The sequence below is a fragment of the Lepisma saccharinum genome, chromosome 1 (genome assembly GCF_977018435.1).
Source record: "Lepisma saccharinum chromosome 1, izLepSacc3.1, whole genome shotgun sequence".
Lineage (NCBI taxonomy): Eukaryota > Metazoa > Arthropoda > Insecta > Zygentoma > Lepismatidae > Lepisma > Lepisma saccharinum.
Genome location: NC_139229.1, coordinates 121,026,434 through 121,286,193, shown reverse-complemented (window position 1 = coordinate 121,286,193; position 259,760 = coordinate 121,026,434). Strand labels below are relative to the sequence as shown.

Below are 259,760 nucleotides of genomic sequence, written 5' to 3'. Positions count from 1 at the left end.
GTCAAGTTCTTCAGGTAATTTTTTGTATCCATAGGTATGTTCCTGCATTAACAATTGTTCAAATATGTTTTCTCGAAATACTGTATGTGATAATAGCTAAAAGTTGGGGGGGCTTATCGAGGGATGGGGGGGGGCTGAAGCCCCCCCCCCCAAAAAAAAGGGCCTAGCGACGCCACTGGCTATGACAACACGCTGCTGTTTCGTACTACTGCTGAATGTAAACAAAGAGTTATCCTATTTAGAGCGGCCATATTGGAAGCGACACTAGCGCTCAGGTGGTAATTTTAATCGCGAATAGAAAAGGCGTACCTTGCAAGATCTTGGAAATTCAAGTCTAGGCTAATCTCCCCTTCCTTTTCCAAATTTAGACTTGGTCAGACGACACAGTTATTGTTCAGAGTAGAACAACTGCAGAAGGCGTGTTTCGGCATTTACTCTGGAAATTGTAGTGATGAGTTTGGATTTCTTTCCGCACCAAGCGATATAACTGTGCACATGTACGTGTAAATCATTTGCAGAAAGTACACCGACTGCAAGGTCGCGTCGGAAGATCACTGCACTGCACTTAGTCGCCTGATATAGAATCAAATGACTGGTAAGTTTTACTTCTCTCCTTACGATTTTTTAGTAATTTATATTTTCTGTGAAAAAGGGCAGAAGAGGACGAGACTAGAGACAGACAAGTATCGTTTCGATATACCATCTGCTCTTTCGGGTTTTAACGCTGCAAACCTTGGAGTGTATGAACCACCTCCTCTCATGGGAAGAGAGGATCTTTTATTCCTTGCACATGTTTATTAAAAGTTTACTATTTGTTTTAAACGTCATGTTCAGGACTGATGACTCAGTTTTAGACCTCGGAGAGAAGTAACACTATTTATTCTTATTATTTATTTATCATTCTTATTTATTTTTACGTTGGGAGTAGTAATTGTTTATTTTAGGTGGCAGATCGAGACATGATCGATATTTTAGATCTCTCTGGGGTGAGAGGGGAACGATTTCCCCTGATGCCTCCAGTCTTGTAAAGTTCAGACTGATTTCATTCAAATGCAATACCAGGTACCTAGCTGCTGTGATAATTACAGATCAAAATATCTAATATTAACGCTGTTGGCTTGACTTGACCCATATTTGATACCTCAGCCATCTCTCATCATACACTACATTTGCAAGTCTTCCTTTGAACACTTTAGCCTATCAAATGTTCTAAAAATACTGAGAGTTTCATTTTTTAATCTCAATATCTGAATAGCAGTCTGAGATTTGCAAATATCAGTAAAAGGAGACACAATCGTTCTTTTTTTGCGCCATTTCAGAAGCAGAAATGTTTTTTATGTTGAAATTTTAAAAATATAGCGCCTACAACATAAAATATACCATATTGCCTCAATCTCATCGACTGTCTTCGTGATTAGCCAAGAATGGCAGAAAAGTGAAGTAAAATAAACTAAATTTATTTTTTCTTTCTAACTCTTTCATTCATGTAATTTTTCTCTAGTATGCGAAGTTTTTGTTAAAATTATTATACGATTTATAAAATGATGAAATGGTAAATGAGAACACGGGCAACTTTCTTTGCAACACATCGATCAGAAAGTTTCAGAAACATGAATTTTCTCAATATGTCTGCACGTGTACTTCATCCACTTTTAAAAGTAGCGCGTTTTCAGTTATGTCAGTAATCATTAAAATAAAAAAAAGGGAATGCCTCAATACCATCATGCCTAACTGCATGCGAAGATCGAGTACCAGGCAGGGATGGAAATTTGCTGTAATTATCGTATCATAAGACATAATATTTCAGTTTTCTTGTATTACGCACCATTTAATTGAATTATAAGTAATAACATAATCCCTAATAGAGGCCTCTAGGCCTCCTCTTATCTGTTATGAGCCAATGTGGATATTCATATATTCAATAACTATATATGTATATATACAGGGCCGGATTAAGGTGGGTGCTATTGATGCTGCAGCATTAGGCCCATTCCTGAAATAGGCCCAGATGAAAACAGGCGAGAATTTTCCGCAAGCTGAAAAGTTTTCTTTTGCTATATTAACCTGAAAATAAATCTTAGAATGAAATTTGGAGCCCCAATTTCGGACGCCTAGACACAGCGTTACTTATTATACAGTTACTTGAACTGTGACGTAATTATAACGTCGTTGTGTTTATTGTTCACCGAAGATTTCAAACATCAGGCCCAATTTCGTCTTAATCTGGCCCTGTATATATATGGGGAAGAGATTGTAAAATCTGGTTGACGGATTTGAAAACCTGCCCCACCCCCTCCAAACTAAATTCCGACGTCCCTGCTAGGGGGTTTGCGGGAGTTGGCCCTGGATGCTGAACCATCTAATGCAATGGCGATGGCACCACATTAAATTTTTTGTGCCATATTAAATCAATATTGTTTTCAGTTTGCAAAAATTTGGATTTAAAAATGTTCTTGCTCGCTTCGCTCACAGTTTTATTGTCTTCTGTAATACATTGTAAATTACCAGAGAGAGAAGTTATACACATGTAACTACTGAGTACTTCAGACTCTTGCTGCTAAATAGTTTTGTCTTAAATGTATGAACACAATTTTGTGGAGGAAAAGGACCACGGTACATTTCAGAGACAATATATTTATTCGTTATGCTGTCTCCATGTTGTTGCATGTATATACATATACCCATCAACGCAATGAAACTAAAACAGTGATAAAATATATGAGGTCTTTCTTTCCCCCGACTGAAATTTCAACGTTTTTGCCCCTCCCCTAATCAGAGGGTCGGCGCACGCCTATGGTTCATTCCCCTTCATTCTCGATGTTCTGCAGTCTGAAATTTCTGGAAATTAAAGGGGTAACTTGGTGGGGCACTTCCCCCACCCCAAATATACAAGTTACTTTTGTTAACCTCCTGGGACATGAGGTAAAAAGTAATGAAGAACAATATTTGTGATTTCGCAAATATAACAGTTATTTAGCAAATAATTCTGGGTGCATTTTTATGGGATGGAAAACTTTTCAAACCTGCCATCCCCCTCCCCCCAGCCCTAAGTTAGATTCTCCGCAATAAAACCTGCCCCACCCCCTCCAAATTTGTTACGTACCCGCACATGTAAACCATATGGCCAATGATTGAAATAAGGAATCATACATGACAGCATGCGGAAGAAATATTAGGATCGCAGATTATAGTACCAATGCGCACGCGAATTGAATGAAAGTGTTTGGTGAACTGAAATTAATTGTGCTTACATAAATTTATGAACTGAGATAAACAATGGAGATGGATAAAGGCAAGAAAAGAAATGATCGACACGTGCAGCATATGTGATTGTATGCATAGACGTAGCTAGAACTTTATATTTGGGTGTGCACAAAGAAAAAATGAGGTCTTGTACCTTTTTAATAGCATATTTTGCAACACAATCACTTGGCTCTTTAACTGCACTGATGTTTGTAAATATAAATTTACTAAATGACTGTTGAATATATGTAGTAGAAAAAATCAAATTGCATAGAAATTACACACACACAAAATGTTCATAAATGCTACAAACAAATACATCAAAATACACGTCATCTATAACAAGAGACGTCTCTCAAAAGGTACAACGTTCTTAAACTCATCAATAACTTCATTTATATCAATAGACTAAGCTTTTTCCTGTTCCACAAATAGCAAGAGCAGGGCTTCCAATCTATCCTGCTTCTGAGTTGCTCTTAATTTGGTTTTAACTTGGGTAAGCTTGGAGAAAGCTCTCTCTCACACGTGCAGGTTGTGACAGGTACAGAAGAAAAGCGCAGTAAATATCTTCTTTCTCCAATGACATCAAAAAATCGAAAATCTATATACCCCCGTTTCATCAGCAATGCACACGTTTGTACCAAGTAATGACATTTTCAACTTCTTACTAACTGCCGCTTATTTTCTCTCTTATTGAAATATCTGTATTTAATTCTCTTTGATAAAGCAGCCCATTAGGGTGTGCCTAGGCACACCTGGCACACCCCGTAGCTACGCCTATGATTGTATGTAAAGATTAATGAAGTTAAAAAGCGATTACAATTTTATATCTCTGCCACGATCAGTGATCGGTTGGTTCGTGTGAGCTTTCCAGCCTGATCATTACCCAGGGGCGTGCCGTGACCTTTCGTGATAGGCAAGCGATGGGTTAATTTTTCGTTTCGGTTAATTATAACAATTTCAAATATAATATAGGCCTACACACAATCCTATCTACAATAATGTGCATAATAGTGAAGTATCGGGCTTGAGTGTGTGAAGTGCATACATACCGTAAAATCAAATCTTCGCTGCACGGTTTATAAAGAAGAAAAACAGCCTCTCGGTATAAACTTGTATATTTCAACCGTGAAGAAAATAATGATTTAGTTGATATTTGAGGGCAACTGCAAATTAAATTACGTTCTTTTTTAACCCTAAAAATAATAAACATCCTATTAGCATAAAGTTTCGATCTTAAATAAACAGAACGGTTTCGGTTTCTTACTTGGCTAGAATTATGAATCATGACTTGCCTTCAGTTGGATGCAAGCGCAGATGTGATTCTGGGAACGTTCATGTCTTTGCACTGAATTATAAAAATTGCTCAAGTCACTGTAGCTTGTTCCTAAATTTGTATTGAACAAAACACATGGCCAACAAAATAATTTATTAAGATCGTTGCTGCCACATAACCACATAATATTGTTGTACTGAGATGTTTTAAACTGCCTAATGAAAACTTTCCCATCTTTCTTAGTTGGTTTGGTTGTGCACAGTTCAGGACACGGTCGCTCGACTCACAATCACAAGCTCCAACTTTACACCTTATGTTCTCGAACTGAATGGTTTTGAAAGAAGGTCCCTAATCAAGGCCTTACCTGCAGCACTGCAAATTGATGGCTCTTCTGGTATGTCAACCATCGCGGAAATTTTCAATGTACTTTTACACCAGATACAAAAACACGACACAAAGAACAGAAAAAAACAGCACAATATCACAGTAAAAAACAACACGCAACAGCAGCACCCACGCTTCTAAATTAACCTTCCTTTTCACCCTAACCTGCAGTGTTACATACTCTCCATATTTCCGAGTAACCGACCACATGACGAATATGTACAAGTACCGGCTGTGATTTCATTTCTTATAAATAGCATACGACTGGTGATCACTGGCTAACTTCATAATGTAATTTGTTGATTACTATAGAGTATCAAACATGAAAATCGTACCGCGTTAGGTGGTGCTACGGACGCACAGAAAATTCTTGAAGTTAGCAACACTTGTGGCCGTGTGGACGAATTCTTTCCACCACCCTTGCCAAAAACAGATGCGGTCTTGGTGTTGCTTGCCCTCGGCCTTTTCTCTTCGTAAACGGGGATGGACAGTGTCCATGCAAGAACTGCATAAGTCACTCGAAAAGCGGGGAGAAAGGCGAGCAGTCCTCTTCTTCTAAACGCGGTCAGTCGTAGCGCATCGCCCAGCGTCGTCAAGGGTGTAGGCGGTTTATGTTTCAAGCCAAAAGAACAGAAAATAGAGGAAATGAAAATTCTGCAATGTAAATATCTTATAGTAAATAAATTCCATTCTAATGCGTATAGACGCATTGAAAAACACGAACTTTAAATATCAAAAGTGTTTTAAAAAACAACGCAAGCGGCGCTTGCCCCGCCTTTCCTTACCGCACGCTTCTGTCATTACCAGTGCGTAGTTAGAGATCGGTTGGTTCATTGAACTCTCCAGCCTAATTATTGCCTGTTTTTGTGGGAGCAGGAAAAGGTTTATTATCCATTTTGCCTTGACTCATCTGACTCAACAGGTTGCTAGGTGCCGTGGCTTGCCGCGAGTTGATAGCTTCCTGGAGATGAGGCCTTGCTCGAAAAAGTTTATTATTAGGGCTCGGAAGTTGAAGACCTACAAATTGCCAAAAAAAGACCTATAAAAATAAAAAAAGGACCTAAAAATGGAAAAAAGGACATATAAATGTGATCCAAATTAATTAATAACTTCAGTTTTAACCTCCGCACCCCCTCCCTCTGCGCGGCACCTTGAGATCTTTGCAGGTGTGTGCTGTCTGGGCGTATACACCATGCTGAAAGCTTCAAAACAAGAGGAAGTTGCCACTTACAGTGCGACCTTCCAGACAAGTTAAGGTTAAAGGATCTTTTAACCTTAACCTGCTTCAGTCGTCCAAAAATGTTTTTCTCTCGTTTCAGGGATCGGTTCAAATATATTTATTTATCTCTTTTCTATTTCTTTACTACAGAAAGGATGTTTAAGAGGTGATGAACTGATGATGATTCGAATTGAGAATGGGCAGTAAAAACGTAGTTGAAAGAAGGTGAAGTTGCAAAAAAAAAAAGCCGTTAAGACCTAAAAAAAGGACCAATAAGCCAAAAAAACGCCGAAACAGGCAAAAAAAGACAAATAAAACCCACCTTTTTCTGGCCTACAATGACCCAAAATGAACATATATTATGTTGGGCCTCGTCTTCAGACACTAGAGAAAAAAAAGGATTTTTCCTCAACTTCCGAGCCCTATTTATTATCCATTTTATATCTCTACCGTGTTAGTGGGAAGGGGTTTTCCCACTAGATCTTTTTGGTTGTTTTCCCCGGTGCGGCGCCAACTCAGTGGCGGCCCCCAAGCACTTCCGTTGCGGTGCATCTATTGCTGACCCGGATCGAGGTCGAGCACATGACAGGCGGCGCCCTTCGATTAACCCCTTTTTTCTGCTTGTATTAGGTTATTGCGCAGCAAAAGATTGATTCAAATTATTGTTATATCTTTGACAAAGCCCAAAAAAGAAGGGGAAGATATGGGAATCAATCCAATGTTTAATAAATAAAGGCATTTGGATATAGGTGCATTGGTAAATAAGAGATATATATATTTACTAGAAGAATAAATATATGAAAGGCATATGATTTCATCGATAAAAGAAGAAGTATATTAGATAATAGAAGAAGTTTATAGAAGAATAAGTATATTGATAAATAGAAGAAGTAGTTTATAGAAGAATAAGTATATTGATTAGTAGAAGAAAAAGCAGGGTAGCTACGATTTTTTGATTATGAAATTCCCTGACTTTTCCAGGTTTTCCAGACCAGAAATGAAATTTTTCCAGACATGTTTGTCGTCATGATTTTTGCTTTTGAACCTCATGTTTTTCAATTAAATATGCAGGCACGTTAATTATTATGAATATGAATATACACAGTTATTAGCTGAAAATTTAATATGATTAATACCATGCTATACAATGAAATAATAAAAACTATTGTACTTCCGCATTTTCACTAAGTCATTACAATTAAAGTGCTGTAAAAAATCAATAAAAACATGTGGCATATATCAAAGCTGTACAATGTAACCTGTATACAACCTCCATTATATCAATACAAATGAGAAACAACAGAAAATTAGGTCATGTACCTTTAGAAAATATGCAATAAGTTTAATGCTTATATTTTTAAATTTATTGAAAATAGTACATATTTCGGAAATTCAGAACGTGAATGGGGCAGGTGACCCACCATACACCTAAAAAAATATATATACGTGGGCCATACTTTGGAATCAAATATCTCCATTATTTGAGTTTTCCACATGCTGGAACCAATTTTATATTACGGAAAACATAGAAATCTGTCTATTAAAAGTCTATTAAAAGGTAACAGTTCCGAATGTTTTATGATTTCTTCAAATTTTCCTAGCAGGAAGGCTAATTATTTATCATAGAATTTTGGCAATCACTGTGACACAAAATTTGAACCTTCCTTAAAATAATGAGCACTGTTTCGATTCGAAAAAAGTTATTTATGTTGAAAAGAAAACTTCAAAATGACCTTACGCAATCATACACACTTCCCACGGACAAGATACTATCCGGTTGACAAGCGACAGTAAGTATCGTAAACTAGTGGGAATGAATGTAGAAATAAATCGGAACCTTAGTAGAGTGCATTCAGGGTCTTTATTTTAATTCTAAGACAACCAAACCTGACCCTCCTAACCTAATCACAAAAGCATATATTGACAAAATCTTAAGTAATCGCTAAAACTCTGCAGTATGTGTTAACAGATATACTAAATCGAAATCGAACCATGTAAAAGTTGCATTTGTAGCATGATGAAATCGTAATAAAACAAAAGGAGCTTGGCCCCATTTTCACCACTTTTCAGCATAATTTCATTCTACACGCAAAAAATACGTAAAATTACCATCGGCATCAAACCAACATTCCTAACCTAACAACGATGTGTGACCAGCGTACGTTTAATTCCTCTATTTCGCACATGTTTATAAAAAATAAATTCGTTTGTAACGAGTGCTCTCACGGTCCCCGAAATGACGTGTCATTCATACCCCGGCACGGGGCCAAACGTCGTTTTGTGTACGGGAAACCGGTCGTGACTCTTACGGTCCAGGTTTTCAAGTTCGGTACTGAGACGGTCGTTTATTGTCGTACTATTGCGAGGCGGAGATAAATACCTAGAAATGTTACATTGTTTTGTTTACCTTTAATATGTAGATTCGAACAATCATAACACACTGAAAGCATAATATCCGGTACCTGAAAAACGTCAAATAACAACACTGACGAACGGTAAAAAGTGAATATATATTGTAACAACAAAAATATTGCAATCAACAACTGTTTACATAGCCTCCTCAATCTCTCACTCATTCACTCTCTCTCTCTTTCACACATCTGAGGTATTTTTACATGTGAAGTATAGATACAAATCATGGATCTCATTAACATATCATTCCTTTTTAGTTTTTAAACCTTTATGTGAATTTAGGATATTTGTCTGCCAGCTCCTGTGCTCTTTTAAATTAATTTATGTGCCAGTCCTCAGAAAGCGGTTAACTAAGACAATTGGGTCGGCGTGGTTAAATCTTTCGTTCGAATGAACGTATGCATCCAGTCGTAAGCACGACATTTAACAAGTTTCTCGGACGGGGGTAATACACATAAGCCTCTCTCGTCCAATGAGAACAACTACACCATTACATAGTGATGCAACACTTAATCGGCTCCAGCTGCCGGAATACACAAATCAATCGTCGGCTCGAGCAAAAATTACATCAAAAACCACTATGCAACAAATAATACTACTTCACGCGCACGACCTTGCAATATAAATTACGCTTTCCACAATTAAAGGACTCATCAGTCAACTATTGACAAATTAAATGGCGCGACGGGGCGGTCGGTTACACAAAAAATGGAGCACAATTTGACAATTTACACTAAAAATTAAAGTAATGGAATGGAGCTTTTAACTCTGAATGCAGACAATTAAATTAGAACATCTGAACATGAAATGACCTTTTTTTTTATAACTATACCAAAAATTATCAGACACGGAAGTTAGGTTCGGGGTTCCTGAGTCACTTTGCAAATAAGTGAGACTTCGGCGTTAACAGTACGGTGTTGATGCTAACAATGCACATTTACATGGACATAGACCATCTGAAGAATACTCTACCGGACTCTGCTACATTGCTTGGTCATTCATCTCTCCTGGACGTGGGGCTTGCACACGGTTCCTTTGTGGCGAAATTGTTCTCCGAGGTCGATCGCGACGAAGGATGATTGCGACGATATGGTGTACTTGCACCTTCCCAGTACTTCGGGCGTTCCTGTTGTCACTAGCGTGGGATGCACGTGGTCACGCGCCGGTCCGGAATCTCTCTAGTGTCGGGCATCAATTGGACGTCGATCTGGAATCATCTCTCTGGTAACGGAGTCGATTGGACGTCGATCTGGAGTCATCTCTCTCTGGTAACGGACTTGGCTTGGACGTCGATCTGGAGTCGTCCTTTTCTCTCTCTCTCTCTCTCTCTCTCTCTCTCTCTCTCTCTCTCTCTCTCTCTGGTAACGGGCTTCGGTTGGAACGTCAAACTGGACACGTCCTTCGGGCTTTGGGCAGTGGTTGGCTTTGGCGTCGTTTTTGGCGCTGGGCGCTGGCTGGCTGGCTGGCTTCACCGGATGATGGCGATGCATCGTTGCAGGTGTCAGGGAAGTCGACGGACTCCCTTCTCTATCTCCTTTAGCCGCCCATTAATATGTAGTCCACGCTTGGCAAAAACAAATCACCGTGTAATACTTCACCAAAATAAGGCGCACACTGGTAACTCTCTATCTGCAATTCGCTCACGGTACGTAAGAAAACAAAGTCCACGGACACAAAACAATAATCACGCGAGAGTGTAGCGCGGAGATGCTCTCTCTATGAAATCCGGGTAAAAACTGTGTGTGGAATCGTAGTACTCTTGTTTTTATATCACTTTCGAATTCGTCCGTTGGGGAGCACGCTAAGGTGGCTTGGCTTCGGTTTCCGAGGAGATGGAAATGACCTCTGTCCATTGTCCTGAAACGCGGTCACCAGCGTCCTCGATCCTGGCAGGCTTGGGCTCCAGCTGATTTCCCTGGTCATCCGTGAAAAATGGGTTCGCCCACCCGCTGTGACTTCTAGCCCGGTCCCGACGAAAATAATCCTTCCTTTTCTCCGTGTTGGTGCAAATATGTCATGTTTCAAGCCACGGCTGTCACTCAGGAGAAACCCGTCTCCCAACTCCCAACGTCTGGCTCGGATACAAATTTATCCACAAAATAAAAATTTATCCACAAAATAAATCAAACCTCACACTTTTATATTTGAACATAAAATGAATCGATAAACAAAAAATAATTTATATCGAACTGCGTTTCACATGTCACTGGATACCGTGACACGTTCTACATGCACAAAACATGTGCATATTCAAATAATGACGTCACTGATACTGCATAAAATCACTAATGTCTCAGGTGTTACACATCTCTGCAATGTAAAAACTACGACAACGAGCAAATGAACTAGTTGATCAGGTTGCTTCTGAACGAGTCGCCAACGAAGAACTCAAATTCACAGAACAGGTTCACGGGGGGAAGGAAGTAGTGAGTCCCTTTGTTTTTACTATGCATCCGCACCCACCCAGTGTGACGTCAACCACAGTCAGTTTACGTGAAATTCTGCTCTTCAAGGCAGAAAGTATTACATTGTCTTTGGTTCAAGGAGTATACAGTTATTGCAGATCCAAAACCAATGAACTGTCCGAACACCAACCTGCTCCGCTTCACGTATCAAAAGAGAACGGGTTCCGAATGGGTGTGTTCTTGCAGAAAGGAAATTTAATCACCACACACAAAGCTAAAGCAACATTTTCTCCGCAAGAAATTCTGAGGATGGCTGGTGCGTAGGTTTCGTCTTGAGTAGCTTGTTCTCTAAGGAAAAATCTCACCTCTCCAAATTCCGGTCTTGAACAGGTTCACAAGAACGAGTTGCAAAATGAACGGATCCAAGAACCTAGATCCGAGAGTGAATAAATATAGAATTGAAATGCAAAGGAACCATAATTTTGTAGGTAACAGACTAGAAGTCATAATGACGAGAGGAACAAGTTTCTGAACTGAATCTTTTGGGGGAACTGGAATCACAAGAACCGAATTCGAAAGTAGAAATGAACCGTTCGTTCATTTTGTAACTGGTTCTCCTGCAACTCCAAAATGCGCGTAAATTCCAGAAAATATGCAAAATTCCCTGACTATTCCCTGACCAACCAAATTCCCTGACTTTTCCCTGTTTTCCAGTCGCGTAGCAACCCTGAAAAAGTCTACTAATGAATAGAAGAATAAGTATATTGATTAGTAGAAGAAGAAGACTATCGACTAGTAGAAGAAGCCTATTAACCAACTGATAGAAGAAGAAGTCTTTGAAACAATTGAGAGAAGAAGAAGCTTCTTAACCAATAGATGAATCAGCCAATTAATTGATAGAAGAAGAGGAAGTCTTTCACGTATCCAGAAAGAAGAAGAAGCTTGTTAGCCAAATAAAAGAAGTCCATCACATATCCAGAAAGAAGAAGAAGCTTGTTAGCCAAATAGAAGAAGAAGTTCATCACCTATCCAAAAAGAAGAAGAAGAAGCCTTCCAGTAGATGAAATATGTTTAACAGAGATATATGTGACCAAGAAACAAAGAGACAGCTTTAAATACAATCCTGTATATGAATTTAATGTAACATGAAAATTAAGAATATACGGTGCATTGTAACTTCCGTAGTAGGTTAAACAAGTTGTTTCCTTTGTTCCTTTTTGCCTTCTAAAATGAGTTATCAATCAGTTTCAGTTGCCCTGAGAATCTCATGTTTTACCCTGGCCTAAGCCGGACTGGTGTCACCCTCTCCTGGACGTGGCAAATTAAGTCTTTTTTAAAGTAGATACAGGAAGTAGCCAGTGGTTTAATCGTACCAGGACCCCGCACCAGTACTTTTTTTTTTTTTTTTGCAACCAGGATGCATTTTCTTACAAAATGACAGTAAATGTTTAGGTTTTTTAATGCTTCATTTTTACTTTAATTTGTTTGATGTGTCTGTTTTAACAAAACTTAACATAGCATATTGACCCTTTAGCAATTTCAGAAAAAAAATACAGGCTTGACCAGAACTCGAACCTGAGTCTCTGGCTATAACCTGCTGGAAATTTCTACCTTTTACAATAGACAGAATCTACTTTTATCAATGGTACTCTACTGTGTTTCTCGGACATCTACTGAAACTCAGTGGCTTCCTACTGAATACCTTCAGTGGACCTAATGAACATGTCGTCATTGAATATGCAAGAATATTGGGGGAGGGGGGTTACAATAATAACAGTGGTTATCACATAGGTGTGTAATATTTCATAATTACCATTTTTAGCCTTAGTTTTAAAAGTTGTTCAAAGACAAAAATGATAATCGTGGATCATTGTAACATTGTAAGGGATCTTTGTATTTACAACGTAACGCATTAACGAGAAAGTGCATTCTAATCGCCAGTTCACAATATGTGAACTCACCAAAGAGTTTCCAGAAGTGTCTGTGAAAACAGTGCATCAAATTGTGACTGACAACCTGGGGTATCACAAACTATGTGCGAGGTGGCACCAAAAATGCTGACAGATGCTCACAAAGAGCAAAGAAGGACAGCTGCACGTGAATTTTTGGCCCGCTGGGGGGAGGATGGGGATGACCTCTTTTTGCACATAGTGACGGGGAATGAAACGTGGATATCATATGCCACTGGGGAGTCGAAGCAGCAGTCAATGCAATGGCGGCACTCTGGTTCACCTAAAGCGAAGAAATTCAAATAAACACCATCAGTTCACAAAATCATCGCAACCGTGTTTTGGGACCAAAAGGGTGTGATTTTTGTAGAATTCTTGGAACCAGGATGAACAATTACAGCAGAGGTGTATTGCGAAACACTGAATAATCTGCGACGTGCCATCCAAAATCAGCGGAGAGGAATGCTACGCTCCATGACAACGCCCGCTCACACACAGCTGCTTGTACGGTTGAGACAATTAAGATTTCGATGGAAACTATTAAATCATCCCCCTTACAGCCCCACCTTACCCCCAGCGATTTATTTCTTTTTCTTCCTGAAAAAGTGGCTTGCATCGTAGCGTTTGAACAACAGTGACGTGCTCAATACATCAGTTCTGGACTGGCTGCACTCTCAGGCGGCAGATTTTTACGCAGAGGGTATACGGAAGCTTGTGCCACACTATCAGAAATGTCTGTAGGTTAATGGCGACTACGTCGAAAAATAGCCAAGGTATGTACTTGTTTATAAATCACAATAAATTTCTTCTCCTATCATTTTCTTGTTTTTTAAAAAATATCAGCCCTTTTTTTTTTTGACATGTACATACATACATAATGTCATTAAATGTGTGTCAATTATTTAATAATCAAATTATATTATAAAATATACAATATATTATATTAACAGTCCTTCATTCAAAATTTGATTGCAAATTGAACATTTTAATATACCACTAATGCTATGAATGATGTTTTGCGGGGGAAGGTGCAAAAGTTAAGAGACATTAAGAAGATAATAGTTTCCCATATAAAATTCACATCTAAATGCTATTTCGTGCTTTATTTACATACTTTGCGTTAGCTGATGAATGGCGATGAGAAACGGAGAAGAAACAACAAGTCGGACTAATTGCTGTGATCGGGGGATTGCTGGGTTTAGTGTCATTAGACATGAGGCTCTCTGTTGCCAGTTCTTTGTGTATGTTTTCGCCATTATTCCAGTAAAGTATATTCTGTTTATGTTTGTTGTTAGAACAAAAACTCTTCCCCCCTGGAAAAGTTTGATGGGGGGATTTCAAGATAAGATCATTGGTGGTGGGGAATTTCCCCTCCCCCCCATGATTTTGCACCCAACCACTGGTGTATGCAGGATTTCATTTCGGGGGAAGCTGGAATTGTAAAGGTGGATAGATCTGCGTTCTAGGGAGGCGAGATACACAATCAGATATTTTGTACATTTACAACTTTTCACTCTCAAAAATTATAATCGGGGGTCATTTGGGGGCGGGTTGCATTTGTCACTGTGTTTTCCCAGAGTTCTTTACTGCTTTCATTTGAAAATGTTGGTTTTCTCAAAATTTCAGAGGGGGGAGGGGCTGTCATTTTAAAAAGTAACTCCGTTACAGTTATTTTCTGCTGGAAATTTTTTTGTAAACAAATTACTCACAATCAATGAACTTTAATTGTAATACAATAAATATATAAAATTTTCATTGTGTTTTATTTATGTCTCTGGTGCATAATATAAGTCTTCATGTATTAATAATATTACAACAAAAAAGGTGGAACAAACACTGAAGGCATCAAGTGCAATTAGAAATGACAAATTGAAATAGAACGAGGATGTTTTAAATTTAGTATGCAGCCTAGCTCAACAAAAATTGTTTAACTTTAACATCCAGAGAAAACACATAGTTGGAAACAGTGTTCTCAAATGTAACTCTTTTTACTCCTTACAAATTTTCAAGTTAAAAATGTAAGTGTTGAAAAGTAACTATAATAATGTTACTTCTATTGCAATGTTGCAAGTACAGCAACTTACTTTTAAAAGAAGCTAGCTAGTCAAAATTCCTCAAAAAAATTTAACTGTTACTTGTAATGAAATGCAGAATTACATAAATAAATTATTATAACTGTTTTAATTCAATGTAGACAAACTTTAAGGCTATTACCTAAAGTTTCAAGATTTGCAAAATGTTGACGTTCAGAGGCTAACGTTGGAATATGAAAAAAAAGTTGGACATTGCTCTGCCTGCCTCTCTCTTTCATCTCCAATCAAGCCAGTGTTGAAAACTACCAAATTATTTACTCAATATTTGTAGTGAATTGAGGACTAAAAGTGGTGTTGTAAGTGCCAAAAGCGAAAGTGTTGGGAAATCACATCGTTCCGCACATCAACCCGTAAGAAAGTTCACACTAGTGACCTCTTTACACACCCTTTGAACTACTTAGAGGACTACTAGCCACTTTTCATGTTTACCACATTATAAAGCATGGCACATTTCACAATTTAATGTGGAAAATGGTGTTTGAATTATTTTGTTTACATCGTTTACCAATTTTAGTCTTCAATTGTCGTACAAACAAATTCGATAACCTGGTGGTTTCTGGATAAAACCTGGAGGTGAAGAAAGCAATGCAACTCTCTTCTGAGATCTGGATACAGCACAAACGTTGTCTTAAATGCTATCACACTCAAAATATTATTTTTATTAATGTATATATTATTATGCAATCCTTGTGTAGGGGAGAGTCTCCCAAAATGGGGACACTAACATATTTTGGTCTACCAAAAGCAAAGTTATCAATGAAAAGAAAAATTTTGAAAACTTTTCTTTTGTGACTAGGTCCCAGACAATCAGGAAACAAGGTGGATTGTGTAAAAAAGACATTAGGGGAGGCAAGAAAAACATTTTTCTGGAAAATATGCATTGCCCCATTTTGGACAACCGGTTGGGTAAAATGGGTACTCAACAATGTAAATTCGAGGTCAAATGCAAAATTTTGAAAGAAACAGAAAGAATATATCGGTGTGCTTGCCAATTCAACAAAGCCTAGATTTTGATATAAGAAATTACAAACTATTTTATTGTGATTTGCTTAAATCTGTGTGACAATCTAATAATGTTTATCCATACAAAAATTATTGTTTCACGACTCATTATCTCTAAAATTATTTTTCACCCTGTGGGAAATTTTGTAACTTTAATTTACACAACATTGAATTTTGAGAATATACACAACAACAAAAGTTAAGTTTTTCTCTTAGGCCTTATCCTGTGTCCTTATGAGACTGATGGAATAAGGGTTCATACCTCATCACTTAGATTCTCTATAAAGAAAATTAATTATGAGTGTGTGAGAAAATGGAAAAATAGGCCCTAAAAACGCTCCACACCTATGTGAAGAGTGTTTTGTAACTTAAAAAATTACAGTATTTTTCTTCTTTTACAAGGATTGGAAAGAAAGTAGTGGCAACACTGTTGTCTCATTGCACATGACCAAGAGATGGCATTGCTGTTCCCAGTATTCTATAGAGGGAAGGCATAGCTGTTCAGCACACTCATTGTTGCTAGTGCAGTGCATGCAGACAAAAGTGGACACGTTACACCCTTGCAAGTGACCATTTAGTACAACATGGAATGTCGTGCATTTCTTAATAACATCACATGGATGAAACATGGGCTTGATCCTACAAGCCGAAACTGAAATGTCAGTTCAATGACCCATTGTCCCACGGGCCCAAAAAATACACCATGAACCCGGGAATGTGAAAGTGATGATGATAGTAGCATATGATGTCCTCCAGACAATGAATGCCAAGTACTACCAAACGTTCTTGGATCATCATCTGCATCCTGCTCTGTGGAGGAAAGAGTGGCATTTCCAAACAAAATGAGAATACCCGTTGTCACAATGCTGCTCATGTAAGGGAATTACTTACACACTGGGGGTGGGAGGTACTTGAACATCCCCCCATATTTTCCCGAAATGAGCCCCTGTGACTGATCTCTTTTCCAAAGTGAAGGAAGCACTGAGAGGAAAGAATTTCCCTACCAGAGATGCCATCCTGCAAGCAATAGGGTGCTCCTTCATGGACACAAATAAAAATTTAATTGCTACTGGTGTTCAACATCTTCCAGCAGCATGGGAGAGGGTCAAAAATATGGCTGGGGATTACTTTGAGGGAATGTAAAATCTTCAGTTTCTGTAATAAATGGTTTGCCATGTATGGATGTGTTTCTTTCCAACCCTTGTATATTGTTTTATATACCTTTAAACTAATTATAAAGGTGATGTTCTGCTACGAAATATGCTTTCTCAACATATATAAAAATATCGCTGTACAATGGGATGACCAACTTTCGACCATGAATTTAAGGGAGATTTTCAACTATCAGCACTGAATTTACAGGAGTTTACGGGAGATTTAGTCGCAGCAAATTTTGCACATTTTTAGCGGTGCGGCATCACTCTGGCAGATGTTCATGGGATGGATAATATTACACAAAAGAATTAACTTACATTTTATATAACATGCAGATCACAATACAGAATAAAAAAATTACAAATTTACATGTTTCTTAGTCTTGATCTATATATATTCACTGATGCTGCAGAACCAAGCATATATTTTTTTATTAAATTTTGTAAAGTTCAAAAACTCTTTACAACTCTACTCACAATTAATTACTTTGTACGGTTCGCCCAACACTTATATATATCGGAATGAATCTAAATTTCCCAATCTTCATTTTTAATTAAATATACGGGAGAAATAGAATGCCAATATGGGAGCTGGGAGGATCCAAAAAAATTAGCCCTATTATGGAAGTTCCCGGTAAATACCATACAATCACTATTATTTTTGTCATTCCTATTGGGCTGTAATAATGCCAAAGCAATGGAAAACATTTTTTTCAGTAGAGGGAGGTTCTTGAGCTCCAGATAGCAAAAATAACTCAATTATAAACTAAAAGCTTACCTGGTCAAAACTAAATTCGCTTTGATCACACATCCTGATCACTGTACACTTTACCAGTAAACTGAATGTTAAGCTTGATAAAAGAAGGGAAATAAATGAAAATGAGATAAACAATTATAAACTTTAATTGCATGATACATCATACAAAACTTTCACAGAATACCTTAATCAAACTTGACTAGAATACTACTTAAATTGTGAAATAAAATATAGCACCACAAAAAAAAAATACCTATGTACTACTAATACATATGTTAGAAAATATGCCCTAAGTGGCACTGCTAATTGGTAAGTTGTGTCAGAAGAGCTGTTGCCTTCAAGATCCAATAATCCTTTGGTTTGTCCGTTGGCAAATAAACAGCTACAACAAAATTGGTGCTATGACCTGTGGTGGACAAAACACCAGCTCTGACAGAAGTTTTATAAAGAGGAGCTTCATACCGACCTTCAGTTGAAATCTTTTCTTGACTGGGATTAAAATGGAATACAGGCAACTGTGGATTCATTTCACCTGAAAATATTAGTGTGTGTACACATATATTAGGGATGAGCTCATAATTACAGATACTGATATAGAATACCGAATACCTTTACACAAATTACAGTAGTGGTAAAATAGTACACAGATTCAATATGAGATGACAAATATTTTGTGCAGAACTAGAATGCTAAACTCATTTCCATAGTCATCGAATCTGGCAAGATCATTCTAATGGATTTTAGATAACATAAACAAATAAAAATGATGTTTTAGAAATTGACTTAAAAAAACAATGTACTTGAATTTATATTTGGGTTGGACAGTTATGAAATTTTTGCCGATACTAATAAAGTACCAATATAAAATAAACTGATACAGGTGAAGAATTTTACACAAAGTTAATATGCGATAATTTTACTGATATACTGCAGTGGCATATTCTGAAAATTTGACCTGGTTTACAGCAACAAGTTTTATTTATTGTAAATATTATTTTAATTTTTAATTTGATATAATATAAATAAAACACCAATACAGGTATGTAGGTAGAACAAAAACAGAACTGACAACTTCAAATTTTCCAGCAATTTCTATATACATATATGAAAAAGTTGGTTTACCAGCAGTATATCAGATTACATGGGAGAATACACCATTCATACACCAATATGCATAATCGACCAATGTCGATATGAGTATTTGATTAATCTGTTCAATTCATCATATTCATAAAAAACAAAACAAAATAACATGCTCCTGGTACTATCAGAAATATATATATATATAGTGAACGTATATATATTGTATATAGTCTCTACGTACCTCAGGAAAACCCTTATCATAATTTATCTTACAACAAATCAAAAATGATTTTACCTATAGATCCAAAAATCGATTTCCACCCATTTTTTACATTTTGGTTTAACCAAGTTTTGTCATTCTCAATACCTTATTTAAATTATCACACTCTACATATGACATACAATAATTAGTTTTTCTAGGTGGCAATGTTGGATGGATTCACCTGCAACACTGGATCCTATTAAGCAATGCTTTGAGAAACAAGTAACATTCCATAACAACTGGATCTTTTTGCCTTACTATATCTCCAATTTAAATTGAAGTTAGATTTTTTTTTCTTCTCAAGGTGTTCAAGATTCAGGGCGATTTGCATTCTGCCTTTCATTTGTTTTTCTTTTACTCCTGCTGGGAGCATTACTTCGTGAGAACACAGAATTCGGGGAAGATGTGTGCAAGACATTACATAATTTGTTTTACAATAACAAGCATTTTAGTGCAAACATCTATTATTCAAGTGTGTATGCATACTGTGTATTATAATGAGTGTAAATTAAACACAGCAAGTATTACGTGCTGAGTGTTATATCGTGTTGAATCAAACCTACCTGTGAAATAATTACGTCCACTAATTCAGAAAGTCAAACTACACATCTACATTGGTCCTACAGAACCAACATACCACAACACAAGTCAGTGATCAATCTTGCAGACTACATGAAGTGTACAAATTTTTCTTTGTTCCTTTTCCCTCACAAAATTGTACTTACCAGGATTTGGATCAACTAACTGCATCTTCTTAAAATCCCAACGGCCTGCATCCAAAAATAATCCATGTATCAAAACACCATGTTCTGGTTCTCTTAAGTTTGCATAAACATCACGGCCCTAAAGAAGGAGACTTTGTTGTAATTATAATACTTTGCATATACAGGGAACTTTGAACTGAGAAAAACTGCTAGATATATTTACTTATTTTATCTTCAGTTGCCCTGTACTAGAAAATAAAATGTATGTAGAAATTCATATATATGTATAAAGTGCACATTTATTTTAAGCACATATAGCATAATGCATAAAGTGCACATTTATTTTAACTCTGTTGAAATGTGCTCGAATATTGAACACAGCCTCTGATGTATTCTAAATTATATAGACTGTATTGCTCCTCATGTGGCAGTTGTAAGCAGATCATTATCAAGCTAGATAAACTGTATTAAAAACACCATCTGTGAATGGTTTATTGTAATTCTTATGAGGAATGAAAACACACACCCTCCTTAACTTAACATTTTCACTAATCCGATATTATTTTGACATTTTTGGGGTTCAACGTATTACTCTTTAACCTTTCTTCTTTCCACCTATGTGGATTTATATGAAATAGCATGTTTCTAGAGTACTTTAAAAAGTAATACTTCCATAAGCACGAATGTAAAATTCTAGCTGACATCCAACATTAGGCCACCTAGATTCTCCATCTTGTTTGGTTCTTTGATCATGTTGAAGTAAAATTTTACGCCTTGATCTTGACTGTAGAATCAATATGGACTTTGATTTGCTCATTGAAGCCATTCTAAGGTTCAGAATATATGAATGTGTAAAAATTTAGTGTAAACTTGATGTTTTAATCATTGAATTTGTAAGAAATTTGTTGCTATAAATTTCATCTCTAAAATAAAGTAGGAGTATATAAATTGTCAGCTTCATACATGTACATACCATTTCATGAAGACCCATAAGAGGTGTAGAGATAGGACTCCATCCATTCTCAATTCCAACAATAAAACTATGATCCAACCATTTTACACCCCTCCATCCAGTGACACACAAAGCAGCTGTGTGAGTACCACTTCGCACACCCACACCAGGAATCATACCCAGGTGTCCCGCATAGCAGTCAGTCGGACATCTTCATAACTAGGCCACCATGGAGTCTAAATTTCATTTCTGACAAACCGAGGGTGCTGAATTATTTATCTCTTAACCCCTTACAAAGGCATCTAAGCAAGAATACAATATAAATCAGCCACTACTACATGCTTTGCAATTATACGAGATGCTTTTTGCTAGCTTTATGGACCAAAGATGACCAGTTCCATTTCAAGTAGTCTAAGGTAAATTGAATTTATCAAACGTAAATGCTAATCAGAACCAAATCCAGCAACACACAGACAAGAACAGGAACAGATCATAGATGAAATTCTGTGGGTATATGCCAATCATAACCGAGAGAGTCATCCATAGTCAAGCAGACAAGTAGCAAGATACAAAGACCGAATCAGAAGGCACAGTATGCACACCATACCTCCCTGAGTTATCAGAAAAGATGAGCAAAATTGGTTCAAAATTCCAACTTAGAACACCATTCAGCAGTAAGAAGACATTAAGAATCATTCTATCAAACACCAAACCAGAAAAACCCATACAAGCTAGCAAAAACTGCACATAAAACATACAATGTGAATGTGGATGAACACAAGCAGCACACACACACAAAGGTAGGTTGAAAATAGCCAAACATGCATGGAATGAATCACATAGAAGTCAGTGGAACAACATAACATATTACACAAAGAGCTAAATTGGAAACAGGAAAATCAAAGAAGTAGCCTTCATATCAATGACCCAAAATCCTACAAGTGATCCCAGTGTAGATCCCTCTCCTTAGAAAATAGAAATAGTAGCATAAATAAGTGGAGGAAAAAGTGATATCGAATTCCAGGGGGGGGGGGAAGCATTGTGAAGTAGTTGATTGGCACACCAGATATTTAGTAAAGTCACAAGTCTATCATAGGTCCAATCCCCACTACCAGTAAAAAAGAAAATTGTCTTTGTGCTCTCTCGGAAACGCAATGTTAGATTGATTGATTGAGTTAGTGTTTTAAATCCACTTTATGCACACTAAGGCTAACTGGGACTGGACCTACAGTTTAAAGTGGGATCTGAACCACTATGTGCCTCCACCAGGTATTGAACCTGGGAACCATTGACTACAAGGCGACGACGCTACCACTGTGCCATTGAGGAGGCCCACCATAATGTTAGAATGTGCATAAATGGATAATTTCCAACTGACATTGCATGCTAATCTCAATACATAGTTGTATGATGTAAGTACTGTTGACGCGTATAAGTAATAACAAAATGTATTTTCGAGAACAAGGCATAATGAATGTGTTAAGTCAAAAATGAGGTTTATTTAGTACAAGCTGCTTATGCATGAGACAATTGTTCATGCACAAGATATTTGGGAATATTTATTAATCTAATATAATTTTTTAAAAAATATTAGCATGCATGAATGAAATACTAATATCTTAGAAAGACCCCATACATTATTAAATTGTTATACAAGCTCTATTTTATAAATTGAATAAATTCATGCCCTTCACATGAAAATGTGACCAATAACTGGAATACTATATTCCATTGCAAACTGCTAAACCACACTCACCTCTCTAAACTCTGTTTTATGAATATGTTCAATTTGTTCCTGGTCAAGTATAAGAGGCTTTGGAATAAAATCAAATCTGAATTGATCAATTGGTATTTTGAATCTTCTAGCATGAGTTTGGAGTACTCCTGTAAGAAATCCTTGGGGAAAGAAAAACCCAGATATCCAATATGATGTTGGGTTGCCTTTCATCAGCCACGTCTGAAACACAAGGAAACAGCCATTTAAGATTTTTCAAGAATTTTTTCTTTACAAGCTCACAGAAAATCAATAAGAGATATACACCTTAGGATTTAAACTATTACTTTCATTTCTATTTTTGTGCACAAATGAAGCAAAATACAGGAGAAATGAGAAACTTATGTGTCCAAACGTATTGCCAACGTAATATACAAGGAGTCAACTGAAAACCTTAAAAGTGCGATAAAAATTATAGGACTGACTTTATGCAGGAATGGATCATTACATCAGTTTAAAGATGGTGGCTACGAACTTGTAATGGAGAATGTTCTGTAACCCTCTTATTGATAATAGCACGTATCCAAGGTGGGGTACAAGGGGTTCGAGGGCCCCCCCCAAAAAAAAAAATTCAGTTTACACTAGATGAAATTAGGTTTTTTGCTTCTTGAATAATGTGACTATAACTTAAGGAGATAAATAGTTATCGAGACAAGACAGAGAATGTTCTATAACCCTATTATTGTTAATAGTACGTATCCAAGGTGATGATCAAGGAGCTCGAGCCCATCCTTCAGGAAATTTTTCTGCTTACACTAGATAAAATTAGGTTTTTGGCTTCTTGAATAATGTGATGATAATTTGAGAGAAATAATTATCGTGACAAGACGGAGAATTTTCTATAACCCTGTTATTGTTAATGGCATGTATCCAAGGTGGGGATCAGGGGGCTCAAGCCCTCATCAGGAAATTTTTCTGTTTACACTAGATAAAATTAGATTTTTGGCTTCTTGAATAATGTGACGATAATTTTAAGAGAAAAATACTTATCAAGGCAAGGAATAGAATATTTATAACCTTGCTATTGATAATATTGCACATGAACTTTTCTTGCGCTTTCGGTGTTGTCGCAGCAAACTTGAGCACTATGTAGAGACTTGTCAGCATTTGGAAGCTGGACAACAAAAGTAGCACCAGACGTAGGGCGATTTGTTGTAATTTTTAATTTCTGGAAAGTGTGAGAGTGAACGTTCTTGAATAAGAGAAGGAGTCGAACTACTGGCAATATTTACGAATCGCTTTATCTGCAGAACGTTCTAGAATATAATGAGGATATAAATACGCAGCTTCAATTTTCCGATTGACCTGTACAACAGAATCGGTTAATGAGACTTCAGTTCATGCAGTCAATTAGTGATCAGTCAGTGTCCATGAGCCACCGAGCCACCCTGACTTCGACTGATTTTTCGTTAAAATGTCTACATAATACATGTCCTGTGTATGTCAAATCGTAAGATGTTGCCAGTATAGTGAACAAGCACAGATAATAAAGGAGAAAGAAGAAAACTGAGGAGCATTCCCACCGATTGAGGAGATTTTTTTCTTCTGTGATCAACAAGAGCTACCATTCCTAGGTGACGATAACAGTGGCCTACTAAGGGAGATTTCACAGCATGTAGCCTGAGGATTTCACAACTCGAAAGTAGGTTTGTGCGGCCTTTGTGTCGCTACAGTGTGAAACGTTGCTGTTTATTGGCTCATTCCAAACGACAAGTATCGCATGTCCCTTCAGTCTGAAATCTTCCTAAGTCTTGAAGATTAGTCAGAAGGATGGAAAATTAGGGCTTTGTGAAGGTTAGGTGGAAAGGCAGGTGACAGCATCCTAAAGGATAATATCCAAACCTGCAGAAAAAATGCATCTTACTTCAGTGTCCAATACGAAATGATAAAGACTTCTTGTGAGTTGATTTTAAAAAATGTTTGAGATAAAAGAGAGGCGTGCCCAGGATTTTTGGAAGGGAGAGGAGTTACGCATATTATTTTTGGTGGACAGTCCTCATTTTGCCATCTTTTCCTGTCTTTGACGTTCTCTTTTAAGGAATACTGGGTAAAATGGGGTTATGACCCAACCAACCCTCCTTGGGCACATAACTGGATAAAATGAGTAAGCATGTGATCATATCGGGAGACAAAACATTAGATGTGTTGGGAACGGAAGGGTTTTCACTGGGCATTAGTTTCGCGATCCAGCTGTATTCTAGAATACTTCCTGTGTTTCGTGCCGATATATGACAAGACTGCAGAAGCTATGACAAACAATTTTGAACCCTTATGAGTGCTTAGGCCTGAATATGAACAATTTGATGGGTTTCGGCTTTTATAAGAGCTGCAAACATTGGAGGACAAGACACATTAGTGGTGTTCAGGCTCGAATCAGAGAGAAATATTCGAGAACTTTCTGCATCCAGTTTGCAGCCCATACTTTGAATCTCGCGTTGTTGAGTGGATTGTCCATCCCGTGCATATGTAACAGCTTCATAAAAACACTTCTGGTATATAGATGTTTTGATGCCTGATGGGAAGAAATGGACATACACACATACTGAGATAGTTAGTGCATGGAAACAGGGGCCAATTGGTAAAAAATGTTCCGATTCTACCTTCCGATTAAAATGACAGCCTTAAACAGTGGCGACGATTTAGGGAATAGTTGCTCCCCATATTTTTGCCTCCACTATCACTATGGCCTCTTAATGCTAAGCCTTGTCTACCAGTCTACCAAGATAAAGTAAACTTTCCTTGCACCCCCCCCCCCCCCATTTTGGAACCAAATTGCCACCACTGCCTTAAACATACAATTGTGAAGTTATTATTTATTTGTTCAGCACAGGATACATTTCCCAATTATGTTGAACATAATACACTGTGAATAAATAACAAGAGAGAAGAGAGAAAAAAAGAATACATGAAAGTATGAACGTCTATGTACACATGTACACAATATTTACATCATTTTATGAACTTATCGTTGTGATTATCTTTTTTTTCAGCACACTATGTGAGTCCGTGAACATATCGAAGTCTACAGTTTATAATAGTTTATTCACAGTGTCCTGCATGCGCACTGCAGGTAAAAACCTGTGCGTGTTGACCCTTGACCTCTCTCTGTAGAATAATTTTCGGTTTCTTGCACTGTGTCGGCCTACAATAAAGTTTGTACTTTCTAACAGTGCAGAACACTCACAGCCGTGATTAATCAGTTTCTGTAAAAAAGTGACATCACTGATGACTCTTCCGTTGAACAAAGTTTCCAGACCTAAATGCTTGCATAAAGATGTATAGTTCTTTTTGTGATATTCAAAGTTCACCTTGAAGCACAGCCATTTCACAAACTGCCTTTGGACACTCTCCACTTCCTCTTGCCATGTTTTGTACTGTGGATTCCATATGGGAATGCAGTATTCCAGTACTGGACGAACGAGTGTGACGTATATTTTTACAGAAAAATTAAACAGAAAATATCTTCTAATGAAACCAACTAGCTTTATACATCTTTTCACCAAGGCTTGATAATGGGTGTTGAACGACAGGTCAGATGTGAAGTGGACACCGAGGTCAATGACAACTCTCTTATGCCTCACCGTTGAGCTGCCAATTTTATACTCATGTGTAATGGTTGTTTTCTTGTTGGTGAATGACATTACGTTGCACTTATTCACATTTATGATCATTTCCGTCTGCTTGCACCAGTTTGCGAAGGAGTTTAGGCCTTCCTGCAGCGTGTGACAGTCATTCAATGAGCTGATTGGATAGTACAGTTTCATATCGTCTGCGTACATTAGAATTTTGACTTTTTGCAGGTGGCTCAAAATATTGTTGATGAACAGAAGGAAAAGGTATGGACCTAAATTGCTTCTATCTATACCCATTAAAAATGGTGTTCAGCCCCCACCCTCCACCCCCTGAAAGGAATTCCTGGATACGTGTGTGTCCATGGACACCTGCAGGATGGGCCAAGTGGTTCACTAACCACCTAGGGAATAAGGAAAGATTGTCCACGTAATTTTATCTCCTTTTTATTTAAATGTGTGTTCAATAATCCCTTTCCTTTTGCCTTTTTTTTAACTTTCTTTATTCAGTCTTGGTATCACTTTGTCAGTGCTTGATGCTTCTCTTCTTGATCATTGTTTTTCTGTAATTTTCTTTCACATCTTCTGTCTCTTTGTCTTCTTTAGTATCTCACTTTCTGCCTAGTTTATACATTTATCTTCCTTTCTTTCTCTGTCTCATTTATTGGTCTCTCTCTCTCTCTCTCTCTCTCTCTCTCTCTCTCTCTCTCTCTCTCTCTCTCTCTCTCTCTCTCTCTCTCTCTCTCTCTCTTTTGCTTCTTTATTTTTCTTTCTTCCTCTGTATCTTACTTCTTTTATTTCTCTTCCTCTCTCTCTCTCTCTCATTCTCTTTTTTCACATATCTAAACAAAATTATTTAATTCGATGACACATAAACATGCATCAATATACTCCTCTTGAGGCCACAACTTTTTGATTTGGTCATCACAGACAATTTTGTGTTCGTGCTGAAGTGCCTTTCAGCCCATCAAATTTACGTATGGAGCAGCTTGATAATGTTCACGATACTTGCAACTTGATTGGGCCAAGTACATCTAGTGGAGATCCCGGGAGCAGTTGAAGAAGTTCGAAAAATGGACATTAACTTTGGTTTCATACACAGTAGGTCCATTTCCATAGAGCAGAGGTAACTGTTCCAACAATAAAGTATTTTGAGCACTTATCACATCTGCTCCAAATGACTTCCACATATCTGGCCCACAAAACAGAAGGCAAATGACCAGGAAAGCTTTTTAGACAGATAAAGCATATCTGGACAATTATCATTTATAGCACTGGAAAATGTGTGTCCATCAACATGAAGATTATGTTGAAAAGTGACAAACAGTGTAACTACACTTACAATTAATAAGAACGAATGATAATAATTAGTTTTTATTTGACTTACTCACATAAATTCTAAGAGTTGGGACTAATGAATCAGCTGATAGTGTTTATTGGCCAACTATAGTACCATAATACACTGAGTGCTGACTGAATTGTGACCACCCCTCCAATCAACAAGGAACGGCCCAGCAGCTGACTGGAAGTAACGTGGTGAATGCATAGGCACAACGCTACATGTTAGTCTAACTGCACACGTTAAAATGGGAGGTCGTCAAGATTTAACGTCGTTCCAAAAGAACATGATTGTGGGTGCCTGAGCATAAGGTGCGTCAATAACCCAGACAGTGACACTGGTCGGATGTGCTCATTCCAATGTAGTGAAGGTTACAGAGTGTGACAAGAAAATGGGGTAACGTACACCAAGAGGCAGAATTGCAAGGGTGTACAGAAGGTGACACCGCAGGGAGAGCATCGAGTCAAATGGCTCATGACAGCTGAACCCACCATTAGCATCCAGGAATTATGGGACCGATACAACAGTAGATGCACAACACCCATATCCCACACAACTGTGCGACGCACACTGACATGCATGAAGTTCCACAGCAGACGACCCACTCGTCACCCATTCCTCACGAAGTGTCACCACCGACTTCGTCTCGCTTGGGCCCAGGAGCATGCTGATTAGACCATGGACGATTGGAAAAGGGTGTGTTAGTCCGATGAATCACGGTTTCTGCTACACCACTGTAACAGGCGTATGTGTGTGTGGCACCAACAGCACAAGGCTATGGACCCTTCCTGTTGTGGGGTTGTTTCTGTTGGCATGAACTGGGACCATTGGTGTGTATGGACTGCCATGTGACATCCGTTGTGTATCGGGAGGTGTTAGGGGACTCACAATGCAACACTTCTACACACACGGGATGGCATTTTCCAGGATGACAATGTATGGTGCCACCGAGGTGGGACTGTACTTGCTTGGCACAGAGATGCAGCATATGAATTAGCCCTCTAACTCCCCCAATCTTAATCCCATGAGCATCTGTGGGATGTTGTGGAACAAGCTCTTCGAACCATGCATCCTGCACCGACGTCAGTTGGCTCGTTATGGGATGCCATCAGGAATATATGGTTGTCAGATCCCTGTTGAGACATATCAGCACCTCGTGGAATCCTTGCCATGTCGTGTCCAGGCTCTCCGCTGAGCCAAAGGTGGACCAACAAAGTATTAGGTAGGTGGTCACAATTCAGTGATCACTCAGTGTATATTACTTATTAAAACATACCGTGACAAAATCCAATCTAACTTCCAAATCACGAATCCAACTTCCCAATGTCTTCAAAGAAGGGTAAGCCTTTCTTGACCACAATTCTGGAACCTACATGCATAAAAAGACAGATATTAATAAATTGCACAGACAGAGAATTATATTGTATTTAATATTAGAGAGTTATCATGGCCTAATGCACAAAAAAAAAAAAATACTATGAGTAATAGATACAATTTCTTAACTTTCTCTGATTATCTTATTGGTCATTTCAGCAATGTAAAATTACAGAAAGAGGAAAAAGTAAAATTATACACCATTACAGGCATATCACTGCTGGTCTACAATGTTTTATTCTAATACATTAACACACGCTACACAGTCAACTTTCGGTTTTAAACCAGACCTTACTTCTTCCTTGTGGGATAGGAAAAGAACAATACAAGCTTCATAATATATTAAAAGGAATAAAAATTATCTTGTTAAAAGTTAAAACAGTAGAGCATAAAGATGGGCCCTGTTGTCCACTGGAAAAAATGCCTGGTGCAAAAGAAAAAAAAATATGTGGTTTCATTGACTTTACACTTGGGATGGACATAAAATGATGAAATGCTAAGTGATAACACAGGCAACTCTCTGTATATTACATCGATCAGAAGGTTTTGGAAACAAGGATTTTCTCAATATGTTTGTACATGTACTTTGCCCCTTTTAAAAGTAGTGCATATTCAGTTATTAATCATTGAAGAAATGCCTCAATACCATCACGGAGTATGGCAATTAATATTTTCCCCATCTTCAAAGTAATGCAATACTTTCCCTCTCTGAATCAGGATTGGTGCAGGGCACACCCATCTGCTAACACGTCGTGATAAGCTTTTTCTCAAAGAAGTTGAAAGCACCAAACTTAACACTTATATGCATTATTTGCAGTTAGAATTCTAATAATGCCTACGTTGATAGGTTAGGAGGCCAGATTTACAGCTGTTAGCAACCCTTTTTTGCGACATGTTTGCAGCTGGGTATGCCTCACACCCGAATCTCTGAATCTTCCGTGGAAACACTGCTTCAACAAGCTCTCATGCTTTGTCATGTGCTCGTGCATGATCGGCACTCTTCGGAAGAATGAGGCTGGCCTCAATCTGTACATTACAGGTGAGCATGCCCCTGAAATTATACTTTCCTTTATGGATCACACAGTATGTTATGGGACCAGCTGAGGCACTCTCAGATGGGCCTATCTGAATGTGCAGATAGAGTTCTGGGCAGGGTTGGAAATTTGCTGTAATTATCGTAAAACCCAGAATTTCAGTTTTCTTTATTAAGCATAGTTTATTGAAATTATAAGTAATAAAATAACCTGTAATATACAAATATATCAGGGTAGCCCCGGCCTCCGGGCCTCTTATGGCACCTCGCCACTGAGTTTATGACTATAGGTGCTAATAATGTAAGAACTGGCATGCCCATAATTTTCATTGCAATCAAGCAATAAGTATTGGTGGAATGAATGCGCTGTTATTTTGAAACATTGCACAAATACAGTAACAACACACACACACATAAAAATTCTCACCTGGTTGTTCATAAAAGCTTTGAAGACTTGCTCTAATTGCTCCGACATCACAACAAATCCCTTGATTGCCTTTTGTAGATTCTCTAGGGAAGCATGAAGCACTTTTAGCAATTTATTATATCGATCTATCTCTTGCAAAAGCACAATGGTGAGAGACTGGAATTGGTTTCCAACTGTTGCACGCTGTAAAACATAATTTTGATAAAAAAACAAAGGATGGTGGAACAACATCATTATGAAGTGAATTAAACATGGCCTTTACAGAGGTACCTAAACCTCTCCTCTTTTCTGTGTCAGTCTGTTTTCAACACATTTGGTGTTGCGTGATAATTTTTTGTAGAATTTATTGAATGAAGGGTATTACCAATCAGTCCTGAAAAGTGTATATAAGCACTGCAGTAAAAAAATATGGGGTCACATTCCACTAAGCCATCATAAAAATGCATACTCACATGGAAGTGTATGTCTAATCACAATAGTGGTTATATTGAATAGTAAAATAAATGTCCAAGGATCCACAATTTTATGTGAATTGTAACATCTTTGTGTAAAATACAGCAAAAATAAAATTTTAAATGTAGCAACTGTCTATGCACTATGTATAGCATAATAAAATCAATGAGGAAGCTACTATTATATTACATGCAGACAAAATACAAGGTGCATCTGAAAAGGTCGGTGAATGGTCTCAGAAAATAAAGGAAACAAGAGTTACAAACAAAATACCTTTACTGGCCTTCAAAGTAATCACCATTAGCTACAACACACGTCTGACATCAGTTGTAAAGCTGTTGGAAACTGGCAGCAAACGCTTCTTTTGGAATCGCACGAAGCACCGTGGTCACGTGTTGGATATCCGCAACGTCTGCGAAGCGGAAGCCTTTCAGGGCTAATTTAAGGTGGGGAAACAAAAAGAAGTCTACCGGTGCCAAATCTGGAGAATTACGGAGGGTGTTGAAGAACAGTCACCTAGCGTTGAACGAGAAAGTTGAATATGCGGATCGCAGTGTGCAGACGGGCGTTGTCGTGGAGGAAAGTCCACTGTCCACTCCGGTACAGTTCTGGCTGAACCTGCCGGATGCGTTGCAGCAGCCGTTTCAAAACTCCCTCGTAAACTTCCGCGTTGACAGTTTGACCTGCGGGTAGAAATTCTTGATGGATCAAGCCCTTGCTGTCGAAAAAGGCGATCAACATCGTCTTAATCTTGGATTTTGTCAGCAGACTTTTTTTTGGGGGGGGGGGAAGACGATGAACACCATGCCATTGACTGTCGCTTGGTCTCCGGATTGTATTGGTAGCATCAGATCTCATCTCCAGTAATGATGGTTTCCAAAAACTGCAGATTCCAGTTAGACATGTCGATGACATCTCCAGGCGTTTCCATCCGAGTTTGCTTCTGCTCGTCTGTCTGCGTGTGCAGTACAAACCAGGCACAAATCTTTCGATTTTTTAATGTACTTGAACAATAGTGCGTACACTGTCTTTGCTTATCTGCAACTCTTCTGTGATCATTCTCAACGACAGTCGCCGATCATCCACAAGCATCCGTCTCACTCGTTCGATGTCTGGGATTGTGCTTGTTGACGGTCGACCCGAACGCGGTTCATCTTTGACACCTTCCTTTCCGTCTCTAAAGCATTTAAACCACTCAAACACACACTTTTTATTCACTGCTTCAACACTGTACACTTGCACTAACATTCCATGAGTCTCCGTCGCCGTTTTCCCTAATTTGAAGCAAATCTTCATGTTAACGCATTGCTCCGTTTTGCGCACCATGTTGCAATGACACGAGTTCGCACACTCACTCCGTTAGCTTTGTTGCAGCGTGCACCACTGCTTCACTTCGGCGATTTGCACGATAGGGGCCGCTTGTTGACATGTCTCTCAATGCGCATGCGCGGGCGCGTCATCCTAACCAGCGCAGTTTTTCAAATATGGGATCATTCACCGAACTTTTCAGATGCACCTTGTAATTGTTAGAGATCACTGAATTGGACCATCAAGGAAGTTAATTTCATAAAATTTATAAAAGAGGTATAAATTCAAATGCAACAAAGCAACATTTCTCCAATTAAAAAAGTGTAAAAAAAAAAATAGATAAGACTGTGACAAAGTTGAATTCACATATTCCATTCATTTCAGTTTTCAAACCAAAAAATAATTGCAAGCTGTAACTAATAATTTGCATTCAATCTGGCTGATACTTAGCAGCAAACAAGAGATGTTTAAGAAAGCAGAAAACATGCACAGCTCAACCAAAAACACACACACACACAATATTAAATTTTATTCATGTCATTGTATTTAACAATCCCCTTGTCATGAAAGAATATAAATGAAAAAATACACTTTAATAGTAATACTAAACTTAAGTTCTTACCCTAAGAACTTTAGGTGACCCTGCTTCTACATTAATTTTCTTAGCAAGTCGTTGCATAATTGATTCAGCCAATTCGTATACAACCTCATCACTAGATTTTCCTGCCTCTCCACCAGACTCACGTGGTTGAATGTCCATAATAGTTCCTAATACAGCTTGGGTTTCTTTATACTGAAAAACATAAATTCTTCATGAAAAATCTCTAGCAATGTTTGCATAGTAGAAATTCATTTATGTATAACTAACTAGGTGTAAACAAGTGAAGAAGGAAAGTTTCAGGAAGGAGTAGGAAACTCTCACCAGACGAAATAAAAAGTAAATAATTATTGTGATGGTACAAATAAATCCAGTCTCTGTGCTAATAATGTCGCCAAGCCATGAAATATTTAATATATTTCTTTTTAATCTGGTGAGTGTTTGTCATTTACTTCCCACTGTGTACATAAATTGGAAGATGTAGCGACACAATAAAATGTAATTAAGTTTCATACTGTCTAGTAGTGTGTAAGGGGTGACACTTTTTGAAACCATGCAAATGCCAACCTTGTTCCATGCAGTACACCCCAGTAAAATGCATTAATGCAGGCTAACGAAGCTCTGGCGTCTGTAGGTTATATGTGCTGAGTGCCCATTTCCAGCCTCAGCTTTCAATCTAGTTAATGTCATTTTAGTCCTCAGAGACACATGTTGATTTTAGTTATTGTAAGGGGCTTGACCCCATGTAATGTGATGGGTGCTAATAGCCTAAGTGCTGATGCACGATTTTTCATTTCAATCCTTCATACTGCCTGGTGAGTTTTCCTATTTCCTTTACAATTTGTGCTTTCAACTCATATATTCCTTTTTCCACTGGATTCTCCTGTTGGAGATGATGATAAAAAAGCCTTTTACTCTCACAGGGTGATTCAGAATTCATGTCATCTGTGTAGTACCAAAACAGTACGTTTCCGGACATGGGTTCCTTATCAAAACTTGGTCTACTAAGTCCCATCTACAACCCGTAGAAGTGTGTAATAGTGTTACGTTTAGGCCGTTCGCTGGCTTAAACTGTTTGGCTGCAAGAGGATGTGTGTATGAGGAATGGAATAAATTACACTCATTGTCCTTTACCAATATTTAATAAAATCCGGACAAGCGAGGGGGAAAGGGTCACGCATGAGCCAGTAAGATATCTAAACACTGATAATGATAAACCGAAAGTATCACCACTGTACCTGGTTTCCTTCAGATGTTCCTCGGCTGAGTCACGATGTGGCACTGTATCGGTCCATCGAAGGTGTCCTCAGTGAGTTCACCTAAAAACCTTTTAGACGGACCGACATAATACTGTCACTTGCAACACACTTTGCGCTTTGCTCCCTCGATCAAGACTCTCCCGGCGACCTCTCATCACCCAGGGACTGCTGCCATTTTTGATTACACAGCATTTTATTCCGGCTCGTGACAAAAGGAATTCTGAATCACCCTGTACATCCCTCCACACTCTCTCTCCTTATTTCTCTCACTTTTTTTCTTCTTTTCTGGTATGCATCAACAATTATTGACAAACCAATCACTGACACAACTGAACCAGGAGTAATACATTAAATTTCATTTTTTATGTTCATCATTTACTATGGGCAGTTTTATCATGATATACTCTGAGAACAAAATGCACTTAATAACAGATTTTAATTTAAACACCAATATCCATTTCTGTTTCAGTTATGTTATATTTCTGATCACTCTACCTTGGAGACAAGTATATACTCATATTCATGATGCCAATAGTTCATAACCTAATTTTTTAAACAAAATGTTATGATTTTTTTAAAGTTAAACTGTAGTAACCTACCCTAGTACATATACTGTAGAATATGTGCATTTGCTTGATAAAATTCACCTATGTAATATACAAATTGTATAAATGTTCATACTTAAGGCAAGAGAAGTTACTGGAATTCTTACTAACCAAGTAACTCTCTAGCCTTCTTAAACCCGAAGATTCATGGCTGAAGCAACACAGGCCTTCCATCTGTCCCTATCCTGGGTAAGATCTATATACTCTTTTCTATCCCTACTGATTTCCTTTAGGTCCATCTCAATGTTATCCCTCCATCTTCGTCTTGGCCTTCCTACTGGTCTCTTACCATCAGGTTTCCCAACAAGATTCATGTAAACTTTTCTTTCCTCTCCCATTCATGCCACATGGCCTGTCCACGTAAGTCTTCTTGATTTAATCATTCTAATAATATCTGGACATGAATACAAATTATGTAGTTCAAAATTACGTAACCTCCTCCACTCACCTGTCATCTCATCCCTTTTAGGTTCAAATATTTTCCTAAGTATCTTATTTTCAAATACTCTGAATTTATGTTCCATTTCAATGTAAGGGACCAGGTTTCGCATCCATATAGGCAAAAATACTGTTTTGTATATTTTAACTTTTAGTTTCTTAGATATTAAACGACAAAAGTTCACGAAGAGAAAAGTAACATGCAATTCCTGAATTAACCCTGCTTTTTATTTCCCCTTTAATATCATTTTCATTTGTTAGTATTACTCCTAAGTACAAGGGTCATTCAAAGTTGACCAAGACTTTTATTTCTAGACAGGAAATATACATACATAGAAGCACCAAACTATGTCAGTTTTTCAAAGTATTCCCCCCTGAACATGCAGACACCGTTGCCATCGTTGTGGAAGTTCCGTGATGCCTTTGGCGTAGAAAGAAGTAAGTTGATGTTGTAACCACTGCAGGACAGCGTTCTTGAGTTCTTCGTCTGTCTGAAAGTGCATCCGGCCTAAATGCTCTTTAAGAGCCCCAAACAAGTGGAAATCACTGGAGGCTAAATCTGAACTGTGTGGTAAAACCTCCCAGTACAAGTTGGCCAGTGTTGTTTGAGTCAAATGGGCTGTGTGTGGCCTGGCATTGTCGTAGAGAAGAATGGCATGTTTCAACAACATTCCAGGTCTTTTCTTCCGAACGGCCCCACATACAACACTGATATTGACTGTATGCGCTATGTCATTCACTGTTACTCACTGGTCTTCAAGGATAACTTGCTTAACACGTGCAATATTCACAGCAGTGACTGCAGTTGGGCGAATGAATCCGTGCAGTTCATTTGCTACCAACTCCCGCCCTCCACTGAACTGTTGACACCCTTCGAACACTCTTTCCCATGACAGTGTTTGTTCACTACACTGTGCTTGCAGTTTATGCCAAATTTCAGCAGGTTTCACCTTCTCCTTCATGAGAAATTTCATTATACACCGCTGTTCCACAGCAACAGATACACTACTTGCCGCCATCTTTGTTTAAACTACTGCGCACGCGCCAAATGCATCACAAAGGATCATGGTTACTCGCAAGGAATCAGGTCTGTCCTGCCAAAGTAATGCAGTGCTACATTGAGTCATTAATATTTTATGCACGAAAGTCTTGGTCAACCTTGAACGAGCCTTGTACTTGAATTTGGAAACTGGTTCAAATGAGTTGTTATCAATAATTTGATTTTGATTATTACCTAACACTTGGTTTCAACCTGTAAGCATATATTTAGTTTTATCTTTGCTCACTTCCAAACCTATCTCTTAGCTGCTTTGAAAAATATTTTAGCATTATTCTTAATTGTATTTACGTAATCCCCCAGTAAGTCTACATCATCTGCATATGCTAACAGCTGAGTCACACCACACAATTTTAGTCCTTCGTTAGTTTCTTTTACCTTCCTAACAGCATATTCTAAGGCAAAATTAAAGAGCAATGGAGATAATGCACCTCCTTGTTTTAACCCATCATGAGTTCTTACAAACAATATAATTACCTGGAAAGCTATATTTGCATTTTCATGCATACCAAATATTTCTGGTTCATCTATTAAAGGAAAATTTTCAATGTAATCTCTGAATTCTTGCAGTGTTGGATAGTCAGGTGGGTAATATATTCCAGAGTCTGAGTATAAATAGCCTGTAAAATTAAAAGTTACCTTGTCAATAAAAATGTCACAATTGGTATTCTAAACAAAAAAGGTAATAGTAAATGTTGATGAATTCATACTGAATATGAGCAATTCTGGTGACCATCTCCACTTCATTCATGAACACAATTAATTACAAACAAAATAAGCATTTTAAAAAAAAGTGCAACAGTTCAGGTTTACTCGCAAAGCTCACATCCAGCTCATTTCGCAACTGCATTATAATTTTATGTAAATGTGCCAGTGGCCATGAAATTAGGCAGCCATGCATGTGTTGGTGCCACATATGAGAAAGGTAAGGTGAACGGAAGTTAAGAATTGACGATTTCCACATACGGTGACAATATTCACTCATATAACGTTGTCTACCTAAGCACTGACTCTTCTTCCGAAGGAGCAAAATATTAACATCCCTGATAGTTTTGTATCACAAACATTACACACATGTATCACATACATATCCACTTACACTCAGGTACAGTATATTTAAAATGAAAGTACAAGAAAAGTTTTCACAAGTGCCTAACCTTCACTGCTTCTGTTCAATGGACCCATTCTCAAGGATTTCCATGAATTAAAACATAAAAGAAAGATTAAAAAATATAGAAGAAGTAGGGTAATATTTGAAGGCAGGATCATGCTGAAGTTAGAAGTTAGATGACTATGGGATGAGATCCTGTTGGTGGTATCCTGATTCAGATGGTGAATAAAACTAACTAAGCACCATAGGACCAGTTCTTTTGAGAAGCAGTATACCACAAACAGGACCTCATCCAACGGTCACCTAATTTCTAAGTTCATCCTGCCTTTGTATTTCATCCTTCTTTTAATTTCTAAATAATTCTATAAATTTTTAATTCCTGAGATTCGCTGAGGAAGGTTCTAAAATGTTGGAAAGAAGCAGTGAAGGATTTCCCACTTGCAAGTACAAAAAAACTTTTTCATGTTTAAAAATTATCTCCAGTGGTTACGCAAACATTCGAAAAAAGTGTTGAGTTGTGACAACGAGATATGGACATCAATTCAGTGCAAATTCTGCTAGCTGTGTCTAATTTCACACCCCTGAGTATACAGGTTGAGCCAAAAGTCCCATTACCCCATAGGTATGTGAGTCTGTGCTATCCTATCTCACCATGTTACAAGACTGGTTTGTTCCTCAACTGCAAGCCGAATGACTTATTGATCGCGTTTGGTTTCAGTAAGATGGAGTACCAGCCCATTATTCGATTGCCATGCGAGAATATATTAATGAAGTGTTAACAGATGGATTGGATGTGGTTCTCCACAGTTGCCAGCACCTCTGAACTGGCCTCCCGGTAGTCCTGATCTTTCATCATGTGATAATGCATTGTGGGGTTATATCAAACAGCAAGTTGCCAGCACGCGTTACCACACAACTAATGAACTGAAAGAAGCCATTCGGCATGCATTTGCCACGATCACTCGCACAATGTTGCATAGAATTTCACACCGTACCTGGAGGTGCATAATTCTCTGTCATGAAAATGATGGTGTCCACATAGACATTCTGGAGTAAATTGTTGTCTGCAACCTCCTCAGCTAACATGTCTCATCTCTTATCATACTCTATTTACTTCAGATCCATAACCTTCCCTCCTCGCAAAATACATTGGGAGTAATGGGACTTTTGGCCCACCCTGTAGAATGAATTGTAGTGATGTTGAGAAGCAATGCACACCATGATGAAGAATTACATTCTTAAACATTGTACAGTGGAACCTCGATTTTACGTTTTTCAGGAGGACCAGACCATGGGCGTCTAGAAGAAGGGGGGGGGGCAAGGGGGGCATGGCTGTAAAATGAAAGTCAACCAAAATTATGTATTTCACGCATATAATTTAATTTTAACCACAATAATATGTGTTAATTATTGCATGAACACCATAAATTCAAATTTAAGCAATGTTTTTTTTAGGGAACAACACTATTTTTGGGGAAAATGTGCCTTGTTTGCCCCCCTGGAAAAAATACCTTCCTTGCCCCTCCCTGGAAAAAATCCTGCCGACGTCCATGGGCCAGACTGAAGGAACTTAAAATACGGGAAAATGTAAAATCGAGGAAACTTTTATAACATTTTGCTATGTTGGGACCATGTAATGTGGGAAAATGTAAAATCCGGGAACGTAAAATTGGGGTTCCACTGTATTTAACAATTTTAATAATGACAATCAAAACTCTTTAAAACTTAAAAGTTGTCTTTAACATCCTAAGAAGCTTCCTGTGTTCAATTTCATTTTTTTTTCTTTCATAAACCTGTTTCATTTTTTGGTACAGTGGAACCTCAATTTTACGTTTTTCAGAAAACCAAGCTGAAAAAATTTAAAATGTGGGAACATGTAAAATCGATTAAAATGATATAACATTATGTGTTGGGATCATAAGGATTGAATGTATAATCTCAGAAAATTTAAAATCCAGGAACATAAAATCAGGGTTCCACTGTATTTATTTTCCTCTCCTTCTCTCATTTCTACGTTTCTATCTACCTTATTACAAAACAGTACACAAAACCTTATTTTGAAGGTGGCTATTATTTTTTTCCACAATGATTCATTTCAACTTCCAAGAACTTTCTCAAGCTGACGCTACCAAGATATATTGGGTTGGCAACTAAGTTCCCGCCGTTTTTTAAGGAAGGTGTTAAAAGGTTAGTTTTCAATAAACAGATACAAGTAGTTAATCAATAATGTATTCTCCTGTGTTGTTTACAACGTTTTGCCAACGTTCAACAAGGTTTTCAATACCTCGTTGGTAGAAATCACGTGGTGTAGATTCGAAAAAGTCATCCAACCAAGCTCTCAATTCTGCATCAATATTGAACGTAACTCCCTGCATAGCATTTGAAAGAGATCGAAAGAGGTGAAAATCCGTTGGTGCCAAATCTGGAGAGTATGGTGGGTGTGGCAGCACTTCCCAACCATGAGCTTGAATGGCGTCCTTGGTCATATTGGCGATATGAGGGTAGGCGTTGTCGTGCAGCAAAAGAACACCATGCTGCCGATTCGGTCTTTTCTCTTGAATAGCCGTGTTGAGTCGTTCCATTTGTTGCACATAGAGTTCCGCGTTGATCGTTTGGTTCCTTTCAAGCAATTCGAAATGGAGAATCCCTTCCCAGTCCCACCATACGCACAACATCGTTTTACGCGGATGAAGTTCCTGTTTCGCGCGTGGGGTCGCTTGTTTCCCGGGGCTCATCCATTCCTTACGGTGCTTCATATTCATGTAAAGGCACCATTTTTCATCGCCAGTAACGATTCGGTGAAGAAATCGTTCCTTGTGTTCATGGGTTGCACGGTGCCGAGCAAGCAAACCAGCGGAGATTGTGGCTCGTTGATTTTTGTTGGTGACACTTAAAGTGTGAGGCACCCATGCTCCACACTTCTGAACCTTTCCCCGAGTGAAGATGCTTCTCTACAGTAGTGTGGGAGCAACCCATTGTCTCTGCCAGTTCCCTTGTTGTTTGACGCGGATTTTCATGCAACAGGTGGTTCAATCGCTCTTCATCGAACTCAACTGGACGGCCAGAACGAGATGCGTCTTTGAGGTCAAAATTTCCTTTTTTGAACTTCGCATACCAATCACGGGTGGTTCTTTCAGCTATAGCACCCACTCCATACACAGCACAAATGTTGCGAGCAGCTTCTGCGGCCTTAAAACCTTGATTAAAGGCAAAAAGGAGGAGGTGTCGAAAATGCTCATTGTTCTCAACTTGACATTCCATTTTAATGATCTGTAAATAACAAAAAAATGTGTCTTAGTAACAAAGAAACATAAATTTAGGTAGAACATTATATTCTCTTTCGCATGATGTACACCTTCGTGCCAAACGTATTTAATGTCATAGAGATTTTTCCAATTAAAAAAAACGGTGGGAACTTAGTTGCCAACCCAATACATACCAGGCACATATCTAGAAATATGTTTTGGGGGGTGTCCGAACCAACTGTCTCAAAATAATAATAATAATAATAATAATGATAATAATAGTAGTAATAATAATAATGTTTAAACAAAAATAATTATTACATTACATTAAAATAGTATTAAATAAAATATTCAAATTAATTAATATTATATTTTTATTACATGAATAGGTAAAAGGACAATATAAGAATAGTGACATAACAGCAAGTATTCATTATATAGCTTACATGTAGTGAAGTTCGGCAAAATTTGAACAAAAAAAACCTTCCCTGGCAAGGAAATTAATGTCAAGTAGATAATGAATTGAATATTTATTAAATATAAAAAAAAGGTTGTTAGATCCAGTTGATGAAAAGTAAAGTAAACTTACGTTGTAAGTATAGGATGTTCCGTATAGGATGCCGAATTAGAAAATTAAATAAAAGTAGGGCAAATATCATGAAAATAGTTATATTTCACATATATGTAAGCAGTAACATCTCCCAATTACGTATGAAAGACAATATCAGGCATATGTCCACCCCTACTGAGTCTGCATGCATTTGTACGTTCCACAAAATTATTGATAACCCTCTCGCAGATGTCAGTCCCGATGCCTCCAATCACTGTATGATTTCCACCTTCAGTTCCAAAAGGATTCATGGTTTGTTGGCGTACACCTGTGATTTCACAAACCCCCATAAGAAGAAATCACAGGGTGTAAGATCACACACTGTCTGCGTTGCACTTTCACCACTTTGGTAAAATGTCTTCACAATGAGAACATGTTGCTCAATCGTAAACTGTTCCATATCGTAACCACAACAAACGAGTCAAAGCAATTGAGGCTATGTTAATCAGCATGACAACAGATACCAACATTGGTAAGAACAGGTCTGCCAACCTCAAAACAAAACAATAGCATTTGATTCAAATTTGGCATCCTATACGAAACACCCTTTAGTAATAAAGTTTGCTTAAATCTACATTGCCCGTCATTCAAAGTAGTATGATTACAATATAATTTTTGCCTTCCAATAAGTTTGGTGGAAATAAATAACCCTCGATTAAATAACAGGCATATTTTCATTATTTCTAATTTTAGTAATTTTATTATTTCATTATTTTCATTATTTAATTTTTGTAATTGGTAAGTCCCCCTAAAAACATCCTTGATACATACACTCAATGTTGTTTGGCTAGTCACTATACATTAATACACTAATAAAATATTATTAAGCATGTCCTATTACCTAGCTTTGTCCTATTAGACCTGATCTTGCCAACCTGCTACCTGTACTTTGTTACGAAAGGTAGCACATATCTTGGTAGTGTCACCCGAGAGGTTCAGGATATACAAAATGAAGCATTACCAAAAGAATAAAAGGCATCTTGAAAATAAGACAACAGTTATGCAATCATTTACGAATACTCGTATCACCCTTAGAAAGCTTTAATTGCCTATCTATTTAGAGATTATTAGTGCCTATAAATCTGCCCCAAAATTAAAGTTAAACAGTGTTGAGGCATGAGGAAAATGTGTGAGTATGCATCTCTACAAACACATATTCACAAGGAAAGGAAAGGGGGAAAAAATGGTACTTCTAGTGGAAAAGAATTTCATTCCTCAATACAGAGGTTAATTCAAGTGTGAGGAATATACAGAACTGTTCAGAATTCAATGCTGAACTGTATAAAAAACAAATTGACTTTGAAGTTATTATTAAAGAAAAAAACAGGAAATTACCTTCTTCAAGTGTTTTTGGAGAGAAGAAAATCTTCAAGACTGTAGTCAAACAACGCTGATCCCAACCATCTGTAACTCTTCCACCATATGTTATCTCACCTAAAATTCAAATCAGCTTATGCAATGGAATCTATTTACTGATGTTAAATTACAGTATGACCTAAATGATTTATCACAAAATTAATTCTAATTTCATACAATCGTTCCCAAACCTAGATATTTCAATTTTTAAACTGTTAATCTTTCTTGCCTCTAGTTGTTGAGAAAAATTCCAAATTTGTGATGTGCAATGTTGAGGTTTCACATAAAAAAGCACCATTGTGGTTCCTATTGTAAAGTAGCCTGCTTGAACTTCCCTGATTTCAACAAATATTTAAAAATCATCTGTTGCAAACATGGCATTCCAGAAGGAAGGAAGGAAGGAAAATGTCAAGATTCAGCAAAATATTCTGAAATCGCTGGTAACACTATAATGATGACTACAATGGCTTTATGTTAACAATGAATCCCATTTCTTTGGCCTAGCACAGTACTAGTATAAGTTTTCCCTTGATATTATTATTCAAATTTGGAACTCTCATTAAAAATAATGTTCTTATGTTACATATTATTGATTTAAACTAAAAATATGCTATTATTAACATCCATTATAAAAAGTTGAATTACAAGAAAACATAGCCCTAAAATAACATTTGTTATTTGTTTGTGTTTTTCCTACAGGGAATGGGGAAAACTAGAACACTGTACATATTAGTTATAAATGATCAACCCTATTATTTCATAAAACTTTCAAAGATAAGATTTTTAGTACTGGAATCTGTTTAAATATCAGACTTTTACTTATTCTGATGATAGTTCTGTTATACTAATTTCAAATGATATCATACATCTGAAGTTATCTGTGTCACATTCCTATTAAAATATAACAGCAGGAAAAGTAGAGAAAAGTAAATACCTTCTACCTCTCACACAAAGTACAGTAAGTTTTGAATCACGTTGTACATATCATTGCAGATATAAAAATAATATAATAATAACACATGGTGCAACAGCCCTTGAAGGCCAGGGCCTACCTACTGACTACTGGCCTCACTCCCACATGCTCAGCAGAGGTGGGCGATCATCTAACCAGTTATGGGGTGGCGTGAGGTCAGCACGATGAACCCCCAGTCATTGTTGTAGGTTTCCATGATCAGGTTACGCTACTCATTCGTAGCTCCCCAGTTTCCTCATGATGGAGGGTGGCCATCAGTCCCATACACTGACCGAAATCTCCAGAGAAAAGTTGTTACGCTCAATTCCCCATTAAGGTTGAACCAGCATGCAATCTGTAGCCCGAGCTCAAAGCCTGACACCTTAGACCGCATGGAAAGGGACACTCATTGCACATAGAAATTAAAAAAAAAATATATATATACCTGTTATATATTCTAAAGCATCCCATGGAATGGTACCTTCAGCACAAAACATGTTAAGGTTCATCAATGCACACTCACGATCACTGTCATTGAATTCGTAACTAATGTTCCAACCAAGAGGTCCAAATTTCTTTCTTTCCTGAATAACAGCATGGAAAAAACAAATCCCAAAAACAATTTTCCTCCACGATGTTTCTAAAGCTACAAGAGAAAATGTAATTACCTGCCACAGAATCATAAGAATAAAAAAAAAAATAACAAACTTAGCACATATATATTTTACTACCTGATATTAGTTTCCTAGTTAAATATACAAGAAATACTGTATAAATAAGATACAATTCAAATACAACACTTCGAACAACTCTTTCCTTAAAAGACAAAAAAAAAAGTTTCAAATGAAATTCCATTTGATTTTTAATTTTGATTTGATTTAGTTTATTTTACTTCACGTTTTGTGCCTCTTGGCTAATTTGCGAAGATGGGGATGAGTGATGAAATGATGAAATTGATGAATGGACATTCACAAACAACCAAGCCCGACCGGGATTCGAACCCTGGACCCTTGGCATCGCACCGCGATGTGCTAACCACTCGGCCACAGGGTCGGGGAAATGAAATTCCATAATCAGAGGGCCAAACCTCGACACTGAACAATAAGGTGAAAACTTGTGCAATGTGTTGGCCAATACTTTCTCATAAACCACCAGAAAATCCCCCCCAAATACAGTAAAACATCAGCCACATTATTTTGTGCATCAGTTTAGTTTATATCAGCCATAACTCAAAAGTCAATCAACATAGAGATTTGGTCATTTTTATCCTTAAATTATTATTAGTTATTTAGTTATTTCTGCTCGTGTTTTATTGGAGTTACTTAACTACCTTGCACAGGAGATTTAAACTTTTACTTATTTATAATGCCAAAATAGAAAAAGAAGCAATAAAACATAAAAGTCTTGCTTACATTATGTCAAGTATAAAATGTTATCTCCACAGGTTGCCATTTTCTCATAATTTCTGGTTCAAATGAAATGTAAAAAAAAATTTCATTCGACAATAAAATTTTGAAGAGAAAAATACTGAAAAAATGTACAAACAAAACTTGTTGGAAATTCCCTAAGCTTTGAAAAAAAATATAATAGTAATAGCTAATCTTCTCCTACAATGAATAAACTGGCATATAATATAATAATAATAATAATAATAATAATAATCTTTACTTGACTGTAAACCCATGTATTACATGGTATGGACATTGTCAAACAGATATACATAGGATCCATATGTATGTTTTTAAAGTTCATTAATACATAAAAGACTTTAATTATAATATAGGTGTTAGCATAAAAAACACCTTTATACACATATAAATTAGTGTTCTTAAATACAGGGTGATTATAAAGTCTCTATACATTTTAGTGATATCGTTACAAAATACATTTTTTTGCAATTTGTGTGAAGAATGCTAACAGTAGAAGAAAGAACAGCCATTGTTTGTGCTTGTCTGCATGGAATGACGCATGAACAGGTGCAGATGGACTTCACCTGGAAATTTCATAAAACCAGGCTCCACCAGGCTAGCTATCAAGAACGGGTTAACAAATTTAAGCAAACTGGTAGTGTTGTGATTGTAGAACGCCCTGGTAGGCCTGCCATAACATCACAAATTGTGCAAAGTGAACAGGTCGCAACCACACGTAGCCCCACCACATTGACTAGGAGACTCAATATCCAAAATCACATCAGCTACCAACTGTCACTCATATAATGGTGGATTGGGGAACACCAAGCTCCCTACTGTATACCAACAGGATGAGGCACCACCCCATTTTGCCATCATCGTTCAGGATCACCTGAGTGAAGTTTTCCCTGGTAAATGTATTGGTCATGCCTCGCAAAGGGGAGTTGCCTCCCCACCCCCTTCGAGCTGACCCCTTACAACTTTTTCATCTGGGGGGTTTATCAAGTCTAAGTTGTACAAGGTGAAGACCCACAGCATTACCCAGTTGAAACAGCACATTATGGTCGTGGTTGCAAAGATTATATCAGCTATGTTGGAGAAGGTGTTTCAGGCTGTGGTGGGTCCCTGGCATCTGTGCCTAGACTTGAGGAATGGTCACATTGAGTTATACTGATTTTGAGTCTTACTGTGATATATATGTTTCAGTACATATTATATTTTCTGCAATAAATCCTGTTCATGCAGAAATGTATAGTGACTTTATAATCACCCTGTATTTTTTGTGCGTTCTCTAAGCTTTCTTTAAGCATTGTACCTGATTATGTCCGAAGCTCATCTCCCTTCACATCAATCCCTCAATCTCCTCTAGATCCGTTTCATAGGTTGAAGATTCCTCCTGTGAACACTGGTGACTACTTTTTGGATCATCTGAACCATCATTGTAATATTTATTTTTATTTCAGTCTGAGAAAATAGTTTCCCGTCAAAATAACATTTTAAAACTCAACATATTATAAGGAAAACTAAAAAAAAGACCTAATCTCTATGTAGATTGGTTGAGAGAGATATGGCTGAAAAACAAAACTGAGGCACAAAATCCACAAACTTTCAAAATGGTGGAAACAGTCATTTTGGTTCTTGCGGTTAATGAGGAAGCACTGGCCAACACATTCCACAGGATATTTTAAATATTGACCTCGAAGCCTATTTTCCCTGGATTAAACCAGAGCTTCAGGTATTTTTTCCCCAGCTTCCAGTTAGTAGCATAATTTGGTGTAACATAATGCAATATTGGAACAACTGGAGATATTATATTCAAAATGATATGTTATGAATTACTTACCATGGGTTTCAAATGGTTCTTCAGTCAATTCTGTGAAAGCTCTCTTAACATTTGCTTTCAATCCTTTAGGTGGTTCATTAGTTACCTTAACTGAGTTTTGGAGAACAGACACTGGGAAAGCCTTTGTTGGCATAGAGCTTAAGTAGAGTCTGAAGGCATCATTTACTGCTCCAGAATTCTCCGATATGTCTTTTACTTTTCGCTCCATTGCCGTCATCCAGGATGTTGCTAAATGACAATTCTGCAAGAATAAAAATAACTATATTCTAAGACTTTAAAATACATATATATTACAGGAACTAAAATTCCTTCCTGTAATCTATGACAATAGCCATAGTTGGGCCTCCCGATGGAAAAATGGTAACATTATTACCTTGTAATCAAAAGGTCTCAGGTTCAATACCCAGTGAAGCCACTTGAAATTGTATGTTCGGGCCTCCCTGATGGTAATTGTAAAGTTCCCTGTGCACTTTGCATCATGCCATGATGCATGTGAGGGTAGGGTCCCACACATTCTTCTATCGTGGTGCCATTTTAAAGGTGATGTGATCAGCACCATGCTATGTCTGCTTTACCCCCCCCACCCACCCACCCAGGTACCCATCCTCTGAGGCTGGGTGAGCCCCAGAGTCACTTTAAGCAAGGCAAGTCTGGAAAAATTCTGACATTAGATCACCCACCCGGGCAATCAAACATTGTCTAGTACAGTGGTTTCCAACTTCAAAAGGTCCGAGGGACAAAATTATATCCAGCAGTTGATTGGCGGGCCGCATTTTTTTTTGGGGGGGGGAATTAAAAATTACAAAAATTGTAAGTACTGAACTGAAAATGTAGTACTTTCGCTTTCCTTAAATTTTTAAAATGAGGCATTAAAAATAATGGAATCACATATCAAAATTGTATAATCACAATATTTCACAAGAACCCAATACTTATGGATGAATTGAAAGAAATGAAAAACACACCATACAAATAAGAATCCTTCATAGTAAGTGTTCAATGTGAAAATTGAGGCCGATCTGCTTCTTTTATTAAAGTTGGAATGTCCACTTCAATTTCTGTATTTGAAAGTCTCAGATGGTGAAGCAGTGAAGAATCTGCCAGTCGGCTTCTGTAGCGGTTCTTGATGAACTCTATTGAAGAAAAAACATTGTCACACATGTATGTACTGCCGAACATCGATGTCATTCTTTGCCAAAAACTACTAAGGTTTGGAAAGCTTTCCTTTGAAAGGTATTTGAAAAACTCTGGCCCCTTTTCTTGCCTAGTTTGAAGGAACACATCGCCTTGCAAATCACACAATTCAAGTTGGAGAGAAGCTTCTTGTTCTTCGATATTAACGCCAAGAGAATTACTAAATAGTTGGATGCTGGTTCTAAGTTCTTCAAAATCTTTAATCTGGAGTCAAATTCATCCATTATTTCTTTAATATTTGCACTGAATTAAAAAATGTCCAGTGTTTCTTCATCTTCTGCTAGCCGCCGACAGCTTGGAAAATGGACCAGGTTATTCCTCTGCAAAGTAACGTTGAAAATCTTCAGTTTATTACGAAACCCATTTATGTTTCCCATTAAATCTGACACCAAATGGTTTCTTCCCTGAAGTTTCAAGTTCAGTTCGTTCAGATGACCTGTGATATCTGTTATAAACGCCAGTTGTTTAAGGAAGTCCATACTCTGAAACTGTTCCTTCAGTAAAAATAGAACGTATTTTAATAAAAATACATAAAATTAATGTATTTTGCAGACTGGCTTTGTGGGCCGCAAAAAAAGGCATCGTTGGCCGCATGCAGCCCGCGGGCTGCCAGTTGGAAACCCTTGGTCTAGTATGTGGCAGTCAGATGCCCACCGTGGTTCCGCCTCCCTGATGGGGTAGTGATAATGTAGTTGCATTGTAATCAATCAATACCCAGTGGAGGCACAAAGTGATTGGGATCCCATTTAAACTGTTGGTCCAGTCCCGATTAGCCCCTCTGTATAAAGTGGACTTGAAACAAAAACTCCAACTCACATGTTGAATTCTCTTGCATTTCAGAACTACAAATACGTACCTTTGTCAGGATTGTGCATTCATATTTGTGCTTTTCTTATTTTCAGCCTCTTCTCATTGGGACAATAAGAAAATTCATCAAGGACATTCACAAAGAAACACTTATTTCCAAACACAGGCCAATGGTGCATACACCTAGATCTAATCTCCACAAAGTATTTCATTACAACAGTGTGTCTATCACTATCCTATTACCGAAGAATCACTTGTTTTAGCTTTACTGAACATTTTACCTTTTCTTTATCTAATGGATTAAACATAGTTCACCTAGTAGCAAAAGTAACTTGGAGCTAGCTAAAGTAAATGCCACCTCATTGCACATACTGCAGCATGTTGCTATATACTTTAGAAAAATACATACATGTTGAATTTTATATTATTGTAAGGAAACAAATCTCATCGATAAGAATTTTGTTGGGAGAGTCAGTGCCATTATCCCTCCCACCGTGAGCACCCCTGTCCAGACAAGGGTCTCACCATGGAACCTTCAATGGTAAGACTGTATGTAAAATACTCGTGCTCAGCTACCTAGATGGATGGAGTCTCACATTCAAGAAGACACAGTATATAGGGAGAAGGAGATCATTAAAAATATTTTTTGCTCTGCCCTGGTACTTATCATAATTCAACAAGTTTTTAACACTTATCCTCCTCCTACACATGTCTTACTGCATGTGAGGACGTATATATATTTAAAGTGCTGAAATGTAGAAAACTTGAAAGGGAAAACACTGAAAGCAGTCCTGACACTCCTGACCACATAGAATGGTAAATGAAATGTTCCCTTTACAGCTTAAATGTGAGTCCTTGAGGGTGAATTGATAGTGTTGCCACCTGCATTTTCTAGAATGTAACAGACTACAACAAAATCTGATGAAAAACTGAAAAATTCTCTCTTAAAAAGAGAAGCTGCATGTTAGAAATTACTCTCACTAAACCAGAGCACATGATTGCAAAAATTATAGATCTTTGAACTTTATTACAGACTATTTAGAAAATCCAATGAACCTTTATCAGTCAATGACTATTGATCAATCTGTTCCATCCCTAAAATCCAACTGCCCATATCCACACAATATATGCACATAAAATATGAATAAATACCTGTAAAAATACCCATTCTCCCTGCTTTACAGCCTCATTTATCAATTTTTCTGCAATTGGGCCTTGTCCTTGGCCAAGGGATATGGCACGGATATTATCTTCAAAGCCTTTTTCTCTAGCAAAACGTTGGAAAGCACCCATGGGGTCTGAACCAGTGGTCAGTACAAATATAAGGGGTGTAATTTTGGACGTATCTTGATACCTGAAACATATATGCACCAGTGAGTAACACTGAAAATCAGAAGATGCAACAGATAACAAATCTAATTTCTGTCTTGCTTATTTTATATTGGTTTTCTACCTCTAGATTATGCATGATGACTAGGGAACGGATTTTTAGGTGCTAAAAAAGAAGGATTTAGGACTTTATAAACTCCATTTTAGGACTTTTGGGTGCATATAATATGTTAATAGTCATCATTATTAATTAATAATAATTTTATGAAATAACTGGTTTTAGATGCAATTTGTGTACAAAAGTTACTATTTTTAGTGCAATGAATACTATTCTTTGATTATAAAAAATATACAATTTGTCCAATGTAAAAACAACATACTTTGAAGTACTGCACCACCACATGCTTTTCAATGTTCTCTGTGGTGAAGTTCTTCCAGTCGTCCGTGAGTGGGTGCTTGTACAGTCATGAACACTTCTGGATTGTAACAATCCCATTAACTTTCAATGTGATCATAACAACCCAGAAATGTCATGGAGAACCTTCTCTCCATGCCGCAAGAAGTTATTGGTGCAAACTTCATAAATGCAAATGTTGCTGATTCCCAAGGAAGTGTTTAGTTCTCCCCGAGGTGTAGTGGTGCAACGTCGTCAACTTGTAACGAAGAGGTCGTAGGTTAGATAGGCTCCCCTTTCACATAACTGTTGTATCAATGGGAGAAATAGGTAACGTGATTGGTCACTTGCAGGGTTGCCTTTCCTACTCGTCACAGCAGGCACTCGAAACAGCCAATCAGACGGAGGTATTCTTGGAAGCTTCCCACGCTCTTACACTGTTGGAGGCCGGGAACAATGCCAGCCCGGTTTTAACAACTGAATGATTTTGTACTAGGACTCCATCCCAAAACAGACTGCATTTTTGTTTGGTTTGCTACACTTACGGTCCCTTTAATTGCCTTGGATGTACAGAGTTTAACAACGAAGAACACCTCATCCAGTCAATTCACTCCACATTTTTCCAATTTTGTGATGCAAGCTGGAAGATGGCGGAAATTTGCACAGACGTTGACACTCCTTGCTGTTGCATTGCATCTTTTGCCATTCGGATTTGTTCAAGGTCTCAAGATTCAAGGGTCTCAAACCTCTGTGGTAGAAATTAATGGTCGTTCTTAATAAAAGTAATTTTTTTAAGTTAAGCTAATTGTTTAAAAGGAGTTTTCAAGTCAAAATAGGGCTTTTAGGCATTTAGAGGAATTCATAGTTCATTTTAGGTATTTATATGAATTTATAGTTCATTTAGGCATTTTTAGGTCCTATAGAATTTCAGTAGAGGGGTGATGTGTAATGAAATGCAAAGGTCTCTAAATAGCATATGTCTAGGACGTAGCAAAAAAAAAATAGGTGTTGACCTAGAAATCCGTTCCCTAATGATGACACATAATACATAGACAGAAATAAGCAAATGCATCGATATGCTTGAGTTGATACATACATACATTCATTGATATTATTAGCATTTTTATAAAAAAATATTAGTTTGAATTTAATAAATATTACTGGCTGACAGTTTTCTGGAATTTCGATACTACAAGGAGTACTGATACTTTCCCGTAGTTAGAATACCTTGCGTTTCTTAATTTTTTTAAATTCTGAGAACATGGTTAAAATTTGGTTTTTATATAAATAAACATTAAACTCAAATCCTTTGATTTAGGTGACTCACTACTGCCACTCTCAAAAGGTCCCATACTATGCAGTCACCAAAACTAATAGGTGTATAAAAATTATATTTCATAAGGAACAGAGATCTGATTGATTAATTGACTTGATTTATTTTACTTGGTTTTTCTGCCACTTTTGGCTAATTGTGAAGAAACTGATGAATGGACACTCACAAAGAACACCCATGAAAGGCCAGGATTCAAATCTGGGACCCCTGGCATTATAGCACACTGTGATAACCACTCCGCCATGGAGATCAGCGAAAAGAGATCTGATTTGTATTAGAAGTTCATTAGTTCTGTACCAAAATTATGTGACAGAAATGGACTTTTAATTAAATGGCCCCTATTTTGGATATTGTGACTCTCTCTTAAGTGTACCTATACTACTGTTACTGAGAAATTTTAACTCAAGTATCAATTAACTCTGATAACTTTACTTTTCATTTTTCCGCGTAAATTTCTTTCGCGATCGATTTCGCCACCCGTCTGGGGCCTTCGTCAGGCATGTACTGTCTTACTGCAGGTGGCGTGGTTTCTTCTTCTTCCGCTTGTGCTCGTGGCGGCGCAAGTTGATGTAGTCCTTTCACTTTCTGCCGTTCCCCTGTGGGCGTAGTGCTTCCTTCTTTTACCACACAATGGGGTTTTGGTGCTGTAAGTGGAGGTTCCCGCTCTCGTCGTCTGCTTTCATGGAGCGGCGCTTGTTCGCATGTGCAGGCGGGCTTTTTTTTGAATGGTTGAGGTCCGTGCTTGGTTTCTTGTCGTGGAGGAGGAACAGGTTGGGTGGGTGCACATATTCCTGATAGAAGGAAGCAAGGTTTTATTAAGGGCTCCGGGGGATTAGTGTTGAGGTCGGCGGGCATGGTCACTTTTGCATAAGTTTCCTTTGAAAACCTTTCCAATGTGGATTTTGCTGGATACGTGGGGGCTGACAAAATAAAAATGACCAGCATAGACATCCAGGAAATGTACCCATCCATACCAAGAAGCCTTGCAATAAGTGAGACCAGGAAGGGGCTATTAACTAACACAAAAAGCCCGTATGAGACTGAACTAATTATATCCCTCCTGAAAGTTTGCCTGAAATCCTCTGCCCTACAGTTCGAAGGCCAATACTTCTATCAAGAGGAAGGCCTGGCCATGGGAAACCCCCTTTAAGCTATCCTCTCCAACATAGTTATGAATGCAATAGAAATCAATGTCTTGTCCTCACCCCTCCTTTCCGGAATTGGCTACAGACGGTATGCTGACGACTCCATTCTTCTTTACAAAAACCACTAGTAATTACAACAAGCTGTACGATTATTTAACTCGGCCCACCCAAACATCCACTTCATACCAGAGGAAGAAAAAGACAGCATACTAAACTACCTGGATATCGCCATAAGCAGAAAGAATGACAAATTCAAGACCACCTGGATCTCGCCATAAGCAGAAAGAATGACAAATTCAAGACCACCTGGATCTCGCCATAAGCAGAAAGAATGACAAATTCAAGACCAATGTGTACAGAAAACCCAACTCAGGAACGCAATACATCCACAAACTTTCCGGTCACTCTGCACGACAGAAAAACAACATTTGGATCAACTTCTTCCAGAGAGCCATCAACCTTACCTCAGAACCCGAAGACCTGCAAACTGAATTCAACCATATCATCTTCCTTGGCATCAGCAATGGGTACAGCTAACAGGAACTCCTCCACCTCCTGGACACTACCAAAAAAGAAACAAAGAAACCAGCCACACCCCCAGAAAGAAAAAACGAAAGAATAATGGATCGGCCTCCCTCGACATCCTGGCCTAACCAAAGAAATTCAAAAAGTTCTAACCAGGCACAATTTCAAGATAGCAGACCAACCCCCTCCTTCCACAGCCTCCCACCTAACCCATTTCAAACAATATTACACTGACCCCAATGCAAGAAGTGGCATCTACATGATCACCTGCACATGTGGAGGCAAGTATGTAAGTATGACAAAATGCCGGCTCGATGATAGGCTCAATGAGCATGATGCTGACCACTGGCATGGAAGGAGAAGAACAGGCCTTTCCTGCCACTCATAGACAAAAACCATAATAGTCATGCAAGCAAAATTCACATTGAAAAGGTTTTCAAAGGAAACTTATGCAATAGTGACCATGCCCACCGACCTCAACACTAATCCTCCGGAGCTCTCAATAAAACCTGGCTTCCCGCTATCAGGAATATGCGCACCCACCCAACCTGTTCCTCCCCCACGACAAGAAACCAAGCACGGACCTCAAGCATTCACAAAAAAGTCCGCCTGCCAGTGGCGGTCCTTCCATGGAACAGAGGGAACAGGCTGTTCCCTCCTACTTATCGCCCATTGAAGCTATTTAAATTATCTATATTGACATCATAAGAACACTTCTTTCTCCCGAAATCAACATTTCCGAAGAAAAGCATTCACCGTGACCGGGCGTTTGTTTACTTCACCTACCCTCGTCGTTCATCCCTCTACGGCCTGATGCCGAGTATTTCCGACCACGCGCGAACGTAAACGATCCTCACCACGGAAGCTGAACACTCTAGCTGTTCCCTGCGAGAGATAGCAAATTCCTTTTCCTTCGAATTTTTGATATGTGCTAAAGTTTAATTGCGTCGTAGTGATAGTTTTGAGTGTAGTAAGTCCATATTTTCCTAATTTCATTGCAAAATTGAGTCTGTCATTCATAACGAACTGGAAAAATCTTCTACAGTCTAAGCGTCTGCTAAATGCCTTGGTTAAATGCTGCGAAGTAGCTTCCGAGGGAACAGCTCGCATCCACCTGTTCCACCAGCCCCAAGCCAAGATGCACGAAGCGGCAGGACAAGAAAGCTAATGTTGCGAGCGTAGGGTTGCGAATGTTGTATGATCGACCAGCTCAAGACAAAGACGAAAGCTTTTAGTTCATTGAACTTTACAGAAAAGACAGCAAAAAACGAAATCATACACAAAGCATTTTCAAACAAGTTACTACAACTCTGTAAAATCATTAACTGGATACTCTTCCAGTGGCAAATTATTGTTCTCCTTGTTTGTTCCTGAGAAGGGAGTTTGGAACAGTTCGGGTTTCATCACAATTTCTACAAATCTAGCGGACGTCATGAAAAAACTCGGCCATCTGAATGTAATTATTTCATTGAGGACGTTTGAATTACAAGAATACTCAACTCTACAAAAAAAATGTCAATGTAATATACAAATAGAGAGATGAAACAGGAATCGACCAAACATTTATTTCCTCTGATCACTCATAAATTGCTTTCATTATTTTTTTCTTTGTTGTGCATCAACAATTCTGTTTTTGATGTTTTCTTTACATTATATCGTATTTGCTTTAACAATGTTATTGTCATAATTTTAACGTGCTTCATGTATGTCACTTCTGACAATTTGTAACATATGTATCGTATATTTATTTGGTTCATTTCAGTAAGGGTTGAATTTTACTTGGTCTACTGCATTATATTACGACAGGTATGGGAGGTGGGGGCAAGTGCAGGTCACCTGTTCCCCTGTCTGATTTACCACCGCACGCCACTGCCGCCTGCACATGCGAACAAGTGCTGCTCCACGAAAGCAGACAACTAGAGCAGGAACTGCCACTTACAGTGCCAAAACCCCGTTGCGCGGTAAAAGAAGGAAGCACTATGCCCGCATGGGAACGGCAGAAAGTGAAAGGAATACGTCAACTAGCACCGCCACGAGCACAAGTGGAAGAAGAAGAAACCACATCGCCCGCAGCAAGACAGTACATGCCTGACGAAGCCACCAGACGGGTGGTGAAATCGATCGCGAAAGAAATTTACACGGAAAAATGAAAAGTAAGTTTATCAGAGTTAATTACCTATCTCCGCGTAACCACCAAACAGATATCTTTAGATGCAATGTCAAGTATCAATGGCAACAAGAGATTACAGAGAATCAATATGTATCCACCCAGCTATATAAATAAATAAAATAGGTAATTTATTAATACCATATGTAGCATTCGTAATAAAACGTACGAACATATTCTGAAAATAGTTTCATAATAATATTTACCATTTTTGCAAAATGCATTTCAACACATGTTACAGCAAAATATATGAAAAGTAATACTTACAACATCTGTAAACTAACTGGAGGACTCTCCACAAACTTTTTGCCAAGGTTTTTCTTCACATACTCAGTAGTGGCAAACACAAGCTGTAGGAAAATATATAAAAGTCTTAGGAAGTAAAGATTTGAACAAAATTCAAAATACTTTTCCTATTTCCTGATTAGGTAGCTGTGTTATATTTGCAACAATGTGCCTTAACTTGGAGCTGATATATATTTAGTACACATTGTACATTACTTCAACTATAAACATAAATTTTCAGAAACTGCATTGCTATTACACTTTATATATAAGGAGAGAGAGGTGGAATGGCTTATAGAGAAGATAGTGTAACAGCATAAGAGTGCAACGAGTCCCACCAAGGATGGTCACAGTAGCCACCTAAATTAAAACAACAATGAAAAACAGCTTTGTGGAAAAGTGAGTACTAAGGTTCTCTGTATTTATTTACTGCCGAATCTCTCATTTCCCAAATATGAATAAGGTAAGTGTAGGTAGGAAATATGAAACACTTACCAGACAATAGGAAAAATTTTGTGGCGTGATATCTGCTCCTCCTTATAATTTCAAACTATAAAATAACAAATATTACATACACAAATACCATATTTCTTAACACATTCGGGTCTGGTCTCATAATACAGCATTTTTACCTCAGGCCTGCGGTTTTTGGTTGTTTTTCAAAAAATCATAGAAAAAAATATTTTTAATTTGTTTTTATTTACCACACATTTCTCAAATCTACAAAACTTCCTCTTTTCAATTAACAAAAATTTGTTAAATTTTCTTTTCATTTTCAGACATTTTTTAATATTTTTTTCAGCAATGTTTTGTGAAAAAAGAAAAAGTACAACATTGTAACAAATGTTAATATAGAGATATTTTAAGTTCGTAATCTGGAAATTTCAATAATTAACAATGCAAAAACTACATAAACTATCAATACATCTTTTGAATCTTGCATAAGAATACTTCTGATGTGCACATAACAAAAAATAATTACAAATTACAGGTAATTAGCTTTTGTATGAAAAAGTTCGAAATATTCAGGAATGCTGGGGCAGTAAAATGTTGTGTCTTTTCTTGCCCACTTGCCAGTTTCTTTTTTGTGCCTGTCTCCACAAACTTTACATGACCTACAGGGCCTTGACTTTTTCTCTGTAGGGGGGATTTTCCTTGGAAAATGGCGGCCTGTTAGCCTATCTGCTGTAGTTGACATTGATGTTTGACCTTGAATATCTTCACTCCCTTTGATGAGTAGTTCGATGATGAACTCTTCCAGAGACATATTATGATTTTCCCTGTTTACTTTCTTATAAATTACATACGCATTCACCAATGACCTAATGAACAAATGGAATGCAGAATTTCTGCTATGCGGTCTGGACCTAAGGACACCATTCTAAACAATGCAACTTACATCAACCCGACAACAAACAGTCGCAGGTGCGAGATAAAAATAGGACATGAGTCACCTAGCGGTCGGAATTTCAACCAAGACGCTTGAAGGAACATGCACATGAGACGAACTACGAACATAGCTCGTAGTTCAATCGGCAAAGCGATTGCATACCGCAGGATGGGCTATGCCCATCTTTCGTCCACATTGACTTTAAGTGCACTGCGGGCTATGCCCGTCGTGAGACCCCAATGTGTTAAGTTGGCAACATTCCAATACTCTCACAGTATTTGTGCCAAGAAAAATGTCAGTTGCATGACTTAATAAAAAATATAATGGAAGTTTTGATTTGGTTGGTTGATTTGTTGTTTTAAGTCCTCTTTATGCACAGTAAGGCTAATCGGGACTGGACCTACAGTTTAAGTGGGATCCGAACCACTTGTGCCTCCACAATGGAAGTTTTGAAACATCAATTTAAGGAATATAGTGTTGTTTTACATACCGCATTTGAATTTATTAAGAATGATTTATTATAAGAATCTGTTGCATCTTCAACATGTGGATTTTATTAACATTTCTATACGATATGAAATAATGTTCTGATAGTATGTGGTGGAAGAGGAAAGTGAGGAAATAACAATAACATTTTTGTAACAATAGGCAAAAATTTACATTATTCCCTATTGTTTCAAAAATGTCTTACCTTTTCTTCTTTTAAGGCTTTAAGTAACATCATTTTCTCAAAGTCAGTCAAATTTTCATCCCATTCTGTAGTTTCAGGTGAATCATCTTCAAGTAGGAGGTCAATTACCTGAAACAGACAAAACCATAATAACCACCTCTACTAACTTCATGCATCACACAAATTGGCAAATACTGTATATCACTCAGTTCATGGTTAAATTAAATAGGTTAATTTAACATCTTCAGGTTAACATACTCTAATAGACAGCTAATCCTATACTAAAACCAATATTTTTTGCAACCCACACATAAACTCCTTTTGAATGAAAGGAAAATAAATTATTTTCAAAACTATATCTTTAATTAGGGCTGAGCCAATACTGATGCCTATGTATCAGTATCAGCCGATACCAGTGGTATCAGTATCAAAAAGTATCAGTTGGATTTTATTCACACATATCTGATGTCTTGGTCTTTCACAGGTCCTCTAATTATCCTAGAAATTAAGCAAAATTCAAAGTTTCCATATATTTTGCATCAATATTGTGTGAAAAAAAATGTGTATTTGATATGAGGTATTTTAATATTCTGACAAACTCTGTTAAATTATGCTTATAATTGGAATGGAATACATACATATTAACATTAACCTATATTTTGAACAACTTACAATTATTACAATTTTCATGCAATGGCATTGGTGAGAAGTGGTAAAAGTACCGGTTCTGTAGGGGTTGAAAGTAGTATTGGCTCAGCCCTATCTTTAATCTTTTTTTTCTTAATATTGGTTTTCACTTGATTTAGGGATATTTGTTGCTGATACCAATAAAGTACCCAATATTCTACCGATAGAATATATAATTTTGAATGTTCCACAAAGAACATGAAAGGATCATTCAACCCTAAATTAGTGTATGGCACCAGGTGACTGAAATTGCTTGTGTCTTAGAAAAAGAAACTGCACATTCAGGCATATACTTTACAGAACCAGTTTATGTGAATTATACACATGTACCCATTAAAAACTTAAGAAAATGGCAAACTCTACATTACAGGCTATTAATAGAAATATTTGTACCAACAGAGTATTGACTAATATATTCACTGCAAAATGTAGTTTGACTTACAGGTTGCTTTTTATAACTCTAATGGAGCTGAAGATATGAATGAGAAATTTGTATAATGTTACCATTATGATTTGCTGTAGAATTTGCTGTTTATTCTTATACATAATAAAGACAATGTACTCATTCCAGCATAAAGAATAAGACATTTTCCTGTGTCAAAATATATAAGCATGTTTATAGTTACCACTTTGTAGTCTCCAATGTTCAAGGGAATTTTGCTTTTGATTTCACTTCGAATCATTTTGAATGTTGGAAACGTCACTGACAGAGAGTAAAGAGTTGCCCACATGGAATCGGACAAAGTAGCAATATCTGGCTTTTGTGGAACATCCTGAAAAAAATGTGCCATTATTATACTACAACACCAATAAATAGTTGCTTCATAATACAGAGGCTGATACGCTTCCATATAGACGACTTTGAAGTGTTTCACGCACCTATGACAGACGACCTTTCCGCCACTGGTTATGTTCGATGTGATGACCAGCACTCTTGACAATTGCCCGACAGCGCAGTTTCCACTGGAGAAGACCTCGTTGCAGGTGTACAAGGGGTATATTATTCCACTCTCATTGGGCTGCTTTCCAGAGGCAGGATATCGTGCGCACCTTATGAGAAGAAAGACAGTGTTTCAGAAACCCAAATGCACAGTAGTCCATGCAGCTGGCATCAGGACTCTTCACAGGGATGTCGGAGAAGGGAACAGTACGAATCCCGGTACTAGCTTCCATCCATCTGTAGAATGCCAGTGATGATTTGGCTGTGTGACTCAACGCCTTGTCCCGATGCAGCTCCACACGGTTGGTATCCGTGCCATACATTGTGGGGATTTCATTGTTGTAACAGTCAAAACATGTTCCTGATAATATGCAGCATTGATTTTCACATTGTTGGCAATGCAATGTAGCTTCAATTTTCCCTTGTAACAAAAGCCAGTCACAACCATGAAACCACGTGGGTAACTTTTGGTACACTGACAAATGAAATTGCTTCACCTTCGTTGGTGAAACACAGTCCAGGGGCGGTCACGATGCATATCGTCGCATTATGGCATTCACAGTGGAGCGTCCAACAGCAAATCCATGTTCGTGGCACTGTTTAACTATGCTGGAACAACTGAAGTGTGCATCGGAAAGTGCTACAATGTAGTTTTCCTAGAAGTGATTCACTTTCGGCACCATTACACTTTGACCAACATGACTACTTTGTTAGCTGACACAACACATACTACTGCCTCAGTGGTGAAACTTTCATGTGCCTGTGCTGCGCCTGCTCCATACAGTGCCCTTGCAAACTCGTCTATATGGAAGCGTATCAGCCTCTGTAACTACTCCAATAAAACATTTTCAATTAGCATTAAAAAACTTAAACTATCTTTTAATTTGTAATCCTGATACATAGTTTCATTCTTTATTTAATTCTTATATTTCATGCAACTTTGATTGCTGTTAACAATAGGTACCTGATGAAGCAATTATGTATGAATGTTGGTAAAAATCGGCATAAGAGAACCAGTACCAAAATAGATAAAAATCCAATATTTAAGTGAATTCTGTTATTCAATTTCTGTTCTTTTAAAGTTTGATTACAAAGACATTATCAGGACATATACTTGTAATTTTTGCCATGTTTAAAAGAGTATAGCGTTGTGGTCTAGTCTACAGTTTCTGATACGCCTGAAGACGTTGTCAGAAATGTGGTGAAATCGATTGCACTTTTCCAATTTCATGTCAAACAATGAGTAAGATATGTAGAATAGATTATCTTCGACATGTAGTACCTGCTAAACCAATATGTTTAGATACAGTGTTGTAGTGTTTTCATACATGGAAAACTTTTAGAAATGTGGTTTCAAGGGTGGTTTCTTGTAATGTTCTGAAACCTATATTCTATATTTTCTTATCATAGCTTTTGTAGGCAGTGACAATCTTGGAGGATATTTATAAGACACAAACAAGCATTTTTATAACATATTTACTTCTTGAATGTGGAAAGCAACATTCCATTTCTAGCAAATATTAATACTGATTAAATAAATATGAGCATTGAAACTGGATCAATACCAATGGGATCTCTATATTTCCTCCTTCGCCACATCATAATTTAAGAAGTACATGACTGTATAGATATCCAAAGGAAGTTCCAAATGATATAGAAGAAATAACATCTTTACCTGTATACTGGAAGCTGTAGGACCCCTGAGAAGGAAATTCCACTGAGGTTCAGAAATGTCTCCACTCTGCTTGAATATATCAATTCCAAGCATGAAGCTGAAAACCAGCTTATGCCTCTCAAATAAACCACGAGAAACATTGGTGTATATCGACAAGGTGATTTCCCGCAGCAACGTATCCAGGCGCACATCCAAGTCCTTTGATTTTTCACTTATATCAATAACCATGTTGAATATCTGCACAAAAGAATTTTAAAATTTCCTTTATAATGTTAACTATGATACCAAAGAAATTTAACAATAAAGCTGATAATTTTTTTGAAAGGAAAAAGCATGATTTACTTACTAAGCGTGGGACATATTTTGCTTAAATCTGAATTATATACAGTGGAATCTTGATTTTATGTTCTTCACAGAACTGTGGCTAAAGAACTTGGGAAAATGTATAATATTTTGCTGTATTGGGACCAGATAGCCAAGATGTAAAAAGCAGGAAAATATCAAATCTGGAAATGTAAAATCTGATATCCACTATATTCTCTTTGTCTTCTCGTCTTTAATGTATGGTATATTAGATTTAACTCCGTACCTTCAGTACATTAATTGTTTACATAATAAGTAGGAATGGTTTTTTTTAATTTCTTTTTTTTTTAGTATTTTTATTCTTTCTACTGCAACAAAGATTTTCAAGAAGTGGAAAGTGTCAATTGTAATATGTTTTTTTAAAGGGTTTGTTGTAAAAACGGCCCGCGAGGGCGAAACACACCCTCTCAATAAAGACGATATTATTATTATTATTATTATTATGGCAATATATCTATTATGGTTAGTGCTGTACCATTGTGTCAGTATTCACATCAGTCACATCAGTATATTGGATATATATATATATCACCCAATCAAAAACCAGTAACTCTTTCCTCTCCTCCCCGAAACTACCCACCCACCTTACAGTAAACACTGGCTAAAGTATTTCGTGTTTCCTTTCAACTGTTTCTGGCAACACTGACCGTAGAGACGCTACGGTCAGTATTCTGTGCCTCTACTCAAAGTGTCGTCGATCTTTTATCTACCTTCTTGAAAATGCGACTCAGATCGCGAAATATTGAATTATTTCTATTCGTGTGGTAAGTGTTTACTGTCTCCTTCATTATTTGTATATATATATATATATACACATCATCGTACACAAATATGGGCATGGAGGCTCCATACATTGTCAATCATCTTAGTCATAGTGGAGATGGTGTAATCAGCACCACATTGCAATTATACATGCACAGAGACAGAAGTGGATATTGAAAAAATCCAACATTGCTTACATATGCTTTGAACTTTTTTAGGGACTACGTATCCAAATGGTTAGAGCTCTTGCCTTTGCCTTTGGTGTTAGCATTCCCAGGTTCCATTCCTGGTGGAAGACGCCAAAATGTCAGTGTTGACCCAGTACTCACAGTACAATTGGGAAGCTACTTGAAAAGAAGAAGTCCTGAAAGCCAGAAAACAATGTTGATAGGAACCAATGCACTGGCCATTCATCACCCAATCAAACAGCTGCTTAGCAGGCCCTGGCTCTTGAGGGCTGTTGCAGCATGTAGTTTAGAGTCTTGAACTGATTTCATTATATGAATGTTAACAATAAAGCTTAGGGGTCAATAGTATGGTGAGTGAATTTTTGTAGTGGCAAATTTGCTTTAACTTAGAGTGTTCACTGCTCTCTTCAAAATACAACTGAAGGGCCAGGGGGAAAAACGATGAATGTTCATTCGAGACAATTTGCCAGGAAATGAAAAACAAAGTATTTCTTTCCATAAGAACGTTAATATATGCCAAAATAATAATGCGTTTTTCAGGCACTTCTGATCGTTTCCCAACCAAGACTGTTCTCATTCTTATAGTACAGCTTCTGAACTATCAGATGGCGTTGCGATCTCAAAATGGGCGAAAAATCGACATTCATCGTTTTTCCCCCTGGCCCTTCAACTGCTTAAGCAATATTTTTATTTACTTACCTGGGTAAAATATTTTAAAGAATATTGATACATTGGGTCAATTTCTGCAAGTTGTGCAACAACAAAAAATAAGACAGAACCTCGAGTGGCAACTGTTCTGTACTTTTCTCGAGCAAAGCTGATCTTTTCTTCTGTAGCCTCCGACTCTTTTAACCGGTGGCCAATAACAGCTGATGTTTCCTATCGAAAGACAACATTCTGTTATTAAGGAAATGTAGCATTAAAGCAGATCAATAAGTGTCATAAAAATAATGAAAATATAAAACGATATTGACTCATCTGCATGTAGTTTTCTCTTGTTTTATTTGATGTTATTTTTAAAAGAAAAACTATATTATTGCCACCATAACTTATGCACACCATCGAAGAAAAATTATATTTGGATATAATTCTGTTACAATGATGGCGTCAAAGAGAAGGCAGGAGTTGACTGCTCTGACCCCCATCCTCCTTACCAGCTTCAACAAACAAATACACTTACTTGATAAATAAATGTTAATTTTTTTTCATATGTTTTGAATGCGAAAGACTCTCCACTCATTTCTTTTTTTGCGGCATCATTGTTGCTTTGTTACTTACTTTTATCTCTTTATTACTTTAAATTTTGGGTTGCAACAAAAAAGCTTCCTTCAAGAACAGCATTCAACTAAGTCAGAACTGATTCACAGACTCTACTCACTATGTTTATATTCATAAATTTAATGTCTTACCTTACTTTCATTTAATGTTTCTATAAGTTCTTCATCATCCAGTATGTTTCCTTGAGATGTAAATAGAAGCCTTAGGATCTTGTCTTCAATGCCCTTAAGTTGTTTCTTATCTTCATTGATCTTTACAATTAATTCATTTCTTGTTTTTTCCAGATCAGGCCTTTCTAAACGTACGACATCACTGAAAAAAATGGTATTCAATTACAAATCTTCATTCATAAACAAACATTTTCCTCTCTCATTCATATGCTTACTCACATTCGCCCTTACATTTACACACCTCCATGTCACACCTTTCCTATTTAATGTTTTCTTTTTCTATTTTACAAAAGTAATGCAAATCTTACCTCAGTAACTGATCTTCTAAACCTAGTTTTGTTACAGTGAAATTTATTATGGTCACTTTAATGCATATTTCTGGAAGATAGTGAGGATTGGACATTTTTGTCGTCATGTAGAATTTGAAATTCTTGTCATATTCCACATCGGAGTCACCAAGACGAATTAGCAATCTTCCGCCCTTGAGGAAAAAAGTAATTGACAAATCATAAACATTCCCTAAAAATATTCTACAAAGATAGGTTTCTTTTCTATTTCTCTGTGCTAATTGAGGTGATGAGAATGAATAGTTCAATTCAAGTCAATTCAATTATTATTTATTGAAGGGCAAGGTTCTGCTACTTAACCCCAGAATGAAACATCCATGCCTCACCCAGGAATCGAATCTATTGGTCTCTTACACTAACCATTCTGTCAATGAGGTCTTCAGGTTCCTTTAATTTCAATAGCCTTTGTACAGTGGGATCCATGAGTAGTACCATGGAAATTGTCCATGACTATTTTCATTAATTTTTCATTTAGATCCTATGTGTTTTTAAGCTATGGATTTTTATGTATGCTGGTGCAGAAGTTGTTTTGATTTTTCTTTTAATTCTTGAAGCTGCTATTGGGTCAAATAAAGTGCACGAACATGGAACACGGTACTACTCATGGATCCCACTGTACTAAGTGTATACAAGTTATGAAAACACACACAAATTACAGACTGGTGTTCTGGTAATATAATATTCATGAACTATCATCCTGTTTCTCCTGTAGGTCTGAAATTTTACATTCTATATTGCCAAAATCATATTAATACCAGATCAATGCATAATGCAAGTTGCAATGTAAAGCAATTCGTTAGATTAAAGTTTCAGTCTTAACTAATTTTGAAAGGTGGAATTTTTCGTTGCTGTGTGCAAATATGTATGTATAAACTTACTTGAACAAATGTTTGTTTCAGAAGGATGGGTTCTAAAGTAGGATCAAGTGTCTCGCCAATTTCCTCTAGTAGTACTGGTATTCCAGTTCTCACGCAACTCTCCAAAATACGAAGAAAGTTAGAATCTGTAAGTTTGATAACCTTTAACCCATTGTCATGTTCCATCTGACGAACCCATCTGTTGGCCTGCAAAGATAAGGTAGTCATATGTCTATACTGATTTGGTATCTACAAATATCACTGTCATGGTTATTACAGGCTAACCATCTAAATTAATCACCGCCAATATTATTCTGTGAATGTGGAAAATTATTCTGAAAATTTTGGAGAAAAAGAACTCATTTACTGTTATGATAACCACATAAATGGATCAAAGAATATTTACAGGCATACTTCTGGTTATTTCCATGAATTGTGTAGTTAAGCTGCAATGAATTCATTAATAATGTACACTTCTGTTCACAAAAAGTAGCACACTCGTTTGAGTTGAAGTCCAGCTTCGTAGGTGATCGAGTCTGGCAGTACAGCCGAAGTAAGTGTATGGAAAGCAGCAGGGTTGCTTACTAGCATTTTAACCACATGAAGGGAATTTTGTGTCTCTTAGACTCAAAGAAAACTGTTAACGGAAAGATTGCAGCGTAAATATTAATTAACTGGAGTGTCCATGTCTACAATGAAAGTAACGTAAATGCAAAAAATTTGTGAAAGATATATTTAAAAAATGCATTTTTGACGTTCATGAAGAAGTGGTTATCACAAATGCATTAGAATGCGAGGGACCCAGGGTCGAATTTGGCCTGAGCATGGGTGTTCTCTTTGAGTCCCTCTTCATCGTTGCAAGTAGCCGAAAATGGAATGGAAGAGAAGCAACCAGTGGCGTAGCATGGGCATTTCGGGTGGGAACGCCAAGTCCAAAGGACATTATTGCTTAATAATTTACTTATGGTATTAGTCGCCACAGGTATTAATTATTTGCCTGAAGTCAGCTGGGTTTTCAACAAAACATCATCCATGCATGTTTTAGCATGTTTAGCATGTTTTATGCCACAAATGTTTTGAACTCTGGTGTTTTATACTTTTTTTTGTACCTTTCTGCATGACACAAGTCATTAAGAAATCTACCTGAATCACAAGCGCCTCTGAATAATAGTAGATGTCATTGTTGTGGATGATCCAACTACTGATTGATTTTTTTTATTTTATTTTGCTTTTCTACCACTTTTGGTTTATTGCGAATATAAATATGAGTGATGATATTCATGAAAGGACACTCACAAAGAACAGCTGTGCTCACCCCGGGATTCGAATCAGGGGCTTCTGTCATCTTGGCGCGCTGTGCAAAACACACTGACACGGAGGTGGTGGATGATTCAACTATAGTACATGCAACTGACGTAACAGTGCCGATTAGTAATTCAAACCACTGTTTATTACATCTTGAGAATGTTGATAAACATTTTAAAATAATTTTGTCCAGAGATTATTCGTTGTTAAGAGTTTTCCAAATGAATGCTAAACATTTCCATTGACACATACTATCGAAATAATAATAATAATAAATAATAGTTTTGCGGGTTAAGTGGTAGAGCAGCCACAGGCTGGACTTCTACCACAAGGACTTCAACTTATTTGACAAAAACTGTGTTGATCTTTTAGTTTTAAATGCACATCGCTGTTTGTGTGATAAATTATACAATGCAGTGGCCATTATGAAGTGGTATATCTGAGTTTGGTAAAGTTACGTCAGTCAATATTGTCCTGAAAATGATGCAAAAAATTCAACTTATTTTTTCTTTCAGAAAAAGTGTTATCCTAGCCTGGGAGAAGGCTTGAAGAATATATGAACTCCTTCCCCATCCACCTTGGCAACAGAATCGCAAAGTCGACACTGAATTTCTGATGGGAAAAATAATAGAAATCCGAAAGCAAAAAGAGTTTATGTTAGAGCCAGGGAGGCACATGAGAGGTGGTACCCTCATCGCACCACACACACATACACACACACACACACACACACACATCAGTCATCCAGGCTATTAACAATAAGTCAATGGTTTTCTCAATTAACTTTAACAATAAATTGAATTTTTGTAAAATATAAATTCTCGGGCTTTCCTTTTTTTACATGTGTACATTGGTTTCGTAATGGAGCACAAAAATAGAATTGTCAGCCTCGTAAAATCTGTACCTGCTGAATGAATGTCTCTGTAGATTCCAGAATAATGACTCTTCTTTTTTAAATAAATAATTTAAAAATAGTATAATATATGTGCCGTTGGTTAATAAGATTCGTCGTCACATAGCAGAATCCACTATGTTGACGGAAGGTAGATCACGATGATCATTTAGAGTTGGAAACACTAACCTTTCACAAAAGCACGACTTCCCAACGTCTTCATTAATTCTCATGCACAAGCTTCACTTGTATTCTGTCAGCAATGTGCACAGTATACAAACACTATCTTATGAAGCATATTGCTTTCAAATGAATGTAATTAGCGAGAAGCGACATCAAAAGTTTCGAGCTGGCCAGGAAAGGATGCAATCTGATGAAGAAATTACCCAAATAGCTTGGTTTCCTCACCGTGGCTTGTGGCCATGTCGGTTAAAGGCCAGCTTTGTAATCTGAAATCCTAGGTTCAAATCCCAGCAGTTGCAAGTAACTTTTTTCCTGCCAAATAAATGTCACGTAATTATTTTACTTAGTCATAGGTCTTGTCATTTTGGTTTAGTTCAAGTGGCAAGAAGAAAATAATTATTGAAAAGATTAAACTTTGCGAGTTTGTGATAGTTGCTCTATACAATTTGAGTTTTGGACGTATTTGTTTCTTTGTTGTGTTGCTGCTAAAACTCGTTGAATTCAATTTACTGTTAAAGTTAAATGAGAGGAAAACTTTTGACTTATTGTCAATAGCCTGGATGACTGATGGATATGTGTGTGTGTGTGGGGGGGGGGGGGTACCTCCTCTTATGTGCCTCCCTGGCTGTGACATAAACTCTTCTTGCTTTTGGATTTGTATTATTTATCCCATCGCATATTCAGTGCCGACTTTGTGATTCTGTTTGCCATATGAGGCATTGCGGATACGAAGGGCGAACTCAACAAAAGTACATTTTGAGGAAACTGTTTCAAGTTGTAAGGCATGGGGCAAACTCAACAAAAAGTTTAGAAATCACGCAGGAAACTTTCCGATCTACTCTTACCAAATTTGTGTGGAGTTCACACTGTGCCTGACAACTTGAAACACATTTCCCTCACAATGTGCATTTGTTGAGTACGTAGTCATTTCTCTCTCTACCTCTTCCTTATCTTATTTTGCCCCCCCCCCCCGACTTTGCTAGCGTATTTCGGCCTATCTCCCCTGGCACCCCTAGGGGTGGGGGTGGGAAGAGCTAGTGCGGGATGGTGTTCACTATCTTCCCTCTTCCTTTATGGCCAGGGCATGGGTGTGTTTAGAGAGAAAAGAGAGATATGGATGCAGCCCCCGCACATAAGCCCCCCTCCCTCTCTCTGTCTCTCTCTCTCTCTTTCATTTCTGGATGTCGATGGTGGCGGTTCAGATGGTGGCGGTTCAGAGGCTGTCGTTTCTTATTTCTACTTCTTTGAGATCTTCACTTACAAAAATCCAAATATGTTACCTTCCCCTTTCACGATTGGTCGTGTCTCGCAACGGGGAGTTGCCCCCCCCTCAGCACTCAATGATTTCTTCTTGTTCCCGTAACTTTTGTGTGTGGGGGGGGGCGCATGCCCAGGCCAGGATTCGAACCTCGGACCCTTTTGCCGGTCTCCCTCCCACGCTTTCATTCCTTGCCAAATCATCACAGCTCCCAACCCTATCATCTCGGTCGTGCTGTCCTCTTGCCTTTCTTCCCTCACCATCACGCCCCTGACCGCCTTTACCCCCCAGGGTTTCCCCCAAGTATCGAACCCGGGACCCCAGACGTCGTATCATTCCTCTTCGCTCCATTGTCTCCCAGCCTTCGGAGAGGGGGGAGAGGTTGGTCATCTGAATGCAAAACAACCACCAAGCCTTTTTTTTTTTTGCATCATTTTCAGGAAATACAACAGCACTATTTCCACCTTGCTGATTCTATTTGGTCTAGGAATTAATTCGTGCGGTTGTTACGCACACATTGAAGCTGTAGTTCAAACACAAAATACATAAATACCTTAAAAAAAATATTGTCCATCGCGAGCCACCACTTTCGCCCATCTGTCAGGCAAGTTACGGATTCCGTAGCGAAAGAAGTCCTCATCCTTTGAAGCGATCCAGTCAGAGACCCATTTTTCGATATCTTCTGAAGAAGTGAACTGCTGTCCAATCAAATCGTTATTCATGCAATCGAACAAGTAGAAGTCCGAAGGAGCAACGTCTGGTGAATATGGCGGGTGGAGTAAAACTTCCCATCCGACATTTTCTAAATAGGTTTTAACCGGTTTTGCAACATGTGGGCGAGCGTTATCATGTTGAAAAATAAGTTTATCATGTCTGTTCTCCCATTCTGGTCTTTTCCTGGCCAGAGCTTGCTTCAAACGCATTAATTGTAGTCGATAACGTTCTCCATTAATAGTTTCACCTGGTTGCAGCAGCTCATAGTACACCACACCTTTCATATCCCACCATATGCACAGCATAACCTTTGCACAGTGAATATCTCGTTTCGGTTGTGATGGACCTGGTTCACCTGGCTTCACCCAGGCCTTTTTTCATTTCGGGTTCTCGTAATGGATCCACTTCTCATCGCCAGTAACAATGCGATGCAAAAACCCCTTTCTTTTCTGTCTTTGAAGCAGCAATTCGCAAATGGTTTTTCGTCTTTCAACGTCTCTGTCTTTCAATTCATGTGGAACCCAATGTGACATCTTTTGAATCATTCCCATGGCTTTGAGGTGTTTGGAAACTGTTGTTTGATCAACGCCTAATGCTTCTGCAAGTTCTTCCTGCGTTTGACACGAATCCTGATCGAGCAATGCTCTCAATTCTTCGTCTTCAAATTTTTTTGGCTGTCCAGGTCGCTCTTGGTCTTCCAGGCCGAAATCACCACTTCTAAACCATGCAAACCACTTCTGACATGTTCGCTCAGCTAGCGCATGGTCACCATACACTTCCACCAAAATACGATGACTTTCGGTAGCACTTTTCTGCATGTTAAAGTAATGAAGCAGAACACCCCGCAAAAACACTTTATCTGGCACGAACTGCGCCATGTTCAGTTGACTACAAAATGCTGTTGTTGACGCGTCAATCAACTGCCCTATACTACGAACGATGCGCACTGACAGGAGTTTTCAACGCATGTGTGGCTACACGGAACTGTGGGACGATAAGCTCGTTACGCCATCTCTTGTCCAGGTGCACGAATTAATTCCTAGACCAAATAATTGCATTTTTTTTTTTCATTTCGTTATTTAGTGTTGCTTTTCTTCCATTTTCGGCTACTCGCAACGATAAAGAGAGACTCAAAAGGAACACCCATGATCAGACCAAATTCAAACCCGGGGCCCTCGCATTCTAACGCATTGTGATAACCACTTTTTCACGAACGTCAAAAATGCGTTTTTTAAATATATTTTTCACGAATTTTTTGCATTTACATTTCTTTCATTGTAGACGTGGACAGTCCAGTTAATTAATATTTACACTGCAATCTTTCCGTTAGCCCTTTTCTTTGAGTCTAAGAGAGACAAAATTCCCTTCATGTGGTTAAAATGTTTGATAGTAAACAACCCTGCTGCTTTCCATACACTTACTTCAGCTGTACTGCCAGACACGATCACCTACGAAGCTGGACTTCATATTGAACAAGTGTTCCACTTTTTGTGAACAGAAGTGTACTAATGAAATGTTTACTGATACTGGAAATGGTAAAGGATAAATATCTGATATAAAATTTACCAATATCAATACTGATTCAATAAAACATGAATACCCTGATACAGCAAGTTTACCATTAGCATTAAATAAATGCCATATCACTACACCAGCATACAAATGATGTAGTGTATACATTTAATACATATGGTAAGTATGAGTGATTAAAATGATACATCCTACTTCATGACTTCTAATTGAAGGGCTCGGGTGTAAAACATGGTAAGTGACAAAATGCAGGTTTCGAGATGCTGAAAGTTGATGTTTCAAAAAAATCTGATTTACAAATTAAAATAAATTTCTAAATTATTTACAGCAAATATGATTCACTTGTATGTTTACTATCATACACACATGATATTTCTTCAGAATTATTTTTCCGGTGGTGCTACATGCGATTTGTTGGAGGGTTGTTCAAGGAATAATATTTTGACATTAGACTTTTTATAGCAACCATAACAATTTGTAACACGAAAATGAAAGCCTTTAATATTAATAATTTTATTCAATAAACAATAACCTGAACTACTTGTTGTAACAAGTTTTTGCTTTCCTATGTATATGACTGAAATGAACACCATTAGAAAAGTAGATTTCATCGTTTTATTAAGTTAGTATTAAAAAAAAAAAGTTTTGAATGTTGTGATTAAAAATAACTTCCTTATATCTATATGGAGATCAATAATCGTAAAAAAATGCTTATATATGAGCGATTTTTCAGCTTCACATATCTACTTCACACACAGAGAGGCTCTATTTATTACCTCAGCATCCCAAGCAGAATGTGATTCACAACCCTCTCTTGATACAAAGCTGAGTTACATAGACTACCCAAATTGCATACCATGGCAATATTAGATTTTTGTGATTCAATAAGCAATTTATACATAAAATAGGGATGGCCTCCATTTCTTCGAAAAACTGAAAATCTAAAAATATGTTTTTCGAAAATTAAAAGTGGAAGGACTACGAAATTTTTCTGAAAAAAAAGGGAAGAACAAAAAACTATTTTTATTTTCGAAAAAAGAATTTTTTTTGAAAAACGAAAAACTATTTTTATTTTCGAAAAAAGAATTTTTTTTCGAAAAACGAAAAAAAAAATCTTAAAACCTTCTTTTCGACGATTTTTTCCTCGAAAAACAAGAAAGAGAAAAAGGATTTTCTTTTTCGAAAAACTATATTTTTTCTTCGAAAAACCGAAAACCGAAAAATTGAAAAATTTAATTTTCGAAAATCGAAAAACATTTTTTTTTTTTTCGAAAAGGCCATCCCTAGTTTAAATCTCTATTTTCAAGATAACAATTACCAGCCCCTGTGGCGGAGTGGTTAGGAAACCAGGGGTCCCGGGTTCGAATTCCGGCCTGAGCATGGATGTTTATGAGTGCTTATTCATCAGTTTCATCATATCATCACTTATCTCCATCTTCACAAATAAGCCAAAAGTGACAAGATGCGAAGTAAAATAAAGCAAATCAATGAAGACACAATTATGACCTTGTAACTTTCTGTTGCATTTTTCTTTAACTTGACATGTTTGTAAAGAATGATTTCAAATGTACACAGGGTTTAAATTTTTAATAGTTTTCACTCATATTTAGCTCTTATGAAATAAAATAGTTATAATTTCGAACCAAGAAGAAGACATATTTGCAATATGAACAATAAAATAATTTGCTTTCATCAAAGTCACACATATCAGAAATACGAAAGATAATTAAATTACAAATACGTTATTAGGTCCACCATAAAAATATTATAACTTTTAAAATTCACATTACAGATTTATGAAAGAAATATTTTATAAAAAACTAAACTGTTCCAAATAATTGATAAGATTCATATCAAATTACATATTCCTTAAGTGTAATACATTTTTGACGTTGCTTGTAAGGCAGCCTTAAATGTGCATACCCAATTAAAAATCAAACGAATTTCTATGTGACTACAGTTATTTATATCTAGTAGAAGAAAAGTATGTGCTTCTCTACTAGATCGCAGTTCACATCCAGGTACGAGAGTACAATTTTATTCGAAACTGCCATTTTGATCACTGCTGCATGTAAACAATGGTATCTACAGTAGATACCACGTTTTACATGAAATAGAATGTACATGGCCATGCACAGTTTTAGTAGCATTTTTTATTGGCAACCTCTTCATTCTCCTCATTCTTAGTTGGTGGTACATATTCCGGGTCATTATGGGAATCATATACACTTTCTTACTCGTTCTTATCTTTGCTGTTGCCTCAATACTCACGAACTTTCTGAGACACGTTGCAATTCAGTAACAGCAGTTTCGCTGCCATCTTTGCTACTTACCATACTTTACATGACACAACTGGTAGATACCATAACTTTCAACACATCTAGTTCTGTCATCTGTTGATGAAACGAAACACTTTGAGTACGATTCGACTCGATTTACGATGGACTACACGATGCACATTGTAACTCCAAAATGACCAAAATGTCACTTACCATATTTTACACCCGAGCCCATCAATTATATTATTAATTTTCATCGTAGATGCAGTTACCATCGAAACAGTTCATACATTATCTATAATATAAGAAAGTTTTTTTTCACCTGATCCTGGGGATCTATCATAAGTGGCCATCTTCTAGCACGAGTGGCTAAGATTCCATTTTCTGTTGAAATATTGTCTCTTGGCAAACCAAAAGAGTTCCACTGCCTGATTTCATAAGGATCAGCTAACACATTTATCATACTGTAAAGATAAAGAAAATATGCAAGTCATGGAATAAAATGCTTTGACACGATCAGTTTTGCCTTTAGTTTAAAAGAACTAATAACATTTGGAGTTTTGCATATTACCACATAATACACTTAACCTTCAGAGTTCCAATAAATAAATAAAATGTTGCAATTATTTCCAGCATATTCACGCCTGATATTACTTCACTAAAAATTATGGCATCGACGTTTTCACTGTTCTGTACATCTGATTTAAATAATATCTAATTAGGTTGTGAGAAGTCAAATGTTATATTCATATAAGACACCACAAACCTTTAGTCTAAGATAAATGGTTCATTGCATTTTAGATATATATATATATATAAATATATATAAAATACTAGTAAAAATGTTACAATATATATATTTGAAAGTCTACTCAAGTCTAAAAAAGGAACATTTTGCTTCATACATTTACCTGAAATTTTGAGAAATTGGAATTTTTATCTCATTGCATTTCTCGATCCACAGTTCTACTAACTCTACTCTGTAATTACTTGTGAAAGCTCCAAGGTATGCAACACAACCGGAGGCTGCAAGGGCATTTCCAACAACATTTACTAGCTCCACACCAAAGTTCTGTAAATAAAATGAAGCAAATACATTAAATGAAATAGACATGACTGTGGTAGCCAATGTGAGTTTGCAGTCAACTCTACCCTGAAAAAATAATACTATAATCTGTGCCAGACTTGATTTGATTTGACTTTTGTTATTTAGCATCGCTTTTCTGCCACTTTTGGCTAATTGTGACGAGGATGAGTGATGAGATGAAACTGATGAAGGTCACTTACACAGAACACCTATGGGACAGACTAGGATTCCCACCATTGTCTGTGGAACGCATAGCCACTACAGTTCCGTTGTAATTAATAAATAATATCAGAAAATTTAATTATACATACTAGGGACGTTCAATATGTAAGTATCCCTGTGCTATAAAATATTGTATAAAGCAATGCCATTAAAAAGAAGCACATGGTTGACAAGCGCCATCCTTCGTCTACAAGGAACAACAATCAATTCGTTATCAGACGTGAAGGTGAATGCGCTCAAGGGCGAAAAGTAAATGCTTGTTCGGAAAACACGGGCTCGCGTCATAAGGAGTTCAGAAGCATGGATGCTAAGGGTGTTCTGCTGATGGACTTTTTGGAGCGAGGAAGAACAATTAATGCTGACCGTTATTGTCAAACATTGGATAAACTGAAAAACGCAATTCGACATAAGCAACCAGGTCTCCTGTCAGCTGGTGTCATTCTTCTTGATGATAACGCTCGCCCCCACTCAGCAGTGCAAACACAACACAAAATTGAAGAATTGGGGTGGGAACAGCTGCCCCATCCTCCATACAGCCCCGATTTAGCACAGAGTGATTTCCATCTTATTCCGGTGTTAAAGTCTGAATTGCAAGGTTACCGTTTCGAAACAGATGAAGAAGTGAAGCGTAATGTGACAATAGTGCTCAATAGCCAGAGCCCTGATTTTATTGCAAAGGGTATGGACAAATTGGTGCAACGGTGGGACAAATGCCTGAATCTCTATGGGGATTATGTGGAGAAGTGAGGAAGGATCCTCCTACACATGTATGTATAGTTTTCTAACGTATCTTAAAAATAAAAATTTTTACAGCATACAGAAACTTATATATTGAACGACCCACGTATATATATTTGTTTAATATGGCCCATACAGACTTTACTGAATAACCGGAACTTGCCAATGAAAACTGTAGTTCAACAAGTCCCATTAGTAGAGGCACATATTTTTGGTAAATAAAAAAGCAAAATTTCGGTACAAAAACAGAGTCAATTTCGGGTTCGAAAGCAGTAAATAAAATAACAGTTCGGTGTTATAGCAGAGCAAAATCGGATCAAAAGCGGTATATAATATGAAAATAGATTCTACTTATTAAACATAAGAACAAAAATATAATCAACAATTTTGCTTAACCCACTCTTATCCAGGGCTAGGATTTTGATGACCTTAAAATTGCCAAAAAATGACCTTTAAAAAATGCATTTACGACCTAATACATGCAAGAAAATGCCCTATAAACTTAGAAAAATGACCTAAAAAATCTGAAAGATTTGTAGAACAAATTTATAAACTACCAAGAGAAATTCAAATTACAAATTAACGTTACAGAATCTATCACATGTTCATGTTCATAGTACAAGTAAGAAAGTTCACCTTTGTCATCTTTTACACTTTAACTACCAAGTTGCAGTACACAACGAAAATCATATGCAAATTTTCAAAAGCGAATGATTGTCAGTTGTTGGACAAGATAGCCTTCCTTGTACATGGAAAAACTTCTCTTGTCTTCCACCCACGCAAGAGGAGCGTACTTGAAATGAACAATATCACTAGCTGTTAAGTCACTTTCAATTCCATGGAGTGCAAATTGCTTCCCTGACAAAATGTCCAATACAGAGCACAATACTTTGTACCCCTTGTCATTTTAACAATAATCCGTTCGGCGACAATGTATTTACTGATAGAGGAGGAAATCACATTGTTTGAGCTGAATTGTTACACAACAGCTTGTATCTGATTTCAAGTCGAGCACACATAATCGTAAAAATGATTGAAGGTTCTTAATCCAACTTACTATTTCTATTTGAGTGTGTGTATAATATTATCGTTCATAGTTTCTAAAATCTTGGAATGTGTGAATTTGGAAACCTTTCGTCTAGTTGAATGACCGATTCAAAGAATTTACACTCGCTCTTTGGTTATGGAACAGTATTCCATCCAGTGGACAGATGCAGCACCCTAGTGTGGTTAGCTACAAGGTACAGCTGTTGCTGCGTTACCATTTAATAATTGTACAGCTTCGGCAAAAATTATTCTGTGCTTGTAATGGAAAACATGCTGCAGCTGTTCTTTCTTTTTCTAACTCTCGTTAGAAAACGTACATCATAAATCTGAACTTTTTCTTGACAATAGACTGTGGAATAAACTCAGAAATGGAAAAGAATGTCGTGTCCAACAAATTTCTTCTACGATGCTTGTTCTTGCCTTTCTATAATTTGATGTTTTTCGTTGATTGATTTGGTTTATTTAATGTCACATTTCAGCCACTTCTAGCTAATCGCGACGATGGGGATGCATGGTGATAAGATGAAATGGACCAATTGACAGTCACAGATGTACGTATATGTGAACGACACAACAGAAGCCGCAGAGATATACTAGCTGTGAGTCCAGGCGCCAGATACTCGTAGGCCTGCAACATTCCAGTATAACGTAGAGTAAGGTTGACATTTCGATACCTTGCACAGAATTTATTTGTTTCTTCAAATACAGTCGTTCAGATCTGCGCTGAAGGCAATAAGATGAGAGTCGAGAACCTCTCTCCTTCAAAGGATTACATTTGCATGTAAAATGCCCCTTCTTTCACCAAAATGTAGAAAAATGCATAATATGACTTTTAAAAGGCCAAAAAATGACTTAACTGTTTAAAAAGTTTAAAAAATGACCTTTAATCCAAAAAGGGTCAAAAAAAGCAAAAAAAAATGCCCTAACAAAGGCATCCCAATTTATTCACTTACATGTAAAACATGTTCCTATCTACTTATATAATATTTCTGTCTTGCCAAAAAAAAAAGATGCATTTGCATTAAAATCCTAGCCCTAGTTATAACTAACATATAACATTTTGGTGTTAAAATTGTGAATGTAATCCTAAATATGATTTAAAAACTGCACTTATTACACAAAATAAACATATCCCTTGTAATAGCGCATCGATGTAGTTTCCATAGTATTAAGTTTATTCCTGTATAAAGGGGTCCATTTTTGTTTCTCAATTATTTACAGCAAAATTAATCAATTTTCTGCTAATTGCATAACTCACAGGAGTTCATTCAAACTTAGAGTACATAAATAAACTCTAGATTTCATGTTCAAGAGTCTATTTCGCATTTTGCAGTTCTTTTCGCATCATTTCGTGACAAAACAGTGTAGGAAATGCACCTCACACCTTTAAGGAACATGAAAAATTAACATTTACAGCATGTTACTTCATATTGTCATCAAAAACAAAATATGCATGACTCTACCCATTGGAAACTCCAGCATTTCAGATTAGCGTTCAAACAAGTTAGTGAGTTAGCTTGGACTTAACCACATTTTTCATTACATTGTATTATCTGTGCGTGTCCGTGTACAAAGCTTTGGTAAAGTTTCTATTATACACAGAAGCTCCTTGGAATGAGGATGTAATTTTCTATGAAAGGAAAACCTAAATCCAATATTTTACCAAACCTAATTCCCATGCTTTACCAGGTGTTTGTTCCAGTTTCATTTTTAAATAGATTTCCAGGCCATTCTGTAATGTTCTAATGTACCTTAACTTGATTCACAGTATAGTTTTAGTATTGAAATCTGAAAGCACTGGCTGCAGATAAAACAGAAATCATATTTTAGAGTGTATCATTTTTCACATATGAACATGTATGTAAAAAATTAGTGCATATGAAAATGTAAAATGATATGTTCAACAATCATATTTAATATTCCCTTTTTTTCCCAGTTTTTTGAATGTCTTTATGACTTTTCCACAACCTTTACAGTGAGAGGTTAATATCTACGACTTTTCAAGGTTTACCAGGATTTCTAGATTAGTGGGAACTCTGATATCTGTAAAATACAAAAGACAAACACTCAGATTTCATATAAACCAAAAATAATTCTCCCTTGGAAACCAAATGCAGTTGCTACCATCAATAATAATAAAAATGAAATTTTCGAATTATAAATACGAGGGTAGATCATTAAGTACCATACAACAATTTCTTCCCGCGATGTTATTGTGGCTGGGACGTTGAAATTTTACAGATGTATAGTTTGAAGTTCGCGCTACAGACGGCATTTGTTCGATCAGGTATAACTCTTGCGGGAGAAGCGTGAATTACTTAACAAAGATGGTGTGCATGTTATTGTCATCAACGTGTGAAAAGCAAAGAGCTCTAGTTAGTTTTTTGTGGGCGAAACGACAAAATCCTAAGGAAATTCTCAAGGAAATGTTGGGCATGTATGGGGAAGACTGTTTGGACCGTAGCAACATCTCCAGGTGGTGCACATTCTTTCAAGGAGGCCGTGTGAACTTTGTTGACTCATCCGTTCCGGGCAACCAGTAACAGCTGCAACGGAACGGAATGTTACAGCCATTGAGCAGGCAATTCTCAACGACTGGCAGATCCATTTCAGAACCTTGTCAGGGCGGTTCAACATTTCAGACTTCTATCTGTTTGGCCCAATGAAGAAATTCCTAGGTGGCAAACGCTTCAATTCCGATGAAGAAGTGCAATCAGTTGTTCTCAGATGGCTGTATTCCCAATTGACGGAGTTCTATGAACAGGGTATATTGAAACTAGTGCCACGTTGGGAAAAATATGTTGAAATATCTGGCTCCTATGTCGAAATGTATCTAAAAGATGTGGTTTCAATGTGTATAATTTATGTTGTCTTACCTATTAAACTTATTTTTTTAAAAAAATTGTTGTGCGGAACTTAATGATCCACCCTCGTATAAATTTGATAAATGTGATACATTGAAGAAATGTTCAAAATATTATACTTACACCTCTTGCAATTTCATACCTCTGTAAATTTAAATCTACTGATATTACTTACCTCGACAGATTGAGCCCATCTTCCCTGTTCGTCTCCAAGTGCAGAAGTCAATTTCCCTGCTCTTTCTAAACGAGCAGCAGTAAGTGACATTTTATTTAGCAATTCCATCTTATCTGCTACGCTAGCATCATAAGCTGCCTGCAGTGCTGCCATCTGCTCTTCAACTCGAGCCAAATGTTGCTGTTTTGTATGGAGATCATCCATAACTTTCTTTAATTCCTTTTCAGCAGCAAGAAACCTGAAAACAAAATAAATTAGGATCATCTCTCTCTCTTTTTCAGCCCAAAAGGGAATGAAGAAGAAAAAAGATCTTATATGTGTGGATAATTTTTTGGCTTTCAATTCTGTGGCAATCAACTTGTGAATTCTGTAAAATAATACAAGTACAACTTTTAACACATACCTGAGATATGTTTCTCAACATTTTGGCTGATTTGATCCTTCAAGAGATGGAGAAATTGTACTGAAGCCACACTACATGACAATGGGATATACATTTACTGGTACACTTGCAAATAATTCTAATAGGCCAGTATTTCTTCTATAAATAACTCATGATTTAATACCAACATTCTGTCATTTTGTTATTAATGATTATGATATAAAAGTTCATGTACAATGACTTTAGTACTTTATTAATGGTTTTGAAATCTGTAGGTTACTTCTAAGCTAGAATTATTTCTCCTGTGGTCTACCGTTGTTACAAGCATAAAAACACAGTTTTTTGTTGTGACATTTCAGGAGAACACACACATGCTCCCTTCAACTACAAGAGAAATAATTTTACAATGCAAGAAACATTACTTCTAAGGTGCTGGTAAAACTTTAAATTCTTCTGTGTCTATCTATTGCTTGCATTGTATAGTTTCATTCTTCATAATATTACCAAGAAAATTCATTTTATTAGTCTTGTTTTTTACATATTAGTTAATTGTTTTTATTTTATTCAATTGTTATAACTGTAATGTTGGCCATCTTTACAAATCATTAAGAGATGAAGTGAGAATGTGGTCTCCAAACATTACTTTAAAAATGTGTTAAATTGCTCTAACAACCATACATTAGAAAAAAGAAATTTATGAGCATTAGAAAGGTTATCGCAGTTACAACTCTAACATTACCAGCAGGCTACAACAAATCTTCATTTACTGCTGAACAAGATTGCCTATACGTATAATGGATGAACAAACTATACTCAGAGAGAATTCATCAGGAAGAAAGGAATGTGAGTACTGCAAGTGCCAAGAGGGGAGAGCTAGGATCCAAGGAACTGATTCCATTGCAGGGCCACTAGGAACCAGAGGCAACATGACCTCTCTGATACAACAGCAAGGTTCGATTCGTGAAGCTAAAAAGGAGGAACTGGACAGCTGACTCAGGTGAAATCTAGGTAACTAGCCTGGTTACTTGTCCTTACAGTACCACTCCTCCAGGTCAGAAGGTGATCTTGTAAAAATGAAGGTAAAACCCCTTGGTCAATAGAAAAACTTTAATCCAAAACACTATTGTACATGCATGCATGTTGACACCTACATCGATTCGCAATTTCCCTTTTCAAAAACAGGTGACCTAAACACATCTTACCTCTCTCTTTTTGGCTGCACAACTCTTGATATTTTAGCATACCGGTCCATTGCCCTTACCCACATGCAAATGGATTTGCAGGCTTTGGAAACTTTTGCAATCTCTACTGGCACAAATTTTGGATTTTGGATGTACGGAGTGATCTTTTTTATAATAGCATCTGGAATTTCATCCTTCTTGTAATTATACAAACGACTCAAGAAGTCAGTTTGAGCTAGAAGAGATTTAGCTGTATTCCACTCTATCCTGAGAATTGGAAAAAGAATACATAATGTTGTTTATGTTAGTATTTCTATCAACATTTTTTGAGAAGTTACAAAAACAGCAAAGATTTTAATTGTTTACCAATATGGAATTTGAAAGCATAAAAAAATAATTGTCTTATAATAATTATAATTTATTAGTGTAGAGAACAAATCCGAAGCAGTGGTGTAGCAAGGACATTTCGGGTGGGAACGCCAAGTCCGAAGGAAGGGTCGGCCCTTTCTTGCTTAATAATTTACTTATGGTATTAGTCACCACAGGTATTGTTTATTTGCCTGAAGTCAGCTGGGTTTTCAACAAAACATCATCCATGCATGTTTTAGCTAGAAAATTAGATGCCTCACTATGCCACAAATGTTTTGAACTCTGATGCTTTATACCTTTTTCTATACCTTTCTGCATGATGCAAGTCATTAAAAAACCTACCTGAATCACAAGCGCCTCAGCACAACAGTAGACGTCATTGTTGTGGATGATCCAACTACTGATTGATTTGGTTTATTTTATTTCGCTTTTCTACCACTTTTGGTTAATTGCGAATATGAGTGATGATATTGATGAAGGGACACTGATAAAGAACACCCGTGCTCACGCCGGGATTCGAACCAGGGACCTCTGTCGTCTTGGTGCACTGTGCAAAGCAGAGTGGATGATCCAAATATCGTCCACTCTACTGACAGTGCCGATTAGTAATTCAGACCACTGTTTATTATATCTTGAGAATGCTGATAAACATTTTAAAATAATTTTGTCCAGAGACAATTCGATGTTAAGAGTTTTCAAATGAATGCTAAACATTTCCATTAACACAATATTAAGTAGTTATATAATAACGAAAAAATACAATAAAAAAAATTAATAGTTTTGCGGGTTAAGTGGTAGAGCAGCCACAGGCTGAATTTCTACCACGAGGACTTCACCAACTTACTTGACAAAAACTGTGTTGATCTTTTAGTTTCTAATGCACATTGCTGTTCGTGCGATAAATTATACAATGCAGTGGCCATTAAGCAGTATATTTGAGATTGATAAAGTTACGTCAGTCAATATTGCGTATTGTAGCATCACATAGCACGAGTTGCATGAGCGCGAAGAGCGAAGAACTGGGTAGGAATTCTACCGCTGTCGTCTGCTTCAGAATGCAGGAAGGGTCACATTAACCAATCACGGTAGACCTCTCTGCTCCGTACGCTGGCGTAGGAGAGAGCACTCGTGTGCTGTAGAAATTGAAGCTTTCCCTCCAGAAAGGCAGCAAGGAATATAGGAGTCCTGTACGCCGAACCTGCTCGGCGTCCGGCTGGGAAAGGCATTGAAAAGAGATGCTAGAACGAGTGTTGAGAGTGGAGCGTTGCAAGCAGATCGCGAAAAATAGCTACTATAATGCTACGAAGGTCAAACATATATGAAATTAGTCACGTTTTACTTTATAATCACAGCATTTAAGCATTTTAGATGATGTGAAGATATTTCAAAACAATACAGTAAAGTTACAATTAAAGTGGTTTATATTCTTGCTGTGACACTTCATCCTGGTTCGCCAGAAATTTCTCAAGCTTACACTGCCAAGATATATATATACACACACACACACACAGAACTTTACATGGCTAGTCATTCTACACTGTAGAGTACACAGTGTGTGAGAAAGTTCTGGGGAACCAGGATGAAACATTGCAGCAAGAATAAAATCCATCTTAATAGTAACATTTACTGTATTATTTTGTAATATGCAACCATGGATATGCACACTTCTAACAACATTGACATGAATGTGCACATTAGATGAGAATGGAATGTTGCACGAGTTTCGTGGGTTATCAATGTAAGTGTGTGAGTATTTGGGTGTGAGTGTCATTTTTCTGTTTTGGTTAATTTTGATTGCACCTGAGCTGACAATATTTTGAACCAATACCAATGCCAATAATATTGCTGATTACTTAGCTTGCAAACTGCAATAATTTAAAGTTCTTCAGAATATTTCTAAATATTTAGTATCAATCTAAGTTTTACCATCAATTTTCACACGTATGTTCAATGTGTGATAATCAAAATGTTAATTAAGAGCCATTAATCACAATATTCATTTTGGTTACGCAATGTTTGTGGGTAATTAATGAGAATTGCACATTTGGTATAAATTCAAGGATATTTAGACTCCCTCAAAAGTGTTGGAGAGCATCTTGTACACCCTTCAAGTTATCTGAACTTCAGAAAAGAATCATCACATATTTTGTTTTTGATGAAAATATGAAATGTGAAATAACACACTGAAATGTTCATTTTTGATCATGGGCGTCTGGAAGGGGAGGCCATGCCCCCCCCTGGAAAACGAAAGTCAACCAAAAATTACATATTTCACACATATAATTTAATTTCAGCCACAATAATGTGTGTTAATTATTGCACGAACATGATAAATTCAAATTTAAGCAATGTTTTTTGAGGGATGAACACTAATATTGGGGAAAATATGACATGTTGCCCTCCCCTGGAAAAAAATACCTTCCTTGCCCCTCCCTGGAAAAAATCCTGCGGACGTCCATGTTTTTGATGTTTTTGAAAGGTGCATTTCCCTACCATGTATTATCACAAAATGATGCGAAATGAACTGCGACAAACAAAATAAACATTTTAACACGAAATTCACAGGTTATTTACTGACTCGAGAAGTCTGAATTATCCTGACAGTTATGCAAATCACGGAAAATTGGTTGTGCTGTAAATATTTGAGAAGCAAAAATGGACGCCTTTACACAGTAATAAACAATTACTCTGATAAATACATAAATATTCTATTAGAAGGGAAATGTTCCTTTTGTGTAATAAATGTGGTTTTTAAATCAAATTTATGATTTTGTTCACCATTTTAACACCGAATTGCCATTTTTATACCACTTTCGATACCAAAATGTGCTCAGTTTTTGTACTGACCCAAGTAACCACCACTGTTGGGCCAACGTCAGTTTTTACGTGGGAAAGGTTGGCTTTACGTTGGGCCAATGGTGATTGCCAACATTTGCCAAACCATGGAAAAGTGAGTCAAAATCAGTTTTAAAAACAACTTTTTCATGTTAATACAACTTTCAGGAGTATGCTGAAAAGTCTAGTGTAAAATAAGTGACATGTAACAGCGTTTCTTTTCGAATATTTCAGTTACAGCACATACTGGAAATATAATATATTTTTAATGAAAGTAGAAGCTATTTTTTCACTTGCAGTCACTCACCAGTCCTTTGTCGGCTACCATGGATGAAAGATGTGTTGGGAATTGCTTACTGTTTGTATCTTTTGCTGTAGTAGAACAAGAACATTCTCTCAGGTATTATTGTGAAGGTGGTTAAACAATGTTGTTTGCAGACTAAATTCCATGAAAGTTACAAAGCTAAGTGAACTCTAGAAGGATTTTGTGCTACCTCTTGAAGGTATGGTGCCTTGAAAACAATGATACCATGTGACTGAGAAAGTGCTGTGTATTTTTTTTTATTTTCATAAATAACTTGAACTATTGTTTACATTTGGCCTCAGAATAAATTATGTATATATCAGAATACAAACCTATCCATTCTTTAGTTTTCAGTACATTGCACCAACGTAAAAACATATGTTGGCCCAACGTTGGAACCACAGGCAAAATTACCATTGGCCAACCATTTTCAGTATGATTGGCACAACCTCTTTTGGTTACTTGGTGAAATCTTGATGTTTTATTCACCATATATGTGTGGCTCTAATCATCAGGTATTAGTGACAAAAATCAAACCAATACTTTCCGACATTCATAATTCTGATGAAAAGTATATTCTGCAATACACACAGGTTCAGAAGAAATAGCACAGTTACTATCATTGAATGATATTTATAAGATAGAGTGAAATAAGTGAATATCTTGAACTCACTGATCAATATATACTCATTTATTTTTAAATTTTATAGATTTTTATAAGATTGTTGTTAGGAGAAAGTAGTATTCAATGCTAGGAATTCTTCAAGAAATTGTTGACAAATAGCAACATGAAAGCATAAAAACACTGTTTTCTAGTTTCTGGAGTCAAAGGCATCACATCACTAAATTATATTGTTTCTGTATTCTCAAAAATGCAATGAGATTCCTAAATTTTCAGACTTTAACATGTGAACAGAGCTACTCATATACTTACTTCTCTTTTAAGAGAATGCACACAGCCTCCATGACATATTTGACCATTTCCGGAGGTTTTATAAATGCTGCAACTTCTTGTATATCCTTCTTGTCCAATGATCCCAAAGCTTTAACAGCTTCTTCCAAGATGGGAAGGGCTTCAGACAAGTCTCTTTCTGCGTCTGCTGCTATAGCTTGAGTTTCTTCTGCTTTTTGCTGCAGGGGAGGAAACAAATCTTATATTTACAAACTCAGTTTATCACATCTTACTGTACTCTTATTTATATGTACAATATAGCTTAATAGAATAGAATAGAATGGTCTTTTTATTTTCTACTGAGGGAGGTTCAGCCTACGGCTGCTCTACCGCAGGTTGGTAAATTTTTCATGCTTTAAATTGAGAAGCAAAGAAGTTAACTGTTTTTAAAATAATTAGTTTTCTCACAGTACTCAATCCTGAGGAAAGTAGCATGAACATTATTTATTTGTAATCACAAAACTGTAAAGAAAGTAAAAATCACATTTATTTATTTTAAGATCAGATAGCTTATTGAGACTGGATGTACAAATTAAAGTTGAATTCAAACCACTGTAATGTTCCTCTACAAAGGACCGAACATAAAGTCCCTTGATTACAAGGTGCTACATAATCAGGGAGGGCCGGCCCCCGTGGCAGAGTGGTTAGCACACCGTGCTACAATGCCAGGGGTCCCGGGTTCGAATCCCAGCCTAGGCATAGATGTTTGTGTGTGTCCATTCATCAATTTCATCCTATCATCACTCATCCCCATCTTCGCAAATTAGCCAAAAGTGGCACAAAAAGCGAAGTAAAATAAAGCAAATAAATCAATCAATCAATAATCAGGGAGGCCCACATTCATTTTGCAATAAATTATGCTACTTTGCACTGAATATAATTACATGCTTGTACCAATATCACACCGCCTGCCCCACTATGATGCCATCACTGGCTCAGGCCCACAAAGGGTTGTGTCACCCCACACCGGATAACAATATTACGTCTGACGTGAAGATGACATAATATTGTTATGCAGGATCCCTTTATTTCCAATTTCATGCAACCATTGGTGGATTATTGAGACGGGTGATGCCACCAGATCTAGATGGTGAAAACTAAGAATAAATTGTCATCACTTTAAAGTTAAAGGTAATAGCAGTGCCCCACCCCTCTGACACCTAAAATTAAACTAGGGGCACTTTCTGCAGTCTTCGTTAATCTAGGTCCTTGAAAGTCAACTTTAGCTCTATTTAAGGTGAAATTTAGCTCTTTTATGCACATCTTCTATTTAAGGTGAAATTTAGCTCTTTTATGCACATCAGGTTTCGCAACAATGCCAGGATGGCCGTAGGAGGCAAGAATAAATGCATTATGCTTATGGGACCATTTTTTATTCGTTCTCTCGGGAATATCAAACATTCAATGACGTAGAATAGTACATGGATGAAAAAAGAACACATTGAACTATGTCTATGTCGTAGGAAAAGTCGAAACTCCCATTTGATTAGCCGTAACTTGAAATTGAAGTTGATTTCCCATAAGGAATACATGGGATTCTGTAAATACTTATTGATCATATTTTTCAAACATCGTGTCTAACTCAATAATCACCTTAAAAACTGCTTCCACATGCAACATGGAGAGAAATTCATACTCTCTTTCAAGGTCTTTTTTAGTAGTAGTGCTCATTCTGACAATATTGAAATAAATGTATAACTGGTGCGTAATTGTCACTCTTCTCCTAAGTATGTGCTTGTATTTGCCCATAAAAAACTAAGGTCATTTAGCTGCAGTGCCCATTTTTTCAGGATTGTTTTGGCATTTTCTCCCTGCATGTTGATTGGCAAATGAAAAAGGGTGCACCACCTGACTTTAGGGGGGGAGGTACGATGCCGTACCCAAGAACATGTCCAGGGCACCAAATTACTAAGGGCTCCAGGGGGCCCAACACCTTTGGATACTTGAAGGACCAATGGGAGGTCATTGGTACGGTACACCAACAGAAAACCTGGAAGAGGTCAGGTTCCCATCCACCAGGCTGAAAAAGTCGAAAAACCACCATTTCAAGTCTCCAGGGCACCTTTGAAAAAAACACGAAAATTCAAGATGGTGGCCACATATTTTTAGGCAAGTTTGGATTCAGAAAATGTCTAGGCTGGTCGTTTAAATGTTCCTTCCCTAGCTGGGTGTGAATGTGTTAACAAGGTATTTTCGAGCCAGAAAGCGAAAATGAATGCATGTGATGAATATATTTACTTTTCATAGATGTTTATGTAAGGAACAATTTTCATTTTCCTAGAAGTTCTAAATCTATGGTTATCACTGTAAATAATATAGTGTGTCCCACATAAAACCAGTATGTATCGTATGTATCAATCAATAGAGGCATTTGCTTATTCAGCTTTTATATGGGACACTGTTTTAGTTAGCACAGTTCTTTCCTAATTATGCTGAGTTGTTAAGGTGTTAATTACATGAAGATAATCAAGGTAAAACAAAAATCTCACCTTTGCCACTGCCTCATCCGCCAAAACAACTTGCCTCACTTTGTCTGCATTTGCTTGGTCCACCACCAAGCTCTTCATTAATTCATCAGTGGCTTTAGATTTTTCTTTTAGCACTGGTCCAAGTGCTGTCAGTTCTACCTGCATGGTATCTACAAGATCATTTGTTTCGAGGAGTTTCTGCAAGGATTTCAATATTATGTACACTATTTCTGAAACACATTACAAAACAACAAGCAGAAGTAAAATATGCTGATATTGTTATCAGCTTCCTAAAGACAATTCATTGTAGATACCTACCTACCTAGATATATTGATGAAAAGGAAGAGGACAAGAAATTGAAACCGCTTGGCATCAGAAGTGTGCAGTAGCCACAAAAGAAGTGATGTAAGTGAGGTGACAAAAAGAAATTTTATAAAGAATATGGAGGACAGAATAAAGAAAATATGCACGAAAGAATGTGAAAAAGAAGGAAAAATAAATAGCTGGAAACAGCTGGAAAAGAATGGCTATGAGAAGGAGGATAGACTAGACATAAACAGAAGAAGGAAGAAAAGTGGCAGGGGAGAATTGGAAGAGAAAGAAAAAGAGGAAGAGAAAGAAAAAGGGAGGAGGTTTGGAATAAGGAGTATGGGAAAGACCACAGAAAAGATATGCAAAGTGCTTAGGAAAGCGGGCATTAAAACTTACAGGAATGGAGGGAGAAGTATCTTAAGAATAGCAAAGAATGCAAACAAGAAAAAGGAAAACAGAGAAGAGGAAGGGATTATCTACGAAGTTAAATGTAAAGAATTTCAGAGTGTGTACATAGGAGAAACGGTAGAGGCTGAAAGACAGGTTCAAACAACATAGGGATGATGTACGAATTAAGAGAGAGAGAAATGCGATATTTAAACACATGAGAGAAACAGGACATGACATAGAGTGGGGTGAAGCTAAGCAGATAGGAAGGGAGAAGAGAATACTAGTGAGAAAATGGAAGGAGTCCAAGGAAATAGAGAGGTATAAGGGGTGACCTTCTACGTAGTACACCCAAATGTCAACCTCACTTCCACGTTAGTACACCCTGGACTGAAGACTAACGAGGCACTGGCGACTGGCCCCATGGCCAGTATAATTTTGTTTGTATTGTCCTGTTGTCCTTATGTGTGCTGAGTACCCGTTTGCAGCCTCAGCTTTTAACAGAAGTCAGAACATTTTAAGATTTTTAATTATGCAACATTAGAGTTGTTCTTTGTAATGATAAGGGGCTGGCCCCCGTATAATGTGACGGGAGCAAAATAGCCTAAGTGCTGACGCTCGCACAATTTTAAAATCAAATTTTAAAAAAAATCAAATTCCAAGGAAATAGAGAAGAAAGGTGAAGAAGACACAATGAACTGGAATGGGGGACTGATGATAAACAAAGAATGGAAGAAGGTGTTAGAAAGAGTGGAAAGGACAAGAGAGAAAGAGGAGAGAAGAAGGAAGAAGAATGAAGGAAATAGAGCGTGTGATAGAGAGTCCATCCACATTCTCTTTCAGGTGAAAGTACAGTTGACAAGGGAAAGCCATCTGCTACATTGTTCCAGAACTACTTTCTAATAGTCTGTAGGGGAGTATTTTTGTGTATATATATTATCCATTTTGCCTTGACTCATTTCACTCAACAGGTCACTAGGTGCCGGGGCTGGCCCCGAGTTGATAGCCTCCTGGAGATGAGGCCTTGCTCGAAGAAAAGGTTTATTATCCATACCTTGTTACATTTGTACTTGGTACAGAGTCTGAAGAAGACCATTCTAGAAGGTTGAAACGTTACGTGTAGTTTATGTTTTGTAATAAAATAAATTTCTGCCTTGGTCAGCATATTAAGTTTTTTAATTGTAAGTAATTTTGCAGTAGTTGAACCTTACCTGAAGACCATTTTTTACTTTATCTCTTGCACTGCTAATTCGAGTTGTTTGATCTTTCAACATGTCCATAAATAGGTTCAGGATTTCTAAGTAACTGCTTGGTGTTGTGTAGTAATATCTTCTCATTTCAGCATAATAGCGAAAAGTCATTTGATTCACACTCTAAAATACAAACATCATCTCATTACAATTCTTAATGAAATTAATATAAAATAAATTACAGGATCCTAAAGCATTGTTTTTATGTAATATTATATTTTGGATGTTCTTTGTTATAATAGAAGTTTGTCAATCAAATAAATTCAATGTGTAACGTGTGTTTCAAATTCTCTATGGAATATTACTTACTTATTGTTTCAATTACATTTTTTCTAGCTATTTGAATGTTTCAGCAAAAACAAATACTAAACCATAATGATAGTATACATATTATTTTGCATTATATTTTACAAAATCTGATTTAATGCACATCTGTGTAAAAAAATAAGTCTAGAAGCTAATTTTTACAAACAAATTTCTATTCTCACTACTTAAAATATTAAGATAAATGTAACAAACATTTTTAACACTACTATTTTTATATTTTATCTGCCAATTTTATTAAACTTCAAATAAACTCCTAACAATATTTGTTCACTAAATAGAAGAATATATAGAAAACCTAATAATTTCCTCCCTTTCCCTTGCCCTAATAGCTCCTCAGTCCCAGCCATGAAAGGGACATTACAAAAGTAAAGGAGTAAAAATATTGGAGAAATTATTTGTTTCACAAGCAGTGAGAATGACCAACATGAGTTTAATCATTTATTTACCTCAGATGACCTAAAAATGGTTGTTTCTCAATACAAATGAATAACAATCAGTGTAATCCAACAGTAAGTTCAACTAGTTTCAATAATCATTTCAATGATTTTCTTATCACAAATAACTTAAACCATGTTTCTAGGATGTATGCAATATAGTTAACACTCCTTTAAATTTTTTAGAAACTTTAAATATATTTAAGAAAAATCTTAAATGTCAACATTTCAGCTTTAAAAACAGATTATTACCATGCATAATATGGGTTACGTCATAGTTAAGTGACGGGTTAACAAAGAATAAAACAGAGACTGTGGTATTGTTTATATGTAGGGACGTGAAGTTTTCATTTTATTTTTGAGATGTAGGCCTCATTTTCAGTACTAACGAAAGAAAAGGAAGGTACACATGTTGAAGAGCCATGAAAGATTTGGCATTTCTTATGGTCTAGTGCATTCTATTTCCTTTTTACTTTTTACGATATTCTATAAAGTATATACAAAATTTTTAATATAGGAAGCTATGAAGTTATTCATAACATTGATGGTGGTGGTACCACAAGAACACATATGCTTCTGGACAAACATATGCACATGCATGGATCAGTATGTAACATCAAACTCACCGAGTGGATAATTACACACATCCTGGCCAACTTATCTGACAACTCAGGATTCTCCATGATGGCCATAAAGCTCTGTGATACTGAGAGCAAAGCTTCATCTGGCCATTCTGTGAACCAGTCAATTGTACAGCAATTAACCAGGGAAGGAAACATTCGGCACCTTGCTCTGTATAAAAAATAAAATTATCTTTCAATAATAGAAACTGAAAAACATATCAAATAGCATGTAAAAAGCTTAACACAGAATAACTACTTCATTACTTAAAGTAAGACTTGAAGCTTTCCTGGCGACGAATGATGAAAAGATTTTCTCGGGTTATCGGCTTGGAATCATTTCCATAACTCACCTGGTCGATAGCCCGAGAAAATCTTTTCATCATACTTCATTTCTGATCTCTGCCTATGCACTCAGAAGGCTCTGTCACCTTGTTGAACTAGCTGTATATACTACTATTATGACAATAAAAATAATACATTGTCATAACTACATTTGAAAATGGTTAGGCTAAGTCCAAAGTTCCACATTTGTGCAATATTTATAATAATTTAGTCATATGATTGCTCAAAATTTTATTCAAATAATACAATTAAATGTCTGAAATTACTACTTAAACCTATTCCATAAAATATGATGTTTAAAAAAGCCAATTTGTATATCATGACAAAATTATCAAATTGTGAAATATTCTGAATTCATATTCATAACAGTTATTTTTGACTGACAAAATGAAAAACAAATATTTTAAATCATATGTGTTCTTTCTGACAAGAAAGATATGATACTTTCAAATTTATAATTAAATTTATTGAAATTATGTACATTTGCATTGGCATCAAGGTTTATATACAAAGGTCAACTCTTTAAAATTGTTCAATGTATAATATGATGTCATACTTGGTATTTTGTATCAACATTCAAAAAATGGTAATTGTAATCATTAGATAAGTATATTGTGATATACATAGTAAAATAGCAGTAACAGAGCAAATATGTACATTTACTACACAAACATTCAAGCTGTTAAGCACTTATGGACAAAAATATAAAACAAAAACAATTGAAGATAACTCATACTAAAAAATCTGGCTTGAACTAGTTGCTCTAATACTAGTTGTCTGTGACTTGGGGGAATCTGGAGATGGATGGAAGATAAGTAAAAATGTGGCTATGGGTGAAGGATTGATATTTGATAAATCTGGATATTTTGAGATTATACTTGATAAGTTAATCTTTAATAGTTTGTTTAAACTATATAGAGACATTTTGTTGATAACAGAAGCTTGAAAATGCTTTTATAATGGAATAGTCTTTGAAAAGAAAAAGGAAAGATTTGGAACTGGTGAAAAGTGCCTAGTTTGAAAATTGGAAGCAGGAAATTATTATCTGCTGGCATCTGCATTAACTAGCTAGTAAATGAATATTTCATTATCTAAAATGAAATGTTATGAGAAATAAGACTAAGTGACTGAAATATTTTCTGCATTTTGGATGTGAATAAGCCAAATGTGAAGTCTTGAAAATTGAAGGAAGTCATCTTGTAGACCTGATTGAGGAATTTGACATGTTGAGTGTTCTCAGATGTAGAACTGATAGATGCCAAAATATTTAGAGAAGGACTTGCTCTGCCTCGCAAGGAGACAGTAAAGAAGTGTTTTCTTCATATAAATAACATTATATGTTATAAATGTTCTTTCAAATAATTGCATAATTTGATGCTCTTGTAACTTTTGTTATTTCTAGTTATTTTATCAATGTAATAATTATAAAAATATTTATTTTATATTATATAAGCACTATTCTTCATATGTAAGCTGGTATTCCTTTTCAACATATATCCATAGCTACCTACTGAGCTATAACATTGATTTGAATTTTTGACAGTTATATACATAAAATGATGTGCCAATCAAGACTTCATATTTAACCGAGGACATTTATCAAAGTGAATGATTGTTGAGAGATAGATTGGACTGAATTGTCTTCTTGATATTTAGTCACACTTTCTTCTCTTTTCATCACGTTCCATTTATCATTATACTATATATTATAACTGGACTGAGGATTTATATACAAATGCATGTTTTAACTGAAAAGGCATATTTCAAAAGTAAGTGTTTTCTTGTGATAGTAAGCAAATGAAACCACATTTATTTAGCATATTTCAGTAATTTTTTCCATACAAAGATGTACATGAAGTGCATATTTTTTAGAATTGTTACAATTGTTACTTTTTCTGGCTTAAAAATTGTAAATTAGTTTGTATAGCTATTCAAAAATACATCGCCTCAACAAACCCACGGCAACCAATCACAATGTGAATAAAATGATGGTCACTAGACTGTTCCCTTCTGGCATCCTCACTGTTTACAGATTTTATGTTATCAATGGAAAGTTAGAAATACTTATTTACTTCATTTTCAAGTCAAAATAAAGGAACCATATCTAATGTTTCCAACATAAAATTCACTTTTGTTATGCACATTATGCACATAATGTTAGCAATCTTTCTCAGCCTACAGACTAGAAATTGACTTGTAAATTTCAACAAAAGAAAAAAACTTCGTTGAATATTACATGAATTATTATTAAGTAATTTTAATGTAACATTTAAAGTAAAAATAGACAACTTTATATATTGTGTCTTTCTTGTGCATCACTTTTACTTTTTCTTCATATTATGTATGATAACAGTAGAATTCTCTCATAATTGTGGGGATGTTCATATTTAGTGTATATTTTTAAGGTTTTTATGGCATATTTGTATGCACACTGTGCTAGTTTTAAATGCTATGGGTCTTCAGTCTAATTATAACATACTAGAAAGTTGTGTGTCTGAATGCCCCACATGGGAGACCCAGGTTCATTTCCTTGGTTGGGTGGTCTCAGCTACAATTCAGAATAAGGTAACAAATTTGTGAATTATATATTTGACAAATACTATTTTATGGTAATAACAGAATGTCAACATACCTGAAAGAATCACCAGATGGACTCATGCACATGACAATATGCAATTTACTTCTCACTCGACTGATGAAGAATTCATATATGCTATCCCTGTTGCCTTCTGGAATTCCAACTGCTTTAGCTGAAGGCCTTGTGCCTATAATAACTCTCTCATATTCTTCTGACTCAAAAAGACCTGGTACCTCTCCTGTAAAATATAGTGAATAATTATTAACACAATATTCCATTTCTCTGTAAAAAGTTTAAACAATTCCATAGTACTTGTGTCCAAAGGTATTATAAAACAATTTCAGCAATATACTGCCACAATTCACAACCAACTACATATTTGGGCTAGGACACAATCTATTTCAGCAAGTCATTGTTCTAATGAATTAAAACTAAGACACTATGCTGCAAGATAACTTAACTCTGCAGCAGGGTTTAATTAATTAATTTAATCTGCATGTGAAAAGGGCAGAGCTTTTTCTGCACAAGGCTTACATTGATTGATTGATTTGGTTAATTTTACTTTGTTTTTCTACCACTTTTAGCTAATTGAGAAGATGAGCATGAGTGATGAAATAATGAAAATGATGAAGGGACACTCACAAAGAACAGTCTGAGATTTGAACCTGGGACCCTTGTCATCGTAGTGTGCTGTGCTAAACATCATGGAGGTCGGCTAGGCTCAGTGGCGTATGCAAGGGGGGTTACGGGGTTTACCCCCCCCCCTTGAGCTTTTGAAATATTATGAAAAATGCTGTGAAGAAAATTAAAAATGGCCAATTTATCACAGTCAAAGATCTGCGGCAATACTACTACTACTACTAATAATAATAATAATAATTTGAATTGTTATTCCCATGCAGCGTGGAGACAAGCACAGAATTCCAAACACACGCATCTTTCAGAGTGAATGCCTTGAAAATAAACACAAATTCTTGAAAATACAATATGAGGGCACCTATGATTTAAAAGTGAAAAAAAGTTGTTTTGTATCTCAGCTGCAATAGTGTTCAATTAACACGTATTTTTTTTGTGTGAACAATGAGCATTAACTAAAGAAAGTTCTTGGTCATTGTAAGTGGGTATGTATAGACAAAAGCTAGGTGGACCAGAATAGACAGCCACCAGTCTGCCTTCCCATTGTTTACACTGGCACATTTAAATTTCTGATTTCAAACGACAATAAGATTAACTATTGTAATATGCTTTGTTGGTAAGAACAGCGAGACAATCCAGATGTCAATTATCGGAGACATGAGCGGAAAAATTACAACCAATTCCGGGAATCGAACCCTGATCTCCCACGTGGTTGTGATGCCCTACCAACCAGACCACCACAGCTCCTTGGATGAGTTCCATACTTTGATTATTTCAATTTATTTTAATATGTTTTCTTGTTTTTATGGATTTTCTTCACACTTAAAATGTCTTGCCTCGTTGACTAGACAATTATTTCGTAACAAAGAAACAAAAAAATGCTCCTATAATCTATCAAAATCGAATGACTAGAAAGTAATTTCATTCTATTCCTTTCATAAATACTATATTTATGTAGATCTCTACTACTTAATAGTAGTAGTGGTAATAGTAGTATTATTAGTAGTAATTCAACTAATTAATAAATTATAAGTATTATTAATTAATTATGATTATTATTATTTAATTAAAGTATAATAAAACAATGGTAATGTGAATTTGGATGAAGCTTTAGAAAGCCTCCCATTGATGAAATCCTGCGTACGCTACTGGCTAGGCTTACATGCAGAACCGAGACATTACATCGTATGAGCTGAGATACTTGTCTGTTGGACACTTACCAGCACACACACACACACACACAACCACACATACTTACCAGAGTTAAGTATATTATTTATATCCTCTAAAAATTCTTCAATAACAATCTGAGTATCTGTGAACAGAAACACTGTGTCTTCATTGAGCACTCCTGCACTAAAATAAAGCTTTCTGAGATCTTCATGAAATGATGAATAATCATAACCTCTTGTTAGTTCTATTTGGAAGCACCTACAATGTATAAAAGTCAGAGTAAGAGAGTACATGTAAGGGTTTTAACTACTGAAACTGAATGAACACGAAATTTGCTGTTACATTAGTTGCACAATTTAAAAATTTTATTTACTTCATTTTTTTGTCTAAAGAGCTTGTAAAACTATACTCCATCATACAACAGCCCTCTCAGGGCCAGAAACTGCCAAGTGGTTTTTCTCTGGGTAAACACACAGTCACTGTGTTACATTGTTGTAGTTTTCAGGCCTTCGAGACTGGAGACTGCTACATCAAGTATCTCCCTAATTGTCCACAATGATGAGTCAACACTAAAATTTTTGGGGCCCCACTGGAAATCAAACCTGAGAACGCTCGCACCAAAGCGAAGGGCATTAACCATTAGCCAACTATGATACTATTTTTTAAATTCAATTAAATCAACCAGCCTATCTCTCCTCAATTCCCCATATTGCCCTACAATTCTACAAGAGTTACGGTCAACATTGACCTTTTACACCTCCACCCTCTGTTTTAGAAATACTGGATAAACTAGTACTTACTTGTAACCACACATATGGGAAGACATCTTTGTTAAACTCTGTTTGCCAGTTCCTCCAATACCAACAAGCAATGCATTTCCTCTTTCTGAACGCAAGATACGTGCAAGTCTGGCAGAATGTTCAATGGCATCCATAAAAAATACTATTTTCAATTCTTTGGATGTGCTCATGTTGTAGTCATCAAGGTAGTCCTGGAAAGTTACATCAACAATGTTCTTAACATTGTATTTGGAAAACACAGGGCAAATTTCAATATATTTCATACCAGATCAAATTGATTTGATTTGATTTTTGTTAATTAGCATTGTTTTTCTGCCACTTTTGGCTAATCAAGACATGATTTTAGTTTTTTGTGTGAGGGAGAGAGGGAGATACAAAGAGATGGGAGTATATATTTTTTTACATTATTTACTTTATGCATACCAATGGCACTTCATCGAAAAGAAATTCTAATTATTCTGAGGAATTATTGTACTATAGAGATGAAGAGGAACAAGAAAGTTATACTCTGTTCCAGAAATCTGTGAAGCAAGTACACAAAAACAAGTCCTCTGCACATGTAGTGACTTGAGAGTACTCTGCCAATGAACACATGAGAGGGAAAAGAATTGCTTGGAGGGATCAACGTGACTGCAGCTACCAGCCACTTGCAGCAGCATGTACTGCTATACTCTGCCCACTCACTTTCTCCCCTTCTCTACCCTTATCCACAGCTTTGCTTTACAGACTCCTGGAACAAGGTAGTTATCTTCAGAATTTAATCAAAGAAAATGTTAAGAGTATCATCATTAAATTGAAATTCACAACCATTTTATATTATTTTAAAATCAGAATTCCAAAACTGTTATTGCCTCCAACAACATTTATCTGTTGCAATTATAGTTGGTAGTGTTTGGCTGGGAACACGGCCACAAAGTTGCAGAGATTGCAGCATTCTTGGGTGTGACAGCATCTACCATAAGTACAGTGCATAAGCAATGGCGTTTGTCCGGAACAATTCCCGGAGATGCAATTCCGGACAAAAGACGATACTATCACCGAGGGATCGTCGGCATGTGAGGCACATGGCTACCGCTAATCACGTCCAAAGCAGGGACCAATTGTTGTCACAGGTCAATGCTCAACCAGGTTCGTCTATTTCCGAGTGCACCATACGCCGGGAGCTGCATCGCATGGAATTATTCAGCCGTATACCCTGGCGACGTCCGTGGATCACAGCAGCCCTAAAGCAGACGAGACTCCAATGGGCTAAAGCACATCGACACTGGACTGTGGATGACTGGTGACCTGTAGTATGGTCAGACGAATCATGCTTCTGCTTGTATTCCAATGATGTATGTTCCCATGTCACCAGGATGCCTGGAAAAGGGCATCATCCGAACTGTGTCCAGAGATCAGGCAGCTCAGGGGGGGGGGGGGGGGGGAGCAGTGTCATGTTTTAGGGTGACTGGCATTGGACCACTGGTGCCAGTCAACACTCGGATGAAGGCTGTGCACTATCCCCATCCTGGATTACCACGTCCTCCCTAATGTGGACTTTCTGCATGGAGAGGGCCTTATTACCGAACCTGGCTTTGTACCATGAATCGTGCCAGATGTGTTCAGGACTGGTTCGCAGAACATGAAGTTGATGTCCCACACCTTACTTGGCCAGCCAATTCACCTGACCTTACCATCATCGTGAAAATGTGGGATGCTTTGGAATTTGCTGTCAAGAGGAGTGTTGCACATCCACGGTCACTAGCGGAATTGACGGCCAGATTGATGGACTAGTGGGCTAAAATCACTGCAGATGTTATCCGGCCCCATGTTGAGAGCATGCTCCGTAAGATCCAAGCTGTGATCAGGCCACATGGTGATGTAACCAAGTATTAGGTTCAATAAAACCTGATTTCGAAATATTTTGTCCAGGGTTGTTTATGTAAAATACAATGTTGAATATTAAATATAGGTGTCTGGTATCACAAAATGACCATGGAAAGTGAAGAAATGGGTACATACAAAGTATAGTGCCTGTTCAAGTATAATATGCATTTTTATTGGTTTCCAGTGAAAATACCTGAAGAATTGCTTTCAGCTTTGTCATGTCCTTGATTTCATCATATACTCTATCTGCCTTGTCTGCACCAAATTTCATAAAATCTCCATATATGACTGGCAGTGGGGGTGGTTCACCTTCCTCAGGTAGCTGAATGACTTGCATTCCAAAATTCTTATGCTGAATCTCTCTCAGTAAATTGTAAAAATACTGCTTGTCTTCAGCATTCACCAGTCGATCATGAAATACTCGTAAGGTCTCATGGCAGAAAAGTCTGGAAACATTAATATCAATCAAAAATGCTGAAACATGGTAAAATTTTCATCACAAGCGTCAGATTTTATAAATTGGTTTTGTTTACTACTGTTAATGTGCATCAAATGCCTAAACTACAAAATATTCACACGAGAACAAATTTTCTTATACATATATATAAATAACAGCTACTCATGACAATACTTGGATATTTAATAAAGTTCTGCAATGTTCTGTGCACTGTATATGCATAGATGACTATCCCCCAAAAGCTACCAGCAGTCAAATTTACTGTTTTTCTTCATGTGTTATTGCAACTTAATTATGTAAAAGAACACTGTAATTAAGTACACAATTTTTCCATTTTGTACTTGTTTTTATGAATATAAAGTTATAATTCATATGACCTGGTTTTGTAAATTTCTAAATTTTCAGCCTCCTTTTCCATTGCAGCCACCTGATTACATGCATTATCAAGAAGTGAAAGACCATCACGAAATACTTTTGTTTAATGTCAGAACAATATAATATAGGTCCTGATGAATTTTACATTGACAATTTATCAGTAACAATCAAAATTTCATAGAAATTTATATTTACCAAAAATTGCAAAGATCTTTCCACTTACTTTAGTATGTGAACATTCTCTCTCACAACTCCAGCATCTGCCTGAAGCACACCTTGAATGCACTTTGAAAGGTCACGAAGGTTGAAAACATAATGTGACTTGGTTGGTGTTGGCAAAAGGTCTGCTGATATGCGCTGATAGATTTCAATAGCAGCTGTTACAATATACTCTGCATTATCAGAAACTGCTGTTGTGAATTCTGATAAGAAGCCTTTTACAATTGACTGTTAAAATAGATAAAAATCAAGTTAGTGAATATTCAGGCTAGAGAAAGACTAATCTTCTTTAATATAATCTTTGAAAGGGTTTACTCAAGTTGTAAGTTGTAAAAGTCAAAAGAGTGAAGAGTAAATGTCTATCTAAATAACTCAAATATAGTTTACTTCTGTTAACAGTTTTCTTAAAACTAATGGAAAATGCTACATGTGGTAAGATGTTATCAGCAAGTTGAAGCTCTTAAGTTTTGTGCTTAGTGATATTGAATATATATACGAGGTGCATCCAGAAAGTAAGTTTCCCTATTTTTTAAAAAAAAACCAACACAGTTTCAGGAAACCATTTATTGGCAACAGGTACAGCAAAGGTTCAGATATTTTTCAACATAGCAACCATCAGAATTGAGACACTTGTCGTATCATGGTATCAACTTTTGGATCCCACTGTCGTAGAACTCTGCCGCCTGTGAATGGAACCAGCGTGTGACAGACGTCTTCAGCTCTTCGTCGTTGCCAAAACGCTCACCGGAGGACAGGAATTTCTTGAGGTGCAAGAAAACGTGAAAATCGCTGGGAGCCAGATCAGGACTGTAAGGTGAATGATCAAACAACTCCCAGCCAAATTTGATGACCTTCCGAAAACTGCCGACACCAGCGACGCGCCATCTGCTTACTCATAATGTTCGGCCCATAGACCTCACAGAGCTGACGATGAATGTCAATTGGCGCAATGCATTGTGCATTCAGGAACTTTATCACCGACCGACCCTTGCATGCGGCGGGAGAAGGAATACGAGCTTCCATTTCGGACCACTGCTGCCTCGCTACTGGCATGCGGCGGGAGAAGGAATACGAGCTTCCACTTCGGACCACTGCTGCCTCACTACTGGCGCCGGGTGGGATCTGTCTGCCTGGCATATGATTGATACCTCTTAGCTCTGCTGCGCATGCGCAATTTACACGGCTCATTATGTTTACTTTCACGGGGAAAAAAATAGGGAAACTTACTTTCTGGATGCACCTCGTATATGACCTGTAAGCTTTTATCTTTACTCATACTACAAATAACGTAAATATTGGCATGTATAAACAAATTTTCGTGTTTTCATGCATGTTACTATAAACACTAGCCAAGTCAGCATTTCCCAGAGGTTTCTGATTAGTTATTCTAGATGTACCAAGTTGAGTCAAAAGTTTGTTCGTTTTTTCATGTGGGAAACAGTGAATCTGGTGGAAAAGTCTGGATAGCCAAGCGAACAGCTTGCTGTGGGCACGTGACTTGCACGCCACCTCATACATACATTCACACAGGCACAATGCATTTTGACAAGGCACAGTGCAATTACGGCAGTTCGTCATGGAGGTGGACAAATTGGCCATGCGTATCTTGTTATGACATTGGAAAAAAGGGGTGAAAGCTGCAAGTGCTCTGAGGGAAATGTGTGTGGTGGAAGGTGAGGGCACAGTGAACATTAGGACAGCACAGAAATGGTTCAAGCAGTTCTCATCTGGGGACATGAGTGTGGAAGACAAGCCCCAATGTGGGAGACTGGGTGCCATGGATGCAGATGTCCTGCTACAGCAAGTAACAGCCGATGCGTCGGTACACGGCAACTGGTACTACAGGTTGGATCGTCCCAAAGCACCATGGTTCGCTTTCTTCACCAAATGGGTTTTGTCTCTCGGTGGCCTCGACTTGTTCCTATTGAGTTGACACCACAACAGGCTGAACGATGAGTCTCCATCTGTCAACAATTGCTTCAAAATCCACAGGATGACAGATTTTGGCATCGAATTGTCACAGGTGACGAAAAGTGGATCTCTCTACGATATTCTGTTGGTGGTAAGCAGTGGTTGCAGCCACGGCAAGGAGCAATGCCATTTTTTCAAAGGGGACGGTTTGAATAGAAGGTCATGTTGTGCATATGGTGGAATATCGATGGTATAGTGTTCCCGGTGGAGGCACAAGTGGTTCGGATCCCACTTTAAACTGTAGGTCCAGTCCCGATTAGCCTTACTGTGCATAAAGTGGACTTAAAACAACGAATCAATCAATCAATGGTATACTGTTCTGAGAACTCGTACCAGACGGTCGTGCTGTCGATGGAAAGAACCTTTACACTGTACAACTGTAGTGGGACCATGATGCTATGCTCCAGAAGTATCCAACATTGATGCGTCAGAAGAGAGACTTGTTGTAGGTCGATAACGCCCATGTCACCGACAACAAATTGTTACCCAGAAACTGCAGGACTTGAAGGAAATTGAAGTGTTGCCTCATCCGCCGTACAGCCCTGATCTCGTGCTATTCAATTACCATTTGTTTCACTCTCTCGCGCAAGGACGACAGTTCCACACATTGGATGTTGTGGAAACAGGAGTGTGCGAGTTTTTAGCCTTGAAACGAGCCGAATGGTATTGTTGTGGATTGTGGCTCTCATGGAATGATGGCAGAAGACCATACAATAGCAGAATGGCCTATACTTTGCCGAATAAGTCCAATGTCATGCCTTGCATCTCCAGTCTCAATGTCCATGTGTAAAAACGAAAAAAAAACTTTTGTATCACCCTGGTACATGGAAGTAATACTGGAAAGGCAAATGTAGATGCCATGAAATGAGGAAACACCAAATCTGAAGTTCATAGGTTTGCCATTAATTATTTCAATTTTAATTTTCCTCTTCCTACATGTAATATGTAAAAAACTTCCACCTCAGAAATTTAAGATCAAGGAAACATCCAACAAAATCTGATGCTGGGTCTCCACAAACTACTCTGGCAGATCAGGTTGTGTGAAAATTCCCATCAAGAGGTCATCAGTTGAAGATGCCTAGCAGCCTGGAGGGTGCCGCTGGCCTCCTCTAATAAAGTGGCCCTTTGCCAAATGCATACATATTTTGTTTGATCTTCAACTACAAAAGTTTTGCTCTATCTGTTGGACTGGTATCTTTACAATTTTTTAAAATATCTTTGTGAATTAGATAGTCTAATTAGCATTTCTTATTTGCACCAATAGGTTGACCATGATAATAATAATAATAATTCCTTTATTTAGCGGGCGAGGTTCAGCCGTAGGCTGCTCTACTACCTAACCCTTGTCATGAGCTACATAAGAAAATATAAGTACATATAATATAATATGATAATATATGAGTACAGATGGAAAGCTTGATTACACTAAAGAGAAATAAAAAAAAATTCACATTACCTACAATTACGAATATTCTCATTTCAGTAATATTAGTCATAGGATTATATGAATGTGAAAGAACAAGAAAATATTAAAAAAGAAAAAAAATGTGAAAAGAAAAAAATATAAATGTAAATGTTAACATAAGGTTGCATTTAAGTAAATAATAATAATAATTTAAAGAAATTAATAAAATTCCAATAGTTACAGTTATAGGATATGAGTGTCTTGTCGTTTGTTGAGTGCCAGTTCATTTCTAGTATGTGCTACTGTTCTGCTGTTGTTCCTGTAGAAACATTTCTTTCAATTTAATTTTGAAACTCTTCTTGAGTTTTATGGATTTAACATTTGTTGGTAGTGCATTCCATGCTTTCGGGGCAGATATAGAAAAGGATGAGGTATATAGCATAGTCGAATTGTGAGGAATGTCAAGTTCGTTGTGACGACGTGTCCCGTGTCTGTGAATTGTGTTGCGATTACATAATTTTTCAAATAAGTACGCGGGTTTACGTTCAGTTTGCAGATCATGAATGAAAGATAGATAGTGCAGTAGCCTTCTGTTGGCCATTGTTAAAATATTATATCTGTTTAAGATGGGAAGGATGTGATCGCGTTTATCCAGGCCAAAAGTATATCTGATGCATGCATTTTGTGCGATTTGGATTTTTCTGCTGAGTTTGGACCCATACACAGTGTCACAATAATCAAATAGTGGAAAAATTAAAGATTGAACTAGTCTAAGTTTACATTCTGCAGGAAGTTGATCTTGGAAACAGTAGAGGTTTCTCAGAATAAAATATGCTTTTTTACATTGTGCATTGATGTGGTCCGTCCAGTCCAACGTATCGTTAACAATCAAGCCAAGATTTTTTGCTGAATTTTTACATGGAATGGTTTCATTATTAATTTTAAGTTCACTTGGCTCAACAATATATTTTTTTTGCGATTGTTTCATTCCAATTAGCATATAAAGTGATTTTTTCAGGGTTTATATTAAGTCTGTTTGATGTACTCCATGTGTAAATATTATTTAAATCGGTGTTGAGTGAGGAAATACTACTTTCTAGCGCTGTACGTCTAGTCGAAAAATACAGTTGTGTATCATCTGCATAGAAATGTGGTGTGAAAAATTTTATAACTTTATTTAAGTCTGTGGTGTAGAGGGTGAAAAGGAGAGGTCATAAAATTGATCCCTGAACAAGTGAGAAAACAGGAAGGAAAGAAAGAAACATGGAAGTCAAAGAAAGCATCCACTAAAGTTCAAAATACATCTATTCACAGTAACATTATTATATTTCTGATATCTAATTGAAACAAAAAATAGCATGGTTGGAAACACCAGTTTTCCTAGAAAAGATTGTTCCGAAATTTCCTAAACCTTGGCAGGTAATTTATGGCATTCCATGCATTGGTTTCCATGTAAGAACCTACCCATGTCAGTAATTTAATACTTGACAGTAAAGTGTGGAGTAGTTTTGGTTGTCACATGGTGGTCAGGTGATTTTTGATAGTGTTCCCTCACACATTCATGTTACTGTGATTTCAACAAGTGGTTGGAAGAAAATGGGTATCAATGACTTCTAAATGCAAAGGTACCTCAGAAACAAATATTTATTCAGTGCATAACGACATTCAGTTGAGTGGAAAGGTGGGTTATTCCAAAGAGAAAAAGAATAGAACAAAAGCATGACGACAAATTTTGGTCAATTTTGATCTTGTTACCATAACAAGGAAAGTACAGGTATTTTTCCTGGATAAAACCTATTGTTTACTATTAGATATCAATAATATTCTGAGATGTGTTAAATAAGTCATTACATTCATGTTGCGGGATTTTAAACATGGTAAGATATTAATATACACATCACAAACAGCACAAAGTGCTGCTTAATTTAAATTTTGAATTTATGCATCAAAAGAACAACTCTGCACTTACTGACAGAGCCAATGTTTGTAAGTTACTGTTGTTCATTTCTTCTATCTTTCATATTCATAACATTGCTTATTTTAAAATTTGAATATTACATAAAATGTCATGTTATATAATACAGGGTCTACCAATTTGAACGTCAGAACTTTGAAAGAGTGTTGTGGCAACACTGACTGAAATGATGAGATTGTATGTGACATCTGTGTGCAGTAGTCTGTGGCAAGTTATCATGGAGAAATACACAATGCAACAACGCATAGAAATTATTCGAATTTATTATCAAAATTCGTGTTCAGTTCGACAGACATTTCGTGCATTGAGAGGAATAAATGATCAACATAATCGACCGACAGAACGCCATATTTACTGTAGGATTTGGGCGGATGAAAATCTGCAAGTGATTCTGGACGTACCCCTTCATCCTGAGAAAGTGACTGTGTGGTGTGGTCTTTGGGCCAATGGCGTGATCGGGACCTATTTTTTTGAGGACCAACATGGAAATCACGTGACTGTCAATGGGGAGCAATACAGGAATATGGTGGTGCAGTTTTTGTGGCCTAAACTGGCAAATCTTGACATCAACAATGTGTTTTTCCAACAGGACGGTGCAACTTGCCACACAGGTTGCCAAACAATGGAATTATCGCAGGAAAAGTTCCGCGGACGAGTTCTGTCCAGAAAGGGTGATGTGAACTGGCCACCAAGATCATGTGATCTAACCCTGCTGGATTATTTTCTATGGGGTTGTCAAATCTAAGGTCTATGAGACTAAGCCACGCACAGTTCGTGACCTCAAACAGAACATTGAACGAACCATTGAGGCTATACTGTTCAATATGTGTGCAGACGTGCTGGAAAATTGGACATTCAGAATCCATTCCACCCATCGAAGAAAGGGAGGACATTTGAACGACATATTGTTCAAAACTTAATGCCATTGTTTGCTCTTCAAAATAAAATAAAATATATGTTGTTATCACTTGTGGTTTTCATTCTATCTAATTTTAAAGTTCTGACGTTCAAATTGGTAGACCCTTCACATATGTCTTGCTCAAACATAGATGCTAGTTTTGACATGTTGTAAGAGGTGCTGGTATTTGAGCTAACATGTGGTAGTGAACAGAAAGTGAATGACTTGCACATGAATACAAGTTTTGGTAAATTCTTGGCCAAACCTTCTTCATTTTTAAGCTGAATGAAGTACAGTCATGGACATTGCTGTCATGAGTAGTATATTGATGCAACCTTTTACCAGCAAACTGCATGTTAAGCCTGATTCCTACAAACTTTTCTAGCCACAGATACTCCCAGATCCAATAGCTCACTGCGACTATTTTGAGCACAAATGGTACATAATCAGGTTGCATTTGTTTCTGTTGATAACTTGCTTCATGAAGATCTGCCTTTAGGCTACGGCCAGACGAGCGATATTTACTGCCAGAATTCTGCCGTAAATGTAGCTGAAGAAATGCACCCTTAGGTCGTAAATGGGAGTGGCCAGAAGCAGCAGTAATTGTAGCCAGTTTGGCGTGTCTTCAAGGTCGTGTCGCGAAGGAATGCGCCGAGACCCATTTTTTCCGCAGTATTTGCCGCGTGAGCGTGGCCACGCGTAGCGATATTTGTAGCTGCCACATTTACTGCGGTAATTTAACTGTCGAACTGTACAACTATGGATTATATTGACAGTGAACATGTAATAATTGAAGTCCAAAAGTATCCCTGTTTGTTTGACACGAATTGTGAGGACTACAAGAACAGAAACATGAAGATGGATGCGTGGATGAAAGTGACAATGGATGTGGTTGGTGAGAAGTGGGGAGATATGACCTCTGAAGAAAGAAACGACATAGGTAAGTACTTGAAACAAATCAAAATGTATTGAAAATACAAAGTACATAGTTATTATTTTTTACACTATTACGTCAATTAGCAGGTTAGGATTTTTGTTTACTACAAACATTGCAATGAACAAGACGAAATGAAATGATATTGATAGTAAATGAAAACATAGTATAATGTATTACTATGCTCATAAGTGGGTTAAACGAAAGTAAATAATTACAGCCAATGCCAATGGTGTGTTCCATGCAGGGGTGGGGGAGCATAGTATAGAAAAAGTTTTGAACATTTTGAGAACAGCTTTACAAGCAATCGTTTTGCCAGGGAAGTGATCCTTGATCAGAACAAAAATAGGTAGTGAAAGCATCTCTCATCCGAACACCACTTTTATTTCCTCTTGTTCCCTGAGCAGGTATACTCTCTAGTGGACATGAAAGTGTATCCTCAAAGTTGTACCCATCTCTCTTCCTAACAAAATTGTGTAGTACACAGCATGCTTTGATAATACAATCGGCAAACTCCGGACTAACATCAATGGGGCGATGGAACAGCCGCCATTTATTTGCTAATATGCCAAATGCACATTCAACAAATCTTCTTGCTCTGGTAAGTCGATAATTGAATATCTTCTTTTCAGGTGTTAGGTTTTTGTTAGGATATGGCCTCAGCAAACTTGAGCAGAGTGCGAAGGCCTCATCAGCTACAAACACATATGGAATTGGATCACCTGCATGTTCACTTGAAAATGTCTTGGGCTCTGGTAAAGATAATGTGTTAGAATAGATTTGTTCCCCCAAATCTGTAGCCTTTAATACATTTGAATCACTTTCTTTACCATAAGCTCCAACATTTATGTACGTGAAGCAATACTCAGAATCAGCTACTGCCATTAGTACTATGGAGAAAAACTTCTTGTAATTGAAGAACTCGCTCCCACTGTTCCAGGGTTTAATAACCCTGATGTGTTTGCCGTCAATAGCGCCAACACAATGCGGAAAATTAGCTCTGCTTTCGAACTTGTGGCTAATCTGAAGCGTCCTCCACAGACGGTTGTTTCATGTATTTAGCATGAAGACCATGCCATATGGCCACACAGGTTTCTCTGACAATGTCAGCAATTGTGGCACGACCAATTAGAAAATCGAAATGCAATGTCCGGAAAGAGCATCCAGAACCCAGGAATCTGAAAAAAAGCAGGAAGTGATCTTAAATATAGAATAATTTAATTGTAAAAACAAATGTGTAAGTACCATCTAGTTGATGTCCTGTGATTTAAACTGAGATGAGTATGTTCGTTGTGTTTACAGAGTTGCTTTCAGTTACAATTATGCATAAATTGTTTTCAGACACTGTCATGTGGTATATTGTAGCTATAACCATCTCAAATCTAGTGGCGATTTTATTAGGTTAACGCAATATAAAATACATGTTCAAACTAAAATCCAAATAGCTTTGTTATTGTACTTTCGCCACATGCCAACTGTAGAAACTAGTGATTTGAGAAGCGTTTTCAAAGACATGACTGATCATTTACAGGTTTAATTGTTTATTTAGTTACGTACACAGGAGACGCCACTAGTTTTGAAATGTTTGTACCTTTAAAGTTACATTTGTGACATAGCATTTTGCTTGTAACAATTGTGTGAACAGAGTTCGAATTTTCCTCATGAATGTTATGATTAATTTAGGTAAGGAGGTTCAAAAACGTTGGAAAAGCTTGAAAGATGCATTTACAAGATCAGTGAAATCACAAGATGGACGTAGTGGCAGTGGTGCGACTACAAGGAAACCTTACGTTTACCACAAACAAATGTGTTTTCTTCTTCCGACTTTGCAATCTAGGCAGTAAGTACTACCTTATTTAATTACTACACTAAACTGTTGTTGGACATAGATTTTGTTTCACATTCCAGTACATTAATATATAAATTTCAAATCAGCAGTTTGAGTTTGTTTCCTTGAAGCATGGGCGTATATATAGTTCACGTAAGGGGGGGGGAGTTAACTTTTGGTATGATTAGGGTTGCTATATTTCATATGTGAAAATCAGAGACGCAGCTGATCTGAAACTTGTTGGAGAGCGGGGGGATGGGGTGGAGGTTCTGGACCTAACAAAGTTGTATGTATGTACAGTCACGGACACTGCTGGGTTGTAACGATCCTATTGAAGAAGCACTGAAGCAAGCCCTCCATGTCTGACCATCATGCGCCGTGTGACTAGACAACCCAACCAACATTGCAATTTTTCGGCTTGTATGCCAGTCACGAGTATACATCTCTGTAAATTGAGCAGTGATGCTAAAGAAAAATACGAGATGAAGATTGTCAGAAGTAATGTCTCGTGTTCACAACATGGAATAATACTCGGTCCACGTTACGTTCCTTTATTTAATGTTGTTTGGGAACGAACCTGATGGACTGGGTTTATATTTTCACTCCTTGCATTACACTGCATTATCGATGATGGGAATGAGTGATGATATGATGAAATTGATGACTGGACACTTATGCCCCGCCTGTCTCTTGATCTGTTCTTCTGTATTATGCTTTTGTAACATGAATGTTTTTCTTTTCAATATTGTTCTGCAGGACGTCCGGAAACATGGATCAAACTGATGACCAAATTGACCACAGAACAGAGGAAGAACTCTCGCAGACCAATACCAGCAATGCCACCTCTTCGACGGAACACTTTAAAGCTGTACCTGCCAAACGAAAGAGGAGATCTGGAGATTCATTTGAGAGGGAATTGTTGGACGTTCTTGGAAAAAACTGGCCCGACCCACATGAAAATGATCCTGACAAAATGTTTCTATTATCATTGCTACCAACTGTGAAAACACTACATCCTTCAGATAAATTAGAATTTCAGATAAAGGTCATGCAGTTGCTCAAGTCTTACGATGATGCTGCTGAACGCAGGGGTTCATTTCAAGCAGTTTCCCCTACAAATTTGCTTCCCCAAACTTCATGCACATCATCATCATCCAGAACTACCGTTGAATCAGATGTTGAATCAGAGTCAGTGTTATCTTTCTTTGATTTGTAGAGAACATTTAATCTTGTTATGTTCTAGTTTTATCAATGTCTGTGTAGTATGTATTACCTTTTTACTTTCAGTAATATTAAACTAAACTTACCGTAATGTAACTGCGAGTTTCTCTTCCACACTTATGCAGTCCCTCATAACTGTACCTTCTCCTTTCAGGCTACCACTCACAGTTGCAAGTAGCAGTTCAAAGGAGCTTGTAGACATTCTATAATATTCAAAAAACTTATCTGGATAGTCTTTCAGTTTCCTATGAAGAAGCACAAACTTTCCTTTGTACGATCTTTCACTAATAATAGGATGAATCCACCACTGTCTCTTACGCTTTTGCCGACGACGACGAATCAGAAGCAAGCACAGAGCTGCTTTCGACTGGCAATTCATTGTTACATGCCACTATGAATGGAGCAATTTCTTTCAGCAAACTCAAGACACGTTTTGAACACAATGCTTTTCGTAGTAAATGTCGCTCGTCTGGCCGGGGCAGAAATTTTGTTGCTATATTTAACGCAGAGTAGAGCGACATTTACAGCTACCGTGTGTAGTTGCGACATTTACGGCAGAATTCTGGCAGTAAATATCGCTCGTCTGGCCGTAGCCTAAAGGTCAGAGTAACTGTCAACAACTGTCACCTGTCTACTCATGATGCAAGTAGTAAAATATTACTCTGCAAGCAGATGTGCAGATGTAAAGTTAACAAAGCAAATCTTGAATTAAATCACTGTCATGATAGTTATGTAAATGAAAGGTTAAATATGAAAGAAATGCAAACCTTAAATATATTTTTCATGGTGATATCTGTTGGTTCTGGAATAAAAAGCATTCCAAAATGCCTCACAAAACGTGCAGTTAATGGGTTTCTTCCACCACCAGGAGGCCCACATGCTGTAACAATTATCACATCAAGAATTTCTTTCCAGAAAAGCTTATCTCGATCATAAAGACCATGGAAATCCAGGTACTGCCTGCAATGCAATATTTCAAACATGGAAAGACAGTGTGCACATTTTGCAAATTATTTCTAAATGATATGTGGATTAATATGTAAAATTTCACACCTATATTGATAGCTTAATTACATTTTTATCTTCTCAGAATGGCACTTAAAAATCGAATTGATCTTCTGAAAATTAATTTATCTGATGTGATCCCTTCTAGTTTGTAAGCTCTGGCAACATATTTTTAACAGACAAGTAGCCAATGCTCTTGCCTTAAATATTTTATTCAAAATATTATAAACTCTACAATAGTTATTTCATATGAATGCCAGTTCTGAAATTATTATAATTCATTCTCAAAATTAAATTCAAAACATCTTACCTTAAAAGTTCAATAGGTGGCTGTGCTCCATATCTGTCTAACTTTGGCATGTTTACGTCATCTACAAAAACAATTACTTTCTTCCCCACAGGGGCCCCAAGGGCTCCTTTCTTCTTCTTCTCAAGCTTTGCTTCCAGCTGCTCCTGCGTTTGCAGGCTGCTTGTCTGTGCTGAGAAGTTGATGAAGATTGGAACAAAATTGCCTTTTGAAGTTAAAATGTTCAGCTGGCTTCTTGCAATAACAGATTTGCCCACACCTGAAACACAAATTGTATAACTCTGCATTTGTACAAAATTATGCTGCCAAACCAGCTGTAATGGAAAGTTAACCCTTAAAAGATGGCCTCGGTATTTACGCCAACGATGGACTGTCACCTATAGGTGACAAAATGCTTTTGCATGTAGTATCTGACTTTTTCGACATACTGTGACTCTGATTATGTTCAGATATACATGTTTTGAGTTCTGTATGAGTCATGAGATATGTGATGAACAATGAACAAAATTCAATATCATTTCGGTTATATGGGGGGAGGGGATAGGCCCTCCGAAAATCACGTTCTACTTTTTCTTAATTTTTTTTCTTGCTATTTTCTCATTTCTGGGATATGCATAGGCTCTTCTAGCAAGGGAATGAATGCACTAAAATAATCTTCCGGCTTCCCTTTTCACATGTCAGTGGTAATGGGCTGGCAGCCAAGGGGGAGGGGGGGAGTCAAAGTTGTTGAGAGGAGTCACGTCGCTGGGACAAAATATTTTACGATGCCTTTGTACCGGGTGTCCGAGAAGTCTTTGTATGAAAACAAAAATTAACTGTATCCGCTATATGCAACATAGACATGAAAAAATAGTACCAAAATGTTCGGAAACTATTCAAGTTTTTTTTGTTTCAGATTTCTGTACCGTTGCAGTAGTGTAGCAGTGCCAGTGTCCAGCAAACCGGAAATGTACACAAATCAGAAAAAGGCTGAGTGTGTCCTGTGGTTTCATGAGAGCAGGTCACAAAAAACAGTGCAGAGACAGTTTCAAACATCGTGCGTATCTGGGGTAAAGAGCCCCCTCATGAGGTGAGGAAGTCGACCATGGGCAACCCGAAGGTGAACGTTTGGTGCACGCTGCTGCATGACAGAATAATCGAACCATTCTTTTTCTGTGAGGACACCGTAACATCTGGAGTGTATCTCGACATGTTGCAATTGTATGCTGTTCCTCAATTGCTAGAATACCACCCAGATGTTATCTTTCAACAAGATGGTGCACCGCCACATTGGAGTCTGGAGGTTCATTCCTACCTTGAACAGACATTTCCTGGAAAATGGATTGGTCGAGATGGACCGACGGCGTGGCCTGAACGATCTCCAGACATAACCCCTTTAGATTTTTTCTATGGAGTTATGTGAAAGACAATGTCTATAGAACTCCTGTATCCGATTTTGCAACTCTGCAACAAGGGATAACCCAAGTCACCACATCAATCCCTCCTGCGATGTTGGCTAATTAATGGGGAGAAGTTGAATTTCGACTAGATGTACTGCATATCTGCCATATTGTATGTATCGGACTTCTGGTGAGTGAAGAATATCTTTTTCAGCTAGGTGCATGACAATGTTTGCTATGGGAGCGGACAGATGACACCTTGGTCTTTTACGAAAGGGAAGAGGAAATAGATCTACTCATGGAAAAACTTAGCAACATTCACCCCAGGTGGAAATTTACAATAGAACGGGAAAACCAAGGCATCATTAACTTCCTAGATCTAACCATCAAAAGGAGGGACAACAAATTCACCACCACGGTCTATAGAAAACCAGGGGCATGCAACCAGTATATTCACTCCCTTTCCAACCACTCACAACAACATAAAGCCAATGTATGGCTTAACTTCTACAGAAGAGCTTTCTCGCACTGTTCAAGTGAAGAAGATTTGAAGGAAGAAGTTACCATAGTGATGGACATAGGACTTTAAAATGGATACACAGTACATCAACTCTCTACATGGTGCATCAAAGCAGAAATGCAAGTACGACAACCTAACCTACACCACTCAGCCAACAGCAATAAAGCTAAATGGTTTGCCTTCCCTTACCACCAGAATACATCCAACCGCCTAGCCAAGACCTTGAAACAATGACATAAAACTCGCACACAAACCAACGAACAAAATAGCCAGTGCCCTAAGCAAACACAAGAGATCATTCCTTTCCCCACTAGACAACCCACAAGATGCCCAGTCTGAGTGCAACTCACTCTACATTGGCAGATCCATCAAATCTGTCAACGAGCGTATACAACAGCATTTAGCGGATGCAAAAAAAATTGCAACCCACTACCGGGCTAGCAAGGCACCTCAAGTTCAAAAACACAGGATCCAAAAAGTTTCAGTTAGGCACACATCACACACCCTAATCAACACCAAAATCAAAGAGACACATGCAATTATGCAATTTCCGCATGAGCTGAATACCGACAGCGGTCAGGCTCAACATGTTTGGCTCCTGCTATTACAACAGCTCAAACCCATCACGTGCAGCAGACAAAATGGCTACACCAGCACCCCCACCAGCACCCCTAGCGGTAGTCGAGGAAACAACAACAGGAACCGGAAGTAAACCTAGCAGTGAAGCATCGAGTTCCCAAGTGGATGGTGGCAGAGGCCACCGAAATTAATAGAACCTTTACAAATAAGTTTTGCTGATATATCTTTAATAACTCGTTTACATCTTATATTATCAACCGCGTTGTTTATTCCCCTCAACATGAATCTGATATTGGTATAAACTAGGGATGGGCCGATATGAAATTTTGGCCGATACCGATAAAGTACCGATATAAAATTTACCAATACAGATAACCGATAATCTACCGATCTGATATAAAATTAGAAATGGTCCTTGAAGAACCTGAAAGGTTCATTGACCTCCTTAATATATGTGCGCTTCAAGGTAACTGCAGTGCAAAAGGAGTTGCATATTTAGACATTTACTTTTTTAGAAAGTAGGGCATGGAGATTATCCATAAAAATTACAACAAATTGGCAGAATTTTGCACTAAATTATCATATATTTATCGATATATCGGATCGGTAAAATAATCGGTATTTTACCGATAAACCGATATGCCTATATTGGCCGATACCGATAGAGTACCGATTAATCGGTCCCATCCCTAGTATAAATGTCCTGAAATTGCCATTTTGTTATGAATATAAATGTATCATTGTAAATAACATCAAAATATTGTTTTTTTAGTTCCTTTTCTACGAAAAACACTTACTACAGTCTCGTGGTTACATACTTGATTACGGATGTATGCAACATTCAGATTCTTCACAAGACATGAGGAATTGTATATTGGATTGGTAGAACACTGGATAACAGTACAGCAGCAACTTCTACGTATATCTGTAGTTCATCTATATTGATATAGTTTCAGTTAATCTCTAGTTCAAGTATTCATTTTGAATTAATTGAATCAACTTCTTTAGATATGATGCAGTTTCATATAGTTTCTGAGGTCCACTTTTAGTTATGACTTACAAATTTTCTTGCAAGTTTATTTACAATACACACTATTTGCTGTATGAAAGGAGGAGACATCCCTGTCACTCTGGCAAAGGGTTGCAAGAGAAAAAGTTCGTAAATAGTAAATGTCGTAATGACTCGTGAAGTACTGGTATCCAATAAATTAATATTATTGTCAGTTTGGAAAATAATTGATCAAAAAATTCCTGGGAGACTCATATCAAGTTTGAACTTACTTCTCACAAAGAGTATTGTTAGAAATTGTGATGTACAGGGTACCAAATAGTTTATGCAAGGGCATTTTTAAAAGTTCTGGTCATATGTGTTATGAAGTATGTCTTTGATGTTTTAATAAAATTATTATGAAGGTAAATACCAGCCTGTAATGTCATTACAAGACAAAGACATTCTCTATATTAATTAATAATATGAATTATTAAATAATATTTTGTACTATTTTTATTTTTTCTGTTATAAATGCCACTGAAGATTTTCTTGTATGCCATAATATTTGTACTTAGTCCCATAGTTACCCACAGAGCAGAGAAATAAGCAATGATTAATGTTTATTTCAAACTTTGCCACAGGAAAATTTTGTCTTCGTGTATTTTCCTACAATTAATATACAAAAGAGTTTTAATGCAATTAACTTTGTGAGAATTTGTTTTTAAGTCAGCTAATTGGACTAGACCTACATTATAAAGTAGGATCTGAACCACTATGTATTTCCACTCAGTACCCCTTGATTACAAGGTGATGGCATGGTATGCAATTGGAACAAGCTTGTGCTGTTCTAAGAGAATAACATTTGTTCCAAGTAGAAGGAGGGGTTACATTTGGTTCAGGGGGAATAGTAATGCCAAGTCCATGCTTACTGGGTTGTTACATCAGTAAATGTTGCGTGCAAGAGGAAGTATGTGAAATGTGTTCATCTATGTACAAATTTATTACTAAGTAAGATATGACAACAACAACTTAACAAGATCTCATTACCTGTGTATCCAGTGAAAATAACATGTTTATCAACATTCAAAAGCTTCTCCATGATAAATCCATATCTCACAGTATCTATTGTTGGAACAAGAACTTCAAAAAATGGTGTAGCTTTATTGTAATTGAATGTTGGAAATATTTTATCCCATGTCTCCAACTTTTTCTTCTGAGGATCCATGTATAAGCCCCAGAGTTCTGGAGTTGGTGGTAATCTGAAAACAAATAAAAGATAAGAAAACTGTCAATAGGTTAACCAAGTTTGAAGGTGAAAAAGCAAATACTAAAATATACAGTAAAACTACTCCGAATGGACACCTCTGAATAACGGACACTTTGTAATTCCTCAGCAGAAATACACTGAGTACATGGAGAGATTACTTCTTCATAATGAGCATTATCAATAACGGATACGGATGCACACTATTCCCCAGCACACATTTAAGTTTTCTGAAAATTGGACAACTGTGAGAAACAACAATGGCGATTTCTGAAATGCAGATGTAACAGTGTACCAGTGTTGCAATTATGGAAAGAATGTATTTTTTGCACAGAATTTACGATTATTTGGTGGTGCCGGATATATTTATGTATTTTTCAAGCTTGAAGAGTACATAATTGTAAACATTACAGACATGATACACACAAAGGATCATCACTGTTTAGAATCTTTACACATGCTCAATTATACTTATAATATTTCCTTTCAGTCTGACATAAATGAAAGCAACATAAATGAAAGCAACTGAAAATTGCAGTTTGTGACTTAAGTGCCTTTTCCGAACACCCTAGAATTAACAGACAGGCAGAATTTTCTTGGGAAGTAGTGTTTTCCATCTTTCTCATCTACACTCACAATCACAAAAAACTATGAAGTAATGAACACATGCTGATCATAGAAATGTAACGAAGATCTATAAATCAGTCAAAATAATCATACTGCAAACTGAATTGGTATATACTTGCCTTCCATCTGGATGTTCTTCGAACTGACTTCTCACAAAAATTTCAAATCCATCACGATATAACTCAAGAATATTTCCTCCTATGGACCAGAGATAGGAAAACACAAATGTCTGACATACTATGTTCTTCACTCGAATCTTTTCAGCTACGCTGTCAATCATTCCAGGTGCTGACAAGATGCTCTCCATCAACTTGCACAACATGGTGACTTTGCTTATGTCAACCTAGGGAGAAATAAATATATAAATAGTCTCTTATCACAAACTGAAGAAAGTAGTAACTTTAAATGGAAATCAGGATTCAAATTGGTAGTATACGTATGTCAGTGCTCAACTATCAATATTACACATTAAACAGCTTTTCAGTGTGACATATTAAGTCTGAAAAATTATGTATAATAGTGATCAAACATTTCTTCATTCAGTACCAGGGAATGGGACAAATTAATTGATGCTCTATCAGTATTGCTCAATGTAAGCATTGTTTTAACATTTTTATGCTTTTATCAGTATTTTTTTTATTATTTTATCAATCCAATATTTCAATAAATACTCTATAATTTCATGCAAAATAAATGCCTATTGTTATTTCTTTTATTGCATATCAAGCTCTTGGAGTTACAATGGTCTAGGCAGTAGGGCATTTGGATACAATGCAGGAAACCTGGGTTCAATTCCTTAACTGGATGATCTAAAGATTGAGAACTTTGCCTGGTACCTGCAGGCAACCATCAGGAGGTAAAGGTGGCTAGAGCATGGTGCAGATTACATCACATTCACAAATCGTCATATGAGAACCAGACGAACGTCCCTCCAAAAATGCTGTTTTCAGTTTTGTTTAAATAAACTCCTCTGAAGAGCTCTATTTGGAGTCAGATCGATATACCTTCTTTTTCAATCCTTAGCAGTAGAGTCACATATATTCAATTTACTGACTCTTTTTAAGTCAGACATATTCCTAAGAATACATTATTTCCTCTCCTGTAAAATTGATAAATTGGAGTTACACCCCTTTGGTTCTCACATGACAAAATGGTCAAGATCGTAAATATGAAAGGCCTACCTCCACATTCCCTCAATGTACATTAACAGTACAGTGCAAGAAACAAGGTTTTACCTGTACCTTATCTTTTATAAATGGAACCTTTCGTGTACTTTGGTTTTATAAAGTAAAATTAAAATACAAAACACTTTGCGTTCATCTGATTATATGAATTGGGTTAACTATCCATTTGTGTTCTTCATATGGAACGTTGATTTGGTTTGTTTTACTTCCATTTTCTGCAACTAATTTTCTTGGCTAATTGCAAAGGTGGGAATGAGTGATGAAATTGTTGGACACTTGCCCATGCCCAGGTCTGGATTTGAACCCAGGGCCCCTGTTATCATAGCATGCTGTACTAACCACTCTGCCATGCAAAACAGCTTCATATGGAACATTTTAATTTTATATAAGATGAGCAGAATATCCGTTACAGTTACGAGTATATCCTATAATGGTGCATTACCATTATCAGCACCAGTGTATGTATGTATGTCCACTATATTAAACTGTGTCATTGTTACAATATTTGCATTAAAAAGGAAAATAGCCAAATTCAACACAAAAATAAATTTTCAGTTTATCTATGGTTGTAACCTCCAGAAAGAATAATAAAAATGACAAGAGGGACAAAGGTAAAGCTATCCGCTGTGCAATCCACTAGAACATAAAGGAGGGTGGTGGTGGTTGGGCCCTGCACATTCTCAACCTTGGTCATAGTGGAGGTGATGCGATCAGTAGTGCCATGCTATGGCTGCCTTTGCTCTCCAGGGTTTCCTCCAGGCAACAACTGACTGGACGCCAGGTGATCTTCATGGTCCCTTTATGCAGGAACAGTGTTTGAAATTCCAACCTGAGATCAACAACTCTGGGAATCAAACAGAGGTCTCCCATGTGGCAGTCAGACATCCTACTGACTGGATTTACATGGCTCCAGAGAAAAAGAGGACAACAAAGATCCAATCACATGAGACCCCGTGACATTAATTTCTCATTTCCTACCTGATTAATGGGAGCGTCAGTCTTCCTCTTGGTATACAGCAAACCATTCTCAACACTGTCATTGTGCAAGAAAAGGCCTTCTATGTATGACTTTATGAAATCATCCATATGGAGAGTTGTACGTGCCAACCATGTTTGTACATATGGCAACCATTTCAAATCCTCAGGATCAACATACACCATCCCACACCTATTTGAATATATCAAATACATAATATTCAAATAGTTGGCAACATGTGGCATTAAGATCATACTCTCAACTCTAAAATTTACAGGTTAAATGTGTAGGTGTGCTATCTCATTTAATATGATTTTTTATAATATAATACACTAGGAATTTGATCGATGGGTACTATTGATTTATAATAGCATAGTGATAATGTAATAGTTTATTAGTAAAATTGCTGATCATTTTACTACTCTGTTTCTATAAATGTTGTGTAAAGTTGAAATCCTGATTTGAACACCAGTTCGGTATCTTCGACATAGCTCGAGAGGAAGCCAACCGGATGCGCATCTGGTTTCAAGCCAGTACCTGTTTCTTCTGAGAAGCCCTGTTGTCACTTTTACCTGCATTGATTAGACATCCAACACAAACTGCAACGGCACTACACTCCCAAGGTTTCCACATTGTACCCCAAAAAAAAAAAAAAAATGCACAACTCAATAACACAACCTAGCAAAGATAACCGCAACCTCACATGTTATGATATCTCTAAAGAAACTGAATTAGCAACATCTCATTTATTGCACGTGGACTTGACAAATACCGTCAGTTCCTAAAATGGACACTATTGGTGGGAAAGATTTGAGGGGAGGATATACTGATCTCCACGTGAACTTTACATATGGTTGTCAGAGGAAAACTGATCTTTCAGAACTTTCCTTGAAGTAAAGTGGCGTTCGAATCAGGGCTTAAACTTTAACTTGAATGTAAAATTCTGCTAATGTAGTGGTACTCTATTCAAACTCCATGAGACTTTTGCTAATGATTATTAGTTGTTTTCAAGGCTTATGGTACCTACTGAATGCAATTCTTACAAAAGTTCTTACAATTAAAAAAACACCATTTCAGGATATCCTGCAGTTTCTATTTTCTTATTTAGCATCACTCTTCTGCCGCATTTGGCTTATTCCAATGATGAGGATGAATGGTGGGTGATTGGATGAAATTATGAACGGGACACTCAAGGGACCCATGCCCAATCACTGGAAATTTTTGGTGGTGAGATTAGATGTCCATCAGTCAATGCACTAGGCCATAGAGATGGTGTTAAGCAGCATTTGAGATACTGTTTCTGAAATGCATGGCTAGACTAATTTTACTAAATTAGTATTTAAGTTTTTCAGTCTAGTACATTTCATTTTTGTAGCTTAAATATCAAGAGTGGTATGATGCCAATTATTCAATGAAAGTCAATCTACATTAATATCAGGTAGGTGTTTTAGTTCCACCAAATTTTATCTCTGTACTCTAGTAGTTTCCGAGACATCAATAATTAACATGGATGTGGAGGAAAGATCAGGGTTCCCACGTAAACTCTAACTGCATTTTCCCTGAGATTTCCCCGAGTTTTCCAGAATCAGCACATTTTTTCCAGAGTAGTCAATACCCAGTATATTACTTTTCTAAATATACAGGGTGTCCACAAAGTCCTGCTACCGTTACAATGAAACTTAACTCCTAAACTATATGAGATAAATCCATGCAGTTTTTTGCAATGTGTTCTACAGCTCTCAAAGTTTTATTTACAATTACAACACTTCAACATGCGCCCCGTTAGTTACCCTTGGACGTCGAGACGATATTCGATCTCCATTCATACACGCTGCAGCATAGCAGCATCAACCTGTTCGAGAACTTCTGCAATCTTTGTACGAAGTGTGACAAGATCTGGAACAGGGGTTTCGTAGACACGATCCTTGACGTACCCCTGGAGAAAAAAAATCAAGGGGGTGATATCAGGGGAGCACGGTGGCCAGGAGATTGGTCCATCACGGCCAATCCATCTCCCAGGGGAATGTCTATCCAAAAGGTCGCTCATATCTCGAGACCAATGAGGAGGCGCTCCATCTTGCTGGAAGATTACGTTTGGCTGCAGTTCCAACACCTGAGGGAGTAGGTATTCATGAATCATGTCGTAGTAATTAATTAGCCCCTGTAACCGTGTCCTCAGCAAAGATACATGGACCAATTATCATGCATAAGAGCACACCAAATGTTCAGTTTTGGGCTAGCTTGAACATGTTCACGAATGACGTGAGGATTTTCAGAACCCCATATCCGAATGTTATGTCCAGACACATGGAAAGTAGCTTCATCAGAGAACATCACCCTTTTCTGTCATCATTGTCGCTCACAACATAATTTGCAAAAAAACAATAAAAATTAAAATAATAATAATAAAATACCACTACTTATTAAAACTTTGAGAGCTGTAGAACACGTTGCAAAAACTGCATGTCTTTATCTCATATAGTTTAGGAGCTATGTTTCATTGTAATGGTAGCAGAACTTTGTGGACACCCTGTATTTTACAATGGCCTATGATGCATCTGTTTTATCAGCAATATTACCGATCTGATATATTTATAAACAATCTGTAATTTAGTGCAATATTCTGCCATCATCTTATTTATTTTATGAATAACAACATGTAAATAATGTCATGGTTTTGCAAAGTAAATGTCTAAATAGGTAGTTCCTTTTCAAAGGTAAAACCCACTACAATCACCCGGTTATATACATTAATTAAGGAGGTGAATGAACCATTCATCGAACATTCAAGGAGCACTTGCAATTTTATATCAGATCAGTAGGCCTATTAGTAAATTTTGTGTAGTACTTTATCAGTACCAGCCAATAACAAAACAAATTAAAGAATAAAATGATATCTTTATGCACTTAATTAAGGTTTTAGGAATTTTCACACATTTTTACAGCATACAAAATAACAAAATAAATTTCAAACATCGTTACAAACTTTGGGAGATGGCTCATCACATGGTGTTCAAAGTCATTGCTAATTGACCTACTGAAGTGATAGAAGATTATCTTTAGCTTTCATAATGAAATGGGGCAGTTACGAAAACCATGTGGCTGTTTAGCAGCCTGTAAGATAGAGAAGTCAGATGAAATTTTCAAGATTCTCTAGGAGCTTCAAATCTCCAAAGTGATTCAAGTATCATACTATCCAGCATTTCAGTGACACTGAAAAAGTGAAACATGGGCCCAGCCAGGTACAGCCACGTACTACAGTGCGTTCAATTTAAAAGCGGTACGTAAGGTATATTTGAGTCTTGTTTTTGTTGTTGTCGTCCGTTATGTTCCGTCTGTTCCGTTATGCCCATTGTTACAGGAAAAGTTTATTGTAGCGGAAGAGAGGGAAGGATAGAGAAGGAGCGAAGGGGAGGTGACGAGGAGGGAGGGTACGGATGCATTGTCAGTTGCAGATGTTCCGCTGTACTGCTGGGTTGTGTTTGTTCTTCGTTGAGTTAAGTGACTGAGAAATTGCCCTCTACGATGCCATTTGGTGTTCAGGAACGTGCCTTTATTGTTGAACAATATTTCAGAACAAATTCATTCAAAAAAAAGCTGCAGTAAATTCACGGAAATGTTCGGTAAGAGTGCTCCGACTGTAAGTTCAATTCAGAAAATGGTCAATAAATTCTGTGAGACAGGGTCTGTATGTAACGTGAAACACCGACGTAGGAGGATTGTACTAACACAAGAGTCAGTGACTAATGTTAATGAAATAATGACAAGATCTCCCCACAAACCTTTACGACGCCTAAGCCAGGAGACGCAAATGTCCGTAGGATCAGCCCATACAGCAGTGAGGAAAATGTTGAAATTATATCCATATAGAATTCAAGTTTTTCAAGAATTAAAAGAAATTGACTACCCTAATCGTGTGCACTACTGTCAATGGTTGAAGGACTTCATTGGGAATGACATCACTGTGTTGGACTATGTGTTCTTTTCCGATGAAGCACGGTTTCACCTGAATGGTTACGTGTCTTCGCAAAATTATCGAACATGGAGCTCTGAAAATCCCCATCTTTTCGTGGAGTCCCCCTCCACCCTCAGAAAGTTGGTGTCTGGTGTGCCATATCCAGGCGGCAAGTTTTAAAAACACAATAGATAGTGAAATTTACCAAAACATTATAATGCAGTTTGTTGCAATGTTGGAACCAGAGGAACGTTGGTGCTGGTTTCAGCAGGACGGCGCAACTCCACATACTTTCAATGAGACTATGGCCATGTTAAGAGATTTCTTTGGACACAGGATTATTTCAAAGGGACTGTGGCCCGCCAGATCCCCAGATCTTTCAAGTCCGGACTACTTCTTGTGGGGGGTTTTTAAGCAAAAAGTATACAGGCAGAATCCACGCACCTTAGAAGAGCTGAGGCACCACATCACTGAGGAAATTAGGAGTATAACTGTAGATGTCCTCCATAATGTTGCAAGAAATATGGAAAAACGTGTTAACATGTGTATTCAAGAACAAGGTCATCATTTTCAACATTTGCTTTAAGAATCTTACTTGTATATTTTGTATATTGTATATTTGTGCTCCATACCGCTTTTAAATTGAACGCACTGTATAAGGACTGTGCAACTGACCAGTTCCAAAATGTCCATGTTTCATATGTTGAAAAGTGACCTAGGACCGAAAGCTTACAAACAACATACAGACCACTTTGTAGCCTAAGAAAGCAGTAAAGGCAAAGTGCCTATTGGAACATTAAACATAAATTGGAACAGAAGAATTATCATGGAGACAGCTTTCAACTTGCAGAATGACAGGTTGTATGCCACAAGAAGTTAGTAGGGGCCACATTCTGCTTCAATCATGGTGTGGTGAGAAATGGGGCATTATGATAGCATCACTGAGCTCCTTTTCTGCAAGCAAGGGGTAAAAAAAACATCAGCCCGAGTGTACCAGGAGACAGTCCTGGAGACTACAGTCAAGGATCTAAGCAATATTATTCCATTGCCAGAAGTAAAGTTTTCAGCAGGATTGTGCACCAATTCATATGGCTGAAACAACCCAGCAGTGGCTTGAAACAAATGTGGTTAACTTTATTTCTCCCTCAGATGGATCATCGGGCAGTGCAGGCCTCAGCTCTCTGGACTAGAAATTGTGGTCTGTACTTGAAGACATGATTTGCAAGAAGATATAATGCAGTAATGCCACTTCGAACCACTATCTTGTGAAGGCAGTGGAAGATTTCCCCCTCGATACAGGTGTAATGCAATTGATGAGTGTCCATCAATGTGCATGTCAAAGGCAGTCATTTTGTGCTTTGTGTACACAATATATCCACGTAACACATATCCATAGGATATAGTATCTTCTGTTATTTCATTCAGACCTTTGAAATATTTATATGGTAAGACTTGATGTGTATATGTAGAATACTTTTGGCAAACAGGGTGTCTACCAAAATAACAAATCCAAAATTCTTGACTTTTTCTTGACCTTTCTTTCTTTATTCTTACATTTATTTAATCGGCTCTTACTTAGGTATAGTTGGAAATTAAGAAAATAGATATGCTTATTCAATAAAAAAAACTCCTCCCATAAGGCCGTTATGATGAAAACTGAAGCTGTACTTTAAGAAGAGATTTATTTAGACTTGCTTTAATTATTAATACATGTAAAAATTATTTCTTAAGAAATAAAATGAACCAATCTTAACCACAACTCAATAGAATTTTAGATTACCAAATATTAAATTATATCAAAATACAGTACAGGTATATAACAATGTAAGTTCACTATACTATAAAAAATAGCAAAAGTTCTTGACCTAAAGCATAATTTCTTGACTTTCTTGACCTATCCATTGATTTGTTGACTTGTTCTTGACTTTCTTGACTGATAAGACACCATAATATCAAATAATCTGTGATGTAAAATAAACACATATCTAAAGCCTGCATCTTCAAAACAGTTCATTGAAAGCAAGTTAATGAAGTTGGAATTATTAGTACAAGAACAAGCACATTTTAGTCCTTCAGATGTGCTTCATTGGGACTCAATGATAGTTAGATGATTTTCCCTGAGATTTCCCTGAGTTTTTACTTTACTTCAAATTCCCTGAGAATTCCAGGTATGTGGGAACCCTGAAAGATGCTTTTCTCTACACCTTTCATGCTCTGCAGTAAAAATTTAAAAAATTCTCTTGTAGTCTAGGCTTGTTAGAAGCATAAAAACACAGTTCTTTGTTGCTTTGTTTCAGGAGAACACACGCCCCCTTCATCAGACATTTATTTTTAGTTTGATTAAAGATACAGTTATAACAATGGTTAAAAATTCATAAGAAAAAGAATCAGTTATACAATGGATCTGGTCAATGTTACATTGTTGTAACATAGCAACTTAACTGTGAAACAAGCAATCTGTTTTATTATTCTTTTAGTATTATTTTAGACGAAAATTTTTATCACTTCTTTTTTCTTAAATTACATGGGTCATTTCATAAATAATACACACTAATTTATTACTCACCTGTGGTGGTGATGTCTCTTCACAGTCCTTCAATGTAGTCTCCCTACTTAGCAATGACCGTATCCCAAAGTCTTGGAAGCTTCTGTATGCCATCCAATATGCCAACTTTGTTCAGCTGTCAAATGGCTCAGGTAACGGTATTCTTCCTGAGATCAAAAACGACGTCCACACAAAGGCAGTTTCAACTTGGGGAAGAGGTCGAAGTCGGGGGGACTCATGTCTGGACTATATGGAGCATGGGGTATCACATCCCAACCGTAAGCACCAAGTTTTTCATTGACGACATGCCCAATATGCAGTCGAGCGTTGTCTTGAAGAATGAGTGGACCAGCTTCGAGTAGCTGAGGGCATGTTCTGTGCATTTTTCTTCGCAGATTTTGTAAGAAATCATGGTAATACACTGCTGTGACATGTGTGCCACATGGAACACTGTCTGTGAGGATTACTCCCTGATGATCATAAGCAAAAAATCATCATTTGTTTGAATTTTCATTGTGGCACCGAATTTTTTTGGGTCGTGACTGCATTTTCAGTTCAGGTTCAAATTCCGTGATCCACATTTCATCAATAGCAACAATCCGATATAAGAATGCCTCTCCTTCAACGATGAATCTTTGTTTCAGCATGGTTGCATTGTCCAGGTATATCTTATTCTGTGCAGCTGTCAAGATGTGCGGGACCCAGCGTGCTGAAATTTTTCTCTTCCCTAAATCATTGATCAAAATGCAGTATACAGACGTCGGTGGGATCAGAAAGTTCTTCACAAGTTGCACGACGATCTTCTTCTAGAGTTGCATACACCGTTCATCAGTTGTTTTCGGCCTTCCTGGTCTTGCATCATCCTGTATACTCACACGACCACTATGAAAAAGATTTGACCAACGAGACACTGTACTACGGTTTAATGTTGACTCGCCGCACACTTCCAGTAACGCTCAGTGGATTTCTGTCGGGTTTTTGCCACGTAGAGTTTCAATTTTAATGTACGATCTCTGATCGTCAACTGTAATACTACCCGAAACACCTGCAGCCTCCATTTCCACTCCGTTTCACAGTCACGCTATGTAAAGTAGAAAGCTCACAAACACACGGCTGGCTGCATCATGCCCTGAACGTAAAATGACGCCAGTCTTACTTCGGTTGCATCATCCACTCCACAGTGTTGCCACACTGTAATTATTTATGAAATGGTCCATGTATAAATCCAAAATATCATCAGGAAATTCAAAATCATTATCTCTTTTACAAAAGTTCTTGATGTCTTCCGTTATATTAAAAAAAAGTGATAATTTTTAATCTAAAATGACACTAAAATAATAATAAAACAGACTGCTTGTTTCACAGTTAAGTTGCTACGTTACAACGATGTAACATTGACAAGATCCATTGTATAACTGATTCTTTTTTCCTTATGAATTTTTAACCACTGTTATTAGGGCTGAGCCGATAACGATACTGATGTATCGGTATCGGAAAGTATCAGTTGTAATTCATCTACCGATACTTTTCCAACATATTGGTCTTTCACAGAATCCGCAAAAATGCTGTATCACACTTTCGCAGAGTCTAATTATCCTGGAAATTATGCAAAATTTGAAGTTTCTCTTTATTTTGTACCAGTTTTGAATGAAAAATTATATTTTGTGATTACATAACATCTATTTTCATATTTCTTGAATATTCTAAAGCAAATTTCCTTAATAATTTGATGCATATAATTGCAGAAGAATATTTACACATCAATATTGATCAACACTTTGAACAAATTTTTAATTATTGCAATTTTCAAGTATCGGTATTGATATTGGCATCGGTATCGGTTCAAAATGTTATCGGCTCAGCCCTAATTGTTATAACTGTATCTTTAATCAAACTAAAAATAAATGTCTGATGAAGGGAGTGTGTGTTCTTCTGAAACATAACAACAAAAAACTGTGCTTTTATGCTTGTAACTACTATAGACTACGTACAAGAGAAATAATTCTACAATGCATGCAATATGTACATACAAGAAAAATTACAGTTAGCAACACATGGCACCTTGCAATGTGATCAATAATTGGCACACACCAAAGACATACTGCATGTAAGTCACCCTACTCAAGATTTTTATGGGGCCTCCCTGATGGCATACTGGTAATGTTGTCACCTTGTAATCAAGGGGTCCCAGGTTTAATACCCAGTGGAGAAACATAGTGGTTCGGATCCCACTTCAAACTGTAGGTCCAGTCCCCATCAGCCTATCTGTGTATAAAGAGGACTTAAAACGAAAACTCAAACAAACATTAAGAATCTTACCTGCTAACAGTTGCAGGGGATGCTTGTTGTAGATCTGCAACCTCAAATACCATGTGGATCCAAGGTGTAAACTTGATACGTTCTGAATTTGCTAAGCACAACATTTTGTTGTCATCCAAAACAGTATTCATATTTTCTATCCATACTGCATCAACAGGACCATCACATATCACCCACTGGTGTTCCTCTTCCTGGACCTACAAGTAATCCACATACAAAAGAACATTTAATCAAAAGAAATTAAATGCATAAATTATTTTACTACCTCATCATAAGTTATTAGAAGACTGAAAAAGTTGCAGATATTACACACAACCATTAATTAAAAAAAGACGCACACTCTTTACGTAGTGTATTGTAATAACTAGAGCCCGGTGGTTCAGGCATTTATTTTCGTTAAAATAGGCAGGCAAAAAGGCATTTATAATGTGGAAAATAGGCACTAAAAATGAAAAAAAGGCAAAATAAACTGAAAAAAGGCACATTTGGAAGTCGCTTACTTTTATCTATAATTTCTGGCAACATGTTAAATCTACATTGGGAAGAGCATTTCAATTTTCTCCGTCATGATTGCACATAACTACAAGGTGTTTTTTAAAGTTCTCAACATTCATTGATAGTAGTTTGTCAGAGAGAATGTTTTTCATAATAGAAAATGATCTTTCTACTTCGACAGAAGTTATTGGAGCATACATAAAACAAGCTAATGTAACAGTTGGGCTGAAAAGTTCGTAGGCTGACTCATATATGGCGTTACTAGAATTAAATCCATGTGATTTTTACTTAGTACTAACCTTCAAAAGATACGTGTATAAATTTCACAGCTGCCGGATAATTAGTTCGTGAGATATAGCATTGTGAGTGAAGCAGCTTTTGTTATTGTGAAAAAATGGATAAAAAAGAATTTCGTGTGTTAATAAAGCATTGCTTTTTGGCGAAAAAAAATACTGTTGAAGCCAAGGCTTGGCTTGATAAACATTATTCGGACTCTGCACCAGGAAAATCAACCGTTGATAAGATAAGATAAGATAAGATTTATTTCCATCCACTTGATCATATGAGTACAAATAGCACTATGATATGAGATAGGTCAATTACATGTATAATTTTGAGTACAAAGGAATTAACACATACTTAAGCATATTAAAAAGTATAAAGAGTATAAAATAAAATTACATGTATGATTTTGAGTACAAAGGAATTAACACATACTTATGCATATTAAAAAGTATAAGAGAGTATGGAATAACATAGAAAATAGAAGAAAAATCAAAGGTTATGACTATTAGTGAACATAAAAATACAAGAAAAGTCAAAGGTTATGTCTATTAATGAAAAATATGATCTAAGTACTCCTCTGTGCTATAAAACAAATACTTCATAAGCAAGCTTTTTACTGTTATTTTAAATTTGGTTGGATTATGATTCTTGAATTCCTCTGGCAGCTTGTTATAGAGTTTTACACCTTGAAATCCTAGACCACTATGAGTTTTGGATGTGCGGACAGTAGAAAGGTGGAGGGAGTTATGCATACGAGTGCTGTACTTGTGTATGTCCAGATTTTTTGAGAAGATTTTAGAATTTGTATGAATAAAGTACAACGTTTCTAATATGTACAAAAAAATGGAAGAGGTAATATTTGAAATTCATTGAAAATTTGTTTTGTTGGGTTTGAGAGGGATACATTCTTCATAATTTTTAATATGCGTTTTTGCCAAATAAAAATTTTCTGCATTTTGGGTGAACTGCCCCAGAAAGAGATACCATATGTGAGTACAGGTTGAATCTGTCCAAAATATACTGTCCTTAAATCATTCAAAGTTAAAACATTTCTCAAAATTCTCATCATGTAGCAGAGCCTGCTTAACTTTTCAGTTAAATTAGTAATATGCATGTCCCAAGACAGGTTTGTGTCTATCCATACTCCTAACAATTTTATTGCATTGCATTCTTTGACAACTTCATTGTTAATAATCACATTTAAGTTTTTTATTTGTTTTGCTGGATTAAAATTTATTAGAAATGTTTTATTAACATTCAGGAAAAGCTTGTTGTTGTTTAGCCAGGTGTTTAGTTGTGTTGTTGTTGAAATAGAATTCTTTTGAAGTTGCTCATATTCCAGGCTTTTTACTACAGGGAGGTTATTGCAGCATGCCACCGCAAGAGCGTCTGCCGCTTGCCGGCCCAGTCATGCAACAGGTGCCGGCAAATTGCGTAACAGATAGCCCGTTACACAAACCGCTTGTTTTGTAATGTTTCCACTTTTCACAATTATAGTTACAATTACAACTTAAATAAGCACGTACCTTGTCGTAAGGATGCTGGAAAAGGTGTCCTCTAAAATACAAATATTTCTGGCACTTTATTTTTGACATGTAATCTTTCTTAGACACCGCGAGAGCGTCGGCCGCTTACCGGCCTTGTCATGCATCAGGTGCCGCCAAATTGCGTAACAGATAGTCCGTAACAGAAACCGCTTGTTTTGTAATGTTTCCACTTTTCACAATTACAGTTACAATTACAACCTTATTTCAGACATCTAATCTTTCTTAGACATCTCTACTTTATCCTCGGTTGACAGAAAGGGAAGACAGCATCGCGGCGCATAAAGCAAACCGAAAGTGTAAAATTATATTTAAAACTAATAATAATGATGATCACTAACCTTCTGTGTTATAAATGATGTTGAAAATGACCTCCTTCAACACCAATACATTTCCGGCATCTGTGTATGAAATTCCTCTGAACATCCATAAGCTCCTCAGGTGTGATTCTGGCAATTTCTCTTCTTATATTTTCTTTTAAATCCTCTATTGTACGCGGGTTATTCTGATACACTTTGTTTTTTAATGTTCCCCATAAATAATAATCACAAGGAGTAAGATCGGGGCTACGAGAGGGCCACAACTCAGTACTGATAATTCTGTCCTCAAAAATCTCGGCAATAAAATTAAGTGATTCATAAGCAGTGTGAGCAGTAGCAGAGTCCTGCTGAAAAAATGACTGCTGGCATTCAATGTCCGTTAATTGTTCAAAAAAAGGTTGTAGTATGTCTCTTCGATACCTTTCACCATTGATAGTACCTTCATAAAAAATAGGCCCTATTATTCTGTGTGCATTCAAACCACACCACACACCAATTTTTGCAGGATGGAGCGGAACTTCATGCACAAGGTCAGGTTTTTCTGCGCTCCAATAGCGATTGTTTTGTGAAATAACTCGGCCATTCAATTCGAACCAAGCTTCGTCTGAAAATATGATTAATTCTGGATTTACTCTGCCAGCAACAATATTATCCAGCATCCAGTTACAGAATCGAACTCTAGTCGCGTGATCGCGCGGTTGCAATTCATGAACCACTGTAATTTTGTAGGGTTTTAATCTAAGTAATTTAGTGGCATTTCGTGCTGAGGATTTTGAAATGCCTGTTTCCTGAGCAAGCCGACGGAGGGATTTTTTTGGAGTATGTTCAAGTCGTTCACCAATTTCGTCTAGCTTTTCTTCCGTAAGAACACGTCGTCTGGAAACACGTTTCTTAGGTTCAAGAGATCCTGTCTCTCGTAATCTTTTAACGAGGTTGTAAACAGTATGTCTGTCCGGAACAGGATTGCCAGGAAATTTTCTTGCGAATCGCCTGACTACTTTTCTGCAAGAGTTCGTTTTCACGTAAGTATCGTACATAAAAACTCTTTGTTCAAGGCTATATTTGTTTGGCGGCATAACTAATGAATGAATAACAATTAACACACGATAAAGCACTAGCACTGAATAGCACACCAATAACACAGTATAAACAACACGAGTACTGATAAACGCAAACCGAAGTGAACACGTCTAAACAACTGGTAGCCGACAGCTGTCGCATTCGCGTAGTATCGAGAGGCTTCTCGCGGCTTACCACTACTCCGATAAGCCGCTGACGCTCTTGCGACATCTGAGGAATTTCGCTTCTAGCGTCGGCTCTATAGACACTGGATGGACCAAATTTTGAGGGAAGCACAACAAAAGACTACTCTATGAGGATATGTAATGCTCCTGCCGCAACTTTGAAAAAAAAAAAATATGGAAATTACGATGTTCAGAAATTTTGCGTAATTACGGGGAAAATAGAACTTTGGGATTTGGCCCCCGTTTCCCCCTGGACTCACAATTGTCGGAATTTACATAAAATGTTGCTTTTTGTTCATTCTTACATTTAGAATTTAAATTTCTTAAAAAGATGCAGTTGTTGAGCAGTTATAGCCTTTTATATTCAGTTTATCCCATAGTAGCAAAAGGGGAAAAGTGCTTATTTCAAATGGCGCTCTCAGAAAGAAAAACGCACACAGTGTATGATCGCTACTTTACTTCAAAAATATTCACACGTTAAAATTAAGTGACACTGTTAAATAATTCGTTTATCTGCGCTTTCGTTTTGCATAATAATGTATACGTAACCTCCCCCCTCGAAAATCTTGGGCACGCCACTGACTCTAGTGTTCAAAAGGATTAATCTTGTGTTATCTGCAAAATAAGAGTCACGGTTTTGTTTATTCGAAGGCAAGACAAGAATGAAAAATTGAATCCTTTATGTTGGATGAGTCATTGCTGTCAGAAGCGATATGGGCAGAAATAAAGTGCCAGAAATATTTGTATTTTAGAGGACACCTTTTCCAGCATCCTTGCGGCAAGGTACGTGCTTATTTAAGTTGTAATTGTAACTATAATTGTGAAAAGTGGAAACATTACAAAACAAGCGGTTTGTGTAACGGGCTATCTGTTACGCAATTTGCCGGCACCTGTTGCATGACTGGGCCGGCAAGCGGCCGACGCTATTGCGGTGGCATGCTGCAATAACCTCCCTGTATGATATTTGTATCATCCGCAAAAAGTATTTGTTTGAGACTCTGATAAGGTTTCTTCTGGAAGATCATTTATGTAGAGTAAAAATAAAACTGGTCCTAGAATTGAGCCTTGCGGTACACCTGTATTGAGGAACAGTTGGTCTGATTTGATTTTGTTAATATCTACATACTGACATCTGTCTTTTAAATAAGAGGTGAACCATTTTTTTGCTAAACCTCTGATACCATAATGGTCCATTTTATCTAGTAAAATGTCATGCTGAACCAAATCAAATGCTTTGGTGAAATCTAAAAATAATCCGTGCACATGCATTTTTTTGTCTCTCGATTTTAGTATGTTATTTGTAAATTCAAAAATAGCTTCTGATATTGACTTACTTTTTTGGTATCCAAATTGATGTTTGGATAAGATCTTTTTTGGTATCCAAATTGATGTTTGGATAAGATGTCGTATTTTTCTAGGAAAGTTACTAATCTATTTAGCATAATTTTCTCTATTACTTTAGAGAAGACCGATAAAAGAGAAATTGGCCTATAGTTTGAGCATTCTTCTTTGTTGCCTTTCTTGAATAATGGTCTCACTTTTGCTATTTTGTACTCACTAGGAAAAATACCTGTTTCTAAAGATGTGTTGCAAATACTTACTAGTGGTTGTAAAATACTATTCGCACATTTTTTTAGTAGAGAACTTGAAAATTCATCTGGCCCTGATGAATACTTATTTTTTAAATTTATAATTACCTTCTCGACTTCTCCCTCGGTTACTGGTGTGAGAAACATAGTGTTTGTGTTTCTGGGACTGTTGAAATATGTTCTTAATCTAGGTGTAGAGATTACTGCATTTTTATTTACAGTATTGGGAATGTTCACAAAGTATGCATTAAAAATTTGTGCTACATCAAGGGGATTGCTTATTTTCTCTCCATCAGCCATAATTTCTATCTTTTCATTCACGTTCTTTGTTTTCTTACCAGTTTCATCATTAACAATTTCCCATAGTTTCTTTGATTTATTAGCAGATTTGCGTATTTTATCTGCAATGGCCAATTTCTTAGCATTGTTTATTACCTTCCTGAGAATAATTACATATTTTTTGTAGTGGTCTTTAAGTATGGGATTCTTGTTTTTCTGGATTTCTTTATATAATTTTCTTTTTGTTTCACAGGACTTTTTTGTCCCTTTAGTTATCCAGGAAATTGATTTTGTTTGATTTAGGGGTTGTCTGTATGTTTTGTATGGAAATGCTACTTCAAAATGATATTTTACTATCTTTGTGAATAAGCTTACTTTTGTATTTACATTTTCCTCCATGAGCACATCAGTCCAGTTTTCTTTCTTTAATGAATATACAAAGTTTCCTATATTTTCCTTGGTGAATTTTCTTTTTTCTACAGTAGTGATATGTTTTGCAGTTTTTTCTTTTATATTCTCTGGTATATGGACACTTATGAAAACTGCTTCATGATCGGACAAGGCTAAAGGTAAAATACGAGGGGCGATCAGGTTGCTCCGACCCTAACATAGAAGGAATGACGTCACGATTGATTTTTTATTTTGTTATTGTTTAGTGATCCTTTATATGCTTTCAATCTGAATTGCAAGTCTAAGTAACGTACAGTTTTCTTTTTACAGGGGTTTAACTGAGTGAAGTTGTGTCAATGTGCCAGAATGGAGAAAACTGAGGTGAGAGCTGTGATTAAATATTTTGTGAAGAAGAAGTGGACGGTATCCAAAATTCATGAGGACTTGGTGGATACATTAGGGGACAGTGCTCCTTCATACAATATGGTGAAGAGATGGTGTCGTGAGTTTAATTGTGGGAGAGAGTCGTGTGAGGATGAACATGCAGGTGGAGCACCAAAAACTGTCATGACGACCGAAAACATTAACAAAGTCCACATATCGTGCTGAAGGATCGTCGAGTCACTATCCGTCATGTTGCTGATATGTGTGGCCTGTCATATGGCACTGTGCAAAACATAATTACCCAGGAATTGCAAATGAAAAAAATTGCTACAAGATGGGTCCCTCGAAACCTCACCCCAGATCAGAAGCGCACCCGAGTGCTCATCAGTCAAGAACTTCTTGACAAGTTTCGTGCTGATATAGACGATTTTCTTGCCCGATTTGTAACTATGGATGAAACATGGGTCCATCACTTCGACCCAGAAACAAAATCACAAAGCATGGAGTGGAAACACCCACATTCTCCACCAACGAAGAAGTTCAAGGTGCAAACGTCAGCCAAGAAGGTGATGGCCTCAATTTTCTAGGACTGCAAGGGTGTCCTTCTTGTGGACTATCTACAAAGAGGCCAAACCATCACTGGCACATACTACAGTGACCTAATCAAGAAATTACGTGATTCCATCAAGAAAAAGAGGCGTGGGATGTTGACCCGTGGTGTGCTCCTTCACCAGGACAATGCACCTGTCCACACCTCACGCATTGCGAGGGCCGCTATTGCAGATGCATCGTTCGAATTGCTGCCCCACCCACTCTATTCCCCAGATTTGGCCCCCAGTGATTTCCATTTGTTCAAACATTTGAAGAATGACATTCGTGGGCAAAAATTTTCTGATGATTCTGAGGTGATAAGGGCTGTGGACTCATGGTTGGAGGACCAGTCGGAAGAATTTTTTTTGCAAGGTATCCACGCGTTGGAGCACCGATGGGAGAAGTGCATTGGAGTTGCAGGGGAGTATGTTGAAAAATAACAATAAAATTGAAACCCTATTGCCGCTCTTTCTATGTTAGGGTCAGAGCAACCTGATCGCCCCTCGTAGATGTGGTGTATTCAAAAAAATCTTGGTTAATTATTATTTGATCAATGCATGATTTACTTGTTGGTGTTATCCTTGTTGGTGAATTTATTGTTGCAATCAAATTATGGGAGGTTAGAATTGTATTTAGTTCATTTTTTTCTGGACTGTTTTTTAAAAAATCTATGTTTATATCGCCCATCATTATAATGGGTCGTTTCTTATGTAGTAAAATGGACAACATTGTTTCCAATTTTTCAAAAAATGTGCCTAAATGTCCATCTGGTGTTCGGTATAAGCAAACTACTGTTGCTTCATTTTGTTGTAATTTTAAATTCACTACTGCGTGTTCAAAATTGAATTCTTCATTTAAATAATTCGTTTTTGTTACGTTTTCATATGGTATATTGCTTTCAACTAGTATGGCAGCACCACCTCGTTTGTGTTGTTTACGGCAATATGCGCTGGCTAAATTAAAATTTGGGATTTGTGTGGAAGAAAACTCTTCTTCTCGCAACCAATGTTCAGTGGCACAAATTATATGTGGGACTTCTTTGAGGGATCCAAGAATCACATCCAGCTCATGGACCTTGTTCCTTAATGACTGAAAATTTTGACTCATTAACCTAAAAATATTTTTGTTTTCAGAGATAAGAAGTTGTTCATTTTTGTTTATGTGTCTATAAGGTGTGTGTGTTTGGTTTGTGTTTTCTAAATTAAGCGTTTTTGCTGTGGTGAGGCCTTGTACGTTTTGATGAAATATATTTAATATGTTTTCTTTTGCATTTACTTTTTTAACATGAGTACCTTTCCCTTCTTTTGTTTTTTTATCATCACTCTTGACACTTGGTTCTAAAATAAAAAATCTTCATGAAATTTTTGTGGTAAACGTTTTTCCCTTCTTGACAGTCTTGGAGCTCCGTCACTTCTGCTGGGAGAGCGTTCGACATGCCGCCTTTTCTCTTCAATGAAACCAATATCACTCACAGTTTTCACAGCAATGTCGCTAGCTTCTACACCCACCCTATCATTTTCATTGCTGCTCTTGTTGTTTGTCTCAGTCAAAGTGTTTTGTGTTTTTCCCTTGTCGGATTCAACTAGCGCTGCTCCACTTATCCACTTCCTTGTGTCAGTACACTTTTTCCAGCAGAGTGGGAAGCTTTGATTTTCCTGCGATTTTCTGTTAATAACACCATGGATCATTTGACATACATACTGTTTTCCTTTGTGGTTCAAGTGCTGTCCATGTCTTGTATGATATTCTCTGCTCATGGTGTCAAGGTCGATTATGGTTACATTTTTGAAGTGTTTACAAGTGTTCATCTGTTTATTTATTTTTTGTATTTTGATGTTTACACACGACTGAGGGATGAGATCATATCTGTGGGGTATAGTAGTGGTTTGCTAAATTTAAACGAGGCGAAATGAGCATCGAAGACGATGCACGCAGTGGACGCCCCAAAGAGACTGTTACTGACGAAAACATCAAAAAAGCCCACAAAATAATTTTAAATGATCGTAAAGTGAAGTTGATCGAGATAGCTGAGACTTTAAAAATATCAAAGGAACGTGTTGGACATATTGTGCATGAATATTTGAACATGCGAAAGCTGTGTGCAAAATGGGTGCCGCGTGTGCTCACAATCGATCAAAAGCAACAACGTTTTGATGATTCGGAGTGATGTTTAGCGATATTCAACCGTAATAAACACGAATTTTTCCGTCGATATATTACAATGGATGAAACATGGCTCCATAACTACACTCCAGAGTCCAATCGACAGTCAGCCGAGTGGACTGCACGTGATGAACCGAATCCAAAGCATAGAAAGACGCAACAGTCGGCTGGCAAGGTTATGGCATCAGTATTCTGGGATGCGCATGGTATTATATTCATCGATTACCTCAAAAAGGGCCAGACCATCAACAGCGATTATTACATAGCGTTGTTGGAGCGTTTAAAGGATGAAATCACGAAAAAACGGCCCCATTTGAAGAAGAAAAAAGTGCTGTTTCATCAAGACAATGCACCGTGTCACAAATCAATGAAAACGATGGCAAAATTATATGAATTAGACTACGAATTGCTTCCCCATCCACCATATTCTCCAGATCTGGCCCCCAGTGACTTTTTCCTGTTTGCAGACCTTAAAAGAATGCTCGCTGGAAAGAAATTTAGCACTGATGAAGAAGTAATCGCCGAAACTGAGGCCTATTTTGAGGCTAAAGAGAAATCGTACTATAAAAATGGCATCGAAAAATTGTATGACCGCTATAATCGTTGTATCGCCCTCGAAGGCAACTATATTGAATAATGAAATCGAATTTTGTCAAAAAAATATTTTTTACTATGTTAGCCTACGAACTTTTCAGCCCAACTGTTAGCTGGACTCAGTTTGGTAACAGCATTTTCACCTTTTAGAATATCACAAATTGTTTAAATTGTTTCAAGTCCTCATTTGCACTCACTACCCGTTTGCACTTTTCCACAACAGCTGACCCCTTTTCTCCTGGCACTTCCATCATCTGCTGCATAGATTCCTCGTAGATTTTCATGGATGCTATAATTGTAATTGTCTCTGGCAATGCATCATAATGTGCAAAAATAAACTTGAATAGCACAGGAGTTTTTTCACTTCTTCAATTGAAGCTGCTTCATTTTCTGGAAGAGCATCTATCACCTCACTGATTTTTTCAAGGTTGTTAGCATAATATATAGCTGCTGATATCCAGGCTCCCCATCTGGTCAAGACTGGTTGCGGAGGTAAACTAAGCTCAGATGCAACTTTCTTAAATTTTCAGGTTCGAGACGGAGATTTCTGAAATATCTTCTTTGCGTTCGAAATCAACCTGTCCACTTCAGCAGTCAATCATGCACAACGAAATGTTAACCGAAAGGCAATATCCTAACTGAGCATGAAATACATTTTTCTCACACTTTTCTCCTTCAGCAATGTTGAAACATGCATGAGTTCAATATTACTTAAATAAGGCGAAAATTATTCACATAATAAACGGAAGAAAAATAAATGTCAACAACGTTTTTTGGGAGAAAAATAATTTATATAGGCTACACATTTTTTTAAAAAAAATGGCCAAATTTCGTTGAAAAAGGAAAAAAAGGCATTATAATTAAAAATAGGCAGTGGGGTCCCAAATAGGCAAAATGAAAAGGCTTCTAAAACATTCGAAACAACATAAAAAACGTATATCCGGAAAAATTTTATCAATATATGCAGTAGATAAAAAGAGGCATTTTGCCAAACTTCCGGGCTCTAGTAATAACTCACCTGTACAGCAGTTCTCACACATATAGCCAGAAGACCATCTCTCCACTCTAAGGTTAAAGGGTTTACTTCTCCATATAGCTCCCCAATGGTTACAGATTTGGGATTTAACACGTAAGTGGTGACGGGTCTGTATAGGGGATCAAGAACTTTATCGTGGTACAGTTTAGTGAGAGCATCTTGAAGAGCCTGCAAAAAAAAATGCAAAAGCTCCATAACTTTTTACCTGAACGTCCAAGAAAATATACTTTTAAGACGACCACACATGTCATTTTGGATATGACTTAGTAAGGTATTTGTTTGTCACTCCATTAGGTCTGATAATAATATAAACGGAGGGCTTTGTAAAATACCGCCAGTTGTACTTAGTTTTATGTGCTATTTGTGCTTATAAACGATATATAGCAATGTATTTTCCAAAAAAAAGTGCAAGATAATGCCTACATTTGAGTTAGTGGAAAACTCAAAAAGCCTTGGAATTTTTCATTACTATTATAATTGTCAATCTTTGTCATGCCACTCCTATCACACACACACTCACTCACTGTTACTCTCCCAATCTCTCTATCACTCACTCACACACAAACTCAGAGAGAGAGGAGGGAGAGAGAGACAGAAAGAAAGAGAGAGAGAACAAACTTTTAGAAGATGGTTAACTACTGATACTAAAACTGAGTTTTGTAAAACAGAAGATTATTGTTCAACAATATGTCTGCCTGCACTAAGTGCATAGTTTACTTTAAAAAGCCATTTGAAATATAGAGGTAACCCACAAAATGGCATTTAGGCAATATTTGAATGCAGTCAAATTGGAATGGCGTAGATATATGGAAGAGTTATCAGACTAAATATTTGAATTAAGCCATGCATACAGAGATTTTGAAAAAGGAAGTAACTTAAATACCATAAAAGAACCATTACTCATACAGCACAAATCTCGAGGAGACATCCATAGGATATTCACAATGTGCAGTTTAGATCCATGGATATTATGGATAGCCATTGGACATTCATTTCTGGATATCCATTAGACTTCCAGTGCTGGATGTTCATTAGATATCCAGTTCTGGATAGTCGGTTCTGGATATCGAAGAGACATACTTTGAATGTTGAAGAAGGATACGATACATAAATAAAACTTGTCCAATTTTTATATCCAGTAAATGTCTAATCTAATCCAAAAAAAATTAATGTCCTTATATTTATTGCCTATCAAAATATGTACTACATATGCTTTAACAATGAGCCAGAAATGAAGTAAAACTCATTTTTGTTTATTTCAATCATCTCAAATCACAAGTTACATAAACATACATGGGCATATAATGCATGCATGCAATGAACCTGGGTGAAAATTGGCATTCTTTGTCAGTTTACGAGGATGTTGCAGTGATTATATGTAATAGAATAATCTCCAAATATTCTGCTTATCAAGGATGTGGCTCCTACAGCATATTCATTTTCACATTGCATATCTAAAGGCATTGTTAGCTTTAATATTACTATGTACTTTCTTTATACTGATAACAAGCCCAAACTGGTAGTTGACCTACTTTTTGCTACATAGCTCTCTATCTGTCTCCTGTTACAACATTGCCAAGCATACATATGTTTTTGTCACTTGTTTATATTGGCTTGTTTGTACAGTGTTTGAGTGTTTGTGTACTAATTTTCCGTATTTTGTGTACTATTGTACAACTTTTATCCAGTAACGGCACTGATCAACTCTCTCAGTATGTTTACAGTATGTTTGGCAACATGCTGTGTATCCGACACTCATTTGTTTTGAACCGCTAGGAACTTTAAGTGCCTTGTGACTCAAAAATGCCCGATGTCAGTCGAAGAGAATTCAAGTGATCGCTGATTGATTGTTTCCCAGCCACCAGTTGGAACTGCGAGCGGTATAGGTTCAGTGTGTGTGTGTGTGGGAGTGAGTGAGAGAAAGAGAGATAGAGAAAGCACACATGTTATAAACATACAGGGAGGTTATTGCAGCATGCCACCGCTTCAGCATCGGCCGCTTGCCGGCCCAGTCATGCAACAGGTGCCGGCAAATTGCGTAACAGATAGCCCGTAACAGAAACCGCTTGTTTTGTAATGTTTCCACTTTTCACAATTACAGTTACAATTACAATTGAAATAAGCACGTACCTTGTCGCACGGATGCAGGAAAAGGTGTCCTCCCAAATACAAATATTTCTGGCACCTTATTTCTGACGTCTAATCTTAGATTAGTCATCGCTACTTTATTCTCAGTTGTCGCGACAGCGCCTGCAGCTTATCGGGGGTTGGGTGAGTTGTCAGCCGCGAGATGGCGCTTCATACTGCACGTGTCGGCAGTGATGCCAACCGTAGGGACATGTCCCTACGCATAGGGACTTTTCACTAAATTTCGCCCGCGTAGGAACGTAGGGACAGATTTTGCCAAATGAGGGAAAACGTAGGTACTTTTTTCAATCTTGGTAAATTACATTTTATGAATTAGTTTATCTGGATACTTTAGCGAGGAGGAGAAAAAAGAACTAACTAACAGATCTCCATCAGAATTTTGGAACATGTTATCGGTTACCAAAAACTTTCAAGGCAAGTTCCTTTTTGAAAACATTTCCACTCTCGCGAAAATAGTGCTAACATTGCCGCATTCTAACGTGGAAACGGAAAGAATATTTTCAATGTTAAGTGATACAGAAACAAAAAAGGGAAATAAAATGGGACCAAAATTGTTAAAGAATGCAGGAAATACAGCATCACCAACCAACATCTATCTCTTCACAGCAGCAGCATGTATGACTTCAAATAACATAATCAACAGTAAACGACTCAACGTTATTCATTAGGGGTGTGCTGGATTCTTTACTTTAAAAAGTCGTTAATTCTCGACGTTTTCTGCCTTGTAAGTTTCTGGAACTTATCGAAAGTTGTAAGTTTTTATTCTAGAAATGCAAAAACAATCACTTAAAGTGAAAATGACTTGTAAAATTCGAGATTTCCAGTGCTTCGGGAAATTTCGAACATTTCCCGTCCAGAAAATTTTCCGACTTGGTCGGGAAATTGCAAATTTTTCAGTCCCGAATGTCGGGATTTAAAAAAATTACCGTCCCGATCCCGTCCCGACCCAAAAAATTCTGTCCAGCACACCCCTATTATTCATTAAGGCAAGAATTTACAATACCGGACCCTTCTGTAATTTCTATGCTACGTCTTATACTCACGAAATAATTATTCGTGATGATTTATCTCAAGTTAACATGTTGGGGTGAGGGGGAAAAAATGTTCATTAACGTGTAGAAGTTGTAAAATAAGCTTTTCAATTCTCGCAATGATTCTCCGTATACAAGTATGGTAGCCATATTTGTTGATATGAACAAATTAAAATTAGTTACGCTGTCTACAGCGTTGCCACACTGTTGATTTCATACTTGGAGAGCATGGATCGTGTAAGAATGGCGGAAGAGAACAGTAAAAAAGTTGTTAATGTTGTACAGATTGTTAGGTGGAGTGTGCAGGAGGATGGCTGTGGGCTAATTAATAAACTTATGGATTTCAGTATATTGCCCAAAGAACGTGCTTACATGTGACAGCGACAATCACGATGTAGAAGAACTGATTTGATTACAGGTAAATTTGGCAACAGTACATCAATCATAAAATTGCAGGATACGAAAATGGCCTTCGATGATGAACGTTTGCCGTTAAAGTGCTACGAAAATAATATTTTTTATCGGTTCGTAATCACAATTACCGCAAAACCATTCAGGAATAGCCCCACTGACCATTCTCGGTAAGTTTAGGTTAAGTTAGGTTAGGCAAACATAGTTAAAATTTGGGCTCGAAAAAAACATGCACGGGTAGCCCAACAAACCATTGACGGATAGCCCCACGAACCATTCAGGTACGGTTAGGTTAGGTTAGGATAGGCAAACATAGTTAAAATTTGGGGTCGTAGTAATATCAGGAATGTATATTTCGTTTTTTAAGTATTGGAAACACAAAATCTTCCGGTAAATAATAAGCAATCGTGCCGATCGCGGACCACTCAATGTCACTTATTTTGCAATTTCTACACGTGACCCCCCAAATTTTAACTTCAAATTCGTGATTAGGAGGCCTCAATTAGTGAGTATGCGAAATATTACAAAAAATCGGGGAGAGGTCCTGTATTGTAAATTCGCTCCTTCATTAATTGTGGAAGCACCGAGCAGAAAGATTTGGTAAGTAAATGTGTATATTTTATCTTCTGTTTGCATGCTCATGAGGTGTTTTTTTTTTAGTCACTTTACTTGGCGTAGGGACATTTGGTCAGTTGTAGGGACATTTTGACTACGTCTGTAGGGACATTGCCGAAAAATGGTTAGCAACACTGTCGGCTACCAGACAGTGAGTCTACGCTCATTCATGTTCACTTCTGTTCGCGTTTATCAGTACGCGTTTTGTTTATACTAGGGATGGCCAAACGGATCCGGATCCGAAAAATCCGGATCCGTTTGGATCCGGATCCGGATCCAAGCAGATACGGATCCGAGAAATCCGGATCCGGATCCGAAAATCCCGGATCCGGATCCGAGAAATTCGGATCCGGATCCGAAAATTCCGGATCTGGATCCGGATCCGAAAGTTCCGGATCTGGATCCGGATCCGAGAGTTCCGGATCCGCGGATCCGGATCCGAAATTTCCGGATCTGGATCCGGATCCGAGAGCTCCGGATCCGCGGATCCGGATCCGGGTCTGAAAGTTTCGGATCTGGATCCGGATCCGAGAGTTCCGGATCCGCGGATCCGGATCCGGGTCCGAAAGTTTCGGATCTGGATCCGGATCCGAAAATCCGGATCCGGATCCAAGAGTTTCGTATCTCAATCCCATTATAATATTACCACACCTTAGTCCTACAAGAATTTTTTTCAAGTGTTGTTCCTAAAATACTTTGCTACGCATCGGCTAACACACTCGTGCACAAATGTCCGAAGTGATTTTGTAAATGCCATTGAAACGAATATGTATTCATTCGAATGTATTGGAAATGAAAACACACATAAATGTGAGACATTCCATTCCAGGATGAAACCTTTAACACATATAACAAGATAAATGTTATAGAAAAATTATACAATTGTTCTACAGTTACAGTTTTACAAATTAAAATAAAACATTATAATATATGTAGTGTTAAATAATTACAAAGTGTAAGACTAACAAGGGAGGTTATCTAAAGGTCCCCCTCCGATTTCCATGAAACTTGGCAGTATAGTGGGGCCCAAAGGAAGAATTACGTGTTTTTTTGTTTCAGCTAAAAAACGGTTTTATGGGGCAAAACCCCCTCAAATGTCAAGATGAGGACAAATTGAAGTGAGGATCTGACCCCTGTGTCTTTCCGATTTCCATGAAATTTGGCAGGTGTATACTGTATAGTGGGGCCCAATGGAAGAAATACGTGTTTTTTGTTTCAGATAAAAAACGGTTTTAGGGGGCAAAACCCCCTCAAATGTCAAGATGAGGACAAATTGAAGTGAGGATCTGACCCCTGTGTCCCTCCCATTTCCATGAAACTTGGCAGGTGTATAGTGGGGCCCAATGGAAGAAATACGTGTTTTTTTGTTTCAGATAAAAAACGGTTTTAGGGGGCACAACCCCCTCAAATGTCAAGATGAGGACAAATTGAAGTGAGGATCGGACCCCTGTGTCCCCCTCCGATTTCCATGATACTTGGTAGGTGTGTGTATAAACGGGCCCAAATGAAGAAATACGTGTTTTTTTTGTTTCGGCTAAAAAACGATTTTAGGGGGCAACCCCCCTCAAATGTCAATATGAGGACAAATTTAAGTGGGCATTTGATTTGTGTGTCCCCCTCCGATTTCCATGAAACTTGGCAGGTGTATAGTGGGGCCCAAAGGAAGAAATACATGTTTTTTTTTTGTTTCAGCTAAAAAACGGTTTTACAGGGCGAAATCCACTGAATTGTCAAGATGAGGACAAATTGAAGTGAGGATCGGACCCCTGTGTCCCCCTCCGATTTCCATGATACTTGGTAGGTGTGTGTATAAACGGGCCCAAATGAAGAAATACGTGTTTTTTTTGTTTCGGCTAAAAAACGATTTTAGGGGGCAACCCCCCTCAAATGTCAATATGAGGACAAATTTAAGTGGGCATTTGATTTGTGTGTCCCCCTCCGATTTCCATGAAACTTGGCAGGTGTATAGTGGGGCCCAAAGGAAGAAATACATGTTTTTTTTTTTTGTTTCAGCTAAAAAACGGTTTTACAGGGCGAAACCCACTGAATTGTCAAGATGAGGACAAATTGAAGTGGGGATCTGACCCCTGTGTCCCCCTCAGATTTCCATGAAACTTGGCAGAAGAAATACGTGTTTTTTTGTTTCGGAAAAAAATTTGTTCTAGAGGGCAACCTCCTCTCAAATGTCAAGATGAGGACAAATTGAAGTGGGGATCTGACCCCTGAGTTCCCCTCCGATTTCCATGAAACGTGGCAGGTGTATAGAGGGGCCCGAAGGAAGAATTACGTGTTTTTTTGTTTGAGCTAAAAACTGTTTCAGGGGGCAAAATCCCCTCAAATGTCAAGATGAGGACAAATTGAAGTAAGGATCTGACCCCTGTGTTCCCCTCCGATTTTCATGAAACTTCGCAGGTGTATAGAGGGGCCCAAAGGAAGAATTTTTTTTTTTTTTTTGTTTCGGCTAAAATACTGTTTTAGGGGGCAAAACCCGCCTCAAATGTCAAGATTAGGACAAATTGCCGTGGGAATCATCTGACCCCTGTGTCCCCCTCCGATTCCCATGAAATTTGACAGGTGTATAGAGAGGCCGTATGCCCCCTGTTTCTTCCTATGCCATATTTACGTGGTTTCGGTTTCGGGGACTTCAATTTCTCCTCATCTTGACATTTGAGGGGGGGGGGGCTCTATACACCTGCCAAGTTTCATGGAAATCGGAGGGGGAGACTTAGACCTCCCTAGTAAGTAAGTGTATTAATTAATTACAAACCGCGCACGCGAGCACACACACTATATATATATATATGTGTGTGTATGTATATTATATATATATATGTATATTAGCAGGTAACAATATGTTATAAGCACATTCTTACTTTCCAAAGAAGCGCATGTGGGATGGCAAAACGGATCCGGATCCGAAAATTCCGGATCCGGATCCAAAAGTACCGGATCCGGATCCGAAAGTACCTGATCCGAAAGTTTTGGATCCGGATCCGAAAATTCTGGATCCGGATCCGAAAGTTCTGAATCCGGATCCGAAAGTTCTGGATCCGGATCCGGATCCGAATCTGAAAATTCCGGATCCGCGGATCCGGATCCGAAAGTTCTGGATCCGGATCCTGATCTGAAAATTCCGGATCCGCGGATCCGGATCCGGATCTGAAAATTCCGGATCCGCGGATCCGGATCCGGATCTGAAAATTCCGGATCCGCGGATCCGGATCCGGATCCGAAAAATTTTAGGATCCGGATCCTAAGGATCCGGAACCAACCGGATCCGGATTTCGGATCCGCAAGGATCCGGATCTGGCCACCCCTAGTTTATACTGTGTTATTGAGTTGGTGTGCTAGTGCTTTATTGTGTGTTAATTGTTATTCATTCATTACTTATGTCGTTAAACAAATATAGTCTTGAACATAGAGTTTTTATGTACGATAATTACGTGAAAACGAATTCTTGCAGAAAAGTGGTCAGGGATTACGATAGACAGGATCTCTTGAACCTAAGAAACGTGTTGTATTGCTGTTGAAGGAAGTCATTTTCAACATCTCTTATAACACAGGAGGTTAGTGATCATCATTATTATTACTTTTAAATATCATTTTACGCTTTCGGTTTGCTTTATGCGCCGGGATGCTGTCTTCCCTTTCTGTCAACTGAGGATAAAGTAGCGATGTCTAATCTAAGATTAGATGTCAGAAATAAGGTGCCGGAAATATTTGTATTTGGGAGGACACCTTTTCCTGCATCCGTGCGACAAGGTACGTGCTTATTTCAATTGTAATTGTAACTGTAATTGTGAAAAGTGGAAACATTACAAAACAAGCGGTTTCTGTTACGGGCTATCTGTTACGCAATTTGCCGGCACCTGTTGCATGACTGGGCCGGCAAGCGGCCGATGCTGAAGCGGTGGCATGCTGCAATAACCTCCCTGTATGTGTGCATGAGATCCTTGATATGCTCAAGAATCTTCACATCGTATTCAAATTATGCACAAAAATCATTCAGATAATGTCCAAATGACGTCTAATAAATCTACAGATTAGGTCCACTTCTAGTCCAGAATATATCCTTTTCTTATGCACAATCAAATAAAAACAGCCAAAAGACATTTATGCACACCACATGACACTGATGTCCATAAGCGATCCTTATAATATCCATGAAACATCCTTCCTAGATATTCAATGAGTGTCTACTGAATGGACATAACAGATATTCAAGGGATGTCTGCTGGACTTCAGCATGAATATCCAAAAGATATCCATTAGATGCCCCTTTGACATTTGTGTACTGTATGGGTATGAGTATTCAGCATCAAAAAATCCTTTTAAAAAATAGAAATGCATCTTCATACAGATATCACAACTGACCAAACCACAAAAAGTACAGGATATAGACCATAACACTACGTCAGGCTACATACACATCACAGCAGGTTATATATTTTCAATTTCTCCTCATCTGAGTCTGAGATATGAAGGAGATATTTGTGAAATATCACCAGTATCTTAGTATGTACTGCGTTATATTCAGTTGAAGCAAAAAACATATTTTCCTGTACACGAAGTAAGATATCATCGTAGCTTACATAAACGTGAAGTAACTATTAAAATATAACAATTTTATGAGCAAACTTCTAAATAAACGACATTTGCCATACCTCATAAATAGTTGTTTTGCCCCCACCAGTTGGTCCCACAAGCATCACACCGTGACGCACAATCATTGTTTCATGCAGCTGGATAACTTTCAATAATATGCAATCTTCTGGCTGTAAATTCTTCTTTGTCAAAACATCTATTACAGCTTGTTTGAAAAGACCATAATCTTGCTCTGGTATTTCAACTCCAGGAAATAAGTCACATAATATACCCTGTAATGAAAAATTACATGATTGATTGATTTGTTGTTTGAAGTCCACTTTATGCACAGTGAGGCTAATCGGGACTGGACCTACAGTTTAAAGTGGGATCCGAACCACTTGTGCCTCCACCGGGTATCGAACCTGGGACCCCTTGATTACAAGGCGACGACGCTACCACTGCGCCATCGTGGAGGCCCTGAAAAATTACAATCAATTCTCATAACTTAATTGTGCATTAATTGTTTGATGTACAAACAGAAGTAAAATAAGATGTTATGAACAAACTTCTCACGTTAATACACTTGAGCTTTTGATCGCATAAATAATGAATAACATGTGCTTGATAAGAGTAAAACATGAGGTCTGAAAACTTAGGTTCAGAGGAGTAGCAGAGCACTTTTTCTTGTGACTGTACATGTATTCAGGATTGGTATTATCTACAGGCTAGAAGGTTTAACCGGGCATAGTTCGTGCCAAACCGTAGATTTCCTTCTGCTAGCCGACTTTCTCAGGCATCACGTGGGTCCTTTCATCCATTGACAGAAGTCTTGGACATGGCACATGCTTTGTCGCAACCTACCAGGGATCGTCGTTTTTCTCGCGTGAGGAATACGAGTCCTTTGTTGCCACGTTGTCATAGACGTGAACATTCTGCTGGTGGAGACATCTGTGCATGCACTCCCAAATGACTTCACTCAGCATGGACTGTCACCATGTTTGCTCGCTTGCGCTGAATTCAGTGGCAACAACTTCCTGCAGATGACAGAGAAGGTTTTGGTAGGAGCTGTGTCAGGTTAAACCTTCTGCCCTATACATTTTCAGCTTGGCTAGTATATGTGGCCTTCTACATGAATTGTGAATTTGATGAATTGGTGCTTTAAATGAGGAGACAAATGCTAAGAAATGTCCATGCCCTACCCAGATTTCTTGAGCCTCTGAATGTGCACAGAGACAAAAGTTTTCTAAATATTAATATGAAGATTCTTTCTCTTTTCTTGATGGACGAGGTGGGATAAGATTTTTGAGTTTTTAAAGTTTAGGCCTTCAATAGCTTGAAATTCTATTATACAGGGTGAATCAAAAGTCAGGTTACTTAGGAGGGTGCCCCTCCTCATTACTGGTTATTTCCAGGTGCATGGATCTGTCGCCGAAGTGGCCACCGTGGTCTCCAGACCTGACACCAATTGGTCTTTTTCCTTTGGGGTAATTTAAATGTGCTCGTCTAGTCAGTAAAGATTCAGAACATCCAGCATCTGAAGGAACGTATTGTGCAGACATGAATATGCCCGACGTTCTAAAAAAGGTTCTAGAGAACTGGAAACATCATGTGCACAAATGCATTGATGTTCAAGGTGCATACATTGAAGATATATACTATAAATCCCAATGTAACCTGACAAGGTGCACACATTGAAGATATATACTATAAATCCCTATGTACCTGACTCTTGACTCACCCTGTATATGTGTGAAAACAGGAAAAGCAACAGGGGCTTAAATTGTTTTTTCTTTCTAAATATCAGAAACAGTAAACACTTGCTAGACAAAATAAGCTACATATACAAAAGCTTAAGCTTTTCTTCTTTGCTCATGCAACATTGACGCTGTGAACCTTAACTAATATCAGCAAATATAATTAACAGCAACTACTAATTGATTTGATTTATTATACTAGGCAGATCGGAAAGTAACGCACAATATTTTTTTTCTCCACAGATATTGCAGCTGGAATGCTGAAATTGTACGACGAGAGAGTTTGAAGTTTGCACCACAGAGGGTATTTTTTTCCCCTCTGCAGCTCTAGCGAGAGAAGCCTGAACTACAAAACAAACATGGCGTGCATGTTACTGTCGTCCACGTGTGAAGAGCAGCAAAGTGTGGTTCCATTTTTGTGATCCAAAGACCATACACCGAGTGAAATTCACAGGGACATGCGTGGGGACGACTGTCTGGACCGTAGCAATGTCTCCAGGTGGTGTGCATTCTTTCAAGAGGGCCGTGTGAACCTTAGTGATTCGCCACGCTCCGGGCAGCCAGTTACAGCTTCAACTCCGCAGAATATCCGCGCCATTGAGGCAGCAATTGTGAACAACCGGCGTGTGCACCTGCGAACCTTAACGCATACGTTCAACATTTCCTATTGTGCGGTGTACCACATTGTTCATGACACGTTGAAATTCCGTAAAGTTAGTGCTCGCTGGGTGCCTAAGATCCTGACAGACCACCACAAGGGCCAGCGAATGATGACAAGCATGGATCACTTAACGCGTTACGCCGCAGAAGGGCATGACTTTCTGAAAGGAATCGTCACTGGTGATGAGTCGTGGGCGTACCACTACACGCCCGAAACCAAGTAGGCCTCTATGGAGTGGAACATGCTGGTTCCCCAGTACGAAAAAAATTCAAAGTGACTCAATCTGCTAGGAAAGTGCTTGTGACAGTGTTCTGGGACATGTTTTGTGTGTTATTGGTGGACTTTGCTGAACACGGGACCACTGTGAATGCTGCAGTCTACATTAAAACTTTGGTTAAGTTGCGTCGTGCCCTTCATGACAAACACCGCAACATTCATGCTGATGGTGTCAAACTTCTTCGTGAAAATGTCCGTCCCCATGTTGCTGCTCCTGTTCGTGAGAAACTCACCGAATTTGGGTGGGAGGTGCTCCAGCATCCACCATTTAGTCCGGACCTGGCACCATCGGACTTTCCTCTGTTTGGTCCCAAGATGGAATTCCTGGCCGGCCAACACTTTGCGACAGATGCGGAAGTGAAATCAGAAGTCCGCAGATGGCTATACTCCAACCAAACTTACTTCTACGAACAGGGCATATTGAAACTGATACTACGATGGGAGAAATGTGTTGAGAAACTTGGTGATTATGTAGAAAAGTAGGTCAAAGATGTCAGTTCATTTGTGATTTGTTTGGTTTTTGTTACATATTAAACTTTTTGCGAAAAAAAATATTGTGCGTTACTTTCCGATCTGCCCACGTACTTCTCATTTCTGCCACTTTTGGCTAATCACGAAGTACAGCACCTACTATGGACATAAGGAGGATAAAAGGACAATTAAATTATGTAAATCATAAGAAACTCTATGGCACAAGAGCCTTTGAGGGGCCTGCCAATTGAATTTTCATTGGATGATATGTGCTCAGTGAATCAAGTCCCCTGCTTTCTGGCTTTTTAGACAAGAGTCAGGTACAACTGTTTTCAAGTAACTTCCCAATTGTCCTCGCATTGCTGAGTCAACGCTGAAAATTGTGGAGGTTCCATAGGGACTGACTGCACCAAGGCAAGAATGATAACCATTTAGCTGTGTAGAAGCTCTTATTAAAGAACATGTTCTGTTCAGATTTTACTTTGGACTTAAACATGATGAAAACACAAAACAACAGAATCTGTAAGTGTTTACCTGAAACAATATAGCATCATCAGTCAAAAATTTTGGAAGGTTGCTATCTCGTAAAGCTCTAATTAGCACAGCATCCTCACTTTTATCAGGGTTAGCACGCATCAAACCACCTGCCATCACTAACACACTCTTCACAGCCCTTCAAAAGAATAAACCCTCTTAGTGAATCGCAAATATTATATTAATCAATTAATAACATTTTCCTCTCTATCATACCTACATATAAACTTCTGCAGTTCAAACACACACGCACACTGATTTATTGGTTTAAACATTTCTTAACCCATTTGCTTACCATTCAAACTTTGCATAAACTCTATTGTCATCATCATCCTTTGTTGTTTCCTGCCTCTAGCTGAGTAGGCATTGTTCCAATATTCAATGTCCCTATTCGTAGCCCGCCTAGTCTCCAATTTCCAGTCTGGCTTGCTTCTTTCTTTTCTCGATTTTCTTATGCTTTCAGCTGTCGACTAATCGGGCCTGTCACAGCCTACACCTGAGTTGTGGGACTGCCACCTGTGGGTTCTCAGGTACACCCTCGTTTTCTGAAAGGGTTTTCTGAAAGGGTTCAAACTCCCTTAGCCTTTCTGGATCCCTCCAGGCACTTTTATGGCGGTGTTTATTCTCCATGACACAAGGCTGTTGATGGGTATCTGTAGTATTTGCTGAGTATGTCCATGGCACTGGACACCCTCCACACCCTGATAGCCTTGGTCCGGTACTGCTAATTTGGGTTTCCCCTTATTTGCAGCTCCCCCTCATATCTGAGGGAGGTTTCACTATCCGCCACCTGTGACTCATCTAGTAGCTGAGGTTCACACTCTATTGTATTGTATGCAAATATATCGAAGTTACAGAAAATGTAGATGAGTTCAAGGAGAGTTTCTTGTAGGAATGACCAGGCAGATCAGGAGTTGACAACCAGAGGCACTCACAATCTACCAGAGGGTGGGTTTGTTCAAAACAATCTTATTTTCCAGATGTTACAAAGGAGAAAATAAAGATTATTGTATTTGTTATGTTCATTCACTCTTGCTCTTTCACTCATATTTATTTACATAATAATAATTTTTACTAAATTATCATTTGGATCCTCATTAATGTAGTGTCTAATCTGTTATTTTGTGGTCACAGTTTTCCAGGCTCAAGGAGACACATAGTGGTTTAGATTTCACTTTAAACAGTAGGTCCAATATCAATTAGCTTACTTGACTATTAAGTGAACTTAAAACAAACTTTGCTGAAAACTTTTGCTAACTTATGATTATTATTTAGTTATTTTCAAATTTTATAATTCTTCAACATTCATTTTAATGAATACAGACCCAACATCACTCTCATTTTTAAGGTCTTGAACCACAAAGGAAATATCTTCATTATACCTTGTCAGGAAAGCTTCGGTTATACTTTGATGTATCTACCTAGGTATAGGTGAACATACATACAGTTATTGTTTGAAGTACTAGCCCTGTGACACACCATTTTCATTACTTTTATCCATGCATTATCAGTGCTTTCTGAATATCCATTATTCTAGAGCCATTAAAGTGTTATTACTTTCCTCCAATTTCAAAGTAAATGACCTTAAAAGACTCATTTCAGTGTTCTTTAAAAATTATTATTTTGCTACATTACTGAGTTGGTTATATTTATATAAGACTTTCATTACTTTTCTACACACCTCATGCCAAAATCATAATGGTCTTGTTGTGACAGTTGTTCACTGCATAGTTTATACATTAGGGTCATCTTCTGTCCTAATATTTTTGAAGACTTAAAGCCTTCAGAATATAATATCACTTCTGCTATCAGAGCTGTAAAAAAAATGCTTATCATTATCATCATGTAGAACAACAATAGGTAAACAAATTTTAGTTGATGATTGCTTATCAAAATGACACAGAATCAAGACTTGATTGTTCAAATACTTTAAAAAAAAAAAACATTCAGGAACAGATGAATTACAACTAACAATTACTATTTGTCATCATAAGCATGGCTTAAACTAAGAACTAAATTTAGAACATACAATACATGCCTTGTAATATTAATATTGAAATACCCATCATATACTTTATGGTGCGTAAATATTAAAGTAAATAAATATACAAAAATTCTCTGATTTTATAATGTCGTGATATCATATGGGCAACATACATGACTAAAAATAAAGTAAAAAGGGTTTAAAATATTTTTCAAATAAAAATAATACATACTGTAATCTGGAACCATCATTGATATAGGGCGAAATAAGGCTTTCAGATTGTCTGGTAATTCAGTTCTTCCTGCATACCCTGGATTCATTGTGATGAAAGCTGCACATTGTGGAATTAGTTTAATCTCTCTTCCTTCAAACATAAACCTGAAAAGTTTAAAAAATTAATTTTCCAAGGTCATTTGAATGTTGACAAAATCTTACATTTTTTTCTTCTTCCTAAAATAGCCTTAATTCTCATTGTACCATTGACACAAAATCTATCCTATCAGATTCTGCTCTTTCCTGAAATTAAGCTTTTTAGACTATGTGCCACAGAAACATGTTAGACTGTAGTCTTTCAAGAACTTTGGAAGAATTTATACAAATAAAAAATGCTTAAAAACATGTACTAATGCGGGGAAACAGGGATTTTTAAAACAGAGGAGGAAATAGCTCAAAGAGGGAAGATCAAAATAAAATACAAGTTTTTATTTCAGAAATGAAATAAGAGATCACTCACAGGTTCAAATACTTCATACATTTTTCCTAAACAATCTATCTTGCATGCTCTATACTGAAACATAATTAAAAATGAAAATCTGAATCAAAAATATTCCATACTCAAAATACAACATATTATATTCACATATTATGAAACAGCTACACCAACTTCTATGGACCTGTGGGGTTAGAGCCCACTCAATAATTTGCCTGTTATTATATTTTATTTTAGAATAGAGTCTCCATGCTTAATAAACCAAAATGTTCATCATCATACACTTACAGATTCTTACAACTTAATTAACGACTAATATCAAAATATTTCATAATAATTTGTTACATCTCATTATGATACTTTTAGGTGTCCTATGTTATTTACACTATCTGTGCTCACATTGTTATTAGGAAAGATATTTATTTTACCAGGATGAGGATCACTAGGCACTAAAAACGCTCAATTTTTTTCAAAACTTGTGTTCAAAAATTTCACTGTTATGAAATATTATCCTCTACACAGTATAATTACATACATGGAAAGCTTGGCTGCTTTTGCATTCCTGATAGTGATTAACTGCTGTGCTATAACAGACAACACTTCAATATCAATCCTGTTGAATTCATCGAAGCAACACCAGGCTCCACTTTGTGCCAAACCTGAGAAAAATCTGCCCATCATCTGAAAAGAAATATGTATGTGTGTATATATATATATATATATATATATATATATATATATATATATATATATATATATATATATATATATATATATATATATAGGAAGAAGGGCCAGAAGGGCTAAATAGCACATAAGAAGGAAATAGAAAACACTCACCACACTCTGAAAAAATTGAATAATACTCTTAATAATACTAATATCAATCCCCAACAATGCCAATGGAAATTGAGCACTGTAGTAATTGGAAGATGCATTAAAAATATTTGTAAATATTAATATTTAAGTACTGTGCTAAATTCTATTGCAATTATAACACAGCAACCTACCAGAGATTTGATTTAGAATATATTAAAAATTACATACAAGATAATCAGAATATTAGCATAACTATCAAGTTTTAGTCTCCCACACCATGGCTGTGTGGTCTTAGGCATCATGCTTTGGGGTTTGAGTCTCCTGGGGGAAACATAACAACTTTTCTCCTGACATTTCAGGCTAGGTATGGGACTGGTGGCCACCCAGCATTGTGAGGAAATTGGGGAGCTACGAATGATTAGTGTAACCTGGTCGTGAAAATCTACAACAATGACTGGGGGGGGGGGTTTCGTCGTGCTGACCACATGTCAGCCTGTAATTGGTTGGATGATCCACCTTGGCAGGTGCGAGTAAGGCTGGCAGTCGGTAGGTAAGCCTGGGCCCTTAATGAGCTGTTGGGCCACAGGTTATCATCATCATGTTTTAGTGCAAAATTAATTATAATTCTGCATAATTTGCAGGACAATTAGAAATTAGACTCCATGGAAGTGTCGAATAGAATTTTTACACTCTCTGCAATGTATCCAGGCTTGGGGAAAGCATTGGCTTTATTGGGGGTTGAATTGGATATGAAACTTTCCAATACTTCTTATTAGTCAATAGCAAAATATCAGCATCACTATTGCCTCAGTTCTAACCACCAAATGATTTTCGGGGATAAATATTGTTTTGCAAGGTGGGGTATTGGATGGCATTTGTCAGAGTGAATTAAAGTTACAGTGCAGAGGAAGAAAAAAAGGTGGTAAGTTTACTCTACAGAAACAGAGAGCAAGTAAGGGAGTAATTCCATATTCCATGGCTACCTGAACACTTGTACCATTTACCTGAAGTTAAGCCACAATTTTCACTTGCTTTTTAATAAATTATATATTGTCTGAATGCCATATTTCAAGCAGTTAAATCAATTCAATTTTCTTTTCATGTTTTATCACATCAAGGTTGACAATACATGGTATCTGTAGTTATTACTTTAGTAATTGTTTGTGTAACAAACATGTCATTTCCCAAGAGAATATTAATGCATTTTTACTAGTTTAATCTCCACTCACTTTATAATCCAAGCCTTCTGAGCAGTTGAACACAACACACTGTATAGCTAAAGATTTGGCGAGATCTTTGGTTGATTCTGTTTTTCCTGTACCTGCAGGACCAGCAGGGGCTCCACCTAGTAGTAAGAAATGAAATTATTATTTATATTTTCTTTCCATTGTGAATACAGTGAAACATCGATTTTACATTTTCCTGCATTACACATTTTATCTTCATGGTCCTAATAGGGCAAAATGCTACACATTTTTTCCCCAGATTTCACATTTTTCTGCATTTTAAGTTCTTTCACCTCAGTCCCTTTAAAAACGTAAAATCGAAGTACATTGTACATTGCACATACAGACAGGCCCATAGCCAGGAAGGGGCCAGGGGGGGGGGCTCAGCACCCCCCCCATGCACTGCCACCAGCCCCCTTGTAATTAGGTAAAACTATTTTGTATTCTAATTTGTTTGCAGTGAAGAGTGAAAATGTAGATAGCAAATACTATTTGGCTCACAACTTCATGACAGATAAATTTCTCAGAACATGAACAGCATCTATTACATTCCTTCAATCTTGTTTATGAGCCAAATTCTAAGTAGGAGCTGGCACACTTGTGTGGTAAGAAAGGTGGATGTTTTTAAAACCAGCAGTACTAGCATGCTGGGCTCTTTGCTGGCCAGATGATTGCGGAGTTCTTTTAAGACTGGTGAAGGTCACTGTGGAATTCCCTTTGTTCTATCTATATTCAAGCAGGGAGGGAGGGTTGTGGATTCAACAATTTCATCTTCTGCTCTTCCCTTCTGTATAAGTCTTTTATGTGACTGTTGATATCGACCGACCCTGCAGCGACTTGTTTTTATTGCAAATAATAGAGAATAATAAACAGCATAGCATAAAGAGGTGTTATTTTAATAACTGTATTTGCATATATATTTACTTCTCTTTTCTCCCTCTCCAGGTTAACCCAAATGACAAGAATGAATAATGTTTACATGAAACTGAAGAAGAGACACAATTGTCATTTTTTTGTAACTGCATCATATTAAAAAGTCTTGCAACATTTCAAAAACCTCTTTCTTTGCATCCTCTGGGTCTACAGAGAAGTTCACATAAAAAAAAATTACCACATGTCGCAAGACATTTTAAAGTGTTATAATGCTATATGAGAATAATTTGGGAGTTATTTAATGTCGTTAAATGAATGTGATGAGTTAGTATGACTCGGTAACCAGCCTTTATTATTTTAAAATCGAATTTTACAAGTACCGGTATCAGCATTGGTATCGGTGGGTATCAGTGAGAATATCGGCACTGGTATCGGTTCAAAGTGGTATCGGCTCAGCCCTAGTTGGAACTGTCCACGAGCTGAAAGTAAAAAAAGGCATGAATCGAAGATTGGTTTGAAATAATGTCACGAAAAAGGAAAAAAAAAAAAAAAAAAAAAAAAGGTAAAGTGCTCCCCTGTGCTTAGCACCACGCCATGAAGGTGTATAGGGGGTGTGGGGGTAACGCCCCACACTTTCTTGATCCGGTCATGAGTGGGGGTGATGTGATCAGCATCACGCCCCTGACCGCCTTTACCCCCCAGGGTTTCCCCCAGGTACCCATGTTATTCGACGCTGGGTGGGCGCCGGGGCCGCTTCCAACGTTAGAAAAGTTCCCGGATTTGAACCGACCGGGGATCGAACCCGGGACCTTGAGCATGGTAGTCAGACGCGTTACCGACTGAGCCACCGCGGCTACACAATCATCTACGTCTTTCTCCCAGTAATATCGAAAAAGGAAAAATAAATCTTTTAAAAAAATCACAACCGGGTCATCTCTAATTACCTAGATGATCCAAATTTTACAAATAAACCAATATGCCTATATCAGCTGATATAAGCAGAGTACTGATTAATCTGCTGCATCCTCACACTTAGGAGTTACCATGGGTCTCTTCATGAAGAAGAAGGGAATATTCTACAGAACTCACATGGTTGATAACGTGAGGTAGTCTCTTCACCCAAGACCAGGACAGATATATTTTTCATGCAGTAATGATTAAGAGACTTCAAATAATTACCCAGGTCTAACTGAAGTGCTCCCATAAGACATAAAAAGCACCTATCAGTCAATGGTGTAATAACAAGACGATCAGTTGCACCAAGATATTCATAACCATATCTGTAATAGGCACTTGACATGCGGGCTACACAATCATCTACGTCTTTCTCCCAGTAATATCGAAGCACTTTCAACCACTCAAAACTGGTGCTAAAAAACAAAAGACAAACAGATTAGATACCAATCTTAATGAAGTTTAAAAAAAAATCCACACAAAATGCACACACTATATTAATGTTACAAACCATCCATGTCTTGGCAAAGATTTGAACCTAGGACTTCTGACATTGCTGATTACTCCACAGAGGCCAATAACTCTTAACGTATGAAACCAAATGTAGAGCTTCATTTTCTTTATTAAGCACTCCCTTCACTGAGAAGGGAGGAAAATTATTAGAAAAGGCCAAAATGGAATCTTTTAATGCCCCAAACTTGCATAAATAATTCCCTGGATAGAGAAACAATATTTGTATTTGCATTTTCTATTCCCTTTAGATTAACTGCAACAATGAGGATGCATGATGAAGGCGATGACACACAAAGAAACAATCAATGATGAGAGTGGGACTACAACCCACGTAGTCACTCAGAAATAAGTTGCAAATCATAATGCAGTAGTGGAAGCTCTCAAAATAAGAATAATAGAATTTGTATAAAAATAACTTGCCTGGACTCAACTTTTTTCGCTACCAATCCTGTTACTATATCTCTGGCATGAACATCAATAGTGATTAAAGCACACAGGACCTTCCTGTTTAGTTTTGTTAACTTTCCTCTTACCACATTGGCCAGCTTTGCCAAATCCTGAAAGTAAAAAAAATATCACTAACCAAAACTTCATAAATCATCAGATCACATAGTGAAACAATGATGGTGATTATTCTTCCTGAAATACTCAATTAAGATCCTAAATAGATCAAAATTTTCTGCATTCTAGTGAAGAAAAAAATGCAAAATATCTGTAACAGAACAATGGTGGCAGAATATCATGAATTATTTACATTCAGCAATTTTTGTATAGATGATTATTTTCGTGTATCAAGTGCTTCACAAAACAAGGAAAATTAACATAATATCTACACAAATATTACTGCAGTAAACAAAGTAGCTATTAAATGATACAGCTGAATCACTTTTGCTACATATGTACAGATAACATTTCAACATTAAGAAAAATACTTACTGCAAAACTCTTTTGTTCAAACTGGGCTATTCCACTGACAACATCACCTTCTGCGTCAAAAATGGTATGTATGTCACGACACCAAACTATCTGTGAATCTGTTGCCACTATCTGAAAGTATTATGAATCAATTGAAAGTAATAACAACACCAGTCTCATTACAAAAGGCATTACTTCACAATGCAATGAAACATACACATTAATAAAATTAAAATAATTTAACTATATTTTAGGGATGGGGCCGATTACTCAGTACTCTATCGGTATCGGCTGATATATGCATATCAAAGTATCGGTAAAATTACCGATTATTTTACTGATCCGATATATCGATAAATATCTTATAATTTAGAGCAAAATTCTGCAATTTTGTTGTAATTTTTATGGATAATCTTAATGCCCTACTTTCTAAAAAAGTAAATGTCTAAATATTCAACTTCTGTTGCACTGCAGTCACCTCGAAACACACATTTATTAAGGAGATAAATGAACATTTTAGGTTCTTCAAGGACCATTTCTAATTTTATATCGGATTGGTAGAATATCGGTTGTCGGTATCAGTAAATTTTATATTGGTATTGGCCAAAATTTCATATCGGCCCATCCCTATATTTACTTTTGCTTTTCCATAAGTTACCTACGATAAGATTATTCTCACAACAAACTTTACAATAAGTTGCTTCTCTCATATGGTTTCTATACTTTGAAGTTTCGGGGGGGAGGGGGAGAGAAATGGGGTTTATTTCTGCTAAGCTGAGCAAGTGGAAATGAGAATATAACTTTCTAAATAAGGACTGAAATAACAATCACACGTTTTAAGTGTCTACTTTTCTTCAAAATAGTGAGTTATATTTTGGAATATTTCAACCAAAGGATGAAAAGAATTAGAATGTGATAGAGACATTTTGAATGTGAACATCGCATCCAAAGACTTGGAAGTTCATTTTTTAAACTCTAATTTACTCATGTAAGAAATAAATTTCCATTATTTTGCATGCATGCATGCACAATCCACAGATAATAGTAATTAAATTAAAACTAATTTAATTGTATTTTGCACTTCTGTTATTCATTATTACTTTTCAGTCACTTTGAAGCTAATCATGATGATTAGATAAAATTGAAGGAACACTTGAAAAGAATACCCAAGCCAAGGCTGAGGCTCAAACCTGGGAGCTTTGGTGGCAAGATTGAAGGCCACGGAACATGCTTGGCCACATGCCAGCAAACTGCAGATATCATGGTGAGTCAACAACAATGACAACAATGATTATGACCATAGAATAAAGCAAGGAAACAACATTCATCTTTCAAGTGGTAAAAAACCACCATTGCAATACCTGAGATGGCTGCTTTAAGACCCAATCTTCTCTAGAGCTTGTATCATATTCCATCAAAGCTATCTTCATGAGCCTCTTCAATGACACAAACATAGCTTCTTCTACTTTACCCAGCCACTCTTCAACATTTCCTCGGGCTTTCAGTCCCTGTAATATGTAAAATCATGTGATACTCAGAACTGGAACTTCACATAATCAACAATTGTTAAATATATTTCATACACACACAAGGTCTGTTTGAAAAGAAACCAAACTTCCAAAATAGCATGTCAATTTATATGTAGTTCTATTTCTGCTACTGATGCTGTAGAGTGCCACATAGTGCATCATTGTGCAGCTTAATCAAGGAGCCACCTGTGATGCTGTAGTCATAGGGCTAACTGACACAAGAGAAGGGGAAGCAAGAGGGAACAAATAACTGTGCACTTTGGTTCGTTATGTTGGGGACAGTCATATGTTGGTTAAGGCTGTACACTCTTTTGTTTTCAGTCTGCAAGCAGTCAACGAAGGCAGATGATGTAAAGGAAATAAAATTTCTTGTGGAGCAACGTGTGTGAAATTTTGTTTGAAATTCTGAAAATGTTGCAATACGACTATGGGGAACAATGTACGAATAGTAAGTAGTGTTATGTTTCCGAGTATGAAATTCACTCTGATTCTGAGGATTCACTTCAAGACCCTGCAACAAAAAGACTAGAAATGTTAGAAACATGAACATGAGACATGGGACTATAACGGTACTTGAACTCGTACCATTATAGACAAATAATGTAAAATGCTTGACACTCTTATTTGAGGTGATCTTATTCTTCTAAAGAAATTAAAATTGAAAATTTTAAAATTTCTTATATTGTGGACTAGGAGTACACTTCTCATCTTCAAGTGTTTATTAAAATGTTTAAGATTGGTAATGCAATTTTGGTCCTATTGGTTCAGCCACGTACTTACGGTAAGCTTGCAATATTCATAAAAACATGTATAAGTTGAGAATTACCAGGTATTTGGTGCTTATCTGGTTCCACTTTCGTACTGCCTGTGATATGAGATTGTATTCTATCTAAATTAAGTTATATTAAACTCAAAAAAGCAGTAAAATTCACTATTCAGTAAAAGGAGCGCCATAAATGGTAATCCTAAGTAGGTAAAAATTATCATTGTTGCCAACTCTTATAGAGGGAAAAAACTCTTATAGAGGAAAAACAATTATCTCACTTTATATTAACATTTATAACTTAAAAGAAATACTACAAGCAGTTTAATAACTTATAAGGTAATTTATTATGCAAAGAATATCTTACAACAAAATTCAGATCATTAATAAGTGCAAAATAAGATTTCTTTCATGTTAAGTGTTTAGTAGTTTGTATTATGTGAATATGGTGAATAGTGTAAGGATTTGGAGACACTGTCATCTCTCTTTAAGATGGAAGCACATGGAATGTGAAAAAAAAAATTCAGATCAGATAAAATCTGAAAACATCTCATTGAAAATGGGATGAAACTGTACAATGTTATGTCTCATTAAATCTGCAATGTTCATAATGAAATAATAATGAAGACATAATACCCGCATTGGTAAAATGGGAATTGTATATTCTTAAGTGTGAAAATTTGTGATTTGACGAAGATATAATCTGAACTTTGTTTTCGTGTTGGAAATACGAACAGATAAGTATGTTTTGATTGACTGTTTTACAATTTTCAATACTTCAAGACACTGAAAAAGTTTACTACAAATATTTAATCCATTTTCTGAACTTGGAAAACGATAATGATAAAACTGGATTTGACGTACTTCGAGTAACAATTCTCGAACTTTGATTTGTTCAAAGCATGTTATATGCAACTGCGATGTAATTTTGACAATGTGTACTTAACATTCTTTGCATTGATATTTGTAATATTCATACTGAGAAACCTTATGTGTGAAAAATAATGATATGTGAAGTAATTGACAACATCTCCGAGTGTGATGTGCAATATTTGTAATAGTTCATTTATTCTATAAGATTGCAAATAATATGAAGATTGTTTTTCCTATGAATTTCACAACATAAGGAGACAGCACGGGCTGGAATTTTACTTTATTCTCATGTAAGAATGGGATAAAGGTATAATCTATTTTGCATGTGGAATTTGTAAAGTTGTTACCCTCTGAATTATCGAAGGTTGATTCGAATGTGACGTTAGTAGCAAGTGATAATTTATGGTATATGTGAATATAAAATGTTTCATGAATTATATTTGAGGGTGGTGTATTGTTATGTTTTACTAAATAACACTGTTGCATGACAACAATATAATACATTCTCTGCTACACGTTCATGCATTCGTCCGACGATCATGCTAGATAATTGAGACTCTTATTGGGTCACACAATGTGTTTCACTGGTTAATGCAGTTGAGACATCAGCAGCATCGTCATATTGCTGGAATATTGTGACTCGGTCAGTTAGTCCTATAGAGAATCGTATTAGGACTAATGAAGAGTAGAAGATTATCAAAAATATAATTTTGTTTGCCTAGCTACCTATTTTCTGTGTTACGCTCAAAACTTTTCAGTCACCCCAAGTACATTATTTTGTTGGTTCCAAATCTATTTCATATTCACAGCTGGACCTACAGTTTAAAGTAGGATCCGAAAAGCACACTGCTTCCACAAGGTATCAAACCCAAGACCATGTATTACAAGGTAACAGCATTACTATAGATCGACCACAAGGAAAAAAACCTTGGGACGAAAAGTCCCCGCGCAGCTTTCCCTTCTTCCCTCCACCTCAGGCCATAAGGAAGCATGGTCCACTCTCCCCTGCCCCTTCTTGCGGGAGTACGGTGCACAGGAGTCGTGGGTCTGCGCAGGTTGATTTGCTCGTGATTGGGGAGTTCCAAATCCAAAAAGTGTATGATTTTCACCTTAATAGTTAAAAAATAATAACAAACTGACAATATTTCTCATTAAGTTACAAGTTATTTATAGAATTATTGAATTAGTAATATTATTGGCAGTTTTACTATTATATCAATACACGAATATGCTTATATAAGCTGATGTCTTTAGTGAACACGTCTGATCCCTAATAGCCAGCCTCCATGGCAGAGTGATTATCGTATCATGCTATGATGCGAGGTGTCCAGATTCCAATCCCGGGCTGAGCATGGGTGTTTCTTGTGAATGTCCCTTAAATTTCATCATTTCATCACTCATATCCATCTTCGCAATTAGCCAAAAGTGGAAGAAAAGTGAAGCAAAATAAACAAAATCAATCAATCATCCCTAATAATTACATTGAACTTACTTTTCCCAAGAGCACCCTCTCCCCTTCAGGGGACAGCATCGCTACAATGTCTGTAGTTAACTGAACCGCGGAGCCTCTTCTGCTCTCATCAGCTCCAGCTGTTGCAAATTCCAATCGATCTATTGCATCAAAGCATTTCCTCAGATGCACTTGCACTGCATGTGGATTTCTTGTCTGTTGAGAAAACAAAATTAAATTATAATCAAGTTACAGAAAAGGTTCATGACAGTACATTATTGCATCCCAGAACATGGAATAGGAACACAACAAGTTTAAAACTTAGTTACTAAATGCATGGCCATGAAAATAGGCAGCTGTGCAGAATTATGCTGGTGCCACATATGGGAAAAGCAAAACGAGAGCAGGACAAAAGTCGCTGGTTCTTGTGCACTGTGTGGCAACGTCAACCGAGCTGCGTTGCCTAGTTCGAGCATCAGACCGACCTTTCTCCAGGGCACTTTTGTGTCATCCCTGACCTTTCGACCAAATACTGTCAGTTTGTATCACAGGGATTACAAAGATCAACTTCATTCCTTTAAACCTCCAAACACACAGAGTTGTGCTCTGACGTGGCAACAGCATGAACTTCTACCACCCACATAATTTCATGGATGTGCGTTTAGTTGTTTCTCTTTATTATATTCCACTTCCTGATAGGGGCACTAGGCAATATGCAGAGTTGGGTACATTACTCAAAAAAGTAACACATTACACTTACTGTTATCTGTTTCTTCTTCTACATATTGCTTGCATTATAGAATTCTTCTTCTTGTTGTTTATGGTTGTTACAAGCTGCAAAAAATATTTGATGAAGGGAGCATGTGTTCTCCCAGAATGCTACATCAAGAAATGTATTTTAAATTAGGGCTGAGTTGATTCTTTTCAATATCGATACATCAGCACCTGTATCAGTTAAATTTCATTCACCGATAACAGCCAATACTTTTCCAGTGTTTTGTTCTTTTGAGGGGGTCTACAAAAGTGTGCAACACTTTCTCAAAGTGTAATTATTCTGGAAATTATGCAAAATTAGAAGGTTCCATTTACTTTGCACCAATATTGTGTGGAAAAGCTGTATTTGTTGATTCCTAAAGAGTAGGAATGGGACATATAAATTGGTACTCTATCGGTATCGGTCGATGTATGCATATTGGTGCATCAGTTTATCGGTAAAATTACCGATAATTTTACCAATCTGACATATCTACAAATATCTTATAATTTAGTAAAATATTCTGCTACTTTGTTATAACTTTTATGGACATAAATGTACAATCTCCACGGCTTACTTTTCTTAAAAGTCAATTTCTAAATATGCAGTTTCTTTGGCATTGCAGTCATCTGTTAACACACAATTTATTAAGGATGTGAATGAACCACTTGGAATTTTACATCAGATCGGTAGAATATTTACATTTACTTTACAAAAGTAGGTTAGTTACCTTCATATGAAAAAACGAATAAAATTGCACACTAAATTACAGGCTATTTATATAAATATAGGTATAGCTATGCACAATTTTCATGATAAAACCAATGCGCCTATTCGGCCTGCTGTGCCAAGAAAAAAACAGTTAAGAGTCACTGCTTACTTTCAAATATTATGCCCGTATCAGCAATACTGATAGAGCACCGTTTAATCTATCCAATCCCAGCAATTTGCTGGGTCATCAGTAGACATAGAACATAGAACCATGGCAGGGTAAACACTTGTGCAAACTATGTCCACGTGGTACGTGCATTGACACATAATAGGAATTGAAAGTCTTCATTTTAAAAATGAGTGGAAGTTGTGATTAAAAAAAATAATAAGTTTGAACTAAGTTCAGCCTTGACTCGGTGGACCAAGAAAATCTATTAACTTACCACATGACTTCATTGCCTTCAATTTAAAATGTGTAAAATTGTACTTGCCTGTGCCAAAATTGATATAAGTTCATCATTTGAAAGAAAGTAGAATCTTGGAAACACCACTCTCTTGGATTCTAAGTATCGCTCTAGGCATTTTAATATCTGCTCAAGATTCTCATTGCAACCCTTAAACTGTCCAAGCAAATCTTCTTCAGTGCAGGCTTGCATTGCTAATGGCATCTGTGGATGGGAAGAGTACAGACAATGTAGAAATTTAGTATTTTCATTGTGTTTGCCACCAACAACATACCACACAACTTAAAGTTTTACACAGTACATACACGACAAAAAGACAAAATGATAAGTCTCCCAACATGCAAGTTTTTAAGCTTTGATTATGCTCATGTGGGTGAAATAAACATTGAACTAATTGTGGTGTCTTTTTGTGCTATTGTTACTGTGTTTTTGAAATGTGTTCTATCAGAACTAACATCAAACCAAGACACAATTAGAGGAATCATCAATCCAAGATGAGCAAATAAAATTAATCTAAACCTGCATTATCAGAACATTTAACAATATTTTTACTATATTCTTGTCACAATTACATTATTTTGAATTATTAAAAATATCACAATTTCTTGTGTTTCCTCTTCAATTTGCAAAGTGCACTTTAAAATAATCGTTTTTCCATACTCTGTAGGTAACACCGTATCAAACAGAAGTTATCTTCAGGAGTTATTCCAAAACTACTTATTTTGGTAAAACAGCAGTTTAAAGATAGATAACAAGATAGTTTTAAAATAGAATGGCATAACCATTTTGCACTCTTCAAAGTATATGAGGGAAAATCGCCTTATCTATAAACCTTACCTTAAAGTAAAAAAAAGGGGTGTAAAGAGCCCCTTGAGAAAGGTTAAAAGTGAAAGGTTGTAAGGGACCTGCAGAGGACAAACACAACAAATTAAAAAGGTAAGGAGAGACTAAAAACTTCCCTAGAGCTTAAACTTATCCTTAGTTACATGAACCCAACATTATCTAAATTTTAAAACTGCAATTTGCTAACCAAATAGTGGGAACTTACAAACTAAAAAAGAAAGGAATTGGGAATGCATTGCCAGAAAAACACGTAACGTGAATGTCATGATTTGAATTACTTGTATATGTTTTGTGTATTTCCATTGTGAGTATTATGTCAGCATGTGTATATATTTCCAAGTGGTATGAAGATTTTATCCGATGCCAGCCTCAGCAACTGGGCAGGTTGCAGGTGGTGGATAGCGAACAGCCACCAGATATGGTGGTTAGCTGCGAATAAGGCAATGACAAATAAGCAGTCCCGGACCGAGGTGGCAATGCTATCAGGGCCTGGGGAGGATGGCCTTTGGCAGGTCCATCCTCAATAACCCAGAAAAGCCCGATGACAGCTTTGTGACATGGCGAGGAAGAGCCGCCATTAAATAAGCACTGCCCCTACTGCCTTGAAGGCAGGGGAGGGATCCCCAAAGGCTAAGGGAAGGAACCCTAACAGAAAAAAAGGGCAGAGGCTTAAAGGGAGCACTCCTCCCACTGCCCTAGCTTCATCGTAGGGCTAATAACACACATGAAGTGAAATAATACATATGCAGAGAAACATAGGAATAGAAGCCGAACAGAACTGACGACAATGCAAGGTAAATGGACTATGAGATTTGGAGCCTGGATCATCACCTCCCTCTCGGGAAAGGAAGAGGCGATTGTAAAGGAAATGGAGAAATAGAAACTAGAAATATTAGGAATTAGTGAAGTTGAAAGGAAAGGATCAGGAGAGGTTGATATGGAAAAAGGATACGTTCTCAGGTATTCAGGAATAGAAAGAAGGAGTAGAGCAAAAGAAGGTGTGGGAATTATTATTAGCGAAAGACTGAACAGTAGAGTAACAGACTGGAAAGCAGTTGGGATAATAAGACTGAACTTGGAATGGGAATTAAACCTTGGATTGGCATTATAGAAGTATATGCTCCTACAGGGGATAAAGACGAACTAGAAAAAGAACTATAATAAACTCTCCCTCAAACAAACATTAGATGAGGCTAGAAATTCAACGGAAACAATAATCATAATGGGAGATTGGAATGCTAGAGCGGGAAATTAAATTAGGCGAGGACATGGAAGTTTGGGAACATATGGTGCTGAATGACCCGAAACAACAATGGAGGTAAAATGAATGACCCGAAACAACAATGGAGGTAAAATGCTGGAGTTTTGTATTGATAACGAGCTCCGCATCGGAAACACTTTCTTCCCTCATAAAATAATACAATAGATTACTGTGCATATGCAAAAAACACCAACTATGATGTAATGGATGTCAGAGTTTTTCGCAGTGCTGAACTCAGTACTCAACAAAGACTACTAGTATTGACGACCCGATTCAAAGCACTACCAGCACCAACTAAGATAAACCTTACCAGACTTAAAATATCAACATTAGAAACCCAAAATAAAAGAAAGGAATTTCAGAGGAAACTGAAAGAAAAACTTAGAGAAAAAGAACAAAACAATAGACAAGAATGGAACGTGGAAAATAAATGGAAAGTAATGAAAGAAAGCCTCATTGAAGTTGCAACAGAAATATGTGGAATAGTAAAGATAACAAATAAAAAGAAACAGACAAGATGGTGGAACGACAATGTGAAAGAAAAAGTTGCAATTAAAAAGAAAGCATGGCAAAAAAAGAATGGAGGACAAAGTAGCATATCTAGAGGCAAGAGATACAGCAAAACAGACAGTGAGAACAGCGAAGAAGGAAACCTGGGAACAGGAAAACGAGGAAAGAAAATAATGAATATCAAAAACAAGAATAATGAGGTGAAAACCAACATGAAGGAAATTTTAGATACCTGGAGTGAATATTATGGGGACACCTTTAGAGAAGAAAAGGAATTGTACGAGGAAAGACCCATGAGTGAAGAAAACGATAAAGTGGAAGCTGAGGAAGAAATCCAACTAAAGGAAGTACAAGAGGCAATTAAATCCTTAAAAACTGGTAAAGCACCTGGCTGGGATAATATTCATCCAGAATTTATAAAATATGGAGGAAGAGAAATAGAAAAATTGCTATGGGAGACTAATATGGGCAACAGAGAGGATACTAAAAGATTGGGAACAGAATGTAATAATCCCTTTACAGAAACAAAGAAGTACCCTAAACTGCTCAAATTATAGAGCAATATGCTTAGCACCAGTGGCCCAGAAACTATATTCACACATTATAGAAAAAAGATTAAGGCAACTATGAAAGACAAACTGGAAGAAGAGAAAGCATGCTTCAGGGCTCATCGCCAAACTCAAGATCTAATCTTCTCCCTAAGGAACGCAATAGAGAAGATATTAAGCAGATGAGGGGAACTATTTACAGTTTTTATTGACCTAAAGTCTGCCTTCGACAGAGTACCAAGAGGATAAATATGGAAGGCCCTTGATCAGTTCCAAGTAACGTCTGACTAGAATAATTCAAAGTCTATATAAGAATGTTAAAGGGACTGTTAGAATAAATGGACAATCCTCCAAGGAATTTAATATGGGAAAAGGTGTAAAACAAGGTGATGGACTTAGCCCTCTTCTTTTCATAATATTCATGGATCAGATTATAAAACAATGCAAAAGAGGAACAAGAAAATGTAAATTGGAAATTATATGTTGAAACCGGAATGGATACAGGCATTAGTATATGCTGATGATATTGTTCTCCTAGCAAAAGATAGTAACAGCTTATAAAATGCAGTCCTCGAGTGGGGCCGAGCATTCAAAGAATGAAAGATGGAAATCAATGTTAGCAAGACTAAAGTCATGCATTTTACTAAACAAGAACCAGGAAAGACGTGCATTCATTGGAATAATAAGATCTTAGAACAAGTAGAACAGATCGAATATTTAGGAACCATACTAACTGCGGACGGGAAAATGGACTCTGAAATTAATCACAGAATTTAGAAAACAAATAATCTGTACTATAATATTAGTAACACCATTATAGGCAAAAAGGAGATTAGTAAAGAAACAAAAATGAAAATATATAAAACAGTCTATCTCCCTACGCTATTATACAGCGTGTTTTGAAAGAATATATGTATTTCACATGCATATATTTATTAAACTTTAAGACATACGAAGATGAAACTTGACACACATACTTACGAACCTCTCAAGTTCAGATTACAGATGTTCAATATGTCCTCCAGCAGTGACACGAACAATAGCACATCGATACTCAAATTTCTCCCATACTCGGGCAAGCATGTCCTTCGTCACTGATGTTACGGTAGTACGGATCCGGTTCTTCTGTGGGAGTGGTGGTACATAAACATTGTCTATAATGAAACCCCACAGGAAGAAGTCACAGGGTGTCAAATCCGGTGACCGTGGAGCCCAGCTGATACATGCTAAGTCGCCAGCTCCTTGACGACCAATCCAACGGTTCGGTAGAGTTTCATTCAGATAATCACGCACTTGGCGACTCCAGTGAGGGGGTGCCCCGTCTTGTTGAAAAATGAAGTTGTCTTCGTGCAGCCTCGGAAACAACCAGTTTTGTAACATAGACAGATACTACTGACCGTTAACCGTGTTTCCATCAAAGAAGAATGGGCCATAAACAGATGATCGGGATATCGCGAAAAAAACATTTTCTCTTTGGGCGAATCTCGTACATGTTCAATGAATGCATGTGGGTTCTGTAGGCCCCAAATGCGAACATTATGTTTGTTTACCTGACCACTGACATGAAACGCAGCTTCATCACTAAACACGATGCGTTGTGCGAAAGTGTTGTCATTGTCAATAGCATCAAGAATCTCGTTACAAAATACCACACGTTTGCGTTTGTCATCAGGACGCAGAGCTTGTAACAGCTGTACCTTGTACGGCTTCATAACCAGCCGACGTCTCAAAACACGCCAAATTGTTGTTGTAGGAAGTTGTAACTCCCGACTGGCACAACGAGTTGATTTTGAAGGGCTACGTTGGAAAGCAGTTTGAATTCGTGCAACATTTTCTTCAGGAACACGAGGGCGGCCAGGACTCTTTCCTTTACATACACATCCTGTATCTACAAACTGTCGATACCATCTGCGAATGTTCCACCCATTCGGAGGATCAATTTGGTACCTCAACCTGAAACGTCTTTGCACTGTAATCACGGAATTGCACTTCGCAAACTCGAGAACACAAAATGATTTCTGCTGCGGAGTAGCCATTTCAAACAACTGATGGTTACCAAGCAAAACAGAACACAAATGACATCTAGCGGCTATTATATAAACTAGACTATGTATTCGTTTCTCTAATAGCCAAGCCGGGGTGCAGCAATCGATAGTTTGGACAAAATAATACTTTGTAATACGTATATTCTTTTTGAAACACGCTGTATAGATCAGAAACTTGGATAATGCAAACTAAATCAGAGAGCAGACCTTACTGCTACAGAAATGAAATTCTTAAGAAAAACAGTAGGAAAGACAAGGAGAGATATGGTACGAAACACAATAAGAAGAAGAGAAAGCCTGAATCAGGAACCACTGATTGAAACCATAGAGAATTAGGCTGGCTGGGACATCTCATTAGGATTAAGGAAGAGAGAAAACCAACACAAATATTTGAGGCCCGACCAGAAGGATGGAGAGGAAGAGGACGACCCAGGTTAAGCTGGAACCAGTGCATTTATGGACTGGCACAGAAGAGAGGGAAGACACCATACGAAGTGAAGAGACTGGCACAGGATAGAACTTCTTTTAAGAAGTGGCTAAGAGGACCCGATGCCTAAATGGGCATAAGGGAGAAGAAGAAGAGTGTATATGATTGTGCTTGTGGATTAAACTTGGTTGCTACTGGTTCTTTTATTTAATGTTACATTTAGAAATGAAACTGGAAGCTTTACCTTATGAACGTTTCTCATTATGTCCTTGTATGTTTTATCCACCTGGAGAAAGAGCTTAGCTTCAATTGGCAATTGACGCTGAATATCTGGAGCAGAAAAAATGGATTCCAAATACAGCCAGTTTCGTTGAACATCCAGCCATTCATCCTAGAAAAGAGAAGTTGCAGCAAATCATGTGTGCATGCGCTGATTTGTATTACCGTATTTATGCAAGTATAATGCACGTGCATGTATAATGCACACCCTGGTTTCTGATGGGGAAAAGCAACAAACAATTATATATTATATAATGTGCAGTACAATTTAGGTTCAAGAAATGGCTTTCTTAGTTGTAGATCGTAAAGCTGTTGCTATGTTGATCAAGAGCTAATGACATATCTATTCAGCGAGTCACTTGTTGCTATGTGGATCAAGAGGAGAATATTGTCTTGTGTATACAATGAGTAACCAACCCATGCCACCTCCCCTCCCTCCCTCCACTGTGTTTAGCTTCCAAAAGAATTCACTTCTGCAAACACCTTGTTTATTCTCTAGTAAAAGAAAGTGAGCTAAAAATTATGTTATGGATTTGCAGTGCTCAGGAAGTTATTTTCTATTATTTCTTGCCCAACAAATGCTGCTGATACACATCACACATGATGGGAGGTGCATGCATGAATTGCGCTTCAACAGTAAAGTAAAAATTCATGGGAAACTGCCATTTCACTCTTATAGTGTATTTTTTAAAATTATTATTAATTAAGAAATTCAAAATGGTAATGTGTATTTGCACCCATTAATATACAGGGTGGCTCAAAAAGTCACTTAACACCCTCGGTACAAGGCCACTGCAGCGTGCAACATGGAAATGGTGATGACCAATCGTTATCAGGCCAAGGGGGACTGTGACGCTACCCGCACAGTCGGTGGCCATCTTGAATTCAACTTTAGAATTTTAAATGGGAAGGGGGTGATATGATATATCAAATCAGGCTAGAATTTCACGAGAAATGCAATGATGAAGGTTTTTTCGACGTATCTTTAACCAGTAAAAAGTTATGACTGAATTCTTGTACCAATTTGCTCCTTTTCGAGGTGTTAGAAAAATGCCTTAAAATTTGTTTAGCACATCGGTAATGCATCGAGATCAAAGTGATGTCTAGGGAGAGAAGTTCGCATGCCATTGCACAAGATTTTAATCGGATACATCCAAGAAGAGCTGTGCATTATGAATGGTTGTCGCGAACAGTGTGACACTTCCATTGAATTAAAAGTCCTTCACAGTGTCAAGGCTAATGTTTATGTTCATAAGGAAGTTCATAAACAGAATACTCTATGCTTTTTATCTGATAACTCATTTTCAACAGATCAAAGCTGAATGGTTAGTGCTGGTAAGTTAATTTGTGTGGCGTGCTGTGTGAAACACGATTGGTTACTCAATTTTCCATCAACTGAACCTTAGGGCTAGTTGGATTTGTTAAATAAACAGGTTTCTTCATCCTTGCTTATGGAAGAAGGTACTTTTTACAGAGGTTTTTTTTTTTCAATAGGGAGGAACACCAGAACACTATGGGAACTTTGTGAAGCAGTTTCTGTCCAAAGTTAGTTATCGGATGACAAGCGTCTCATATTCTGTTTATGAACTTCCTTATGAACATAAACATTAGCCTTGTCACTGTGAAGGACTTTTAATTCAATGGAAGTGTCACACTGTTCGCGACAACCATTCATAATGCACAGCTCTCCTTGGATGTATCCGATTAAAATCTTGTGCAATGGCATGCAAACTTCTCTCCCTAGACATCACTTTGATCTTGATGCATTACCAATGCGCTAAACAAATTTTAAGGCATTTTTCTAACACCTCGAAAAGGAGCAAATTGGTACAAGAATTCAGTCATAACTTTTTACTGGTTAAATATACATCGAAAAAACCTTCATCATTGCATTTCTCGTGAAATTCTAGCCTGATTTGATATATCATATCACCCCCTTCCCATTTAAAATTCTAAAGTTGAATTCAAGATGGCCACCGACCGTGTGGGTGGCGTCAATGTGGTTCCCCCTTGGCCTGATAACGATTGGTCATCACCATTTCCATGTTGCACGCTGCAGTGGCCTTGTACCAAGGGTGTTAAGTGACTTTTTGAGCCACCCTGTATACATGCCATATGCAGAGACATAGTGTAAACATGCATGGTTTTAATGTTGGCTGTCTGAAATAATTCCTGTATAATATGCAACACAGGTTTTTGAAGTAGGAATTTCGGGGGGGGGGGGGGGGGGTGCATTATACATGAGTAAATAAAATATTTCAGCTTGCTTAAATAATAATAATAAAAAAGTAAACACAAGCACATAAATAAATAAAACTCATGTTCAGGACTTGATCTTTAGATCACAAATGGGAAGCTACTTTTTTCCTCAGTATTCCATTCCTCTCACCAAAACAACGATTTGTCCCACATGGGTATTGCCTACAATGTAAAATGTCATATCTACTCAACTACATGCCACAAAAGCACTTTGAGAGCAAAGCCCTGACAGCCAAGTGTCTTTTCATGTGTCACCCAATGAAAAGCCACTTGGCTGTCATGGCTGACACATGGTCTGTCATAATCCCGTCAGTCCAGTTTTCTATATTTCAAGATCTCAGTCTGCTACTATTGCTTTCAAGTAGCCCGTCAATCGCTTATGATGCTGGGCTGAAGCTGAAGCTACCACGAGGAATGAAACCTGGGTCCACAGTTAGCACTACAGGCAAGAGTGCTAACCATTAGTCTACAGGGGAGCTAAAATTTTGTCTGCTTACGGATCTAATATGGTTCAGTCAACTTTTTAACTGATGTATGTAACAAGACTGACAGCTTTTCCAATAGGTATATGAAATTGAAATTTAGTTTACTAAACCAGGATACCTCAATTGTACCCTTATAATCATAAAATCAATGATAATAAGGTTGAATTTTTCACTCAATTAAAGACTATTTGTTAAAAACAACAAAAAACACACAAACAGCATGAAAAAAACAGTTTAGGAGTTCTTCCAAGCTTTCGATTCCATCTCGGGATCATCATCAGGGCTGGGCAGGCATGTGATGTAAGAAGTTTTTTTATTGTTATAAAGACTATTTATAGAAATATTGGATCAGTAAATTTATTGAGATTTTAAGAAAAAACCAATACATGAGAGACACTGAAATTCTCATCACCCATAATATTTTTCAGATGTTTCAAGTCATTGTTGCAGTTAAATATCTGATTCAGAATTGATTGAAAAAGTTTTCTCTGAATATATTGGGATTGGAAAATTAACTGCATTGTCGAGTCATTAACTTCAACCCAATTCTATCAACATAAATGGAATTTTCAGAAGCATTTCTGAAAAATAGTCCCACGCTGTGGCTGTGCAGTCTAAGACATCATGCTTTGAGCTGCAGCTATGGGATGCACACAGGTTTGAGTTTCCTGAGGGAAAGTGTAACAACTCTTCTCCAGAGATTTCAGCCACCCACCATCATGAGGAAATTGGGGAGCTATGAATGAGTAGCATAATCCAATCATGGAAATCTACAATGACTGGCTTCGTCATACTGACCACATATCACCCCGCAACTGGTCACCTTGGCTAGTGGGAGAGAGGCTGGCAGTCGGTAGGTAGGCCCTGGTGCTCACGGGTTCTTGCACCATGGGTTATTTATATTATTATTTCTGTAAAATGAATAGCATTTGCTTGACCCTGATAACTTATGCAAATAAACTTTAGGAGTAAGCTGATACTAACGTATCAATATTGGTCAATGCCAGTAGTATTGATATCAAAAAGTATGGTTCAAATTTAACCACTGATACATTTCAGAATCCAGAAATCTTGAAGGGTTCACAAAAATACCACATGGTACTTTTGCAGTCCAAATACCAGTAACCTGGAAGTTATGTAAAATGCATACTATTATTTATTTTGGTAGCAGCATTGCAGTAAGAAATTAATTTTGTGAGTAAATAAGTATTGCCTGTGAAATTATGAATATAGTTCCTATTTTTTTTAAAAAAAAAAAACTTAAAATTTATAAATATTCTGATCTACTTTAAATTGTTAAAATTTCCAAGTATTGGCATAAATGGTGGTGGAAATCTGCACGAGTACCAGCACTGGTATTAGTATTGGGTTGAAGTAGCATCAGCTCAGCCCTAATATACGTACTTACCAATGTTTTCTGAAACAGATCTAGTTTGTAAGCCCATTCATCCACACGAGGCTTTATAGGTCCCACATGCCTCGAGCTAGCTATTGTTGAAATATTAATGTAGCTCTCTTCGACAACAACTTGTATTTCATCAGTTCCAGCTAAGATGTACACGTCCTTGTAATCCTTGTGCGGAAGAGCAATAAACTCCAGAGTCTTCCAGGAATCTTCCACCTTTTTCAGCAACACTTCCAAGCCAGCTTCTGAGCTTGCTTGCCCAGACAACTCTTGCAATTCTGATGTAAACGTAAGTGCTCCAATATCCTCGAACAATTGAAGTGTAACCACTTGATCTGCTTCAAACTTGTAGTCTAGTACTTCCTCCACTTTGGCCCAGTGGCGCGGTTTCATTGCAGGGTTGCGTAAATTTGTGATGAATGGTAGCTGCAAAGTAGTAACAAGTGTTACTTGATATTCAAAGTGATACTTACTATCTTTCACTAACGTATGATCAATGCACTAAAAAAAGCACAGCTTGCTAAGTTGATAGATTTGGATGCAACACATTTCTGCATTCTGCTCAGGTAGGTTAATTGGGACTGGACCTACAATTTAAAGTGGGATATGAACCACTGTGCAATGTGACCTCACTGAGAATCAAACTCAAGACTCTTTGATTACAAGTGGACACTATTACTGCCACACAATTGGGAAGGCTCCTTCTTTTTTTATTCAGCCTTTACAAATGAATGAAGTTTTAACTTCAATTTATAGACAGTTCAAAGTGGAAACCTTGCCACTGTAATGTGCTTCTGCTGGGAATCATATATAGGATTGTGCATGCATTGAATGACAGTGTCTGTACCTCAAAGTGACTTGAGATTTCTGATTCATATACAACAGAATTACACTTACAGATAACTATAATTAATAATTACAAAATGTAATAACAATAACTCAAATAAAAATACTAAAAAATGGAAATTGTCAGAATATTGCGCTGAGTTACAAAGCAGTCAAGTGCAGCACACAGACTTGTGCCAAAGTAACTTTGTCAACTCATTTGATGCAGTAAATACAATACAATGGACATGAAATGAATTGGCAAAAAGCATATAATTAGATAAGTATGTTCAATTTTTTATATTTTTAAAATCTTTTTATATATATATATATATATATATATATATATATATATATATATATATATATATATATATATATATCTTTTCTATAATGGCATCAATGCATTATTGCCTTAAGAATTCAACTACACAACTAGGGAACTTTACTGCCTTAAGAATTCAACAACACAACTAGGGAACTTTACATTGAATAACTATTGCTTCATTTATCTCTTATCTCTTCATACTGAAGAATAGGTTTCCTGTGTTTCAACATTGTTGGCATACCTTTTACCTATGGCTATATACTTATTTCAAACACTACTACATATTTTGAAAATAAATGTCTACTTCCATATAACTGTCTTTCCAATGAAACATACTGATTGGGTGTTAGTGATTAGTGGTCATTTATTATCTGGTCCAATTCAAATACTGATATTACAAAGATCAAATTCAGAAAATTTCCAGAACAAATGACAAGACAAACAAAAGAGGAAGAAGGAAAACATTAAAAGAAAATTAATAGCTAAAGGAAGAGAAGGGGAAGAGTATGTGCTCTAAAAATCTTTAATTTTAACTATTTCAATGCTTCTAATGCAGCATTTTTATCAGTTCGCAATTTGTCCAGTAACTTTTTAAACAATTAAATAAGAACAGCAACACAATGCATATGAAAATACACAGTAAATATATAAATAATTTACCTTCTCCTTCATTCTGTCAACTTTATCTTTCAGCCTGGGAACAAGTTCGTTTTCAGGCAATCCTTTCTCTAGCTGATGCACATACTTAACATGCTTCATAGTATGAGTATTTAAGTCCTCAGGATCCAAGGTATGGAAATCTACATGCAGCCACTCCTCTACCAGAGTATCCCAGGTGTCCATGCTTTCCCACAGTAATTCCCTCAGACGAACTTCTGTTCCCACCTCATCGATAAGCTCAAATTTAGTGATTTCCATCTGAAAAAGGAAAAAACAAAGATCATAATAATAAACAATAAATTATAAAATACTAAAGAACAAATTCACAATAATAAATTATTATTGAATCCTAGCATTCCTCGTTACATGAGTATATACACTTCTCATTTCCGTTGCTTGGGTTACCTGAACTAGCTGTATGAAATACTTAGGGAACAGAGAGGATATATTTTTTCACATAGTTTTTCAGTGAGTTATAATTCTCAATATATGCACTCAATATATATTCTTAATGCACTAGCAACAAAATGTTTATATCGTTTCATCTCTAGGGCACATATTTTTTGTGTGTATACACATACAGACATAAATACATGCATACAGAGTGTCACCATAAAACATAATTAAATTTTTCCACTGTGTAAAGGAAACTTTTCTTAATAGCAATTTTCTCTGAAAGCTTGTAAGGTTGAATCAGAAATTTAATCCTGTTTATATGCAACCACTGATTCATGGTTGCCACTAATTTTTCCGCTGAAGAAGTACGTGCCACGATACCAATTTCCTTAAAACAGAAGATGACAGTACAAGTTATCCTGTCTACAAAAATGGAAGTGTACTATACATACTCTGCCAGTGTTGCCATACAGACAATAATGCAATTCTTACCTTAAATTGTTTCTGACAAGACTTGATAACGTTAGCTTTTTCTATGCCCTCTTCCAGCTTAGTTCGCAAATCAGCCAAAACTGCATCTACATCCTCTCTCTTGGATTGAGCATCAAGTAGCATAGGTTGCTGGTAAAAAAGAAAAAATGAAAGTTTTAAGAGAAGCATTCTACTTATTTTTTGAGTTATACATTTCAACTCCACTTTATGTAAAAAGCTTAAGCAAAAGACTAAAATGTATTGTTGAAATACTATATAGGACCAAAGCCTTGATTTCATTATAACAAAGCTACGAACATAACTGCATTCATAAAGCTTCATTCACAGTTTCATTATACTAACCTTACAAAAACACTACTCTTAAACAAACATATTCAATGCTATGAATATCCCAAAAAACTAAACCAGTTGTGGTAAAAAAAAAAAAAAAAAGACAGTTCAGGGACCATTAGTGAAACATTCCATTTCTTTTCCCACCACTGTATTCTGCATAAGAAGTTACATCCTTAAATGGCAAATAATCAACAGAGTTAAGAAGTTTATGCTTGTTATCAGTCCCTTACAAGAATTCCCATTATTATCACTTTAAAAGTTTAATGTTCTGTTCTACATTTTGAATTAAATTGTCTTGAAAATAAGTGGTCTATTTTACATATTTTTTTGTATCCCTTTTGGTTTCCATCTTTCATTCTGTCTTTTTTGTTTTAGTCAACATAAAATACACTTGTACATGACAGCAATCTATATTTGAGCATCATTTTGGTTGTCAACAAAATTTTAAAAATTACTTATTATTGTTGCAATAATCATATAAAAAGACATTCTTGATATTTACTTCAGCAATTCAGGATTATAAAATTAAGTTTTTTGGATGAAGGAAATAAAGTGACAATGGTGTGACTTTGTAATAAAAAAACTAAGTTATATTATTTAATTATGTACTTTACCTAGCATTTTGATTATCGGCTTTTGTGTTTTTTAACCATGTTGCAATCAAGCAATGAAAAACTGAAATGATAATACTCACCACTGCTTCAACTCTCAAGTCTCCAACAAATTGTGTTAGATCATTAATATCTTTATCAATAAGTTCAACGAGTTGACTGAGAAATTTCTCTTTCTGTGAAATCTTGTTTTCTGCAATACTTCGCAGACCAGATACTGTCACTCCAAATGACTGAAAAACAAAATAACGGATCAAAAGTATGATTCAATAATTATATTCTTCACAGTAGAAAACATTAGATAATCTTTGAATTAATTACTAATATACAAAGAATCTTATGACTATTATACAGAGAATCTTATACACAATAGGTCAGATGTATAGAAATTTTATAGTGTTTGTTTTAGTATTTCTCCATTAAGTGCTACATTGAAATCTATTCAGTATTTGTAAGTTTGTTATTTTATACAGTGGTGCCTCACATAATGAACGCAATATTTCACAGAATGGAGTTTGTTATGTGAATCTGTGGGACGTTAATCCATTTGCAAGCCAAAATTATGAAGAATCATAAAAAAATGCAGAGAATTTCAAAAACACAACCAATGTTGGAAATGCTAGAAATTTACTAATTTATAAGTTATAGGAAATACAGTATGTACAATACAGTTATAAGAAATATGTTCACTATAGTACATATATACATACAGTTTCTCGTTCATTGTTATTTTCACTTCCAGCACTTTGGTTGTCGGTCTTTCTTTTAGTGCATTGATATCAATCATTTTTTACATGAATTGTTGCCGTCTCTGCTTGTGTATAAAAAACAGTGCCTTGCATGCCTACTCATGTAAGATAATGAAGAGTGCCTGCTGAGGGATTAATCATATGTGGTGATATTTACATGCAGTTTGTAATGGGGGACCAGGCTCCTTATGTGAAACATTTTCCAGGATGTTCACTGTGTGGAGAATTTGTTATGCGAGACACCGCTGTACTGTTTCTCTACTTCTGTGGGTTAATCATATGGATAAGGATGAATAAAAGATGAAGAGAAACTAATACAATTAAACATACCTAGGAACCCTGTCATTGCAACATGCAAAATTAATCATTATTCCATTTATCTATTCCATTCAGCACTGAGCAATTTAACTTTTCTTGTATCAAGTATACTTGATTGTAAGTGTGGCATGATTCCAACTAGAAAACTGGCACGACAGTCTTTTGAGGTTGAGGGTCTTGGACTGATTGATTCAACAGCACAATTTTTCAACCAACACCACAGATTTCACCCTCACCATTTAAAAAAAAAATCATGTGATTCCTGATTTACTACTTCAGGGGTATACATGACTGCCACCTTATTACCTACAGGTCCTGGGTACGATTCGTGGCAGATTAAATTCCACTCTAAGCTGTGGATCTAGTCCTAATTATGAAGAGGTTTTCTCAGGATATCAATCGGGTGATTTCCGGATGGGCTTCTGAGATTTTGAGAGCTAATGTCACTCTCATATTCAGGGATTGAAGTGCAGAGCTGTGTCAGGGTAAGGTTGTATGTATTTGGTGTGGAACGGGTTACGTGTAGGTGGCAGGCCAATCAGGTGCCGTCTCTCCGATGTTTGCGCTCCCAGTCAACTATCGCTAACTAGGCTGGGTCCAGTTCATGTCCTGTGTTCCTGTCGCACTCACTCATTCTCTCTCTCTCCCTCTCCCCACTATGCATAGAACATTGTTATGCATTGCTTTAATAAAAAATTAAAGTTTATTAAACCACATACTTACCAAATAATTTGACATATCATCAGCTGGAACTGGTACTGAAAATTCATCACTGATATCATACAGTTCCTTCACATAGTCAGTTTCACTCTCCATGTAATCAATCTAATAAAATATAAGACTATGAATAAGTACAAGCTCAAATATTTCAATCTAAGAAAAATAATTTTAATACAAGCAACAAAATTTTCAATATTTCAAACAATGAACAGAATCAGTAGAAAATCTCTGTTGAGAAATTAGCGTTGGCACTAATCAATAATTAAACAAACTTTGAAGAAAGTTTTCACATTGTATTTACCTAGGATTCATCCACATGTACAAGAGATTCATCAAGAATAACCTTAATATGAAAAGAATGTTGAGTACTGTACTTGTCTGATAAAATAAGTATTATTTTCTGTTGGATTTTTTAATATTGATAATCCAACATTTAATTGTTTTTTGTATAGAGCTCGTCAGTACAGAAGAACCAGAAAAGATCCTGAGATGCAATTCTTTTCTTTCTTCTTTTCAGTTTATTTTTGCCAAATGCCAAGTGGCACTCCGGAACAATATGAGGTTAAGATTAATGTTCTCTGGAGCAATGTTTGAAGAATATCACTTTTCTCTACAGGTCATGAACAGTCAGTCACTGGTCCTAATTATATAAAAAAATATCTATGCAGATTTGAAAAATTTAACAATAATTTAAATCTTACCCTTGCAATAATACCCTCCAAAAATTGAAGGTAATCTACATACTCATCAGTTAGCAATGGGGCAACTTCTAAAGTAGATTGGGATTCATTGGCTTCAGAAACAAGGGCTTGTATCTTATTTCGTCCAATCCTGTAATAAAAATAAAACATATAACCAAAGTACCATCAATATGCATATCTACAATAGCTGCTGATATGTTTTGTGCAAAATACTGACCTATTACTATGAGTTAAAATCTAACAAATGGAAATAAAAATGGAGATAAACACTCTTTTAAATAACATTATTAGGAACTTTGTTTCTTTAGTAGCTAAATTTCGTATATTTTGGTCAACGTTTTGATGACAACGAACTAGTTGACAAATCCAGCATGGTGTAAAGGGCACATGAACAGGAAAAACTGAACTGTGGAAAATGGTTTGACAGTAGGATGTGGAGACAGGGTGGAGAGTACCTGTTCCCAGCATGTATTGTACCCACAATTAAGTTTGGTGTTGGTTTGTAATGATGTGAGGTGCATTCAGCTGGTATCACTGTTTGTCTTGAATCACTGTTTGTCTTGAATCACTGTTTGTTGTCCACGATACCATGAAGGTGGCTCAGTAACTTGACATTCTAGATAATCATATGCTTCCAACACTGTAATGGTTCTATGCAACATATAGTCAGTCAGTCAGTTGGTCGGTCAGTCTGTCGGTTGGTCAGTTGGTCCGTTGGTTGGTCAGTTGGTCCGTTGGTCAGTATGTCGGTTGGTTGGTCAGTTGATCAGACCATCAGTCGGTACTCTTACCAATTCCCACTGATACTGATACCACTGCTTGAAAATTTTAACAATTAAAAGTCATTCAAAATATTAATTAACATTAGTGAGAGAGTATTCCACTCATATTATAAACATAAATTGACCAGAGTTTTGCTTCAAAATATTCAAGAATTACAACAGAATATATAAATATAGGTTATGAAATCACAAACTACAGGTTCCCACAATAAATACAAGCTAATGGAAACTTTGAATTTTGCATAATTTCCAGAATGATTACACTCTGCAAAAAAGTACAGGTTCACATGAGCATATGCCCACATGCATGCCCCCCCCCCCCTTTTCCACACACACACATACATAATCAGAATCTGTTAAATGGCAGCATTGGAATCAGCACAAAATCTTATTGGTGCGTACATCACAATTGGTAAATTTCATGATCAATCACATCATTTAAAAAAATGGCCATAATTATATCTATGCAACAAAGAAAGAATACAATGAATTTGTCTACTTACGTAGGCATTGTTACATCCAAAACCTCTCGGATTTTCAGTGGTGCTGGAAGGACGGTGTCCTTGAATGTGCCAAAATCTAGCAAAATTAATCCAAGGGCTTGAACACGTACAACTTTCTCTATCTCAGTCATTTGCATTTCCAGATTTTCAAGCAATTCTCTAAATACCTGCAGAACTAAGAGAGGAAAAAAATATTTCATTTACTATTTCACTACAAAGGAATTCTAATGTATGGTTATATCAATTTGATGCACTGCAAATTCAAGCAATAAATGTACAGAATATTAGAAAGCTAAACAATAGATAGGGTGTACTTAATAAATAAAAAAAAATATATAATTATGAAACTTTTAGTTGGTGCGAAGGTAGGAAGATTAACCTGCACAATTCTTTTGTTACTATATAAAGCATTTTTGAGAATTGTAGTATTCTTGATTGATCCATACAATGAGATTAATGGAATCAATAAAAGATGATACATAATAGATCGTTATATTTGGGGCCAGTTAATATGACACACTTGAAAAACTGAGTAGCTACTCATTCTCAACATTTTGGAGCATGTACTCCATCTTGTATGAATAAAACTGCTAAGAACCTTATACAAGGAGCACCTGCTTTCACAGAACATCTGCCCCAGTGGATAGTATGTGCTCACATTTTGATATGGATAAACAAGAGTGTATATATTCTCGGGAATAGAGCAGGTGCTTGTGTATCCAAGGGAAAATTTTATTCATATGGAAATAGAGTGGATGCTCACTTCTTGAGAACCAACCCCACTATCAAGTACGAGCTCATTTTTTATTAATATGACCCATTGAGCCACACAAATCTTTCATAATTGCAACAGTACAAGTAATTTAGAAGTTATTTGGATACATATAAGTGAGGATGTATCAAAATGAAAATTTAATCATTGTTGATGTAAAATGTACTGATATGGATAATGAATAGTGTGTGCATCCATTCTATGAAGTATCTGAGTATTTCATTCACCTTTCTGAATTAATGCATATGAGCATGGGTCTGGTGGATTTTTCCTTGGATGAAAAATATTCAGTTCTGGGGTTGATTGATTTATTTGCTTTATTTTACATTGCTTTTCTGCCACATTTAGTTAATCATGAAGATATGGATGAATGGTGGTAAGATGAAATGGATGAAGAGATAATTAGAAACATATATGGATGAAACAACACGAGCCTCATTAGTCTGCGAATTGCAGTTCAGGGTGTGCTACATGGAAGAGAGATTATCATTTGGGTGTCTTCGCTTACACCCCAGTTCTGTGCTGGAGATAATTGGCACCATCAACATCACCAGTAATATCCATTGCAGTATCATTGGTTGAGACAATTTCCACATGTAAGCCAAAAATTAGGAATAGTGTGCATAGAACCAGGTTCACATCCTGGTAGAGCACTGGCATAAGCAAAGGGGGACTGATGGGGCTACAACCCCCCTCTGAATTGTTTTTAGAAAATTAACATTTTCTAGTCCCTCTGATTTTTTTTAGAAAATTAACATTTTCTAGTAAAAGCAGTCAAGAACTCTGGGAAAAAACAGAGTGGTAAATGCAAAAACCCCTTAAAATAACTCCTGTTTGCCAGTTTTGAGAGTGGAAAGTTTTAAATATACGAAATATCTTATTGTGTAGACTGTTCTTGTTCCCCTAGAAAAGGTAACGGTGATGACGTGAATCTGTCATTGGTAAGTCCCGCTTTACGTCATCCCATTACATTAAGTGAAAATTTCCCACCGGGGAAATTTCGCATCCATAAAAATCCCCTTGAGGTTATTTACCTCATTACAATTTATATCGATAGATGTCTCCCCAGTCACTTTTCACCTTTTCCTTTTTTCTTCGCTAGCAACGGAAGTATTGCAAACTCAGTTCGTCACATTCCACTCAAGGTTCAACGTCGTATTTGTATTTTATTCTCAACTGGGGCAAGTCTTTATATATTGAATCCTGTGCAACCTTATAATCGTAAGTGAGACTTTGTGAACTTTTTGGCATGCATTTCAAAAGTTACGTGTTCCTATTTTGAACTTAGATTGTCACGTCACGAAAGCATTAGTAAGGAATTGTGCATTGGACCTATTTTCGAGAACCAACTTTCATTTTATATACAAAATCTTGCGATAGACATTTTTTGTGGTAATCGTCACGCCCAGTTGTTTTTAATTTCGTGGTACCCTTTTTATATATATATTTGCATGACCAGTATTCATTTCGAAATAATTAAGTGAGAAGTATTTGAGGTCAGTATGAACTGGAGATTGAACCTTGGCATTGAACCTTGAAAACTACTAGATCCGATACACTTGCTGCAGTTTCCGCACGAGCACGTGTCAACCAGGAAGTAACGGCGAAATCTATTACGTAACCGCAACGCTTAAATTTGACCGCATCAATTTGACGACTTTGGATATTACGAACAGTCTGGCTAACTCGCAACTAGAACCTTCGAAGGTATGTAAGAATGCGTGTGTTTATAGTGAATTGAACTTATGTAACAAAACTCAAAGTCATACTTGTCCATTTACTGCAAAAAGGGGATTTTTTCTAAATGCCACATACTTTACTATTCACGCGGATTCTTTTTGAGAGTCGTGCCCATTTATCGCTGTTAAAAATTGTGAACCTTAATATATCGATGATTTGCGGAAGTGATTTTTGCATTACTAAAAGACGTGATAACAGATGGGGATTTTGAATGCATCATGTGTATAAAAATAAATGTCATGAGTGAGAAATAGATATGTACTTGTGCGTGTACTAAGTAATAGTGTAGAACAGCATCACAACAGTAAGCCAAAGTGCAACCGATTCACGTATGACCTAAGATTGCAATTCTGCGAATAATCATTCAACCTCAAGACATCGTAATGAAAGTCCCTTTTTACTAACAACAACAAAAACGAGACAAATAATAGCTAACAGCGTATCTAGAATTTCATGAGCATCTAATTCTCTTAAAATGCAGGCAGAAATTTAAATTTTTAATAATTACAATTTTAAGTATTTTATAAATTAGTAAAACTCGTGTGTTGAATGTAAAAATGCTAACTTTTAAATGAAGTAAATTTTATCAGCAATATTGTCCGTAGGTAAAAAGGCGTATTTTTAATTGGATTGTTATTTTTTGATTGTGAAAGCTTATTAAAATTAGAATTAAATATTGAATGAATGTTGCTACAACTAAATTGTTAAATAAACGTGTATAGTTGAATGTGATACCTTTTTTTTTATTGGTGTGAGTCATGATTGGCGACGAAACTGATATAAGGATTGTTGTATAACTTACCGAATTTTGGAAGGGTAAAGAAGGGTGTGGTTATACGTCATGTATTTTTTCAAACTGTTGTTATTGTGGGAATTATTCCGTATACATATTGGCGAACCCCGGAACAAGTAAAAATTGTAATTGTGGTTCCTCAATTTTTATATTGTCCACGCTAAATATACCTCTGCGAGTATTGGTCTTACTTCATACTTCCATTTTTATGGGACATTGAGGAACGGCGTTACAAAAGCAGATATGCACTATCCACCTTTAAAATTCTAGCCTCCCTTGAAAAAAAATCCTGCGTACACCAGTGTGGTAGAGCCTGCATTTTTCGCTAAGTTCCTAGTGAGAAACTGCTTGTTTGGAAATTTATTGTATGATAAAAGCTTTTAAATTCATAAAAGGAACAATAAAAAAATCAGGATTGTAAAAGTTGGTGAATATCAATAGGTATAATACAAAAATTTTCTCAAACTTAGTGTTAAACTTATTAGTCAATATAGTCCCAATAAAGCAATACTAGACCTATTAAGAAAACAAATATGCATTGAAAATGTAATCTCAATATCCTTTTTATCTATAAACAATATAGGCTTATGTAAATACTGAAAGTGCATACTCAGAAAGCCTTATACTATTCTACCTACTTGTTTCTTGTTTCAGCTGATCAAGGTCTCTCAATAAATCCTCTACGTAGAACTCACGAATAAACTGAAATCTCTGAATATACTGATGACAAGCTTGAAACGTTTGCTTCATAAAAGACAGTACTGAAGATTTAAGATGCTGAAAATGTTCATCTTCTCTCAGCACAAACTCTAAGTTTGGGGCCTCTCCACATGTTCTCTCTTCTATTTTTCCTCCAATGAGAGGTCTGGAACAATTACAAGGAAAATATTAAAGCTGATAACAATGAAAAAAATACAAAACAGAGAACATGAATTTTTTTAAAAAATTTTGCTATTTAGCATTGCTTTTCTGCCAAATTTTTGGCTAATTATGATGAAGAGGATGACTGATGAATGTATGAAATTAATGAAAGGACACTCACAAAGAACATCCTTGCAGGGGCTGGGGCTCAAACCTGATAACTTTCATGATGAAATCAAAAATAGGTCACTTAAAGAGCTTGGGCAAAAAAGAACATGAAGAAAGTATGTTTGGAATTTAATTATATTTCATTCAATAGTGAAAATTGTGCTTCAATTTTAACTAGAGCCTGAGACTTTGGTCTTTACTGTTCCAGCATTAAACAACTGAGCTAACTTGCTTATAACTTCATTACAGTAGGAATTGTAGCTTTCCTGGCTAGGTGATTCAACCAAGCATTCTTGGGTTACCAGACAGGTTAAATTAGTGTTAGCTTCCAATGTTCCGAGCACATACATTGCTCTCATCATCAGGGAATGTAGAATTGGAGACCAGTAAAAGGTTAAATATATGGGTATGATGGGGTGCAGCTAAGACTCTGTCTTGTGATTGGTTCACTCTGGATCCTTTTGTATTATTTGTGGGTGTCCTGCTTTTATGCAGAAGTGGGTTCCAGATGTGACTGAGCTCGAGTCCCACATCCCTGTTGAGATTCGTGCTTTCCTGGGAAATGGTTACGGCTTCTTTTACTCTTCTGTTCCAGTAACCAGCACATTTGGCTATGATTTTTGTGTATACTTCGTCCATTCCATGCATGCTGCAACTTCAAAATGCCATTGGAAATTGTGTTTGGAAATTGTGTTGAGACCAAACATTGGGTTGGGAACTCAAGACAGTAGAGTACTGGCCACTGGAATGGAGAGTCCCAGTCTTTAACATTAGTGGGACTACAAATCTCACTAACTTCTCAATGAGTTATAAATCATCTGCATACAAAAAGCTATTTCCAATAACTATTTGATTGTCCCTATATTTCCCTCACACTCCCCAAGATTCTTATGGTATTTTTCTTATTTCATGTCACTTTCTGACTTATTGCTAGTGATGATAAATTATGATTAGATGAATTTTAAGAAAATCACTTAATGCACTCAGCCATCAAGGCAGCAGGGGTATTATCAAAACTTCATGTATGTCTAGGATAAATACACAACCCAAATAATACTATGTACAAAAGGGGGCTGATAAGTATTGAGCCTTGCCCAGAAAAAAATGAGTTAGGAGGCTGAAAGTTGCAGGATGTACTGGTCAATTCTTCTATATATTATGGTGCAAAAATCGACTTTCTATGATTTTAACTTCCCTTTATTTTTCAGGTCCAAAGTGAAAATGGAAGCACCTCCAGAAAAGTTCAATGCAGAATAGCATAGGATCATAACAGGATCATAATCAATTTTTGTTTCTCCAAAGGAAAGGTGCGAAGCAGATCCATGATGAAATGTCACAAACTTTGAGTGACACTCGCCCTTCATGTGCAACAGTTAAACGTTCGGTTGCCAATTTTAAAACTGGCCATTTCAGTGGAAGACCTGTTTCTGTCTCTGTGCCTGCAAATGTGAAAGCCATCCATGACATGATCATGGGGGACCGCCGAATATCAACCAAAAGTATTGCTACATGTCTGAGAATATCACATGAGAGAGTTGGCTTCATTATCCACAATGATTTGCAAATGCGAAAGCTTGCAGCAAAGTGGGCCCCAAAACTTTTGACAACCGAACAAAAGAAGAAACGTGTGGAGACTTCGGTGACTGTTTTGGAACATTTTGTAAATAGTGAGTCTGATTTCCTGGACAAACTGATAACTGGTGATGAGTCATGGATCTACTGTTACGATCCTGAGACAAAGGAACAGTCTAAGGATTGGAGGCATGGTGGTTCCCCCAGGCCAAAGAAGTTCTGTGTGCAGAGGTCAGCGCAGAAGAAAATGGCAAGTCTCTTGGGATCAGCAGGGAGTTCTGATGGTGGACTACCTCCAACAGGGTTTAACCATCACTGCAAAATATTACTGTGCTTTGTTGATGAAGTTGAGGCAAAACATCAAGGAAAAACGTCGGGGAAAGCTCTCCAAAGGTGTCATGCTGTTGCATGACAATACCTCGCCACACACTGCAGCTGAAACAATGGCGACACTGACCTCCTTAGGCTTTCAAGTGTTGCCCCATTCACCCTATTCACCTGACCTGGCTCCATATGTTCCCCCATCTGAAAATCACTTAAAGGGACAACGATTTGGGAGTGTTCAGGAGGTAACTAATGCTGCAAATGAGTGGTTACACCAGCAGTCGGAAGAATTTTATTTGCAGGAACTTAAGAAGCTGCAGGACAGATGTTGCAAGTGCATTGACTTCCTGGGGGTATATGTAGAGTACTGTGGCAGTTACAGCTTCCTAGCTAATTTTTTTCTGGGTAAGACTCAATTCTTATTAGCCTTCCCTCGTAAAGCTCAAAATGACAAAAAAAAATTCACATCAATGGCACAGAAAAAAAAATAATTGAATTCCATATAATTATTTTAAATAATATGAACCAACTAATAGCAGCAAATTTATAATACACAATCATACATTCAAATAAAATGGTCTATACTTACTCTGTGAATGGTTTAAACATATTATCAGGAAGAAATGGCTGTACATCAGTCACCATAGAATCCCATGAATCAAATATATAAGTCATTGTTCCCAAAACATCAGATTCTGAAGGGTCAAAGGTAATAGCGTGTTTGTTGACTAGCACTTCAGTAATAAAAAAAGGAACCTGAAGGGAAAAAAATTAAACAATGAAAACATTTTGATAGTAAAATATGGTCAGAGGAAGTAATTTCAAATTAGAAGTTAAGCTTATGGTAGAAGTATTCAATATGATTTGTAGAACATTGTACTAATTCTTCTTAATTGTGTACTTGAATTGTGGCATACATTTGTTATGCCTAAAAATGTTCCATGACATTTTTTTTATGTTGCTGATGTTATTTCTCTGAAACAGGATTCACTTAAGTGAAATCATGAAGGAATTCAGAATGTAGTTTGGCTAACTTAAAAGATGTAGGCGTAGATCCAAGTGATATTTGTGAAGATTTACCTATTTGTTGCTGAACATTACAAAAAGAATTCTGCATGACTACCTTAGGTCTTCATCTGTAGATGAGATCATACATGGAACTTTCGCCGGATTAACCTATGGGCAATTGCCCCAGGGCCCCCACCAAAAGGAAGCTGTGAAGGGCCTTCACCACAAAAATATTTTAACCAGCTGGCTATGTTTATGAAGAATTACATAAGAAGTTGTATTTGAAAAATAAAATAAAATCACACATCGATCAGCTGACAATAGTTGTGCACTATATGAAAGACTTATCTCCAAAAGAAAGGTTTCTGACCTTTTTACCAAATTGTGGTCACACTGGGTCTGCTATTGCTAATGCGTTATTGGAGTTTCTAGACCATCATAAGATTGATATACGTGACTGTCGTGGCCAATCGTACGATAATGCTGCAAATATGTGTGGAAAGTATAAAAGCGTGCAAGCTCTCGTCAAGAAAAAAATAAACTAGCAGGGCTAGTAACATGTTGTGCCCACTCTTTGAATCTTGTAGGGAAAGCAGTGGCTAATGCATGTCCTGCAGCTGTTCATTTCTTCGGTTTTGTACAACAGATTTATGTGTTCTTGACAACATCACCTCACCGTTATCAAACATTGGTGGATAAGTTAAGACAAGCAGAAGGGAAATACTATGTTCCCTAGAGTTTAAGTGAGACTCGGTGGGTATGTAGCACATGCCACAAAAGCCATAGTCCAAGGTTACGAAAAATTGAAGGAAGCTCTTGTTGAAATAGGCAATGACAAAGAAGAGAAGGGTATTGTAAGAAGTGAAGCGAATGGGCTCTCACAGCAGATGTCGTCCCTGGAAATCACATTGTTAGCCATCTTCTGGAATGACATTTTAGAGAGATTTGATGCTACGAGCAAAACACTCCAGGATCCAAGGTTAGTTCTTCAGTCTGCCATTGACATTTTGAGATCTTTAAAGAAGTTCGTAGAATCAAAAAGGAACTCGTTTTCTGAATATGAGATAGCCAGAAGAAGAAGTGGGACAGAAGAGTACAATAAGGAACACTCACGTCAGCAGGTGAGAAAGGTCCGACTGAATCCTCTTGACTATGAAAATGAACCTCAAATCCACCTCTCGCCTAGTGAACATTTCAGAGTGGAAAGTTTTCTACCAGTGATTGATCAAATCACCTCATCAATCGCAGACAGGATTTTTCCCTATGAAACTGTCTCAAAGAGGTTCAGTATTCTAAATGGACTTGCAGTGGCAACTCCATCACAAATTACATCTGCAGCTCGCAAGCTTGTAAGCAACTATGAGGAGGATCTGGAAGCCTCACTAGAGAATGAGCTGATATAGTTTGCACACCTAGTAAGCAGTAGCAATATCAAACATCAGGAAGACATCCCAATGGAACTGTCTATAATATTGTATGTAAGGACCCGTTCCGCAGTACATTTCCCAATGTCAAAATTCTCTTTAGAATGTATTTGGTCTTATGAAAACAAATTGCAGTGGAGAAAGATCTTTCTCAAAAATAAGATTAGTGAAAAACAGGCTACGTGCTGCCATGGGACAGGATCGCTTATCCAATCTTTGTTATTAAGCATTGAACTTGAACTTCGTGAATTGGACTTTGATGATATAGTAGATGAATTTTCATCGAAAAAGGCAAGAAAAGTGTGTCTACTATAAGTGTTAAGCCTTTGGGAATTTTCTTGAAGAAAGAGTAGTTACTACAATTTCCACAATGAACTTGTCGGTAATTGTCCAGTAGATGGACCGTGCATATGTAGTAACATATTTACTCTTAATTGTAAATAATATCATTTATAATAAATTATGTACGTAAGAACAGTCCTCTGCTCAGTTCTCTGTTTCCGTCTGAACCCCTTTAGTATTTACTATATATTGTAGTTACAGTGTTCACTCTTCATAATATACTGTAGACATTTAGACACAGAATTTTTCTGCTGATATAGTGCTACAATTTTCGTCCTGTAACTTTATTTTACTGTGCTATTCTCCCTGCAAACCTATCTGAGATGAAAAAATATAAATATGCTGACCAAGGCAGTAATTTATTTTATTAAAAACATAAACTAAACGTAACGTTTCAACCTTCTAGCAAGGTCTTCTCAGACTCTGTATCAAGTACAAAAGTAACAAGATACACAAAAAGGGCATTATATATACACACAAACATTACTCCCTCCAGACTATTAGAAAGTTGTTAGGAACTTTGTAGCAAGTGGCTTTCACTTTCCAACTGTACTTTCACCTAAAAGGCTAAACATAATTACTTTCATATAGAATGTGAAGAGATATTCATATAGAATCTCACGCTCTTTTTCCTTCATTTTTCTCCCTTCTCCTCTCCTCTATCTCTCTTGTCCTTTCCACTCTTTCTAACACCTTCTTCCATTCTTTGTTTAACTTCAGTCCCCCATTCCAGTTCATTGTGTCTCCTTCACCTTTCTTCTCTATTTCCTTGGCTTCCTTCCATTTTCTCACTAGCATTCTCTTCTCCCTTCCTATCTGCTTAGCCTCATCCCACTCTATGTCATGTCCTGTTTCTCTCGTGTGTTTAAATATCGCATTTCTCTCTCTCTCTTAAGTCGTACATCATCCTTATGTTGTTTCAACCTATCTTTCAGTCTCTTTTTCGTTTCTCCTAGGTACACACTCTAAACGTTACATTTAGTTTATGTTTTTAATAAAATAAATTACTGCCTTGGTCAGCATATTTATATTTTTTCATAATAATGGAAACAAGGCTTAATGGTGTTACTATCTGAGATATGTTCGATTGTGAATGACTACTGATTCTAAAATCAGGTCTACCATTTCAACTGCTGAAAATTGTTAGTTAACATATTGAGCTAATAAAGCTCCTAGCAAAAAAATAAAAAAAAATGGGGGGCCCCACAAAACATTTTGCCCAGGGGCCTCCACAAACCTTGATACGGCTCTGCTGGTACCAGATCATTCTGAAACAGATGTCTCCATTTCTTTACATATCTTTTGCAGACTTATAAACAAAATTTGCTTCTAACAAAGCAATTCACTGTCTGAACTTCCATGGCATACTCTCCTAATTGCAACTGAAAATCTCACACCTAAAGCAGTAACAGCTGGATCGCTCTAAACAATCATTTCTCAACCTATGGGATGAGACCCACTGCTGGGTCCCAAGGGATCATTCAGTGGGTCACAGAGTTGGGCTCGAAAATGTATTTACTGCTGTCTTAAAAACCATACAGTGTGTACACATTTACTTTTCTGGAATGAAGTATGTGTCATTTGTATAAACAAGCGTAAAATAGGGCTTCTTAAAGCAGGGGTGCCTAAACCTGGGGGGCCTGGCCCTCCACTTCTCGCTTGGACCCCCTATAAGGGGCCCAATGTATAACTTTCAACAAGATTTCATGTTGTAACAAAATATTATTTGTACTATAATGGAAATTTCATACATTATTTGAGGACTCTCTGTGGGAACATTTAGGTCCTTATTTTTTCACATTTCTAGTTTGAATTATTTATTTTATTTAATGTCAAAAAGTTTTGCATACAACAGGCCCGAAATTAGAAATTATGCAGGATTCTGCTCTGAAATGGGCACATTAACAATGTGGGACTATCACTCAGTTGAGTGTTTATAGTTTAAAGTGTTCGTGCATTTACTCTATTCAGTATTTATTTTTCGAAGTACACAATTAATTACGGAAAACAATTGGTTTATTATGATTATGTGCAAGAATAGAAAACGAAGTATGGAAATACTGTAGTCCTCACTTCCCAGTGATATGATTCTTTTTTTTTTAATTCAACTAAAGGTAAGACATTTTTCCTACCAGTGATGAAACCATTTCTTGAGTATTTGCTTTTTCAACACGTGAGATATTGCTACTTGAGCTAAAGAAGTGATGGAATGGTACAGCAAATGGGTACAGAAGAATTATTTTCGCCAATGGAAAAATGTTTTACTGTTGAGGCTTTCAAATCGCAAAATGACAGGGTGTATGCCACAAGTTCATGACAAGGTAGTGGGAAGGAAGGGTCCAGAGGGGTCACCATCCTACTTCAATCATGATGTGGTAAGGGTGAGTTATGATGACATCACTGAGCTACATTTCTGCCAGAAAGAGTTAAAAACTTCAGCCTGAGTGTACCAGAAGACAGTCATCGACATAATGTTCAACGTTCCAAACACTCTTTTTCATGGTCAGGAGTGGAGCTTTCAGCAGGATTCTGCACCAGCTTGTAAGCCACAAACAACCCAGCAGTGGCTTGAGACTAATGTGCCTGATTTCATTCCCCCTTAGATGGGCCATCTCGCAGTCCAGAGCTCAACCCTCTAGATTACAAATTGTGGTCTGTGCTTTAAGACATGCTTGCAAGAAGGCACACCTGTATTGCCAGTCTCAAGTGTTCTCTTGTGAAGGTAGTGGCAGATTACATCTCAAAAGAGTTTAATTATATTTCTTTTATCAGTAAAATACCAAAGACAGACATTACATAAAGACGTGTTTTTCATTATCTGCTAAACACTATTGTTTAAAGAATTGTTTCATTGCCTTACATAATTTTGTACAATTATGAAAACTATCATCAATAAAAAAAAATGTGTGATGGCTAAGGCATCAGAATGGTGGACACCAGATAGTTTTTAAAAGATGAAATACCAGTAATTATTACTTTTAGGATGGCAATTTACTGATATGGTGTAAATAAATGGGTCAGTATTTACATCAGTAATTTGTCAGTAATTGGTTGGGTTTTTTTTTCTTCTTCTTTCTTTTTTTCCAGTAATTTTGACCCGCTTTACTAGTTTCCACCCCTGTGTATGGGTCTCCTCATGAACTTCTGAGGCGCCAGCATTTGGAATGTTTTGGCTCTCACTTGCATTGAAGAGAGACAAAAGAAAGTAGTGAGAAAACGACTTGATTGTATTTGTTCAGTACATAGCATTAAATAGTGGTGGATGGATGTTGTTGAGCTTAAGGTTGAGAAAGGAGAACAGAGAAAAGAAAAACTGGAATACTCTTCGACTATTTCAAGAAGAAATGCAAAATGTAAGTAGTAACCACGATATGCTATAGATATTCCATATTCCGATTAGTACCCATGGTGCTTAGGTAGGACAACTTTAGAACTGCAGAAACAGACGCTGTCTTCTTGCGAGGAGGCTGAAAGTAGTTTGTGAATTGCATCACCTCAAGAACTATTTTCGAAGTACAATGACCCAAAAGTGTCTTAATTCTGTGGCACTGTGTGAAGTACATAAGGAAAAACTGCATAATATTGACACTAAAGGGATCAATGTTGTTTCCCTTCGTAAAATATGGGTAGATGTTGAAAATATTCTGTTTTGCAATATGTCACTGTTTTATTTAATCAGGATTAGTATCTTTTTAATTGATAGTTGTAAACATATGTGTGATACTTCATAGTGCATTGCTACATTTATATAATGCGTAATCAATGTTACACATAAAGTATTATGTTGCATAATTATATTTAATCGCAATATAGTGATTTTTTGTTCAGGTAATCAAAATCGATGTACCTTGATATGTATATACTTATGTTTTCAGAGTAAGTAATTGTAATTACAGTCTTTCAAAGGTTAACTCAAATGTTTATTCTTAGGTTTCTACTATTGGCATTCAAAAACTTGCTCCCCCCACCGCAAACTGAAAGAAATTGGTATTTATGCTTTGCTTTGCCCCCCCCCCCCATATCAGAAAAAATTGGCGTCTACATCTTAAAGTACTCTATGCTTGCAAAAATATGATTATAAACTGGGTGCACACCCCCTACAAGTAATTCTGCTGGCACCCATGCTTATGGGTTCCATGAAGTGTAATATCCTTCAAGGTGGGTCCCAGACTGAAAAAGGTTGAGAACCACTGATCTAAACACAAACTGGTTCTGCAATCTTATACCACTCCCTTCTGGCCTTGTCCCTGCATTAAACAGTTCTGGTATTCACCCAGCCTCTAATAAATGGATACCTGGAGCCAAACCTGCAGGTCAAGCATGATGGTGATCCCACTACCTCCACAATGGCCGAGATGATGAATGTGTGGGCCTCTATGTCCAACCCCCTCATGTATGTACCATAATTTTAATTAACATTGTTAATTTTTCATTAAATATTTTGTGAAAGCAACAAAACTACATATTCATGTTGAGGGGAATAAACAACGAATTTCTACAAAATAGGATACATTTCTAATTAAAATACTATAACATGCTTACAGACGAATCTCCTTCATCTCTACATCTTTCCATCAGTGTGTCAGTTTCTTCTGAAGAAAGAAGTTCACTAGGAGGCAGATATTTAAAATGTATCTTGCATATGTCATATAGGGCTTTCATAGAATTAATCATCAATTTATGCAGTGTTCGCTGCATTTTGTAATCAGCCAAACGAACAAAGCTGGAAAAAAAGGAGATAAAATATGTTCCTGGTTATTAATTAGTTTCTGGAAAGTAACAGAAAATTAATACCGGTATTTAAAATTCTATGTTTATGGTGGCACAAAAAGACCCACTAACATTACATGTACCTTTTCTTTTTTAATTATCCCCTTAACTTTTTTAATTATTTTTGATTCAACTGTCTTGGTACAGTAAACAAGCTTGTATTTCTACTGTATTTCTAAACAAATTACTTGAGAAATGTCTTGCATGCAGTAGAATCTCAATTTTATGTTTTTCAGGGGACCAAAGCAAAAAAATGTAAAATCTGGAAAAATATTAATAATACAGTGCATTGGGACAATGAGAATTGAAAGTATGATGCAGGAAAATGTAAAATATGGGAATATAAAAACTGGAATTCCATTTTATTTCTCACTTTTGCACTTTTTGTTACTTTACATAATTTTCTACCACTATAGGATAATCATTAAGATGAAGGTGAAAGAATTTAGATGATAATGATTTAGGTGCAAACACAGAGAAACAGGCTGAGACTCGAACCAAGAACCTTTAGAAGCATATCCGTGAGTGAAGGACTTGATGATCTCAGTCACTGAGAAACTAATATGAAATTTTTACCACCAGCAGCATAAGATTTATAGATGCTGATAACCAATATTGTATCAATCTGATATAAGGTAGCAAACATTTAGTTTGGAGTGCCAATGAATCAATACATTCACCTCTTTAATAAATGTATGTGGTCAGATGGGTTTAATAATGTTTGCCTTAGATAAACTATGCATTTGGAAATTAATATTAAGAAACAAAGTATATTATCCTTTACATTCATGTAAAAATTACAAAATAACATAACTATGCAAACCAGAGATCAGTAAAATTATCTGTAAAGGTATTAATGCTATATTGGCAGACAGTCACTAATCTCTGATTAATATTTTAGCCCCAACCAAAAATTCAATCAGTTGGTTCATTCAGCCACCACTTTGGTGACCAGGTTCACTCACAATCTCTCTAACAAAGGATCTAGGTTTTGAGTCCCAACCTAGGCATGAAAGTTGACTTGTGAGTGTCCTTTATCATTTTTATTTAACCCTGCATTAGGGATCGCTTTGTGTAACACACATAGGCATGTAGGGTACAACTGTCACCCAACCCTTTATCTATCTTTAAGGTATGAAATACACTGTGAATTATAAGGTGCGTGCACGCTGAATGTTCTTTCTTTGTCATTCTTCTAAGATCAGCTGCAATTTTCTGCTGTACTTTCTAAGTGACGTAATATAAAATTAACATCAGTCACATGCTTGGAAGACAGTCGTTCCCTATGCACCTAAATATGTAACAACCAAAGCAGTTTCACGTTCACTTTCGGTCACATGGTCACTTTCATCTTCACTAACACATTCCTGTGTGTCCTCCCCTTCCTCACTAACCCACTTCCAAGTAACATCAGAATCTGCTGTGTGCTCTGTCTTTCCATGCTTTGAAATATTTTCCTGTCATGTATTCAGGTATGGGGGAAAACTGTCCCCCAAGAATGTGACTGATGATAACTTTATAATATTATGTGGCTTAGAAGTGCAAGAGAACAACACAGCTGAGCTTAGAGCAAAGACGAACAAAGAATATTCAGCAACACAAACATACTCACGTGCAGTATAGTTCACAGTGTTGCAATCTCGCAATGAATATCGATGGGGACACTGGTAATTCCATGCACCTAACGGAGGGTTAATCATCATTGATTCTCATTGTTGAAAATAGCCAAAAGCAGCAGATAAATAAGATAAATACAAAATACAAATGCTTCATTTGGTGTTTGGATGATAGGAATTATCACATAAAAATATCTCTCTCTGAAACTATTCATTATGAATTCATCCAGTTTGACACATCATCGAGGCATTCTCAAACGTTCTTCTCAAAGATATTCTTGCAAGAACATGCTGTATACATTATAGTATACTCAGTGGCAATCACTACCATGCAAGCCAACTTACAAATCATTGCCCCACTCTCCATGCCACCTCAATGCTAATCATTTTACAACCAGCAGAAAAAGAAATTAGAATATTCAATGAAAAAGTGAAGAAGTTCCATTCAAATAAAATTTAAGAATTGTATATCTAGACTACATATAACAAAATAAAATATTACTTTTGCGCATCTATTCTCCAGACAGTGTTTTATTCAGCCCCTTTAGTCGAGTCGAGTCACTAAATATGTCTTTTAACACTTTACTCACCTTGAAAGACGAAAACAATGTCGCCGTTTATTAGCCTGATCTGTATATGCCATTTTGGGAGGTCTTCCACCATATTCCTCTGCAAATTCACACAAGAAAAACAGTTTATTAAGGAAAATTCATTTTTTATGTATATATTTCTACCAGTTACACAATGGATATCTTGTTATTACAGTGAAATCATACTAAAATTTGAGAAGTTACTACAGAAATGATACATACTTTGGCAAACATCTTGGATTTTACCTTTTCAATGTTTTGATCTTACAAACTTATTCTGGACACTGTACCTCTAATTTGCTTTGAATAAAATAAAAATTAAAAAGTTAAAATCAAAACATGTATGCTAAAAATGATGTGAACCACCAAATTCCTGGACATGTGAATGTCAAAAAAATGTAATAAAAAACATGTGCAAAACTATTGGTGGCTGTTGCATATATGAGGGGGTGCTGATAAGTTCCTGGCTTTACACAGAAATAATTGAGATAGATAATGGTACTACATATTTATTCAACATATAAGCCTAACACATTTAGCACATCTGTTCTGCAACTTCTGTAGCCCCTGCAAATAAAAGTTCTTTGATTGCTCCTGAAACCAGCTCTCTGTGGCTTCAATCACGTCAGAAATGTCACTAAATCGATGTCCTTTCAGATGTTCTTTCAGGTGTGGGAACAGGTGATAATCAGAGGGGGGGTAAATCAGGTGAATAGGGTGGGTGTTTGACCAATTCAAAACCCCGGGAATGGAATTTGTCCATCACAATGTTGGCCTTGTTCTGTAAAAACAAGATGCCTTTCATCAATTTCCCTCGGCGTTTCTTCTTGATAACCTCCATTAATTGACCCAGAAGGGTTGCGTAGTATTCACCAGTTATCGTAGAACCAACCTGGAGGTATAGTTCAAATCACAAACCCTGACACCTTCTGTAAACAAAACCACCTGCATGCAGAAAGCATTGCAAACTCATAGAAGTAAAATAATCCACACAAAAATCCAGCGTTGTTACAGGATTCATTACATACGGTTAAACAATTGCCAATTTGTAGTATGGGATACGCTGCCGCAAATGACGTCTCACTTTAAACCCAATGCTCTTTCTTTTTTTACTTATTGCTTCACCTTTATGGTTAACTCTTTGCACCAGTAATCATTTCCCATAAATTTGGCTTCTTTCTTTGAATATATTTTACTTGCATTTTTTAGACAAAATGATATAACATGGTAATGTATATTTCTAAGGTTTGATAGAGATAGGAGTGTATTTGAAATTTGTTTGTACATTTTATGTAAATTGTATCTTATGTAAATAAAATATATAATGGGCATAAACAGCCATATGCATTGCTGTAAGTCCAATAAATATATTGATGATGATCAAAACAAGACAAAAAGTTCGTAAATTTATTGCGGTTGGAAACTTTGACAAGCATCCTAATAACGATTTTTGTTCCGCCAAATATAGTGCACTTCGTAAAATAACTTGGTGACATGGCAAGGCAAGATAAGTGTGATTGAACATTTTGTAGTAATATAACTTTCAATGAGCTTAGAGATTTTTGTACATAATGATATTTTATAACATTGGTTATTTTCTAAAAATAATCATGTGAACAGCAAGGAAGTAGTGCAACTTAGTAATATTGCCTGACTTAGCCTTAGAAAAATAACATGCCAACTTCTATGCGTGAGGGAAAGTCTCCGTGTTCTCCGAGCTTGTTTTCAAAACACCAGCAAGGACAGCCTTTGAAAAGGGGTGAGAAACAGATTCTACTCAATATTTATGTAACGTTCTGTCAGTAGTATCCTGAGAAACCAGTAAATGAAGTGGTTAAGTTGGTATCCCAGTGCAATGGTGTGTCAGTGTCTGCAGTTTTAAGGGTTATGAAACAGAGAATGACCGGGAGAGTAACAATGTATGCGGCTGCATATTCGTCTGATGTTTTGAGAGCGGGTTCCTACATTCAGAGGCTCTTATATAAAATGAATAGGTGCGGCGAACTATGAGTGTAACAGCAGATGATTGCGGTCATGGATCAGCTGACATGGAGTGATACATTGAATCAGTGAGACCGTTTGTTTACAGAAGGTCTCAGGGATGGTGATTTAGACCTTAGTCTAGCATCGAAATCCCATCCCTGTCCCAAAACATTGACGCCAACACCTTCTTGGATGACTTTTGTGCACAAAACTTCTTCGGACGGGGTGACCCCTTGTGGCATCATTCCATGAACTGATCCTTGGTCTCGGGATCACAGATATGTAGCCATGTTTCATCCTCAGTCACTAATCTGCCCAAAAAATCCTCTTCACCAGCACAAAATCGAGCCAAAATGGCCTCCGATGACTTCACTCTCTGCTGTTTCTGATCACTGTTCAAGCATTTCGGAACCCATTGGGCAGAAAGTTTCCTCATGTCCAGTACATCATGTATGATGAATCCTACACGTTCCCGGGAGATGTTCATTATCTCGGCAATCTTTTTGATATTCACCGATCCATAAGAATCATTTCAGGCACAGCATCACATGTTGCCGGATCCATCACTGATGAAGGGAACCCACTGCGGACCTCGTCTTCAGCGCTGAAATGTCCAGTCCTGAATCGAGCTCTCCAGGTTTGTATGGTGCTGTATGAAGGACACTTATCTCCTAGTGTTTGAGACATCTCACCGTGAATGTCCTTTGCACACTTTCCTTGGAGAAACAGAAACTTGATCACAACCTGAACTTCCGGCATCGTGAAACTGACTTGTGCCTCCGCCATGACTATATCAAACCCGAAAAATAGAAAGAAGCTATTACAGGAGGAATATTATTTTTGCACCATAACATACTCATATTACACACTTTCAAATGAGATATGAATAGCAAATGGGAAACGATGTAAAGAGAGCAAAGACAGGAACTTATCAGCACCCCCTCGTATTCCTTTCACTCACACTATTTTAAAAACACAATGTCCTACTGAGAGTAATATACAGAGGGGTCCAAAAAAATGTACTCACTGTTTGTAATGCAATAATTTCGAAACAAACAGACTTACACGTACTAATCTCATGTGGACGTGTAGTGTAACTGTTTAATTTGTCGCGGGTAGGTGGCGCTGGCAATTTGCGCCGCGCATGCGCGAGTGTTGGAGCGATCACGCCAGTACAGCGGAAGACAGTCGAGTAGCAACAATGGCTGCAGTACGGTTATCATTTGTGGAATGCAAGACTGTATTGAAATGGTTCTGGAAGTACGAGAACATTCAAGAGGTTCAACGGCAGTGGTAGAATGAGTTTGGAACACGGCCTCCAACACGACGAACAATAGGCCGTATTCGTGATAAGTTCGAATCCGACGGAACTGTTCATGATGTGCACAAGGCAAGATCCGGTCGACCACGAACAGCTACAAGTCCAGAGTCCAGTGCTGCTGTGTTGCAACATTTCACCCGATCACCGCAAAAATCAGTGAACCAGGGAGCGTGCGAAAGTGGGGTGAGCCGGTCTAGCGTAAGATGAATTCTGAAGAGTGCACAGTGAAAAGTGTACATTCCAAGACTGCTACACGCGATCAACAAGGACGATCCGGATCGTAGGGTCGAATACTGCAAATTGTTTGAGCACATGGTTCGCAAGGATGGAGAATTTGCAGGGATAGTTGTGTGGTCTGACGAGGTGCAATTCAAACTTAACGGTATTGTGAACCGCCACAATTGTGTCTACTGGTCGCCCGTCAATCCTCACGTTTATGTGCAGAAGGCGGTGAATCTACCGGGGCTTAACGTGTGGTGTGGTCTGCCATCGCGTGGTTTGATTGGTCCCTTCTTCTTCGAGGGTAAACCAGTGAGGTGTATCTTGAAATGCTTCAGTCAAGGATTTTGCCTGCAATCCGAACCGTATTTGGCGATGAAATGTTTTACCTGCAGCAAGATGGAGCCCCGCCTCACTACCATCACGATGTCAGGTCGTACCTGGATGACACTCTCCCCGGACGGTGGATAGGTCGATGCGGTGCTATTGAGTACCCACCTCGGTCCCCTGATTTGACACCACTGGACTTCTACCTGTGGGGGACCGTCAAGGATGATGTGTATCGACAAAAACCAACTACACTCAATGAGCTACGTGAAAAAATAATAGCATCATGTGCTGCCATTATGCCAGATACACTGACGGCTGTAGTACGGTCTGCAGTTCGGCGCCATCGGAGTTGTTTACAAGTTGCTGGTGGTCATTTTGAACATCTAACATAACTCTCTCTCAGTGCCAAAAAATGTACCCACAAGTTAATTTTGTCAGAAGATATGGACTATCAAACAGTGAGTACATTTTTTTGGACCCCCCTGTAAATACCATGAAAGAAATGGCAATGCTGATGCATTATAACAGGGGGGGTTAAGACTGCTGGAGCATGGTGCTGATCATACCACCTCCAAAATAATTGCGCTCAAGAATATGTGGGCCCTACACCCACATCCCCTAAATGTGCCTTCATGGCAGGGTGCTATGTGAATGGGGAACTTTTATCTTACCTATACTACACCAAAGCTCTACCAGTTTTTTTCTATAAGATGTAATTAAATAGAAGATAATCAAAATATTAAAATATCTATCAATTAATTACGAAATTTGTATTTTCCACTCAATGTTTGTAAAAAAAAAAAATTAAGCATTTTGCATATTACAAGATAATTAGACTCTGCATATCCTGCAAGATACACGAACTGCATAAATTTGAAAAAAATATTTTCTAATTTACCACTGGTATCAACCACTACTGATTCATCAGCATATATACAAGAGCTAATCCCTAATTATAACTTCTTATAATTGTATAAGAATTGTGATTCTACCAGGAATTGAACCTGGATCTTTGGCATTCCTTGCCAATAGTTTACTGCTGATCTACATGCTGACCTACTGTCTCCCCACAGTTTCCACACATTAGGTCTCAATTAAGTTTTTATGTCCATTCTGGGTGTACAGGAATTATTACTGGACAAGTGAAGACTATTGCCATCTCCATGCAATTGAAGAAATTAATTCAACCGAAATAGCCATATGAAAAAGTTGGGCATATTCTCCAATGTTATCACGTTTAGCAGCAGTAAACCAACTCTTTCATATTGTATATAGAAATTCCCGGAAAATTTGAAGTTGTTAAGACTTCTGTTTTTGTTTTACTTACATGCCTGCAGGGCATTTTATTTAGATCATATTTAATTAATCTAGATTGGGTGTATAATAAATACAGTGCATTTCTTTGTCCCTTGTGCGCCTGTCGGCAGACCTCTTGGCACCTGGCCAGACGCCAACTCCCGTCAAATCGCGTGTGATATCTCCGCTATGAAAACTGATGGCATCGAAATGACTTCAAGTTCTCACAATTACAATTACATTCAAAATAAGCACGTTAATTGTCACAGCGGATGTTGGAAATGTTGTCCTCGTGCATCCACACATTTCTGGCATGTTTTTCTTTAATTTCGTGGAGCTTTGCTACCAAAACACGCTAAAAGGTCACTGTAGTTTCCTAACAGCTCGCAGCGGCAGAGCTGCAACTGAAACACATGGCTTTGTGCATAACTTGTGAATTCCGTAACCCAATCCCATTTCAGTAACTTTGCGATTTCATTCCAGTTGAACTTTTAAAGTGTTTAGTGTTCCAAATGTTATTTGTGTTTTGCTATAGTTTTCATAATGGCACATTACAACAAAATAAAATCTATGGAACAAACCCCCACACATTAGAAGAACTGAAGGAGAATATCAGGAGAGAAACTGAAGCAATTTCAGAAGCTGAACTGTTGCGTGTAAACGGAAATTTCCTAAAAACATCCCATAAATGTGTGGATGCACGAGGATCACATTTCCAACATCCCCTGTGACAATTAACGTGCTTATTTTGAATATAATTGTAATTCTGAGAACTTGAAGTCATTTCGATGCCATCAGTTTTCATAGCAGAGATATCACACACGATTTGGCGGGAGTTGCCGTCTGGCCCGGCACCAAGCAGGTAGCGGACAAGCGCACAAGGGATGGAAAAAAAATGCACTGTATATACAAGTAATAAGAATTGCTGTGGGAGACCAGGTCAAATGTTCAGAATATGCCACTGACACACAGACTTATGTGTGAATGTGGGGTAGGAATGCCAAAGATCCAGGGTTCGATTCCTGCTGGTGCAAAATTTTCAAATCTTCTACGAGGGTTATTTTTTAAGTAAGGTCCGTTTTGCAATAAAAAACGAATAAGTAAATGTTTTCAAAAAAACATTTATTTTCTGAATTTACATACACTTCTCTATTTTTCTACATAATTTCCTTGCCGGTTTAAACATTTATCGTAATGAACTACGAGTTTTTGGATACCCTCCTCATAGAACTCTGCCGCCTGTGATGATAGCCAGTTACTCACGGTCGTTTTCAATTTTTCATCAGTGTCTAAACGCTTGCCACCCAGGAAGATCTTCAGATGGCGGAAGACGTGGTAGTCGCTAGGTGCAAGGTCTGGACTGTATGGCAGATGATCAAATACCTCCCAGCCGGTCAAAGTGAAAGCAAAACAGACACTTTCAAAGTGCAAGATCATGGCAACTGTGTTTTGGGACAGTCAGGGTGTTTTGTTAGTGGACGTTTTGCCCCAAGGAACAACAATTAACTCAGCTTCCTACTGTGAGACCCTAAGAAAACTTTGTCGAGCAATCCAGAACAAACAGTGTGGAACGCTGTCAGTCGGTCATACTGATTCATGAGAATGCAAGGGCACATGCTGCGGCTCAAACTCAAGATCTGATTGAATCTTTTGGCTGGAAGGTATTCGATCATCCACCATACAGTCCAGACCTTGTGCCTAGCAACTACCACCTCTTCCGCCATATGAAGATCTTCCTGGGTGGCAAGCGTTTAGACACTGATGAAAAAGTGAAAACGACCGTGAGTAACTGGCTATCATCACAGGCGGCAGAGTTCTATGAGGAGGGTATCCAAAAACTCGTAGTTCATTACGATAAATGTTTAAACCGGCAAGGAAATTATGTAGAAAAATAGAGAAGTGTATGTAAATGAAAGTGTATGACCTTACTTAAAAAATAACCCTCATATATTAAGTTACATGATTCAAACAAAAGTTGGAAAAAAAACTATGGTTTGACAAGTGTTTAAAGCCGAGATCTAGCATTCAAGGCCAATGACAAGACAAAATGATCATAAGAATTTTCAACCTGCGAAGCAACAATTCTCCATTTATTTCAATTTTTCTGAAGTTCTGAAAGAGCCCTTAAAATGTTCTTATACTTACTTATTATTGAATCTCGAACCTTGTCATCTACAGTAAAACCAGCATTTATGAGAGAACCATTACAAGCATCATATACCAGAGATCTCATTATTTCCCAAAATTCTGTCAATTTTTTCTTCCAGTCTGTTATCTTTTCTGTCTGCAAATTACACAATGTACATGTAATGTAAAAATTGCATCACACAAAAACAAAGAACTTATCTTTTACACCAATCATTTTATTGCTTGTTTGCATTTGATGTTGCTTTTCTGCCTCTTTACCTAAATCAGTGACAAGAATGAATGATGATTAACATAAATAGATGTAACAACATGCACAATGAAACATCCATGCTCTGACCAGGACTGAGATCCAGTCACCAAGGCAACACCCGGTCACATGACTTATGTAATAATGTACAAGACAAAAGGCAAAATACTGGCCTGAAAACAAAAAAATTCTAATAATTTCTTAAAGGTTTGCAAAACCACAGTCTTACAGACATGAATGAAATAAAACTCTCTACTTGCATGTGATCTACAAGCTTGGCTGAACAAGCAAGGTAGTCGGCAGTGATGTACGTTTTTCACGTAACACTGCAGGTGATGATAATGCAAATGTAGTTCTTTTATCCTTTTAGTCACTTTTAATTCTGTTTTCCTTCACTTGATTTCTGGAAACCCCTAAGGAAGGATCGGGTAACAGACCCAAAATGTTGGAACTATTATAGGAATTCTAAACCACACAAAAATAGAAACTTTTACTTCACTGATAAAAACATAAAAGTAAAAATAAATATTTTTATCATTATTTTGTAGTTCTTTCAACAACATTATCATTCTTATCTTCTTTTTTTCTCTGATCATCTCCTTCCTTACCAAATTATGTTTCTGAGAGCAGTGTAAAAATAGGTCTGTATATTATTACTTTCGCAATCCTGTTCCTTAGCACGTAGATTATGTTCTCCATTTCATGCACTAGTATTAGGTAATAGCTGTTTTACACATATCAACTTGCAATGCAGAAAGCCCACTTCAGATTGCCATGAAGCAAGATGACTATGAAATAGAAATCTGGGTTTTCTCATTGGATTGTTGTGACATGCAGGCATCACTCAATTGCTTTGCCAAAACAGAAGAATCCATGCAGGGTGACCAGAACTTTCAGCTCACAGAAGTCACATCGCAGGATGATGAATGTAATATTCTCAGGTGCAATTATCTTGCTGTGTGAAATTTGAACTTAACTTACCATGCAGCAATCTGAAGGCATCTTGCCATGTGGTAATCTGAACTCATCTTGCCATGTGGTAATCTGAATTCATCTTGTTGTGTGGCAATCTGAATTCATCTTGTTGTGTGGCAATCTGAACTCATCTTGCCATGTGGCAATCTGAACTCATCTTGCCATGTGGCAATCTGAACTCATCTTGCCATGTGGCAATCTGAACTCATCTTGCCATGTGGCAATCTGAACTCATCTTGCCATGTGACAATCTGAACTCATCTTGCCATGTGACAATCTGAACTCATCTTGCCATGTGACAATCTGAACTCATCTTGCCATGTGGCAATCTGAACTTATATTCCTGTGCTCCAAGTTAATAGAGGTAATACAGACTATGTACTGAAAAATTTAGGAATATGCAAATATGAAAATTATACATACCAATAGAGAATCAATCTTAAATTTATCCAAACATGTTACTGATAATGTATCAACCTGATTATAATAAGGTAAACATTCAGATTGTGCATGATATTCACCTACATGATAACTGAATACACAACTGTATATAATTAGATGGGTCTGATAAGTTTTGTCTTAAAAGAAAAAGAACCTGTTCAGAAATGTATTTTTAAATTGCAGTTTAGTTAAATATTGCTTTCCTATTCCTAGAAAAAATTACAAAAGAACAGAATTTTAAAGAAAAATTACAAGCTATTTACATAAATATGGAAGAAAGGTAAGCAATTTTACTGACAATAAACACACTTCTATTGATCACTACCAACCAATGAATATTCAGTACTGAATGAACATTCCAACTGATATCAGTTTCAGCCTTTCTAAACATAAGAAACACAAACTTACCTGTGCTTCCAAGAAGTCTGATAGAGATACACTTTCATCAACAAATATGTGTGGAAAAAAATGATCTTCAACAGACACACGCATTTGTTGTATTTCCAATAAAGCATTGCAAAGTGCCGGGTCCAGGTAAAATAAACTCTTTGCCAAATCTTCTCTTGACTTACTGTATCTAGTCCACCTAACATTTTTATGCCACACATAAAAGCCCTTCCACTTTCTAAACAATGCAAAGCATTTGATCTGAAATGCATGACAAAGTAAATTTCTCAAGATTGTAAAACAAAAAAAATAAAGATACATTACTTAATTGAAAGGTTTAATAACCTTTGCAAACCTTCATAATATGATAACATTCAGGGATTACAGAGAAATTACTTCTTAAAATTCTACACCAGCTTTAACTGGATGTTAATTAGAATGAGATAATTGAATATTTAAAGAACAACTCCTTATATATACACTACGGTTTTAGTATAGTAAAAGCAGTCATCTGCAGTGACCTTGGTACTTGGGGTAAATGGGTAAATCTTTAAAAATCCCCTCCAACACACACAAATGCATATATTGCTGTGGTGTTTCAATGGTTTTAAAGCATTTAGCCATTTAAATGGAAGTGATAATTTGAAAATAATAAACTTGAAAAAAAAAAGTCTTAGGTTCAAATAGTCATGCATCATTTCCAAGTGTTCGTTAGCAATCTTTATGGTTGCATATTAAATTTTGAAAACCAGAAAAGTGATGCAAAATGACATAAATGTAAATTACCCAGCAAGAAAAATGGTAAGAGGTTGTGTGTGATTTCCACAATAATGTTTATATTGATTATTTATTTTTTCACTGAATATTATTTCACTACAGACAAAGTATAATGTACCACCACCCACACACACACAATATGCATTTTTCCAGTTGTTATGTTTACTACAATTTATTGATTAGCTCTCATACTTGCACGGTGATTCACCCAAACAGTCACCATAGATAGCATGTAAGTTAACTGCAAGTTAAATCGAACTTGCATTTAACTTACGTGCTATCTGGCACTATGTCTGTCGGTTGTGAGGAGTACACCATGTTCTTAGCCATTCCCCACAAAGTAAAATTGCATGGCACCCCCAAGCTATCAGTGATCACAAAATATCACTACAGTTGAGACTGCTTTATACGTCACTCAGTTCTGTGTAATTCTGTTTTATACGTAAATTACTGCAGGTCCCAGCAAAATATAATTTAAAAACATGTAAATTAAACCTTATTTCTACTTAATGCATTTATACATAATACGGTGTTATACGAACTAATTTTCATGAAATTCAGTTGATTTGTACATAACCAAGCTACATTAATGTCACAGAAGTGACAGTTTTCAGTTGCTACTGATCGGCCATAGAGAACAGAAAGAGGAAAAAGTTACACGCTTGACTAGAAAGAAAAATTTACACAGGAAATGGATGGTAATCCACATAAAACTAAAATTGAAATAGCTGCAGATTTAGGCATCAATAAATCCAAAATATGCACAGTCATTAGTAAAAGAAATGGTATTTTAGACGATTTTTTTAAAATTGGGTAGGAAAACTACAGTGTCTACTGTAGTATTTCAGTATCAAAGTGTTAACTAATAATGTGGCAAATGTAATGTGTAATGTAATGTGTTTAGGAATCAAACTTTTAGATTCGTTAATTTACCACTTTATGACAAAAATAATCTATATTACATGCATCTTGTTCCTCAAAATAGATACAATTACAGTATTTTAACAATGATATGACTTGGTATCTAAATCTGATTTGTAAGTAATTCTCAGTTATACGTATTATTTTCTTTTCACCTTGACATGTGTGTAACTCAGGTTCAACTGTATCAGTGAACTCTTTCAATCATTGTTTCCTCATTCCATCATTAGTTCCATGTGTAAAGTGACATGTATTTAAAGATTATTTAACTGAACGAAAAAGAGAGAGCTTTCTGTTAGTCTTAAGGAATTATAAATATAGTTTTATTATTTTTGTTTTTACATATTATAATAAAAAAGAAAATGATTTCAGTAATTTGTCTCCACACAAAATACATGTCATTAATAATAAGACTTCTCACTGTGAGAAGATTTATAGCACATTCAGTGAAAAAGCACGGGACTTTTACTTTGCTCATTTTAGGACTATGGATATGGAGAAACAACAACAGCACAAGCCTGGGCAACTCGTCTTAATTGTGAAAGAAAGATCTTCTATGCACATGTATGTGCAACTGTGAGTAAGCAAGAGTAGAACTGCATCATCATCATCACCCAAATAGAATAAACGCACGATATATATATTATTTTGATAATGCAAATCAAGAATTGCAGTATAAAGCACACAAAGCGGCCTTAACAATTGACTAACATCATGTTTCTCCATGTCAGTTGGGTTCCTTTCATTAACGTGCGAAATATAAACATGTTTAGAGATGCTGCAGTGCTTTCCGTAAATTGGTTTCCATTCTTGATGATTGTTGTTTTGTGCTCTCGTGTTTCTTGGAGCAACAGCGGCATCTTTGATAATTCGTTTTCCTTTGTTTGACTTCAAACCCAATTGAAAAAAATCGATTTTAATAGCCGTGGTTCATTCGCAACGTTTAATTCAGTGGCAGAGTTTGTGGCATGGTAGTGTGTGTTTACGTATTGTACCGATTATATTTTTTTGCTTCGATTTGGAGAAAATTTGTGTGTAAATCAGAGCTCTTTTGTGATTGCGTCTGTGTGAAGATGAAATTTTAATTAGTCTGTTGTAGTGCAAGCAGATGAAGAGGGATTAACATGTCGGGTATATTAGTTAGTGTATATGATTATTTTAGAGAAGATAGTAAAAAGTCGAAACTTGATAATGCCATCCATAAAAGTCATTCTGATGTCAGTGCAGAGGAATTTGAAGGCATTTCACCAGTTGAAGTTGAAAGTGATACAGAAGACACAATCGAAGGGGACTATCGGTAAATGGTTCTGCTGTTTCAAACTCTCTTCCCAGTGATATTGCCGATACTCCAAATGAACTTCCACAACAGTTTTTATTAACGCATTTTCCTCAGAAAGCATTTGGCAATATAAAGAGAAGTTTCAAGGCTGATTGGTATAAGTATTTTAAATAGTTGGAATACAACGTTCAAGCTGATTCAGCCTTTTGTTTCCCATGCAGATTCCTTGGAACTGGAAGCAAACGTGGGATAGTCACATTCACAAAAATTGGCTTTCATAACTGGAAACGAGCTCTGGATAAAGATTCTGGTTTTCAAAAACATGACAACAGTCAGGCTCATAAAGCTGCTCAGATATCATGGGAGTCCTACATTAAAATGAAAGAACACGGTACATAAGTGTCAGTTTGTAGTCTAGTAAGTAAAGCTCATGCAGCTCAAGTAAAAGAAAACAGAATATTTGGTACAAATTATAGACATATTACGAAACACTGCTGTTCATTGAATAACGCAAAGAGGACATCACGAATCCAGCCAAAGTTCTAATCAAGGAAATATCTTTCAGTGACCTTTTTTCAAAAACCAACACCCTCTTGAGAATAAAATTTTACCATGCAGGTAGACAAAATGCAAAATATTTCCTCCCTTCTATTCAAAACGAATTGTTAAAAATCATTGCAAAATTAGTTGTAAATAAATTTAGTGAAGAACATGAACTACGCTGGGAGCCATTTCATGAGGGTGGTAAAATGATCAAATTAAACTTTTAACACATAAAAATAACAAGAAAACCTACAAAACTAAGAAAAAATTGTTGAATGAATTTGATTAAAATGGTTATTCCAGAAATCTAATTACTATTCCAGTAACTGTGACTAAATGATTTTTGGTAAACTAAATCCTTTTTAATGTTATCAGTTGAAAAAGATTTTTCCCATCATTGCGTTGCTTGTTTACAAGCTTCATTTGTCTTGTAAAAGCATACAGAAGCCTTTCTTTAGCATATTTCACTTCAATTTTTATACAGGGTGTCCCACTCGAAAGGGAACCCTGAATTTGTTTGGTAAAAAATGGAAATTAGGAGTAAAGGAAACGAAATTTGAACATGGCCTACCTGTATTTGTGGGAAAAGAAATTACATCACAAAAAGGGGTTGAAAATGACCTCCACCAATTTGTAAACACAGTTGAACACGACGTTGCAAGTTTGTGAATGTAGCTATTAGAACCTCGGGTGTCACTGCATGGATTTCACGGCGGATGTTTTCCTGTAGCTCATCGAGAGTGCGTGGTTTATTCTTGAAGACATTTTCTTTAAGGTTACCCCATAGGAAAAAGTCAGGTGGGGTCAAATCCAGTGACCTTGGGGGCCACAATCATTTGAAAATGACTCTGTTAGGGGAAAAACAATTCCACCTCAGCCATGCTCACTCCCGAGGTGTGTGACGTTGCACCATCTTGTTTGTACCATTCGAGTGTCAGTTCCTGATCGTCTAAATGGTTCACAAACTCTCGGAAAAGGTCAATGTAAACTTCACTTGTCACAGTAGAGGTTACTGTTCCACAGGTTTCAAACTTCCTCACTAAACTGTGTATGCAGTGTTTCGACGGTTTCTTTCGCCCACCAAAATGTTCCACAAACAATCCCTGACATGTTTTAAAGGAGCCACTTATCCAATATTGTTTGACAATAAACACGCGCTCTTCAAGAGAATACCGATACGTTGTTAAAAACACAATGACAAAGTCACATCAAGCCACTAACTCCGCTTATGCTTCACTGAAACACGGCGACTCGCTGAACCTGCCTGTTGACCCACTTCTTCAGTCTTTACGATGCACAGTGTTGCTACGTCAACTTTCTCATGTAATGAACTGCAATCTGTCCAAATTTGATACCATTCGGTGAAATACTTACCCAATGACGCGACAATTTATGAGTTCCCTTTCGAGTGGGACACCCGTTAATATTTTTTTTTTTTTTTTACAGAATACAGGGAATTTATATGCAGAATTTTTTAACACTAACAAAAATTGCATACAAAGTATTTGTAATAATTGTATTCAAGAACAAGAATACTCCCATACAGCACAACGCATTGATGCCAGGGGAAGGGGGGTGGGGGGTGGGAGGACCCTCATAAAACGTCACTCCAACTTGAAAAATTACTAGCACCGGCCCATGGTCATGACCGAACCAGAGCTCACCTAAAAATATTATATCCAACATTGAGCCCACCCTATGAAAAAATTTCTGGCAATGCCACTGCAACTTCATCATCATGATTGGGGGAGTGGTGATGATGAAATTTTATAAATAGTTATTTTTAAAGAATTCACACAAAACCCACACATAATTCCATTCCATGCAAAATTAAGGCACTGATAACATACACACAATGACAATGCTGGGAGGAAGGAAGTGAGACAGAAGACCTTGAGATGCAATGTGCAAGCGTGAAGCCCATGGAGCACAGAGTGCTAGCCAACTTGCACACACTGAGCTGCCCAAGCCTGCTCAATTAGGATGCTATGATTAATGTGAACAATAAATAAATTTTATTGAAATATATTACTATAGCACAAAGAGAAGATTTATTATTATTAATATTATCTTGTGTACAGTGCTTTTCTTTTTTAACTGGTAAGAGCATGTAAGAATTCTATACACACCTGTATTAATTTACAGTAATATTGATATTCTCTATCCCAGATATCCAATGGCGTGAAGATCATTTCTGTTGATCGCCACTGAGTGACTCCATGATAACTTACAGTCACATAATTAGTTTTGTCTATCTCCTCATATGGAACAACTCTGAAAAAAAAAAAGCCATAAGTAACAATGTTATGTTCATGTGGGTATAACACAGAGTAAGAATATAAATTATTCAGGATTTCAGAAATGGTAAACTTAGTGAAATATCTATAAGTGCAGAACATGTACTTACATTATCCACATGTCTCTGTATTCTATTTGATCAAAAGTATCCGGACACACCGCGAAACGTGTGTTTATCGTAGATGGTGCCACAGTACTGCCATCTACTGTGTGGAACACATGGTCAGCGATTTCAGTAGTCTGCAGACAGCGCGAGACAGCGGTGTGGGATGGTCTGAGGAACTCACAAACTTTCAATGTGGTCAGGTGGTTGGGTGCCACCAGGGGCGATTCGTCCATGTAGGAAGTGAGGAACTTCCTACAGTTCATTTGTACTTATTTCCAGTTCTCAAATTTTAGGAGTTTCATGCGTGTTATAAAATTATAAGCGCAATGTACGTTGCTTAGGTTAGCTACTGTCAAGAGTTAACAGCTGCCTCTGGCTCCAGCCACAGCCAAAAGACTATGGTTACAGGCTTGCTGCCGCTCACTGAGGAACATCAGCGGTCATCTTACAGAGAGATGGGTGAGGAGTGAAAGGGGCAGTGAAGGAGGGGGCAGGTTGCAAAGATCGGCGAGGGCCGAGGAACCAGCAAAAGTTTCCTCAATCAGCGATGCCAACCCCAGCAAAATGGTACTAAACCAAGCACAGTTATATCTTTGTTGGCACCTAGCACCCTGACTTTGGCATAATGAAAAAATCTCGCATAATCTGCAAACGCCAGTCCCTGGAAGAGGGAAATCGAATTCAAAGAAATATGTTTGCGGGGGGGGGGGGGGGGGAATTATGTCCAAATCTTAATTCTACTTCACCAGTGGACATGTTTCAAATGAAAGGGAGTATGCTGATCGAGCGGCAAACTATTTTACAACCATGCCACGATCCATCCTCTATCTTTTCTTTATTCTGCCTGATTTAGTTAGTCAGGAGATTTTATGGTAAGAAATCGGTAGAAAGTTAGGAGTAAACAATTTTCTCAAACCTTTTTAAGTTCTATGTTGAACACATGTCGTTTGTTGTTACATTTTAAACAATTTTGGAGAAAAATTTCCACTAATACATAACTGTTAATAATAAGTAACTCAAGTTCAAAACTCTAGTAAAGTAGATGCAGAATTACATTTATCCGTAAAAAAAATATTTAATAATAAATCCTAGCACAAGAAGCATTTAGCATAATTTCGAAGATTAAGGAGCACTTTTTATTATCGTCGATCCACACAAAGACAGAGAGGGGAAGAAAATCTAACTTCCTGCAAAATCTGACATATTGTCAATGTTATTTTCGTCAGTTTTTATACGTTCATATTTAAATATTTCATAGTTCAAAGGGCCCCTTGCCACACATTGCGCATGGGCCTGCAGCTAACATTCTAAATGCAAGCTATACGTGTGACTATAATTGAATGCATTTTTCAAACCTTCCTCGGTTTACAATAACTTCTTCCTACACTCCAAAAAAGCCAGAGTCGCCACTGGGTGCCACTTGTGTAAGAAGTCTGTGTGCCAGATTTCCACCCTCCTAAACATCCCTAGGTCTACTGTTTCCGATGTTATAGTGAAGTGGAAATGTGAAGGAACGTGTACAACCCAAAAGCATGCAGGCCGACCTCCCATGTTGACCTCCAGAGACCATCGAATGTTGAAGAGGGTTGTACAACGTAATCGTCAACCATCCATCGCCACCATCACACACAAATTCTAGACTGCATCAAGATCTACTCCAAGCAGGATGTACTGTTCGGCATGAGGTGCAGCAACTTGGTTTCCATGGCCGAGCAGCTGCCCATAAGCCAAACATCACACAGGCAAATGCCAAACGCCGCCTCGCATGGTACAAGGAGTGTTGAAACTGGACCACAGAACAGTGGAAAACTGTTGTGTGGAGTGATGAATCACGGTACACAATGTGGCAATCCGATGGTAGGGTGTGGGTGTGGCGAATGCCTGGTGAACAACACAAGCTTACATTGACATTTTAACCACTTTCATGCTGCCTACCATCGAAGACCAGTTCGGGGATGACCATTGTGTCTTTCAACATGACCGAAAACCCATCCATACAGGAGGGCTTGTGGAGAAGTGGTTTGACAATAACAATGTCCCACTAATGGACTGGTCTGTGCAGAGTCTTGATTTGAATCGCATAGAACATCTCGGAATGCCGACTTTGTGCTAGACCACACCAACCCACATCGATACCTCTTCTCATTTCGGCGCTCCGTGAGGATGGGCTGCCATACCCCAGGAAACCTTCTGCCACCTGATTGTAAGTATGCCTACGAGAATGAAGGCTGTCATCAAGGCTAAGGGTGGGACTGCAGTGTTCGCGATGAAGGGCAGCCCAAACTTGGGAGTTCATTTTCAGGTGGGTGTCCAGATACTTCTGATCACATGGAGTATTTATTTGCTGTTTTGTTAATTTTGGTAGCCACTCCCACCAACTTCCAATTTATAGTATGTCAAATAAATTGCCATGTGGAAAATGTAAGTGCAAATTTAATGTTTATAAATATAAATTAAATTATAAATATAAGTGCTACATCCAATTTTCTCTGTCTCTCTTGCCCATATTAAAAAACAATTACTTCGTATCTCAATTATATATTGAGAGAGAGATTGAGAGAGAGAGAGAGAGAGAGAGAGAGAGATTGAGAGAGAGAGAGAGAGAGAGATTGAGAGAGAGAGAGAGAGAGAGAGAGAGAGAGAGAGAGAGAGAGAGTGAGTGAGTGAGTGAGTGAGTGAGTGAGTGAGTGAGTGAGTGAGTGAGTGAGTGAGTGAGTGAGTGAGTGAGTGAGTGAGTGAGTGAGTGTGAGTGTGTGTGTGTGTGTGTGTGTGTGTGTGTGTGTGTCAGACTGCCATTCAGGAGACCTGGGTTCCCAGGGTGGGAAATCTTAGGTGGGAATTTTTCAATGCCCCTGTATTTGGTGGCTCTGAAACTCACCCTGCCTTTAATAAATTAATGGGAACCTGGAGGCAACTCTGGGGGGTATAGGGGCTGAAGCCTGGTGTTCAGATTGAGCCCTGTTTACACATCTCCAACATGCTTTCATAGCACAGTGCAATGCACAAGCGATACTTTTATCTTCATTTTATCTTCACAGATTTGAACTTTCAGCATATTTGAATACTTTTAAAAAATAAGCACGTATAATATAAAATATAAAAATTACTCCAAGACCAATCAAATTCGAATATAAAACTGACTAATACTGATGTAGTTTTCCTATTCACATCAGGCATCATCTGATATAAAAAACAAACAGTTAATTGAGAACCTGAATGATAGACTTCGTACATGAATATGTAGGGGAAATCTCCCTAACATAGCATGTGGTTAATGTTTGTTCACTAAACTCCAGAGCACAACAATCTTTTGAGGGCCAAAGAATACCAAGCCGTTTTTCATTGGACATCAAGCACCATCATTGCTGGGGCTGCTCCTATTTCTTTTGACTATCTCCCCAATTACCATCATGATGCTAGGGAAACACAGAGACATTTTTAGCTCCATCAAAAATTGATATTGGGACTCTCAGCAAAGGCAAGAGCATTAATCATTCAGCTATAAGAGGTTCTTTGGTCATGTTTCACATTGCAAACATTGACAATGTCAACTAAAGCATAGAAATTACACACAATATATATATTTTATACTCGCGCGAAGATACAAGAAAAGATGCTTTCAGAAATAGAAAAGGAAGCATAAAATAATTTGCATACAGGCCCGTAGCTAGAGGGGGAGCACGGGGGCACCTGGCCCCCTTGAGAGACTGCTCGGTCCCCCCTTGTGAAAATTAAACCCACTGCTACCCAGAATTCTTACTGATTACATCCTATCATGGAATGTCCTATCATCTTAGAGTTGCAAGGCTCATACCTGCACCGACGGACATTGGGCTACGACACGCTATATTGTTCTAGAAATGTAACAATGACATTTATCTGGTGAAGGAAAACAATCCCTCAAGATTCAGACTTCAGTAAATGACTTCCGAATTTTTGAGATCTCGGATAGTTGGGACATTTTGAATGGTCATGTCATAAAGGTGCTCAATTCTTTTCTGCACTGCAATTGTTGGACACCAACAATGGAAAAACCATCACTTAAGGTAGAAATATATGTACAATTTGAGATTTTCATAGGGTCCGAAAATCATGAAAATTTTCCACCCCAAAAGTTTCTTGATTTGGTACAGAAATAATTTGCTATCCTCTGTGAAAAATTAACATCATTAATGGTGAATTTTGTCAATACTTTTGATTCGGCATTATTTTATTTAAGTGTATGTATGATATAATTCAAGATAAGTGTGGAACACTATTGTAACTATCAGCGACACCATGTATTGAAAATTTGCCCTTTCCGCCTCCCCTCTAAACACACACACGCTACTATGAATTCCTGGCTATGGGCCTGTTTGCATATAGCATATAAGAACAATAGCAGAATCTTACTTGAGAGCATATGGGGTGTAAAGTTCTGATGATTTTGGAACAGCATATACCATATACAAAAACCCCAAGCTTTTGTCAGTCCTTACACGTTCAAGTATAGACATGTGGTCTTCGATTCCAATCTTCTTTCGCAACCTCTTCACTTCGTCTACTGTCCTTTTTCTTTCCCATTTTGCAGTAATATACCTGTGTACAGTCTTTCTCTCTAAAGCAAAATACAAAAGAAAAAAACTATGATTCTGCTACAACATATTTTATGAATACTTTCTCAATAGTACTACAACCAGTTTTCTTGTCTGTTACAAATATTACTATCTGCAGATATTAGTATTGATATACATATATTACTATTGATATATTATATGTCCCGCTTGCTTCTTTCTTTTCTCGAATTTTTTGTTTTTGGCTGTCGGCTAATTGGGCCTGTCACAGCCTACACTTGGGTGGTGGGGCTGCCACCTGTGGGTTCTCAGGTGCATCCTTGTTTTTCTGTCGAGTTCCAACTCCCTTAGCCTTTCTGGATCCCTCCAGGCCCACAAGGCAGTGGTGGCAAACACTTTTATGGTGGTGTTTATTCACCATGACACAAGGCTGTAGATGGGTATCTCTGGTATTTGCTGAGTATGTCCGTGCCACTGTACACCCTCCACACCCTGATAGCCTTGCCACCTTGGTCCAGGACTGCTTATTTGGGTTTCCTCTTATTCGCAGCTTCCCCTCATATCTGAGGGAGGTTTCACTATCTGCCACCTGGCCAGTCCAGTAGCTGAGCCACTGAGGCTTGAACTGGCAGGAAATGGCGAATGAGGATGATGATATTATACGTAGTTATGCTATGCATAATTGTCTTGTTCTACTTGTACTGTATTTTTATATTTGAATTATTATTACATTACTTTCAGTTATATCTGCCATTCTTCTAAATATTATTCAAATATTTTTTTTTTGTCTTTTTGTTTAACTTTAATTATTAAATGTGCCTTTAGGTACAGGGTGAGGCAAAAATCTGGACCACCCTTTTAATTTGAAAACAGCTTGATGGAGGATGATGAAACTTCGGATATGGGTATTGGGGGGTGGGAGTACACCAGATGGAGCTAGTATGCAACATAACGGCCATCTTGAAACCGCCATCTTGGAATTACCTCAAGAAAATGAGAAATGGGTCACGGCACATCATTTAAGACGTGTGTTTTCTCAGAAAGAAGAATATGCAGTTCTTTCCCCCCTAACTTTATTTGGAGAGGATATTTTGACAGTAGAAGTTCACATTTGGTGTAATGTAATGGGTTGTTATTTATTCGTTCCAGATGATGTAACATGACTCTAGTCCTCCAAGAAAGGATTGAAATTGTTGTGATAAGTGAGGAGTGCAGTGCCAGGGCCATTGCAGAGGATTTCAACACACGGCGTTCAGAGAGAAATGACATCTGACGTACCACAGTGTTGTGTGTGTTGCAGAAGTTTAAAGAGACAGGGTTTCGCATGACAGATAATGTGGTGGATGGCCAAGGACCACTACCAATGAGAAAACAGCAACTGCAATCGTGGCATTCATGGTCAAGAGCCCAAAATGCAGTATCCGACGTTTGGCATCAGTCAGAAATCCATACTTTAGGTGTTGCATATGAACCAGTGACACCCCAACAAAATTCAAATGCAGCAGTTCTCAACTGAGGATGGCCCAGACAGACAGGTACAGTTTGCAGACTTGGCTTTGATACAGTTCAATGAGGATCTCATGTTCCCAAAAAGTGTTCTGTTTAGCAATGAGGCCATATTCTTTGTGAACGGTGAGCGAATTCCAAGCTTATTTCCAACAGGACGGTGCACCTCCGCACTACGCTCTATGTCAGACAGTGGTTGGATGAGCAGTTCCCGGATTACTGGATTGGTCAGAGAGTGTCCACCCTGTTCTCCAGACCTTACACCCCTTGACTTTTACTTTTGGGACCATCTTAAAGACATGGTTTATCACAACAAAATTAATGATCTCCGACATCTCCAGCTCCGAATCCAGCAAGCGTGTGACTCTGTGGACCCTGCAGTGTTATTGTGTGTTCATGAGAACTGGCGGAAATGTCTTGCATTTTGTGTGGCATAAAACGGCCAACACATAGAGCACATCTTGTATAATGTAAAATGTGAACTTCAACTGTCAAAATATCCTCACCAAATAAAGTTAGGGGGGAAAATAACTGCAATTCTTATTTCTGAGAAAACACACATCTTGGATGGTGTGCTACACGAACCCCTTCTCATTTGAAAATCTTGAGGTAATTCCAAGATGGCGGTTTCAAGATGGCCATCACAATGCATACTAGGCCACCCCCATTACCCATATCTAAAGTTTCATCGTCCTCTGTCAAGCTGTTTAAAAGGGTTGTGATGGACTTTTGCCCCACCCTGTACTTCTATACAACAACTGCTACTTAGCTAAATATTACAAATCCCAACATTTGGTTATAATATATTATGAATTCAGCCTACATGATTTTGTATCCTTTGAACCGTGGGTACAAACCTATAAAGATTTCCAAAAGTATTAGCATTAACAGTAGTTTATAGTAATATAGCTCTCAAAGGATACAAAATATCATAAAAGACACAACAATGCAAAATTTATAACTAAAGTGGTTCCGGCGAGAGAACGGAATTGGAAATTCTATTTTTGTCTTTTCCGTCCAAAGCCAAGGAGGGTCACATGAACAGCTGAACCAATCGGCTTTGTCCAGTTGCCGTGGGGAGGGGAAGTTCTCATGGTATTCTGTGTTCCCAAATTTTTCATTTTGGGTTGTTTTCGAAACAGGTGGCACCCTCATCAAAGCCAGCATGGCGAAGACTAATGGTTGCCACCACGTAGCAAGCAAATGGGTCTCCGATTCCCTGCCTCTCCCTGAAATGCGAGCGAAGGGGCTTGTTTACAGGAAGAGGTGTCTTGTACAACTGGACAAAAATCAGGTGTGTAGCAACCGGTAGCAACACAGCTTTTTCCCCCTTGAAGGCGGAAAGTCTGGGTTTCCTCAAGTCCATTCTCTGGCTGGAACCACTTTAGCAATATTATAATTATAATACTTCACATTTCCACTTCCCCTTTATTTAAGATGGGAGTTCAAAATGGATGGGCTACTCCTTGATGATGTAAACAAAAAATTTCCAAAACATTTTGTTTCAATTTATATGCTCTGTATTCAAAATTATGTAAGGTGATATTGTATTTGTTTAACAACAGACATTTTCTATAACCAGAAGCAAATAATTGCACATAAAGTTCGGGGCAGAATATGTAAAGCACTATAAACATGTTTTCTCCAAACTTTGTCACTGACCTCTGTGGTGGAGTGGTTAACACAGCATGCTACAACGTCAGGGGTCCTGTGTTCAAATCACAACATGAGAATTGATGTTCTTTACGAGTGTCCCTTCATCAATGTCATCATATCATCACTCACCGAGTCGTTCCATGTCAAATCACCCAGAGGTGGTTGCTTGACCATTTTGTTAATTTTTTATATTTTCACCATAGGTGGTCTTGCTAGTGACCCGCTCAAAATTTTTTTTATTTTTTTTCAAAAATCTTCCGCCATCTTGGATTTCTGCTCATTTTTCATCACTGCGGGAAGCAAAAATGAGTGTTTACAAAGGTTTTGAAAAAAGGTTGCTGTGTGATTTCTATTACAGATGGAATGTTCTAGTTTTCACTGCCTGAAAGTAGAGATTCTGGCCTTTCAGAAAATGTATATATATGTAAGGTAAGAATTAAGTAACTGGGACTTTATTGGGTTTCAATATAGCCATCGTAACGGGAAATTTTGCCAATTTTAAAGGTCTGTAAAATCAAAAGGGCTTGAAACCACAGGATGGAATTATTTTTGCAAGAACTATGAGTGGAAGGCTTTTCAGCCATGGTGAAACAAATCCGGGGTTGTAAGCCCTTCTGTCCGATTTTTAGTTCCGAAATCCGAAAATTTCCAAAATTTGTGAATTTCAAGGTCAAATATCTCTAAAGGGGGACCTGCCAAAAATTAGAAATTTTGGCCATGGATACTCCTACTAGTACTTAGTAAAACCTGTCAATTTCATTTTGGGGTTCACACCGATGTTCATGTTACAGGCTGTCAAATTTCTCTAAAAATGACATCGTGAAAACATAATAATAAATAGGCTTAAAGTGACCTGATTTCCATTATTTTATAATCTAGTTATTTTATAAGGGTAAACAGAAATTAAAATAGATAAACTAGTTAGTTACTAGTTGATATATTTCAATATATACTTAGTGTGCTTTTGTTAATAAAAATCAAATCAAATCAAAATCACTTTTTGGATTGAGAAGACAAATGTTAGTAAACAAACAAGAGTACTATTATGTCAGTAAGTATACACAAGTTGCATGCACATGTTTCTTAAAGGTTTATAAATATCCAATACTATCAAACCTTTCTTAATACATCCACTCTGATACATAACAAGTGTATGCGAAATATAACATAATATATACAACAATTGTCTGCGAAATATAACATAAGCTACCTGTAAGCATTTAAACGCTTGAGAATATACATATTCAAGTTCTTCCTCTATTTTTTGTATCACAGTCACATATACACTGTGATATACACAGTTTACAATTACAATTACACAAGACTTAAAATTACATGAACTGAATCCTGATTTGGACAATTCTGATGATGACCACGAGAAAAAAATTACTTACAAACAATGGATAACAACAGATCCTTGCAATTTGATCACTGTTGTAGAAACAATTTCAGAGGTTAAAGAAAATTTAGCTTCAAAGTTACTGCAATTAAAAAGTCACCACTTTATTGCTCAGAGTCAATCAGAATTTTGCAAAAGAACGAAAGAAAGTCTTTCTCCAGATGAATGTGTAGTGATTGGTGATTTCTCTGAAAACTTCACATTTGTTGTACAAGATGAAATCCAGAGTTACCACTGGATTAATGCTCAAGCTACTGTCCACCCCTTTTGTGTCTACTTTAAGACTAATTCTTCAGATGATCTATGTATCAAACGTCTTTGTATTATAAGTGACTGCATTGTACACAACACAACTGCTGTTTACGCTTTCCAAAAGCAGCTGATTCCATTTGTTCAAACGTTCATCCCAAATCTAAAGAAAATTTATTATTTCTCAGATGGCTCAGGAGCCCAATATAAGAACAGAAAGAATTTTTCTAACTTATGTAAGCATAAACAGGACTTCGGTGTGGCTGCTGAGTGGCATTTTTTTTGCCACAAGCCATGGCAAGGGTCCTTGTGATGGGATTGGTGGGACGGTAAAAAGACTTGTGGCAAAGGCAAGTCTGCAGCGACCAACTGAGGGCCATATTTTTACACCAAAGGACATGCATGAGTTTTGTGTGGAAAATATTAAAGGATAAACTTCATCATGGTGACTGAAAGTGACAAAAAATGAGCAAGGGTTTCTGAATGACCGCTTCAATGAAGCTCATAGATTTGAAGGAACAAGATATCACCACTGCTACATACCCAAGGACTCTTCAACTCTTCTCATCAGTAGAATATCTGCATCATTTCAAATTAATCATGTAGAGTTCAGAATTGATGACTCACCACGAATATTTCATTTTAATGAAATAATTGAAAATGACAATGTCGTCTGCATTTACAATAACAGGTGGTATGTAAAAAAAATAAAATAATAAAGCACCACACCATGAAGGCGTATAGGGGGTGTGGGGGTAACGCCCCACACTTTCTTAATCCGGTCGTGAGTGGGGGTGATGTGATCAGCACCATGCTACTGACTGCCTTTACCCCCCAGGTTTCCCCAGGTAAACATGTTATTCGACGCTGGGCGGGCGCCGGGGCCGCTTCCATCGTTAGAAAAGTTCCCGGATTTGAACCAGCCGGGGATCGAACCTGGGACCTTTAGCATGGTAGTCAGATGCGTTACCGACTGAGCCACCGCGGCCACTAACAGGTGGTATGTAGGTAAAGTAATTGAAATGTCAAAAGAAAACAATGATGTTAAAGTGATGTTCTTCAATCCTGGTGGACCATCAACGAGCTTTACTTTACAAAGAAATGATGTTGCTTGGGTGAAGTTGAACAATATAATTGATGTTCTGACACCATGTGACTTCACCACTGTTACTGGGAGAACATACGTACAACATTTTACTCAACAGGAAAACACAGAACTGTCACACTTACAAGCACATAAGAAGAAATAGTCCGTTGATCAATCATCTCCGTGCCAATCAGTGTTTTCAGGATCAAGCACCAGTCAGATATTTTTTCTTTTTTCATGGCTCCATGGATTGAGAGAGACAAGATCCCCTGTAACTTTGATGTCCATGTGTAGATATGTATATATTTATTGATGTAATGTTGTATTATGTGTAGTGATATATGGAATTGTAAATGTTATTGTGATGTAATATATTGAATTGCAAACTGTGTATATCATAGTGGTATATGTAACTGGGATACAAAAATAGAGGAAGAACTTGAATACGTATATTCTCAAGCGTTTAAATGCTTACAGGTAGCTTATGTTATATTTCGCAGACAATTGTTGTATATATTATGTTATATTTCACATACACTTGTTATGTATCAGAGTGGATGTATTAAGTAAGGTTTGATAGTATTGGATATTTATAAACCTTTAAGAAACATGTGCATGCAACTTGTATATACTTACTGACATAATAGTACTCTTGTTTGTTTACTAACATTTGTCTTCTCAATCCAAAAAGTGATTTTGATTTGATTTGATTTTTATTAACAAAAGCACACTAAGTATATATTGAAATATATCAACTAGTAACTAACTAGTTTATCTATTTTAATTTCTGTTTACCCTTATAAAATAACTAGATTATAAAATAATGGAAATCAGGTCACTTTAAGCCTATTTATTATTATGTTTTCACGATGTCATTTTTAGAGATATTTGACAGCCTGTAACATGAACATCGGTGTGAACCCCAAAATGAAATTGACAGGTTTTACTAAGTACTAGTAGGAGTATCCATGGCCAAAATTTCTAATTTTTGGCAGGTCCCCCTTTAGAGATATTTGACCTTGAAATTCACAAATTTTGGAAATTTTCGGATTTCGGAACTAAAAATCGGACAGAAGGGCTTACAACCCCGGATTTGTTTCACCATGGCTGAAAAGCCTTCCACTCATAGTTCTTGCAAAAATAATTCCATCCTGTGGTTTCAAGCCCTTTTGATTTTACAGACCTTTAAAATTGGCAAAATTTCCCGTTACGATGGCTATATTGAAACCCAATAAAGTCCCAGTTACTTAATTCTTACCTTACATATATATACATTTTCTGAAAGGCCAGAATCTCTACTTTCAGGCAGTGAAAACTAGAACATTCCATCTGTAATAGAAATCACACAGCAACCTTTTTTCAAAACCCTTGTAAACACTCATTTTTGCTTCCCGCAGTGATGAAAAATGAGCAGAAATCCAAGATGGCGGAAGATTTTTGAAAAAAAAAATTCTTTTTGAGCAGGTCACTAGCAAGACCACCTATGGTGAAAATATAAAAAATTAACAAAATGGTCAAGCAACCAATTGATTTAAAATTGGGTGATTTCACATGGAATGACTCCACCGTCATTGTTCTGATTAGTCGAAAGTGGCAGAAAAGTGGTGATAAATAACATAAATCAATCAATCCAAAATTTGTCACCAATATCTTTGCTGGACCAGCACTATTTTTTTTTATTATTATTATTATTTAAAATGCTAAGGGTTTGCTTACTTGATAAGTCAGTTGGTTCATCTTGTATTTGCAATTTCCGCTGAACTGATGCCTTTGCAATCTTTTGTTCAGCCTCTTTCTCTTCAGTTTTCTTTGCACTGTCCTCCTCAAAGCGAGCAACTTTTGCTTGGGAAGGAACAGTAGCTGCCAACTCGCGTTGTTGAAGTCCAGGCTAGGAAAGAAAAACAGGAATTTATCTAGAATTTTATATTGTAGGTGAAGAGGGAAGGGCAAAAGTAAAGTTGGCAACAAAATGCTATAAATTTGTCCTTAGTGAAAAATATTTGGGGGATGTTCAAAAATATTTCAGGGTATGTGTGTGTGTGTATAAATCAGCGAAGAAAAGCGGAGGATGGAAAGAATTACATTTACAGACAAAACAAATGAATAAGCTGCCTTGCTACTGACTGAGGGATAAAACTAAAACTCTGTGGCGCAACAACCCTTGAAGGGCCAGGGCCTGCCAGTGTGGCTTTTGATTGGGTAACGTGTGGTCAGCGCATTGGATCCCTCGCCACTGTTTTTCTGATTTCGTGACCGAAGCCCGCTAATTCTTGAAGTAACTTCCCAATTCTTCTCAAGATGCTGGGGCAAACGCTGACACTTTGGGGGCACCCAGCGGGAATCGAACCTGGGACCACTTGCACCAAAGGCAAGAGTGCTAACCACTTGGCTACACAGGAGCCCTTCTGACTGAGGGATATTAAAGATGATTTCCTTCATAATAGGAATGGGATAGATTAATTGGTACTCTTATAAGCATGGACTGACATACGAATATTCCTATAAATGCTTAAATGAACTATAAATTCCTAAAAGCCCTATTTTGACTTGAAAAATGCCTTTTAAACCATTTGCTTAGCTTTAAAAATAACTTTGATTAAGAACGACCCTCAATTTCCACCACAAAGGTTTGAGACCCTTGAACTTTTAGACCTTTAACGAATCCAAGCAGCAAAAGAAGCAACGCAACAGCAAGGGGTGTCAACATCTGTGCAAATTTCCGCCATCTTCCAGCTTGCATCACAAAATTGGAAAAATGTGGAGCGAACTGACTGGATGACTGATGGATCCATTGATAAGTGCTGTACTTCCCAGGGAATTGAAGGGACCATAGGTGTAGCATTCCAAACAAAAATGCAGACTGTTTTGGGATGGAATCCAAGCTACAAAATCATTCAGTTGTTAAAACAGGGCCGGCATTATTCCTGGCATCCAACAGTGTAAGAGTGGTGGAAGATTCCATTGCAAGAATACCTCCACCTGATTGGCTGTTTCGAGTGCCAGCTGTGACGAATAGGAAAGGCAACCCTGCAAGTGACCAATCCTCCATTGATACAACAGTTAAGTGAAAGGGGAGGGGGTGCTGGAAACTATAACTTGCTATAACTGCCCTAGTATAGAGGCTGTTCATCAAGGAGAGAAGACCACTACGAACCTGCCTACGGTTTGAGTTTTGAGGTTGAGTTTTTTTGAGTACACTTTATGCATAAATAGACTAATCGTGACTGAACCTACACTTTAAAGTGGGATCTGAACCATTACGTGCCTCCAACAGATATCGAACCTATGACCTCTTCGTTACAAGGCAACAACGTTACCACTATGCCTTGGGGAGAACCAAACCTGCCTTGGGAATCAGTAGCAGTTGCATTTATGAAGTTTGCACCGATAACCTCCTGCGGCGTAGAGAGAAGGTTCTCCATGGACACTTCTGGGTTGTAATGATCACACTGAAAGTTAATGGGATTTTTACAACCCAGAAGTGTCCGTGACTGTACAAATGGACGACTGGAATAACTTCACCACGGAGAACATTGTTGGTGCAGTGCTTCAAAATATGATAAAAGTTTTTACATTGGACAAATTGTATAAATTGTATAAATTTATAGATAAGCCAAATATTCTACAAAAATATACACAGACTTTTGATTTTTTTCTAACCGAGAAGTCTAAGATGGCCACCACATCTCAGTAACAGTGTATAAGGTAGGCAGGCCCCTGTCCCCCCAACTATGATAGCATATCCAAATTGTCAATAACCAGCCACATTTTGGAACTACAAGACTGTCTAGAAACATGTAAATTGCCCTGTATGAAAGCTTCTACACAATATTTTCTAAAATGCATCTCTAAACTGTCAGTTTCTCCTTTTAAGACAAATTTAATTGGAGCTATCTGTTTGTATACTTTTGTTGTGCAAAGGAATCGGTAATAATGTTGCGATGGGAGCAAGGAGGCACTTCGCTAGTCCACTTCCCATAGGAATATTTATAAGTCCAGAAATATGATACACAAAACTTTCAATGTGATTTAATTGATAACAAATATTTTTAACTTAGATATCTGGTAGATGACATTAACATTGGTCTTACCACCGGAGCAAACGTATCCCTTCTCCTGGATGGCTTTGTGCGAAAAACCCTGCTGTGGGGAATATGGAAAGGAATAGCATCCGGAGGACTGAAAGGAAGAGATATGTCATTTTAGAAATCCAAAACAAACTTAGATATCCTGAAAGAACTAAAAAAAAATCAATACTAAATTAGTATAAAATTGGACTTACTTACGTGAGTGAGTATGAAGTTTTGAAAACAATAACGTTTCAGGGTACAACTGCCTGCCCCCTTCTTCAAGTTCTTATTTTCCTAGGCACTAATCATTATGCCCCATCACAAAGTGTTAAAAAGGATTAGGTTAGAGGTTGGGTTAAAGAACACTTAAAATAATCACTGCCAACATTCCTGTCTAAAAACCACCAGTTAAAAATCCAGTTTTAAAAAAGTAGGATTCCATGTTACTCCAGAAGTGCCCAGGGTGGAACGAGAGTTCTAGTTGGAATGGTGACGTAATGGAGGGGAAAGTGGAAATGAGGGGAAATAACCTTCATGACTTCTTGAACTGGAGTTGATCGCCAGTGCTGGCTGAGAAACAGATTTTTAGGAACCCGGTTTTAAGACGTCTCACGCGAAATGGGAAACTTCTTTAAAACTGGATTTTTAACTGGTGGTTTTTAGACAGGAATGTTGGCAGTGATTAATTTAAGTGTTCTTTAACCCAACCTCTAACCTAATCCTTTTTAACACTTTGTGATGGGGCATAATGATTAGTGCCTAGGAAAATAAGAAGAAGGGGGCAGTTGTACCCCAAAAGGTTGTTGTTTTCAAAACTTCATACTCACTCACGTAAGTAAGTCCAATTTTATACTAATTTAGTATTGATTATATTATATAGTGAGTAAAATGCACTACACGTAAATATGTTACTGAAAGAACTATTTTCATTGTATTCATTGTACTAAGCCCTTGCTGTACCATCTAGTTATCTAGTACAAAAATAATCTGATTTAGTTTATTTACTTCTGACATGGGAACATGGAAAAACAAAATAAATTAATTAATTTCCAAATGAAAAATCTTGAATCAATTTCATCCACTGTGAAAGTTCTCCATTACATAAAATAATATTACGTAAATTATAAACAAAGTTCCACTCCAAAGTTGTTACAATGTTTTATCACATACGATAACTTGTTCTTAAAATAAACCAAGGATCTTTGTTTTAAAATTGTTGCAATAATTGAAGAATAAATTCACATTTATATATCAGATACTTCTCTTATTAACTCACCTGACATATTCTTTTGGTGCCCTACTAACAAGCCTTTGAATAAGGCTGTCTTTGTCAACATTTGAGTTGACTTTATGTGGAAGAGAAGGATCCATTGTTATTTCTCATTTATTTTTGACAATAAATGTTGTAATCAGAACCTGTAAAGCAACAGAGAGTTAGTTTCAGTATTTGAATACATCCGTAACCATCAGTGGCAGCAATTAGGGGGTGAGGGGGGCTGCCCGCTCCACTTTTCACCACTTTTAACCCCCACGCTATGCTAAAGCTTATCTACAAAGGGAAATATACTGTCTTTCCCTCCTAGTTTTGGCACCTGGCCATGGGCGTCCAGAAGGGGGGGCCAGGGGGGGCTAGGCCCTCCCTGGAAAATGGAAGTCAACCAAAAATTATGTATTTCACATATATAATTTCATTTTAGCCACAATAATATGTGTTAATTATTGCATGAACATCATAAATTCAAATTTAAGCAATATTTTTTTAGGGAACAACACTTTTGTTGGAGAAAATGTGCCTTGTTTGCCCTTCTGGAAAAAAATACCTTCCTTGCCCCTCCCTGGAAAAAATCCTGCAGATGTCCGTGCACCTGGCCCCCCTGGTTTTGAAACCGAATCTCTGCCACTGGTAACCAGAGCTTAGCTGTAAAGAAGGGAGGAAGGAAAGTGGCAATCTAAATCAAATTTACTCAAAATATATAACAGTAACACCGGAACCATCAATGTTCAGAAAGTTACTTCTTAAAAGCAACAAAGTTACAGTTACTCATTTTAAGGAGCAACTTGGTTACTGGTTCTTGGAAAATAACTGTATGTTACTTTTACAGTTACTTTACGTTGAAAATTTTCTTGCAAACAAATTACACACACCAATGATCAATGATTGTAATGAAATAAATACTGTATATGAGGACTTACATATGTTTTATTTATGTATGTTTAGAATATAAGCCTTCATATACTTATATTATTACAACAAATTTTAATTTAAAACGTGAACGGTAAAGTGCTCCCTTGTGATTAGCACCATGCCATGAAGGCCTATAGGGGGTGTGGGGGTAACACCCAACACTTTTTTGATCCGGTCGGGAGTGGGGGTGATGTGATCAGTATCACGCCCCTGACTGTCTTTACCCCCCAGGGTTTCCCCCAGGTCATTCGATGCTGGGTGGGTGCCGGGGCCACTTCCAATGTTAGAAAAGTTCCCAAATTTGAACCGGTCAGGGATCAAACCCAGGACCTTTAGCATGGTAGTCAGACACGTTACTGAGCCACCGTGGCCACTCATCGTTCATAATGCAGCAATGGTACCTTTTCTTTCTACCTTGACTACCTTATTCCAAATTAATGCAGCACTCCATCCAAAACACTCAAGTCTTTGCATGCATTTAGAAATGACTAATTCCAATAAAGCATGAATACAATAGAGGGTAGCTTCTTTGCCTTAGGTGATTCCTAGAAAATCCATGCACCTTAGCATTCAGAAAAGACACAAAGTTGGAAACATAATTGCCAAATCCAGCTCTTCCCCATGATACAAATTTTCTAGTCAGCAATATAAGTGTCATAATGTAACTGCAAAAGTTACTGTTGACAGTGGTACATCTACTTCAAAAAAAGAAATTCTGTTGCAGTTACAGCTTTGTGCTTTCAAAAGCAGCTAGTTACACTTCAAATTAATCAAAAAGCAACTCTTACTTGTAACTGTATCATGTTATTTCAAAGCACTGGTAACCATGAAGGAAAATAATTATAATGCAAAGATCATCAAATCTGGCATGCCTAACCTCCTTCTATAGCGGAATTATACAATCAAAACTGGGGTTGATATTTCATGAAGCTCTAAGATTCACCCAAAGTCATATGATTGATTGATTGATTGGTTTGGTTTACTTTACTTTGCTTTTCTGCCATTTTTGGCTAATTACGAAGATGAGGATAAGTGCTAATATGATGAAATTGATGAAGGGATACTCACAAAGAATGCCCATGCCAAGGCCAGGATTTCGAACCCTGGCGATGAAGCATGCTGTACTAACCACTCTGGCACGGAGGTCGGACAAGCTCATATGAAATACAGCACTTGGGTGTATAACACTTGAAGTAACTCAGTAGAGGATGGTAACCATACTACCTAAATCTACAACAGTAAGTATAATGAAAATACAGTGTCCAAGCTCCACCTCTTCATAGTCATATACCGGTATTTAAGCTTACACTGGTATCAAATTTAACCTGGCTGGTAATCTGAGAACACTTGTTGGAATCACGTCACCAGGAAAGCTACAATTCCTACTATGAAAAACATGATTTATATTCAAATTTTTCTTTACAGATTTTCATAGGTAAGATTGCACACCCGTGGGCCATTTTCTAGACTCCTTGTTGATCTATGCATGTAATCATTATGGGTCATTCCTTGGACTTCAAAAATGTTTTCACCCATCTACCCATAATCTGATGTCACTGTTGTGTCAAATTCTCCTTGTGAGCAAGTCATGTGTAGAGATACCAGTATTCATCTGTGAAAGTCTATAGGTTTTAAGTTTTTAGTAGGCAAGAAACCACTGCTCTTGACTGGTACAAATCCTTAGTGGTGATCAGTGACATGGAGTGACCTCGGCAATTTGGGTAGCAATTGATTAAAGATTTATCCATAAAGCAATGCACATCCCCCTGAATCACACACACAAGTGCTTAGATTACAGTGTTGTTTTAATACACACGAAAGAATTTATTTATTTCAATGGAAGCAATAATTTGGAATGAAACCTGAATTTCATTTATCTGTATCTGCAAATAACTGAATCCTCTATTTAAATCCCACTTCAAAAATTAAATATGATTTGCATCTAATGTTATATTGGGGAAGATATTAGTACATTTAAGATAATACTACTTAAACTAAAAACAGAAAGGTTTTCGTTTTGTTTTCTACATATTAAAATTAAATTCCTTACCAAAAAAAGAAAAAAAAACATTTCCAGTAATTTTCCTGAACGCGAAATATTTTCTTTCCCATTTCATAAATAATAACACTTGAAGCCCTGTGAGTGTCTCATCATCTCATGCTATTACACATAATTTATACAAAGTGTAAAATTTTTGGTAAAATCTGAAACCGATCGGGTGCTCAAAAATGCTGCTAGAGTAGTTCCTTCCAGCATGTCTGCTGATCTTACTGACAAGTGAGATGCAGTGAAAAAGTGTCGCTTATGAGCTGTGGTTTTGAGAAGACAATAAATATTGTGTTTTGAAAATAATTAAAGATTAGGGAAAACTTGATCTATCACTGCTAGACTTGCTACTTCTCGGAGGACGTTACTGGTGAGGATACAATCCTTAAAATGACAACATAGTATAATGAATATCACTTGACCACTGCTGTAGCCTTGCAAAACTTTTGAAATTAACAGTGAATACCTCATGCAAATTTTGAGATGAGTACAATCTGTCCTTTAATTGTCTTGGGCTTGTAATCTAATCCAGTTGCAGCATACTTGCATAATACAGGTAATGCAACTATGAAGAACTTTCAGCGAAAAATGCAAGCTCGACCAGGACTCTAACACAGGTCTCTGGCATACCGTGCCATTGTAGGCAAAGCCAGGCTGGCTTGGTAGCTCAGTGGTAGAGCAATGGCACAGTATGCCAGAGACCTGAGTTCGAGCCTGCATTTTTTGCTCCTGTGTGTGCCTAATTTCAAGCTTGAATTAAGATTTGCTATGTACTCACGTTTACTGCACGTTTACGTTTATATGTGCTTCATTTTTCAAGTGCCAATGTCATTTCCTTTTTCTCTGTTGGTGAAAGCATTATCTAAGTTTGTGAAGATTTGCAGTTACCAAGGTTATGATTTTAAGGATCATGCAAGAACCCTGTCGCTGCCTTCCTGAATTGAGGATGCAAAAAATCTATGGAAGTTTCAAGCAGATATTCCATACTAAATATTAAGGATTGGATTAAGAGATATGTGAGACTGGTGTAAGTCTTACAGACTACAGTCTCTCTCCTTTTTCACTATTATTCTTCTCTATGCAGCAAACCATGGTCTACAATCAGATTCCTCCATCAACTGTTTTGTGGTATCAACCTGACATATGCACCATTTCTTATCAAAATCATCTCCCCCTATCATCCATCATAGCTTCCCAGTCAGAATCTTCATTTAGATATGAGTTAATAAGTTCATTATTAAAATAACACAGAGATCAACTAACTTCAATGTGCAAACACAACCTCGATGTGAGAATCAGTTGATTGGAAGGTACTGAGAAACCTTTCTATTGATGGGGACCCTCCTTACACCGATGAAAAAATTACAAATTCTGCATTGTTTATGAAGATTATGGTAAAATTGAACATTTTCTGTTGTTTTTAGTTCACAGAGATATGTTATGGTTAGACCTCGGATTTTTAGGTTCTAAAAACTCTAAAATAGGTTCTAAAAATCATAAAATATGTCCTAAAAATCTTGAAGTAGGTTTAAAAAAACTCAAAATAGTTGAAAATTCCTGAAAAATGCTGATTAGGTATACTCACCGGCAATGAAAATGGGACACCTATATCTCAAAATACGCACTATCTTGAATAATGTTATGTGTGTTGCCTAACCCTATGGCGATGGCAGAACTACCATTGGAAATTTGCTATTAAAATCCACTCTTCGCTGTATAGTTAGGCAAAAATCTTTTTACATGTTATCCAAAGTCAAACTCTGCAATATTGTCTGTGAGGATCATCTTATATGCTGAAAATAATCTTTCAACAAAAACATAGTCAGTGGTGCAAACTTCAATGCTGAAATGTTAGTTTCCAAGGCGTGAATGCCGCAAAGCACCGAGGTGACGCCAAAGTGAGCAAGGCCACACAGATCAGACCACTTTGGATTGTACAGGTAACAGTGGCACCAAACATTTTGCTTTGTTTAGAGCTTTGAAAAATCACCATGGACTTGGGGGAAGGGAAATCGACAGAGAGTACGTTTCAAACACATTCGTCATTAAATTTTTTTGTGACCAAACAAAGCAAATGGCTCTGTGTGACATAAAAATCCTGTGAAACCTTTAGCAATATATAAAAACCTTAAAAAAAGCTTGATTTAGCCACATAAACCTGAAATAGGTTCTAACAAGCAAAATAGGTTTTTTAGGCACTATAAAACTTCATCAGTTCTTGCGTTTTTTAACGAAACGCTGACATAACTTATTATTTCTTACATACCTGTAACGGAAAAAATAGATTAAAAACCTAAAATCCGAGGTCTAGTTATGGTGAATTAATTGGTGATTTTGTGTGGTACTATTTATCATGACATGATGTTGTTGCTGACAGTAACTTTGCATTTTCTTATGCTATTAAAATTTCCAATGTACAATTAATATTGTATGCTAGGTTAGTACTGTTAGAATTTCTATGTGCCTTTTGAATTTACGAGGGCCATTTTTTTTTTCAACCTCCGACGGACCATAAAAATAAGACAAGTGTAAGTAACAAAATGAATTTATTACCAAAAGTTATGTACATACCTGGATACTTTTCGACACAATCGTCGTTGTGATACAGGTATTTGTCATATCGTGGGACAAGCTTTCCAATCCCCTCTTCGAAGAACGTTGCCGAAAGTGATGAGATGGGCCTGAACGTTGTTTTGAAGCTCCTCATTGGTGTAGAAGCTTTGGCCTCCTAGCCAGTTCTTCAATGCAGGGAAGAGATGAAAATCACTCAGTGTTAAGTCGGGGCTATATGCCGGGTGATCAAACACTTCCCATTTAAACTGCTCCAGAAGGTGTTAGGTTACAGCACCGAGTGATTTTCATTTCTCCCCTGCATTGAAGAACTGGCTAGGAGGCCAAAGTAATAAAAAAGTAAAGTAAAGTGTTCCCCTGTGCTTAGCACCATGCCATGAAGGCATATAGGGGGTGCGGGGGTAACGCCCCACACTTTCTTGATCCGGACGTGAATGGGGGTGATGTGATCAGCACCATGCCCCTGACCGCCTTTACCCCCCAGGGTCTCCCCCAGGTACCCATGTTTCCACACCAATGAGGAGCTTCAAAACAACGTTCAGGCATCACTGACGCCAACGCTCTTCGCAGAGGAGATCGGAAAGCTCGTCCCACGATATGACAAATGCCTGTATCTTAACGACGATTATGTCGAAAAGTAACCAGGTATGTACATAACTTTTGGTAATAAATTCATTTTGTTACTTACACTTGTCTTATGTTTATGGTCCATCGGAGGTTGAAAAAAATATGGCCATCGTATATACATGCATAAAATGATATTTTGTTGAGAAAAATGGTGAAATTGCTCCAGGACACAGAGAATTGGATGAATGCTGGCCATACTTCGGGCTATATATCTGAGATGTGTAGTTCCTGCATCTTGAAAAAAATTTTATGTTACGTAAAACATGGAAATCTGTTGATTAAATTTAAAAAGTAAAAATTTTCGAAGGTCAGTCACCTGAAAACAAATACAGTTGCATTCGAAATTGCCAATGACAGTAAAGAAATTCCAGAAAATTTAAAGTACTGAAAATGTAAAGTGGGATCTTCACATCAAAGCAACAGTCAGTAAGGTAACAAGGAAGCAGCAAAAACACTTGAACATGGCAGAATGGCTAACACAGCATGCTACAATGCCAGGGGTCCCAGGTTCAAGTCCCAGCATGGGTGTTCTTTGTGAGTTCCCCCTCATCAATTTCATATCACTCATCCTAATCATCGCAATTAGTCAAAGGTGGCAGAAAAGTTATGCTAAATAACAAATAAAATAAAATTCAGTGGCGGAATTACGGGAAGGGGGGCATTCCCACCCCCCCCCCACCCCCCCACCCCCCCCCCACCCCAACCTTGCATGGAAATCGATTGTAGGGGAGCAAACATTGATGGCCAAGGGCACATGCACGTGGCACAGAGGGGCAATCAATCCCCCCCCCCCCGCCCCAGATTTCAAATATTATGCAAATAAAAATACATTTCGTAAAATTTTCTTGCTCACTTCGCTCGCAATACCTGCTGTTCAGAGCTGTAGCTAGGGGGTGGCAGGAGTCGGCCCTGGGTTCTAAACGATCTAAATGAAAAATGTTGTAAAAGAGAGAATGCCATGGCACACCGTGAAATTATTTGCACCATATTAAATCAACATTGTTTTCAGTTTGCAAAAAATTGGATCTAAAAATTTCATTGCTCGCTTCGCTCGCAATCCTTAGTTGTTTTTTGTAATGCATTGTTAATTATCAGAGAGAGAGAGAGAGAGAGAAATAGGACTTTTCTTAATTGATTTTGTCTTAAATTCATGAAAAATTGTTTTGAGGGAAATGGACTTACACATTTGAGAGACAATTTATATATTTTGGCTGTTGTTTTATTATGAGGTGATGAATTGATTACGTAATGTATTTAAATAATATATGTTGTACATATATGCATTAAAGAAGCTTTGAATCCGTACACAATTAGTGATAGCATATTACAATATTACACATGTATTTTCTTATTTTAGGTCACTCCATGCTGCTTATGTGTAAAGCACGTGCGTACGTGCAAGTTATACATGTTAGGTGTAAAAAAATAATTTTATTCGGAATACACTTTCTGTCTTTCAAAAATACAGTTTGTGTGCTTGTCTTCCACCATTAATATGAAATGGAATGTTTAGAAAATAAAATTCAAATTGTTTGTGCCAACACAAATGCATTAGCACTGACTTCTACCAACTTTTTACTTGATTTACGAGGATAACAACATCTATGATACTACTACTGCTGCTGCTGCTACTACTACTACTATAATAATTAAAAAATAATAATAGTAATATTATTGGTACGTTTATCCTGATACTCCCCTCCCCCCCCCCCCCCACTGGCAAAGACAAAAATTTGAGGTTGCACCTCTGATAAAATTCAACAAGAGCATTATTCTATTTAGGCTACAAAAGCGAGCAGATAGAACATTAATTAATGTTTCAGCAGACCATTTCAGGAACTAGAATATTTGTCAAAGTATGTAGCCTATGTCAAATAAAGAAAACCATAACTATAACAGAAGAGAAAAAAAAACATTTACAAGTACAGAACATTACTTTTTTCTCAGAAAGGTATACCATATAGGATTCTCCTATACAACTACACCAAATAATAAATTACCAAATAATAAATTATCTACTAATATATGTCAAAAAGTTTCTAAATCAACAATTTACTATGTCAAAAAGATTCTAAATCAACCATTTACAGTAAGTTAATTATATCAGAGACACATTAAAATAGGATATTTTGTGTTTTGCATGGTTCGTACTTACCAATTGTGTATTGCGGAAAATACAAGGTAACTAAAAAAGTTCTTGCCGTTTTTAACATCACATGGGATGAAAATATAGGAAAATATGTGTGCCACGTGCTGGAAAAGTGGTCAGGGTGGGAGTGAGGACATTGGTCTTGCCCAATACAGACACACTGCGCACTCATAGCAGCCATAGCTTGAGCAGGGGCGAAGAGAAATGGAAGTGTTGAAGCAGCTCGTTTTGGGTTCCTGCTTTATTACTTTAAGGTGGGCTTGTCCGGAGCAGAATCAAGTCGCCGAATATGTCAAGCCTTTGGGGATAATGCTGTGAATGAACGCACCAATAGGAATTGGTTCCAGAAGTACAGGTTGGGAGATCTGTCACTTTGTGATGAACCCAGCAGTGGCCGACCACAGGTCCTGGATGATGAGGCCCTGAAGGCAGCCACAGTGGCGTACGCAAGGGGGGGGGTTACCGGGTTTAAACCCCCCCCCCTTGAGCTTTTGAAATATTATGGAAAATGCTGTAGAAAAAATTAAACATGGCTAATTTATCACAGTCAAAGATCTGCGACAGTAATAATAATAATAATAATAATAATAATTTGAATTATTATTCCCATGCAGCATGAAGAAAAACACAACATTCCAAACACAATCTAAGCGGCCGCAAAGTTCAATTTTGCAAATTTTTTTTGCAAAAAGTCGCGCAGTGACTCTCGCGAGAATTGTGAAAATTCCTTGCTTCGTCGCAGTGTGCCGACCTTATTGCAAACGTTCTTCCCGGTACTGATTTCACATCCCCTTGTGAACTCTCAAGTGATGCTGAGTCTACATCCACATCATTAAATAATGTTGAAGGGCTTTGTGAATCACCTAGAAGTGATAAATGTGTTGGAATGTCTATAAACTTACTTTTCAACGAAAACATAGACTCAGTGGAATTTGGCAACATGTATTCTCGCGCTTCATCATCATCATCATCCTGGGCGAGTTCCATAGGTAAAGGTAATGTAAATTCCCCCGTGCATATAGCACCTTGCCATGAAGGCACACGTAGTGGTGTGGTGGGCCCCAAAGATTCTCGATCTCGAACTATTTTGCAGGTGATGTGATCAGCACCATGCTCCGGCAGCCTTCATCCCCCAGGGTTGCTCTCAGGTACCCATTGCTATGAGGCTGGGTGCGGAGACAAGGCTGGATAAATTCCAACCAATTCCGGAAATCGAACCTGGATATCCCAAGAAGTTGTCGGACTAGACCAGCGCGGCTCCTTGAATGAGTTTCATATTTTCATTATTTCAATAAATTTAATATATTTGCTTGTTATTATGGATTTTCTTCACACTTAAAATGTCTCACTTAATCATATACAACCGTTGACTAGACAATTATTTTGTAACAAAGAAACAAAAGAAATGTAATTTTGTTCTATTTATTTCATAAATAGCAGCCGCATTAGTAGTAATTATTAGTAGTAATTAAACTAATTAATTAATTATAATAATTATTAATTTATTTATTATTATTAATAATTAAAGTATAATAAAACAATGGTAATGTGAATTTGCAGAAAGTTTTCTAAATAACACCCCCCTTGATGAAATCCTGCGTACGCTACTGGGCAGCCATACATGAGGACAGCAGCCTAAGGTGTGGTGAGCTTGCCAACCACTTCCAGATTTCCAATAAAACAGCCAGACTGCACCTGCATCACATAGGAAAGACATTCAAGTTGAGCAAGAGGGTACCTCATACACTGTCAGAAGGCAAGAAGCAACAACGAGTGACAGCCTGTTTCTCATTGCTTTCTTGGCACAGCAACACACCCATATTCAGTCGAGTGCTTCACCAGTTACGAAAAGTGGGTCCTATATGACACTCCCAAGTGTGCCTGATATTGGTTGTCAACACAGGACTTTGTGCCTCACGCCACAAGACCACCTTCACACCCATGCAAGATCATGCTCTGTATGGTGGACTAGTCGCCAAGTGGTGCACTATGAGCTGCTACCAACGGGCCAAACCATCACTGGGGACCTCTACTCACAGCAGTTGCAACATGCGCAACAGGCACTGAAGCATAAGAAGCCATCATTGGTTAATCGCAAGTGTGTACTGCTTCTTCACGACAATGTCAAGCGGCATGTGGTGTGCAGGTGGCCAAGGATATCATACAGTGACTTGGCTGGCAAACAGATTATCACCTCTTCCATTCCCTGGACAACCACCTTCGTGGGAAATCCTTCGCAAATGAGGCAGGCTTGCAGCAAGCACTCAGGGACTTCTTTCCATCCGAGACCCCAAGATTTATCGCCAGAGCACTGCACAGCTGGAGGCATGTTGACAAAAGGTGCTGGATGCCGATAGGGATTACTTTGAGGACTAACAGTATGTGACATTCTTTGCATACCTTTTTGTTTCTGATGATCAAGAACGGCAAGAACTTTTTTGGTTACCTTGTAGTTCAAGGGTTCAAGGTGCCATATGCTCTTTACATGAAAACAAACACAAACACAATTTTTCACAGAGTAGTTTTTGTTATTCCCTTTTTGCTTCCGTAACACACAATATGCCGGACAGAGGTTGACTAGTGTTGTAGGTATGCAGTGTTCGGCTAGACTCTACTTTACGTCCTTATTGCCTTTTGGTGGTAACCGATGGGAATTAACAACACTGGAGGCTCATCTTTGTGTCCACGTTGTGAATGAGTGTGCTTTGCTCGTTTGCGTTCTGCGTGGTGATTGCTTCTTTGCATTCTCAGTGCGTTGTGCGTGTGTATGGTGCATGAAAAAGAACAGGTTCCAAAAACTTGTACATAGTGTAAAACACGTTTATCCCCAGTAATAATTTAGTGCATCGTTCAAAACCGTGGTTGCAGTGCCTTTTTCTTTTTACACTTTCTGTTCACGATAGCCCCACTAACCATTCACGGTTCACGATAGCCCCACAAACCATTCACATTAGCCCCAAAAACCATGCACAGGTAGCCCCACAAACCATTCACGTTAGCTCCAAAAACCATGCATGGGTAGCCCCACAAACCATTCACGATAGCCCCATGAACCATTCACAGGGACAAGGTATGCCTACGAGGTTAGGTTAGGCCTGTTAGGTTAGGTTCCATTAGCACTCATTTCACCCCTAAATATGTGCTTCATCATCGAAAAATTTCCTCAGTACATTCAATTATGCATATCTGGACAACATCAGTTTTTTATCGATTTCCTCCTCCAGATAATTTTTCCTCGCTTTGGGATTTACGTTGTTGAATTCCTTATACAATAAGCTTTCCAACGATATATGACATGTATACCTTAGGAAAAGGACGTAAAGTAGAGTCTTACCCAGTGTTCCCCAGCCTTCTTCACCAAAAAATACCTACTATCGTGTACGTCACGTGTGCAAATTGTATGTCATGCATGGGTAGCTGACGGATACCCCACGAACCATTCACGGATAACCCCATGAACCATTTCCGATAAGGTTAGGTTAGGTTTGGTTAGGTTAGGCAAGCATAGTTTAAAAAAGTGCGTTGGAAACACTGACAGGGAGTTAAGTCATCAAACGTATGCAGCATCCGGTTCACGTACCGAAAGCAATAGAACTTGTGCGTCGGTGAGATATTTCTATTGAAAAATACATGATTTCCCGGTCAGATAGATTCCACGATGAAAGAAAATACCTCGACGAACGTTGGAAACCTTATAGAAATTCATTTCCGTAAGTAGTGTCTTCTGTAAAAATTAAGAAATGTGTCTCCGATATAACGAACTGTTACCCTGCGTGTGTGAACGTATATTTACGTTTGTGTGTAATCATGGCGCTACAGACTATGAAATTGTTATTCATTTTGTATTTGCTGTGTTTCAAAATTCGAGGGTGTAGAATAGGGTACCCGACCCGCTGTGTTATTTATACAGTACACATTAAAAAGGTAAAGTATCTTAACACTGCAACTATGTTTAGGCTTACTTTTATCTTCTGATTTACGATTCTTTCGGTTTCATCCATGGGATAATAGATTCCATGCATTCGAAACTTAACATGTCACCGAAATCACGTGTTTGGTTGCTATGGTAACTGGGGGGGGGGTCTTCCTTATCGCACAACACTTCTGCAACTTTGTGTTCTGACGTCAAGACGAAAATTGCGTTAGGTTATGTTAGCATAAATACAATTAAAAGTTATTATTTATGCTAAGAGAACCAAACTTAGCTAACCTAACATGACAACTTGGCCATTTAGCCTAAAAAAAATCTGTCTCTACTTATGTCAGAACGCAATGTTGCACAAGGTCTGCTGCCACGTGCGTGTGAGCAGTAAGAATGAGCGTCAGATTTGCTCCTGCCACGTAATTCGTCTGCTAAGAAAATGTTACAAATCTTAAGACGAGAAAAATGCAAGTTTATGACTAGTGGGAATGAATGTACAGGTAATTTAGAACCTTTTTTTAGAAAGCATTTAGCGATATTATTTTAATGCTAACAGAACCTAAACTAACTACGAGAGCATTTAGGTTTATTATTAGAAGAATGCTACACAAGCTGTTGACAACTGTTGACAACTTCTGCACCAGCAAACATTATCCAGGTGCCTGCAGTGTCTGTAGCACTCCTTGCTTTCGTTTTGAAGCCAGTGGGCGGAGATTAAGTTTGTCAGCCCAAGATAGCCGCTTGTGTGTGACGTCAGCTGAAGCCAAAATAGCTTGCGCCGGCCGCCATGTTCCGCAGGGACGGCGACCTATCTACCTTGGACGGCGACAGGGGTGGGCACGGGTGGGCAAGCGCCCACCCAAAAATTCCTGTGCCCACCCGATTGCCCACCCAATCAAATTCAATAAGTACATATACTTGGAGATAGCTATATGAATGATTCGATAAATAAGTGTGTTCTGGTGTTCATAACATGTATGAAATGTTCATATATTATCATCCCATAAAAGCCAATTTTGTCATTAGAAAGTGAAAGTAATTACTAGAGCTATTGAAATAAAAACTGTGATTAAAAGCAGTTCGTATGCTTAGGAGGCTCAAAATTATGCAGGGTATGATCAAGATTAGATCAGAATTTAGGTTGAACTTGAGGACTGCAGCTCCGGGCCTCGACATACGTATATAAATCCCGGCCTGGCTATGGTTAAAATAATCTCTAAATAAACAATTATAAACATCATCTTAGCGTTACTTTCTCCGGCAAGACAATACATTATTTCGACTTTTTAATTATTATTATTAGAATAATTTAATCAAGAAGACTTAGATGGGCAGGCCATGTGACACGAATGGCAGAGGAAAGAATAGTTTACAGGATTCTTGTTGGGAAACCTGATGGTAAGAGACCTGTAGGAAGGCCAAGACGAGAATGGAAGGATATCGTTGAGATGGACCTAAAAGAAATCGGCAAGGATGGGAAAGATTGGATTGATCTTGCCCCGGATAGGGACAGATGGGAGGCGTGTGTTGCTGCAGCCATAAACCTTCGGGTTTAAGTATGCTAGAGAGTATAATATAGTTTTATTTCATAACAATTTTTATATACCTGTTATCTTGAAATATCAATATGGTATGCGAAATATCAACTTTATATTCATTCTACTAATAAGAAGCAATCACAATAATCACTACAATACTGAAGTGAATAAATTTTAGTAAACCAGTTATGTATGGAAAAAGCTACAGAATTATTCAATTACTAATGAGTGGCTTATCCTATTAGAAATTCTCGTCCCACACATAAATTTTGCCACATGAATCAGCCGAAAATGTCAACAGAATCTGTAGATGCAGTTGAAGTAAAAAAAAAGTTGTCACGAAGTATCCAGAAGAAGATTTTGTTAGTTTGTTTCTAAGCCCACTTTTATGCTCAAATAGGCTAATCGGGACTAAACCTACAGTTTAACGTGTAGTCCGAACCAGTGTGCATTGCGCTTCCACCAGAGGAGGGGGGAGTAGAACACGGGACCTCTTCATTATAATGCGACAGCGTTATGCCATTGGGGAAAAATATACAGAAAGAACTCGCACCAAACGTGGCATTTTATCACAACAGAAGATGCGTCCATTTTAAGAGGGTGATTGCCGGAGACAAATATTTGAGACTTTTGGAAAACAACGTCATTGTTTACTGAATTAGCTGCCTTGACTCACTAATGAAACACTGTGCAATTGAAACTACCACCTCAACTTTCTGAGAGGTATGAACTACTGAAACTCAATTTTTGGAAGAGTAAGTTGTGGTTGATTTGTTTTATTTAGTCTTTTCTGTTAATTTTGATAATGACGACGATAAGGTTCGATGGTGATTAGATGAAAGTAACGAAGGGGCGAAAACAAACACATGCTGACACTCAAAATACAAACCCTAATAAATTATTACTTTGACAGTGGTTCCAAGCGCCAGGGACTCGTTGCCCTGAATGAATCAAGTTTCCAGGGTATGCTGCACAGGGTAGAGGTTGACATTCTAGTGTGTTCGAAATGGTCACACCATACAACCCAAGTCATTTATGAAACATATATGAATTATTATTGGCACGGTGATCAACTTCGATGAATTCTTTGTGTCCTAAATCATTTTGTTACTTCAAAAAATATGTTCATGTAACCATACGTGTAGCTATTGCTTCTCCCGCATAAGTAACATGACAGTTCCGAAAACAAATAGCAACTTAGCTAATAATCTCTTCAATTCTGAACAGATTTTACAATCTTACTTGTTTATTAATTATGAGTGATATTTTGTCAATATAGCCTTTCATTAGCCTAGAAATACTTCCATGGACAATGAACAAAGAATTTGTCTTCCGTGTGTGCTTTAAATCATTCCTAATAAGACGATCCAAACATTCCGTGGCGGCGATTAGGAGGACCGTGAAGTGGGGGATGCAGTTCCCCAGCCACATTTTGCCACTTTTTGCCCCCGCACTATGGCCTCTTTATGCTAAGCCTTTTCTACCAAGAAAAAGTATATTGTCCTTGCCCCTCAAATGTTGGCACCCAATCGCTGCTACTACAAACATTCAGATGGATTTCTCAGTTGTACAGTGGGATCCATAAGTATTACCGTGCAAATTGTCCATGACTATTTTAATTAATTTTTCTCTTACATCCTATGTGGTTTTAAGCGATGGATTTTTATGTATGCTGGTGCAGAAGTTGTCAACAGCTTGTTTTGAGTTTACTTTTAATTCTTGAAGCTCTTATTGGGTCAAATAAAGTGCACGAACATGGTGATGGATAATTTGCAAGGTAATACTCATGGATCCCACTGTACAAACCTTGTAAGCTAAGAAATGTGACCCCCAAGGAGTAAGAAAACTCTTTCAGTCAAAAACTTATACGATGAAAATACCACGCTCAGGAACATGCATTTAAATTACGAGAAACTTCACGATTGTCTACCATCGCACTTTCTATCATTGACGCCAAATACATAAAATCAAGTATGTGCCTTGTATTTGCAACACAAGCTTAAACCTAATTCACATTTATTTCACTGTATTAACATGCATGAAAGAATGTGATTAGAATGTATGGCTGGGGTATGGCTGCGCATGAAATAATTGTGTCCATCAGAGACAAAGCGAAAGGAAATGGAACAAGATGCGACAATAGATTAGAAAAGATAAAGAGGAAAAAGAGAAATGGAAAGGGAAAAGAAGTAGGAGGAAAATCGGAAGTGTAAGAGAGAGGGGGATACATACGTCTTACACACACATATACACTAGAGCATTCCCTGACATTCGCTACGAGACTCAGCGGCAAGCGGCACGGCGTCAGCGCTTGACTTTCCCGGTGAACGGGTCTGCGACAGTCGCACGCTACAGTCTGTTTTTTCGCTCTCCCTGCCTTCGCTCTCTTTCACTTTCTGTTGACGTTGCAGACTGACGCCAGTATAATCCTCCCTCGGAAGTTGTGTTGTGTCGTGTCCGTGTGTTGAAGATTGTGGCTTAATATGGCACCACAAAAGTTTACATTACAACAGAGGATTTATCTTGTCGAGTGTTACTTCGGAAAGAGGAATTGTGGAGAAGTTCGACGACGTTTTGCAACGAAATTTCCTGGTGTTCCCGTTCCACATAGGACCACTATATTAAACCTTGTAAAAAAAAGTTTAGAATAACAGTGGAAAGAAAAATGAGGAAATCTAAAAATAAAGTATACAAAGACAATCCGCACACCATCCGTGAGTTAAAAGAGAGTATTGTACAAGAAATCGGGAGAATTACAGTAGACGAACTTTCACGTGTAAATGCCAATTTCCTTCGGAGATGCCAGGGATGTGTTGCAGCAGAGGGACATCATTTTCAACATCTTCTGTAGTCAAGATTAGTACACAATATGAAGACTGTAATTTTAATAGCCGACTCTAGCGACTGTCGCGGACCCCGTTCACCGGGAAAGACAAACGCTGATGCAGGGCCGCTTGCCGCCGAGTCTCGCAGCGAATGTCAGGGAATGCTCTGTATATATGGTCTTACATTTATATTGCCCACCCTAATTTATCAATAAGGTGTTTCTGCCCACCCGGTCGAAAATTTCTGGCGCCGACCCTGATGTTCCGTCTATTTGTTATCATTCAGCGAGAGGGAATTTCGTCGGGAAAATGAAGGCTGCTTGTTATGTTTCTTTATGTTTAAATCGTCAGAAACAATAACACGAAGTTCATAGTAACTAGTTTTGACGAAAAAACAAAGAGATCTACACCTTTTTGTGCTGGGGCGTGTTAATTTACATATGTAATGCTCTATTATATCTCGTGAGTATACCAGAAAGAGTTTAATGAAATATCAATAGAATCAAAATAGGAGTTGTGTACAAAGGTTTAACACGATTTAATAACACAATTTACGCCACCTCAATAAGTAAGCCGAAGTCGAGTCGAGATTATAGATAGATTTCAGACCGGAACATCAGGCGATAAGCGACACTCGATAGGCGACAAAAGACAGGAGCTCGTTCATTCAATGGAAGCATTCAGACCGAAGCGACAAGTTACACTTGTCTCTTGGTAACCGACTCTCAGAAATGAATGCGATTTCTTAAACCGAAGGGACACGACAAACTGTACGTGTCGCTTGTCTCTCGGACTGGGTCATAGTGTCGCTTCTAGTGTTGCCCACGGGGCGAGACGGGACAGGCTTTTAAAAATTCGAGACGAGACGAGATTGACCATGTGCCATAAGACAAACGAATATTTTCGAGACGAGACAGCATTTCCAAGAGACTCCACGAGACGAGACAGGCCAAAGTCTCGTCTCGTGGGCAACACTAGTCGTTTCGGTGTGTTGTTCGCGCATCTGCTTTGGGGAGAATTCACACCGAAGCGACAGGCGACACGTGTCGCTTGTGAACGAGCCAATCAAAGCAACGTTTCACACCATAGCGACATGACATGCTGCACAAGCATACATTCGGTCGGTGAAATCCTCAAGCGCTTTGGTGTGAATTCTCCTTTAGACTTGTAATGATGCGATCATTACTGGATCCTTTTTATGTTATAAATTGTGTATATCTATGTATTCCTGTACCTTTGGGTTCTTGGCCGTTGGGGGAGCGGTAAGTTTCCAGTAACGGTTTAGGTCTTTAGCGGGGCCTATAAATAGGAAGGGCAGGGGAGCAGTCGGCCTCAGATGTTTGGCGGAGTACAGAAATGTAAGAGGTATCTTTCTTTTTCTCTGAGGGGAGCGGCTGGGCGAGCTTTCTTTCCTTACTATGTGAACCGACGGCGGGGATGTTAACTTTCTTTCTTTTAATACACACACTTGCTCTTTTCATATTATTCCAATAGTTTATTTCATGTGGGAAACCGGGTACACAACACACATACCTTCAGCCACCTTTTTTGGTACTGAGGGTTATATATTTTTTTTTACTCGTGGAGCCAGTGGTTACGCGAGTCTACACACTCTCTTCGGGAAGGGGGGACAGGGTACACCGGAATGTAATTTTGTGAATAACGGCCAAGAATTAACTTCTGTAAATATAATATGAATAAACCTATATATATCTAAAAGGAAATGGGCGTTAAGTTGTAATTTGAAGAGGTACGTGTCTATTGCCTAAACTAGCATCCACAGAACTTCAGGTACTGCAAGTTTTGAACCTCGGGACAAGGATTCAAAAATGTATGGTTGTGTATATTGTGTATGTTACTTACAGAAATGAGTTTCTCTAAGGTTTCCAACGTTAGTCGAGGTATTTTCTTTCATCGTGGTATCTATTTGACCGGGAAATCATGTCAGTGTTTCCAATCTTTTTTTTTTTTTTTTTAACTATGCTTGCCTAACCAAACCAAACCTAACCTTATCGGAATGGTTCGTGGGGCTATACGTCAGCTACCCGTGCATAATGTACAATTTGCACACGTGACGGACACAATAGAAGGTATTTTTCGGTGAAGAAGGTTTGAAATACTGATATTCGGTGTAAAAAGGATAATGGCACCTTGAACTATGTTCCGCAATACACAATTGGTAAGTACGAACCATGCGAAACACAAAATATCCGATTTTAATGTGTCTCCGATCTATGAAACTGGTACCGAAGGTAATCGTGCATTTTCGGAAGGTATGTCAACTTTTTGTTCACCCTAGAAACAACGATGTTTTAGCAGGCTAGCGAGATTCTGACATCTGGATCAATCATAATAATCCTTGTGAATTTCTATTTTTCTCAATTCTTGTAATTTTTCTGCTCTTTAAAGCAAATCGCAACTACGACGACGAATGATATAGTGACACCTTTGTCCAGACCAGAACTCGTATCCGGAACCTTCGGTAGCGAGATCATGTGTCGATCACTAAATGTTCTCTGCCACAGAGGTGGCCAAGAATATTCCTCTCGGGAGCTTTTTTTGGTTTGTGTTGCCATTACAATTATTTTCTTAGCAATAACATACATAGGTATAATTTTAAAATAAATAAATAAATTGTTGTAACATTACAGTCAGAGGTCTAAACGAGGCAGCGAACACATTATGTTTGTTTGTATTTGTTCGCTCGTCGGTTTCCTCTGTCGCACGTGTCCCTTGAGATTGTTCATATTGGGTGACGCTCGGAACATTCCGTGGTGATGTGGTTAGCGCAGGTGTGTCCGTTTGAAACCCCGGCCTGGGCGTTATTTGTTATTTCATCATATCCTCACACACTCATCATCTTCGCGAGTTGACAAAAATGGCGGAAAAGCGAAGTAAAATAAGCCAAAGCAATCAATCACTATGGAGACATTTCGGAATGAAGTGTCTTGAATTTCTGTCTGCCTATTCTTTGGCTCGGTCAGTTTATAAATTCTGTAAATCCTCGTTACAACATTGCAAGTATAATTAATCTTTTGCATTTTCGTCAGGTAAGAGTCCCAAGTAGCATGGCCGTAGGCAGGAAAAGATTTCGGGGGGGGGGGGGGTTTCACTCATAATTGTTCCCATGCGCATCGCAAGAAATTTGAATAATAGAAATAATAACAATAATAATTATTAATTAATAATAATTAAAATTTCATTATAAATAATTGATACAAACGTATTATTATTATTATTATTGCTGTCCTTATATCCTTGAGGAGACTTTTCTACTCTATCCATCAGAAGTGTGAATATGCAGCACAACTCTTTATATTATTATTATTTTTGTACGTTTCATGCAGTGTGTACTGAGATGCACACAGTTATTATATTTTGTTATTACGTTTTAGGTACCTCAAGAAAAAGCTTTAAAAGTAAGAGAAATTTTAGTCAAAGTTTATGTTGTTTGACCATTCACATAAAACTTAATTTTTGGATTTTTGAAAACTGTGGAACCAGTTATTCTTTGGATTAAATGGTAAAACATAACATGGTGCCTGTATTGTAACCTCAATTTTTCGATCTAACATCATTTTTCTTTGGTTATTCTGTTCGAGTACTAACTGGACATTAGTTTCGTTATTAACAATAAAACTAACAAACGTTCTGCTATTTTGTAACTTGCAATAAACGATGTCAATTCGGGGTGAGGGGGTTCTATGGACCAGTTCGATCCCACTTTCCGACGCTTATATTGTTCCTATATTTACCAAACAACATTATATACAACCACTATACACTATACAAGTATGTCCTTTATAGGACCGCATATAGGTTAAATGTATGTACTATATCGACCGCTTGGTGAGTAGTGAATGTAATGCGCTACGAAGCTGGATATCCTAGGTTTGAACTCTTATAAAGGGGTTTTTAAACCCTTATCGAACAGGGAATAGCAAAGATGGAACGGGAATTTTGTGACAATCACAAGGGAACTTTCAGTCTGATATAGGAACAGCACTGGAAAGAGGACAACAGAAGTGAAAATGAAGGGGTCGCGGGTGGGCTGCGATTCTGAGAATTAAACCCGTTTCGCTCAAATTGAAGAATTCAAAATGTTTGAAAATTCTAGCTCGATCATTTCAGAATTGTCTCGCTGTTGTATATTTGTGAAACTGCAAATAATTTTTTGAAAATGTGTCAAATTTTTTTTTTCTAAGCTTCCATTAATCCAATATGCCAGAAGTTTCGGGGGGGGTTTGAACCCTAAAAACCCCCCCTCTAAATACGGCCATGCCAAGTAGTTGTTTTGAAGTAGTCTCTCTTGACAAAGCACGCTAGTGGCAACCCCGCCACGCGTTCCTGGAAGTTATGCTGTGTTGGGTAGCATACATACAGGTTAGATTTTAAGCGCTTACAGCGCAAAAACTAAGCGCTTCCGGGTCAATGTTTACAAGAAAAAGTTACTTGTTTCTATGATATCTACCAGCACCCAAGTGTGTTGTTGAAATTGTTTTGCGACACCCTATATATACGTACATTATATATATATATATATATATATATATATATATATATATATATAAACTAAAAACTTCCAGATTATTAGGATGCGGAACCCTTCTGTCTCTGTCCCCGCCAACGATACAAAAAGTATGTATTTAGGCCAAAGAAGCATTTATTCACCTTGTCTTAGTTCTTTGCTGCGGTAAATAATCATAACTTCAGAAATAAATGCAACTATCGTACTGGAGTGACACGACAAGCTGCACATTTAGCTTCTTGCTTGCGTATCAATCTGACAATTTATTAATTTGATTTACTTTAATTCGCTTTTCTGCTACTGTTGGCTATCGCGAAGATGAGGATGAGTGGTGATACGATGAAATTGATAAAGGGACTCGCAAACAACCATGCTCAGGCCGGGATTCGAACACGGAACCTCTGGCGTTGTAGCGCGCTGTGTTTACCACTCCGCCACGACGGTCACAATCAATCTGACAGAAGTTTCCTGAAAAGCGATCATCGTGTCGCCTCGGTCTGTTGTCGAGACAGTCAATTTTTAAAAATCAACATTCGGGACGGGAAATATTCGCTATTTGCCGATACTGTCACACACACCATTTCCCCCTTGCTCGTACTCGAAGTGCGCAAAAAGCATAACCACCCCTCCCAACGTACTGCAATGCAGGGGTGGTTCAAGGGAACGCGAATTTTTGGCGCGCCCTACTCTCAATCTTCCTTCAACAAAACACATTACCAAGTTTTATTTTTCATTAAAACCGTAAATATATTAGTCATATTCTTAAAAATACTTCAGGTATTGCTCTTGAACATATTTATTGCAATTGTGTTCATTTAATACCTACTAATGGCATAAAAAACAGCAATCTCTTACATTAAATCGCTACATGTTGCAATATAGTTATGTTATGCAGGAGTAATGTCAATTCTTTTCTACACAAATCTCTTTAAAACAAATAGCCACGCTTGCATAAAAGTTTTGGGGCTACTCAAGAGGGTGTTCATGTTTGTGGCTTCCGAGGGTGAAACCGCCCCTGCTGCAATATCTCCAGATTGATTCATAAAGTACGCCTCCAGCCAGCTAGGAATTTCAGCTTCGAACATTACCTTAAAGTAATGATTGTTGATTTTGCATTTCTGGAATAAAAACTGCCATTTCTAAGACATTTCAGACATGGACAAATTGTCAGAAATTAATCACTTTTGAATATGGTAATTTTGGAAAATCCAGACGGGAACCATAGGCGTGCGCAGACCCTCTGATTAGGGGGGGGGGGAGCTTTGATGAAAGTTCAGTCGGGAAAGAAAAATCTCATTTTATCTCTTTTAGTTTTAAATGCATTCGTTGGTATATATGTGTGTGTGTATAAACATATTATTTAAATACATTACATAATCAATTCATCCGCCCAATAACAAACCAAATGCAAAAATGATATAAATTGTCTTTGAAATGTGCGCGCTCCTTTTCCTCCAAACTAAACTGTTATAGCAGCAACTGTCTGAAGTACTTAGTTGTTCTTACTTGTCCCTCTGGTAATTCACAATGCATTACAGAAAATAAAGAAACTGCGAGCGAAGCGAGCAAGAAAACTCTTCCATCCAAATTTATATAAATTTAAAACCGTATTGACTTAATAGCGCGAAAAAAAATCATGGGATGCCATGGCATTTTAGTTTACAATTTTTCTCATTCAGATCGTTTGGCATAGAGCAGGGGCGCCGACTTGTCAAAATTATTGGGGGGGGCCTGATCACTGAAATAAATTAATGAATGACTCTCTCTCTCCCTTTTTTAAGTTTTGATCTCAGTGTTCGGCAGTGGCGTCTCGTGGCCTCAAATTTGGCCGCGGCTTTTTTTTTAAAGAATTTAAAATATAATGACAATTCACATGAATTACAAAAAATAGCTATTTTTCTTCTTCTAGACTACAAAACTGGACTTATTTTTTTAAAAAAAGTATTTAAAAGGTAATAACAATTCATATGAATTACAAGAAAACAGGTATTTATCTTCCTCTAAACTACAAAATTGGACTTATTTTTTTAAAGAATTTAAAATATAATGACCATTCACATGAATTACAAAAGAAACAGGTATTGCTGTGAAACGTACCTTTCTACGAACGTTGGTTCTCATTTAAACAAGAACTGTGCTCTCCTGTTCTTCTGCTCGGCAAATATTGTAATTATTTTTTCATTGAAGCCCTCTATGTTTGCAATGTATTCTTTCTCTATTGTAAGCACTGCCAAGCCATTGAATCTATGTCCCATTGCATTTCTTAAGCAGGTTTTAATACGCTTCAATGTGCTGAAACATCGTTCAGATTCAGCTGTTGCCACTGGAGTTGTTAAAACTATGTTTGTCATTTTTACTGTTTCTGAAAAGGTATCCTCTAAATCATTTTCAATGAAAAACTAATGCAATATACTGATAGAGTTTATGTTTTTAAACTCTTCACTACAATAAAGAACACGAAGTTCCCTCTTTAGTTTTCCCTCTTCTATGAAGGGATAATATTTGGCACAATTCTTACACGAATCATCGAGAAAATTAGACTTCCTCCAGTTATTGAATTTTGCAGGGTCAACTAAATTGAAACACTTCAAATGTTCAGTTGCCCCAAATCTCTCTTCGGCTTTATGAATAATTATATCGCAGCACTCAATAGCGCATGCTGTTTTGTTAACACAACTCATTTTGTTTCACGGCTGATGTATATTATTTACTTTGGATTCCTCTAAATGTTCATGCAAACTGTTATCTAGCTTAGCAATCTCTAGGAAGATGCCTCTGTTTAAAGATTGTTCTCTTTCGTTATGTCCTCGTAGAGCAAGTTCATGTCGACCACAAAATTTTAAGCAATCGATAATTCTATTTAATATATGCCTATTTTTCCGGACTAATTCATTGTGCTTTGTATTTGACAGTCTATATCCTTCATCGCTGTGTGTTCGAACATCAACCTTTCCAAACAAACTCAATTTTAACGAGTTTCCAATGTGCGAAGAATTAGTTTCATGTGACTTAATTCTTTCAGAAAGATGTTTGAGATCACTTATACCATGAACTGTCCATGAAGCATCACCACCAAACAAAAGGCAATTAAAACAAAAGAGAGTTTTCTTGATCTCGCTAGCTGTCAACCACGGTTTTCTATTGTACCAGTCTGGATTGAAAGAGCGTGATTGTGATTTGTGTTTTTGTATTAATGTAACACTCGGATGGTCAGGACCTAATTGCTTAACAACAAGTTTTTCTTGGTCACTCAATGTCTGAAATGGTGTTGCCAACAAGAAATCCACTTTGTTCATAGCGAATAAAAGCCACCACAACGCTACACTGCAACACGCGGGATCGAACGAACGCGACGCCACGGAAGTAGCCCCGAATCAACATCCAAACCCATTGCACCCCTCCCTTCGCTCTCTCTGCTAGCACGTGACCTTCACTAGAGTGTAGCGTAGACCAAGCCTTCCTCTGCGACGAGCCCCGAGATGATAACTGACATCAATGCCGCTGGGAGCGCTGTCGTATCCATTGCTGCTGACGATGAACTTACGTCGGTAAAAATCGCCTTTTAAAAGATTGTGTGATAGTTATGTATTATGGTGATTGAAAATTACGTCAATACATCCGTTTTTCTTTAGGGGCTAAGCCCCGGAAGCCCCAAGGGACGAGACGCCACTGGTATTCGGAATCACGTAAAAGCCCATGAATTCCTCAAAAATATCAAAAGTTTTATTCACAGTTCTAATGCAGAATATTAACATTGTCCACGAATGGATATTTTACAAGTTTCGTCAACCATAATAGCAAAATATTCCCGACTTTTAATATCTTCTACCACGGAGTGCAAAACAGTTCTCCCTAATATATTAATGATCTCGTTCTGAATGTCATGTTAGAGGCATTTGTAGCCCAAAAGTCTCATCCACTACCCTAGTTCATGCACATCGTCTTTTGAAACTCTTTTTAGTAAATATTTTAAAAATACTTATTATATACTTAGTATATAGTAATAAGTCATGCGTTTTGCTGTCTCTGGTCATAGCCCTCCCCCAAAGTTGATGGTTTAGCAGTCTCAGGCCCTCCCAAAGTTGATGGTTTAGCGGTCTCAGCGCCCCCAATTGATGGTCTAGAACATTTCAAATGTGTATTTAAAGTTAAGTTCATGTGGCACAATTCTGAGTAAACTTTACAAGAGAAGCAAAATAATACATTAGATCCTCTAAAGCAAAATTATTTGGGGATTCTGCCCGCACATCTTTAACATTGGGGGGGGGCTCGAGCCCCCCAAGCCCCATGGAGTCGGTGCCTATGACATAGAGGGACAACTCTTGCAGCCCCCTAGCTACTACCGCTCTGAACTTGACAAGACTAAGAAAAGCAGATATTGAGCGAAGCAGGCAAGAACATTTTACAAAATGAATTTTTATTTGTATAAAATTTGAAGTCGAGGGGGCAACTGCCCCTCAGTCCTCCCCTGCAGGTGCTCCTGGCCGTCTTGAAGAAATAATGCAAGAAAGACGTGAAAACTAATTCCATCTTCAGTATTCTTTTGTCCTGCTACTCTTAGATTCTGCTAGTCTTGCATTCTTTTACTTCAATGTTTGCGCCCCCCTCACACCTAGAAGTGATTTTCGTCCAAGGTTGGGAAGAGGCAATGCCCTCCTGACCCCTTGTGGTTGTGCCACTGAACCCCCCCCCCCCAATACTCCCGTAGTTGCTTCGAACTTCCATCAGCTTGAAAATACTTAATTTTCTTTTAAGAGTATAATATAGTTTAATAAAAGCAATAAGATTCCTCTACACTAAATTTCTAAGTGGAAGTACAGGGTGGCTCAAAAAGTCACTTAACACCCCCAGTACAAGGCCACTGCAGCATGCAACGTGGAAATGGTAATGACCAATCTTTGCCAGGCCAAGGGGAAATCACATTGATGCCACCCGCATGGTCAATCTTGAATTCAACTTCAGAATTTTAAATGGAATGGGGTGATACATCAAATCAGGCTAGAATTTAATGAGAAATGCAATGGTGAAGGTTTTTTCGACATATATTTAACCAGTAATAAGTTATGGCTGCATTCTTGCACCAATTTGCTCCTTTTCGAGGTGTTAGAAAAATGCCTTAAAATTTGTTTAGTGCATTGGTAATGCATCGAGATCAAAGTGATGTATATGGAGAGAAGTTCGCATGCCATTGCACAAGATTTTAATTGGTTACATCCATGAAGAGCTGCGCATTAAGAATGGTGGTCGCGAACAATTACAGTGTGACTCTCCCATTAAATGAAAAGTCCTTCACAGTGACAAGGCTAATGGTTATGTTCATAAGAAAGTACATTTTTCATCAGCGAAACCTTAAATGCTTAGGGCTACTTGGATTTGTTAAATAAACAGGTTTTTTCATCCTTGCTTATGGAATAAGGTACTTTATAGTTGTTGTTTTTTTTTTCAATAGGAAGGAACACCCCAACACTATGGGAACGATGTGAAGCAGTTTCTGTCCAAAGTTATTTTATCACATGACAAGGGTCGCAAATTCTGTTTATGAACTTCCTTATGAACATAAACATTAGCCTTGTCAGTGTGAAGGACTTTTAATTGAATGGAAGCGTCACACTGTAAATTGTTCACGACAACCATTCATAATGCGCAGCTCTTCGTGGATGTATCAGATTAAAATCGTGTGCAATGGCATGTGAACTTCTCTCCCTAGACATCACTTTGATCTCGATGCATTACCGATGTGCTAACCAAATTTTAAGGCATTTATCTAACATCTCGAAAAGGAGCAAATTGGTACAAGAATTCAGTCATAACATTTTACTGGTTAAAGATATGTCGAAAAAACCTTCACCATTGCATTTCTCATTAAATTCTAGCCTGATTTGATATATCATATCACCCCCTTCCCATTTAAAATTCTGAAGTTGAATTCAAGATGACGAACATCAAGATGGCCACCGACCGCGCGGGTGGCATCAATGTGGTTCCCCCTTGGCCTGATAATGATTGGTCATCACCATTTCCATGTTGCGCGCTGCAGTGGCCTTGTACCGGGGGTGTTAAGCGACTTTTTGATTCACCCTGTATAATAATATAGGGGCATGTAACGTCTGGAAGGGGGGGGGGGGCAAGGATGACCACATCTCCCCCTTCGAAAACGAATGTCAACCTTGATGTATATAGTTTGCATGTATAATTTGATTTCAGTCATAGTAATTTACATCACACAACACCACATTCTTTGAGAAAGGACCGAAATACATGGCTGTTCACTGTTTCAATAACCTTCCAAGTGACATAAAAATAATACAGTCAGCTACCTCATATAAAAAGCATGTAAAAAAAGACCTATTAGATCATTGTTTTTATTCTGTTAAAGTGTACCTGACAATAAATTGCAAATTGTCACATCCTAAATGAACTCCTAGGACATGTATATGTATGTATTGATTTTATCTATTATATGTATGTAAATTAATGTAAACCTTGCAACTAACAGCAAGAACAAGGAAAATCAATTATAATGTAATCAATGTTCTTTAAATGTTATGTATAATATCTTCATACTTGTACCTATTTGAAAATAATTATTAACTGTAATGTGCCGACATGTTCCATACCATGTGTGGAAAACAACCACTGTACAATGGTCAAAGGAATGAAATAAATCATATCATATCATTAATTATTATGCGATAATTTCAAATTGAATAGGTGTTTTTCGAGGGGGCAACACTATTATCGGGGTAATATGCCCCATGGAAAAATACCTTGTTTGTCCCTTTGTGGGGAAAAAAAATGCGAACATCCGTGATTAGGGGAAATGTGCTTTGTGGTTGTGTCGCCTTTGAAACCACATGTCCTGAATCACTTCAATCTAAAAACGCCCTGTGCCTGTGCCAATGCTCCACTTACTGGCCGAAATAAAAGTAAGGCAGTTTTCAGACCGAAGTAACAGGCGACATGGGAGGATTCACACAGACAAACAACATGAACACTTTTAGTCTGTAAAGAAGAGTTTTCTGCACAAGCACAACCAGCACACTAACATGACATGGTTAGGGTGACCAGACGTCCTCTTTTATCCGGACATGTCCTCCTTTTTAAGTGTCTGTCCGGTGTCCGGGCGGATTTTTTAGAAATCGGTAAATGTCCTCCTTTTTTGGAAAGAGTATAGCATTGACCATAGCAAATGTGCTGCATACAGAATGCTTCCACACAACCATCATCATATCACTTGGGGCGCGTACAGGGGCCGGATTAAGACGAAATTGGGCCTGATGCTTGAAATCTTCGGTGAACAATAAACACAACGATGTTATAGTTACGTCACAGCACAAAGAATAATAGTAACTGTATAATAAGTAACGCTGTGTCTAGGCGTCCGAAATTGGGGCTCCAAATTTCATTCTAAGATTTATTTTCAGGTTAATATAGCAAAAAAAAAACTGTTCAGCTTTTAAAAAATTCTCGTCTGTTTTCATCTGGGCCTAATGCTGCAGCATCAATAGCACCCACCTTAATCCGGCCCTGGGCACTTAAAGTATTCCAACAATGCTCACGTAGCATCTGGGAGCTGAACACTATCACTTTCCCAGCTGTCATTAGTAGGGTGCAGATTTATAAGCACTAAAAACCTCTCAAAGAGGCACCAAAATGATAAAAATAGGCACTTAAAAGAGCACTATATACTAAGAAATGCACGAAAATAGGCACTGTGAACTTATTTCAATTTTCTTGCAATACACAGTTATACTGTATTAGCACTTCAGTTTATACATAAAAGTGTGCTAACGATAAACAAACTATTAATACTCTTTTGATCGAAATTCACAGTTGCTGAGAATCGTCAGTTAAAGTAATTGTCACAAAAAGAGCTTGTGCTAACACTGTGCGGATTTGAACAAATCATGAAAAAAAAAAAACATTTTCATCATTGTGACCAAAAAATGTAAAGAGTGTTCCAATTGTGACCCTCAAATCTGGCGAATACCAGATAACATCAACAAAGCCTTCACCAATGCAGGGAAAGCCAAAGGCACGTAAAAAAACTGAAGTGTACAAGAATTGCAGAATAGCAATCTTTTTGGCACGATTAAGCGAACTAGGCAATAACCCTGAAAATAGGCATTTACAGGCACTATAAAAAATCGTTTTCGGACTAGAAACACCATGAAACGAACTTTAAACATTAAAGCCTATGTTTTACTACAAATAAATAAAATAGGCAAAATTCCACACCCTAGTCATTAGTATTAATCTAACTCGTTGCTTCGCCCTTTGAGACTGCAGGAATGCACGTAGTCTGTAAAAGTAAAGTGCTCCCCTGTGCTTTGCACCATGCCATGGAAGCGTATAGGGGATGTGGAGTTAGGGTTCCCACACTTCCTTGATCGCGGCCGAAGGTGGGGTGATGTGATCAGCACCAAGCCCCTGGCCGCCTTTTATCCCCAGAGTTTCCTCCAGGTATCCACTTTATATGACGCTGGATGACCGTCGGAGCCGCTTGAACAGGTAGAAGATATCCCGGATCTCCCCCGCTGGGGATTGAACCTCTCTCACACATGGTAGT

General features: G+C 37.4%; 1 protein-coding gene across 3 annotated transcripts; it reads right to left on the bottom strand.

The window, feature by feature from the left end:
• Positions 1-18,058: 18,058 nt before the first annotated feature.
• Dhc16F (Dynein heavy chain at 16F) lies at positions 18,059-242,413 on the bottom strand. Of its 3 annotated transcripts, XM_083138102.1 has the most exons (72): positions 242,341-242,413; positions 230,076-230,215; positions 228,821-228,908; positions 226,446-226,617; positions 218,672-218,876; positions 214,005-214,149; positions 208,377-208,616; positions 206,303-206,441; positions 199,009-199,087; positions 196,575-196,755; positions 189,848-190,014; positions 186,972-187,198; positions 183,029-183,203; positions 181,744-181,873; positions 181,046-181,147; positions 179,339-179,488; positions 178,312-178,440; positions 177,424-177,681; positions 175,614-176,036; positions 171,427-171,573; positions 165,576-165,752; positions 163,662-163,835; positions 160,366-160,512; positions 159,026-159,136; positions 158,510-158,646; positions 157,802-157,992; positions 157,003-157,101; positions 155,753-155,868; positions 154,240-154,385; positions 153,228-153,373; positions 152,693-152,825; positions 151,012-151,150; positions 147,393-147,605; positions 138,506-138,691; positions 127,610-127,806; positions 118,793-118,982; positions 116,750-116,973; positions 115,787-115,998; positions 111,274-111,529; positions 110,726-110,918; positions 99,731-99,954; positions 98,869-99,121; positions 96,810-97,000; positions 96,095-96,267; positions 94,255-94,438; positions 91,284-91,449; positions 89,858-90,019; positions 87,968-88,144; positions 85,461-85,657; positions 81,040-81,285; positions 79,456-79,693; positions 74,234-74,394; positions 73,645-73,786; positions 65,183-65,368; positions 64,266-64,438; positions 63,919-64,099; positions 63,209-63,388; positions 61,197-61,433; positions 59,208-59,354; positions 57,916-58,023; positions 55,817-55,899; positions 49,809-50,010; positions 46,656-46,896; positions 43,849-44,049; positions 42,431-42,529; positions 36,607-36,749; positions 32,795-32,965; positions 30,412-30,594; positions 28,854-28,946; positions 22,652-22,852; positions 19,965-20,082; positions 18,059-18,426 (listed from the first exon to the last, which is right to left on the bottom strand). In XM_083138102.1, the coding sequence occupies exons 2-72, from the start codon at positions 230,168-230,170 to the stop codon at positions 18,197-18,199; spliced, it is 12,330 nt and encodes a 4,109-aa protein (XP_082994228.1). In that variant the 5' UTR covers positions 230,171-230,215; positions 242,341-242,413; the 3' UTR covers positions 18,059-18,196. The 3 variants fall into 3 exon arrangements, with proteins under 3 accessions (XP_082994228.1, XP_082994245.1, XP_082994237.1); XM_083138119.1 differs by lacking the exon at positions 138,506-138,691; XM_083138111.1 differs by lacking the exon at positions 157,003-157,101.
• Between the last annotated feature and the right edge of the window lie 17,347 nt (positions 242,414-259,760).

Bases quoted from the DNA above. Each gene is read 5' to 3' on its own strand.
- Dhc16F (XM_083138102.1), bottom strand. From the start codon at position 230,170: ATGGATCCTTCTCTTCCACATAAAGTCAACTCAAATGTTGACAAAGAC. The intron at 91,450-94,254 runs GTATGTTGACAT...TTTTTTATACAG, and splicing joins CCATCTGGTGATTCTTTCAG to AGCAAGGTGCCGAATGTTTC. The intron at 30,595-32,794 runs GTAAGAACTTAA...TATGTTTTACAG, and splicing joins GGTCACCTAAAGTTCTTAGG to CGTGCAACAGTTGGAAACCA.